At 41.6% G+C, this 288,358-nt stretch overlaps 1 protein-coding gene across 2 annotated transcripts; it reads right to left on the reverse strand.

Moving 5' to 3' along the window:
• Window positions 1-29,901: 29,901 nt before the first annotated feature.
• SYT1 (synaptotagmin 1) lies at window positions 29,902-206,074 on the reverse strand. 2 transcript variants are annotated; one of them, XM_077807721.1, is made up of 8 exons: window positions 205,903-206,074; window positions 164,617-164,801; window positions 148,354-148,467; window positions 144,269-144,436; window positions 138,502-138,669; window positions 113,641-113,758; window positions 33,825-33,958; window positions 29,902-30,108 (listed from the first exon to the last, which is right to left on the reverse strand). In XM_077807721.1, the coding sequence occupies exons 1-8, from the start codon at window positions 206,072-206,074 to the stop codon at window positions 29,902-29,904; spliced, it is 1,266 nt and encodes a 421-aa protein (XP_077663847.1). The 2 variants fall into 2 exon arrangements, with proteins under 2 accessions (XP_077663847.1, XP_077663846.1); XM_077807720.1 differs by having other exon boundaries at window positions 148,354-148,476.
• Window positions 206,075-288,358: the final 82,284 nt, after the last annotated feature.

The raw sequence follows: 288,358 nt of genomic DNA on the forward strand, positions 1-288,358 counted from the left end.
TGTGTCATTTTGTTTAATCTTAAATAGGTTGCAGGGGTACTTGGCATTACTGTTTAGGGATATTAGCTCACAGCCCATCTGCATTTTCACTGTATAAAAGGTACTATATCTTAACACACATTAAATATAACTACTAGAGCTATGGTAAAAGGGTGGGGGAAGGCATGGACAAAAAGAGTGATGAATTTTGGCTTAGTGCGTCTTTATGATAAAGTAAAGGACTTTAAACAAGGGACTTCCCAAGTGTCTGTAATAAGGAAGAGGCTTCGTTTACATCATTTTGCTCAAATATTGACTCACTTGCTCATTGATTAAAGGGGGGGAAATTAATTTCAGTCTCTAGTCTCTTGTACAGCTCCACATAGTACTTTAATTTTATTGAAAATATTTCATGAAGCAGATTTACCCAGTCCTTGTAACTAAAACAACGAAAGATTATTTTGTGCACATAAAGAAAGTGCTTTTCTCTCTCTCTGTCGTCTTTCCTGATACAAAGTTCTGCTCTGTTCTTAGCATTTGAATTCCACAAGAAACATAGTTTTGATAAAGTCAGGTCTCTGGGCCAATCTGTTTACTGTCTGCCATGTTCAACATTCTTTTCCTGACCCGCAATGTTATCCTGTCAACCCTATTATAAATTCCAGTACTGCAGGTCACTAAATTAGAAGGGCTCATGATTTTTAGTAATTCAAAGCCCATTTGGCAGGAACATATAGGGTGTGTGGTTTGGATTAGAATCAAATTGGGCTTTGTTAATCTGAGTTAATTTAGCTCGTTTGATGTGAAACAACAAGAAAAAAAAATTTAGTGTAATGGTAATCCACTTCTGTGAGGCATGGACAATAGTGTCCAAGTGTCTATTTATTAGAAACTAAAAGATTAATGCAGCTGCAGCATTAGAGTTACTAGACCCTAGAATGAACCATTTTTTTTGCAGGGCAATAGAATGATTAGAATAACCAATGAACATATTCAGACAGTGAATGTAGCTTATTTTAAGCCTGTAAGAGTTAAAAACTGCAGTAAAGTATTTATTTATTGTAAACAAAGCTTTAATTGTCTTTTGAATTATAGAAAGAAAACACTCTGAACTTAGTTCATGAAGTCAGTTTAGTTACTGAACCAAAAATACATTTCCTCCCCTCCCCGTAACTCCTTTTGTTTAAATTTGGGACAGCCAAGGCCTTATCTCCAGGGGATTTGAAAAAGGACTCTGGCACTTAAACAAAATCCAGGCTGTTCTTTCTTGAAGTTCTGTGCATCTGTGGGAGTCTGAACAACGTGGAGATTGCCAAATGGAGCTTTATGGAAAGAGTCCCCAAGACAGCCAAATCACATGCCTTGAAGTCTATTGAATTTAGACTTGCCAAAGTAGTGGTGATTGTCAAGTGTCTATAGGATCCTTAGTGATTTAGAATTGGACAGCATAAAGACTTGGTAATCCATTTACTGAAAACTCTTGGGACACGTTTGTACCGAATGTTTTCAAATAGGCTGGAGATTAATTCCTAACCGGCCTATGATGGATGACCCAAGCCACCTGCGAGTGAACTCTCCAGAGTCTTGTTACTGCTTCTTTGCATTACTGCACTTTCCAGTCACTAAGGATTATGGATGGGGGTTTTCATTGGTTTAGACACACTCTGAAAACATAAGAGTGTGTCATCACAAAAACCTGCGAAGCGTCAAGATTTTCCTAGTGAAAGGAAAGACCAAAGAGTGATGAGACGCCATATTCTTAGTTTTCACAAATATTTAGGTCTGCAGTATACTGAATTCAGGTTTCAGAGTAGCAGCCGTGTTCGTCTGTATCCGTAAAAAGAAAAGGAGTACTTGTGGCACCTTAGAGACTAACAAATTTATCTGAGCATAAGCTTTCGTGAGCTACAGCTCACTTCATCGGATGAATGCATCTGATGAAGTAAGCTGTAGCTCACGAAAGCTTATGCTCAAATAAATTGGTTAGTTTCTAAGGTGCAACTCGTACTCCTTTTCTTTATACTGAATTCAGTTTCACTAATGACAATTGACAGCTTCACTTGCATGAAATAAAAGGAATTTTAGTGGACAGGAAAAAATATACACAATACAATATTCAAGTTTATTTTTCCCCAGGCTCCTTAAATAAAATGGTGTAAAAGGGCTTGGTTCAAAGCCTTGCTTCAATGGCTTTACATATTGGAAACATGGTAACTTTGCAGCATACAGACTGAATTTTGGCTCCAATGTGTTCTGCTATCAAAATGATTTATGATACTACATTTCAAACAAAAAAAGGCATTGGTCCCTTGACCTAAGCATGTATAATCTGTATAGAACACTTGGTATTTAAAAATAAGAATACCTGCCTCTGCAATGGCTTGATCACTTTTCTGATGAAGAAGTGAGAGCACTAACACCGTCAGGTGGAAAGGATAATAATTGTTTCACCTTTTTGCTGGGATAACAAATAGTCATAAACATGTTTCCTAGTTTTCTCACCCTCCGCGAGTGGGAAATAATAATGAAAGTTTTAGCACTGGCATCTGTGCCAGCCTGCTGTTTGTGAAGGGAGTGTTTACTATTCGCAGGTTCTGTGAGGCTCCTGTAGCTTGAGACACCTTTTTTCAGTTCTGTCGTGCTAAGCAGCACGAATTCACAGTGTGTTTCTGCCACCTTGTGCTGACTGTCACCCACTGCAAGGTATAGCTTAGCCCTGGGCGAGCCTTTAATTAACCCTGAATGTACTGAAGTGCTTGACTGTAGCATCAGGTTATGCGTAAGAGCCAGGCTTTTGTGAAATAGTTGCATTAAAGTTTCACAACCATTTAAGGTTATTTTCGTACATGAACACACACACAATCTCACCCAAACTTTTGGATAGTCTCTCGTCTTTAAGTTTCTCCTAGCTCTTAGATCACCAGCTCATAGTTTTCTATTTTTAAAATTGTGGCTCAGAAATAAGGGGAAGAACTTTTTTTTTTAAGAGCACAAGATATAAAATCGATATGTTTAACTCTCCTGTGATGGCTCTGGATTGCTTTCAAATTAACTCAGCAATTCACTTGGCAGCTTCAGGGTCTCTCCCTAGTGACAGATAAGCCTCACCATGACACAGGCTTTAGAGTCTCATAAAGTTCATTTCCTTAAGTAAAGGTTAAAGCAGCTTTTCCCTGCATACCGCACCACTGGATCTTGTTCTTCCTGGGAACAACCTGAACCAGTCATGCATGTGTATGAAGCAGTGTGTAGAGAGGTATGTTTTTAATTTTAAGAAAGCTGCCTGTTTTATTTGTCTTTCCCTCATCTTCATTCCACTCAACATTCCATTCATTCAGAGACTCAAACTGTTTACATGGTCTGCAGCCCTAGGGCCAGCCAAGAAAGGAGACATTTTGATTTTCTAAAGAGGTCTGTCTCCGGGAATTCCCACCACAGGATTAATGGGTCTGTGGGGGGAGCAGGCAGGAATTTAAAGCTCTTTAAGCCCTTGGCACTAGCTGGGCGTGTCTCGTAGGCTGCTGCCACTACTCCAACAGTCAGTTCGTTTGGCTGTAGGCTGTAGCTGCCCTGGGCCGCTGAGAGACCCCAGGAATTGAAGTTAGGGAGGGGTTTGAATTTATGCTGGGGGGTGGGGGGAGGGGTGAGAACACGAGGGCAAAGGTGGGCAGTATGGCACCATAGTAAAAATTGAAAAAATGTGTCACAACCATTTTATTAGATTGAACTCATGTTTTAAAACCATCACACAAATTAAAGTTGGCTACTCAAGCCTTTGCTGAAGCATGACCTCTCCATCCTTCTTGTTTTCTTCTTCTTTCAGACCACAACATTATAGTCAGCTGTTGTAAGTAGGAGCAGCAAGAGATGAATTCCTACTTTTTTCATCCCTGGAAACATAGCACAAAGATTGGGTTGAGCCACCAGTAATGATAAAAAAAAGAAGGTGAAGTCAAATCTTCATTCATTCGTTATATGACATTCCACTCTGTGTTCTAATTCTCTCTTCTGTCCTGATCACATGGGAGGCCCATTGCTGGTAGTGCCTCGCTCTACTCAACTGTCAGTGTTTGATAGGACAGTTCTATTCGACATTGGTGAGGCCTCGTCGGGAGTACTGTGTCCAGTTTTGGGCCCCACACTACAAGAAGGATGTGGATAAATTAGAGAAAGTCCAGCGAAGGGCAACAAAAATTATTAGGGGTCTGGAACACATGACTTATGAGGAGAGGCTGAGGGAACTGGGATTGTTTAGTCTGCAGAAGAGAAGAATGAGGGGGGATTTGATAGCTGCTTTCAACTACCTGAGAGGTGGTTCCAAAGAGGATGGTTCTAGACTATTCTCAGTGGTAGAAGAGGACAGGACAAGGAGTAATGGTCTCAAGTTGCAGTGGGGGAGGTTTAGGTTGGATATTAGGAAAAACTTTTTTACTAGGACGGTGGTGAAACACTGGAATGCGTTACCTAGGGAGGTGGTAGAATCTCCTTCCTTAGAAGTTTTTAAGGTCAGGCTTGACAAAGCCCTGGCTGGGATGATTTAATTGGGGATTGGTCCTGCTTTGAGCAGGGGGTTGGACTAGATGACCTCCTGAGGTCCCTTCCAACCCTGATATTCTATGATTCTATGACAGGGATCTGTAAAAGCTACATAGAGGTTGAGTAGAATCCAGAAGTTGCTGTTGTAGATTTGTAAGAATAAAGTCTGTGTACTTTTTCAGATGGCTTAACAAATACTTCTTGTCCTCTTTACTTAAGTGTAAGTGCCTTCATTAACCAACCTCTGGACTGAAGTCTTTGCTTCTCCCAGTATATTTTCAATGGATATATCTCTGATAGATCCAAGAGCAGCTTCTATTGCTGGACAAAGATCTACTACAGTTGTAGTAGATCCCTGGCTGGCATTGTTTAATGACCCAAGAGGTTTCAACAGTAGACTTACAAGAGAAAGAACGGTGATTGTCTTTTCTGAAGGTAGTAGCAAAAGTAGTCCACTCACCTCATTACTTAGATCTGTTCCATCTTTGTAGATACTTTCCAAAGCCGGTAACAATGGGTGCACTAATTTTAAGACAACAGCCAAGGATCGCTCATGAGAAAGCCAGTGGGTTCATAGAATCATAGACTATCAGGGTCGGAAGGGATCTCAGGAGATCTAGTCCAACCCCCTGCTCAAAGCAGGACCAATCCCCAACTAAATCATCCCAGTCAGAGCTTTGTCAAGCCTGACCTTAAAAAACCTTAAAGGAAGGAGATTCCACCACCTCCCTAGGTAATCCATTCCAGTACTGCACCACCCTCCTAGTGAAAAAGTTTTTCCTAATATCCAACCTAACCTCCCCTACTGCAACTTGAGACCATTACTCCTTGTTCTGTCATCTGCTACTACTGAGAACAGTCTAGATCCATCCTCTTTGGAACCCCCTTTCAGGTAGTTGAAAGCAGCTATTAAATACCCCTCATTCTTCTCTTCTGCAGACTAAACAATCCCAGTTCCCTCAGCCTCTCCTCATAAGTCATGTATTCCAGTCCCCTAATCATTTTTGTTGCCCTCCGCTGGATGCTTTCCAATTTTTCCACATCCTTCTTGTAGTGTGGTGTCCAAAACTGGACACAGTACTCCAGATGAGGCCTCACCAATGTTGAATAGAGGGGAAAGATCATGTCCTTCGATCTGCTGGCAATGCCCCTACTTATACATCCCAAAATGCCATTAGCCTTCTTGGCTACAAGGGAACACTGTTGACTCATATCTAGCTTCTTGTCCACTGTAACCCCTAGGTCTTTTTCTGCAGAACTGCTGCCGAGCCATTCGGTCCCTGGTCTGTAGCGGTGCATGGGATTCTTCCGTCCTAAGTGCAGGACTCTGCACTTGTCCTTGTTGAACCTCATCAGATTTCTTTTGTCCGAATCCTCTAATTTGTCTAGGTCCCCCTGTATCCTATCCCTACCCTCCAGCTTATCTACCTCTCCTCCCAGTTTAGTGTCATCTTCAAACTTGCTGAGGGTGCAGTCCACGCCATGCTCCAGATCATTAATGAAGATATTGAACAAAACCGGCCCCACGACTGAGTCCGCTTGACACTGGCTGCCAACTAGACATGGAGCCATTGATCATTACCCGTTGAGCCCGACGATCTAGCCAGCTTTCTAACCACCTTAGAGTCCATTCACCCAGCCCATACTTCTTCAACTTGCTGGCAAGAATACTGTGGGAGCCCATATCAAAAGGTTTGCTAAAGTCAAGGAATAACACGTCCACTGCTTTCCCCTCATCCACAGAGACAGTTATCTCATCACAGAAGGCAATTAGATTAGTCAGGCATGACTTGCCCTTAGTGAATCCATGCTGACTGTCCCTGATCGCTTTCCTCTCCTCTAAGTGCTTCAGAATTGATTCCTTGAGGACCTGCTCCATGATTTTTCCAGGGACTGAGGTGAGGCTGACTGGCCTGTAGTTCCCCGGATCCTCCTCCTTCCCTTTTTTAAAGATGGACACTACATTAGCCTTTTTCCAGTCGTTCGGGACCTCCCCCGATCACAATGAGTTTTCAAAGATAATGGCCATGGCTCTGCAATCACATCTGCCAACTCCTTTAGCACTCTCGGATGCAGCGCGTCTGGCCCCAGGGACTTGTGCTTGTCCAGCTTTTCTAAATAGTCCCGAACCACTTCTTTCTCCACAGAGGGCTGGTCACCTCCTTCCTAAGCTGTGCTATCCAATACAGTAGTCTGGGAGCTGACCTCATGCGTGAAGACAGAGGCAAAAGCAGCATTGAGTACATTAGCTTTTTCCACTTCCTCTGTCACTAGGTTGCCTCCCTTGTTCAGTAAGGGGTCCACACTTTCCTTGACTTTCTTCTTGTTGCTAACATACCTGAAGAAACCCTTCTTGTTACTCTTAACGTCTCTTGCTAGCTGCAGCTCAAGTGTGATTTGGCCTTCCTGATTTCACTCCTGCATGCCTGAGCAATATTTTTATACGCCTCCCTGGTCATTTGTCCAATCTTCCATTTCTTGTAAGCTTCTTTTTTGTGTTTAAGATCAGCAAGGATTTCACTGTTAAGCCAAGCTGGTCGCTTGCTATATTTACTATTCTTTCTACACATTGGGATGGTTTGTTCCTGTTACCTTAATAAGGATTCTTTAAAATACAGCCAGCTCTCCTGGATTCCTTTCCCCTTCATGTATTCTCCCAGGGGATCCTGCCCATCAGTTCCCTGAGGGAGTCAAAGTCTGCTTTTCTGAAGTCCAGGGTCCATATTCTGCTGCTCTCCTTTCTTCCTTGTGTCAGGATCCTGAACTTGACCATCTCATGGTCACTGCCTCCCAGGTTCCCATCCACTTTTGCTTCCCCTACTAATTCTTCCCAATTTGTGAGCAGCAGGTCAAGAAGAGCTTTGCCCCTAGTTGGTTCGTCCAGCACTTGCACCAGGAAATTGTCCCCTACACTCCCCAAAAACTTCTTGAATTGTCTGTGCACCGCTGTATTGCTCTCCCAGCAGATATCAGGGTGATTGAAGTCTCCCATGAGAACCAGGGCCTGCGATCTAGTAACTTCCATTAGTTGCCGGAAGAAAGCCTTGTCCATCTCATCCCCCTGGTCTGGTGGTCTATAGCAGACTCCCACCATGACATCACCCTTGTTGCTTACACTTCTATATTTAATCCAGAGACTCTCAGGTTTTCCTGCAGTTTCATACCAGAGCTCTGAGCAGTCATATTGCTCTCTTACATACAATGCAACTCCCCCACCTTTTCTGCCCTGCCTGTTCTTCCGGAACAGTTTATATCCATCCATAACAGTACTCCAGTCATGTGAATTATCCCACCAAGTCTCTGTTATTCCAATCACATCATAATTCCTTGACTGTGCCAGGGCTCCCAGTTCTCCCTACCTTCTTGCATTTGTGTATAGGCACTTAAGATAACTCGCTGATCATCCTGCTTTCTCAGTATGAGGCAGGAGCTCTCCCCTCTTGTGCTCTCCTGCTCGTGCTTCCTCCTGGTATCCCACTTCCCCATTTACCTCAGGGCTTTGGTCTTCTTCCACCAGTGAAACTAGTTTAAAGCCCTCCTCACCAGGTTAGCCAGCCTGCTCTTCTCTCTCTTCGTTAGGTGGAGCCCGTCTCTGCCTAGCACTCCTCCTTCTTGGAACACCATCCCATGGTCAAAGAATTCAAAGCCTTTTCTCCAACACCACCTGCGTAGCCATTCATTGACTTCCACGATTCGACGGTCTCTACCCGGGCCTTTTCCTTCCACAGGGAGGATGGACGAGAACACCACTTGTACCTCAAACTCCTTTATCCTTCTTCCCAGAGCCACGTAGTCTGCAGTGATCCACTCAAGGTCATTCTTGGCAGTATCATTGGTGCCCATGTGGAGAAGCAGGAAGGGGTAGCGATACGAGAAATGATGAGTCTCGGCAGTTTCTCCATCACATCATGAATCCTAGCTTCTGGCAAGCAGCAGACGTCTTAGTTTTCCCGGTTGGGGTGGCAGATAGATGACTCAGTCCCCCTGACGAGGGAGTCCCCAACCACCACCACTTGCCTTCTTCTCTTGGGAGCGGTGGTCATGGAACCCCCATCACTAGGACAGTGCATTTCATGCCTTCCAGTTGGCGGAGTCTCCTTCTGCTCCCTTTCCTCAGATGAATCATCTAGTCCACTCTCCGCATTAGTACCTGTGGAGAGATCATGAAAACGGTTGCTTACCTGTATCTGCATTGCTGGTACATGGATGCTCCCCTTTCTTCTTCTGGAGGTCACATGCTGCCAAATTTCTTCACCGTCCTGTCCCCGCTGTGCAGCCTATTCTGAATCTTCAGAATGTTGTGTCTGTAGAAGCATATCCTGACGTCTGTCCAGGAAATCTTCAGTTTCTCTTATGCAACTCAGGGTCGATACTTGTTTCTCCAGACCCTGAACCTTCTCTTCCAATATGGAGACCAGCTTGCACCTTTTACAGAGAAAGTCGCTTCTGTCCTGTGGAAGAAAGACAAACATGGCACATCCTGTGCAGGTAACAACAGCTGAACGCTCACCATCCATATTACCTTCCTTCTAAGAGCTTCCTCAGGTGTTGTAGTAACTACTCAGAAAAGCCTGGGTTTTCCCAGGTTGGACTAATGTGACCTTCAGACTCAAAGGATCTTCTATTTTTTCCAAGGTGTTTAATCTTTTTGGACTCTTGTTGAAAAAAGAGTATTATGAAGACATTACATTTATAGCTTTTTAAAATGTCTTTTGAAGAGTCTGCAGCTTGTACTAGTGCTAGTTGAGTAGATCATAGAATTGTAGGACTGGAAGGGACCTTAAGAGGTCTTCTAGTCCAGTCCCCTGCACTCAAAGCAGGACTAAGTGTTATCTAGACCACCCCTAACAGATGATTGCCTAACCTGCTCTTAAACCCCCCCCCCCCCCCCCCCCCCCCCCCGTGGCAGAGATTCCACAACGCAGTAGGCAATTTATTCCAGTGCTTAACTACCCTGACAGTTAGGAAGTTTTTCTTAATGTCCAACCTAAACCTTCCTTGCTGAAATGTAAGCCCACTGCTTCTTGTCCTAACTGTAGCAAAGCAAAGACTCACTGGTGTGGTGCTTTCTGATGGTCATCTTGGGAATTAGCTCTTGTCCAGCCCAGAGTGCCCTCTGCAGGCTGGTGTCTCATCTGTATTAAGGCCCCCATGTCTCTCCTGGACCCTCGTGCCCCTTACCCTGGGATTCTGCCCAGCATAGTACCCTTCCATTCTGGTCTCCCCTCCCAGGGAAACCCCAACCCTCTATGCCCACCTTGCCACAGTGGCTACTGCCAGTCATCATCTAGCTCCCACCCCCACTCACTGGGGCAAACTGCAGTCTGTCATGGCCACTCATTATTGGCAAGGCGGTTGGACCAGCTGCCTCTGCCTATCTCTGGGCTGCACCTCTGCAACCCCTGTACCTGCTTTGGCCTTAACCAAGGCCTCAGCCTGGGGAGTTGCCAGGCTGGAGCTCCCCAGCTCCTTTGCCCTTCCCCAGTACTGCTCAGCCTCAGGTACACCTGCTCCTTCAGGCAGCTAGGTCCTTCTCTCTCCAGAAAGAGAGAGAGAGACTCTGACCCAGTTCCACCCTGAGCCCTTATAACAGTGCCAGGTGTGGCCTGATTGGGGCATGGCCCCAGCTGTGGCTGCCTCCCCAATCAGCCCAGCCTTCCTCCACCAGAGTGGGGTAACTGCCCTGCTACACTAGCCTCGGAGGTTAACGAGAACATTTTTCTCCCTCCTCCTTGTAACAACTTTATGTGTACTTGAAAATTGTTGTTATGTTCCCCCACAGTCTTTTCTTCAGACTAAACAAACCCAATTATTTCAATCTTTCCTCATCGGTCATGTTTTCTAGCTCTTTGATCATTTTTGTTGTTCTCCTCTGAAATGTCTCCAATTTGTCCACATCCTTCCTGAAAAGTGGCTCCTAGAACTGGACACCATTGTCATAAATATAAAGGGAAGGGTAAACCCCTTTGAAATCCCTCCTGGCCAGGGGAAAGCTCCTCTCACCTGTAAAGGGTTAAGAAGCTAAAGGTAACCTCGCTGGCACCTGACCAAAATGACCAATGAGGAGACAAGATACTTTCAAAAGCTGGGAGGAGGGAGAGAAACAAAGGGTCTGTGTGTCTGTCTATAGTCTGTCTATATGCTGGTTTCTGTCGGGGATAGACCAGGAATGGAGTCTTAGAACTTTTAGTAAGTAATCTAGCTAGGTATGTGTTAGATTATGATTTCTTTAAATGGCTGAGAAAAGAATTGTGCTGAATAGAATAACTATTTCTGTCTGTGTATCTTTTTGTAACTTAAGGTTTTGCCTAGAGGGGTTCTCTATGTTTTTGAATCTAATTACCCTGTAAGATATCTACCATCCTGATTTTACAGGGGGGATTTCTTCATTCTATTTACTTCTATTTTTATTAAAAGTCTTCTTGTAAGAAACTGAATGCTTTTTCATTGTTCTCAGATCCAAGGGTTCGGGTCTGTGGTCACCTATGCAAATTGGTGAGGCTTTTTATCCAACATTTCCCAGGAAAGGGGGGTGCAAGTGTTGGGAGGATTGTTCATTGTTCTTAAGATCCAAGGGTCTGGGTCTGTAGTCACCTAGGCAAATTGATGAGGCTTTTTACCAAACCTTGTCCAGGAAGTGGGGTGCAAGGTTTTGGGAAGTATTTTGGGGGGAAGGGCGCGTCCAAACAGCTCTTCCCCAGTAACCAGTATTAGTTTGGTGGTGGTAGCGGCCAGTCCAAGGACAACGGGGGGAATATTTTGTACCTTGGGGAAGTTTTGACCTAAGCTGGTAAAGATAAGCTTAGGAGGTTTTTCATGCAGGTCCTCACATCTGTACCCTAGTATTAGTTTGGTGGTGGTAGCGGCCAGTCCAAGGACAACGGGGGGAATATTTTGTACCTTGGGGAAGTTTTGACCTAAGCTGGTAAAGATAAGCTTAGGAGGTTTTTCATGCAGGTCCTCACATCTGTACCCTAGAGTTCAGAGTGGGGGAGGAACCTTGACAACCATATTTCAGTTGAGGCCATATCAGCAGAAGAATTACTTCTCGTGTCTTGCTTACAACACTCCTGCTAATACATTCCAGAATGATGGTCTCTTTTGTTGTGACAGTGTGACACTGTTGACTCATATTTAGCTTGTGATCCACTATGTCCCCCCCAGATCCCTTTACACAATACTCTATGGTGATTCCTTTCAGACTTAGATTTACTGGCATTGTCCATTTCAGTAGAGCTTCGTGCCTTCTCCTCCTGTTCCTATTGGAGCTACTATTGTACAGCTGCAGAGTCAATGAACACGAGGGCTCCAGGCCTATTTGCAGAGCTCTTTAGGGAGGTCTTCCTTGCTCATATGGCCATCAGCGAGGTACCCACAGCATCAAGCTTTCTCCTCTGCTCCCTTTGAACCACTGTTGAGCTTTCAGTGCTCTCCTCACGTGCTATGAGCTTCATGCTTTATTGCTTCAAGGCATCCCTTGATGCTGAGCGTAGGCTTCAGAGCACCAGTTCAGCAGTAGTTGAGACATCCAACTCAACTCTCAGAATGTTACATCAAATTATTTTGTTACTTTTTCCCCCTTTCTCCTTTTCCTTTTTTCTTTCGGATAGAGCAACACTCAAATGAAATGTTGGAAGTGTTCAGAGAATGCCTGCATCAGACTCCTCACAGAGAGCCATGGATTTCTCCTCAACAAAGATAATGACTGAGCTGAGAGTGATGGCCCAGTGAGGAAACATTCCAAAGCTCTCCTGGCTGCCCCCCAGTTCTTTTACTCAGCATGGCTTGAAGGTGGCATATGTTTCTGAGCAAATGGCCAGACGATTCCTTCAAGAAATCCAGGCCCTCTTGGCAAAAAATGCCATGAAACCCAGCCCAGTGTGTGAAAGAGGAAAGCAGTCTTTTGAAAATCACTATTATTATTAATTATTACACACATTCTGAATGCATCCACCGCTATAGTATCTGGGTACCCAAATATATATTATTGCAGCTCCATCGTTGTCGCTAAAAATGGAAGATTTTTCTAAGGGGGAAAGAATTTTAGTTCCCATCACAATACTCAACAGGAGACTGCATATGCTGAAAAAACATCCTTTCCTTTTACAGAGCCGGAAACTGTGGCCTGGTAGTTTCCATGGCTGCATACCTAGATATGCAGGAAATTGTTTTCCTTCAGTCTCTTGATTTCAGTATCTTGCAGATGCATTTTGTTTCAGTGATATCTATATGTAGTGAGCTGAAAAGTAGCAAAGATTTATGGGAGAATGTGCAAGCCATTGAAAATGAACTGGGAGAGGGGTTGGTTTAGTCCCTATAAATTTTCCTTCAAGTCTCAGCTATATTTCTTCAGATAGAATTGTGAATATATAACCAGATACAGAAAAGGCTTAGTGACTAATTCTTGATGGATGAGAACTTTCATACCCTAGATTCTAAATACACATCTTCTGTACATCCTCAAGGCTTGGAAATCCTCTACATAACCATGCAAGTATCACACCTGGAGCTCTTTCTGTCTTCCCTCATTTGCCACACAGTGGAGCTACAACTGCACTAAGAGAAGTGGAATGTGTATCAGGGATCAACACTTAAGGAAATCATAGGCTGAACTGACCCAAAGGTGCTGCTTGTCAGTTGAAAGAAAAGGAGGGGATAATTCATCAGTCTAATTTTGTGGATCTCTAGGTGCAGAAATTGGGCGTCTGATCTTAATCCAGCATGAGTGAGCAATGAAATGCATGGAGGCTTCCTTGTGCCATGCCATTTCTTTACTTTAGGATACAAATCTTATTTTACAGCAGTCTAGTATATTTCTCTCAAGGAAGTGAGTTATTGGTTTTTCAGACCAGGTCCCATAGTGCTTTCATTTAGGCATAGTGACTCGTGCCCAGCAGATAAGATTTTTCATCTCTAAACTGGAAGTACGTAGCAGCTCAGTCTTGCAACTATGGCCTTGTCTACACTGCCAAGGTAAATTGATCTAAATTACGCTACTCAAGCTGGAGTCGATGTAGCTTAGGTCGACTTACTGCGGTGTCTTCACTGAACTGCGTTGATGGGAGATGCTCTCCGGTTGAATTACCTTACTCTTCTTGGGGAGCTAGAATACCAGAATCGACCAGCGAGTGCTCTGCTGTTGATTTAGTGGGTTTTCACTAGACCAGCTAAATGAATCCCTGCTGCATCAATTGCAGCAGTGTCAATCTCCTGGTAGTAAAGACAAGCCTTATGTCAGAAATCTAGCTATATCTGTATGCAGAGGCTGTTGCTTTCTTAGGCTCATATTTTCCTTCCTTTGTAAAATGTAAATGTACAGTGATATATAATACAATAATAATAACATAGCTTTGTTAAAATCCTTTGATAAATTCCTCTGATTATCATTACCTCCCAGTGTCAGAGAACCCATAGAGTCTTGAAATTTGAGCTGGGACCAATGTTCTAACTGCAACTATGCTCCTGAGTTACCATGTTGCCTGGGGTAAAACACAGAACCTTTGTTCTTCAGTTTCTACATGTGAAAAATGGGTAACAGTGCTACCATTCTCACAGGTATTTTCAGCAAGACATAGTTAAAATGTGTACAGCACCTCTCTATAAACATTCTTGTTGCTAAGTAGAACCATACAAAATGCTGATGTGCTGAACATATCAAATGCAAAAGGAGTTATGCCGAGGTCACAGGTGCTGCAAATGGTGAAAGACACTCGCAAAGTTTCATAACTGTGCTTCATCCGTTTCTTTATGTACAGAAATACAAAGGCTTTTCAGGAAAAATATGACTGAAGAGATTTGTATGCAGTATAGAAGATTGAACCATATTGTTGATATAAAATTACAAGAATGTATTTGGAGGTCAAGGACTTCATTAACCTCAGACTTTGGCACGGCTCGGGGGAGAAAATGGCTCTAAGCCACCTTTTTCCTTTCCCAGTTCTGTGGCTGCTGGAGGTCTAACTGATATCTGGCTTATGGCTGCTCTGACTTAGGCCGGCCACCAGAAGAGCTCAGAGTTTCTGGTTCTGCCCCCGTCCTGCCCTTAACCAGCACCTGTTTGACAGGCCCTGACCTGGTCCTGACAAAGCTGGTTGCTTTGTGCTACTCTTGTGGGGCAGAGGATTTGGCACTAAGCATACTGCAATTACGAGATAAAGGAAAATTGGCTGACTGATTTCATAATGTAAGCAAGTAGCCAGTGTCTCTAAACTTGGCCCTAGGTGTCTGTTAACCTCCTCCTACCTTGACAGCTAAAGTTAGCCCAGTTACTTCAGACAGTCTTTGAAGAACTGATGTGTTAGGAATCAGTTATTTTAGAGCAGCCTCTTGATAATGAATAGAAACAAATGTTTAGTTGTGTTCTGGTAGGTAACAAAGTTGTGGAGGGTTTGCTATTGGCATGGATTTAAAAACTGGCTAAGCACAATGAAACCAAGTTATGGTGAATGGCTGATCTACAACATGGAAAGCAGTTAATAAGGGGATGGATTGAGAGAGAGTATTAGGACTACTGCTCTTTATATCTGGAGGAGGAAGTGTGCAGCAAGTTCTATGGAGTTTTAAGAGAAAGTCCACATGGTTTTCAGTTAAGATGATTTGACTGAGGATGTACTTGGCTGTTGATTGACTGATGGCGTACATGACTGTTGCTGTGTCTGTCTGTAAATTATATCTTCAGGTATTTAAAAATCTGCAAAGTTAGTTGCTAGGGTTCTGAAATTTTTTTTAATGCTGTGGCTCTGGAAGTTATGTCATCCAGCATAGTCAACAGGGAACGGGTTATTGCTATTTATATGGTAATGAGGCATGCACTTTCCGGAGATACAGGGGACCCAACATTTTAAGAAGTTTTTATATTCAACAACTGATGGTCAAGAACCACATTGTGTTATTGCAGGAACTTTACTGTGTGAAGGAGCCTCTTTGTCCTTGGAGAGTTGAACTGTGGGAAATATCAAGAATATAAGCTGGATGAAGGAGTTGATACTTAATCAATAACTGATGTAATACAAATTACTAAAGCGACTTTGACTCAGACACTTTAAAGAAGATATCCTGGCGGCAGAGATGGGGTGAGGCCAGGAATTCTAATATTAAAGGTTTTCAACTTGTTTACCTTTAATATACAGTTAAAAATTTAGATCCCAGTTAGCTGTGCTTTGCATAATGATTAGCTATACTTGCATTCTGCCTCATGTTTAATTTCTACCCTATAACTTTGTTCTTCATTAAGATAACTGGATTTGGATGTGCTGTAGTAGCTTAGGTTGGCGTTACTCACTCTGAGATGCTTTGGAGAGAAGGAACCTGAGCTGAGACTTTAGAGCAGGGGTGGGCAGGGGTGGGCAAACGGATCCGGCTCCTCAGGGCTTTGGATCTGGCCAGTGGGATTGCCACCCCTGTGGCACCGCAGGCCCCACACCGCTCTCAGAAGTGGCCAGCACCAAGTCCCTGGGGCCCCGGCGTTGGGGGGGAGAGAGGGGGGCAGAGGGCTCCATGTGTTGCCCTTGCCTCCAGGCACCCCCCCCGCCCTGCAGCTCCCATTGGCTGGGAACGGGGAACCGTGGCCAATGGGAGTTTCAGGGGAGGTACCTGGAGGCGTGGCAAGGGCAGCACGCGAAACCCTGTGCCCCACCCCCACCCCCAGGGGCCATGCAGGGACGTGGTGCCAGCCGCTTCCTGGAGTGGCGCAGCATGGGGTCAGGACAGGCAGGCAGGGAGCCTGCCCTGGCCACGGTGCACACTGCTGCCACCCTGGAGCCGCTTTAGGTAAGCAGCGCCGGGCTGGAGCCCGAACCCCTCCTGCACCTCCCCCCACAACTCCCTGCCCTAAGCCTCCTGCCTGCACCTCGCACCCGTCTGGCACTCAACCCCCTGCTCTGAGCTCCCTCATACACCCCGCACTCCTCCTCTGCCCCAAGCCCTTGCCCTGAGCCCGTTCCTACACACTGCACCCCCCCATACAACCTGCACTCCCTCCCGTACCCCAACCCCCTGCCCTGGCCCTGCGTACAATTTCTCCACCCAGATGTGGCCCTCGGCCCAAAACGTTTGCCCATCCCTGCCTTAGAGGCTGCGCCAGGAGTTGAGGCAATTGTCTAGTGCTTAGTCAAGGGAAAAGTGTTTGCAATTCACTCTCCAACCAGGGCTGGTAGAAAACTGGCAGCGGCCAGAATATATGGGGATGATCCATATATCAATCTTGGCTACAATTAAATTTACTTATAATGACAAATTGAAGAAGACTAAGGTTATTCAACCTGGAAAATCTAAAGGGATTACAGGGGATTTGGTTGAGGAATTCAAGATAGTGTTAACCTAGCAGTATATGATATGCTGATTGGTCATAAAGTGATCATCAGGAAGGAATTGCATATACTGATCAAATCACATCACACGTGCACAGCACATATGGTACTGTGGAACTGATTAGAGGCATTGTGTCCTTTGACATATCAGGTATTGGCTAACTGTAAAGGCTAGTACAGCAAATCCTGTGTATATTAAGTGACTGTTACTTGTTCCCTGCATGAGGGAACCAATCATGAGGTAAAGTCTGGGAAAGCATCAGGAAGGGAAGAGGTACAGAAAGGAGAAGGATGGGAAGAATTAATAGCTGAGCTGTTTGTTGGCGAGATGAATGATGGAGCACTGCAGAGGTGATTCATACTGTCATAGATTAGCAAACATGTGGGATCAAAATCTGAGGTGGGAGGCATTGTATGTGCACATTATTATGATAGGAATATGGGGGAAGATGGAGCCTAATGAAAAAAATGGGACCTCGGTACAGCAATGGTCCTTAATAGGAGGAGGGGAAGAAAGCTGGGAGATCAAAATATGGTCTGGGAACAGAAAGGGAAAGTACACACACTTGCAGAGTAGAGAGAAGTACAAACCACAGGAAATTATCCATTAATGCAAATGAAGGTAACCCAATCATAAAAAGTTAATCACTCTGATGGTGGTGGGAGTTAGTTTCTTCCACAAAGTATTTTGTTTTGTAAATCTTCTAACATTCCTTTCATCTTGATGAAGGTTTTATACTCTAAATAAGATAATACATCAGATGGGCAATGTATTATCTACAGTGGTTTGGGTAGATATAGGACAGATTTTATGAGCACATCATGATGATTAATATCCTGGTCTGCAGGCCAGTGGAGATGCATTCATCTGAGAAACTTTATGACACGCTTAAACTTTTAAAAAAGAGAGGGGGCTGGTCACAGGGTATTCTCAGGCAGGGCCCCCAACCTCTGGAATTTGCTCCCTATTTTGGTCCAAAATAACCAACATTTAATTACCTATTTGGAGGATATATGAGGGTGCCATCCTAGGTATGATGTGTGGTTTTTTTCTGGACATTTTTATTATCAGCTGGTTGAGGTAAATTATTATATCCATTTGATTATTAAGGTTGCTGGGTGGAGGAGTTAATTTATTTGTATATTAGTATGTATGCTGCTGGATTGGTGGCCACTGCAAGTCTGATTATGGTCACGGTCCTTAGAGCTTTTGTATGGATATTCTTTTTAATGTTAAATCCTAAGAAATAACAAAGTTTAAGAATATCTTCATAATTTTAACATGCGATTTCAGTTGGTATGGTGACTGGAATCTCAAATTAAAATAATGGTCTTGTATCTAAAGCACAGAGGGTTTCATGGCAGAACCCAGACTACAACCCACATCGCTGCGCTTCTTCCTTGCCTTTGTCTGGACCTCAAATTCTTCATCTATAATATGTTCCATAAGTATGGGGCATTCTCACCTGTGTCTAAAGCCTGTTCTACACTTAAAAATTAGATCAACCTAGCTGCATCTCTCAGGGGTGAGCGCCATAGTTAAACCAACCCTACCCCGGTGTATTCTTAGAGAGGTCAACAGATTAAGTCTTCCATCGACCTAGCTACTGCCTCCTGGACAGGTGAATTACCTACAGAGATTGGGGAAAACCCCTTGTGTCAATGTAGGATGCATCAACACTTTGGTGCTACAGTTGCAGCGCTGAAGCATCCATAGTGTAGACATGGTCTAACACAATGCACAGACTGTAGACAAGCTCCGTACAAAGCCACTTTCTGGAGTTTCTTTGCTATTCATTTAAATGGCAACCAAAATAAATTTGCAAGTGCTTTTGCCTGAGCTTGTCTGTGTTTTGGGTTGCTCCCTGAGTGCCCCTCTGCTGCAGAAACACTCAAATCCTTTTATATCCTCTGGTAGAGCTATTGATCTGGCTGCCATGGAGATTCAACAGAAGAGCTCTGCCAAATCGGTGGCAGATCCTACAGCACACTTTTACATCAATTTACTTCTCTATAAAGCATTTTGAGGCTTAGTTCACTATTTGTAAAGCACTTTGGGTGGAAGACATTATGGAACCGCAAAGTATTTATATAACAAAAGATATGCTGAATATAATGCTTATGTGAAACTGGGAATTTGAATTCCATTTGGATATAATCAGGAAAATATAGGCCTGGCAGGGACCTCGATAGGTCATCTGTGTACTGGAGATAAGCCATCATGGATTCTATAGAGTTCCTTTCCTTCCCACTTTACCACACTCCTCCCCGCCCCCCCGTCCAGGGACCCATCCCAACAAATGATTATTCAGTGGGAAGCAGACTCTCTGCTCCTCAAGGTTGTGATGGAGGGTGTCCAGCCTAACACCAGGGAAGAGTGTTCTACTCACCATATTTCCTTGTTCCAAAAAAATCAACAACAAAAAAACAAGGCAGAGGCCCATCCTCATCTTTCAGCCTCTCAATATTTTCATCAGGAAGCTGAAATTCAGCATGGTCACACTGGCATTGATAATCTCCTCCTTCGGGGAGGGAGTGTGGTTCTAGACATGAAAAATGCATATTTCCACATCGACATTCCCCTATCTCACAGGAGGTTTCTCCAATTCAAGGTGGGGCAGCAGCACTACCGGGTTCATTTCCTCACCTACGGTCTTGAGACAGCACCAAAATTGTTCGCAGTAGTAGCGAACCCGTATGTGACATCAAGGACATATGGTGTTCCCATACCTTGACAACTGGCTTCTGTTGGGACAATCCCAACAAGAAGTTGTCTTCTTGATATAGTCTTAGGTACTGTGTGAATGAAGGCATGTCTGTTTTGTCACACACACACAATAAACTTTATAGGGGCAAAGCTGGATTTGGTCTCCATGTGAGCCTTCTTTCCGGCAGCCAGGTTCTCTGCAATGGGCACCCTACTCGTCCGCATTCTCTGCAAGTATCGCGCTATGGTGCGTCAGTGCCTCTCCCTCTTAGGACACATGGCTGCCTGCATCTGTGGGACACTCTGGCCAGATGCCACCTGCGGTACCTACAAGCCTGGCTCCATTCGACGAACAGGCAGACCAGGGAGCTCATCGACTCCAGACTCACTGTTCAAGCAGAAGTTCTGGAGTCTCTCACTTAGTAGTCTGATCCCTCCCAGGTCATGATTGGGACCCCCTTCAGCCCTCCCCTACCAAAGGCCCCCATTGTGATGGACAGCTCCCTTATGGGATGGGGTGCCCACCTGGACTACCGCATGGCAGAGGGTGGTGAATGGACACCATGGGAAACCAGGCTGCATATAAATATACTAGAGGTGTCTACCTAGCCTGTAAAACCTTTCTTCCCCTCATATCCGCTCTCCACCTGCAGATCCTATGAAACAATATCACCCTGGTTAGGCCCGCCGACGTGTGCAAAGGGAGGAATTGCCCAGGGCCCCTGGTGATTTAAAAGGACCCAGGAGCCCCTGGCTGTTGCTGCTGCCGTGGGAGCCCTGGGCCCTTTTAAATTGCTCAGGCGGGCTGCAGGGCTCCTAGGCATGCGTGGGGTGGCATCAGCGGTGGCGAAGGCAGGCATAGAAGCCCTGGCTGTCATCGGCACCGAGTTTCTAATCTGCTGGGGAGTGCTCCCCACTGGCTCTGCCCAGGCCCTGCCCCCCCGCCCCACTCCACCCCTTCCCCCAAGGCCCCAATCCCACCCGGCTTCTTCCCACCCCTTCTCCGCCCTGCGCTGTCTCTTCCCGTCCCCCCTTTCCCCACCCAGTTCCACCCCTTCCCCTGAGCATGCTGCACCCTCACTTCTCCCCCTTCTCCCCCAGCACCTCCAGATGCTGTGATACAGCTGATCTGCGGCAGGCGGTAGGTGCTTGGAGGGAGGGGAAGAGGCTGATCAGCCGCCCCCTCCCCCCCCGCCCAGTGGGCAGGAGGTGCTGGGGGGAGGAGGAGGTTCTGAAAGCGGGGGCTGCCAGTGGGTGCTCATTTCTTTCCCATGAGTGCTCCAGCCCCGGAGTACCTATGGAGTAGGAGGCTATGCTGGCCTTGCTGGAAGAGTGCACCTAGCAACAGCTTGCTGGGCACCAGCCAGCACAGGGGCAGCACCACCCAAATGCCAGGTGGACTCCAGCTACATGGGTGTGGCTTGTGTGAGCATGTACCAGCTGCTGCACATGGTCCAGCTCTGCGCCCATGCGGTGATGCCATGCCAGGCCAGCAACAGCATAGGGCCCGGCTGCAGCCTGCCCTGCATGAATCAAACCTCAGCCATCCCTTTCTAGGGGGCCCATTGACTGTTCTTCCCTGGGGCTGGGAATTGCTGTCGGTGGGCCTGATCGTGGTTATCTATATCAACCAGCATGGAGGGGGAGGAGATCTCTTTCCTTCTGCTCTGAAGCAGTCAGAACATGATAATTCAGATCTGTTCCAACACAAATAATTTTGTGCAGTGGCAAATGCAGCACCTCACTGTTCATCTCTGCTTTCAAGATAATTAATAAATATCAGTTCCATTAGTGAGCCTGTTGGAACGTCACAACATATTGAAAACTGACCACTTATTTTTAATCTTTGATTTATCTTGCAGACATTTTTTAATCCATGATGAGGGCTCTACCTCTCAACCTATGCTCACTTAAATTCCTTAATTAACTTCCATCCGGGACCTTGTCAGTCAAGATCAGCTATGAGGAAGGAATAAGTGAAAACTCTGAGGACCTTGACAGATGTTACCAAAGTTAAGTGTAGATTGTCAAAGCCAACTAGGCAAGTTAACCACACACTATTAATTTCAGTGAATCATCTTTGAAAATCTTAACCCTCGTGGTGTACGAGTAGGACAACAACCTTTTATAAGAAAAAGAAACTCAGAAACAGCATATGAAAGACCAGTTGGTTTGCTGAATGTCACAGAAAATATCTCCAAGAAATTGGTTGAATAAAATTGCCATTCTCCTGAAGAAGAAAATGTGACAAGTGGGATATGAGTGAGTACACTCCATTTTGTCTTTTGCCAGAACAAGTGGTTGATAACATTTTTGACTAGGTGTGAAACAATTGACTGCAGTGTTACATGCTGCGTTCCAAACTGACAGCCTTTCAATCAGGATTTACAGTCACAGACCACTTCCTTGTGATAAGTTTGTCTTGTCCCACAGATCATTTATCCGAAGCCCATACTTGGAATTTTTTGATGACAAATCCATTTTCAGGGCCCTGGAAACAACTTCTTAGGGGTGATGTGAGTTATATTTTGGGAACAAGAGACAAGATGAGAAAATACGCATTCCTGGCCAAGTGCACTTGTACACATGTGATAAGCATAGAAGGGCAGAGATGGCCCTGGAATCACAGATCAGAGGGCTGGAAGGATGAAGTGGTAAAATGTTGCAGGATTTGTGAAGGAATGTGGGATAGGTTTGGCGATTAGCTTTACGTCTAATGGCCACTGGGAATTATGCATTCCTTTTCTTTGGCAAAAGGCTGCTTTTATTAGCAGTGCTGTTTAGTGGTATTAGTTTAGTAGCCTGTGCAGCGTTTTCAAAACTTAATGTTTTTAAATAATGATGATACATACAGTACATGTCACTACTGAGAGTTAATAAATCTTCACTTCATCAGTTTAAGAGCTCAGCTTGAGGAGTCATATGGTGGGCCCAATCCTGTGAGAGGCTGAGCCCCCATTATTTATTTATATTGTGGACGGTGCCTAGAGACCACTGATCCAGGCCTCATTGTGCTAGGCACTGTACATACAGACAATAAAAAGCCCAGGGAGCTTAAAACCTAAGTAAAACGCTTGCCTCCCACTGGCAGGTTTGGTGCCTCAGAAGAGCCACTAAGTATCATTTTATATTGAATACAAGAAAATCTTAATAAACTACTTGTTTCAGAGATCATTACTGTAGTTAGCACCAGGTACCATATAGTGTTTAATACCACTTTGCAGAATGTAACTTTTCACCCCTAAACTTTTGAGTGAAATTAGGTAACCTCAGTATTTGCAATATTCAGTGTCTACCCTGTATTAAGTACAAAGGAATACTGCAGATGACAAGGTAACCATAACTATTTATCTTTGGCAAAATTGCCAAAGGCCACTACTGTATCACTCAAAGACAGAAATGATGTGTTTGTTCTTCCTGTGACCTAAGAAAGTCCTGATAACACTGGTATCTGTAGGAGGAAACAAAATAACTTTTAGCGCACTGAACATCTTAAAAATTAAAAAAAATCTACTCATGCAAAGTGTGGATAATAAAATTGTGCCTCAACTGACACCAGAAATAGGAATCTGGCAGTAATTTTTTTTAATGCATATCTTGAGAAATCAGTTTTAAGGGGAAGGCATTGATCTGGCAATATATAAAATGAAACTGCTAATGCAAAAATAAATAAGGAAACTAGCTCATACAGTAATCAGAATATATAATGTCCTCGTTCTCCTTTTGCATAAGTAAGAAGCAATTAGCTTTCTTTCAGTAACTCATGATGTGAAAAGTGATTGAGCGATGCAGGTCCTTGCTAACTGAGGCTGTCAGTTGGAAAGAATATTTTACTTGACAGTTGATTAGGGGTTAAATGAGCTGAATAAAATGAGTAATTTTTTCTGCTTTTCCCACTTAGTATAACAGCTATTATTTGAAGCATTTTCCCCCCCTATGTTAGTTGTAAAGACAAGATTTAACTGATTATTCATGGTAGAAAAACTGATTTTGGCTGCCATAAGGCTAGCATTTTGAAAATCAGCTAAAATGGCTGATAAGAATGGAAACTGAGCAGATAACGAAGCATGGGGGTTTGTGGTGTTTGTTTGTTTTTTCCTATGCGCTAGGACAAAGTGGAAAAACTGTGTTCAAGCAAACTGCTGCTCATATGGGAATCAGAAACTATTGAGCCGAGGCACCAGCTGCTTCTTATGAACATACAGAAGCCTAGATTGGAAGGAGAAAAAGAAGCCAATTTCTCCTGAAGGTGGTACCACTTGCAGCTCTGGGGAAGATATGTACCCTGCAATGTAGAAATGTTAACATCTCGGTGCTGCAGAACCTGTAGGGAGAGGTCCTTACAGCATCTCTGACAATACATAGATGCAGATTCCATGAATCATTTACCTGAAAGCCTGACTGCTCTCAAGATCACTTTGAGGCTGGAACCTTGAGAAGACGTATGACTGCTTTGTCTTGCTTGGAGCTGGCAGCTATACAAGGTTTTAGTTGGTTGGTGGGGGAAAGTGTGACTAGTGGAGGAGAGGACATTCTGAATAGTCTGAGGACACTGGAGTCTTAAGGCATTCTCAGAAAGGTCAGGTTTATTTGGGAGAACTTCTCAGGGTTCCAGAAGGCTGTAAAGACACCAACCCGCTAACTCTGATCATCTGTCAGAAGCTGTTGATGAGACACTCTGTAGGGGTAGATAAGAACAAAAGCAGTTCTTCTTTAGTTACATGGATGTAAGCAAAGTCTTGCTTTGTAATTGTTGTTTGTTGATGCATACATTTCTTCTTAAGTGTATCATAAAATACAATGAGTTGTATCATTTTGGGTTTGCTCCTGTGAACTGCTCAGCACTCCTGTGAGGTGCTAAACGCCTCCATGGTGTTCAGTAGGCTTTGAGGGCTCTCAAATCTGAGCAGCAATCAAGCCTATAATGATCTTGGCACGAAGGGTAGGAGCGTACTAATGAAATTTTGCTGATGACACAAAGTTAGCAGGCGTCAGCAATACAGAGGAGGATTGGACTATTATACAGGAAGATCTGGATGGTCTTGAAGACTGGAGTGATAGACATGGGATGAAATTCAATAGTACAACGTGCAAGGTCATGCACTTAGGATCTAATAATAAGAATTTCTGCTACAATCTGGGGCCTTATTGATTGGAAATGGCAGACAAGGTGAGAGCCCTGGGTACGTGGGTTGATCACAGGATGACTGTGAACCACCAAGGTGATCCCAGGATGTATCAGGCAATGCATTTACACAGATAGAGCAGTATTAATGGCTTTGTTCAAGGCACTGGAAAGATCTCATTGGGACTACTGTGTACGTTTCTGGTTACCCATGTTCAAGAAAGGTGAAGTTAAACTGAAACAAGTATAGAGAAAAGCTATAAGATGACCAGGGAAATGGAGGGCCTATCGTACGAGAAGCGCCTAAAAGAGCCTGGCTTGTTCAGTCTAGCAAAAAGAGAAGGCTGAGAGGGGATATGAGTACTCGTTATAAATAAAGACCAGGGAGGGTGAAGAGTTATTTAAGATGAAGAACAATATTGGCACAAGAACAAATGGGTATAAAGTGGCCATGAACAAATTGAGGCTGGACATTAGAAGGTTTCAAACTAGCTCAGGGTGAGGTTCTGGACCAGCCTTGCAAAGGGAGTTGTGGGGGCAAACAACTTGCGAGAGAGCTGGACAAATTTATGAATGCAACTATATAACAGGGTTGTTTGTTGTGGGCGGGAGCAGGAATTAGCAGCCTTGGGGCTCACTTCTGGTTTATCTTGTGTGCCTAAAAGCTCAAGCTTCAGGGTTTCAACTGGCTTCCCCGAAGGGGTCAGGAAGGGATTCTCTCTCTCGCACCGAATGTATTCAGTTTAAAAAAATCTTTCTCTGCAGCATCAGGGATGTCCACGGCTGGTGATGGAACACTGGGACAGATGGACCAGGGCTTTTAGGTGACAGCGAGCATTCTCTGTCTGTCAGGTATATGGATGGTTGGTTCTTGGTGATGTGTTCAGGGTCTAACTGCTCACCATATGTGGGGGATCCAGAAGGAATTTTCCTGTGGTCAGCTTCTTCACCTTTCACTGCAGCATGTGGGTTGGGACCACTTGCCAGAATTACCTGTCATTTAATGTTTTTGTTCCTTTTGTTCCTTGCCTGTGGCACATAACAGTCGAGTCTCCTGTGGGCTGGAAGACTTGGTCTAATTTTCAGTTGCTGGGTTCGGTGTGTTGGTGCTGGGCGGTATTGGTGGCCTGTGCTTTATGGAGGTCAGATTAGCTGATCTGGCCTTAAATGCTGACTGTAAGGCTGTCATTTATTCTTAGAAAGGGCAGCACTAGAGCCCCATATTTAGCAAAGCTTTTAAGCATCTTCTTAAGTCTGTCCCTGTTGAACAAAACACTTAAGCATGTGCTTAATTTCTCTTTGACATAAGTGCTCTACTGAATAGGGATGAATCAAGGCCTAGAGGAGAGAGGGAACCAGCCTAGCACATTGTACTGTGCAAATGCTATTCGGACAGTAAAGAGGAGCACGGAAAACTACCCTTATCCCTGAATGTAAATGAAATAAGGATTACGTGATGACAGTATAACTCATAAAACAAAATAATCTGGGATGTGTAAAAACTGAAAAAAAGTTACAAAAACAAATTTGAAAACAAGCTATACTTCTTGAACAAAAGCTTATGCCCAAATAAATCTGTTAGTCTTTAAGGTGCCACTGGACTCCTCATTGTTTTTGTGGGTACAGACTAACACGGCTACCCCTCTGATACTATACTTCTTGGTAAACAGTGGTGCAATAGTCACAGGTTGCTGCTAAAAGATATTTATCAACAGTTACCGCTGTGGGAGATCCAACAAAACAGTTATCTCCTTGTCTGAGAACAGGAAAGAAATGACAGTAGGTGGGATCCTACAGGGTGATAAATATTTGTAAATGTTAAATTAAATGCCTTTAAAAACGTACTTCATTTTTTACCATTCTTCTTGGAAGGAGTTACTTAAATCCTGAGCTCTTTCTCTGTGCTTTGTGTTGCCACTAGTCATGTTTCTCCAGATATTTCAGTCAAGTACCTCACTATTTGGAGTGGAAAGTAAATAAAAAGATGAGTATTTTTTCTGATGTTTGTCATTTTAACACAAAGTAAATGGATAGAAGCCGGCTGGGTGGGTTTACTTCTGGCTCGGTATAGAAGATAATGCATCTCGTGATGGGACAGTATGAGTTTTAAATCATAATATAGACACCAATAAACACTCAGAACTTCAAACTACTTGGGAAAACAGTACTTGAGCTGTGAAAACAATTTATTGCCCTTGACTGGTGGAAAGTAATGGGAGCACATTTAGAGTGCCTAGGTTTCCTTCGTAGTTAGCCCTTATATTTACAGAGACCAGGCAGCTGTGAAGTTTCAGATTGGTGACTTGTCTACTTGTATCAGAGCAAAGCCAGACTGTGACTGTGCTCAAAAACGTTAGGGAGCAACATCTTTTTCATTTTAAATCAAAAGAGTTGAAACACTGAGACATCAACAGGAAATAAAACATTTTTATTGAATATGTATGTATGCTATTTTAATGACAGCTCTACTGGGGGATTTACTACACAAAGTGAAACAAAATATAAACCACCTCATCAAAAATGAAGGTAAAATACAGCTAAAGTTGTCAGCTCGTGGGTCACGAGCAATATGGCAGGATAAAACACCCCAAACATTTCTACAAGATACAGAGAAAACCCACATGTAGAAACACTCAAGCAGGCAGTAAATATACACAAAGGCAACTAGGATCTTTCTACAGCATCAGATTCTAATACTTTACACAGCTTTGTCAGAAAGGTACATGTGGCTTCTTTGAGGATGAAAATGTCATCTTGGTCATATAGCAGGTTCGGTCTCTGAGAGTCATAGTACATTACAAACCAATTCTCTGGTGACATTCAGTCTGGCAGTATAGGAAGAGAATGCATTAAGAATACCTTAACACACTGAATCGGTTCTGGCAGTTTGAACCTGCAAATTTGAACACGCAAATTTCTTGAATGAACAACTTAAAGCTGGATATCATGAAGCTGAATACCTGTTCTTTGCTGCAACTCTGTCAACCTAGTTCCTTTCTCTGGTGGGGTTTGGTCCTTTAAAAAATATTCCAGCTTCACACTTCCTGCGTTCACATATGTTATCTCAAAATATGCCTCAGTTGTACCTTTTCCATGTTTCATGTCAAAAGAAACAACTCTAAAAATGATTGGTGTTGCTATTCCTATATTTTGGAGTGGGGAAAGACTATAGCGGTTTCATATCCATTTTGTGCTTCCCAATTTAATGAGGGTTGGGTTGGTTTTCTACACATGGGCTGAATTCTGTAGGGCTGCACCTTATCCCTCATAAATAACATCTGGAGGGGGTTGGGGAATTTATTTTTCAGCATGGACTCCATTGCTCACACCCCTGTTTAGTTTAATATAATTTCAGGCTGTAGCTTTATTTATTTATTTTTTAAATCACACCTCCAAAAGGTGTATTTGTGCCCCATTTTTTGGTGTTTAGTGGTACTGAAAAGAACTAAGTCTTCAAAGCATTATAAATATATTCACAGTCCTTAAAATAAAGAGTCTCAAAGGATGAGATGTGAGATAAAATGTAATGCCCAAAATGACAGGATGAAATGCTATAATCTGAGATCATATGCTGTCTAGCCATGAGATGAAACTGTCTACAAATGGGGCCGGGGGGAGGGGGGGAATGTGGAATATTGCACAGTGCTGGACAAAATGCTGTGTGGTCGTCCAAATCTATATAACATCCTTGTCCTACGCATAGCGTGTCAGTTCTAAATTGGTCCATAGTAACTAGAACTGCTTGTGCTATGCACTCCTTCAGCAGTGCAGTAGAAGGGAATGGCAGTATTATTACAAGATCACTACGGAATAAATTGATTGCTATCCACTGAGAAAACTACATTTCTAAGCACACACGGCAGTCACAGTGGTACACAGAGCAGTCTTTCAAGACTCTTATGGAATGACTAATAGCTTTATAATAGTGCCATTTACTACATAATAACATTGAAAACATTTAAAAACTCCTCCTGAAACGAGCATCTGGTATACATAAGAGGTTGCTTCAGTTTTCTTGAACTTGTTTGTTTTGTTTCACTTGTTTTTAAAGGACAAATTAAAACTTAAGTATAAACAGTATATAAAAAAGGTCACTAGCTGTTCTCTTTTGGCTTACTTTGAAGTGCATTCAGAACTATGGCTAATTTTTGTCTTCTTTTGATGGGATTACAATACTGTCTGTTCACCATGAAACTTGTATAATAAACATACACGGCTGTGCTTAAAAATATTCTGCATTCCCTTCTAATCTGTTAGTATAATAAAATATTTTGTTACAAAGTCTAATGTGCAAACTCATTAGAATCCTAGAGTGTGAAATCACAACTGGAATTCACAGTATGTTAATTTTGTATAAAGGTGATAATGGAGAGCTACCTTTTCTTTTCATGGTTTGATGCAGCATTTCATTACTGCTGAAATTCCCCTCACCCCACCCTCCCCAGCCCCCAGTCTCCCCCATGTTGTTGTTATGTGAAATTATCTCCCATGGAACTGCTTCCTCAATTGTCAGTGTAAAGCCATGATTTCAGTTTTTTTAAATATATACAGAAAAAATGATCTATTGGCTACGCTTCCTTGAGGTCAGCCATGGAACTGCTCAGATCATGCTAAGTTGCCTGTGAAAAAGAAGTCTACAAAATTGGATTCACCCCTCCAAGGTGTACTGCGTAGGCATATCTTGTTATTTTAAATGGTTCACTTGAAAGCTCAGATTTAAGTTGTCCTTTAATATGTCAGTGTAACACTACTAGTGCCTTACAAGTTGGAATTTTTGCTGGAATGCAGACGATACAATAGTTACCCTATAATATATTATCAGCTCTCCTATATCTCAGTCAATTTACATAATTTAAAATAGAACATCTTATTAAAAACATCTAGATATACACAGATTAGGAAACGTTTACAACATACAAATACACAAACTAGAAATAAATTCTCAGCATACTGGTATATACACCTGTGTGATACAATAAATAATTTCTGTCATGCTCTATCTACACATCATATTGCTTAAAAGAAGAGTAGATCTGGGGGGCAGTGGTGAAATGAAAGGCCTTTAGAGGGCTCTCTACATTAAAAGTTGTGCAAATCAAAACAGGATTTTAAGTACCACTCATCTGTGTTAGGACACATGGCTGGAAATGAAAGGACCCATATTACTGAGGTATTTACAGATACTGGCTAAAGAGCACTATGTGGGCAAATGCAGAAAGGCTTCTTTTTCATCTTTTGTTTTTTGTTTACTTCTTGACTGCAAGCATGGCGTCTACCTCTTCCTCAACCTGTAAGGTGTGCCACTGTGCAATGGGTCGCCTTGGGTTGGCCAGCATGTCTGACCAGTGTCGTAGCTCTGCACCAGTGCTGTTGTAGCCCACAAAGACTTTCCCGATAGCATCATTCTTGCCAATCTTGTCATAGTCCAAAACAGTCACAACAACTTGCACTTTCTAAAAGGAGATAACAAAGAGCAATGAGCAAGACCTGCAGGTAAATAGAGTACAGAACTGGAATTCAGAGTTTGTGGGTGAGAAGGGGGAGGGTGGATAGCACAACAAGTAGTAGCAGATTTCGAATGATATGAGAATTCAAAGTCTGAAATAACAGGTTACAAACTCCTATGAATGAAATCAAGATCAAAACAGCCATGTCAATTGATTGGTATGCTCATTATATGGAAGAGATCCTTTGTTATGGCGAAGGAATGCACAGTGCAGCTCAAGAGGCGTCATGCACTAGATGTTCCTTGTGCTCCCCATATCTCGGACACACAGCCAGTGTGTAGGGTGGGTCTTCCACCCTGCCACACCAAGAGGGCTGCACCCTCCCATCTGGGTCTACACTAATTTAAAGCAACATAAGATGATGTAGCTCCTGTTTCTACATGTTTGAAGATATAGACTTTGGAAAGATTCTAAAAGAAAGCAGTGGTTGGCTGAAAGGACCCATGTGAGTAGGGATCAGGTGTGTGTGAAGTAAAATACGATAGCCAGGTATGGGCATACCTTTTGTTATTTATTTATTTATTTTGGCCCACTATGAGATAGATCTTCAAAACCACATGCAAATTTTTTATTATCTTAATTAGCTCTGACAGGAAACAGGACTGCAAAAGTACAACCCTCCAGAGAAGGAACCCACGCACAGAGACAAAAACAGCTGTTTATTCTCTCCTTTTTATTTGGGCTTCTGATGTGAAATCCCAACAAACAGAATTACATAGGAGTCAGAGTGCTACTGTTTTTTGCCGGCAGCAACAGAGTATGTGAAGTGACTACTATGCACTTTATCTACCTATGGAATGGGCTTTCGCACCCGCCTTGGAAGTCAATAATAATTCTACTTAGCTCTTATATAGTACACTTCATCAGTAAACTTTAAAGTGCATTACAAAGGAAGTGAGCATCATTATCCTCATTTTACAGATGGGCAAGTCATTTACTCCTCTCTGTGCCCCAGTTTCTCCAAGGTTGGTCAGTGGCTGAGCCGGGAACAGAAGCCAGGTCACCAAAGCAGGACAACAAACAGCATGTTCCAAGAAAGCTACTGTAGCTGGGTCCTGAGCCAAAGCCCCTCCCACAGCTTTCCTCTAATCAAATTTCTTATTCAAATGGGCTCTGAAGCAATATTTTTTTTTTAAAAAAAGCGGAACTTGTGGTTTTTGTGGAAAGATGATTAGACTGGCATAGGCTTGTAGGGCTAACTTGAGCTGTGAGTCTAAAGAGGTATTGACTTCTGAGTTTGTGGGTGTAACTTATATCCTCCCCACTGTGTAAGTTACACCCACAAACTCAGAAGATCAGATTCAGAAGTGTAATTTACAACTTCTTAGACTCGCCTATTTGTTCGTTGCATTTCGTGTTCCAGGCCTCTTTCCTAGCCCTCCAGCATGTTAGTTACAGCAATGTAGACTCGGGAGACCAAATTCAGAGTTGTTACATAAGGGTGTAAATTACATTTAGGCGCATGAGAGTCTAAGGCAAGTCAGGCTAATGTAATCTACATGCTGAGGAGGTTGGAAGGAGATTGGATATTATACCGTCTTATGTATTGCCTGCCATATGGCCCAGTCTAAGTGAATCTCAGGTGTCTGTGTTGTGCATTAGTAAGTGCGTGTGTGCTCATTTGGTCCTTACTATATGTCTGAATAGCACAAACATAACTTATTCCCCTAGTGAAACTGGGTTTTCCTCAATAGCATCTGAGATGAAACAGCCTCAGGCTGATTTGACTTAACTGTACACACTTTCCCTTCGAGACTTTCATTTTAAAGGATGAATCTATGACAGTTTTCCTGACTCTGCTTCATGCTATTATAAATGTACACAGCTCCTGGATTCATGACAGACTGGGATTTGTTTCTCCAGGTAGGTTTTATGAATTGCCGGAAAACGTAATTTACACAGAAAAATATTTTTGGTGCCAAGGGGTCAGTCACCCTTTTATTCTAAAAAGGCCAGATCCTGCAGTCCTTACTTGCAGTAGGAGTTCCACTACTATTAATGGGATTACTCCTGTGAGTAAAGGCTACAAGGGCTGAGTCATAATCACTCTTTGTAGCCCCTTCCCATGACAGCGTGCACAAATCAATGAGCCAAAGGAGGATATGACAGCTCCAGGCATGTAAGTATTTACATAATCATTTATGACAGAAGTGCACATCAAACTCAGACTCTTCCTTAAGACCATTCATGATAAAATGCAATATCTTTCATGCTTCTATTTCTAGAAGCCAGAATGATGTCTTACAACATAATGTTGCTTGCAGTGTATTTGCTTTTATTGTCAATGATAGCCCCAAATGGACATTTATGTATTAGATGCAGGGTACGATCATTGCCCTAGAGTGTTTTGGCTTTATCTTAGTGTAAGACTGTTTAAAGTTCTTATTATGGTAAAAAATAAAATGCCTGATGTTACCGGGAACCATTAGCCTAATGACTAGCAGAATGGTTTTTTTTTATTGTCAGACCCGCCAAGGATGGATACAGTACAAACAGTGATGTGGCCTTGAGGGGGTGGGAATGGAGGGCTCAGAGGACTGATCATGAAATGAGTTTCATCTTCTGGTCACTGGTTCAAATCTGCACGGCTTAATTAGTGACTGAAAATCATTGCCATCTGGTCGCTGATTGGTGGCCTATTTGAAATGTAGGTTTCAGTGCAAATGTCTGTGGATATTGCTATAAAAGACCACTAACAGCAATAAGCACCTGTATAAGCAACCTCAGCAGAGTGACCAGAGGTTGAAAGGGCATGGAGACTGAACTATTCTTTCACACTCAGAGGTTAATAGGCAGCTACCCCATTCTGCTCTGCCAGTGTTCAGCTATTTTGTGCTTGTCCTGTGTAGGATTTCACACTCCAGTGGGGTCCACTCAGCACCTTTTAAGATAGCAGTTCACTGAAGTCTTGTTTTTAAAACTCAGTGCTCCAGGATCACCTCTCTCTTTTGCACAGTTCTGTGCGCATGCATACTGGCAGACTGTTCACAAATACACAAATCTGAACTTATGATAGCTTGTTGAAAGATGTTATTCTTATCCTGTTTTACGTTCCACATTGCTGCTGCTAATGAGCTGTTTCTACTAGTTTTGACAACTCTGCTTTGCTTCTGTGATCCCTCTCTTCTCTTTGCTCTTAATGATCATGGACCTGGTATAACCATTATTCCATTACCTGACATGTTAGTGGAAGTTTATCAAAATGAATGTTATACGTGAAGTACACAAAGGTCACAGAAACATTTACAGTATTCATTTAAATAACGTTTAAATACGTTTTTCTATAAATGAGCCTAATTAAATAATGAATATGATATGGGGAAAATGGCCGAAACTCATTTAACTCCTATCTCTAGAATTTTTGTCAGTGTATTTCTTCTCTTATCACTATCTTCCTGTTTGGTTTTTCTTTTGGGTATCCATTGCTTCTGACCATAAAATGCCAGTTATCCATTTTTCACTGATGAATCAACCCTTCATAAGTTCCGTGCATGTTATCATTTCCCTCTTGAAGCAGTCACACTCATCTAACGTAGAGCGGGGTTGGCACATAGGTGCTAATGAAGGCATGCACACTTCAGAATTAACAAGGTCCCTGTTAAATATTTATGAAGGCTGAGAAATGGAATTCAGAGGAAGGGGAAAGCAGGGTTTGACATTACCTGGATTTGCTCGAAGGGTACCTCAAAGCTGAACGATTCATTGTAGTAGGGGTTCAGAGTGTTCTTTTTAATTGTTGTCTTTTTCTTCTTCAGTCTCTTACCATTCTGCATCAGATGGATTTTCACATAGGGATCTGAATAATTACAATGAAAAAGCGTAGTTAAGAAATGATAATCAAGTTAATGTGTATTGTAGGGGTAGTCAACAGGTGGACTGCGGGCCAAATCCAGACTGCCAGATGCTTTTGAATGGACCCTGAAATCTTTTTATTTACTTATCATTATTTATTTATTTATTTATTTTCTCTGGAGTCTGGACCTTGATTATTCCGTGACCAAGAAATTTGGACCTTGACAAAAAATAATTGACTACCCCGTATAGAGAGTAATCCCTGAAATGACTATTAGGTGAAAAATTAAACATGTTCATAGCAAATAATGGTCATTTTAACAGTCTGTATTTACATCAGATGAAATCTGATCAAGTGCTATATCTGGCATTTGAATACAAACTGTACTAAATAAGGTACATACCAGTTCTTGTTATATTCACTTACGCAAAAGTCCAAGGAGGAGGTAAATCCCAACCTCACTCTGCTCTGTGGTATATTACTCCTCTCTCTCACAGCAGCATAATCTCTTTAGTCCAAGGCTCTTTGGACTAAAGAGATTATGTTTGTACATGGGTCTAGCACAATAGGACCCCTTTCACTGAAATTGGCATCTAGCACTACTAGAACACAGAGAATAATGATCTGGGAAGACAGTCCCAGCCACTCTAACTCTGCATAGTAGTTCTATCCCAATCTCCCTGCATGTGCTGGTCTTCTTGCTCCCCTGAACTCCCATGTGCACTGGTTTTGATTGTCTGTGGAAGCAGCTAGATTACATAGTGGTGGGGGACTACTGCCCTCTTTACAGACACAGACATATATAACTAAGCATTGTTACTCTCTGCTGAATTCTCATTGTTCATGAGTTTGTATGAGTACTGTACGAACAGATTTATCACCTAATCACAGACTCCTTGCACAAGCTCAACTCCCAGGGAAGTGACTGCTTTGAAAGGATATCTTGGTGCCTAGAACGTCAAAGGGAATTGTGCCTGCTTAGGACATGTGCAACTGAGCGCTTAGTAGATCCTTTTCCTCATTCAGAGAATGGATTTACTGGACCCAGTTCTCCTCTCGTGCCAGTGTAAATCAGGAGTAACTTCACTAAGTCACATGTTTTACACCCATGCACAATTAAAGCACTGAGTGGTAGAGAGAATCAGGCTCACTGTAATGTCCTGTACGTTACTGCAGCCATGACTTGACTAACAACCTTTGTGGCTTTAGATAGCAATTCTGCAATGTAAGCCACAAGGAAGCCTCTCCTAGGGCAAAGTAACAGGATCTGTGCCAAATGCCTGCTAGTTGGAAGTCGCTCTTGGCATATCTTGCATGAAGGTTCTTATTAAATTATTTCTATCAAAGAGAGCATCGCTCCCTTCTATGGAAGCAGGGAGAGGGAGGGAAACCAGTGAACACTTTGTTGTTAAATTTCCTTATCTTTACTATGAGTACACAATCTTTCAGACTGTCCAATGGAATTGGTGCCTGAAGAATCTGGGAATAATTGCATCCTCCTACAATAAGGAAGTATTGTGTGAAAAGCTTTAAAACTCTCCTGGCTGTTTCTCAGTAGAAGAGTTATTGCCCCTGCAGCCTCAACACTGGGTTTAGCACCTGTGCTTTTAGGGATTTGATGGTGTAAAGCAGATGGTTCTCTGCTCTCTGAAAGAAGTGGTCTAGATTGTCGGTTTTGCTAAGTGTAAAGTGTAAAGCTGGTTTGAAATAAAAGACCATTTCAGCATCCGTACTGGTTGGAAAACAGTGGTAAAGAAGTTTAGGGTGTGTGAAGAAAATCACAGAAGCAAAGGACTAGTTTCATAGAGACTTAGGAGCCTAAATGCCACTAACTGCTGGCCTATAGAGTCACTTTTTCTCACTCTCTCTCTCTGGCCCAATACATACTTAATTATTTGCATGTAGTGGCTTGGTTTGAAAAAGAAAGATTGAGAGAGATCTCACCCCAGAATATCCCAGTGCTTGGGGAACTCTCATGAGAGGTGGGAGAGCCAAGTTCAAATTTCTTTTTCACATCAGGAAGAGGAGTGATTTGAACACGGGTCTCCCTCCGCCTGGTGAGTGCTCTAACCACTAGGATAAAGATTATAAGGGGGCAGGAGGGAGGTCCAAAGCAGCAGCTGCCACCACCACAGCAGCAGCAGTACCAATGTTGTGTCTTTCAAAAACCTTCTTAAGTGCCTAACTCCAGGAGAGGGTTAATGGCTGTGAATCTGGGCAGAGGCAGGATCTTCCCTCCAGCCTAGATTTAGGCACCTAAATCACTCAGAGGGTTGGGCTTAGGCCACACACCTCTCTTCAGCATTCCCTAGCATTAGCAGCTTTCTGCTCAGCTTGCTGGCCTCTGTGAATCTCATTCTTATGCTCCTAACTCTCCCCAGACAGGGTACAGGGAACCTAGGTGACTAACTTGGGGCTATGGATTCCACTAGGCAGCAAGCCACCTAAAAGGTGAAGTGGCCCATTAATACCTCTGTAGTCATAGGACAAAGGGAGGTTTAGTGAGTTACACATTGTTATGGTTTATTACAACAAACTGTAACCCACTAACGCCTTATTTTGTCCTTGGGCTACAGGGATGTTAACCATTTCACCTTCACTGGTCTCTTAGAATACGTGCTAACTATTTGTGCTAAACAATCTGTTCCACCTTGTATTTAGTTGTGACACTCTGAGGTCTGGTCTACATGACAGACCTATATCGGTATAAGTACATTGCTCCAGGGTGTGAAAAATCCACACTCTTGAGCAATGTAGTTATACTAACCTAACCCCCTGTGTAGATCAGGCCTATGCTGACAGGAGAGCTTCTCCTGCCAACATAGCTACCACCTCTCAGGGAGGTGGATTAACAATGTCGATGGGAAAGCTCTCTCCAGTCGGCATAGCGCATCTTCATTAAAGAGCTACAGTGGTGCAGCTGTGCTGATGCAGTGTTTTAAGTAAGTGTAGACATGCCCCGAGTACCTTTCCTAGACCTGAAGTAGAGCTCTGTGTAGCTTGAAAGCTTGTCTCTCTTACCACCAGAAGTTGGCCCAATGAAAGATATAACGTCACCCAACTTGTCTCTCTAATACCTTGGGACCAACACGATTACAACAACACTGCATGTAACCTGAAGTAGCCATTCACCTTAGAAGGCTACAAACTACTACAGAGAAGCATGGTGTTAGAACTTAAATTAATAATAAAATTTCAACCAGTAAGGCATACATAAGAACATAAGAAAGGCTATACTGGGTCAGACCAAAGGTCCATCTAGCCCAGTATCCTGTCTTCCGACTGTGGTTGGTGCCAGGTTCCCCAGAGGGAATGAACAGAACAGGTAATCATCAAGTGATCCATGCCCTGTCACCCAATCCCAGCTTCTGGAAAACAGAGGCTAGGGACACCATCCCTGCCCATCCTGGCTAATAATAACACTGAAGGTTATTACTTTGTTGTTTCCCCTGCTTATTCTAGGGAAAAAAAGAAAAAAAAAAGCCTTACATCATTACATAATTCAACAAATTTTACAACTACTAGCAAAGAAAGATTGTATCGCACATTTATAATTAAAAATATTTCCTTTAGATTGTGGGATCATCCCTCTTGAGCATGACAAAGAATATGTAAGGATTTAAAGGAAAGGATTTTTCAATTAAAAAAATAAAATAAAGATATCCATTTTAAAAAAGAATCTCTCTTCCACAAACTAACAGAAGGTGAACTGCCTGAAGCAAACCATTGCAAGAACACAGGATAACAGAGTAAAAATAATGATGATAGACTGTTCTTTATCTGAAAAGTCACAGAAAAATATTGCAAGTGATTTTCAATGATAAAGTTTAGTGAAGACATGTATACTTTCTAGTTTTACCAAAGACTCAATTCTGCCAGCATTCCTCATGTTGAGTATACCTTATATGTGAATAGTCTAACTGAGTAAGGTGATCTCAACATGAGTATGGGTGACAGACCTGAGCACAATGGACAAGAACCAAAATTGTACAGCATGAATGTACACACAACTCACAAGGCAGAGTGAACTACTTTGAATCAAACTGAGACGGGCCCAGATTACCTCCACAATGAGGCAGTCTTCTGTTGTGGCTCTCCCCTGGTCCATGTGAAAGAGGAAGGACTGTATGTGTGGAACTCCACAGGTACGCCTCTGATAGGGCTCCATGGATAGGACTGGCCATGCTCCCCTGCTAACTTCCTATTAAGAGGACTGTGGGATTAAATACTAGTTGCTTCTACTTCAGTTGCTCTCTCATTAACATTCTATTCACACGTGCAAAAAAGCTGTAAAAATCTTCACTCAAATTCTGCATCGTGGGTTTTACAAAAATATCTCAAGGGAGGCTAACAAGGCAGCTTTTAAAGCATTGGGGTGCCAACCTGACATCCTCTGCTTTGTTGCAGTTTACCTTAAAAATATCAGGATGTTATTGAAAGGAAACTAAAAGATCTGTGCTTCCTCTGAAATAGAAGTTGAAGTAGTCTCAACTACGAGGTAAACACACTGTTATTGACTTTAGAGTCAGTGCTGCTAAAATACCAGAATCATTCCAACTAATACCCAGATCACCACCACTTTGTGGCCTGGGTGTATTTAATTTGTTAGATAAGAAAAAACAATGATGTATGTGACATTCAAGTGAAAATAATGTGTATCACAGAAAATGGCATGTATCAGTCAATCATCTCTGTTGGCAACATCTAAAATTCAAGGTCAAGATAGAGTCTGTAGAGCGCAACAAAATGGAAATAAAAATATTCTGACAAACAAAATATGGAGCTGGAGAGCCTTTGTTGCGGATTTTAAGATGAAAATCAAGTTGTAGGTGATTAGTCTTAAATGAAAAATCAGTATTATTTTCCTTCAGAAAGAACAGAATTTATAGAACTCATGAATTTCCAAATCTCCCCACTGTATTTTCCACTGAATGCATCCGATGAAGTGAGCAGTAGCTCACGAAAGCTTATGCCCAAATAAATTTGTTAGTCTCTAAGGTGCCACAAACCCTTTTCTTTTTATAAAAATAGTGCTGATCTTTGATCAACATTTGTCAGGCCTCTGTTCTGTGGTAATCTAATCAAAGTATGAAAAGCTAGCAGATAGAAAGTTGACAAATTTGGAAAATGCTGTAGGTGAAAACACTGGAAACTGATTACAAGAGTGACTACTTTCCTAGGAGTGTGTATGATTGTTTAAAAAATAAATAAATCTGCACCGGCCTGAGTGGAGATCAGAAAAAAAAAACACCCCCCAACCTCCCAAATTCCGTAAGTCTTGAGTGAGCCAGCATGCTTATTAAAAAAGGAAAAACCAAGTCAGACTAATCTAGTAATAAATGCAGTTGCATAATCATAAAATTTCACATGTCAAAATAATATGTCAGATAATACTTGGCAATTAAAACTGGTAATTTGGCAGAAACATAGGGTTAGAATTGCAGCATAACTCCTGAGAGAGAAGCACAGCAGGGCAAGCCCTCCATGTGGCTGCCTCACCGTGGCTGGATTTTCCCATGGATCTTGGGACATCCTCTCTCCTTGGAGATTAACCAGCATCTGATGAAGTGAGCTGTAGCTCACGAAAGCTTATGCTCTGATAAATTGGTTAGTCTCTAAGGTGCCACAAGTACTCCTTTTCTTTTTACGAATACAGACTAACACGGCTGCTACTCTGAAACCTCTCTCCTTGGGCACACAATTCCCTCCCTTGTGAGAGGGGATGAGTCAATATGATGCGTGTGGCTTTCAAGCCATGGATAATTTGCCTTAACTTTTCTCCTTCTGTGTATTTGTGTGTGGGAGGGGATAATTAAGGCCTCAGAACTAACCTCTAATGAGTGTTGAGTGATCACATGCATGGGTTGTCTAAAACAATATGCTTTAGACGAAAGGAAAGCTTTGGACCTGGAAGGAAAGCCAGAGGGCGAAAGATTGAACTCTCCAGGGAAGCAGCAATATATGGCACAACGGCTAAGAATCAGTACAAATTCTGTGCTGCATTCTAGATTTCATAAAAGTTATGATTTATATTCATTAACTCATGCTGCTGTGCCTTCTACATTTCTCCACAAATGAGCAAGATGTAGTGTTATCTTTTAAGAGCAGCTGACTTCTCAAGGAAAACACTGAAAAACCTTCTAATTAGAAACAATTCTTTTGGCATAAAATATAGTTTGTTTGTTTTTGCTTGCCAACAATATTTGCATGAAAATGGGATTGTTGAGTCCTTGGAGTTTATTTGGTGCTTAATGTTTATTCCTCAGCCACTGTTAGGAGTTCTTTGATTGGGACATCATCACAATTTCCATAACAGCATAATTCACTTGAGGGTTATCACTTGAGCCAGATCTTGAGAGATGCCCAGTATCTTCTAGGTTCAGCTGGGGGTGGGAAAGGATAGGCTGCAAACGTGCCCATTTTAGCACCCTGATTCTGTGGTGATTTCCCATGGCCCCAGCAATACAGTGCGGCCTTTAAAGCCAGCCTAACCAGCATGCTGGAGATTCTGCTACAGAGGGGAGTTCCTGAAAGCTGGCCTTATGTCACCCCGTGGGATAGTGGCCGGGGCCGGGGTAAAGAGTCATTGATCAGGTTAGTCTAAGGCTGCCAGAATGGCCCTTGAGCATCATATGCAACTGGGTTGCTCAACGCTGCTCTACCTTCTGTCAGAGACCAGGTCGGTGCTTGCTTACAGCCCCTCCTTTGAGGCCTGAACCAGATGCAGCATGGCCAGGCCTTGGAATTTGTTGCCCATGAGGTCTATATTTTTACGTATCTTGACAGACTCCTACTTCTTTACAAACCTTTAAAAAAGACCCTTAAAGGAGGAGCCCACAGAGTGTTGAATTTTGAGATGAAGCATTTTATAAATGTGTTTCCAGGAAAATTAAACATCTTTCTCACAGAGTTGTGAAACTTTTTCAACAGCAAGGCCTTGTTTATACTACAGGGAATTCACATTTATAGGCTACATTCACAAAGAGACTTAGATGCCTAAATGCCTCTTCAGGTGTCTACATTCCAGAATCAGGTCCATGGGGATTCACAAACCACCTGCTCAGCTGCTACTAATCCCTCTAAACTTGCTTAAATTTGCTTGGTACCTAATTTTTGAAGTAGAAGTTTGCCAGGCATCTATGTTTCTGCCTCTGTGCATGCATACTGCAGCCCCTTACTCTGTATCTAGACGCATAAGCCTCAGTGCAATGCACAAACAAGGGACAGATAGGTGTCCCTCCGTCTAATTCATCTATGGGGGCTGATCTGGTAAGCATGCTCAGACCTCGCCTACTGAAGCAAGCCCCTATAGGTGACCTCGCACAAAATGGCTAATGGGGTGGAAGAGGAGGAGAGGAAAGCTGTTGAAGTTGTTCCACTGTGAATAAATAACGAAAGAGTCCTTGGGCGAGAGGCAGAGAGCGAAAGCATGGGAAGGTGTGCCATGCTCACTTCTGCGCTGCCTTCAGAGCTGGGCTCCCAGCCAGCGGCTGCAGAGTTTCCTGCAGCTGGGGAAGGTTCCCAGAGGTGGGCTTGACCTGGCCCTGTGAGTGGCCCCTGCAAGAGAAGAGGAAGTTCTGTCCCTCCCCAGCGTGGCCAGGATTAGCAGCTGGAGCCCGGCAGAGGGTAGGAGCCCTCGGCTGGGGCACCCCAGCACTGCCCTTCCCCTACAATACACAGATATCACAGGGGAGATCAGATTTCATGGTTCATGATGTGTTTTTCATGTCCATGAATTTGGTAGGGCCCTATTCATATCAGAGCACTCACCTGAGGGGTGGTAGATCCCTGTCCAAAAACCTTCTCCCTTTAGGCAGAGGGGGGACTTGAACCAGGAATTTCCCACATCTCAGGTGAGTACCACAACCACTGGGCTAAAAGTGATGAGAGAGCTGCCCCTCCTTCTCCTTTGCAAGAACAGCATAGGCACCTAACTTCAAGAGAGGGTTTGCAGCTGAGAATCCCAAGCAGAGGAAGGCGCCTCTGTGCAGCCTGGACTTGGGCCTGGATCTGAAGCGGGGGGAGGGAGGGGGAGAGAAAGAGCTGAGCACACATCCCTCAGCTTGGCGTCTCCTGTGGGCTAGCTTAGTGACTTTTTGTGAATCCCAGTCTAAGGTGTATATCTTCCCATTCATTGAATAGAGAGCCTAGAAGCCTAACTCAAGCTTTGTCAGTTTCAGCAATTTTCTAGGCACCTACAATTTATTCAGCAGCACCATCTTTAAGTTTCTTTGTGAATCCAGCCCTGTAAGTACTAACAATAGCCTCTATGCAGCAAAGGAAGTTAAAATGGGGAAAGAAGTCAAACATGATTCAAAAATAATAACCTTTCACTGTTGTACAATTAAATGAATATGAAGTTGGTCTTAAAACGCTGAATCCAGAGAATCAGAGAACATTGAGGCGAAGGAGGAAAACTGACAAAGAGCCAATGATTTATTCATCTGAGAATTCCAGGCTGGGATTGCTAACCATGTAAAGCAGACAGTAGAAACAGAATTGTTCAGAGTGGCCTGAGGGCTATTTAGACAGAAGCTGAGGCTGTAATTCCATCCACAGTGGTCTCCAACCAGAATTGTACAAAAAATGTTAGAACTCCAGATGGGGAAAGATGCATTAAATGAAAAAAAAAAAAAATAAATACCATCCCAAAACAACCCCCGCCCCCAAACTTAGTTAAAAACTGCACAGCTTAGTGCTTATGAGCCGGAGGTAAAAGTTTACTGCCAAAGAATGGGCAATTGATCTGTCTCACTTGAATACTGGCAGCCATTTCAACCTAGCTTCAGCTATGCAAAACAAATTGTTTTAGAAAGCACAGTAAATTTGGGCTGAACCCAGCAGCAAAAACATGCCTTATGTTTTAATCCTGAGCCAAAACTAAACGCCCTGCTGCAATAGTAAAGCAACTGAATTAAGCACTTTGATTACAAATGAAATTCCGAACTACAAAGCAGTAAACCTGTTTCCATTGCATCAGATGGGGTACCAGCTTACTCAGTTCAAAGGGGGCAGTGCTGCTTGTTGATCAGGCTTTAAAAATATCCAGCATGTGCTTCTAGTTTGGGTAAGAAGAGGTAGCAATCCTTCAATTTTAGGCAACAACAAACAGCAACAACAAAAATAGAAAGGAATGGTATTATACTTTGAGACTATGCAAAACCACAAGCAGTGCAGGTAATAATAATCTAGCTGCAGTAGATGTGACACTAAATGATGGCGAGCATGAACTAGTCGGTACAACTCAAACCTACACATTATCTTTAATGGAATCTTTCTCAATACATGAATTCAAATTGTGTGGCTATAAACAGTATCACAGGGACTGATTTCTAGCTGAAAGACTCAATACAGAGGGAAGTGGCAATCTATCAAGCTGGAACAAGAGGTTCAATAGGGTGCTGCCGGGATCGGTGCTGGGCATGGTTTTAGTTAACATTTTAATGATAATGATTAATGCTATGGAAGAAGAAGGGCTAAACAGGACATTAGTTATGTTCACAGATATTATTAAATTAGGTGGTAGACCAAATATGAGCAGAACAGAGAGAGAATACAAAGGGGCTTGGAAAGGTTAGAAATATCAGGAAGCCAATGGGAAAAAAGTTTCTAACATATTTGCGGAATATTAATCCATTGCACAGTGTGTGTGTGGTGTGTGCATGGTGCGTGCATGTGTGTGGGTGTGTGTGTGTGTTTGCGTGAGATGTGCAACACAGAAAAGTCCTAAAATGAAATTAGTTAGTTTTGGGATGCATAAGCGGAGGTGGCAGGAACCACAGAAACGGTTTCTTGCTGAAGCATCCGGAATACTGGTACAGTTCTGAGCTCTCCAGAACCACGACAGCTATTTAACAAAGTAATTCAGAGAAAAATAACAAAAATGATTAAGTGACTGTGACTGGAATGACTGACATGATGAAAGAATAGAAGAACTAAATGCGTGCAGCCTGGCCAAACACTGACTAAGTGGGGTTATGATGCTGTGTGAAAGTCAATGAAGGTTGAGGAGAGGAATTGTTCAAAGTGTCAAAAGGGGGCATATAACTAGGAGGAATGGGGGTGAAATTAGCTAAAGCAGGGGTGGCCAACCTGAGCCTGAAAAGAGCCAGAATTTACCAATGTACATTGCCAAAGAGCCACAGTAATAAGTCAGCAGCCCTCCATCAGCTCCCCCCTTCCCCCACTCCCAGCACCTCCTGCCCACTGGCAGCCCCACAGATCAGAGCCTCCCCTTCCCTCCCTGCACCTCCTGATCAGCTGTTTCGTGGCATGCAGGAGGCTTGGAGAGGGAGAGGGAGGCGCGAGGGCATGGCAGGCTCCGGGAAGGAGGCGGGAAGGGGTGGAGTGGGGGGCAGAGCCTGTGGTGGAGCCAGGGGTTGAGCAGTGAGTACCTCCGGCACATTGGAAAGTTGGCACCTGTAGCTCCAGCCCCGGAGTCGGTGCCTATGCAAGGAGCCGCATATTGACTTCTGAAGAGTCTCAAGTGGCTCTGGAGCCACAGGCTGGCCACCCCTAAACTAAAGGAAGTTTTAGATTGAACACATATCAGGAAATAAAGTATTCTACTAGAACAGTCTCTCCTGGAAAGTGGTTGAGGTCCCACCACTTGAATCAATTAGAAATGGATGGGATAAAGCATTGTAAAGTATTGCTATAGGGAATAATCCTGTATTGGGAGGGGCATTGCCTCCCCAAATGACTTGATAGATTTTTTTCTTTATCTCTAGTTAACTCCCCTCTACATTCTCAGAAACTAGTAATTGAGACCAAAACAATGTCAGCCAGGTCGCTGTGAAGTAACAAGACCTGATCCAATCCCAAACTGACCTGAGGGCAGGCAACACTTTCATTATCACAGGATAAGAAAAGAGAATCTGAGTGACAACGTTTATCAAAAGGAAGTATATTAACAACAGCAACAAGTCCAATTAGTTTATTAGCAATTTACTGTTGCAAAAATGTACATTTCATGTGATAGTCTTCTAATGCTGGCATCGTCATACTACAGCTTTGTGGCTTGACAGCATATCAACATGGTTCTGCTTTTCAGTGCAGGAAAAAAGGATGATACAATGTTTAAGAATAATCTCTCTCCTCCTCCCCTATTGAGAGAACTGGAAGCAATGTATTTGGAAAGAAGACTGAAGCAGAGAAAAAGGCTTCCCGTTCTGCAGACTACTGTGCTATGACTCTACCTACAAGCTACTCTTTCCCCAAATTCAGCAAACATGGTTATGACTGGATATGAGGTACTCCTCATCAAAAATAAGTGTGTTGGAGAAAAAGCAGAGAGGACAGGGAGATGATAAAATAGGAAAGTAATGTACGAGTGATTAAAATGTAATTCATTTAATTTAAATTCACATCTATATAGTTACATACATTATTTTTCAGGCCTGAATAATTGGTTTCCTTACCTTTATACTTTTAATGTGTACGTTTTATAGAGAGAAATGTGCAAAATTACAGATTGCACAACAGCTATAGAATTTTGTTTAAAAGCCCACTGCTGTGGTTTTATGGACCATGTTTTTCTTAGCTGAGCTTAGGAAAACATGCCGTCTTTTGACATCCGACAGCATGAAAGAGGCATGTTTTATGACTTAAATCATTAAGTCAAAAATATCAAATCAATGACATCTAATACTGTAGGAATGCTGCAGTACAGAAAGAATAAAAAAATACAGTCCTGGAGTTTTCTTCTTATAGATTCTGCAACTACAAGTACCATCAAAGAATCCTGATCTCTACACTTCACAGCTGAGCGAGAAACCAGTCCTAGTTACGCTTGATCAAAGCTGGTATTTATTTTCAAGAGCGTATCATGACTTTCATACCACAGTTTACTCATCAATGGTTTTATATAAAAAGGATCCTACTAGCTCACATTTTTTTCTTCTTCTCAATCTGAAACAACTTCCCTTTTCTACCTGAGAAATTCATATATACACGTAGCTCAGTGATGTGGGTTTTTTTAAGTGTCTGCATTTTCCTAGCAATTACAGCTTTAAGGAAAAAAATTCCACATCTTCAGTATATTTGAATGATTGTTGTGTTGCTTTTGCCTACCAAAACAACTAGGTCACCAACACCAGGAGAAAATATTTGTTTAACCGATCCCTCCCTCCCAACACACACATATACACCCCTTCCCTAAGCAGCCTTTTCTGAATACACGGTGAACAGTTTTGTACTGGTTTCCATAAGGCTAACAAAAGGCAGGAGCAATCTTTAGAGTCTCAAAGCTTATATCAAGAATCCTACATTTGAAACCTAAAGCAATAAGATATGGACATCTACTTCTGCATTCTCAGGGATAGAGGACACGTTCCCCACTCTTTGCTTCCCTGTGTGGGGGCTAGTGACAAATGCAGCCGGTGTGCTTCTTGTTGCCTCCTTAAAGGGGGAGGCACTGGAAACTGGCAGAGGGGCTGGCACAGGGAGGAGCACATACTGCACCCTTTCTAGGTGTGAAAAGGGCTGTTTTGGCCCATACTCCCTTGACACTCCTGGAGATATTGGCTCTGTGCAGATTAGGAAAAGTGGGCAAGTTTAGACAGGGCTTAGTTACCACAAGCTAGAGAAACCCAACTAAACTTGACCACATTTTCTAGTGCAGGGCAACACCCTTACCTCAGTTTTAGTAGATTGTGATGTAGTTTAGGCTCAGTTCGCACCAGCAACTTGATCTTGCCCAGTATCTCCCTGTGGGACGCAGTGCCTTGTCATGTTACCCTTTGTTGTGCTAAGTTGTTTATAGCCACAATCTGTCCCTTACTATACTAATGGAAAAAGAAAAGGAGTACTTGTGGCACCTTAGAGACTAACCAATTTCTTTGAGCATAAGCTTTCGTGAGCTACATGCTTATGCTCAAATAAATTGGTTAGTCTCTAAGGTGCCCCAAGTATTCCTTTTCTTTTTGCAAATACAGACTAACACGGCTGCTACTCTGAAACCTATACTAATGGAAGCGTGAAAGACAAGTCACAGATGTTATTCAGAGATTAAGCTTCCAGGATTTACTGTTTTGCCCCACTTCATGATTTCTGCTTCTAAATAATATTAATGATCAGGGCTCCAATTCCTAAAAATGTCTCAGTGGAACTTTAGATTGCAACTGTGCTAACTGGTAGCAAGAAATTAGTTGAACAAGAAACAAGTTGACGTCTTCAAATCTGGTGAAAAGCAATTTTGCTGTTTCACAATAAAACGAACTTCTTTCCGCTCTCCACTCAAATCTGAAATGTACTGAAGGCAGACTTTGAACACAAGTGCTTGCAAAGATATATCTGGGGCTTAGGTGCATCTCTTCAAGAGCTGTTTGTTATTCTTCTTGAAAACTAGCAGCCGCTAACTTATGATGTTCAGTTCTCTGAACAACTGCAATGTGACTGATCTTCAGACCTCAAAAGATATATACAACTGTTGAAACTATTTGGAAGAATGAACATGTTATTTATTGTATAACACCATATGTGTGAATGCCAATTTACAGACAGGTACAAGATGAAAACGTTTCTGTCTCATACACAATAGTTCTGAAAAGTATTTCAGTGCTAATATTCAAGGCAGAAAAAGCATTCAAGGCTATCAACAACAGAGGTGAGAATACTCCAACACCAAGAACATTATTCCTGTTATCAGAAAAGAAGGCCTGGCAAACTGCATCATTAGAAAAAGGGAGAAAGTGTTTCTGATAATGTGGTCAGTACCTTGTGGCCCAATGTATCTCAGGATGCTTCAAATTCTTCCCGCCATTCACCAATACAAGTAGATATTTGATTGACATGTTGCAGTTTTGCCACTTACTGCATCTCACTTTGGCTTAAAAGGCAGTGAAACATGACACAAACCATCAGAAACCTGAAGATACATGATAGTTTTCAGCTACAAATTCGGACTGCAGATATTCAATTCGGTATGAAAGTGGGCAGACAGATCTTGTGGTGCACTGACTACTTCGATTAAATTTGAGCAGTTCAGCATATTTCTGTTTGCCATTCTATTGAGACAAGATCTGGACACAGTCTGGTCAAAGGACCATCTGCTATGTCAAAAAACCAACAACCCATAAATCATGTATGAATTTCAGAAGACCTCTGAAATTTCAGAGTTAAAAAACTGAGTCTAGTTGTTTGAGATTATTACACTTATTTGCAGGGTATGACAACTGATAAATGTTTGTACTGAAGCTCTATAAAATGATATGATAGCTGGGACAGGATGGATGGTCTTATCTATTCAAGTCAAGGCACTGCTTATTGTAAGTGATACAGGATAGAAACAATGGCAGAAAACATTATGATGGTGGAGAAATATTTAATTTGGGTCAAATTTTCTATTTAGGTGCCTGTGTTGAAATCAATGGGAGTAAAGTGCCTAGGCACTTTTCAAAATCCCACTAGGCATTTATCTGTATCTTTAGGTACCTAAATAGCTTTGAAAATCAGGCCTTTTATCTCTGAATGCTGAGAACTGGGATTGTCACCTGTCAATACAGTAATAGTTTAAATTCTTATTATTTACTGTCCATCCAGAGCTAGGGCAAATGGCAGCAAGAATCTTAAATATGTGGATGCCGGTAAGAAAGACCAAATGGTCTATTACCAAAAATTAAAACCCCCAAACACAAAAAAGTGATCAGTGTAAGATTCAGAAAAAGACTACATTTGCCTTTATGACACCTCTTCTACAGAAGCTAGGTTGCTAATAGCAACAGGAAAACAACAGAGAGGCTTAAAGAGGATATAGTTTTAAGAAATATTTATCCGAAACCAGACTACTACAAACTGTTCATTATTTTGGGTGAAATAAACTCCCCACTCCCAAGTCCCAAAGGATTAAATTTCTTCAGTGAACAGGGCCCCCACAAGGTTATTGCTCAAACAGCAAAAATTTTTGGATTTGGTGAAGTGGCCAGAAAATTATCTGGATAGCACTTAATAAACATTACAAAAGCTGATTATAAACAACTGATCTTAGCCCGATCCAGTGAATGGACAGCAGATATTTCACAGCACTGAAAAGTTTAAAATGTTTTAAAATACTTTTTAAAATGAAATCTCTAATTTTCCTCAATTCCCCTAACATTTCATTCCTTGTGCTGTAACTAATCTACTGGTACTGTGACAGCAGCATGCTTTCAGGCTATACGCTAGTATAATACAAACTTCATCTAGATAGAGTAGACTTGGTAAAGAAAACCTCAAATTATTGGAAATATGATTTCTGAAGTGGTCAAGAAAGTCTGCTCAGGAAAATAACAGAAAACAATGTGTAGCATTGGTGTAAAGCGGTGATTTCAAGAGTAATGAAAGCACAAACTTTTAGAGTATGCAGAGTCAATTTTCTGTTCTTTAGTAGTGCAAGTACACAGATCTTTGTCTCTGCAGGATTCTTTTCTTGCTGCATTCCACAAGCTGAGAGGAGCTCTTTGGAACTCATACAAAATCTCTTGCTACCATATTAGGAATCAAAATGTGTAGCAAAAGCTTATGGCTGAGTGGGGATAATCAACAGGGAATGTGTTTGCCTTCCAGCTAAATGAGTAAAGCAAAATGGTTGAGGAAACAAAATAAATAACAGTAGTAATAAAAAATGACTAGTAGGCTTTAGAACAGTGCCCCATCACTTCTATCACACTTTCTACTAAATCTTGGCTAGAAACCAGCAGATCTTATGGACACACAAGAAAACCTTGTTACTTCCATTTTGTTTTGCCTCTGAGTTAAATACCCGTGAGTCACACACCAATCCTTCGTTTCAAACCGTTGCTAATATTTTTAATAAATCCTTTTGGGTCAGATACACAGCCCATATTACAGTGAAAAAACTGAGCTGGTGTTAATTGGCATAGCTCTATTGAAGTAAATGTCAGTTCACACCACTTGATAATCTGGCCATTCAATTTCTACTGAGATTTCCTGTATTCACAGGTGTAGTAATTTTTTCACTGGAGATCTGTCTTGTACTTCATAGAAAACCTCATCTAAAGAACATGCTTTTTAAATGATCCAGCCCTTTGTGTCTGAAAGCAGAGCTGTAATACTTGATATCATACTTCAAGACATATCTATGGATGCTTTTTGCACCATCTCCAGTAACAGATAGCCTACAGGCTATTTACCTCATTGTGTCATCAGTGTAAGGGAGAAGTCCCAAGTGGAAATGCTTAAAATCTATAGATTTTACTTCAGTTGTACTTAAACATTAGGTACCAAGTACTGAGAAGTGCTGGGACTGAAATTCTTAATCACTACATGCAGCCAGATGAAGCCTGATGCTGGAATTTGAAGCAACAGAAGTCCTTTGGAGAATCTTCCTTCTGCTTCTCTCCAACTCTCTGTGGGGGGGTTTCACTGGGCTCTGTCCTTGGTCCCCTTCTCTTCTACCTCTGCACCTTGTCTCTGGGTAATCTCATACACAAACGCAAATTCAGCTACCATCTCTATACTCAGATTTACCTCTGTACTCCAGACCTGTCTCATTCTGTCCAAACTAAAATCTTGGCCTGTCGCTCTTGTATTACCCTGTGGATGTCCAACTGTCAGCTCAAGCTCAACATGTTAAAACAGAGCTCCTAATATTTTCCGCTGAAGATCACCCCCTACTCACACTCCTTTCTCAATCACTGAGGATAACATCACCATCCTGTCTGTCGCTCAGACCTGAAACCTGGGTGTCATCTTCTACTCAGACCTCTGTATAGGTCGACACATCCAGGCTATGTCTACATCTTGCTGATTCTTTGTGTGTAACATCACTCAGATACATCCTTCCTTATCCATCTACACAGCTAGAACTCCTGTCTGGTCTCTTATTTCATGTTTCGAATACTGCCACATCTTTTTCTCTGGTCTTGCCTCGCTCATATCCATTCAGAATGCTGCTGCGTAGATCATTCTCCTACTGAGCTATCACTTTGACCAGATCACCCCTCTTTTTGCATCCGTTCATTGGCTCCCTCTTTTCTATTGCATCAGATGCTTGTCTGTTAAGCTACTTTCAAGACCTTTCACAGTCCACCTGCATCCTATCTCTCATTCATTATTGAAATGTTGTCTCCCACCTCCAATTCACTAATGATGCCAGCCTCCATTGCTCCCTTGTTAAATTTTCAAACAAGCATCTTTGGTTTTTTCCCCATACTGTCCTATGCTTGGGAGGAGCGCCCCATGAATATTCACAAAGTCATGTCATTATCCTCCTTCATATCCCTCCTTAAAACTCAGTAGCTGTAAAGCCCACCAAAAACTTGACAAAACAGCCTTCAGGTGTGCTGATAGCACAGCCTATCATGTTGACTAATACTGTAGCGTTGTTTCCTCATAGTCCAGATGTGGGCAAACTATGGCCCGCAGGCCACATCCAGCCCATGGGACCGTCCTGCCTGGCCCTTGAGCTCCGGGCCAGGAAGGCTAGCCCCCAGCCCTTCTCCTGCAGCTATGCCGCCGTGCGGGGGCTGGGAGGCTCATGCAGGGCAGTGTGGCAGCTTGTCTGGCTCCAGCTGAATGGTGCGGCTGCCAGACATGCTGATCTGAGCGGCATGGTAAGGGGGCGGGGGCTGTGAGGTTGGATAAGGAGCAGGAGGTTCCGGGGGGCAGTCAGGGGACAGGGAGCAGTTGGATGGGGCAGAGATTCGGGGGGGGGGGGGCGGTCAGGGGACCGGGGAGGATTGGACAGGGGGTGGGGTCCCGGGGGGACCTGTCAGGGGGCGGGGGTGTGGATAGCGGTCAGGGCAGTCAGGGGACAGGGAGCAGGGGGTGGGATCCCGGGTGAGCAGTTAGGGTTGGGGGGTCTCAGGAGGAGCCGGTCGGGGACAAGGAGCGGGGGTAGGGGGTGGATGGGTCGAGAGTTCTGAGGGGGGCAGTCAGGAGGCGGGAAGTGGGATGGGTCAGATAGGGGGCAGGGGCCAGGCTGTTTGCGGAGGTACAGCCTTCCCTACCAAGCCCTCCATACAGTTTTGCAATCCCGATGTGGCCCTTGGGCCAAAAAGTTTGCCTATCCTTGTCATAGTCCCATGCCTGTCTAGTCTGTGTCCATCTGTTATCGCTCTTAAACTTGTTATCTCTCTTCTTAAACTTAGATTGTAAGCTCTTTGGGGCATGAATCATCTTTTTGTTCTCTGTTTGTACAGCACCTAACACAATGGGGTCTTGATCCATGATGTGGGCTCCTAAGTGCTACCATAATACAAATACAAAATAAAATAAATAATAAATAAAATAAAATAATAATAATAATCAAAATACCCAAACTGGTAAAGAAACATAAATAAAGGATAGAAGGGAGAGATGCTCAGATGCATATAAGTTTGAGATAATTAAACTTAAAGGAGAAAATCCTGCAGTCTTTATTCAGGGCAAAATCCTACTGAAGTCCCATTGGGAGTTTGGGCTGTGTGAGGATTGCAGTATTGATAGCCTTAAGTAGTCAAAATTTATGAGTCAGTCCCACACCCCCCAAATCCTGATATTGGCTTAATCATGAGGTTTTGTTGTTGTTGTTGTTTTTTTTTCAATTTACCCTATGGTTTCTGAGCCTTTTGGTTCATGTTTTCAGGTGTTTCTCACTAGCCATGAGGGCTAGAATTTACTTTTTTCTTTTTTTTTAAATAAAAGAAAGCTGAGATTCTTTCATAATTGGTTGCCTCCAGAAGCTGGAACATTAAGAAAAACAAGATAAAATCATGAGAATTGGAAACATAGGGTTGCAAGTTTCAATTCATTGTCATATGGAATGTTGTTTAAAACTTCACAGATTAATAAAGGCAATTAATAATATGGCTCCCATGGAAGTTGTGGGTACAGGATAGAAACTAGGTAGTCCATTTAAGTCGTCTGTTGTTATTTATAGTACATATTGCCAAAAACATGATAGACAGACATGCATGAAGACAATTTAAATAGGATCATGTCCTGTGTAATGCCTTCTAATTCCCTCAAGACTGCCTAGGCCAAGCCCATGGTTTATAAGCAATGAGCTAACCATGTAAAATCCAGTGACACGGTACAAATATGGCAAGATCAACTTGAATCAGGGCCTCTATAACTGTTTTTGCATATATCCTCTTGCTGTAGTGAATAACAGATGGCACAGGGTAAAATAGCATTATACAGAAAGAAGGTTACAAGTTAAGGTTCCAATCTTTCAAAGACTTACACCGTTTCTTAAATATACACATGTGCGTAGTTCTGTGGACTCCAGTGGGACTACACACATGCTTAAAGTTAAGCATATGTAAGCAGAGTCTGAATGCGCTCTCCCAGACATCTAGTAGTGATCTGTGGAAGAGGACTTCAGGAGCTGATCTTGTTTGCATGGACACACCCACCCTGCCTAGGTGCTCAGCATGATGGGATTGCTTGCCCAAATGATCACTTGTGGCTGGTGTTGGATCCCCGGTCTCCTTGTTATTGGGGCAGGAGTAATGAAGGGTATTATCCTTGTTGAGTGAACTGAGGTTTAGCAGAACTATATCCGGCCTACTCTGATGGACGGACTCACTCTCAACTCAAAGGCACTCGCTAGGCAGGGGACATGAGTTCCAAAGCCCAATGAGTTGAGAGAGGGCAGGGATAGGTATTTGTACTGGGTGTTGTGGGCCCCAGGCAATATTTGACCCTTCCTTTCTCCACAGTATAATAAAAGAGCTAATTTAGACTCAGTTGAGAGTCTTGTTACATGCTAGAAAGCTGAAATCACTGATACCTAGGTCTAAGTATTAGACCTACTTTGGGACAGTGCATCTATGGCAAGAGACTGCCCAGTGTGCACCAGCAGTGAGGCTCCCCCACTGAAATCACTGAGAGCTGTGTTAAGTGGGGGGCCCTGAAGACATCTTGGCAAGTGGCGAGCAGGATGGCTGGTGGAGAGGGCCAGAGAAGAGCCCTGCAGAGAGACGGGGCAATCAGCTGTTGGGGCAATGAGTGACTGCCCAAACAGCGGAGCATGTAAGGTACCACAGGGTGGGAGGTGAACTCTGCAGATGAACCTCTAAACTCTGGGGCTGCACTGGCCAAGGACAGCAACTGTGAGTGGGGTACAGAGAAGGGACGGGCACATTAAAGGGACTTTTGGGTTGCTGGACTTAAGAACTTGAGAGGAAAAGGACACTGCCCAATTTACTTGGGGTCTTTTGCTCATGTTTTATGTTTATGAACCCTAGTTGCAGTGTTTTCCCAAATTAATGCTGAGTTGCTTCCCTCCTTTTATTAAAAGTTTTTGCTACACTCACACTCTGTGCTTGCAAGAGGGGAAGTATTGACTCTTAGAGGCGCCCAGGGGGTGGTGTGTAATTGTCCCAGGTCACGGGGTGGAGGCTCGAGCTGGTTTTGCGTTGTATTGTTGAAAAGGAACCCCTAGATACTCAACCCGGCCCTAGTTTCTGCTGGCTCCACCTGGCAGAAGGGTTACACACATGCATAAGTCTTTGGAGGATTGGGGTTTTTACGTAGGAGAAATGGCTTGTGTAGATAAAGCATGAATACTTAACTTAACAGTAAATATGAGTGAAAGTAATGGCACAACATACAATAACAACATAAGCCAAAAGCCATTAAAACACAAGAAAATGCTCACTCCTTGGCAGGTCAGGAGTTCACACTGAGACTGATAGACTGTACTCCAAAAATTCCAGTCCTACCTCAAGCTTTGCAAATTCCTAAGATTATAATGAGTGTGTTCAGAATGCACAAACTTTCCTGATTTCATTTGAGCAGGGAGAAAGCTAGCATTTAGACTGGAAAGACTCCAGCTTCCTAACAGATATGGTGGTTGGAACTCCCTTTATTTAAAACTAGATCATTTAGCTTGTCATCTCAGGCACGTTACTCACTACCTCATAATATAATCATGCTAACCGTGAAGCAGACCTTTTCTCACCTCATGCAAATTAATATTTCTGCTGCATGTCAGTTTTCTTTATAACAGTCTACTGGTAGATATTTCCTTCTGAAATCCACGTGGACTCAGTTTTAGACAACTGCAATTTCCACAGACATAAAACCATCAGCCTGGTAAGAGCAGGGAGAGGAGTAGGCGTGATACATTGCTAAGCAACAGCAGGACAGTACCTCTACCTCCCCTGAATTTCCCCAAGAGCCTCCCCCCCCCCCGCAGTTTTGTGAACTCGTTACATGCAGTGTTGCCAAGTGAGTGATTGTTTGGAAATTTGAATTGAAATTGAAACATTAACACACACTTTAAAAGCATATACAGTGTATATAAAATACGTGTATCTGAAAAAGGATAATAGATTTGAAAAGTATGAACATACACTAGCTTCCTTATACAGCTGTTGTTTTTTATGACAATGTCAGTGCATTCATTTCGGTGATGTTGGCCAACCTAATAATTTCAAATTATGATTTGTAAGCAAAGTCTAAATGAGTTCTCCCTGACAGCTAGTCAGGGGGCTGAGGGGGAATGGCTTCAGGACCAGTTTGTATTTACATTCACACCTAATCTACCTAGGTATCCAGCAAACAGAGCTGCATTGCCCAGGTGATAGATTTTGGCTAGGGTTGGGTTACAAATCACTTGAATGCCGGGGGCAGGGGGTAATGAAATGTAGTTATTCTTATTGTATGAATAAAGGGCAGTAGAACTGTACCTAGCCTGTGCTGATTGAGGGCATCAAGAGAGAGGGTGGGGACACGTGTTTTGCTTGATGGTCTGCCTGAGTCACAAGTACTATTTGACTTGCCCCTCTCCACTGTTTAAAGACAGAGATGATTAGGCTCCATAGATAGTCTTTGTTTTGTTAAGTGAGCATTACAGCTGAAATCACTGATAATCAGGTCTAAGCGCTTAGGCCTGCTGTGGGACAGTGCTTCTGTGGAAGAGACAGCCCAGTCTGCACTAGCAGCAAGGTTCCCCCACTGAGAGCTCAGCTGAAATCACTGAGAGCTGGGTGGAAACTCAAGAGACCAACTCGCAGAGTTCACAGTGGCAGGTGACAGCACAGGGTCATTGGCAACAGAGCAATGGAGGGAACGGTAGCACAATGAACAATCGTGGCCAGAGTGAACAGTGAACAGCTGGAGAAACAAGGAAGGTGCCTTCTTACCCCCCATATGGGAGGTGAACTCATGTGAAAGCACCTCTGAACTCCGAGTCTCCACTGACCAAGGACAACACTGGTGAGTATTAATGAGGCTGTTAAGAATGCTGGAGACACAACACAGTTCATGCGAACCAACATGGCTGTGGCATCATACTTTCTATTTAAGCAAGAGATACCACACACTGCAAACTGGAGGCCAATGTTAAGTGCATTGTCACTTGTTCATCTCGAAGTTGAACACTGGTTCCGAACAGGACCAGCAAATGCTCACTATCTTTCTGCAAGAAACTCAGCTGATTGGCTAGAAGCATGTGGTGCAACGGTGAAAGACTCAACAGTTGAAAAAGTGAAGAACTCTTTCACCACATTCAGAAAATGTGCGTACATGGCTGATGAATGCACCGATGCAAATAGGCATCAAGTATTAAGTCATTGTGTATGTTATCTTGATGTCAGTGATAGGCCAGTAGATGCATTTCTAGATGTTCAAGTTATAGAAGACACATCGGTTGCATCTGTGACAATCCACATCTTAGAGGAGTTAAATGCTTGTCAATTGGACCCCAAACAGATGGCTGCTTGTGCATTTGATGGAGCTGCAAACTTCTCTGGAAGACATGGTGGAGATCAAGCTTTGCTCAGAGAAAAGTGTAACCCTAGTCTTTCCTATACACACTGCAGAGGCCATCTACTCCAACTAGTGCTAGTATGAGCTGCAGACTCTTCAAAAAGACATTAAAAAAGCCATACATTTAATGTCTTCATTATATTTTTTTTTCAGCAAAAAAAAAAAAGTCCAAAAAGTCCAAAAAGACTGAATATCTTGGAAAATATAGATGATATACTGGGACTGAAGTTCAAATTAGTCCAACTTGGGAAAACCCTCTGGTTTTCTCATGAGCAATCCCTGGCTGTTGTCTTAAAATTACTCCAGCCGTTATTACTGGCTTTGGAAAGTATCTACCAAGATGGGATGGATCTATGCAGTGAGGCTGGTGGATTACTTTTGCTACTATGTTCAGAGAAGACTATTGCTGTTCTCTCTCTTGTAAGTCTACTGTTGAAACCACTTGGGTCATTAAACAATGCCATCCAGGCATCTGCTACAACAGTAGTAGATCTTTGTCCGGCAATAGAAGCTACATTTGGATCAATCAGAGAGCTATCCATTGAAAAAGTACCAGAAGAAGCAAAGACTTCAGTCCAGAAATTGACTAATGAAAGCATTTATATTGAATCCTTAAGTGAACAGAACAAGAAGTGTTATGACAACTGAAAAAGTACACAGACTTGATTCTTAAAAATCTACAACAGCGACTTCTAGATTCTACTCAACCTCTACGTAGCTTTTACAGATCCCTGTCCTATAAAACACTGACAGTTGAGTGGAGTGAGGCACTACCAGCAATGGGGCTGCCATGTGCTCAGGACAGAATAGAGAATTTGAACACAGAGTGGAATATCATACGATGAATTAAAGAAGATTTGACTTCAACTTCTTTATCATCATCACTAATGGCTCGACCCGATCTTTGTGTTATGTTTCCTGAGAAGAAAGAAGTAGGAATTCATCTCTTGCTACTCCCAGTCACAACAGCTACAGCTGAGTGTTCTTTTGCCTCATTGAATAGAATTTTGTGTTCTGAAAGAAGTTGCCTTCTGCCTGATCATGTGAATGAACTAATGAGCATATCAATTCAAAGAATGGAAATACCGGACACACAAGAAGCCACCGAAGATGAATGCACTGCATTCAATAAGTTCATTAAGAGAGTTGTGTAAAATTATAACAAGAAACCAAGAAGGATGTAGATGTAGTGCTTCATAGAAGGCTTCAGTAGTCGACTTTAATTTGTGTGATGGTTTTAAAACATGAGTTAAATCTAATAAAATGGTCATGAAACATTTTTCAGTTTTTACTATGGTGCCATACAGCCCACCTTCATGCTCATGGTCTCACCCCTCATCAACCCTGGACCCCCTTTCCCCGCTCCCCCATAAATTCTAACACCTCGCCCTAATTTCAATTCCTAGGGAAAACACTGGTAGCCTTTGCTTGGGAGCACTGGGGAGGAAGCAAGGGAATTGCTGCATACATGCCTAGACTAAGCCCTGTTCCCTTGGGATTCTTTGACTTCCGTCTAGGTCTTGTCCCACTAACCTTTACCCTGACAGGGCGGGAACTTAAAGCAGCCCAGAGTGGGATTTGATTACAGAGGGACACAAAGGGATTCTCTGTGGTATGGAAATAAGCAGTGGCTGAGCGGATGGAAGAAGTGGCCCTGGCAGTTGTAACTTGCGCTTTTCTCTGGTTTTTGATATGGGAAAGGAGCTGCTGTTTGTAGTAATATGACACTTCCTTTCCCCTCAGGCATACTGGCTCTATCCTAAAAGGTGTCTCTTCTTCGATCAATGGCTTAATGGCTGCGTGCTGTCTTTTCACCTATTTGGATATACTGATGCTTTGAGCTTTCAACCGGATGGAAGTCAGTCTTATCTGGCCAGCCAAACAGCCTCAAAACTTATGAACACAACTATGCTTAGCCCTGGTCTACACTAAGTCTTTAAGTCGAATTTAGCAGTGTTAAATCGATGTAAACCTGCACCCGTCCACACAATGAAGCCCTTTATTTCGACTTAAAGGGCTCTTAAAATCGATTTCCTTACTCCACCCCAACAAGTGGATTAGCGCTTAAATCGGCCTTGCCGGGTCGAATTTGGGGTACTGTGGACACAATTCGACGGTATTGGCCTCCGGGAGCTATCCCAGAGTGCTCCATTGTGACCACTCTGGACAGCACTCTCAACTCAGATGCACTGGCCAGGTAGACAGGAAAAGAACTGTGAACTTTTGAATCTCATTTCCAGTTTGGCCAGTGTGGCAAGCTGCAGGTGACCATGCAGAGCTCATCAGCAGAGGTGACCATGATGGAGTCCCAGAGTCGCAAAAGAGCTCCAGCATGGACTGAACGGGAGGTACGGGATCTGATCACTGTATGGGGAGAGGAATCTGTGCTATCAGAACTCCGTTCCAGTTTTCGAAATGCCAAAACCTTTGTCAAAATCTCCCAGGGCATGAAGGACAGAGGCCATAACAGGGACCTGAAGCAGTGCCGCGTGAAACTTAAGGAGCTGAGGCAAGCCTACCAGAAAACCAGAGAGGCGAACGGCCGTTCCAGGTCAGAGCCCCAAACATGCCGCTTCTATGATGAGCTGCATGTCATTTTAGGGGGTTCAGCCACCACTACCCCAGCCGTGTTGTTTGACTCCTTCAACGGAGATGGAGGCAACATGGAAGCAGGTTTTGGGGATGAAGAAGATGATGATGATGATGAGGTTGTAGATAGCTCACAGCAAGCAAGCGGAGAAACCGGTTTTCCCGACAGCCAGGAACTGTTTCTCACCCTGGACCTGGAGCCAGTACCCCCCGAACCCACCCAAGGCTGCCTCCTGGACCCGGCAGGTGGAGAAGGGACCTCCGGTGAGTGTACCTTTTAAAATACTATACATGGTTTAAAAGCAAGCATGTGAAAGGATTAATTTGCCCTGGCATTCGCGGCTCTCCTGGATGTACTCCCAAAGCCTTTGCAAAAGGTTTCTGGGGAGGGCAGCCTTATTGCGTCCTCCATGGTAGGACACTTTACCACTCCAGGCCAGTAACACATACTCGGGAATCACTGTACAACAAAGCATTGTAGTGTATGTTTCCTGGAGTTCAAACAACATCCGTTCTTTATCTGTGTTATCCTCAGGAGAGTGAGATATCATTCATGGTCACCTGTTTGAAATAGGGTGCTTTTCTTCAGGGGACACTCAGAGGTGCCCATTCCTGCTGGGCTGTTTGCCTGTGGCTGAACAGAAATGTTCCCCACTGTTAGCCACGGGGAGGGGGAGGGTTGAGGGGGTAGCCACGCGGTGGGGGGAGGCAAAATGCGAACTTGTAACGAAAGCACATGTGCTATGTATGTAATGTTAACAGCAAGGTTTACCCTGGAAGAGCGTAGCCACTGTTTTATAAAATGTGTCCTTTTAAATACCGCTGTCCCTTTTTTTTTCTCCACCAGCTGCACGTGTTTCAATGATCACAGGATCTTCTCCTTCCCAGAGGCTAGTGAAGATTAGAAAGAAAAAAAAACGCACTCATGATGAAATGTTCTCTGAGCTCATGCTGTCCTCCCACACTGACAGAGCACAGACGAATGCGTGGAGGCAAATAATGTCAGAGTGCAGGAAAGCACAAAATGACCGGGAGGAGAGGTGGCGGGCTGAAGAGAGTAAGTGGCATGGTGAAGACAGGGCTGAAGCTCAAATGTGGCGGCAGCGTGATGAGAGGAAGCAGGATTCAATGCTGAGGCTGCTGGAGGATCAAACCAGTATGCTCCAGTGTATGGTTGAGCTGCAGCAAAGAAAGCTGGAGCACAGACTGCCACTACATCCCCTGTGTAACCAACCACCCTCCTCCCCAAGTTCCATAGCCTCCACACCCAGACGTCCAAGAACACGGCGGGGGGGCCTCCGGTCAACCAGCCACTCCACCACAGAGGATTGCCCAAAAAACAGAAGGCTGGCATTCAATGAATTTTAAAGTTGTAAACTTTTAAAGTGCTGTGTGGCATTTTCCTTCCCTCCTCCACCACCCCTCCTGGGCTACCTTGGTAGTCATCCCCCTATTTGTGTGACGAATGAATAAAGAATGCATGAATGTGAAGCAACAATGACTTTATTGCCTCTACAAGCAGTGATCGAAGGGAGGAGGGGAGGGTGGTTAGCTTACAGGGAAGTAGAGTGAACCAAGGGGCGGCGGGTTTCATCAAGGAGAAACAAACAGAACTTTCACACCGTAGCCTGGCCAGTCATGAAACTGGTTTTCAAAGCTTCTCTGATGCGTACCGCGCCCTTCTGTGCTCTTCTAACCACCCTGGTGTCTGGCTGCACGTAACCAGCAGCCAGGCGATTTGCCTCAACCTCCCACCCCGCCATAAACATTTCCCCCTTACTCTCACAGATATTGTGGAGCGCACAGCAAGCAGTAATAACAGTGGGAATATTGGTTTCGCTGAGGTCTAAGCGAGTCAGTAAACTGCGCCAGCGCGCCTTTAAACGTCCAAATGCACATTCTACCACCATTCTGCACTTGCTCAGTCTGTAGTTGAACAGCTCCTGACTACTCGTCCCCAACAGTTATTTTCTTGTCTGGGAATAAAGTCCCTTCCTGAAGCTTTTGAAACAGACCAGAGTTCCTGAAGATGTGAGCGTCATGTACCTTTCCTGGCCATCCCACGTTGATGTTGGTGAAACGTCCCTTGTGATCCACCAGAGCTTGCAGCACTATTGAAAAGTACCCCTTGCGGTTTATGTACTCACCGGCTTGGTGCGCCGGTGCCAAGATAGGGACATGATTCCGTCTATGGCCCCACCACAGTTAGGGAATCCCATTGCAGCAAAGCCATCCACTATGACCTGCACATTTCCCAGGGTCATTACCCTTGATATCAGCAGATCTTTGATTGCGTGGGCTACTTGCATCACAGCAGCCCCCACAGTAGATTTGCCCTCTCCAAATTGATTCCCAACTGACCGGTAGCTGTCTGGCGTTGTAAGCTTCCACAGGGCTATCGCCACTCGCGTCTCAACTGTGAGGGCTGCTCTCATCTTGGTATTCATGCGCTTTAGGGCAGGGGAAAGCAAGTCACAAAGTTCCATGAAAGTGCCCTTACGCATGCAAAAGTTTCGTAGCCACTGGGAATCGTCCCAGACCTGCAACACTATGCGGTCCCACCAGTCTGTGCTTGTTTCCCGAGCCCAGAATCGGCGTTCCACAGCATGAACCTGCCCCATTAGCACCATGATGAATGCATTGGCAGGGCCCATGCTTTCAGGGAAATCTGTGTCCATGTCCTGATCACTCACGTGACCGCGCTGACGTCGCCTCCTCGCCCAGTATCGCTCTGCCAGGTTCTGGTGCTGCATATACTTCTGGATAATGCGTGTGGTGTTTAATGTGCTCCTAATTGCCAAAGTGAGCTCAGCGGCCTCCATGCTTGCCTTGGTATGGCGTCTGCACAGAAAAAAGGCGCGGAACGATTGTCTGCTGTTGCTCTGACGGAGGGAGGGGCGACTGACAACATGGCTTATAGGGTTGGCTTACAGGGAATTAAAATCAACAAAGGGGGTGGCTTTACATCAATGAGTATTTCAGGCAGGACTTCATGGAGGGTTCCAATAAGAAATGGTGCACCTAAGTAATTGTTCTTATTGGAACAAGCAGGTTGGTCTGGCTTCTGATTGATACATGGCTAGATTTACCTCGCTGCACCTTCTCTGTGAGTGAAAGCAGTGTGACCTAGAGCAATGAGTCCCCTAGACAGGGGAGGGAGGGAAGCAAATGAGTACAAAACAAATCTGGTCTATTTCTTGTTTTGATCCACTCCATCTATCTTTTACATCTTTGGCTGGCAGCAGACAGTGCAGAAGGACTGCAAGCCATCCACACCTCATGGCTGCTCGGCAGAAGACTGTGCAGTTGGACTGCTAGCCATCCTCATCTCTTGCCTGCCTGGCAGAAGATGGTACAGTAGGACTGCTAGCAATCCGTATCGCCTGCCTGCTCACCATAAGATGGCTCAATAGGACCGACTGCAGGACTAAAGAGAATGACCTGGTCAAGTCACTCCAAATTTAGTCCCTGCGCCCATGTCTGCCCAGGCGCTCCTGGCTGACGTGGCCAGGAGCACCTCGGACATGACGATGATGACTACCAGTCGTACTGTACCGTCTGCTGCCACAAGGCAATGGGTTGATGCTGCTGTGTAGCAATGCAGTACCACATCTGCCAGCACGCAGGAGACATACAGTGACTGTTACCTGAGCGGGCTCCATGCTTGCTGTGGTATGGCATCTGCACAGGTAACTCAGGAAAAAAGGCGCGAAACGATTGTCTGCCCTTGCTTTCACGGAGGGAGGGAGGGAACGGGGGCCTGATGATATGTACCTAGAACCACTCGTGACAATGTTTTAGCCCCATCAGGCATTGGGATCTCAACCCAGAATTCCAACGGGCAGCGGAGACTGCGGGAACTGTGGGATAGCTACCCAGAGCGCAACACTCCGGAAGTCGACTCTAGCCTCGGTACTGTGGAAGTACTCCGCCGAGTTAATGCACTTAATGCACTTAGAGCATTTTCTGTGGGGACACACACGCTCGAATATATTAAACCGATTTCTAAAAAAACGACTTCTATAAATGCGACCTAATTTCGTAGTGTAGACATACCCTTAGTGGCCATCAAGACTGTGACAGGACAATCCCTATTCACATAAAACCTTAAAAGAAAGGAAGGAAATAAAAAAGTAACGGGAAAGATTTGTGCATTCCTTTCCACCTTTATATTGTCTGCAATACGTCAGCACACTCCAGCACTCCATAAAGCTTTCATTTCTGTCTGTGCCCAAAAAGCATTATGTGCCCCTCTGCAAACTCATACTCCAACTCAGAATGGTAACAAGGACCTCATATGCAATTATATCAACAGGTCAGCACATCTATCACAAATTCCATGCATTTGGGACTTTTAACACGATTGAGGTTCCTTTCTATTTAGAGGTGACAACAAAACCTGCCACTGATAAGAGTAGTTTACAGAGCTACTGAGAGTTTTAAGGAGGGATAAGAATAAATAAAAATGAAATAACTTATTTTAAAAAGGGGGGAAATGTTCAAAGTAGCTCTTTTGTAAATGTTTTCTAGGTTGTGTTCATAGCTGAAGTCAATAATAAGATTAGTGTACTACATGGGACTTTAAACAGCCTTCTCTATCTTACCTCAGAGATTGTGCCCTAGCCTTCTGAGGTATTTAGTGAAGGGGTGACTGATAGACCTTTTTTTAAATTTAACATGTTTATTACAGTAGTGCCTGAAGACTGACCAAAAGTGGTGCCCTGTTGTGCTAGGCACTGTACAAAGAGTAGTAGATTGACCCTGCTCTAAAGAGTTTACAAACTAAATAGACATGACAGACACAAGGGTGGGGGAAGGAGTGTAACACAAAAGCAGTGAACACTGTGATGATAGCAAACCACATATTAGTTCCACAGTTGTTTTTTGTGGGGGAAGGAAGGGAGTGGGCGGGTTAGGAGAAATAGAAAGTAGTGTTGCCAACTCTCATGACACTTTTCATAAATGATGAGATTTTGAGGGATTCTGGAGCTTGCCTCATGATGCTGCAAGAGGCTCTGGTCCCCTGGAGATGTTCAGCCCTGTTGGTAGCCAGCAGAGTGTCTTCCCTCCGTCACCATTCTCACAGGATGGTGGCTCTGCTCCTCCCGCCATAGCCATTGGCCTAGCAAGGAGGAAAAGGGTATGAAGAGCCCCTTGAGCTGCCCCCGCAGGCAGGAAGAGGAAGAGGGGACCCTACTGCAGCCCACCCCCCCAGGCCTGGAAGAGTGGTGTGAAAAATTCCAGGAGGAGCAGAGGTACGGCTTGGGGGCAGTGCTGAACTGAGAGAAGTGGGGCCTGAACTGATGAGGGGCCTGGGTTGGCACATAACTAATGTGGGGACTGGGGGACAGGATTAATTGCTAGGTAGGGGATGGGCAGATTGTGGATGTGGAGCCAAAATCATCTTACCCCATACATATGGGAGAGCAGGCAACACTAACTGTCTCTCTCTCTCTCTCATACTCCCACCCACAGACTCACAGGATGGGCAGGGGGCGTTAAAAAAATTAAAAGATAGACCAAAACCCACCTACAATATATTTTAAAAATCTAATGATGTTTTGGGCCAATCTCATGATTTTTCATCCCTTGAGGTTGGCAATATGGTGGGGGGGGAAAGGAAAGGGTTGAAAAAAGACAGGGCAGGGGAGGAGAGGATAAGAGGGACAGGCATTGGGTGACTAGATGTCCTGATTATATAGGGACAGTCCTGATATTTGGGGTTTTGTCTTATATAGGCACCTATTACCCCCCACCCTCGTTCAGATTTTTCACACTTGCTGTCTGGTCACCCTAACAGGTGTGGAGTGAAGTTAAGGCGAAGAGGCTGTGTCATAAATATAAAGGGAAGGGTAAACCCCTTTGAAATTCCTCCTGGCCAGGGGAAAGCTCCTCTCACCTGTAAAGGGTTAAGAAGCTAAAGGTAACCTCGCTGGCACCTGACCAAAATGACCAATGAGGAGACAAGATACTTTCAAAAGCTGGGAGGAGGGAGAGAAACAAAGGGTCTGTGTCTGTCTGTGTGCTGCTTTTGCCAGGGACAGAACAGGAATGGAGTCTTAGAACTTTTAGTAAGTAATCTAGCTAGGTATGTGTTAGGTTATGATTTCTTTAAATGGCTGAGAAAAGAATTGTGCTGAATAGAATAACTATTTCTGTCTGTGTATCTTTTTGTAACTTAAGGTTTTGCCTAGAGGGGTTCTCTATGTTTTTGAATCTAATTACCCTGTAAGATATCTACCATCCTGATTTTACAGGGGGGATTTCTTTATTTCTATTTACTTCTATTTTCTATTAAAAGTCTTCTTGTAAAAAACTGAATGCTTTTTCATTGTTCTCAGATCCAAGGGTTTGGGTCTGTGGTCACCTATGCAAATTGGTGAGGCTTTTTACCAAACCTTGTCCAGGAAGTGGGGTGCAGGGTTTTGGGAAGTATTTTGGGGGGAAGGACGCGTCCAAACAGCTCTTCCCCAGTAACCAGTATTAGTTTGGTGGTGGTAGCGGCCATTCCAAGGACAACGGGTGGAATACTTTGTACCTTGGGGAAGTTTTGACCTAAGCTGGTAAAGATAAGCTTAGGAGGTTTTTCATGCAGGTCCCCACATCTGTACCCTAGAGTTCAGAGTGGGGGAGGAACCTTGACATGGTGGCATAGTGGTGGGATTAACCTGAAATCATTTTGAGATCCAGTTGAGATTTTTTGAACTAGAAATACAGATTTTAAAAAGGAATTTTTTTTTCCTGTGGCTTTGAAGCAGCTTTGAAACTGAAAGCATCTTGGGTTTTCCCTGCTTTGTGGCCAAGCAGAGACAAAAGGGGATTATCTTGTGAATTGCAGGTTTTCTTTGCCTGGAGGCAGGGTACTTAACTCCTGCAGGGAAATTCACAGTCTTCCAACCCAGAGGTTTTTTTTTTCTTTTCTTCCTAAGAGTAAATAAGGGGTGTGTGTTCTACCCATTTGCTTTTTCTTTGGGCTGGGTAAGCAGGTTTCCAAGTAGTTGGAGGTTTTTTGCTTTAAGTTGGGCCCAGAGCAGAGACAAGGGAATTGTCTTTTTCTGTAGGCTGACAATCACTATCAGAGAATAGGTATTCTATTCCAGCACAGCAAAATTTTACAGCCAAGTTTTGTTTGTTTATTTCTAAACCTCGGGTGTAAAGTTAGTTAAAAACAGAGAGGTTAGAATGACCAAATCCTCAGCTCGACTACAGCTGGAATTAGCCAAATTTCAGGCTGAGGAAAGACAAAGGGAACATGAAAGACAGATAGAACTCATGCGGCTGAAGAAGGAACAAGAAAGGGAGGCAGAACAACACCAAGCGGCTGCTCACAGGAGAGCTATGGAAGCGAGGGACAAAGAACTGGAGGAGAAGGAAAAAGAGAGGAAGTATGTGGAGGAGATGGAGAAGATAAAGGCTCAGCAGAATATCCCAACAAACCCTAGTAATCCTTCTCCAAGTACCACTTCCCATCCCAGAAAGTTCCCCACCTACAAGGCAGGCGATGATACTGAGGCCTTCCTAGAAAACTTCGAAAGGGCCTGCCTTGGGTACAACATCTCTACTGACCAATACATGGTAGAGCTGAGGCCGCAGCTCAGTGGACCCTTAGCTGAGGTGGCAGCTGAAATGCCTAAAGAACACATGAACAAGTATGAACTGTTTAAATCCAAGGTGAGAGTCAGAATGGGGATAACACCCGAGCAGTCTCGTCGGAGGTTCAGAGCCCTAAGGTGGAAACCAGACATGTCATTTACCCGACATGCCTACCACATTGTGAAACATTGGGATGCCTGGATATCAGGAGCAAGTGTTGAATCTCCAGTAAATTTGCCCTTCCTAATGCAAATGGAACAATTCTTAGAGGGTGTTCCTGAGGAAATAGAAAGATACATCCTAGATGGGAAACCCAAAACTGTAATCGAGGCAGGAGAGATTGGAGCCAGATGGGTGGAGGTGGCAGAGAAGAAGAAAACTGGTCGCAGTTGGAGCGGAGACCAGAAGGGACCACCCCAGACCACACCCTATTACCGGGGGCCGCCCAAGGCCCCACCTACCTCCCAAAGAACCCTCCAGACCCCTTATCGTCCTGCCACCCCGTTCTCCAGCAACCCTCCTCGCCCCAGTGACCCGTCAGCTGGACGATGTTTTAAATGTAACGAGCTGGGGCATGTAAAGGCCAACTGCCCCAAGAACCCCAACAGATTACAGTTCATTGCACCGGAATCACACCAGAGGTCCACAGGCCCAGATACCTCCCAGATACCCTTGGAGCGGAGGGAAACTGTGAGTGTGGGCGGGAAGAAGGTCACCGCGTGGAGGGACACCGGAGCACAAGTGTCAGCTATCCATGCTTCCTTAGTGGACCCCAATTTAATCAACCCAGAGATCCAAGTGACGATTCAACCCTTCAAGTCCAACTCTTTCAATTTGCCTACAGCCAAGTTGCCTGTCCAGTACAAGGGCTGGTCAGGAATGTGGACTTTTGCAGTCTATGATGATTATCCCATCCCCATGCTGTTGGGGGAAGACTTGGCCAATCATGTGAAGCAGGCCAAGAGGGTGGGAATGGTCACCCGCAGCCAGGCTAAACAAGCCGTGAGGCCTAGCTCTGTTCCGGAAACTTCTATCAGGACCCAGTCAGAGGTGATGGACCCGGACCCCAGGCCAATGTCTGCAACAGCAGTAGTGGATCCAGTCCCAGAGACCCAGACGGAACCAGTCCCAGAACCGGAACCAGCCGAACAACCAACACCAGACCCTGTGCCAGCACTGAATCCAGTACTTGCAACCTCAACACCAGAGGGCCCCACCGAACCTGAACTGGCAGCAGCCGATAACCCTACACAAGAGGCTCAGCCGGAGCCTGAATCCCAACCTAGTGCACCAGCGGAGAGCGGTTCACAGTCAACAGAAACAGCTCCATCCCCTATATTGCTTCCAGAGGGACCAAGCCTAGGTCCACAATCCAATGAGGGACTGATGTCTCCAGCATCAAGGGAACAGTTCCAGACCGAACAGGAAGCAGATGAAAGCCTCCAGAGAGCTTGGACGGCGGCACGGAGCAACCCACCGCCTCTCAGCTCTTCTAATCGATCCAGGGTTGTTGTAGAAAGAGGACTTTTATACAAGGAAACTCTTTCTGGTGGACACCAGGAAGACTGGCATCCTCAGAGACAGTTGGTAGTTCCAACTAAATACCGGGCCAAGCTCTTGAGCTTAGCCCATGATCACCCTAGTGGCCATACTGGGGTGAACAGGACCAAAGACCGTTTGGGGGGATCATTCCACTGGGAGGGAATGGGCAAGGATGTTTCTACCTATGTCCAGTCTTGTGAGGTGTGCCAAAGAGTGGGAAAAGCCCAAGACCAGGTCAAAGCCCCTCTCCAGCCACTCCCCATCATTGAAGTTCCATTTCAGCGAGTAGCTGTGGATATTCTGGGTCCTTTTCCGAAAAAGACAGCCAGAGGAAAGCAGTACATACTGACTTTCATGGATTTTGCCACCCGATGGCCGGAAGCAGTAGCTCTAAGCAACACCAGGGCTAAAAGTGTATGCCAGGCACTAGCAGACATTTTTGCCAGGGTAGGTTGGCCCTCCGACATCCTCACAGATGCAGGGACTAATTTCCTGGCAGGAACTATGAAAAACCTTTGGGAAGCTCATGGGGTAAATCACTTGGTTGCCACTCCTTACCACCATCAAACAAATGGCATGGTGGAGAAGTTTAATGGAACTTTGGGGGCCATGATACGTAAATTCGTAAATGAGCACTCCAATGATTGGGACCTAGTGTTGCAGCAGTTGCTCTTTGCCTACAGAGCTGTACCACATCCCAGTTTAGGGTTTTCCCCATTTGAACTTGTATATGGCCGTGAGGTTAAGGGGCCATTGCAGTTGGTGAAGCAGCAATGGGAGGGATTTACACCTTCTCCAGGAACTAACATTCTGGACTTTGTAACCAACCTACAAAACACCCTCCGAACCTCTTTAGCCCTTGCTAAAGAAAACTTACAGGATGCTCAAAAAGAGCAAAAAGCCTGGTATGATAAACATGCCAGAGAGCGTTCCTTCAAAGTAGGAGACCAGGTCATGGTCTTAAGGGCGCTCCAGGCCCATAAAATGGAAGCATCGTGGGAAGGGCCATTCACGGTCCAGGAGCGCCTGGGAGCTGTTAATTATCTCATAGCATTCCCCACCTCCAACCGAAAGCCTAAGGTGTACCATATTAATTCTCTAAAGCCCTTTTATTCCAGAGAATTAAAGGTTTGTCAGTTTACAGCCCAGGGAGAAGATGATGCTGAGTGGCCTGAAGGTGTCTACTACGAAGGGAAATGTGCTGGTGGTGTGGAAGAGGTGAACCTCTCCATGACCCTTGGGCGTATGCAGCGACAGCAGATCCAGGAGCTGTGCACTAGCTACGCGCCAACGTTCTCAGCCACCCCAGGACTGACTGAACGGGCATACCACTCCATTGACACAGGTAATGCTCACCCAATTAGGGTCCAACCTTACCGGGTGTCTCCTCAAGCTAAAACTGCTATAGAACGGGAGATCCAGGATATGTTACAGATGGGTGTAATCCGCCCCTCTGAAAGTGCATGGGCATCTCCAGTGGTTCTAGTTCCCAAACCAGATGGGGAAATACGTTTTTGCGTGGACTACCGTAAGCTAAATGCTGTAACTCGCCCAGACAACTATCCAATGCCCCGCACAGATGAACTGTTAGAGAAACTGGGACGGGCCCAGTTCATCTCTACCTTGGACTTAACAAAGGGGTACTGGCAGGTACCGCTAGATGAATCTGCCAAGGAAAGGTCAGCCTTCATCACACATCTCGGGCTGTATGAATTTAATGTACTCCCTTTCGGGCTGCGAAATGCACCCGCCACTTTCCAAAGACTTGTAGATGGTCTCCTAGCGGGATTAGGAGAATATGCAGTCGCCTACCTTGATGATGTGGCCATATTTTCGGATTCCTGGGCAGACCACCTGGAACATCTACAAAAAGTCCTTGAGCGCATAAGGGAGGCAGGACTAACTGTTAAGGCTAAGAAGTGTCAAATAGGCCTAAACAGAGTGACTTACCTTGGACACCAGGTGGGTCAAGGAACTATCAGCCCCCTACAGGCCAAAGTGGATGCTATCCAAAAGTGGCCTGTCCCAAAGTCAAAGAAACAGGTTCAATCCTTCTTAGGCTTGGCCGGTTATTACAGACGATTTGTACCGCACTACAGCCAAATCGCTGCCCCACTGACAGACCTAACCAAAAAGAAACAGCCAAATGCTGTTCAGTGGACCGGAAAGTGTCAGAAGGCCTTTAACAAGCTTAAAGCGACACTCATGTCTGACCCTGTACTAAGGGCCCCAGACTTTGACAAACCGTTCCTAGTAACCACAGATGCATCCGAGCGTGGTGTGGGAGCAGTTTTAATGCAAAAAGGACCTGATCAAGAATTCCACCCTGTAGTGTTTCTCAGCAAAAAACTCTCTGAGAGGGAAAGCAACTGGTCAGTCACTGAAAAAGAATGTTATGCCATTGTCTACGCTCTGGAAAAGCTACGCCCATATGTTTGGGGACGGCGTTTCCACCTGCAAACCGACCATGCTGCACTGAAGTGGCTTCACACCGTCAAGGAAACTAACAAAAAACTTCTTCGGTGGAGTTTAGCTCTCCAAGATTTTGATTTCGACATCCAACACATCTCAGGAGCTTCTAACAAAGTGGCTGATGCACTCTCCCGTGAAAGTTTCCCAGAATCAACTGGTTAAAATCGTCCTTGAGATGTGGAAAATATTGTTAGTCTTTATGTACTTGGTAGTATATTTAGAGATGCATGTGTCTTATTAACTCTGTTTTTCCTAGAGCTCCAGGAAGAAATCCCAGCCAGTGTTTCACCCTAGCTGAGATTTGGGGGGCGTGTCATAAATATAAAGGGAAGGGTAAACCCCTTTGAAATTCCTCCTGGCCAGGGGAAAGCTCCTCTCACCTGTAAAGGGTTAAGAAGCTAAAGGTAACCTCGCTGGCACCTGACCAAAATGACCAATGAGGAGACAAGATACTTTCAAAAGCTGGGAGGAGGGAGAGAAACAAAGGGTCTGTGTCTGTCTGTGTGCTGCTTTTGCCAGGGACAGAACAGGAATGGAGTCTTAGAACTTTTAGTAAGTAATCTAGCTAGGTATGTGTTAGGTTATGATTTCTTTAAATGGCTGAGAAAAGAATTGTGCTGAATAGAATAACTATTTCTGTCTGTGTATCTTTTTGTAACTTAAGGTTTTGCCTAGAGGGGTTCTCTATGTTTTTGAATCTAATTACCCTGTAAGATATCTACCATCCTGATTTTACAGGGGGGATTTCTTTATTTCTATTTACTTCTATTTTCTATTAAAAGTCTTCTTGTAAAAAACTGAATGCTTTTTCATTGTTCTCAGATCCAAGGGTTTGGGTCTGTGGTCACCTATGCAAATTGGTGAGGCTTTTTACCAAACCTTGTCCAGGAAGTGGGGTGCAGGGTTTTGGGAAGTATTTTGGGGGGAAGGACGCGTCCAAACAGCTCTTCCCCAGTAACCAGTATTAGTTTGGTGGTGGTAGCGGCCATTCCAAGGACAACGGGTGGAATACTTTGTACCTTGGGGAAGTTTTGACCTAAGCTGGTAAAGATAAGCTTAGGAGGTTTTTCATGCAGGTCCCCACATCTGTACCCTAGAGTTCAGAGTGGGGGAGGAACCTTGACAGGCTGCGAGAGGAGAAGCAGCAAGGTTGGAACCAGGAGCCAGCAGCCAATCAGTATAGGACAGTGGTTCTCAACCTGCAGCCCATAGGCCGCTTGTGGCCCAATCAGCACACAGCTGCGGTCCATGTGACATCCATCCTCAGGGCCAAACAGGTAGTGTGTATATATTGTGTGGATGCGGCCTATATAACATATAGAGAACTGCATATGCATCCCACAATGGTAAACAGGTTGAGAACCACTAGGGCAGACAAATTCTAAACAAATCCGTAAAAAGTTCTCTGGATGTCCAAAGACCCTCGCTTTGGCTGTTTCTGCCCCCACTGGCTACAGTCTGTTACTGGCTCCTCTCTACAGTTTTCTCACAAGCCTCAAAACAGGAGGCCCCAACCTGCACAGTTCTGTATATAGGTGGGTGCTGGTGGGAGGGATGACCTGAACTGGGTCTCATTTTACTCCAGCTCTCTTCTGCAAGAGAATGATGGCATTTGCACCACAACCAATCTGTCATCAGTTTGATGGGCACATTTTCTGTTATGGCTAAAGTTATAAAATAGTCTATAACAAAAACTACCAACGTGTGACTGATATTCTAGGAATAAGCACATGAGGAGATTGTGGTCCCAACAGAGGTCCCAAACTGTTTTAGATTTGTTGCAAAAGGGGTATTAAAAACATGAGATAATCCAGTGAAATACTATGTTTTGGTTTTTCGTGATTCAATGAGATTTTTACAAATAAAGGTTTAAGGCTCCTATTAAAACTGAACTCTGTAAACCTAACTTAACCTGTGGTGCAACATCCACTACACCACAATAATCCTTTTATGGATTTCCCCTTCATCCTACATTTACCCTCACATGCTGCCCTTGGGGAACCCCAAAAGGGAGCCTTAACCTAAGTCCCAGGAACTGGTAGCAAGGCACGGTGTTCTTCCTTCAACGGTATCTTTGCCTCTTAAGCTTTTGAACATGTCATAAACATGTCTTCACAGTGACAATATTATTCTTTATCCAATCCCAGACTGAGAAGCAGTAGTGGACAGCGAAAAAGACGGAGAGTGATTTAAAAAAAACGCCTTTATATGAGTAAATAGGCCACTTTGCCTAACTTTTATCATGGGTAAGAAACCTGTGTCATATCCCATTTTTCACTCAGTCACTAATGCAACCACAGAGCACAAATGCTGGGAGAAAACCTCTTATAGTTTCCAGTTACTGACTAGGTCAGAATATAGTATTAGGCATCTAAGAAAATTTTAACCTAAATCTTCATTGTCTTGAAAAATGCCTGCTCTGGAAGGAAAGGAAGCATTCCAACATTTCAATGGTTATTACTGTTGTTCTGCAATCAGATACATTTTAGGGGAAAATTGTTGGGGGCATTTAAAAGAACCACCAATTTCGTACCACAGTAATAAGTATACTTATCGTACACCAAAACTTGTAAGATGCACTAAATCACTTTATAACAATGGAAGAAAGATGCTTTTGGGAAATTTGTAGCCACTTTCAGTGCATCACTCTCATAATAAAGGAAACAACAATACCAAAACCAACAAGAAAGTTGTGTCAATTTTAAATATTGCTGGTTCAATGAGAGCAAAAGCTAGTGTTTTATTTTCCAGCATTTTGTCTGAGTCACAGATGACCATGCAGTGTTAAAGGTCTCTAGCAAAATGTCAGCTGAGTCTCTTGACCTTCCTCATGACTGAGACAGCCCTCCCTGTTGTCTGAGACAGCCACTGCATCACAACAATCAGAAGACAAAAAGTCACAGATGAAGACTAATGCTTAAACTTGAATTGGCCAAGCAGCGTGACGCTGACAAGCTTGTTTTACAAGTAAAGCAGTTACTGCACCGCTACAGACTAGGGACCGAATGGCTCTGCAGCAGTTCTGCGGAAAAGGACCTAGGGGTGACAGTGGACGAGAAGCTGGATATGAGTCACCAGTGTGCCCTTGTTGCCAAGAAGGCCAATGGCATTTTGGGATGTATAAGTAGGGGCATAGCGAGCAGATCGAGGGACGTGATCGTACCCCTCTATTCGACATTGGTGAGGCCTCATCTGGAGTACTGTGTCCAGTTTTGGGCCCCACACTACAAGAAGGATGTGGATAAATTGGAGAGAGTCCAGCGAAGGGCAACAAAAATGATTAGGGGTCTGGAACACATGACTTATGAGGAGAGGCTGAGGGAACTGGGATTGTTTAGTCTGCAGAAGAGAAGAATGAGGGGGGATTTGATAGCTGCTTTCAACTACCTGAGAGGTGGTTCCAGAGAGGATGGTTCTAGATTATTCTCGGTGGTAGAAGAGGACAGGACAAGGAGTAATGGTCTCAAGTTGCAGTGGGGGAGGTTTAGGTTGGATATTAGGAAAAGCTTTTTCACTAGGAGGGTGGTGAAACACTGGAATGCGTTACCTAGGGAGGTGGTAGAATCTCCTTCCTTAGAAGTTTTTAAGGTCAGGCTTGACAAAGCCTTGGCTGGGATGATTTAATTGGGGATTGGTCCTGCTTTGAGCAGGGGGTTGGACTAGATGACCTCCTGAGGTCCCTTCCAACCCTGATATTCTATGATTCTATGATTCTATTTTTAAACATTCTCATTTGCCACTGGTTCCTGGGTGTCAGATTGGCTTTCAGGCTGCCTTCGCACTCTTGTTTGAATTCTGAAAGGGTGCTGTACTCATTCTTTCAATGTGGATCAAAATACGCACTTCATTTTAATGCATCAAGCCCTTTAATGGCTATAGATTTAACAACTCCAGCTTTACTAACAACTGGCTGCCGCAAGATCTGTAACACTACAGAAGTGAGACTATAAATCAACCGTGTACACATTCTCCTTTGGGAATACTGCAGGGCTGCCAACTTCTGTGCAATTTTATCGCAAGTATTGAAATATGCTATGTATTTCTGAAAACCCCAACTCTTGGAGGCATGTTATCATCTGAAAATCTCACCTTTCACTTAGAACAAAAAGTATTTTTGTAGCCATCCTAATTGTAAGGAAAAGCTTGGAAATGTGAACCCTAAAGGCTCAGAACCAGGAAAGCCCCCAACATTTATTATCTGTAAAAAATCTCATGGGTTTTAACCCAATCTCGAGGGTTTTGAACATGTGGCATTGGCAATACTGACACTCTCCTTATTATCCACAGAAGAACATAAATCACCATACTACCTCTCACCTTGTGGTTCTCTGTCTAAAAATAATAATATAGCCATGATATGAATCTTAAAAAAATAGCAATGAAATCCTTTCATTAACAGCCCTACCTGCCAACTCTCCCACCTTCTTTTGTTGGGGTGAGAGTGAGTAGTAGTACGATAGGCCGCCCCCCTCACCCTCCCGAGTTTTCTACATGTGTCCCTGCCTGCTACTCTCAACCTGTTGTGGTGGGATTTGTTTCATAGTGAACTGAACTGGGAGAGGCATCAGCTTTGTCTTTTATAGGTGCTACAAAAGTCTTGGAGGCAGGGGCTCTTCTTAGAGGTTTCAAACTGTGTTGGTTGATTCACTATCAGACTGCTGTGAGCTAAAACACGCACCAGTTCTCAAAGCTCTGACCTCAGTTTATGCTTCTTCACTGCTGTTCGATTTTTCAGCACAGTTCCTATAGCTCATGTTCAAAATGTGGTAGGAGGAAATAATCACCACTGTCAGTTATTGTTATGTAGGTTGCCACTCATGAGCAAAAAAGTAAACGAATTTAGGAATCTAATCAGACAAAAGTAGATTGTTGCAGTCCTTGCCACAAAATCTTCCTGTTGCTTCCACAGCAAAGCAGTTGTGCTGCATAATTCTGATTCAGGTGCCAGGATGTCCTGCTCCGTTTCTATGGAGGTCAGACTTAAAGCTTTGGCAACACTCTCAAGACTAGCATGAAACAAGAATTCATGTGTGTCCTCGTGCCCAGGATCATGATATTTAGGAAGAGGACTTTAATAGGTAGAGTTAGAATGCTTCTGTAGGCTAATATGCTCAACGAATAACACCAGGTTTCTTGCCCATGGTCTGTTAGCATGCATTTACATGCTCTGGATTATTTAAACCGTAGTTGTCTTACTTCTTGTTTACATGATGTTTGCATTGTTGTTCCAGGATATTAGCGAGATACGGTGGGTGGGGTAGTATTATTTATTGGACCAATTTCTGTGTGTGAAAGAGACAAGCTTTTGAGTTTACACTGAAGTAGTGTTCTGTGTAATCTCAAAAACTGGTCTTTCACCCTTAGATGTTGGTCCAATAAAAGATATTACCTCACCCACCTTGTTTCTTCCTATTTACATGTCAACTGTAGCTAGAAGAAAATGTCTGCTGACCTTAAATAGGGTTGTCAACCCTCCAGGATTGTCCTGGAGTCTCCAGGAATTAAAGATTAACCCTTAATCAAAGATCATGTCATGTGATGAAATCTCCAGGAATTCAGCCAACCAAAGTTGGCAACCCTAACCTTAAACTATACTATATAAAATTGGGGCTGTTACTCAGCTATAACATCACTTTCTTGCCTTTATTTACATGAAAGGGCATCTTACTTCCATTGTTGTTAAGTCATAATTATGTCCTGAATCTGATCACTCATTTCCAGAAGCCAGTGCACACCCTCCCTTGCAGTTTATTTTTCCTCAAATCTCAGTTTCATGTGTAGATTTTAAGGCCAGGAGGAATCACAAACTAGTTTGATTTCCTGCCACAGAATCTCATGAAGTGATTCCTGCATCAATCCCATAACTTCTGGTTGAACTAGAGCGTACCTTTCGGAAAGGTGTCAAATCTTGATTTAAAGACTTCAGATTAATGCAGTTGGCTCACACAATCTGCATTTAGACAATGTGAGCTAACTGCATTAATATACATTCCTGTTACATACATTATAAGCCCTCTGCAGTCCCCTGATTGGCTTTGGTGGGATTTAAAGAAATCCAGTGAACCCAGACATCGCTAAGGAACCACAAGTACCTTTGAATTTGATGTATTTTTTTGCCTTGTTTCTGTATTGATTCTTAGGGTAGAAGCTTACATAGTAGGTGCGACTCAAACTCAGTACTTACTATTCATATTCAGAACTGGACTGCAACAGCAACACAATCACAGAGGAATAGAAAATCTTGATTTTTTTATGGCAACCATTTTATAGAGGATTATGTTTAAAGATGCATTGTACAACAAAAGGCATTGTAGAAGAGTCTGTAAAGAATGCTCATCTCAATGTCTATTTACCCAGCACATATGACACTGCTGAATTTACTCAGCCTTGGTTAATGGGCTATACCATTGCTAATTCGTGACTTGGATTATTTTTTTCAGAATAAGCTTAAGGGGGAGAGTTGTCAGAGTGGGAGAAAAACATTATAATTCTGCACCCCTTCAGGGTCTTCTATCTGTGAACTTATAGATCAAAACAAGATTTTGTGTCTTGGTAGAGTTTGTCAAAAGTAATTGGCAGGGTGCAGCAATCTATTCCTATGAAGTCCTTAATGTCAATAAAACCAGTTGATTAGTTTCAAATATCATGTCTCACAAGAACAGCAGGAGATCTCTAGATATGCTTTGTTCCATAATTCCCCTGTAGAATTATTTTTACCATCTAAAGAAAAGGTGCCCTTGACACAACTCTTGCATTTATTAGATTCAGACTGGAAATTCTTGTCATTTTTCCTGGCAATATTTGTCAATGGGGTATAATAGTAAGAATGTAAATTGTCTGTTAAAGAGACTTCCAGTGGACAGCTACATGCAATATAACCAGTGTAAATATATATATATATATATATATATACACACACTCACACACGTATATATATATTTATATATATTTATTTATTTAAATAGTTACACTATCAGTGACCTAAATTTTAGTTTGACTTTCATCTTCACGCTATTTTCTCTGCAGCTGTAGAAGCTGGAAATAATGACTACTGCACAATGTAGGGACAAAGAAAAAAGTCATATTAAAATTAATCCAAAATTGTATAAATTGATATCTCAAATTTACCCAATAACCATTCTAGTAACAAGAAAGTTGTACACCCAGCTCAAAAGAACAGGGGGAAACATTCTTTTTACAAGAAGTATATGGGCTGATTATTTTATACTAATTTGATATCTACTGACACACAAATGATGTTCTATTATTGACTTTGTGAATCCCAGCTCCACTCATGTATTGGAGGTACAATATCAGTACAACATGTTTTAGGAGATTTCACTCTCCCTTTCAATCCACTCTGTTACACGACAGACCAATCACTCTCTGTGTTCAGTTACAAAATGATAAATTGGGTATATTTCTGAGTCACTAGGGCCTTGCTTTCAGTGGAAATTGTAGCCACCAGCATGGCTGGATAAAGTGCAAATCCCTTATGTAGACATGGTGCATTTGTGTGATTTGCATCCACTACACTTCCTTAATAAGGTCAAGCAGTGACACAAAATTAACAAATGCCTATGGCTACTGATAAGTAAAATATATTCCATATAATGTAGCTGGATCCTGTTTGTCAGTGATGTCAAACACCCAGCCCATACGGGCTGGAGCTAACCAGACTAAATTTATTTTTGTGGCCCTCATGCCATGTTCAGATCCTGTCTGTGTACATTTTTAATTCACATGGTTGCAAAGATAACCTTCCAGATGTGAAATAAATGTGAACTACTGCACTGTTATCCTTCTGAGTCTGCAAACAGGCAACCTGTAACCCCAGAGGCTACCTGTACCGGAGAGGAGTGAACTCTCCCACCTAGCATTCATCTCACTGGGGTATTCCCTTTAAAGCTTTCTGATGAGGGAACACAGGATAGGAGATATAAGAAACAGGAATGGAGAGAGATACAGAGAAAGGATGATGGGGAAGGAAGAGAAAGAGTAGTAACAGCAATGACCATATTTTCCTGCTAATTGAAGCTGAGTACAGGAATAAGGCACTGAAAAAGTCAGATATAATATCATAACAAAGAGCTTAATTACTATATAAAGGCTGTATTCTACTCTGGATCTTTGTGAAGCCCTCCCACTGACATCAGTAGGAATTGTGCTATGGAGTGAGGGTAGGGTACAGTGCTAAATTTATACTGTGCCTCACAGGTTATAATTAAAAATGGAATTTGCCCATCTCCGCAGAAAGTTCTGACACTCCTGCTGTAGGATATTTCAGACTGAAGTAAATATGTCTTTTGCCTGAACAAGGACTTCAGGGTTGGACTCATTGCTAGTAAAAACCATAGTCACAAAAACACAGGTAACCTCAGAAATAAGGATGACCCAGGCTGTCAAAAATCAATGACATTGTCTATTGCAGTGTTTCTCAACCTTCTTTCATACCAGGGAATGGCTTGCTGCCTTCCTAAATTGTGTTGGGGAGATCTCCGGGACACAGACTGATTGTTGAGAAACACTGGTCTCCTGAATATTAATTGAAGTACGCTGGGGCAGGTGAGCTATATGGAAGCAGAGAGAAATGACCAATGGCAACAGAAGTCACTGGAAGTTTTGTCTGACTTACGGCTTTTGGCCAGACCATGCTTTCCCCAACCCCCTAAGAGACTCACATAAGAGCCTGGAACAGGCTTATACTCAGAGGAGCAGAGGGAGTGCTCTCTCTCTATCTTCCAAGTGGCGCAGAGCAGGTTGGAGACTATTCTGCTCCCCATCAAGGATTGTAACAATGGGTGAGCTCTCCCTGCTCCCCCCTGGAGCAGAACAGACGGTAAGCTCTTTGGGGCAGGGACCATCACCCCACACTACAAGAAGGATGTGGAAAAATTGGAAGAGTCCAGCGGAGGGCAACAAAAATGATTAGGGGACTGGAACACGTGACTTATGAGGAGAGGCTGAGGGAACTGGGGATGTTTAGTCTACGGAAGAGAAGAATGAGGGGGGATTTGATAGCTGCTTTCAACTACCTGAAAGGGGTTCCAAAGAGGATGGCTCTAGACTGTTCTCAGTGGTAGCAGATGACAGAACAAGGAGTAATGGTTTCAAGTTGCAGTGGGGGAGATTTAGGTTGGATATTAGGAAAAACTTTTTCACTAGGAGAGTGGTGAATGCGTTACCTAGGGAGGTGGTGGAATCTCCTTCCTTAGAAGTTTTTAAGGTCAGGCTTGACAAAGCCCTGGCTGGGATGATTTAATTGCGGATCGGTCCTGCTTTGAGCAGGGGGTTGGACTAGATGACCGCCTGAGGTCCCTTCCAACCCTGATATTCTATGATTCTATAGTGCAAAGAACAAAGGGGGCCCTGTTCCATTTCTGGGACACCTAGCTGCCATTACATAATTCAAATAAATAATAATAATAATGCCTCTCAGTGCTTTCCATGAACCAACCCACAGTGCACTGGTTTAATATAGTTTGAAAAGGGTTCTAACAAAACAAAGCCAGAAAGACATTTCAAACTACAGCAAACATATGGGGCCAAGTTCTCTGCTAGTGTAAGTGGGTACATCACCCTTCACTTAAATGAAATGTTGGCAATTTACACCAGCAGAGAATTTCACAAGACAACCAATTAAATCAGGTTTAACAGACAATTAGCTCAGGCATGTTTCCTTCAACAAAATCTGTTAACAGAGATCCGATAGACTCCCCTCCCACCATTATGTATATGAACAAAGTATTGGGTAGGATCCTGTACTATCAACATCTGCTTGGGTTTGACTGTTATGGAGTCAAATGGCATTATACTGTAATAATGAATTACAACAGGTGCACTGCTTTTGATACTACAGCACATCATCTTCACTAGATCAGATCAATTGCAAGCTGCATTAGGATAATGCTGGCCCATTGTTTGTCTTTTTCCTGTAAGTTTTTCCTTCTTTATTTGCTCTGCTCTCAATTGCTTATTCCAAGCAAAACCAGCGATAACGTTTCCCCCTTTGACAAGTGCCCGAGGGACATCCCAACTTATATTAATATCAGTCTGCCCATTTCTATTCAAATCAATATATTACTACTTGTATTTAGTCATGTCCACTAGAAATATCAGGATAAGCAGCAGGGAATGGTAAATTTGTCAGAATTTAATAAGTGCAGTCTAAACTCACCATTTGGACACCTGGGACACCTTCCAGCATGATGCAATCCCCTTAACAGTTCAAAATTGTGGGGATATTTTCCTTAGACCTCATTGTCCACCGCATTACACCTTACATTGTTATTTTCATGTGTGCAAAGTGAATGTAAACTCCTGCAATTCCAATCTGGTGGCATGTTATACCTACTTTGCATAGAGGTAAATGAGTAAAACCTTTTGTCCACCTTGGAAATCTGGGTTCATCTAGTCTCCAGAACAATTCCTTAATAATGATTTTTCTAGCTTGCAATCTGAAGTCCAGCTGAAGGGCTGATGGGAGAGAGAGAGAGAGAGAGTCTATCTTCTCCCCCAAATGATTTCCCTAATTCCAGTTCTAAATAACAATATATAAATGTTATGAATGTATTGTCAACATTTTGATATGAACAACATTTTGTGTGTTCCTCATATCCTACTTGAGTTGTTCAGTCCCTGCTGCCTTTTGGCAACTGCAGTCACTGCACATGCAGCTACGGAGTCATTTGCCATTGAGACTATACCCTCTTCTTGGTACTCTACTGCTCGAGTGTGTTAAACCTCACAGATGCTTTGTACTCGCCCGCAGAGACTGAGAGCATCGTCTTTATTCACCGTAGCATGAGGTCTTAGGCCTAGACAGCAACCGGTACTGACTTAAAAAGATACATTCCATGGAAATGGCATAACCTTCTCTGAATCGTTAGTTGCATGTTCTGTGTGTACAGTATGCACACAGTAAGTGAGTCTTTGATTTTCTTCATTACAATAGGTTTTCTTGTTTAGTTAACAATACAAACACACACATACACAAAATACGCTGTGTAATAGTATTTGCTATAAATGTCTATGTGTATTGAATAAGAAAAATATAGTCAACTCCTCCCCATCCTGCTCTCATTCTACCTTTTCCAGATGAGCTCACCTGCGACCTTCTGGAATCTTATTCTCAGATCCCTGTGACATGACCTCTTATCTAAGGGATTCTTCTTGTATAAAGTGCTCATGTTACTTACTATATTGTCAGAGTCCTGACTTTTTTACCATACAATAGGTTAATCAGAACTAATGCTTTCATGCCTATGAGTGGCTCCTTTCAGAACATGGCTGATGCTGCATATTGCCCAACAGTGGCATTACCTGGTCTGTGAAGAGAGGGCATCCGTCTCAGGGCGGTCAATCTGATACCTAGCATTAAATTCACTGGAAATGTTAAATTAGCAAAAAATGTTCTTGTGAACTTCAGTTTTTGTTTCTCTTTAATTTAGATATGTAAGGGCCTTGAAACTCAGCTTTACTGTTACTATTCAAACAGATTTAACCTTTGCCTTTGGATGAAACAAAACAGAACCATCAGTGGTTGTTGCCTATCTTTCCACAGTGTGTTTGGTTACAGCAACATGAATATTCTCACAGCCATATAAAATGCTCAAGCGGGGCAGAATATTGTAATTTTCGGGAACTGTTAAAATATTCATTAGTGCACAAGAGTTATCAACACTAGAGCATATTAGCTTGCAGACTTATGTCAGAAACTTGTGTGCCCAATTATTCTGTTCATTGCTTCTGCTAGGTGCCATATGTAGACTCATGGTTGTTGTCTTGTATTTTCTCACATATTTTGCATTCTCAGGTGTTTTAGAATTTCTTTGGCTTCTCATCACAACAAGCAAAGCAGCTTGAACAAAAATTTTATCTATTTTCTATTCTCACTTCGCTTAGTGGTGTAATCATGTGTAATTCTTGCTAGCTACACTCAACACTGTTGGAGGATCAACTAAAGATTCTACTTTAATGATCTGAAAAGAGAATGTCTTTCTTTGCTCTTGGCAATCTTATCCATGTCTAGAAAATAATCAAAGGAGCCCACTTTAGCTCTTGGCCATCCTCCCGATATATGCTTTGGAGTTAATGACCTATGGACTGTGTCTTTCTTTATTAAATTAGTTTCTTCCCTTCCCAAGGAGCTTTTCAAAATTCTAAGCACCAGACTTCCAAATTCCCCTTAATCCTGGTATTCTGGCATTGGAAAAAAATGTTTCTCTGTTTTCTAAATCATTGTTCTTTTGTGACATGTTTATGTCTGAGTCACCAAAACAAGTCTACATGACTCATGTTATTCAGAAATTTGCTCAGGTGACCATTTCCTGGGTAATATGTTTTTCCGAATCATAAAATTCTGGTAAAAAGTTCTGTACTTTAACATTTCTTATTTCTGGTATTAAAATACAGAAATGTGATATATTGTTATCTGTTATGTTTATGATAGTGTCAAAGGGGCACCATTATAAACAGAGCATAAGAGATAATCCCTGCCCCCAAATGCTTATAATCTAAATACAATGTAAAAACCATGAATGCTATATGTAAACACTCTCTTTTTTACAGTTCCAGAGACTACAGCTGAGACAGTCCTTTAACTCTGATTTGTTAGATGAGTCCTAGGCAGTATGTAGATTTTTTTCCCTCCAACAGTAGAGAAGTACCAATTAAAATTGAACTTTTAACAACACTTACCACATAATAGTTGTATGTAAAACAAGTGTCTGAGACTGCACTCTATGGCTAAATATTGACAAATGCCGACTTATTAACGTCAACCACTGTATTAAGTAAAGCTCCTAAATTCTCCACATTAAGTCATTGTGTGACCACTTGGATGGCTATGTACTAATATGAGAGAGGAATCTGAGGCAAGAGGTCACCTTCGTTCCAACCACCAATATAAAAAGTAACATTTTCCCTTATTGTCTAATTGGTGCAGCACCTTGCATGGTAGCATATATATGAGTGTTGAAGCAGGGTCAACTGTCAGAACTCATTAGCAGAGGAAGGAAGGGAATCAGTGTGGTTGCAGCCAAAATGACTGAACAATTCTAGGTTGGACTGTCAGGCCACTCTCTCTCTCAACAGATGGCACATTTGGCATGATCCTGGCTGGGTTTATTTTGATTAACCTAGTCATTTTCTACATGGTTTTCAAAAAGTGGTGGTGTTGGTGTTGTTTTTTTCCTCAAAATGAACTCACAACACAATAGGTATTGAGTCTCAAATGACTAAGCAAATCTGGAACCTCTTAACAGCTTCTATATAAAAAATCCATCCAGTACAGCAAGGATTCATGATGCCATGATTAGGTAACAATCACCTGAACATCCTGTTTACTAATTTTCTGTGGAAACATAGCTTCAGTTAGTATTTCACTGAATATTTTGTCAACTGTATAAAAAGGAGGAAGTAAGAATAATCATAAATGCTAATCAGGTGGCCAGATAAGCAATGGATACGCATAAAACTATAATTATTCACAAGGAATATAGCAAACAAAAGTGACATTCAAATACCACAAGAATTCATTGACAAATATGATTACATTTTACATGCTTAAACCTAGATATTTAAAGAACAGTTTTCAGTGTAATAGTTAGCTTATTCCAAATTGGATACCAATATCCACAAACCAGATGTTTACAATAAATTACCCTCTGTAAATAATCATTATTGGAAAAGGGTAAACCATCAAACAATAATTCAGAGTTTTTTATATTAAACACCCTATATACAAACAAATTAAGAAACATATTGTCTGTGTAATTCTGGAGAAAGCCAATTAAGCCTCACATATAAAGAGCAATAAAGTTCTTTCATATATGCCAAGAAAACAGAATCAACATACTCTTTCATAGGTAGATGTGACTCTTCAAAACGTGTTATGATATAGCATGGAGCCATTCATTAAAACTGGCAATATAGTATGGGGGCTACAATGCTCCAGTATTTTTGTGTGAAAACTGAATCGCCACTCAAATCCACTGGACTCACAGTGTAATTTAAAATGTAATGATAAAACTCCAATTCCTCCAAAATAATTGGGTTGCACGTAAATTGACTTCATTATTTGAAAGGTAATAAACATGCGCAGAAGGGGGAAAATGCTATTCAAATTCATTACAAAACTGGGCTGCACAAATTGATGTATAGAATACCACCCAGTCATAATCGAAAAGGAAGTGTTTTTAGTAGCTGGCAGGAAGAATGATGAGACATGACCAATAAAGAAAGGCAAAAAAAGTCAAATCCCTTGCTGGGGAACCAAACGCAGCACTGCACTGCTACACTTATGGATACATCTGCAATGAGCTTTTTCACCCCTTTGGGATACATGCCACAGCATTTGCAGATTACCCAGGATACTCTGGAATCTACTGGATCATTTAAATACTCTTCCACTCTGAGGAGAAAATTTCTGCCAATAGCAAGTTATTGCCACCCAAACAGGCATTATGTTTCCACTATAAGTCTATAATATAGTTATGTTGTTTCCCCAAGCTATCATCCACAGTAGTTTGGTTTGCCCTGACTCCAATCCAATATGTGATACACAAAAGGCATCAAAATGGGGCCATTTTTTATGCTGAATAGTAGTATGGTATCATACCTACTACATGGTAATAGCTTAGGCTTTTGAAACCATTTTCTTCATTCTATGGTCCCTGAACCCCACTAGAATTTGTGGGCTTTGGTTTTCTAGACATTTAGCAGCAAGGTTGATATACACCTTATTGAAATCTTAAATAATTCTGTCATGTTTAGTTCCATTCTCCATTCTTCTTTTATGTATTGCCGGTGTATAGGTTAAATGTAAATCCAGATGGAAAAATAAATACTTGGAAAATAAGAGACTTTCACTTATCATCAAAAACTCTGCAATGCATTTGTTGACAGTAGCGAAGCACACAAATATGTGTATCCTAAATGCCTGCCAGTGATGAACATAGATGTGGAACATCCGCTTAATGTTGTGTGCTGGATGTTTATTCATTCATTAGTTCCATATTGCCCTGGTTCTGAAAACTACAAGTTGCTCTCCTTGTGGTCTGATGTGGGGGCAACTGGAGGGCATCTGTATTCCCACTCAGGGGATTTATTTGTTCATTAATGCTAACATTTACAAGATCTTGTTGAGTAGATAAATAGCGTTATGTTCTAGATTATAGGGTTTTATTGCTAATCGTAACCCATCCCAAATTGCAGCTATTTGTTCTAGTTGCCCTTTTTATGGTACATTTTTTCTGCCATATTTTGGACCTCTATCCTTTCAGTTTTCCTTTTCATTTACTTCATTGTTATTATTACTTCTGTGACACAGAAAATTGTTCTGTTGCAAAACTTTAAGAGTGTTAAATGATTAGTTTCCTGTTTCATCCACTTCAGTGTGCAAGTTCTCTCACATGTAAAAGGGGCCAGGTCCATATATCAGATTGCTCCATTGGTGCAAACAGGACTTAAAAGGACAACTGGGTATTCCTAATGTAGGGGAGGCCACCGTGGCATGTCTCTATACCACCCACTGCGCCCGCTTCCACACAGCAGGAGTTCCAAAGGAGAAGCTGCAGTATGGCCAGAGTGTGGTTTGCTTCTGTGAATGTGTCCAGTCAGTGGAATGGCCCCTGAGAAACTGTTTCCAGCCATTGGATGTTAAAGCAGCCCTGTGGCATCTCTAAGGTATGCTGGGGGTCAGTTCATTCCCATGCCAGGCTCAGGGTAGCTGGAAAGGCGACTGAGACCTTGACACATCTGAAAATCAAACCTAGGATCTTTTATGGTTGTTTTTAAATAAAAAGGCTAGGATTGGAATTAATATCTCGTCAACTATATTGAAAATACCAATACAAGTTTAATTTTAAAAAAGCAAACCATATGATCAAAAGTACCCTAAAATCTCACTGCGGCTTTAAATTATGGCCCTTTAGGATTTCAGAGGAGTTTTGAACATGTGAAAATACTGCAGTGTGGTTATTTCTCAACACTGGGGTCTCTGAGATAAATCTGTCATGTGCTAACAAGATCAACAACTAGCAGTTATGTTTTCTCTTATATTTCTGTATCTATAAGTAAATATTTTGTAACATATTTTTAAAAATGACTGCCATTCTACATTTCTTTATCATGTAACCATCTTAATCTCAACAGTTCAGAATCTTCTCTGTCTATACTTTTGCAGATTTTAATATCTTTGGCTCCTCCACAATGACTTTTTTTCACATTTTTTCAGGGGGGCACAATAAATCATTTAATATAGCTTTGTGAATAATTTCAGTTGTCTCTACAATCCTTACCTAATCTTTTAATTTCACCCAGGGTAAATAATTAGACTAGTTTCAAGGATTAATGACTGAGGGTTTTCAAAGCTGAGCAGGGTTTGGAGTTTGTTTGGGTTTCAAGCCCTTCTGTGCAACAGCCATTAGCTTTAATGGGAACTGAGGAGCTAAAAGGCCACATGCTACTACAAAAATATAATCCAATGAATCTCCAGTCCATAATCTATTTATTTTTAAATAATTGTTTAAATGGATTACATTTGTACATCACCATGGCACTTGGGTGCTTCATATAGCTTACAATACAGCATTAAATTAACAATATTTGCAAAGTGCTGTCAGACCCCCTTTATCTTGTGTGCTGCTGCTATCACTAAAATGACATAAATAGGTTGCCTGGGCTCCAGTATAGACCGCAGAGCCAAAGCTTTGTAATGGGGATTCAGTCCTCAACTCAAGCACAGCGGCTCAGTTAGGCAGCCTTTGCACCATGCTAACACATAAGAAACAGTGCACTCCCATGTAGCACATAACTCATAACTGCATTTAAAACCTACAATTATAACCCTCCCCCCCACCCACTAAAATCTCTCTAGACCTGTTGAGCCACAAACAAGGAAGTGGTCAGTGTCAAGCAAAAATTCAATTAAAAGCCTCTGATGAAAGCCTTAATTAAAGGCTCGTCAGAACAAATGTGCCTCATACTATGTCCTGACGCCCATCAAACTCTGGTCTGAGAGAGCGCCACAGGAAATGAAGATGAGATGCTCCAAAACAGCCTTGCTGTCCACCTAGAGAGCTCTATCTCAGGAGTGACTAGTGACAATCTATCCTGTCACTGCAGCAAGGAAGAGAAGGGGCTTTTTGAATAATGGACTTCCAGATTATTCATAACTGCAATCAGCACCTGGAATTTCACCCCAAAGTCAATAGGGAGAAAGGGCAAAACACCGAGCACCAACATGATGGGCTTCCAGCATCCTCTCCCATTTCAGAGTGAACTGCAATATTTTGCACCAGTTGCAGGCTTCTGAGTGGGTGGAGTGGTAGGGGACACTGCCATATAGTACTGGCCCATATTCTCTTTGTTACTGAAGCCTAGTCAGGAAAGGAAAGGGACGAGAAACAGGTAGGGTACAGTCAGGCAGCTACTTACTACTCCTCAGTTGTGGCCCTGGTGTAAATTAGAGCAACCTAGGAGCTACTCCAGCTTACACCAGTGCGCTGTAGTCCCCAACGGACCAAACTCCAGTTGAGAATTGGCAGGACACAGACTTGCTCCACTCCACCTTGCCTCCACAGCTTTTCCCCATCCCCCGCCACCTCCAACATGCCCCATACACCATACATGGGCTGTTTACGCAGGATTTATGCCATTTGAGAGATTTCCTTTGCCAGACAAATTTTCAGTTACTAGGGCCAGATTCCAGCCATTTTGCACCACCTGAGAAGTGCAAAGCACCTGGAACAAGAGGAGAGGATCTGTATCCCAGGCTACAAAGACGTAGATAACAATGACAAGAGGTGTGGTCCTGGATTCATTGAAGTCAATAGCAAAACTCCCACTAACCCTAACGGAGTCAGAATTTCACTCATGGTATGCATTACAAAAGAGAAGCTGCTTTATTTTTTAGCTAGCCATACATAGAAAGGAGCACTATAGACTACTACTGCTTCTATGGAGATCTTGGAAAAGGATAGACAACACCAGGAATCCAAAAAAGGGAGGAGAATAAATCCCAATCAATTCCTCTAAACACTTTCCAAAAAGCTACCAAACGCTACCAAACGCTACCAAAAAGCGTTTGTCATATCCAGGTTAAACCTCAGCCAGATCACACTCTCCAGCCCTCTACCTTGGCTACACACTGGGAAAGTAGAAAAGACACACAATCTGGATTTGAGAAGATGTGCACCTGAACATCAGCAGTGCATAGAGGCCACTGCAGCCCAAAAGTTGAAGAAACAAAAGGAAAATCACAATAAACCAAAAGAAAATATTCTCCATTTCAAGTAAAGAGCAGTCTATTCACAGCCAGCCATGCCTCTAGTTTAATAGACTAACATAACTGATATCCACTGTCATTTCCATAAAGCAGCATTTTTATAGTCCCGGGGCATATTTTGATAATTGATTGATTAAAATATTGAATAGTACAGGTCCTATTAGAAAAATCTATCAGAAAAGTAATCTTCAACCCAGTTACAAAGCCCTCAGAGAAGGTATCCAGAAATCATTATAACACTATATAATTAGTTTATGATTTTATCAGCGTGTGTGTCGGCAGGAGCAAAAAGAGGCTGCTCTTAAGGGAGACAATTCTATCACAACAAGCCTTACAATGCTATTCATGTAAAAACCTCTCATTGTCTGAAAATCCTTTGCCATGGCAACTTAAAATCACCTGCTTCCAAATAATTTTAGCTTAACCATCCTTCCTAACCCTTGAGCTGCAGACCTGGTATTTCAACCAAGAATATTAAATCTTCCTAATAGGTATATGCATTATCTCTACAAAGACCTTCATGATGAGCTGTTCCATTTACTCTACAGGGACAAGTAATCATTTCAGGTCTCATTCATGGCAGAAATTATTGTATCAGAAATCTCCCATTCAAATCATTCAAAACTCTTGCCACACAGTACCAGGATGGCAGCAAACAGCTCTAAACGGAATCATAATTTTGTGCTGCTTTGCACTTGGTGACAGCACTGATCCTCTTATCATCTTCAAGGATATCTGATAAGAATTATCTGATTCAGTGGAAACTTGAGACAGTTTCAGCTACAGAGGTACCAAATAGTTTAGCAAAATTCAGGTACACACTACTACTGAATGGAGTGGAGATTTTCTCTAATTCAATCAAGACGATTGAGTACATAGGAAAGTTAAACGAGAGAACAGCAAAACCGACTTTTTTGTGGGTATAAAAATGCATTCAAGTGCATTTTCAGTCACGATTTTTTCAACCTGCATTTTATTGTAAGTACAGGGTTGGATTAATATCATATGATTCTTAAATTTACATGCCACCAACAATGAATTATAAATAAGCCAACAAAAACAAAAGCTCTACCCCAAACATTTTATCATACGTGCACAAAATTGTCTGCCTATCAGTATGATTCCTGACTCTCATGTTAAGGTGGTAGGGAGGAGCAAGTACATTTAGCACAAATTGGTTCTTGTTTAACTTGACTATTCTGGACTGTTACTTAGAGTGCAAGCTTTTTGCGGTAGGGACTGTCTTTTTGTTCTGTGTTTGTACAGTCCACAAATAATAAACAATAGTAATATGGCCATGTATACGGAGAAAAGGTAATCCTGGATTGCAAGGCCAAAAGGAGGCAGAAAACCCCCACAGCTTAGTGCTCCTGAGTGCAGAAGGGCTCAAAGAACTTGTGTCTATTCTATTATTAATGTTACAGTGGCACCTACAGGTCACATTGTGCATACATACAGTAAGAGGTAGCCTGTACCTCAGGACCTTAATAGACAATAAAAAAGGCAGAAGGGAAAACAGAGGCACAGAGAAATGAAGTGACTTGCCCAAAGTCACACAACAAGTCAGTGGCAGAGCTGCAAATAGAGCTCAGGTCTCCTGAGTCCTCACCACTGCCCTATTTACTACAATACAATGCACTATACCTTACATTCTCTGAATCAAATTCTATTTCCGATTACATAAACACAAGGTGTCAATACAGGCAAACAGACTTATACATCAGAGCAGAAATTGACCATTTATCTTGATTTTCTTCCTCCCCAACAACTGGATCATGCACAGCAGTGGTGCCCGGGCCATGGGAGATACTGTAATTTATAAAGACCGATTGAGTGGGAAGTTAGTGGCATATTCCAGATATATAGCATTCATTTCTCTTTTTCTTTTAGTCATCTCTCTTTGTTTTACCTCTTGGAAAATTTCAGAGCAGTGGTCTGAAGAAATGGCCACAACTATCATTTAAATAACATTTTATCGTTTGTCACTGTGCTTAACTCTCATTGAAATCCAGTCTTGGGTTTGTGGAGTTAACGACTTAACAGAGTGTAATACAAATCCACATGATTCTTCCAAATGCTCCTTTTTGAATTTGGATAACTCAGTTAGCTGATAGATGACTAAAATTGGATGTAGTCAAGTATTTCCCTATTGATTGCACATCTGAAAAAGCTCAGATAGGCATTAACTTAAGCCCAAAAGATTCTTTATAGAGCCACTTGTATTAGAAGGTATTATATGAATTAAAGTGTCTTTAATTAATAAACAAGGGGTATTATGTGGGGAGATTTCTGCCCAGTTGAAGGTTCCTTTACTTGTCAGAGCAGTGTAAAAGGGCCTTAGTATAACTGAGAACCAGCCCTCTAATTTATACACATTGTATAAAGGCTTGATCTTGTACCACGAGGCCAATGAGAGTTTTGTCATTATCTTCAACTGGATCAGAAGCAGACCCTGCAGGCCAGATTTTTAAAAGTATTTAGGTGCCTAAAGAAACAGTTAGGTGCCTAGCAGATTTTAAAAAGCACCTAGGTGCTTAACTCCCATTAATTTCAGTGGGACTTAAGTGCCTAAGCATGTTTGAAAATCTCACTAGGAGGATCCTATCAGTACCATTAAACACCTAAATACCTTTAAAAATCTGGTCTTAATGCCAACAATTCTATTTTGCAACTCACTGTATTATTTGACTCAATATCCTTTGCCAGTGAGTTCCAGAGGTTAATTATATGTGGTCTTTCCTCTTGCCTGTTAAAATTTGCTGCTGCTTAACTTAACTGAATGCCACTTTTTTGTTTGTACTGTGCAAAGGAATAAACAAGAACATGCAACTTGCCAAAATCCCAACTCAGTGAAAATTTAAGGATTGTCCTGTATGAAATAAAATTGTCGCAAAAGATCCTTGTTATTTTAATAAAGTTCTTTATTACATTAAACTGCCTTTATTTTAATATGTTGCATGTTAAGCTTTATTCCAGTAATACCCAAAAGATACAGCAGAGCAGCATGTTTGATGTCATCCTGTAACTGAGTTGACATAAAGCTTGACAAATATGCTTTTGAACCACTCCTAATGCTTGGGCTTATTTAGACCTTTCCAGAGAAAGAGTGCATTCAAAAAAAAATGAATAAATAAATAAATAAATACATACATACATGCGCATGCTTTGTGTGGATTAGTGTGGCTACTGCACAGCTTGTACTATTCTACGTTACTTTGTGTTTTATGATCTTTATCAAACCCATTGTGTGAGCATGCTTTCAGCCTTAACGATCTGTGGTGATGCATAGCTTGCACCTCTTGGTGTCCTTTAGAAAGCCAAGCTTATTGCCTTCCTGACAATTTGCATGTCATTACTTTCAAATACTTTTCTTTGTGGTCTGGTTTTAAGAAACTACAGTATATCACTGTGTGGAAGTCATGCTAACCTAATTAAATAATCAAGTGATTTATTGTTTCTAGTATATCCTGTTGTCTTTCCGACATTCTGATTAGCTTGCTAGACAATATCTGATCAGCTTGCTAGGCAATATCTGATCATATGTTGTTGTTTTTCTATGCCTTAAAATTCCATTTTGGAATATGTGCTATTCAGCCCAATTTCATTCTCTGCAAGTAAAAATTGACAGGAAAATTGCAGGAAAGAATCAAAGCATGTTATACTTAAATGTAAAAAATGTTACTGCCTGACAAGTAAAATGCAGAATATTTTAAAAGCAATGAATTGCCTAAGATACAGCATAGAGATTAATAAGTATTTCTCTCTTATTAATGAGAGTGAAAATCAAAGGTGAAACATGTAAAACCAGGCGTGACAGGATCCATGTAACTAGAAGAATATATTTTATTAAAACAATATTGAAATCAATGCAGCGCAAGTTTGTACCATATGGATATTTGGGGCACTGCCAAAAAAGTTGCACCCGTATGTCCCTTTGCCAGAAAGTGAACTAAAAGTTGTGTGATGCATTAAAAAGTTCAGAGAAACCTCATCGTGCTTGTCTATGCACCAGATGTGATGCTCATGGGGAAATATTGTTATTATTCTAGCAACAAAAATATAAGGTACTGGCAGAGTGGTTGCTACCAAGTCGGTCCTGAAGATTCTGGGTAGTACAATACACAAGGATCATTTTAAAGACTGTTGACCCAAACCTATGATATAAACAGCTTGCTATGTTGTTGAGGAATTCCTTTTGTCATCTTTGCAGAGATAGAATCTTAAATCACTCCTATTTTCCTTTTCGTTTTAATATAACCACATTATTATATAATTTAATGTAAAAAAGTTACAGCTCCTCTTTTCTCATTACTGATGCATGTACAGCAGCTGGATTTTGTCTTTAGATGGCAGCCCTATCAACATATTCAAGCTATCGCAGTTCACCTTTGCCTTGTTACCCAACACGTGAAATAAACAACCACAAACAGCATACAAAACACACACATATACAATATATGTCATTCTTCTATTTGTGATGCCTGATTGCTGTAATAGAAGACAAACAAAAAAAAATTCCCCCGGGGCTCTTCACATTTTGAAGCAGATTTCATAGAAATTTAACTCAATTTCAGGAGTATAATTGAACTAACAATCTGTTCTCTCAGACAGGACGTCCCCTGCTTGATATTATGCAGGGCTGGACAGATGCTAAGGCAGATTTGAATGTACCTCAAAGCACTGCTGGATTTTTCTAAAAGCAAGATGTGTGTTGGGTAGGTCAGGCAGCAACACTTTGGGTGATTCTATTCTTCCTTCCCACCTTCTATCAGCATTCAACTATGCTAAAACTGTAAACAAGGGGAAAATATAGCAAATAGAATGTAAACAAGGAGAGCCAATGTGTCTATACTAGGAATGACTCCAAGTAAGCAAACCCTTATGCAAATAGCAATGGCTCTGGTATGCTTAGGGACTGTGTGTGTTCTGTGCTGAAATCAAGAGTGAACAGAAGCTGCAGAAACTGCTTTATAAAATCTGTGCGATTTAGGTCACTCAGTCTGGCTGTTGAAACTGAATCCCCAGATTCAGGGTCCTCTCTGGATACAGTACAATCAGAAATAAAGAGGAATGTAATGGCTTCTAGGACTGGTTATGAACAGTAAAGAAACAAAAAAGAAAAATTGTATTAATTTCTTTTAGCCAGGGCTTGAAACCAGACACACAATGAGTAAATTGGAACAGAGTGAAATACAAATCAGCAAAGAATTTTTGTCTCTGCAGTTTGCAGTTGAACAGAACAATGTACAATCTTTTACATATATATATATATATATATATCTTCAGCCTTGTCTTTGATCAGCTTATTTTAGGGCATTGGGGTACTCCATCAGTGTAAAGCCCATCCTCTGTAGGATTTGGAGTTGACTGTGACAATGCCTAGATATTATGGCATAAATATATTGGACAGAGAGGGGTGTGACCAGGGTACCTAGGAGATGTGCTGATTAATTAACCAATTTAGATTAAAAAAAAACATAAAAGAGCATCTATCCCAGGTTCTGGGGGGGAGGGGAACATACATAATTTTAATTTTCACTATGAATATCTTTGCAATAAATGAACAAATGTGCCCAGATGACTTAATAACAAAATAAAACCTCCTCCACAGCGAGCATAGAAATAAAATCTACCAACCTGCATTCCACTGCTTCCCACATGCGTGGGAAAAAAGATGGGCCTTGCAGTGCGCCCAGAAGGTAAGCAAAGTTGGACTCACAGAGGAATTCGAACCAAGTCAAATATGGTCAGGGCAGGCCCACAACATTTTGGCACCTGAGGCGGGGAGCTCAAATGATGCCCCCATGCCCCCTCGCTTGGGCCAAAACACTGAAAGGTCTTAGTTCTGCCTTCTTCCTGTTCTACTCCTCTCATGGTACTGCTCTGCTACCTACCCCAATAAAGGAGAACAAACAACTTAAAATGCCTTGTTCAAAAATTTTAAGTAACATTTAACTTTCAAACGCCTGAACAGCAAATGTAACTTTTCTTGTCTGCATAGTAAACACTGGCATTTTTATCTGTTCGAATAATCAATGTGGTGCTTTCCGGGCCTTCTTGGCTGTAAAGATTTGAACTGCTTCCTGCTGAAGGTCCATAGTCTGGGCCAGCTCATGCTCTGTTGAGATGGTTGCAAGGCCGACCAGCCTCTCCTGTGTCATTGTGGAGCGTAGATGTGTTTTTATTAACTTCAGCTTGGAGAAGCTGTGTTCTCCACTGGCAGCTGTTACAGGAAGTGTTAGAAGTATGCGCAGAGCAACAAAAGCATTTGGAAAGAGGGTGGTCATCTTATTTGTGCACATATATTCCAGAACAGCCTTTGGAGTTGATCCTGCTGAATGTATCTTGAAAGGGCTTTCAATTCATCCCCTAAAACACTCGCATCAATATCGTGCATGTCATCATGTGTCAACACTGTTTCTAGTGCCCTGCATTGCTGGTGTAGGTCTTCTTCAGGTATAGTGAGGTGTTTTGGAATATCATACAACATCCCAAATATACTGCTGTGTTCCTTGAGCTGCATGAAACGTTCTTCAACTAACTGTATTGCACAATCTAGCACCTGGTTAAAGAATTCAACTTTGAATTGTTGTTTGGGGTCTCTTATGGGATTATCCCGGGCCTCATAATCAAAATATCTTCTTCTTTGGTGACTCTTGTATTCTTGAATGGGTGGGAAAATAGCTTCAATGTGAAGTTCCTCTGCCAACTTCTGTGCAGTCTTCAGAACATTTTGAAATCCCTCATCTGACCAGTAAGGCTGTAGGTATGACTTTGCTTTGTCCAGTTGTTCCATTGCTCCAGATATATCAAGGTCAACACCTTGGAGTCTCTTGCTTACAAAATTTATTTCAAACAGTATGTCATGCCACAACTCTAAGCCACACAGAAATTTGAAGTTATGTATGTTTCTGGTGATTCTATTTCCCCCTGCCACTGTTTTCCCACGAACAGTTCCTGTCATAGCATTATCCTCCATAATGGCAACTATGGTATCATCTATCTTCAATTTGGTGTTTGATAGGCTTTATCGCCTCCACTCGACTTTCCCATGGTGTGGCACTCAGTGGTTTCAGTGTCAGACAGGTTGTTTCCAGATGTTGCTTCAAAATTTGCCATCCATGAGTTGATACAGAGAGAAATACATAGATGCTTTGAATTACATTAAAAAATTCAGCAGCCCCACTAGAAGCTGATGCTGCATCATTGACCACCAAGTTCAATGAATGAGAAATGCATGGGACAAAAAAAGCTTGAGGGTTTAACTCTCAGATCCGTGTCTGCACTCCTCTGTTCTTTCCTCTCATGTTGGCACCATTATCGTAGCCCTGACCTCTCATGTCAGCTATTGCAATACCCGTATCTTCCAGCTTTTTAAGAAGCACATTTGTCATACCAGCTCCTGTAGTATCATCAATGTCAATAAATTCTAGAAAACGCTTTCTGACCGTCACCATTGCAGGGACATTTTCACTAGGTTCTGTTGTTGTTACAAAACTCACCATTAAAGTAATTTGTTCCATATGGCTGATGTCAGGTGTGCAGTCCAGAATAACAGAGTAATATCTTGCTGACTTCAGATCTGCCACAATCTTCTGTTTGACTTTCGTTGCCAGTAACTGTATGATCTCATTTTGAAAGGTTTTTCCAAGGTAGTGGTGTGTGTGAATTTCTTTGGTGGTGACTCTTTCATAGATTCATAGATATTTAGGTCAGAAGGGACCATTATGATCATCTAGTCTGACCTCCTGCACAACGCAGGCCACAGAATTTCACCCACCACTCCTACCAAAAAAACCTCACACCTATATCTGTGCTATTGAAGTCCTCAAATTGTAGTTTAAAGACTTCAAGGAGCAGAGAATCCTCCAGCAAGTGACCCGTGCCCCATGCTACAGAGGAAGGTGAAAAATCTCCAGGGCCTCTTCCAATCTGCCCTGGAGGAAAATTCCTTCCCGACCCCAAATATGGCGATCAGCTAAACCCTGAGCATATGGGCAAGATTCATCAGCCAGATACTACAGAAAATTCTTTCCTGGGTAACTCGGATCTCACCCCATCTAATAGCCCATTACAGGTTACCATGAATATTTAATTAACAAAACCATGTTATACCATCATACCATCTCCTCCATAAACTTATCGAGTTTAATCTTAAAGCCAGATAGATCTTTTGCCCCCACTGCTTCCCTCGGAAGGCTATTCCAAAACTTCACTCCTCTGATGGTTAAAAACCTTCGTCTAATTTCTAGTCTAAATTTCCTAGTGGCCAGTTTATATCCATTTGTTCTTGTGTCCACATTGGTACTGAGCTTAAATAATTCCTCTCCCTCTCCGGTATTTATCCCTCTGATATATTTATAGAGAGCAATCATATCTCCCCTCAACCTTCTTTCAGTTAGGCTAAACAAGCCAAGCTCCCTGAGTCTCCTTTCATAAGACAAGTTTTCCATTCCTCGCATCATCCTAGTAGCCCTTCTTTGTACCTGTTTCAGTTTGAATTCATCCTTCTTAAACATGGGAGACCAGAACTGCACACAGTATTCCAGGTGAGGTCTCACCACTGCCTTGTATAACGGTACTAAAACCTCCTTATCCCTACTGGAAATACCTCTCCTGATGCATCCCAAGACCGCATTAGCTTTTTTCACAGCCAAATCACATTGGCGGCTCACAGTCATCCTATGATCAACCAATACTTCAAGGTCCTTTTCCTCCTCCGTTACTTCTAATTGATGCGTCCTTAGCTTATAACTAAAATTCTTGTTATTAATCCCTAAATGCATGACCTTACACTTCTCACTATTAAATTTCATCCTATTACTATTACTCCAGTTTACAAGGTCATCCAGATCCTCCTGTAGGGTATCCCTATCCTTCTCTAAATTGACAATACCTCCCAGCTTTGTATCATCCGCAAACTTTATTAGCACACTCCCACTTTTTGTGCCAAGGTCAGTAATAAAAAGATTAAATAAGATTAGTCCCAAAACCGATCCTTGAGGAACTCCACTGGTAACTCCCTCCAGCCTGACAGTTCACCTTTCAGTAGGACCTGTTGTAGCCTCCCCTTTAAACAATTCCTTATCCACCTTTCAATTTTCCTATTGATCCCCATCTTATCCAATTTAACTAATAATTCCCCATGTGGCACGGTATCAAATGCCTTACTAAAATCTAGATAAATTAGATCCACTGCGTTTCTTTTGTCTAAAAAATCTGTTACTTTCTCAAAAAAGGAGATCAGGTTGGTTTGGCACGATCTACCTTTTGTAAAACCATGTTGTATTTTGTCCCATTTACCATTGACTTCAATGTCCTTAACTACCTTCTCCTTCAAAATTTTTTCCAAGACCTTGCATACTACAGATGTCAAACTAACAGGCCTATAATTACCCGGATCACTTTTTTTCCCTTTCTTAAAAATAGGAACTATGTTAGCAATTCTCCAATCATACGGTACAACCCCTGAGTTTACAGATTCATTAAAGATTCTTGCTAATGGACTTGCAATTTCCTGTGCCAATTCCTTTAATATTCTTGGATGAAGATTATCTGGGCCCCCCGATTTAGTCCCATTAAGCTGTTTGAGTTTCGCTTCTACCTCAAATATGGTAATATCTACCTCCATATCCTCATTCCCATTTGTCATGCTACCATTATCCCTAAGATCCTCTTTAGTCTTATTAAAGACTGAGGCAAAGTATTTGTTTAGATATTGGGCCATGCCTAGATTATCCTTGACCTCCACTCCATCCCCAGTGTTTAGCGGTCCCACTTCTTCTTTCTTTGTTTTCTTCTTATTTATATGACTATAGAACCTTTTACTATTGGTTTTAATTCCCTTTGTAAGGTCCAACTCTACTTGACTTTTAGCCTGTCTCACTTTATTCCTACACGTTCTGACCTCAGTAAGGTAGCTTTCCTTGCTGATCCCTCCCTTCTTCCACTCCCTATATGCTTTCTGCTTTTCTTAATCACCTCTCTGAGATGCTTGCTCATCCAGCTTGGTCTACAACTCCTGCCTATGAATTTTTTCCCCTTACTTGGGATGCAGGCTTCTGATAGCTTCTGCAGCTTTGATTTAAAATAATCCCAGGCCTCCTCTACCTTTAGATCCATAAATTCTTCAGTCCAATCCACTTCCCTAACTAATTTCCTTAATTTTTGAAAGTCAGCCCTTTTGAAGTCAAAAACCCTAGCTGCAGATTTTATTTTTATTAATCCTTCCGTTCAGTTTGAACTGAATTAGCTCATGATCACTTGAGCCAAGATTATCCCCTCTCACCTTTTCTCCTGCCTGCCTGATGTGTCCCTTATACCCTCCTTCCTCCAGTACAGCACTCCACAATCTCTGTGCATCTAGAGCAGAGAGAATACATATGCACCAGCAGCAGACCCAATTTTCTGCATTCTGGGTCCTAGTGGCGCCCCCCCCCCCCACAGCCTGGCACCTGAGGCAGCCCCCTGAGTTCTCCTCATGGTAAGGCCAGCCCTGGGTATGGTAGAGGCAGAGACATGAACATATTGAGTACACTGCAGTCTCTGTCTCCTCACTAACCCTCTGAGCAACCTCTTATATACATTGAACAACAGGAAAGACAGAATAGACCCCCACGTTATCTTACATGCAGAGAAGCAATTGCCCACCCATTACCCTCTGGCTCCTCTCAGGCAAATAAGAATGGAGGCACCTAGGAGTGATACTGTCCCACCTAAGCTGGGGTACAAAGATAAGTCTATAGAAACATGTGGTCAGTGGGGGTAAAGGCTGCTATCAGAGCTAAAAGGGAGAGCATGGACACTTGGGACCTGATTCTTCTCTCACTTGTGCCAGTTTACACCAGTGCAACACACCTCACCCCAAGAGTTACTCCTGATTAACAGAGGTGTAAGTCTGAGGAGAATCAAGTCCTTTAACATAATAAATGGCCAAGAGGAAATCAATAACTAGTGCCACAAGAGCAGTTTCTACCCCACACCCAGGACTGACACCTTTTTGACAGAAGTCAAAGAAATCTGCAGATTCAAGAAATTTCCAGAACGGCTCTATTACAACCTTTTCAGTGGCCAGTCCCAACAAAGAAAAAGGTTGGAACCAGGCCAATTGCTTATCCTCATTGAATTTTGGTTTCTTGAGTAGAGGCCAGTGTGACACTCCATACCTCAAAGTAGCACCCTGGAAACCTCATATTCACTACTGTCTTATAATTATGATATGTTTTGTACAAAGTATACCTTGTGAGGTACCATTTTAAAAGTCTTGATCTGTTGAACATTAATATCCTGTTGGATTGTATGTGCTATCCTTATATGTAAAGTTATGAACTATTGTTATATGTGTTACTGAAATATGTTGTGAGGTTGGGAACACCAACAACCAGCCTTTCGGTTACAACAAAGGAGTAGCCATCAATAGCCAGACGGCATTAACGGCTCACCAACACAAGGGAGTAGCCATCAACACACAATCCACTATTCCAGAAAGTCCTTAGAGAAGGCACATATGCAATGGAGACTGCTTGACCAATGGGGACTGACTGACCCCCCTCGTCACAGCAAGGATCTTTCTAGCAGCTGGAAGAAGGTACAAAAAGAGAGACAGTGACATCATCACTTGGCCTGTCTCTCCCCCTACCCCAGTTCAATACCTGTAAGGATGTCTGGAGGACAAAGACTTTGAAATGGGGAAGTTTGGTCCCAGGTGGGAAGGTAGTTCTAGCCTGTGTTTTGAGGAACTGTAACCTGCTTGTACCATCTGTCAGGGTGAGAAAAGTGGTTTGATTCAACTCTTGTTTACACTAAAAGTTTAGGATTTAGAATGCATGTTTACTTTTTATTTTCTTAAGGTAACTATCTCTGACCTTTGTGCCTACCACTTATAATCACTTAAAATCTATATTTCTGTAGCTAATAAACGTATTTTAGTGTCTTATCCTTATCAGTGACTTTGCCTAAAGCCCTTGTGAAATCTGCTCAGATTACAAAGGCTGGTGCATGTCCACTTTTCTTTGACGAAGTGGCAAACCAGGTTTACATTGGCCAGGCTTCTGACCATTGCAAGATGGTACAGTTCTGGGGTGCAAGACAGGGGAGCTGGGGGGAATTGGCTGGAGCCTCCCTATTGATGGTTCACGGTTAGCTGGGAGATCATTCATGAAACTAGATAGGCATGTCCCTGCCTGTGGATGTCTGTGTGAGTGCAGTGCCTGTCAGAGGCTTGTAGCTTGACATCAGCATCAAAATGTGAGAGGCAGCCCAGGTTGGTGGGTTTGGAGGGCTCAGCAGTCCCATAATCCAGGTTGCACCCCGGGGCTACCATCACAGCCAGATAACAACATTCTTAAGAATAGCCATCACTATATCCCCCACCTCCACACGCACACACACAAGGTAACATGGACAATCTCCACCAACAGCTGAGACAGTACTTCCCTATTTGCCTGCACCAGCCAGGAAGGACATTGGTTCAATTGCCATTGGACCCCTTTAACTTGGAGCAGTCCTAGCACAAAGGACCATGAGTGAAAGTAGCAAGAAGAGAAGACGCCCCTCAAAATAGTGCTGTGTTTCCACTGCAGTAGACAATTCTGTAAACATCCAAGTGATGTTATCTACAAAGTAACATGAAACTTTTTTCTCACCATTCACCCCGTCCCCGCAATACCCTATAACCAAGAAGATGCAACTCAGATTAACCCAGATTTAATCTAGCAATTGACCAACTGGAACAGCTTTGCTGTACAACACTTTGCAAATGCTATCGTGAAGTCAAACAAACCTTTATTCATCTGCACAGCCACAGCTTCTGATCTTAAAAAATGTACATGTTGCAAGCTCATGCTTATCACTAAAAATTGGAAAGGATGCAGAGAAAAGGCACAAAAGTGATTTGAGGGTTAGAAAAAAATACCTTACAGTGAGAGACCTAAGAAGCCCAATCTGTTTAGTTTATCAACAAGGAGATCAAGAGATGACTTGATTATAATATATAAGTACCTTGAAGGTGAAAAAATATTTAGTACTAAAGGATTTTTTAAAGGTATAAGAAGAACCAATGGCTGGAAGTTAAAGCCTGATAAATTTAGATTACAAACAAGTCAAACAATTTTAACAGTGAAGGAAATTAACCACTGGAACAAACTACCAAGGCAAGTGAAATATTCTTGATCTCTTGAAGTCTTTAAGACTGTATGTCTTTCTAGAAGATAAGCTTTAGCCAAACACAAGTTTTTGGGCTCAGCACAGGAATAACTAGAGGACATTCTATGGCCTCTGTTTTACAGGAGTCAGACTACATGATCGAATGATCCTTTCTGGCTTTAAAATATATGAATCTATGAATTTGCAAGGGAACCTGACAATTAAATGCTCAAATCCCACTTGCAAATCTCATCCCAGGGACTAACTTTAGGTGCCCTAATTTAAAAATTTCAGCCTTAGGTTTTTTTTTCTCATATCAACTCATTATTCAAATGGTTATAAAATATTTCAGCATCCTTGCTTTGCTTGATGTGTCTTAACATGGAAAGTGGATAATTCTCCTAAGTTTTTTTCCCTTTAAAATTATTTGAAAATTTGTATTTTTCCAATAAAGAGCATTGTGAATGAGTATAATTTATTTTAATTTAACCTCATTTGCTGGTTAAACCCCATTGCACCTGCTTATGCAAACATTACCCAATTGCTAAAGACATACCTGATACACTCAGAAGCGGTTCAGCGGTTATGAAGTATTATATACACTGAATTTTGTATGGTTTATACTATAGGACACAGCCTATTAACTATTCTCATTACAAGGCATACAATATTTATTCTTTTAAGAGAATCATAGAAATATAGGACTTTGAGAAGTCATCTAGTTCAGCCCTCTATTCTGAGGCAAGATCAAGTATGCCTAGACCATCCCTGACTGGTGTTTGTCCAACGTGTTCCTAAAAACCTCCAATAAGGGGGATTCCACAGCCTACCTTGTTAACCTATTCCAGTTCTTAACTATCCTTATTAGGGAAAAAAATTCTAACTATATCTAACCTAAATCTCCCTTGCTGCAGATTAAACCCATTACCTCTTGTCCTACTTTCAGCGGCGATGGAGAACAATTGATCACCATCCCCTTTGCAACAGCCCTTAACATATTTGAAGACTTTTTATCAGGTCTCCCTAGTCTTCTTTTCTCAAGAGTAAACACACCCAGTTTTTTTAACCTGTCCTCGTAGGTCAGGTTTTCTAAACATTTTATCATTTTTGTTGCTCTCCTCTCGACTCTCACCAGTTTACCCACATCTTTCCTAAACTGTGGTACCCAAAACTTGTGCAGAAATGTTGTCAGATGTACTAACAGGAAACTACCCAACGCAACGAAAAATAGTCTCAAAAGAACAGTCATTCATTAGCATTTTACCCAGTCAGTTTTGTAATTCACTCATGTGCTGGAAGCAGCAAGTGCTCTCAGTGGACACCAGATCTTTGAACTCAAAACACTGACATTTTTATTTCCATTGGCCACTGAACTCTAATGATGCCCCTAGTCTTCCTCATTTAGTATGAGCCCAAGTAAATGGACACTGTGACTTTCTCACATAATGAGGTACACTCAGCTCCTTTTAATTCCCTCCCCCCTTCCCTCCCCCACTCCCCCCCAAATCTGTGATTTAGGTTGATAACATCTAGAATAAAAGGACTGGAGATTTCAGGGCCGCAGCTGTCACAGAAGGGAAATCAACAAACATGCAGCTATTCATACACACTGCTCTCTCAGCTCCATCATCATCCTACTTTTGCAAGAGGCAAAAGTGATAATTCTACACTTTCTGTAGCTATTTGATTATCCTCTTAAGTGGTTAAATTCCCATGTAACTAAGATACTGTCATGGATATTCTACCCCTTTGTACCTGTAGCCCAAAGACAGCTTGGCTTGTGTTGCCCAGGTAGGACGAAGACCCATAATCCTGATTTCTCTGTCACTTCTGCAGGGTTATGGAAATAAACCAGGACAGGTAAAGTTGCTGGGGAGAGAATGCCATGGAGGCCCATTATGTTACAGAATCAAGCTGATGTTCACAGAAAGCAGAAGAGAAAATGGATAACTGAAAGCGGAGGAGCCTGGACTCAATGAGAGAAGAAATCGTGTTGTTCTCCTAATTTTATTTACCTTGAAAAGGAAGAGCTTTGATTTGGCAGTTTTGTACCTTGGAACTTTGCTTTTATTTTTGTTTGGCAATCTAATCTCCCGCTATCAAGGGAGAGCCTCCCCCGTGACAAGTCACATTTTCTAACATATTTGATGAACCTTGAGTCTTCAGACCAGTAAACAAATTTCCAAAAACAAACCACCTGAAAAAGTATACATAAACTGGCAATATTGCTAGAGAATAAGAAATATGTAACCCGTTTTCCTATACATTTTATTACAAGAAAAGTATACATTAGCAATAGAAGTGCCAGAACCACCATTTCCTATACATTCACAGGTATATTTTCAGCACAGGATTGGGCATTAGGCATCTCAATTCTCATCACTGTAAACAACTACCACTGACTTCAGTGGGAATATAGGATCAAGGCTCTAATTTGCGATTTTCCCCCCTTTCCTTTGAGATGCACACACATGCCAGTTTCCCACCTGGAAACAGAACAGGGAAACCTATAAAACAGTCACACACAAAATAGTACACATCAATCACCTGTCCTGCCCACACAGGGCTTAGACCAGGGGAAAAAAAAGCATGTAAAATGTAAGTAATGTGTAATCAGATTTTCAGATCAGTCTTATAATTTCATTAGAAAGTAATACAAGCTCCCTAGAACTTGAAGTGCACAGCAATGTCAATAAAATGCTTATGGTGCTTTACAAATCATGTGGCTTTACAGAGTCCCTCCCCCAACCCCAAAATCCTAACTATATTTTTCAAGCTTCTACCAAAATTTAAGCATTGATCTAAAAATGTATTTAGTCTGGTTCACCCCCCGCCCCCGATTTGAGTATAATATTTTTTAAAAAATTGTTTCTTTTCAACTATAGCAAAACCAAGAAATAGGCAGCAGCTTTACAGCCAGTATCTCAATTGCGGCAGCTTTCAGCATTATTAAAAGCAAATTAAGCCTGCTGGTAAGCCTATGTGCAACTCTGTTTGACTAATTGCCCCAAGGACTCCAGCACTGCAACACTAGCTACAGTATTTCTGAATCTATTTCACAGCTGCACATATTGTTATGATGTTCTTGTAGAGTTAAGCCAAATCTTGGATGTTAATCACTACATTTTAAATAAAATAATTATTAATACGTGAATAATAATTATGTGTAGGTAGGCCTTCCTCTTCCTTGGGGTTGCTGTACAACAGAATAAAAACAAATACAACATAAATTAAACAAAAACCCTCTTAAAATTAGACCAAATGAGAAAATCCAGTTTTAAAAAGGCAAGATTATTACTTTTTAAAAGTGGAAAGGAAAGGAATGGAAAATTAGCACTGGAAGGATAAATTCTCCTCCTCCACACTTTTTTGTTGTTGTTGTGGATCTGAAGTTGAGATAATGAGCAGTTTGTTTACAAGGTTCATCTATCAATCTGACCAGCTGATTGTTGATCACTCCATCCTTGGTCAACGTCTATTACTATAGGGGTTTATACATGTAATTAGAAATCTCTCCCTTCTCAAATAATCCAGCTGCTAAAATAGCAACTGTATGTTAATTCTGACTGAATCTATATGCCGTTTGCTTGTAGTAAAGCGCCTGTATTAAAGCTTCTGACAGCAATGTTTACAAGCTCGGTACAATTCTAATTTAATTGTTAATCGGCATGTACAATCTAGTTCTCACCCTAGGCATTGCAAGAAAACATAGCAGAACAATTTGACTCTGCTGAAATAATGTCCCTTCTTAGTAGGAATTGCCATATTTTAGATGGTCCATCTAATTCAATATGTTGTTGCAGTCAAGTAGCCTGTAGCAGATGATTCAGTGGAAAGTGCAACCCCCTCTTCCCTTCCTCAACTCACCCCGCAAATGAACAAACATAGGAAAACCTATTCATAAGGAAAGTTTCTTCCTAACCCAGGTTGACGTATGCCCTGAAGTATAAGGGTTTATAGCTCTTAATTTTGATATAATATGGAGATTTTTAGCCCATATAAATGTCAAATCCCTCCAAGCTTTCAGCCTCAGAACTGGCTTCCCCAGTTGAGGAAAATGATCAACTGATGGATGGAAAGGACAGAGTTGGATTGGAGGGACCAACTCCCTTAGGCCTTTTCTATAATCCGAAATAGCAACCTGTCAGGTAAAAGACAGCACAGAAATTACCAGCTGTGCCAGAGCAGAGAAAAGCTGGGATCAGAGAGGTAAATTCCTGTCTACACTGTGATACGGAGGACATCATCAGGTGGTATTTTGATCAACATAGAAGAGTCAGTTTCAACACAAGGGTGCTATGAAGGTGATACACCTGGTTATTTTGATTTGATCCCATCCCCCATGGGCAATCTAACACAAACAAAATTTACCTTGAGGTCACACATGAGGCTGTTCAGGAGGGATTAGATAACTATGCAGGCTACACTCATCTTTTGCCTCTGTCTCTGCCAGTCAGTGACACCTTAGACGTTATGGTGATAGGCATCACAGACAACCCTAAGATGGCTAGATAGCTTCTGTACAGAGTGTAAAGGCTCTGATGGAGTCTTTAGGATTAATATAGGTGGGTATGTAGTTGTTGTGGTGTTTGTTTTTTATTGTTAATTTTGCCCATTAATAAATCTCTTTTCTTTTCCAGTAAGGTTTTTCGTGTTATTCTTTCAATACGGCTGGTAGCAAAGTCACAGCACTCAATGTATTTCTCTTCTACAATATTATATTCATGTTGGCTGGCTTTTAAGGTTTTTTATATTTTAATGAAGTTATTAAAATGAAAGTTCTGACTTGCATAATTCATGAGCATTCACTATCTCTTCAAAATTTCTGACTCTAAACTATTCTTTCTTGTCAACGACGTTTTTTTTTTATAAGACACCCAAGAAAGGCTTTTTAAATGTGAAGGTGGTGTTGAAAACAGATTTTTAATTACAGGAAACTGTAGCTTTATTTCTGTTGTAATATAATTTGGTCCCTTGGGATAGTTTTATGTTTATGATATTGGCTTTGCAGACAAAAAATGCTGAAAATCTGATTTATTTTCTATTTATAATCCATTAATACTGAGATTAGTGGAGACACATAATGCACTGGATTATGGGCCAGCTTCTCTTTTATGCCAAGATATGCTTGATTTTGCAGAAAGTGGCACTGGACCACCAAGGAGCCAATTACAATTCTCTTCTCTTCCCAATTCTTCTTAAATCCTGACTCTGGCATAGATTAGAGCAGCCTAGGGGCTGCCATAATTTATGCAACCTGGCAATGGTTCCAAAGTTACTGTCCAATGCAGCGCACTCCAGCCATGCCACTCCTCATCCTTTATGCACAGGTGTCATAGGAGCTTGCCACACAGGCTTTATGCCTGCTGGGAAAATGCAGACAGTTTCTGCAGAGAGGTGGCTGTAAATCTGGCCTTACTTTGTGGGCTGTATGGAAGGCTGAGTTGCAACCCATTTTTGAAATCTTTTTAACTTGTCCAAATAATATAGATGCAATTTTGAACAGCTCCTAAAGGACTTAGGAGCCTATCTCCCATTGACATGCAAAGGGACTTAGGTGCCTAAATTACTTAGATGCTTTTGAAAATTTTACCTATAAAACCATGTAGCAAGGTCTTACCGAATGTTGGCAAACAGAGACAATCTTGTCATACCCAACATTTCTAGAAAACACTTTCCAGATATCAAAGTGCAGGAAAATATTTAAAATGTCATTTTAAAACATACGTAGTTTTTTGCTAGAAGCCTTCATTCAGCAACAGCAATAATTTTCACTTGTTCTGTTGAGCTGATGAGCTAGGGCCAAGCAGTTCCAGTTTTCAAGCTAAGGCTTGCTTTAGTTGCTGCCTGATGTTGCAATTAAGTTGAAGGCCTAGAAGTTTATTGGTCAGATGGGTGATCTGAGCTTGTCACAAGGAGTCTAATGAATTTGATGATTAGTCTGTTGTCTTTTATTGTTTATTTCCTAAGTAATTTGAGCTTGTCTTTAAATGGCCTGTAATTTATGGAGAAGTACAAAATGCTGGAGTCAAGTTTTTTGGGGTTTTTTTGCAACTACAGTAGGAATTAAATCAGATACATATATTGACTCACAAGTTTAAAATTTCAGTGAAGTCATCACAGAAATACCATGCAATGTGGTTAGAAGAAGTTATTTCAACAAAATGTACCTCTTGCTGTTTTAGGCCCCATTCAGGAAAGCACTTAAGCCCGTCCCTATTTAGGGAAGCATTTAAATGCATGATTAACTTTAAGTGTGTCCTTAAATCCCACTGACGACAATGGTAAATTTAAATGCTGTCCTGAATAGGGGTGCCTTAGAACAACTAAAATAATTTTACAAATTGCTAAATTAAGGTTTTTGAAGCTATTGGGCTACATTGTGGCCAGTTCTACATGGGGGAAGACTGAGGGTATGTCTACACTGAACCTCCCAGCCCAGCTAGATAGACTCATGCTAGGGCAACTCGAGCTAGTGTGCTAAAAATAGCAATATGGTTGTTATGACTTGGGCTGGAGTTGGGGCTCTCAAGCCTAGGGGGTCAAGCCCAAGCCGTAATGTCCTCACTGCTATTTTTAGCACACTAGCTCAAGACCTGCTAGAGTGAGTCTGTGTATCCGGGCTGGGTGGCTCACTCCCAGCTACAGAGTAGACATACCCTGAGGGTACTAGTTCCTACTCCCTTAAAATGCTGCACAGTGATCTTCCTCCATGTGAAAAAGGCACTGCACACATTTACCAACACCAGCAACAAAACCCAAAAAGTGTGGAATAAAGCATGAAGGAAACCTACTGCCCTCCCTCTGATGCAACTGCAATGTGTGTGCTGCCCAGAAGCATGTCCATGTCAGAATTCCACAGGAACTGGGGTGCTCCTCCTACTTTGAACATGCAATACAGGTAACAAACTCTTCTGTGGGGCACAGAGTTCAGGTGTAACATAATGCTGTATCCCTTCCTACTCCCCCTTTTGCATGCCCTTCTCACAACAGGAAAGGATAACAAAAAATAAAATGGTTTTTAACTTGAAAAACAGCAGATTTTTCTCTATTTTTCACAAACTTTTAAGATTCTTTTCCCATGTGACACCTACATAATTTCCATCTCCTGCTAATGGCCTCCTCCGGGTGACAGTAAGTGCTGTGGAATGTGTGGGCAATATTCAGCTTGAGATCATGTTTGATTGTTCACATTTTCCCACCTCCACTGTGATGCACTACTTTCAGTTTTACAAAATGAAAAGCAATTTTTGCTTCTGGGGGAAAGAAATCACAAAACTATACTGGGAAAGGAGTTCATTTGTTGGGATCACATCCTGCTGCCCCGACTTACACTGAATAACATCTTATTCCAAGAGTAGCTCTACTTGCAGAGTAAGGTGCTATTTAGTGTGAGGTGGGGGCAGAATCTGGGTCTTGGTTTTGAAAGTTGCTTCTGCATGATTTATGTGTGAGAGAGATTCCCTAGAAAAAACTACTCTCCCACTTTAAACCAACATTATCTCACCGTCAGGCTATGTCTACACTACAAAGATAAATCGACCTATGTTAGGCTGACTTACAGCCACCGCAATAATTACTGATATCCACACTACCCTCCCTCTTCTGCCGGAGGTGCACATTCAGTGCGTCCACTGACTGAAGAAGGGCATTGTGGGAGACTCAGAGCGAGGGCTCTCAGCTCCACGCAGCTCCCCACTGGGAGCCCAGCTGCCCCCCAGGGCTTCTCGCCTCCACGCTCTAGCCAGGAGCAGGGGGGAAGCTGCCTGGGGCGTCTCGCCTCTGGCAGGGAGATCTACGCCTGGAGTACAGCTGGCTGCCATGCTTCCAGTGGGGGGAGCAGGGAGCCAGAGGGCAGCAGGGCTCCCAGTAGGGAGTGGGGAGCCTGGGTGGCAGCCCAAGCTGGGACCCTGGGAGGCAGCCCAGCTTGGAGAGGAGACCAGGCAGCAGACAAGAATGACAGCTAACAGCTGTTGTAAGGAACGCAGCATCTACACTGTCACGGCGTTGCCCTTACTACACCAACATGAGTCCTACGCCTCTCGTTGAGGTGGTTTTATTAGGTCAGCATAACAGAGGAGTTACATGGGTGGGAGGAGCATTTTCAGGTGTACATCTCCGCTGCTTTGTCGACAAAAGCTGACTTTTGTGACAAAACCATGTAGTATAGACAAGGCCTTGGTTTTTATATTCGAGATATTGTATTAGCGGCTATTTGTGATGGTCAGGCAAACCAAACTCTTTTGGAGGGGCTCTCAATTCATGTGTTGCAAAATGAGGATGGTCAACTGTGTGGAGGACTGTAATTTGCTGCCATCTGTGATCAATCATCTTGATTATTTTTTATTTAAATTCTATTCTATTATTTTTAAACACCTACCCTAGAATAAGTTTTGTATTATGTTCTGAAAGGCTCCAAATAAACAGGCTCTAGCAGAAATTCATATTTCTATAGCTGACCTCAGATCAGTGACTTTTAGACCCCCCAACTTACAACTGCTGGGTCCTGTTGGGTTTGCTTGTTGCTGAGGAGTGGTGGTATCTTTAGGATGGCTTGGTCCTAGCAAAGGAACGCAGAATCTAATTCCCTTCTAGAAATAACCTCTTGCACTATTTGAGGCATTTCAGCACTTAGAGCAATACTAAACATGCTTATTTGAAAATAATTTTTAAGATAACATTTTCCATCTGAAGTTCACAGAATGCTTTTAATTCATTAAGGTTTGTAAATCTCACAGAACAATTTTGTGGAATTATCATCCCTTTTCTACAGACAAGAGCGCCAAGGTACATAGAGGTTAGGGCCACATTGTGATCCCCTTACTCACATGAGAAGTCCTATTACTACTTACACAGTTGAATTACTGTTTTCCAATATCAGTAAGTTTGTAGCATAGCCTGGAGTAGAATACAGATGTCCCGATTCTCTGCCCTGTAACTGAGACACAAGACTTACCCCATGATGTGAACCTGATCATAGGTTAGAATACAAAGTAGAATGCTAAAAAATGCTATTGAAAGGATCACAGTATAAGGCTCAAAGAAGATGCTCGTTAGCATCTATTTGCAATTAGTTCCATACGCAGCATTGATTCCTGCAGTACTGCGTCTCCATTGTCCACGTTTCAAAACGGATTGTGAAAAATTAGAAACGATTCAGAAAGGAGATACAAGAATGATTTGAGGTTCTGGAAAACTATCTTAAAGTGAAAGATTTTAGAAGCTCAAACTATTGAGTTTACCAAACAGAAGGTCAAGAGGTGACTTGATCACAGTACATAAGTACCTACCAAGGGGAAGAGATTTCTGATAGTAGTTGGCAGTTTAATCTAGCAGACAAATACATAAAAAAATCTAATGGCTGGAAGAGGAAGCTAGACAAATTCAGAATGGCAAAAGTTTCAATAAAAGAATTAATAGGGGAATTAACCATTAGAACCACACACCAGAAAATGGGGTGAATTCTCCACCACTTGAAGCTATAAATCAAGCCTGGATATCTTTCTAAAGGATATGCTCTAGCTCAACCAGAAGTTACTGCATTTCATCTAGGAATTGCTGGGGAAAATTCTATAAAATGTGTAATGCTGGAGGTCAGACTAGATGGTCATGTGATCCTTCCTGGCCTTAAAACCTATGAATCTTCATTATGAATGTTCCCTTGTCTGCTATCTTAAAAATACAAGTTTATCTGTCTTATCGTTATGGTCTGTTAATACATTACTGATAGAACATGATAGATAGTGATTTCCTAGGGAATCTTTAATTACTATGCTAAACCTTAAGGGTACTTGCTGCCTTTTGGCTTGTTACAGAGCTCGATGTGATGAGAACCGTAGTGTTTCCATCTTCTATTTTCCTGTAAGTAGAAGTTAGGGCCTGTGACCCAGACTGGCAGTCCCTCTGTAAAGATAGGAGTAGTGGGTACCTGTGCCCCCAAAGGCACAGGAAGTAGCAGAAGGGAAGGGAGATCACCTTGTTTCCCTGAAGACAAAAAAAATGACACATAGTGGGGGAGGGTGGTGACCAAAAATTTGGTGGTGGGGAAAAAAAGGGACCTAGACAGATTTCCTCACTTTGTGACTTTCCCTCCTTATGTTTATCAAATGCAGTACGTACTTTGAGCAAGTTCCTGGGTTCTGTATGAATATTTGACACAACTCTATCTAGTCCTAACATAGATTTGTAGAAATAAGCAAACACACACCTATGAGATCATTTCATCCATCATCTCCGTGCCAACTGGAGATCATTCCCTGTGGTATGTTCTCCAGTCCTCTCTCCACCGTAATGACATCACTAAAGGTTTCTATTTCTAGACCATGACCTAGTTGCTATTAGAAACAATCCCATTCCCATTGCGTGTGTATAAACTGATGAGAAATTACAAATAGTCACTTCTAAACATGAGGTGAATAAAAAATATTTTTGTAAGATCTCTCCTTGTGCAAAATATCTTATTTAACAGTACATAATTTGATTTCTGCTAATGTGTAATTCATGCATTAGCTAGATTCTGTATTTTAGACACAGCCATGAATGGAGATCAGTGTGGAGCTCCACCACTCCCAAAGGATTTTGGGGATGGACTGTGATTCGCAATCTTGCTCCAAACTTCCCATGTGCAGGCTTCACCATTTCTTATACTGGTATATGATCCTACCTACAGTGTGCCAGCCTTACTATGAGCTGGTGCCAAAAGGGAGATGGGGCCATGCTTTCCTAACCCCTTTGGGGCATTGTGCATCCGATGGGGCATGGAGGAAGCAACCCCTGTCCTTCCACAAGTACAGGGACTGCAATTGTGACCACCCCTGCACATAGGGACAAGAGAGAGGGTGTCCCTCCTACCCTTGTGCATGAGCCAGTCACAGTCAAGCCCTTGCAATGTAGAAGCAATCACCCCCAGCACCTCAATCACTAGCCAGTATAGTGACCTGTTGTAAGTACCTCTATTATAGTGTCTGAAACATTGCAGAGAAATGCAGCTCATTCTCAAGGTTTGGTGGAAGATTAGAAATACAATAGGAAGTATAATCAAATTTTTTCCTCTTGAATAATCCATATTTATCTCCAGGCAACAGGAAAGGAGGAAATTACAGCGAGGTTGCAGTGTCATCTGACTGTTTAATTGTTTAGATCTTGTCTAAGTCCTGAATGCAATGCATAATGCACTGTGTTGTTTTTAAGCTATGTATGGGCTCTCATGCACACAGCTATCCAATGAGTACCAGTGACTGCAAAATTCACTTCGGAATATAAGCAAGAGTCTTCACCTTCTCAAGGGAAGGGGAAAAGCAGTTCCTTTGCTTTACAGGTTAGCAGAGTATCTGCTACATGCAGACTTTCTTACACTTACCTGATAAGCCACCCACGTCCATCTTCTTCAGATTCTTTGCCTCTAGAATGACGACAGTCAACTTGCCAGCAGTAGGCACATAGCGGAGGGAAAAGCAGATATCACCCAACTTCTCTTGCTATGAAAACAAACAAGGAAATGTGCTATTTTTAATCAGTTTAAGTACATTTAAGAAACCAAGCCAAACCATGGACTTCTGAAAGCCCACAAAGTAGGTTAATTGGATTGTATTTCAAACACTTGTTTTAAAATAAAATGTGTAATATTACAGCCTGAGAAATCAGCTTCAAGCTGTTCAGTTTAAAAAGTGGGAAACCTGAACCCAGCTTCAGCAACTCTGTTTTAAGCTCATTGGGCTCTATCCTGTGAGGTGCTGAATGCCCACGGGTTCAATGGGTTTCAATGCAAGTTGCACGAAGCCAGCACCCCACGAGGTCAGGCCTTTAGAGGTTCCACTTGTGCTATAACCCAAAGCAGCAGCATGATAATTTTTGCTCCTCACATGTTTCAGCCTCGGTTGGTTGGTTAGCACTCGTCCAAATAACCATTACATTATTGTCAGTGAAATCATTATTCTTATCGTCATTCTTATCATGCTTTGCCATGCAAACAGAAGCCATTATATGACAAGAAGTTTAGAAAACATGACCTATGAGGAAAAGGTGAGAATTTTGGCATGTTAAGTTTAGAGGACAGAAGGCTGACCGAGGTGCACGATAGCAGTCTTCAAATATGTCAGAAGCTGTTATAAAGAGACAGTCATCAATATTCTCCAGTCCCATCAACACAGGCTTTGGGGGGTTAGGATAGAGTGGGTCTGGCCCTCCAAAATCTATAAACTCAGCACACATCTGCCCCCTGCCTCCACACCACATGCCCAGCTTGAGGAGAAGCCCTGATGTGCACCACATGACGCAATCACAGGCTCCTTCTAGTGCCAAAAGCCAATGGAAGGCAGTGTGGAACTGGGCCCTGGCGAGCACTCTGGGACAGGATGGAACTGCTGCTGCCCAGACTGAACACAGAGCTAGTTGAGCTGGCTCTGCAAGCCCTGGCTCCAGCCCTGCAGGACAGGAGGGAGCCACGGCTGTTGGGGTGAGTGTGGGGCTAGGTGGGCTTGTTCTCCAAGTCCCCGGGGTGAGTGCAGGCCCACTCTCCAACCTCACTTCCTCGTTTTCCCCATGCCGGGCCAGCACAGAGCTGGGCCCAGCCCTGGGGGACAGGAGCCACTACTACCAACATGACTTCTCCCTGATCTCTGTGTAACAGAATATATCAATCTCCATGACCCATACAGTCTTTGGCCTCTTTCTGCTAAGAATGTCAGTTATTGGCTTGAAATGTCCCTTCATTTTTCATGGTGAGCTGCAGTGCTTTGGAAAAATACTTGTAAATATTTGCATCAAGCATGGATATTTGTTCAGCAGGAAAGGAACTGAGACCATCGAATTGCTTCCCATAGGCCTCCATACCACAGTAATGGATGCTCTAAACATGCCATAGAAGGATTTGGCAGGCCACTGAATAGCCACCTGACTAGGCCCACTATGTCCTGGGTCACTCATGGCTCCACCCATGGAACTCTGCCCCTGCACTCTGATCCCCCATCTTTTAGGAGTGTTGGTGGTAGGGGTCCTCTCCCAGTGAGGCATGAACTGTTGCACTGGGGCTCCTTGTCCTCCCAGGGATGGTAGCAGGGCCTTCACTCCCCTAGGGAGCAGAAAGGGTCCCCTCTCTCCTGCAGGAAGTGGCAGTAGTAGGAGACCTCAGTACGTACACTGCAGGCCGGTGAATGCGGGGCAGGCTCACTTTCCAATGCCCCTGTCCTCTCTGGGTAGCTATTAAGTTTTCCTCAGCCCCTCACCCCCAAACAATATTTTCACCCTCTGCCTATGCTCATCAAGGGTAGGACAAGAAGTAATCACCTTGGTTTGCAGCCAGGGAGATTTAGTTTGGTTATTAGGAAAAACTTGCTAGCTATAAGGGTAGCTAAGCACTGGAACACGTTACCTAGGGACGCTGTGGAATCCCCATCCATGGAGATTTTTAAGAACAGGTTAGACAAACGTGTCAGGGATGGTCTAGGTTTTCTTGGTCCTGCCTCAGTGCAGGGGACTGGACTAAATGACCTCTCAAGGTCCCTCCCCGCTCTACATTTCTCTGATTGCAAAAGGGTCTTGTCTCCTTCATATTGTACCAGATTGGATAAGATGGCAGCTTGGGGAAGGGTCACAGTGCTAACCTCCACACATCTTGAGCGCCTGGAGGCACTTCATTTTGCCTTGAGCATCACAACAGACCAGTGGGGAGCCTGCGACCACATCTGTTGCGTTTTGCTGTTAAATATATTCTTTACAGTGATGGCGCTTCAAGGAAGGCTGAATTACTCTCACAATTATGGAAACTTTGTATTAAAAATAAGGACAAATACTTCTGAACTTTAAGATACAAGAAAGATATAAATGAACAAAAACACTGGCCAGAAATGATCATGTGTGTGATTAGATCTGCTATCTCCTCTCATTCACAATGGTGCCTCTGGGGAGTTATCTGTGTTGCTTTAGCAAACAGAAGAATCAGGGTACACTAAACATTTCAATTAGGCATTTCAGACATCACTGCTTCTGTTTCAAACAATGGCACTCCTTTTGGCACATAATCTAATCCCACAGTTAATTTTGGAAGCAAAGAAAAGAACTATCTTTAAAGAAATCTTTCCATCCCACCAATGCATCTTTGCAGTACAATACAAGTCTATTTATTTGACAGATTTTTTGTTTTCTCCAAATTGGCCCATTTTGAAAGTGCAGCTGGTTCCCAAGTTGGAACATGGTGAGGATATTGCAGCTGCCAGTTTTGAAGGAACTAATGGGACAAATCAGAGCCTCAGCTAAGAAAGAGGAGGAACATCACTGAATATTTTTTAAACAGATCCAAAGTGTGCCTGAAATATTACGGACATGTAAAAGAGAGTGTTCGTGTCCTAAGGAGCCTACAATGTAAACCTGCATGCACAGACTCTTACTCTGGCACAAAATCCCACCATAGTCAAGGACAGGGCCTAAATTGGACATAACATAGGAAGACATGACAGCAGATGGAAAGGATGATAATTCGGAAAGATAAGGGAGGCATAAAAAGTAACGATATTATTTGTGTCTATTACCTATGTTTCACATCAGATCTATTTTTAATGATACACGGTTGTATTTTAATTGCATTATTTGGGCAGGTTTAATTTTTGCTTTCCTAAGTAGTGAGTACTTCAGTACATGGAGAGGGAATGAATTCACAATGGCATTGTCATTATCTGACTTGGACAAATGTATTATTTTACCCTCTGTGTAACCCCACTATGACATCCAGAAAAGCCTACCTTATGCTGTAATCATATTTTCCCACACTGGATGGGATTCTGTTAATTTTTGTTCAGTGACAAAGTTGCTGTCTAGCTCTGCAAGTTTGAGTACCACTTTTTAATAACCACAGACTGCCACAAGTCTGCAGGCAGAACTCCTCATAGGAAACAATGGAAAGTCCTGCATAAAAATCAGGTTATACCCCTTAGATAAATATTACATACAAATAACTGTATTAAAAGAACATTTTTAAAGGTTGCAAAGTCAGGAAATGATTTCAGAGCAACTTTATTTCTGGCAACAGCAGTGAAACATCTTACCCGCTTAGCTGCTTTTGAAAAGGCAGCTAGGTACCTATCTTCATCTTTAGGCACTCAGGGTAAAAGTTCTGACAGAGCTTAAATGGCTTAGGAGCATAAGTTCCATTTTTCAAAAGTGACTTTGGCAGTATAATTTCTATTGACTTTCACTGGGATTTAGGCTCCTAAATAACGTAAGTGCTTTTGAAAATATCATCCATAGTGATTAATATATATTTTATATATTTACTTTGCAGTTCTTGTTAAACTTCTCTATCAATACTTCGAATAGGACAGTACCTCCTCTACACCATCATTTCAGAGTCAGCACTCGATATAAACCAGATCCTGCTGTGCGATTTGAACCCATAGCCTTTCAGCGCGGAGACATACATGCTATCCACTCAGCACATACTAAAATGTTACCCCCCAATGCTACATTAAGAACTAGATGGCTTGACTTCAGCAGGGCTCCATTCGGGAGCAGGGGCCTGCCCACATGGTTCTCAATGCAAAATGGCATCCCTCTGGGCTCTGACCTGGCTCCCATACTCTTTAATCTATACACCACAGATATACCAGTGATGGAGTCCAAGAAATTCACATATGCAGATGACATTGCCCTAGCTCTTCAGCATACAAGCCTTCATACTATCAGCTGTACCCTAATCCGAGATATTTGCACAATGGCTGATTATTTCCAACCCTGGAAACTTAGGCCTAACCTGAAAAAAAACATGGTAACTGCTTTCCATCTGAACAATAAATTGGCTAATACCAAACTTGATGTGCAGTTCTGCGGTGAGAGCGTCAACCATGAGGCTAATCCAAAATATCTTTGTGTTATACTGGACTGGAGTTTGATCTTGCGACAACACCTTGAGGACACCTGACCGCGATAAGGAGCCTGCCTTAGCCCCGCTGCACCGCTGACTGGACTTTTAACAGCCCGGTAAGCGGTGCTGAGCAGAGCCGTCAGGGTCCCTTTTCAACTGGGCATTCTGGTCAAAAACTGGATGCCTGGCAACCTAAGTCAGCAGGCACAAACAATGGAGCACGTCATATCTGAGTGTCCCCTTCGTTCTTTTGTCGAGGGGTCTGAAGGACGTTCACCAGCTCAGTGCTGCGGCAATGTGCTGGCTATCAAATTTAGATATAAATTTGTAGTTGGCACTACCTACCCAAGCCATACGAAAAAAGAAAGAATAAGAATGCAGAATCAGGGCTTTAAATAGTGAGAATATCTCTGCATTATGCACCCAGTATTCCTTTAAATCAATTTTTAATTTTCAATTATTCTAAAATTAAGTACAGAACTCAAGAGAGAGCTCCCCTTATAACAAGGAATACCATTTTACCCCAGGTTAGGGGATTTTAATCCTTGATATTCATATAATTCAATAATGCTTTTAGTTTTTAAAAGTTACAGGCACTCATATGCCAACACATTAAATTAGCCTTTTCCAGATTTTTTCGTGGGGTGAACCACATCTTAAAAGACAGATTGTCATGTCTCAAAGACAGACTGTCATGAATTGCCTCTCTTCCCATTCACAATCACGTAAGATCTCTGTGGCAGCTACTACAATTGTTTACATGCAGGAGTAACTTTAGGAAAGCATTTATTTTTAACCTCTTTTCATGCAATTTAGCATCTAGGAAACAAGGAGAAGAAGGCAATACCAAGTGAACAGCTAGTTCACAAATCACCAACAACCATTACATGGACCCTAGTTGGGAAAACTGCACTAACACATGGGCCCATCTAAATGAAAAACTTGAGAAAACAGCTTAGGCACCTCTTTAAAAGCTTGTACACTACCATGCAGTGCACAATTTTTTGTTCAAATCTGTGCTAGTGCATTTCATAAATGCTTCCTACACATCAAAGAAATTGCCTCTGGGGTAAATTATTGCATCTAATTTTTATTCCTAATATGCAGGGCCGGCTCCAGGCACCAGCTTTCCAAGCAGGTGCTTGGGGTGGCAATTGGAATGGGGCCGCAGTCCGAGTCCCGCGGCGGCAATTCGGCGGCGACTGCTTGGGGCGGCAAAATTGGTAGAGCCACCCCGGCTAATATGAACCGTATTGCATCCAATTTTGTATATCTAATGTGTACTGTAATTTATCTGGTAACTTTTTGAAATATTCATCAGCCAAAATACTCTGAGTGGTGGCACTGCTGTGAAGCAATAAAAAGCCATCAGTAGAGGTGTGGTTTTTGTGAGATAATTGCCAACCCCTACAGGGCTACAGGGTACAGATGAGTGCCTCTGGTGGGGTGATTATCTCATGCAAGTGCTTTATTGTCATTTTGAATTTCTTTCAGCTTTATGTATAAATAATTTATTTCAATAAATTACTTTGATCACTGAATGGAAACTTCCAGTTATAGTGTCAGAAACATCCAACTGTGAGGTTCACAGACGTTAACCTATTCTCTTAGAATGTCCAACTGCCAGTCAGGAGGCTCCTTCCATCTAAGCAGCTTGATAATTTCATTACTTTTAAAGAGGCTGCAACTGAGCAGAACAGAAACGAATTCAAGACTTTACCAGATAGCACAGGCACCATTTTTGCTGCTTTACAAAAGGCCAGTTTAAGAGCTATTAAAATAGAAACTGTCTTGCAGAGAAGGCTCTGAGTGGCTCATGCTTTTCTGGTGATTCTCCTCTTGATTCTGCACTTTTGTCTTGGTAAAATAGTTTCCTAATGAGGTATTGAAAAAAAATGCTGTATACACAGATTACTCTCATTCCTGGTGCTTAATCTCTAGGAACAGTGCCCCTCTTTAGCATATAATATTCTTCATACTTTTTATAGAATGATACAAAAAAGTTGATGTTTCTGACATACTTTAAGAAACAAAAAACCCAAAGCAATATTGGGCCTTATCATCTTGTAGCGTGCAGGGCTAAGAGGAGGAGAAAACTACCAGAAAAAGGAGCATTTAAAGGGGCTGCAATGTGGCTTTTGAAAGTTGCAGTTGCAATTCATTGGGTTTGGTGATAGGGTTACATGTTAGATTGGAAGGAGTGGGGAGAAAAGGACTCCTTCGTGTATCATTGTCCCCTGGCCACCCAGCAACATTTCCAGACCGACTTTATGCTGCTCTCGGTAGCATTCATGCCAATCAACACCTTCTAAAACTCTCTGGGAAAAGTGGGGATGGCACAGGGACGGATTAGGTGCTATAAACATATCTCAAGTGAGGATGGAGACCCATGGAGGGGCAGTCTCTCAACTGCACCAAGTTCTGCCAGGTTGGGCCTCATGCTTCACATTGCTGGAAGGCCACCCTCACTCCCTCTGCCCTCAGATCCTTGCAAATCTCTCTTCTTGAGCAGGTAGTAGCTAGGAAACTCCACATGCTGAACCACACAGACCTTCCTTAGTATCTTGTCCTCTCTCATGGTATTTTTTGCAAAAGGGGGATGATGGGCCCATGATGCCAAAGATGTCTCTGTTTCTCTCATGGACACCGAAATCGGAAAGAGGTGCACTGTCTAGAGATGCACTGGGAAGAGTTCAGAATAGAGTTAGTCATAGCATTGAATCTTTTTGGATTTGTCAATCTGTGGAACAACGTGAGCATTACTCAAGCAATGCTGTGTGTGTAATAAATTTTCTTTTCAAAATAAACTCAATCACATCAATAGCAACTGTGCTGGCAAAGCTGCACTGAAAGACAGAAAGTCACTTGGAGGTAATTATTATTCATATGACAAACCAGGAAATCTTCAGAATTGGCTTAACAACAACATAACTATATATTTGCATGGGGCATATTCTGCCACCCTCATTTACACTGAGTAGTATCTTGCCCATGGGCTCATGAACTGCTCTTGGGGAAAGGTGCTTTTCAGTGAGACTAGTAGCACAATTTCCCTCAGCCTTTTTCAAAAAGCTGATTATGGAAATACATATTTATAGACTTTTGAAATGTAGATTATAGACCCTCTAAATATACATTTAGGGACTTTAATGACACAAACACCTGTCAGGTATGGTTTAGATCAGGGGTGGGCAAACGTTTTGGCCCGAAGGCCACATTGGGGTGTGAAACTGTATGGTGGGCCGGGTAGGGAAGGCTGTGCCTCCCCAAACAGCCTGGTCCCCACCCCATCTGCCCCCTCCCACTTCCCGCCCCCTAACTGCCCCCCTCAGAATCCCGACCCCATCCATCCCCTCCTGCTCCTTGTCCCCTGACCACCCCCTCCCAGGACCCCCTGCCCCAAACCACCCTCCCGGGACCCTACCCCCTATTCAACCCCCCCGCTCCCTGTCCCCGGACTACCCCAACCCCTATCCACATCCACGCCCCCTGGGACTCCCACATCCTATCCAACCCCCCCTGTTTCCCGTCCCTTGACAGCCCCCCCGAGAACCTCTGCCCCGCCCAACTGCCCCCTGCTCCGTCCCCTGACTGTCCACTGGGATCCCCTACCCCTTATCCAACCCACCCCCCTCCCACCACCGCTGCACCTCCCCCCTTACCATGCCACTCAGAGCAGCAGGAGCTTGCAGCCCCGCCGCCCGGGCAGACCAAGCCATGCTGCCCACGCTGCGGCGTGGCTGTGTGGGAGAGGGGACCACAGCGGAAGGGACAGAAAGGAGGCAGATGCTAAATGAATAGAGAGAGGGGAGATGGAATCAAAGAGACAAGGTCCAGGAGGTAGGTTTTCAAAACTAGGAGGGCAATTTTGAACTGGAACCTGAAATGGTTGTGTGAATCAGCAGAATTTATTGAAAGTACTAGAAGATCTATCCTAGCTCTGGCTCCTCAGTGAAAAAATGGTAGTCAGGGTTAAACGTGGAAGTAAAGGACTAAATTGGAAGATGCTGTTCATAGTGGTGTAAATTACAAATCTGTGTAATGGAAAGAGCAAAATCTGGTGTAAATTACATGCTGAGCAAGTAGGTGGACATCTGGGTGTAGAAACAGGACTGGGTAAGAAAGGAGGAGGAGCTGCTTTATCTTGTACATTCCAGTTAGTTGCTTTTCCTACTACAATCCTACTCTTCTTACTCCTTTGGCATGTAACTTTCTCACACCTACTGATCTGTTACATACATTCCCTATAGGTTAGAAAGAGCAGAGGGTTCCACCAGTGGTAGGATCTTTTCACAGAGAGGGAAGACAGAGTGTGGGGAGCAGAACTATAGAAATTGGGCTGTTTGTTTATTTTTAAATCCGACTGTACTAATTTATATCACCGGTTACTAGCACATGGCTTCATGGCCTCTCTCTCTTGTCACAAATAACAAAAGCAGTGAAAAGTATGTAGAAAAATAATGGATTCATATTTTGTTAAATGGCCTAATAATTTAATACTCTCCAGTGTATTGGCAAATCAGAGCTGAAGGCAAGTTAGGCAACAACTTGGGCCAATCATTTTGATCACAATATTTATTAGTCATCCTCTGTTAGCCTCCTCCTTTTGGTACTCTTCATTACTTTTAACTGTTTATAGAAAGCACTTTTACTGATGCTTTTTTGAAAAAAAGCAGAAGAAATACGAACAAACACCGTCATTATGAGCTGAAAATACCACTTCATGGTCATCAGTTTAAAAGCTATTACAATCAGCTGCCTCTTGTGGAATGAGAATAAGCTGTGGCTCAAGGCACTTGAAATCAGAGATTAGCAGGATTGTGCACTTCCATTTCGAAACAGGGGCCACGCTACCAAACAGCTTGAGTTCCTAATTAAAAAGGGGAAAAATGTAATTTCTGAATAAATTAGAAGGGTGAAAATGAACTAAAACAAATACCCCAAAAGCATGATGGAATGGCATTTTGTAACTCTCTGCCTACCCCACAAATGCTTGCAGCTGGCTGTTATGCTCTAATGATTGCATCTCATTCTGTTTTGCCACTTGGCTTCTCCTCAGCTCCTGCCTGATCATATTTCTAAATGTCACTCACGTTTATGCAGGCCAATGCACAAAACAAAATTAATTTAACTAAGAATGGCACATTAATATTATTACTTTTGACAGCATGGAAAACTTATTAACTATAGCATGTCACAAGGCTCTTCTCCGAGTGAATAGTCTAAGTACAACATTGAGAGGAAATGTAATACGTTTGAAGGAATTTTTTTTTTGATTACCAGACATTGTAAGAAGTCAAATAGGAATGCTTTCCCATAATTATGGTAAAATTATGTGTCTATTGTAGCCACTCTAAAGATAATCTTTGTCCTATTCTGAGAGGACAAGGGAAGCCATAGTACAGTGCCATTGCTTGATTTAAAGATATCTCTTATAATAAGTATGTGCACATTACTGCTTAGTTAGTACAGTTCTACTATCGAAAGATTGCCTGGGATTCTGAAAGCGACTGTACCAGAGATTTTAGACTGGAGATTGACATTATACCACACATCAGAAAATGTACAAGGCCAGTAGCCAGCCGAGCACTGTAATTAAAATGTTTGGATTCTAAAAGCTTAAGGATACATGTGAACAAAGCTTTATTTTGTACACACAAACCAGCTCCTAGTACATTATTATTTTTTGTATTACAGTAGCACCTAGAGGTCTCAGTCAGGAATCGGTGCTCCACTGTGCTAGGTGCTGTACAAACATGTAGCATCACTAGATTTCCGGACTCAATGACATTACAATCTTGATTAAAGACAAAAGCAAACAGATAGATTAAACAAACCAGTGTTGTGGGGATAAAGGGAAGGGTGGATAGGGTTATAGTAATACAATTATTTATAATTGCTGGTAAATTCTGCAAAATATCCCAACAGCTCTGGCTACATCCATTCCTCCAGCTGTGAAGATTCCAGAAAAAGACTATCAAGAGGTTTTAAAATCCACAAATCCTCCAGCCTCAGTATGTCGTTTAGAATGAAACACCATGCGTGTGTCTGCTTCCAGCACAGCAGGTCCTCCCTAGCTGCACACAAGAAAGCTCTGGTTCAATGTTAAATGTTTAAAAGAACAGCAACTGCAATAAAGAAGGTTTGGGAGCCTGGTAACTAAGGGGTAACTTCCAGCAGAGGGAGAACACTGATACCCTGAGTCCGTTCAAAACTCAAGAAACAGCAGCTGGAGAGCCAGAAGATGGCCAAGAAAATTAAAGAGGATGAAAAGCAAGAAAACAGCATCAAGGAGGCCAAGAAACCTAAAATGGTGTCAATAGGAAAAAAAGAGTATGAAAAAGAGAACAAAGCAAACCATGGAACTTTCAGTACTCTTGGAGCTAAGATGGTGGCGCGCAGCCTGAAAAGGACCAACGCTGCTGGGACTGAGAAACCTGGGAAGGGGGCTTGGCACTGCAAATGAAGAAACCATTATGGATTTAGACACAGCTCTCACAGACATTAGAACATTTTTTAAACTTTATAAATATTGCAGAAGTTGTACACATACTTCATTTAAGGTCTTATTTGTACTGTATGAAGTCCAATAAAGATATTTGAGCAACTCTCTCTTCCACATGACTCTCCAAGCATACTGAGATCATATCAATTTTCTCTCTCCACAAGTTCCATCTGAGCTGTCTGTGGGAGATGGGGTCTCCAGTCACGGATCCAATCTATGGAACTCCCTTTATGGCTGTTTTGGATGCGTGGTGCAATGCAGATTGCTATTAAGATGGGTAACATCTTGATCATTCTGCCCATTCTTTTTCACAACTTCTTCTTTTGTTGGTCAGTTGATTTAAAGGAATGGCTGTTTTTTTTGTAGGAATTAGCTCTAGCTTTCTTTAATTTTATCTGAAGTTTGGACCCTGTCCCATATACTATTTCTGGAGACGAACACTTTAGTAAACTGATGCATAAAATTAGTTCCACTTAATTAACAATTGCATTATTACTTGCTTCTTTTCCAAAAGTATTTTCCCATATATACTTCCTCTGTTTCGTTGCAGCTGTGTCCAATCTAGGAAGGGGGACAATACTTCTGTTTGTGAATAATACCAAGCTACCGTCACTCCTTTTTGATGATATAGTATCAGGGAGAAACTTCCTGACAAAAATGCATTAGGGCAGTGGAATAGGATTGCAAGGAAAGACATGGAACCCCCTTCACATGCAACATATACAACAAGACAGGACCAGAATACTAGCAAACGTACAACAGAGAACAATCCTGCAGCGGCAAGAAATTTGACTGGATAGTCCAATAGGTTATTTCTATCTCTGCCTTCTATGATTCATTTGCTACTTGAAAATTCAAACCTTAACCAGGATCTGGTGACATAAAAGCACATTTATTGTATACCTGTGTGTTCCTGTAGCAATCAGTATCAAATATTAACTGACACTGTTCAGTCAATAATAGATTTAAAAAAAAAATTGGGGTAGCTTTGTCAAATGTCAATGAGATGAAACATCTCCCATTGTAGAAATGGGGCAAAAGCATTAGCTTTGTTACGTATTTGGATAACTCATGCGAATGCTGAGGCTTCTTTAGGAGGGTTTTGATGCACATTGTAATATACAGGTTAATATTCAAAAAAGTAATATGAAAAGTAAGAAAATGAAGGAAATTACATCTACAATTACAAAAAAGAAAACCATAGTTACTAAAGGAAACTTCCTTGTGTGGGGAAATGTACAGCATTTATTTTGTGTGGTATAGCACTTTTAACAATTGGGTCTACAAAAGTGCAAACGAAAATTAGATTAATCAAAATTGATTCAAATGTCCTGCCTTTCATAGAAAACATCATCAGAAGAAATTAATGTTCAGCCTGACTGATTAATATAAAAGCCTAAATGAACCAAAAACGTGCAGTATAATGTGAAACTAATTTCTGGCTTGGGCACTAATACACATAGACAGTCAGGAGAAGTAAGTTCAAGATATTAGGGTACTCAGATGATAATGCATTCAATTTTCTGAACTGGCAGCAAGGCCAGGCATCAACAACAGAGATTCCTCAATGGATTTTAAAAGTTGTTATGGAAGACAAGGAGAGGCAGAACATAAAGAACTGGGTATCAGACTATGTAGAACTTTAGAAGACTACTCGAAGCACTTTAAATTGTACCCACAACTGATTTGGGAGGTAATGGAACACATGTAGCCAGCCATCCAACCCACTTAGAAGGTGGGCTGTCATGTTCTGCACCAACTTTAGCTTCTATAGGTTGGAAGCCCTATAAATTGCACATTACACTAACTCTGCTGGGAAGTGCCATAGGTATAGATTTCTGTGACAAGGTCTGTGTTGAAGAAGAAAGAATGCAGTATCATGGTCAGCCACAAATGAAAAAAAGGCACTCAAGACCACAGCTGCTCTCTGGCATTATTTCTATGTTTGTAAGTGCAGGTGCGATCCTTAAAATGAATCTTCAGGCCCACCAGCATCATCAGGTTAAATCACAGTCAGCTCTCTCCCATCCAGATCCAAATCCTCACTCAGAACTGAGAAGCACAGAGACAGTACAATGTGGATTCAGAAGGAGATCAGAGCTGCATGTCACCTGCATATGGAAGACTGCAGCCCACAATGCCTTGCACTCTGTCCCAGCAGCCAGCAAGGGTAATGGGATGGAACCCCATGGCAATATATATTCTAAAGCCTCTTTAAAGCAGATTTCACTCTACACCATGTCATCTCTGAAGGAAGAAGGAGAGGACCTCTTCATCCATCCTTCTATCCAATCAGAGCACTACAAATGAGTCAACAAAACGTCATGGTCAGTGGCACTAAAGATTGCTAACAGAACTAAATCAATGATCTTGGAGGCTTTATTGGTTTCTTCCACTGTGGCTAGATCAAAAATGACAGATATGTTTCTGTGCCATACCCAGGCCTGCATTTTTAACATACGCACAATGAGAATGCTCTCAGCAGAGAACGATTCACAAAAGTTGGATATCCTGACCAAAGAGCCATCATGAAAGAGCAACAGCACCTCAAAGTACACAGGCTAAAAAGTGCAACTAAGCTATCACTATCCAAATCACATATGCAGAATGATAGTACAATTCAAAAATAGCCAACCAGGATGAGAAGTTAGGAGATCAGTCTAACTTTTACTCCGTTCTCCAATGAGGAGGGGAGGTGGAGGTGTCAATGATTTTAGTGAGCGAGAGAGAAAGTCGAGAAGGGTGTTGGTTTGACCTTCACAGATTAGTTTAGTTCTGAGAGTGATTCCAGTGTGAGAAACCCAGATGATACAGATGGTACTATACAATTCAAATTGTTCTTTACCACCTTTATAAATGTATGTTCTAAATTAATGTACAGAACAGCATTTATATCCATCTTTTGTTTTCTTAAATATTTTCTCTATGAACCCCGTATGTGCTACCTGTGAATATCTGAGAATAATAATTAGTATTATGAATTTATTATTCACCTTGATCTTTTTGACTGAAGTTAAAGACTCGCTATAATCAGTCCTACAAAAATAGATTGCGTGTATGTAACACACACTGCAAAGTCTTAAAACCTAGAGATGTCAGTCTCTTACTAGCATGGCAGGAAGGAATGCATAAAATCCTGAAACAGAAATTAACTGGAAGGGGTTTTTCTACACATTATTATTTATATTTTGTATAACTGATTAGTGCCCAGTCAGGACTAGGGTCTCACTGTGCTAGGTGCTATATAAACACTTAATAAAAGGCTCCCCTCAAAGAATTTATATTCGAATTTAAGACATGATGCAGTCAATGGTCTTTCTAGGGGTACAACAACAACAAATAAGTGTAACAAAGATGAAGGAAAGGGGAAAGAAAGTATGAGAGTTATAGCAATAAGGACACATGATTACAGAGACCAGTTATGTGCATAACTAGATGGATCCAAAACAGTTTTTAAGATACAAAATAGGTATTAGTAATCCCTACAGGCTTTCCATCTCTCACAGAAAGTAAATAGGAAGGGGCCAACGGAAACATGACAATATCATACACTAACTTCTTGTAATCTAACCTTTTAAAATGGTACAGTAATTGACAGTAAAAGCCCAACACACAACGGTTTACAATACTGTGCTGTGTTTTAGACTATAGCTGCAATTTTTTTAAAAAAGGCAATTCGTGCTACCAGTACCTACCATAGCTACAGTATGAAGTCCTTCAGCTGCCAGTTAAGCAAGATGTTAAACTAAACTGAAACACAAAAGGCTCTGAAAAGAGGCTAAATGGTTACTATGGTAATCAATGACATGGTCTAAATTGGTGTTTAAGAACTGCCAGAAAAAAGAAAATGAAGAAAATGACTAATTTCCCTTTTTCATGGACTACTACTCCCAAACCTTTGTCTTAACCTTTTCAAAAATGCATTTTTATGAAGCTTCTGGAAAGCTCTAGTTCTCCACAGAGAGGACACAGCATGGATAGCAGGAACACTGCAACACCAATGTGCCTCAATTTTTTATTTTTTTTTTTGAGTGGGCCAATTTCTCCAGTATGAAAGCTGGTGTTTCCTCATGTCTATTACAATGCAGATCTCCATGCTGAGAGACTGCCAAACAAGGTCGCCAATTATTGACACCTATGATGGGGTATGATACTATTTAGATACAAATATCTGGCTCATGAACTCAGTTCATCTAACAGCAATCAGATAATGACTTTGGTCACTTACTGACGTGGGGCCAGAATCTAACCACACCCTGCATGGGTTTGTGGGGAAAGGCATGGAGCTCCCATTTCTTCTTGGACTCTTGTTAAGGGAGATGACCAGAATCCTTTTGAGGAATGCAGTTTCTGCTTCTGGACAGTACATCGCAGACATTGGTTGTCTAAATAAGGCTGGGAAAGAGGGACGCAGGCAAACCCGTAGACACAAAACAAGGGACACATATCCACTGCCCCTCTGCATCAGCCACCAGATGTAACAGAGCACAGTGTGTGCTGAAATCTCCTCCAGGGTGCCAGAGCTGCTGTCACAATGTGTGCACACCAGGAGACCCCAAAAGAAATTGCAGCTGAGTAGACCAGAATTCCCCCTGCAGCTCCACAGCAAGACACCTGTCTAAAGCCCTCTCCCATGCATCTCCACCATAGAGGGAAGAATCTTTCTCTTGAACTGGATTTCAACCAATGTAAATGATTGGCCTACCAATCATCTGAACTAAAGACCTCAAGGTAATTGGCTGGCAGACCACTGCCTGCCGCTTAGCAATCCACGCACTCTGTAAACCTTTTAGAAAGAATTAGCTGAGATCATTTTGACCTCTCCCACCTTGTTTCTAAGAAGCTTATAGAAAAAACTGTATAACATTCCTTTCCAAATGCCATAGCATGTTAAACATTCAAGTTTAGTGAACCTGAATTATCTATTTCGTCTATTCTCTGTCCTGTACTTCAACATGAAAAAAAATGAATTTGTTTAATAAAAAAAAAAAAAGCAAAGTTTCTCTCTGCTATTCGTACCTTTCTTGTTGTAACTCCATTTTGCTCCACTGACCTTCTGCACACTTGTCAGGAATGTACTCTGTCTGGTATTATTCGTTGTCAGGAATGTACTCTACCTGGTATACTTTTTTTTTGTATATTGATTGGTAAAAGAGGTTTTAACACTAGCTGCAAATATATCGATGCAGGGAAGAACTTTTTCAGCAGATTAGGTCGAGATGCATTTCTACGTGTGGAAGTCAAATGGGTAATTAACTTGTTTCTGACAAATAAGAAACACATGGGTTTCTGACCTCAGAACACACTCTGTTTAGCCTGCTACCCAGAAACAGAAAGGCCCCAAAGAGGCAGATTTTAATACCACCGCGGAATATTTGGTTTCTTTTCTACTGTCTTTGCTGGTATGCTTAATGGCTGTATCTCCATATAATCTGAGGTGAATCTAGACTCACAAATTGGCTTTTGTTCCCTTTTGATTTCAATGAGCCAATTAAATCCCTCATTTATGTCATAAAAATGCCCATGACCACCATATGCACATTTCTTTCCAGAGCGGGCGTACAGAAAGAGGATGCTATTTCAAGGAAGGTGTGTGGTAGGATTACCAACAGCATGAATGTGAAGGCCCTGAAGGAAATATATAGTTCTGCAAATCCTGAAACAAAAGTTCCAAGCAGCAGCGTTTACCCCCCTATTCATCTCAGTGGGGTGTTATCTCTGAAGTTAAAACATTTCATGGTGCAAATTTCCTGGTAAACAGCAACTAATTTAAGTGATGGTGATTTTAACATCCAGCTAAGATGCTTTTTCCACAAACCTAATCTGCCTCGCAGGTTCCAAAAGCCCCAATTGTCCCCTATCTCTCCGGGTGAGAAATGCTATAACACAGCATGGTGCATTGATAATACAAAATTCTGCACCACCATGACAATTTTAAAAATGTAAAATAATTTTAATATGTAATTAAACACCACAGTGGAAAACACAGAAGTTCATTTTCATATTCAGTTAAATAAAAACTTCAATTTTAAAAAATGTGCCTGGCACGGTGGACAGCATCTCCATAGGGATAATGATACTTTCCTTTGTAAAGCACTATATACAGAGCTATGTAAGAGCCAAATATTATTCTTAGAGATGGAAAAGGCCTATTAGATCATTTGCCCATCTTTTATATAACAGAAAATGACTGGTGAAGTGAACTGCTCTTTGTATAAATGACCTTAACTCTCGCTTACAGAGTTTCTGCACCGGGCATTCAACAGACTAGATGGCTTAATTGGCATCTTCCATCTTTAATTTCTATGAAGCTTGCTTGAGTGTTAAAATAAGAAGTCCCCCCTTGAAGCCCAACTTCTATCTCCTCATCTTCAGGTACTGATGGTCCTCAACACAGCAGAACCACTGTGTATGGAAGGGGAAGGATACCAGTAGTCCACACAAAAAAATCTCTGCAGTGGGTGCTGGCAGCTCTTCTCCCCAGGGAAGGGAGTTATTAGGGTTGTGGAATTTACTCCAGGCCTTAATGGCTCTGCTCCTGCTCTGCTGTCCAGGAGGAAGATTCTCTCCTTCCCCCCACAGAGATCCCAATCAGCCAGTTGAGTTCCTTGGACTGGTCATTGGGGCTGCATCTGGGCCTAAGTGCAAATATTGTTAAAATGTCCAAAGGAAAACAAATTAATCATGTGCAGTAAATGAAGGTGACATTCAAAAAGATTCACAAAGCAATAAGCATTAAGGAGGTCTCTCTGGTCCACTGTACTGGAGTGTTAACATCCACATGACGCATATAAAGTTAGTGGAAACAACAACATCTGGTCTATGCCACAGAGGAGCAAACTCCTTTCAACACCTTTTTTTCTACATTCTCTGCCCAAAATTTTACATGCCAGAGTTGGTGCAGGAAAACAGTCCTTCCATCAATTCCACTTTCCAGTCACGTGAGCCTGAAGAATACGTTATATCAGCAGCAATTATGCACAAAGATAGCAGGAGTAAGGTAAAATGGATTCTGGGCATGTAGTTCATGCGTAATGGACTGCTCAATATCAGGCAATCATTGAGCAGAGTGACCCTGTTCTTTAAAACTCGCATAGTGCATAACAAATCCTTATATAGAGACTTTTGTCTTTCAAGGGCTTTACAGCATTAACTTATTAATCATCCTTTCCCAAGAGAGATGGAAAAAGATGGCATTCAAATTTGACTGGGTCATAAGAGTAGAAGGAAGCTTCTAATATCTCATTAAATCCTCACCCTCTGACTTCTTCTGAGATACTTTTAGGAAGAGGCTGAGAAGCACAGAAGAAGTTTGTGGACAAAAAAGGAGGCTAACTGCTCATCAGATGCTTTTCTCCTCTGTGATTGTACTGTTCATTAAAATGTAGTGCAACAACTGAATTCTATGTAAAGGGCGATAAAACAGGATCTTCATGCTAAAGTCGATTGAGGTCACTTAGGTGACTCTTTCAAAGTGATTGCTCAGGACTGCTATTAACACACTTTGGAATACATCTTACTTCAGGGTCATAATTTAAAACATTATGAGCATTTCAGCATCTGACTTCACGTCTACTTAATTGCCAATTTATCTATAATTCCACTTAGTAACAAGTTGTTAGGACCCAAAAAACCTAATTGATGTAGTAAGCAAATAAATTACATGATATTCCTCATATAATGGATATTATAAATGAACGGACTATATACGGATTTTGCTTTTCAATGATGAACATTCTGCAGTTATTATATGTGGAATATGCTATAAAATGTCGCTGCAGTAATCTAACATAATTACATTTGTCCATACAATTTTGGCCAGTTCCTTAGGATTTTATCCTATTTTTATCATGTTTGGTTGTAATTAGTAGACGAGGTTGCTGTACCATGCTCATGAGCACTAACAAGACATAGGCCTGGGTCCACTGCTGTACATCTAGCCTAGGTAAACTCTACTCTTGTCTTTGTAGTGGCAGTCTTGTAGGTAGTAACGCTGAAGCAAAGGATGGTGTTTGATGTGCACATTTGAAGCTAAAACCCAGATTGATTCAGAATCAGTGCTAGAACCTGAGCTGTAGAAGCTGTAAGGATTCAGAACGCTAGAACCCAGGTCTTCAGGTGGCTGACTTTTCCACTCCACCACCCGGCAGCCATCACAGAGCTGTGATTAAAGCACTATAAACTGTGGGCAACTAAGCACCTCAGGAAGTGCTGCACACAGAAGACCCAACTGACAGCATGCCCCATGACCTCTGATGGGTCCAGGTGCACTATTCAAACATAGAATAAGTTTCAGGAAACTGTCTGTGCAACTTGGCAGTATCTGGCCTGTTGCTACCACAGACCCACCTATTGTTCTGTACTTTGGACCCTGGCTCTGTTCTCCAGCTCTGACTCTTGGCTTGATCCCTGGCTCCAGCTACAATTTCTGACTAGACCCCGACTCTAGTGCCAACTGTTCGTTTGACTGTCAGCTCCTGACTCCTGGTTCTACCCACTAGGCCAGACTCCCCATGATCTGGTCATGACAGGAGCAAGTTGAAAGGTATTATTATTTGCATGGATGCATGCAGTAGAAGTTTGCTATTAGCCTACCAAACCAGTCTCTCTCGCTCTCTTTTTCCTCAATTACAAAATATCCAGACTCCTTGTATCTTCATATAAAGTAGACTACCATTATTTTAAAATGTTTCCTCATTTGTAAGTAGAAAACAGTATTTTGGGAATATCCTAAGATCCTAAATCAATGCAGGCTGTTCAAATCCTGAGGGCGCAGCCCCTTAATCTTTGGAGAGAAGAACAGGGCACCAAACATAAGTTATTCTGTCCTCAGAGCAAGCTCTGCCAGAGATTCTCCTGAGTCAGGTCTTGCCATTAGGCTGTTTGGTATCATCACTGCAGAGTTAGGGAGCAGATTGTAGCATTGCTGATAGCTAAATGCCAAGAAATAGAAAATATAAAACAAGGAAATGTCCTGCAAAATAAATCTCTCCAAACCATTTACAGATTTCTCTCTGTTGTTCTTGGAGAGATTTAGGTTCCAGAATTAGCATAAGCAATGAAGTTTTTCTGAATCAGGCTCAACATAAGACTCTTTGGATGAAATCCATTGCATAGAACCCAAATAACTGGGTTAGGTGGGCTTATCTTCCTTGCAGTTATAACCCAAGTGTTGCCCGCAACTTGAGTCCTATCCACACACACACAAACCTGTAACTTGAGCCTGGTGGAACTTTTAATTCAAGTTGGCTAGCCCACTGTGAGCACAGGCTACAGCCTGAATTAGCACAACTCACCAGCTGCTAGTACAACCACTCTTTGCCATAATCCAAGCACTCTGTGTAGCTCAAGGATTAATTTTCACTCAGATTAGGTTAACTCAAGAGGAGTCAACTTGAATTAACTCTGCAGTGAAGAGGTAGCCATAAATGTGAGTGGTTTAAGAAGTGAAATCCAACCCCTATAACATGGGGCAAGAGGTGGGGGGTAAATACTGGTTATCAACATAAGGAAAGAAGTTCAGAATTGCCTTTCCCCTTGTCATTGATCTCACCCAAGGGGACGGGTGGGGAAGGACTGTTCCCGCACCACAATTCCACGTGCAGAGGAGACCCTCTGCATGCTAATTTCCCCCTACTAGGTGAAAGGGAACCTTGGCTAAGCCTCTCACTGACACTTTTAACAACACAGTTCAGAAAACACCTTTACTATATTAACTACATCCAGATATCTCCTGGCTTGTTCCTTGAATTCCTGCTTACCTCTCTTCTTACTACATTTTGAAAACATTATATGGTGCTATAAGGGAGGTACATTATGACACTTTTGTTTGCAAAACACAATACAGTATCACGCTAAACTGCATTGTATTGCACTGCACTTTGCATAAATTGGTTAGTAAAGAACCCGTAAGTGATTTTAGACTAGTGAATGTTTTCAAAAAACTCTTATGCAATCACTATAGCATTATTATCCTCATCTGAATAAGTCCTTTAGAATCTAAATGGAGAATAACAAAATCCATTCTGAGGAGACTGTGTGCAAGGCTCATCTTTCAGAGATCTACTAAGAACAGTGCAAAATCCAATATTCTTAAACAAAGAGCTCTTCTCTTCTAGTCTTTGGAGGTTTGTATAAGTCTGTCATGGGTGTGGGAAAGGAGAGGGGGGAGCAAGGTGGAAGTAAGGTCTGAGTCTATTGCGTGAAAATGCTTACCTATCAAATGCATCACAGTTTGCACAACAACCCTCCCCTCATTCAAATCACTCCTAAAATCCCACTTTTTCCATGATGTCCACAAGAAATGAGTTTAGAATAATTAACGACAACAACAAAAATGCCACAACTGGCACGGGTGCCGTGATAGCTTTGTATACTGCAGTGCTGTCTATTGTCAAAAGAACAACTCTCTAACATTAAGAAATCTAAACTTAATCTAAGCCTTCAGCTAACCTAAACAATGATAATTTTCCACATTTATTGGAAACTCACATGAATAGATGTGGCATATAATCAGAGATATAAAAAGAAATTGGAAATTTACTATTGGAATGTATTTAGTGGTTGGATTCAATCATCCACAAGACAAAATACTTTTATGCAGTAGGAAATTTTTCCATGTCAAATTGCCTAATGGTTATAAAAGGAAATCGCCACATAATAATAGTTGGAAACCAAACCAAACTAGATTATACACAAATGGAAATTCTCCTCTGTACATATGATACCTGGAATATAGCCAGGAGCGATTAGGCAGCAATAGAGAAGAGAATTAAGCTTAAAATGAATGAGAAATGGGAATTATTTGGTCTTTTGATGTATGTGTTTGAGATTTAGGGACCTGATTTTCAAAGGGACAGAAGCCCTGAGCTATGCACAATTGTACATCTGACCTGCATGCATAGCAGCTATTATCTTTATTTGTTATTCATATTGTGATCACATCTAGAAACACCAATCAGGATCAGTTCCACATCATGCTTGGTGCCATACAAACTTAGGGTAGCACCAAAGACCTTGCAATCAAATTTGAAACTGCTTCAGTGAGTGAATATAATTAACAAAGAGAGAAGAATAGAGGGAGGATGAGGGAAATGATTCATTCTTGGGGTTATTTACCCTAGCTCCAGGCATCTGGGGAAAACATTCTTGGGGGGCGGTGTTGAACCAGCTCTGCCTGGATCCTGCAGCAGTGGTTCCTGTCCTGTGTGGCTGGGTCTGGCTCCCTGCTCCAGCCCACTGCCTCTTGCCATTCCTGGGTTTAGAGGAACCTGTCACAGCATCACCAATATGCATGTCTGTGTACAGGCGGGGCCCTCCCACGGCTATGCTGTCCTGTTCCCTTCCTGGCCCTGGTGCTGCTGGACATGGAGCTTCACCTATTGAGCTGGGCCTGCACCTGGGTGGGGTGGTTTAGGAAATGACATGTTGACAAATATCTTTCCACCATGCCATTAAGGGTTTGATTCTGGAAAAAGCTGAGCACTCTCAGCCCACTGATGGGAGTGGAGGACACTTAGTATCTTGCAGGAGTCTTCACCTTGCAGGATCAAACCACAATGGAAGAAGGTAGGGCAATGAGATAAGAGACCAAGTGAATAAATAGGGAGGGGCAATGTTGTAAGAGGCTTTACATGTGAGGGCAAAAACTTAAATGTGAACTGGTGGGAACCAATGAAGGGACCATTAGTTAGCACAATGCTCATGCAAATATGGTATCTGTATGTGCACATGGCCAGTTAGATGTCTAACTTCTATGCGTACATACAAATACCACATTTGTCAGTGCAATTGTGGCCACTGCATTTACAAATAAAGTGCATTATTACATGCAGCCCTAGGCTTTTGCCCTTTTCAAAATTAAGTCCACAATGTACTTTACATGAATTATAATATTTATTAACTTCCAAATTCAGGAACAATCTATGTTTTTAATTAATTAGCTTCACCTTTAATAAAAAGCCAGGCTCCAGTCAAGTCAGAAGTCTGCTGTGCAAGTATTTGACTGACAAGGGTAGCATGCCCTGTAGAACATCTGTCTGTAGCAACTTTAACATCATTGTGTATTAGCAGTGTGTGAACTTTACCAAAGAACAGAGGGACTAAGTCAAATATTACTGCAGACATAACAGTCTGTTGAACAGGTACTTTCCATCTGTCACATTACAAGCTAAACCCAGCACTAACCTGTATTATTTTACTGGCTGTCTGCACATGAGAATAATAGTTTGTTTAAAAGGTTAAGTTTTTGTTAAAGAGGTAAAGGTTCAAATACTTTTCATGCATCATTTGGCTTATTTTATGCTTTTTGAGGTGCAGTGGTGTGAGACACCAGTACTGTCTGATTGTAGCTTTTATTGTGACAAAATAGAAGTCATGAGATAGTGAAGTAAAAATCTGATTCCTTGGCATTCATGACACTTACTACAGATTGGAGTGATCAAATACACACTGGTTTAACGTTTTCTGACTCTCCTGTGTGCACAGATTTTAAAGAAGAGTTACCCAGGATCAGGCCCTCTTCGGGTAATATGATTCACATATTTCTTTTGATCTTTGCTTTAAGAGCGGGATAGAAATATGCCACAATACACGGCTACTAATGTTACATACTTTTTTAGTAAGAGAAACCTACGAAAGATGTGACGACCAGGAAAATGCCACAGAAAAAAATCTAAATGCAGCAGTGACTTTCAAATGAGTATACACCAGAAAAACAGAAACCTGTTGGCAGATACAGTCATCAAAAGCTAACACAGAAAAGGCAGAGTGTGAAATACATAACTGAAGATCTGAGAAGACACTGGTGATGAAGATACAAAGAGGGAAGGAAGAAAATTTAAACCAATATATTGTTGAGAACAGGGGTCTTGAATCCAGTATTCAGCTTTTCTTCACATGGATTGGGGAAGGATTTTATCCAGAGGTTGCCCCTCTAATCATAGAAAACAAGGTTGGAATCTAAAGCAATTTTTGGCTAAACTAGACAATAAGGAAATCAGACTCAGATTCATTCTAGCCTCGCCAGAAAACTGTAACATGCTGTACATTCTGTCTATTATGAGTGGGAAGCTATTTATTATCTGATAATCAAAATGAAAACTAATGTAAAATTTAAGAAAAAATGTTCTCATGATAAGCAAAATGTGGATATGCTGGTCTGAACAACACTGCAGAATGAACATTTAGTCATTAAATATTTCTAAAGAGTGCTATATGTGTACATAGCACTTTAGATAGCAAATTATTATAAATGTCCTTCTCCGAAGCTGACTGTGACAAAACAGATCTTTAGAGACAGCAAAAGGCAAGGGAGAGAATAATATTATGGTACAGTACAGTTCATTCCAATGCATGCTTTTTTAATACATCGTTTTTATCACTGAATACTGTTTGAATTGTTACATGATAACAACAATCTAGCATGTTAAAACCAACATCTTCCCTCACAATTTGATGCATAGAGATACAAATTCTCAAATGTATGTTTCACTATTAACCGCAGGGGCAAATCACTCTCACTATTCAACTGCAAATGAGGGTGCAAATGTTGTGGGTGCAACTTGCACCCACTCAAGAGAAAGGTCACCTTTTTAAGTCTGTCCCACAACATAGTGCCTAAACTGTCACAAATGATTGGAAGCAGGGGGTAACAAGGTATAATGCACCATGAAAATCTTCTGATAGCAATACATGTTTACAAGATGGTTTAGTTCCATCAAGCTATGGAAAGGTTTATCAGGCTAACTTGAGAAATATTGATAGGTTTCTTGCTATAAGTCAATTCCCACTTACTAGTTTGACTGTTTCCCCAGCCGATGATAAAAGTATGCAGCCAAAAAGATGACAATTGTTTTTCCTACCTCTTCCTTCTCAGCACTTTGCAAATCCCGCCACTCCTCAGTCACATGACCAAAGTCCACTGTGTTCATGGCCACCTTATATTCCCCAATGATATCATGTTTGGAGAAACGATCAAAGTCGTATACTGCCATCACTAAGGTTTTTCCACCCAGTTCGGAGTACGGCACCTATAAAGAAGAAAAAATGACAAGCTCTCTAGCTCAGACAATAAAGATGGGTTCACCGCAATGCAAATAAATTTCTTTGGTTTACCAGCTGTCATCCTGGGTAGAATGAACTGGAGGAAAATTATGAGGTATATATTTTTGTAGTCACCTGATGCAGTTTCCTGAGACCAGGATATGGTACTCAATAGAACAATGTGGCAGCTCACTTATCACTCTCCAGTTTTTGCCTTCTGTCCTCAAACATTATTTTGTGTGTGTGGTGAAACTGAAACTGGAGGCCTGTTATTTGCCCCAAAGATACATGAGCTTTTAATACTGCAGTATGGTTTCTGCCAATAAATCATACTGTCAACACTCAGAAAAGAGTAGCCCAGAGACTGATGAGAAACTACAGAACTGACTTACTGCATCTGACACAAGGTAATTAGAGACTAGATAGTCTTCTTACATGGTAACTATTTATTACCTATCCAGGTATATTTTTTCAACATTATACCTTTCACACCATAGATACTAAGGTTCATTCTAAGACACAGTATATGGTTAGAAATTGCAGAGGCAACAGGCCAAGTCCTTACTAATTCTCCAGCTGTTCTGATGGGTATGGGACAGATGCTCTGGGTTAGGATCTTTATTAGACACATTTTTAATATTCGGGGTAAGTGATGCTGTTCAGGTAAGCTACACTTGAGTAGCTGGCTAGAAAAGCCTAATTAAAATTGTTGGAACTTGCACTGAAGGCTTGGTCAATTTTAATAAATTCTCTATATTTTGTTAGAGTTTAGATGGTTACCATATGCTTCAGTAAACTTTTCTCTAGTAATTTTCTCTATAAAAAGGGAAACCATAGCATGGCACAATATTTGGCCACATGAATAAGTAAATGTTCTAGTCTATTGAGCTCTGGGTCTTCAAATATTATGTGACTATTTGGCTTTCACTTGCTTTTTAATATATTGACTGCCCCGATGGCATTTAACCTTTAGTCAAAAAGTGTTATAGAAAAATTACACAGAATATTTCAAGTTAAGGACCTGATCCTGCTTCTGCTAAAGTCTATGACAATTTCAATGGCAACAGGCCCGTGCATTAACATGATACAAACACAACAGCAAAATGTATTTTGAATACTGTAAATTAGTTCTGTAATGAGTGCTTTTTAAATGGCGCAGGAGGTTTAAAACTTTTCTTACTGTATGTTTAAGTACATTTACGCTTGTCTTTACAGCAATATTAAAATTAAGTTCCTGAACACACACGTGTCTTAAAGTGTCCCTTTTCATAAATTTATATTCACTGTGCATTAGACTTAATGTACCCTATCAATTTGGAAAGGTATATTAGCCATTATTTAATTTTTATCTTCAGTAACTTTAGGCACTGTATTTTGTTAAAGTGTAGTTTATTCAAATACATTTTAAAAGAAGATTTGGCAACAATGCCACCTCCTCTTCCCCTCCTGCTTCAGAGGCTGGGAGGGTTTGTCTGGACCAGCAGGGCAAAGAAAACCCTTGGGCTCTTTATGGATTGCTTCCTCTCATTTCCTTCTTTCTCTGAGGGTTTTAGGAGGCAGGTTCTGCTGCTGATTGGTTAGGAGAGATGGGAAACAAAGTAAGTCTATTGGCTCCTTCACTCATAAGAGGAAGGTTTATAAGCCCTTCCCCCTGCTCAGGATGCCATTCTGCACCACGAGGAAATGCTCCCCCTTCCTCCAATTGGGATCAGAGTAGGACTGGACATTTGGGCCTCGATCTGGGCATTGCACTAGTCACCCGCTGTAATCTGGGAAGAAATTTCCCACTCATTCCCATACTGGTCTGTGCAGAGCAGGGTTTTATCCTTTCTTTTAGCAGCCCAGGGACTTGGTGGGTAGTTAGGTTGTAAAATTCAAGATGTTGCAACTTGGCAGGTGCCCAGTGCAGGTACTCATTCATTAGGGGTCTAGTTCTCCACGGTATGCATCCGATGAAGTGAGCTGTAGCTCACGAAAGCTCATGCTCAAATAAATTGGTTAGTCTCTAAGGTGCCACAAGTACTCCTTTTCTTTTTGCGAATACAGACTAACACGGCTGTTACTCTGAAACATGAATTGTAAGTGGATTAGAAGAAGGCATCCACAAAAGAAGGTGGGGAATGGGGTTGGGGCTTCCAATGTCTGATGCAGTATGGAGACTCTCCCGCTCGTACCTTAACCCTTGTGCAAGCTCTTCTGCAGTGGTCCTGGGGCCAGGCAAATGGTGTGTGTGGAGAAGGAGGCTGAGCCCTCCACCAAGTGGGTACAGACTAAGAAGGTACTTGTCCCTGCACTGGACAAGTTATTGCCAGCTAGTTTCCAGATGTGTCACTAATTAATAAAACTGAAACCCAGTTAAACCACATTCCTGGTGTCTTGACTTTCTTTCTCTTGTGTCCAAGAAAATGATGGCATCTGGCAAGCCCAGCACACTGTCACCAATTTTATTTTCAGATGGTCTATGCTGTACTGCCTGCCTTCATGTTCACTGACAGCTGGAAGTCCATGCAGCCCTGCTCCACGTACTACTCCTGGGGGAATTCTGCACCAAAATTTTAAAATTCTGCAACAAAAAATTAAAAATTCTTCGCCCAATATTTTAAAATTCTGCATATTTTATTTGTCAAAATAACACAATATAATCACACCAGTTTCAATTATTTTGGTCATTTATTTCAAAATACCTGTCAGCAAGTATGTCTGTAACAATACAGACAACAACAAAAAATTCAGGAAATGTTTTTTGACAAATAGATTCCTTACTTGGCATATTAATATAGAGCTCTGAGTAATAATTCATTTAAACTACAATACAGAAATGTATTTGCTTCACCCCTCAGAAGCAGTGCAAAGGCTTACTCCCCCAATCAGGGGTAATGGAGGAGCTGAGGGAGAGAGAATTAAATTGCTGGGAAGGACCCTGGGTGTGAACTTGAAGAGTTGTCGGGTGAGGGTGGGAAAAGTATGGAACAGGTTTTTTGGGGGAGCAGGGAGGGATTGTTAGGGAGCTTGCCCCATGCAGAACCTGGCTGATCCCTAGCCTCTCCCATTCAGTCAGGCACATATGCCCCTGTCCCCAAGTGTTTCTGCACCCCCATGTGTCCTTTCACCCCCTGTTCACATGTATCCCTCCACCCCCACTCAGACACACACTCCCCCCCTCCCCATGTGGCCCTTCATCCCCTTCCCTGTCCCTATGTGGTTCTTTACCCCCTCCCCCATATGTCTCTGTGCACCCACCTAGTCACTCCCCTTGTCCCTATAAGTCCCTGTTCCCCCTCTCCCTGTCTCCATGTGCCTCTGTGCCCCCATCCCTATGTAGCTCTGCACCTCCTCCCCCATCACTAGGTGGCCCTGCACCTCCCTCCCCCATGTGGCCATGTGCCTCCACTCCCATTCAGCCCCTGCCCTCGTCTGTCCTCCCCCACTAGCTCTTATGAGCTTCTGCTTGACCCCCCCTACCAGCATCTCACTCTGTCCATCTCCCTATAGCCCCTGTCTCCTGACCTAGCCTGACAGGTGCTGTGAAGAAGGCAGGCTCTCTCTCTTCCCTAGCTGACTGAGAGCTGCCGCTGTGTTCTAGTGTTCTATGTTCACGTGCTCTGGAGGGGAAAAGGAGGAATTGCAGAAGTCATTTTCTGCTGGGAGCTGCTGCTGTCCTTGCACCACAGTGCCCTTGGGTAGGCAAAAGGTGGAATTGCAGCAACCTTTTAGCAGAAGCTTTTTCTTGCACAAAAAAATTAAAACTATGCACAGCTCATTAATTATGCACGCATGCAGCAGTGCAGAATCCCCCCAGGTGTAATGTACAATACAAAGGATGAAATTTGGACACCAGTGAAGGCAGTGGCAAAACTTACACTAATTGAGATATTGAGGTGAACTTTTCTCTTTGCAAGACACTGGATAGCAGCCCAGAAAAAACACAGAGATTTCTCTCTTTTTGAGAAGTTATTCCACCGAACACCGCCAAGAAATTGTTTCTGGGTTTCCCTCCAGAGAGAACCCTTTAAATTACAACAGCACATTACCTCCAGATGCTAATGGAAAAAATCCCATTCAGTTGGATTCCCATTTCCATGCATTCTGGGCAAGTTGTAGCTGTATAGGTTACATTTTTTGCCTTTTAATATTTATGATAATAAATGTGTTAATTTAAGATTTTAGAATGTTTTAAGTCGTGGGTATTTCAAAGAACAACTGCTTTTATCCTTCAAAGCAGTGAAACCAAGATAAAATCATGTTGTGTTGAAGTACCCGAAAGCAATGCATGTATGCAGCCATGCAGACAAACTACTGAGGTTGCAGAAAGTAAAGCAGCTATACCACTGAGCCGGTGCCTACGGTCCTTATTTAGGCAAAACCACCATCAGTTTTGCTTGAGTAAAGACTGCAGGATCTAGACCACTATCAGTACTGTGTTGTGGTGCACCTAAACACCTCAATCACAGCTTGTTAGGCAAAAGATTTCAGCATACACTTCCTTCTGGGTTCCAAAATGTGACTATTAAAGTCGTGACTTAAAATAAGTGGACATTATCTGCCTGTGAGTGAGTATTCTGATTTATTGACTGTGTCTTCCTGTTAGATGACAAATTTGTTTGTTGTTTCTTGCGTATGCTAACCTGGGATCTGTAATTTATAGCTCTGGTTTCTTTTAAATACACTCATAGGAAAGCTCAGTAAAGAAATGTCCCAAAAAAGGATTATTTTTATGAACATCTTCAAGGGGAAAAACAGACTTATGTATGCAGTAGTGGCTGTGACCTCTGGGGATATCTTTCTTGTTGAGTGATTGCATAGCCTGAGTCTCTTATTGTTCCTGTTCTCAAACTGGAGCTGTCATTATAAGACGGAGCATATACACGGAAGAGCCTAAAGTAACAGAAGTAAGACTTGCATTAGGAAATCCCTTTGAAATATGTTCCCTGATTCTTCTTTATTACATTTAACTGGACTTTCAGCATGGCTAGAATTTTCTTAAGTCACTATTAATAGTGCTGCTGAAATTTTACAATCAAACCCTAAACTACATTTATTTAATACGTGCCCTGTAAACTGGGGTCATGATTTCGCCTCTTATGTAAAGTAGCATGGTAAAGCATTACTATATCAGATATAAGAAAACCGAGCTAGAGTGATCTCTTACTTGTTCCCTTCATCCATATGCCTTGTTCATGCTTTAATTTACTTTGGAGGGGAACAAGGAGTAGTATACCAGAATTCATAAATCAGACTGTTGCAAAATGCTGGCTGAGTGAAATTCACATATACCTTTGTCAAAGCGTCACTCTATTTTGTAGTAGTCTCCAACTACAAGGTATGGGCCAGACCTCCAGTTAGAATAATGGGCATAGCTTAATTGTAGTGAGTGAAGCTAAGTCTAATTATACCCTCAAAGGATCTGGCTCAATGTGACTACATTTTTCATCACAAAACTGAATCTCAAAGGTTTCTGCAAGAGAAAAATCCACTGTGCCTCAGGTCACCAACTAACAAAGACATGAGCAACGCTGAGCATGAGATGAAACTTTACTCTATGTAATGAACAAAGAAATAAGTTCCAAATAATTATCAAAGGAATACCTTGAATGTAAATTGCTCATTGAAGACAGGGTTAAGGGTCTTTCTGTGGACTTTTGTTTCATATTTCTTCTTCTTATCAGGCAGCAGGAAAACTTTCACATAGGGATCAGATGTTCCACCCATATCTAAAGCAGGGAGCTCAGCTGCCTGAATAATCCCTACCAAAAGCTGAAAGGAGAGAGAGAGAGAGAGAGAACACAGAATACTGAAGAGACAAGATTTCTGTAGTCAAAAATGGAGATTTTTCAGTCATTACTACTTTTTCTTTTTTGCTTGTTGCTCAGCTTTAAAAGAAAAAAGCAAACAAAAACATCTACCATCCTTTCAAGAGCCTCTCCACAAAAGGCAAACGGAGCAAAGCTATAGACTGCATAAAACCAGTTATGGAAGAAGGAGACTGTAGGCAGTGTGTTTTTAAGCAGAAAAGAGGCTCTTTAAAGAGCAGCTGATTACAGTTAAATATGAAATTCATTTTTTTAAAAAAGACTGCAATCAAATAGGTTTCCAATTGCTATAGTTGCTTGTGCACTCGTTTTCTGTGCAGGGCACTGTGATTAGAAAATACTTTGTTAAACAATCATGAATGTGCAATTTTGACTATGAAATCTGTATTCCAAAACCATCCCCAAACTACCTAATAAAAGAAACAAGAAAGTTAAATGCAAATCTTTGGTATGGGGTAGAAAAAGTGGGTCTTGCAATCTTCACATTTATTTTTCTGTGCAAACATGGGTCTTAGGCACTAAACAGTAATATTTTTAAAGGCATATAAGTGACTGCAAGTCAATGAGGTATAGACTCTAAGTGTCTAAATCACTTCTGAAAATAGACTCAGGTGGTAAAGGCACTTTGGCTCAGATTTTTGAAGGTATTTAGGCACTTCTGTGTGCAACACTGCAACACCTAACTGATTTAGGAGCTTAAGTCTCATTTTAAAAGGGATTTAAGCACTTATGTGCCTAAATCTCTTTTCAAAATGTGACAGGCTCCTAAATCAATTAGGAGTTGCTACACTGAGCACAGCAATGCCTATATACCTTTAAAAACCCAGGCTAGGCACTTTTGATAATGTTACCCACAATATCTTTTTTTTTCAGTCACAGAAAGATGGATGTCCTGCTCTAGAGCTGACGATGACTATTATTTGTATTACAGTAGCCCCTAGAGAACCAGCTGAGATCAGGGCCCTACTCTGTTAAACGCTGTACATGCGGGTAGTAAAAGACACTCCCCGCACTGAAGCTCTTACAAGCTGAACAGACAACATATACAAAGGGTTAGAGAAAGGCAGTATTTGCAAACTCATTTCACAGGCAGAGAACAAAGAGTTTTTATGGCCCAGATTTTTAAAGGCATTTTTAAAGGCATCTTTGTAGACTTCATTGTAATGCCTAACTGATTTAGGAGCATAAAGGGGTTTAGGCACACAGGAGCCTAAATCTCATCGACTCAGAGTGCCTAAATCGTTTTTTGAAAAAGAGATTTAGGCTCCTAAATTAGTTAGACGTTGCAACACTGTGTGCAGCAATACCTAAATACCTTAAAACTCTGGGCCTAGGTGACTTGTTCAAGGTCACAAAGGAAATGTGAGGCAAAGCTGGGACACGCAGGCAGATCCTTCTAAGTCACAATCCAGTGCCTTTACCACAAGACATTCTTTGTTCTCATAGATCAGTTATGTAAAAATTAGAAATAGGAGCTCAAGCAATTGGAACAACTACATTCTCACCTGGGAAAGTAACTGTATTCTCCCAGATTCTTCAAAGTGGGATTTATTTTTGCCTATTTTAAATTCACAATGTGTCATATGTGCTTTCCTACCTTCTTAAGCTCCATGAAGCATTTTTCCTCTACCTCTACTCGGCACTTTCCCTTCTCTTTCTCATTGCTATTCTAGATGCATAATAGTTCATAAATACATGGACAGGCTCAGAATCTACCTCAAATCTTTCACATAAAAGAGTGAAAAATGAGCTTATGACAGTTAACAGAGCGGAAAAGGAATTCACTTCCATTTTAAAAGCTTGCGCTCTAAAACACAAACATCATGCCTGAAAGAGTATTTTGGTCAGCTTGTTCCCATTTTTAACCCAGCTGAATACACCAAATGGTAATTGGGTTTCCAGTTTCCAGCTCCATGCAACTTTGCTGCACCATCACACCACTAACATCCAAGGAAGTACCAGAGCTCAGAAGGGAAATTTAATCTTAGAGTTAGGGCAGCAGAATAAAATAGGAACACACAACAAATACAATTTCGCACCTTAATTAAACATGGCACACTATCAAAGATGTGGTGTGAGGAAAAGAAATAAATGGTTTTTAATCACATTGTTTTGTTTTTGGAAAATTTAGTTCTCAAACTCAATGTGGCATTTCCTTAATAAAATTCACAAAGAAAGTTTATTTTCATCTTCTATGGGATCTCAGATCTATTTATCACAAAAGATTCGCAGCTATTCTTTCTTTTTTCTCCCTTAGATCTTCTGCCCTTTGAAGATTCTAAAGTTTCCTATGGATTTCAAGTGATGAAGACAGGTCAGGTAAAGGACTATAGGGCAGAGAATTCTTACTACAGGGTTTGCTTGGGGAGTTGAGAAAAAAGTTCCTTCATCCATAGGCTGTAGAAAGACTTCAGAATTCTTGTTGTTTCTTGCTTTGAAAAGCAGAAGCAGTGGCAGTTAGAAGTTAGTTAAAATGATTTGGGGAATATAGTTGATAGTGCTGGGACATAGCCTTATGCAATGTCCTCCTGCAGATACAGGGAATTTCTTAATTTCTGCCTATACTCCCCCCTCCACTACTGAAACAAATATATTTTATGCCAAGAAGAGCATTAGATAAAGAATCTGAATGTATGTTAGTGGAAATAGATTGCAAACTACATATGGAAGTTAGTTTAGATGAAGAAATTTACAGGAATTTCAGTCAATATTCATTTCTTTCCCTAAATAGAGACTAATTTTTTGTTCTGACTAAAAGCCTTAAAAGACAACAAACCTTTGATCTGATTTCTCAAATGAAAAGTTCACCCAAAGACAATAACTTGGAGAAGAAACATTCTTTGGAGTTTTCTGTCCCAAATAAATGAAATAGTCTTTTCAAAGTGAGTGTGTGCTTGTCCGTATGAGCATGAAAATTGTGGAGACTGAAGAGTGCAGATACCAAACAAGGAAGCTTTGCACTCCATGCCTGGCAGAGCAGAGGAATGTGGGCAAGCTCAGGGAGTAGTGAAAGACATGAGAAGCAGGTCCATAGAAAACAGATGCACGCCCCTGAAATTCCACGTTTATAGTGGTCTGCACTGGGTCACGGCTGCTGTTCCCGTTCATAGTCTGGAGAAGGAGCCAAATCTCGATTGTATCAATTTCCAGCCTCCAGGTGGTATTAGTGGAGATAGGAGATTTTTTTTCTATCCAACTCCCTGCAGAATTCTTAAGGGCAGAACCCTTTTATTTGGACTTCACTGACAGACTAAGGATTGATTAGCAGGCTGTATGTTTCTGCTAAACCCGACAGAACTAGATAAGAGAGCCTGGAATTCTAATTAATTAGAGAGACAGCATGGGCCAATGTATAGACCATTTCACTGGAGGTCAGGAGATTATCCTCCACTGTACCATTGACCTGTGGTGAGACTCTGGATGAGTCACTGAGCCTCTCTGTGCCTCCATTTTCCCTCCCACACTTTGTCTGTCTTGTCTGTTTAGATTATAAACTCCTTAGGGCAATGACTGTCTTACAGTGCATTCATAGACTGCCTAGCACAATGGGGCCCAATCTTGATTGGAGTTTGTAGGCGATACTGTAATACAAATAGTTAACAAATAATAAATAATAATAATAAAATAATAATAATAATAATAATTAGAAAAAACTTTGGCATAAAGTTTGATTAGAAATGCAGTGTACCCTTAACATGTATTAAACATAAATGGAGAAGGAATTGTTTCATACAGCTTCACACTTGCTTTCTAATTTTCTTCAGTGCAAGCTAGAATGCTGAGTATCTACTCTGCATGTCTGTATTTTTGCAGTCTCCTTTCACCTGCACAGCAATGTATCACTGGTTGTTTGTTCCACACCTGATTGTTCTGGAAGTCATAATCCAAAGAATATTGGATTTTCCCTAGTTTTTCCTCTTCTTTGGGTTCTTCTTTATCTTCCCCATCAGTCAGCCCAGTCTCAGCATCATCATCCTTAAGGGCCTGCAAAGAAAAAACAAAACAATAATAAATATGACTAGCTTCTTCACACTAACCTAAAATAGATACTCTGTCCTCAAATCTATTGTAAAGCCATTAAAAGCAAGCATGATGTCACAAATCCATATATGCTGTTTACATATATTTACAGTATTCAAGTTGCACAAGAAAACTTTTTTTTAAATCAGCAAGCAGCAGGGAAGCAATGGAAGTAGGAAGAAAGCTTCTTGGGACATGGCCAGCAAGAACCGTTACAAAGTCTGAAAACAGAAAGTCAATGTCAACTTGATATTTTTAAAAGTCTGCTCTGATCCAATTGCCTCTTAAAGAGGCCAAATGTGGACAAACATGCTATTCAGTAGGCAAAGTCACATTCATTCCCCTTAAAGAGATCTCAGCAATGTCAAATCTAGCTGTGCATGCTGTGAATTATTTGCAACAGAGCCACATGTTTCTGTAGGATTACGGCTGGTAAAAAGAGTATTGTGGGTGAGGTTCTTCCTACATTTGACAGGTTGTTATTTAGGATGAATATGGAAGCAAAAGGTATCACCATGCTACTAGCAAATGCATGTTCATAGAAAAGGCCGCCACACTAGTCCCATTGTCCTTTTATTCATTCTTTATACAAAGCTAGGCTGAACCAAACTGATTTACAGGTGCACTGATTTTAATAAAGTTAGAGAGAAATATAATTTTGTCTATTACATAAAACAGCAATCTTCTTTTTAAGACTTAGCAACTATCTTAGATGCCACACAAGAGAAAAATACAATTTGAAAACATCCTTTTGTGCTGTACCAGAAAGCAGAAGTATTCTTGTTGCAAAGGAATACGTACAATTATTAAAACATATTAAAAGTGCCCCATCTTGCAAACTTTTGCCTGAGGGAGAACTAAATGATGGGGCTCAGGGTAATGAGCCAAATATTAAAATGAAATTATTAAAATTTCCTCATAAGCATGAAAATAATATCAAGAGCACAAGGGCAAAGAATTAAACACTGAATACTTACCTGGAATTGATATGAGAAAATTGCATTCATCATAGATTTACACTCTTGCATGTACCTTTTAGGGAGTGCTTGAAAAGCTTCTGAAATTTCTATAATGCGCCAAAAGCCAGTGATTACGGAGAAGACAACATACACTGATCTTACTTCCATTGAAGCGAATGGGAGTTTAGTTTTTTTTTACTTCGATGTGAAGAAGATTTAGCTCAGAAAGTCAAATAATAAGGACCTGTTCCAACTATCCTTGTTTTTGTTAGTTCTAACCTCTTTACTGCATATATAGGATATATGTCAGCACTTGAACTTTAGAAAGAGGGACTGGTGGGAAGAAAAAATAGGGTTGTACCTTTCAACTCCTTTAAAATATTGGACTAAGATTTCTGGAGGGTAAAATGCTAAATGTTTTGCTAAAAATCAGAGACTGTTCTTTTTACCTAGGGATAGTTGGCATGTTTGCTCCAGTAGATTGTATGAATATATAGTTTCAGAGTAGCAGCCATGTTAGTCTGTATTTGCAAAAAGAAAAGGAGTACTCGTGGCACCTTAGAGACTAACAAATTTATGTGAGCATAAGCTTTCATGAGCTACAGCTCACTTCATCGGATGCATTCAACTGAATGAAGTGAGCTGTAGCTCACGAAAGCTTATGCTCAAATAAATTGGTTAGTCTCTAAGGTGCCACAAGTACTCCTTTTCTTTTTATGAATATATAGTGTTATATTTGCAAATTTTATCAGCATGAAAGTGGCATTCCAGCAGCGAGATCGTTCTTTCTGACCTTGGGCCAGAAATTCAGGAGACTTATAAAACTTTGAGAATAGGATCAAGTGCGTTGATTTTACCAAGGTCAGGAGAAGAGGAGGGACAGGATGTTACCATAGCAAGCTGCATACAATCATTTTTATCTTTAAGGAAGGAATTTGCTTTTAAATCAAAGGTTGGTACTTTAATAGAATCTGGGTCAAAAGAAGTTGGCACAGAAGTTTCTCATGTGATGCATCTACTCTGTTCCAAAGAGGAAGCAGCACTGGATTGCGTCAAAGTAGTTGAAGCACCACGTAGGGATTTTCATTTTATGTTGAGGTTCTTTGGAAAGGGAATATTTAAAGGAAATGTACAGTGACCCTCCTGGTGTTTTTCATCTTTTTTTTTTCAACTGATCGTAGTGTTTTAGTTTTTAGGTCCAATATATTGTGATCGAGCATGCCTGCAAACTATTTTAGATTGTTTTTAGAACTATTAAAAAGTTTATAATTATAATTTCTCTTCCTCTTCAAGCTTGTACAATTGATTTCATGGTGCTCAGGCAGCACGGGTTTACAGGGAGAGGGATGTAAAAAGTTTCTCTAATAATTTTTTAAAGGCCATTAAATATTTTAAAATTTGTTTTTCTTTAAAATATCCAGCATAAATAGAATACGTTGTGGTGTGGTTGTGGGGATGGGTTTTATTTGCACTAATTTGGGATGACTTCGTAATTCACTCATGAGATTTCACCATTTCTGAGTAATGTTCACAAAAAACAATAAAATCATGATATCATATCATCATATGTATGTTTTTTACGTATTTGTGTGTGCACATATACGTAAACATGCAGAGCAGTGCAAAAAAATTCCTGTGTTAGTGCAACATAAAAGTGAAAGGTTTCACACTCATGTCACAAAAAGTTAGGAAATGCAAAAGTTAAGGTTGCAGCCACAACATAAGTCACCCCACTATATATCTTGTATGTTTTACAGTAAACTCTGATGATTACTGGATTACAAGGATTGTTGACAAATGTGTTATTTGATCCATATTTGAATGGCCATTGTAACTAGTTCTAGCCAGTGGTGCAGACATCAATTAACATATGCCACTCTGATTTCCGTTTCTGTGCCATGTTTTAGTTAACACTTTTTAAAGCTCTTCTGCTGTTTAAGTGCCTTCCAGAAAACTACAATAGAGCAATTCAAGTCAGAAAGTGAGTGACAGTCACAGTGTGCTTGTTCTTTCCTCATTTCCATAGCACAGTGGATTTGTACACGTCTATTTCCTTGTGCATCGCTGTAAACAAAGATCCTTCCTCATTTTCAGTAGTCTCATCTCTTCTCGATTCCCTCAGTGCTAGAAAAACTTGGGAAGAGTCAGAATTCTATAGGGTTCAACGAAGAGTGTTTCTTGAATTTTTCCTCATGGAGGCCTTGCTCCCCAACAGGCCTTTTTCATGTGCAGACAGGAGTCAACCTGCAGGGACAGCTGTTCTTCTGCTGGTTCTCCTGTCCTTCCTTCCCTCACAGCATAGCCCCCATCAGGGCCAAGCTCCCATTATGATTGGGTTACCCTGTAACTTCTCAGCATTAGTCACAAAGGGGACCCTAAAGGACTAATACAGTCCCTGGCTCTATTTACTACTCCCAGAATTTCACATGGAAGCTCTGAAGGTCTACAAGGGACTGAGCACAGTGGGTCCTCTGATCCGCCTCAACTTCCTGAATCTCTATCAACACGGAGCTGAGCCACGAGAGCCACAAAAATGGGAAAATACTGCAGCAGGGGTGGTCATCCTCCCCCTTCTATATAGAAAGGTAGAGGAATCATGTATGAGGGATCTCCATGCAAAGATCCATGAAGACGTCTCCAGCCCCTTATGCATCTGGTCTCCGTTATCTTACAGCATTGCATTTGCTACCTCCTCAGTAATTTCACTATGACCTAGCTAGGGCTCCAAATAGGCGAAACTGTTTCATTGCCATTCGTAGAGGGATATTTTCATCAATAGTGTCCTCAGGATTGTTTCCTCCCACTAAGTGGACCATGAATTCATGCTTCAAGAAACGGATAACAATAGCAACCATGAAAACAACCTGGTAGTGAAAACAAAATAAAATCATGTAGAGTACAGTCTGTAAGTCTACCTGCCAAGCAACATTCATTGCAGTCTGAATTCCACCCAAGGCTATCCCATCAGCCAACCTTTTCGTTCATAGGGTGAAAAATGGGGTTATTTTTAATGCCTGCATGCTGCTCTGGCCTCAGGATTGTGCAAAGCTTGTTGAGTGTGCAGGCAGGAAAACAATATTCATATTATAAAGAGAAAATTCTGTGCTTTGTCCAACAATGGCAATTGTTTGGCCTTTGTCACAAGGGCAATCCCCTCCTTTTCCCAAATTTGATGGCCAAGCTCCATCCCTCTCTTTTATTTTAAGCCAAACTCAAGTGCAATCATTCAGGCTTGTTTTTTCTAACCTCCACAGGTGTATTGAATTTCCAAAGAAAACAATAAGAAACTGCTGAAATCCCCACAATGTGAGTACATATCTTATTAGTTCCACACACATTCAAGAACAGCATAGCTGTGACCCCCCGATCTTTTATTCCATAGGGACAGGAGGACCTTTAAAAGTTACTGGCTGATTTCCCATCATCCACCAAAAAAACAGCCTGGTCTCCTCGCTATTGTAACTACATCCGCTTATCAGAGTCCCTCAGAAGGAGAGGCAAGTCTCATTCTTCCAGCATCTGCTTTCTCTCCATGAATTCATTAAAAACCCATTTTGTGTCACAGTTTCCAGTGGCTGAGCCAGGCTTTGGTTACTGTGAAATCTACTTTATCCATTACTGCTGCAAGACTGTTGTCCTGCATCAGCACTGGGCCATAGCGACGCATGTAATGAGCTGTGTCCAGCACGGGGTGTTTTGACATCACTTTCTCCCTTGTTATCCAGGTTTTAAATGGACAGCCAGTTACTCAAAATGTTTTGGTTTTGAGGAGTGTTGTGAGTTTAGACAAGGCTTTTGAAGTGTTTCATTAGCTCTCACTGGCTCGTTTGGGTATTGTTTGTGGCCATATTGCCACCTTTGGTGCAATCTGATCATGGACTCTACTAAGCGTGGGAGATATGGCACTGTTAGCTCCCCACAAGCAGCCCCTTTATCTGCAGCCAGTATCAGTGTGCTGAAATTGAACATGATAATCTAAATTAATCGTTATAACCACAATAGGTCACTATATCCAATTTGGACTGTATGCATTTTACAGTGCAATTAACCTAAGCATAGCCAGCCTTATGAAATGTGAAGCCCCAGGTTGCTATAAAGGCTAAAATCAGGCAATGAGTTGTCTTCCCCTTTGGCATAATTGCTTGAGATAGCGATTGGACTATATTTGGAGCTGCAGAGTGGAACTACCAGAGAGAGCATTTGCTATGCTTGTGTTTAAAGCGGATCTCGATATTAATTTTTGGATTTCCTGATTTTTGAGATTTTAACTGTGTTGTCTTAATAATGCATCAATGAAGGCCTTTGCATTTATATTCCTCGGTTTTGTGCTTATTTTTAAAGAGAAAATGCCTTTGCTTAACAATATTAACCTTTGAATAGTCACACAATGCACAGTCAACCTGTGGAACTCTTTGCCAGAGGATGTTGTGAAGACCAAAACTATAACAGGGTTCAAAAAAGAACTAGATAAATTCATGGAGGATAGGTCCATCAATGGCTATTAGCCAGGATGGGCAGGGATGGTGTCCCTAGCCTCTGTTTGCCAGAAGCTGGGAATGAACGATAGGGGATGGATCACTTGATGTTTACCTGTTCTGTTCATTCTCTCTGGGGCACCTGGCATTGGTCACTGTTGGAAAACAGGATGCAGGCTAGATGAACCTTTGGTCTGACCCAGTATGGCCATTCTTATGTTCTTAATAATAAGAACAGCAGCATCTGTTATATTGTTCATAATTTTGTAGGTTCAATAACATTATTATGGACTGCAAATATCTTGCTGGGGGCAGCTCTCCCTAAACATGCTCAGAAGTCCTATCTCAACAGCTATTTTTTAAAATTCCCCGTGTCCAAACATACCAATAGGATGTTGGCAAATGTCAAACTTCAACCTTTTTTGGTGTGGCTTTGGTTAAAAAAAGTGTGCACAGAAATGTTTAGAATGGGAAAAGTATGCCTTTTCCACTGTACCATAACTCAAATATGGTCCAGAAAAAATCATTTTTGGGCAGAGACCAAACATGGAAAATTTCAGCCTAAAAAGGGAACATTTTGGAGAGTTACTGGTCAGATACATTTGCTTGAGTTTTCTCTCTATGGATTTGCTATAACACTCAGCACTGTAGTATCGGAGTGCTTTTCCTGTATAACAACTGAAAGCTTGACTGTGCCATTTAGGCACAGACCATACAACTAAGAGGTGACGGGGAGCTGCATCTTTCAGGACCACTAGGAAGCATTCTGCTTCAGGGAACAGCTACCTGAACCTGTGTGCTCAGGAAGAACCTGGGGACTGCTACTATACCCCTCTAGGTGTGAAGCTTACTCCTCTCCCTCCTCTGCCTGGCCAACCCTACTGGCTAGTTTGTCGTGAGGGGGGAAGGATAGAGACATGGTCTGATTTTCTCCCTTCCCCTTTGGGGCACAGAGCACCCCGAGGGAGTAACGAGGCAGTAGGCCCTTTGTATCAAAGAGTGAAGAGGCTGCAATTCTGCCTGTCCTTTGCAAGGACTATGCAATGGGAAAGGCTCCTCGCACGCTCCCCAACCGCTATGGTGCACTCGTTAAGGGCCGAGTAGAATTTGGTCTTGAATAAGGAGCTCAGAGGTTGGTCTACTGAGTAAGTGAAAACAAGGTATTATAATTGAAACTAGTATGCAACTGCTTTACCTCAGAAAGTAACAGATCTAAGATAATTTTATATTAGAGTATAAATTATAACTTAAAATCATTCTAACTGTAAAAGAACTTCCTAAAAAATTAATAAATGAATTTTACTAGTAAAAATGTAGAGGACGTTGAATAAGGGCATTCTAGAAGTCTGCATTAGTTTGAATTAGCGTGGACCAGTAAGTTATAGAGAGGTCATGTGCTGGTCAGAAGACACTAAAGAGGGAAACAGTCTACACCACAGAATGGGAAATGGCCTACCTCATAGCAGTGAAGCAGATCATTACCAGATAAAGAAACTTTACTCAGAGGAGTCCAGTTTGGAAAAGGGATCACAGAAGAGAAGGCTAGTGTCAGCTGGAGAACCTTTGTTCCAGAAATCCGGTTGCCTGACAGTTGACTTTTTTGCTGGGCACTATCGGCCCTCAGGTGAAATCCTGACTCTACTGAAGTCAATGGGAGTTTTGTGACTCCTCATTGGGATTGGGATTTGATGCTTGCTTTTTTTGTGGGTTAATGTACATTATTTTGCACTGTTTCGTAGATAGCTGAAGGCATCTAGCATTAAAAAGCTCATTCCTTCAGCATATTTTGTTTCCATGCGGACAAAGAGTTTTATAGCCCGTAAGAATATGGAGTTAGTTTAACTAATCAGTTACACACTGAAGGGTGGTGAAGTGACGTTACCATTGTATAATTTAATGAGTTTAATGGAGTAAATATCTCCTAGCTGTTAAACATTAATTAAACATGGTAGCGTTCTTTGACATGCTTCCAATTCCTTGTACAGTGCCAGTTAGACGGTCAAAACAGCAGGGTCTCAATGCATGAATGAGATGATGGTGGTCACAGTGGGGAGGGATTTATTAGAGGTTTATTAGGAATTGGGGAACATTTGGGAAAGGAGGAGCCTATACAGGAAGGATGGACTCCTCCTAAACCAATATGGAACCGGATTGCTGGCATATAAAATTAAAAAGGTCATAGAGGAATTTTTAAACTAAGGGCTGGGGGAAAGCCAACAATTGCAGTGTAGCACATGGTTCAGACAGATACATCCCATCGGAGCGGGGATACTTTATATTATAGTAAAGAGGAGAGGATAGAAGTAGATAAAATACAGGTAAGAACCAAAGAGAAGCAGTCAAATGAAAGAGAACTCCTTTCAATTACATCACAGGAAGGCAGACAAGTAAATATTGACAAATTTTGTAAGTGCTTGTATATAAACACAAGAAGGCTAAATACTAAATTGTGTGGACTTGAGTGCCTGGTATTAAAAAAGGACACTGATATAAATAACAGGCATCAAAGAAACTTGCTGGAATGATGATAATTAATGGGACATTGTAATAACATGGTACAAAATATATAGGAATGACAGAGTAGGTGTGATTGTGGGGGTCAGCACATTATATGTGAAAGAAAACAGAGTCAAATATAGGAAAAATCTTAAGTGAATGAAACAGTACCATAGAATCTTTAGTAACTCCATGTTTGAATAATAAGAATACAGCAGTAGGAGTATATTACCAACCATCTGACCAGAATGGGGACAGTGATTGTGAAATGCGTAGGGAGATTAGAGAGGCTACAAAGACAGAAAATTTAATAATAATGGAGGATTTCAACTATCTTGATATTGACTGGGCACATGTCACCTCAGGATGGGATACAGAGATCAAATTTCTAAATACCATTAATGACTACTCCTTGGAGCTGCTTGTCCTGGAACTCACAAAGGGAAAGGCAATTCTTGATTTAGTCTTAAGTGGAGCACACCATCTGTTCCAAGGAGTGAATATAGCTGAACATCTTGGTAATACGGACCATTAAGTAATTACATTTAACATCCTTGTAAAGGGGAAAATGCAAAAGAAACCCACCACGGCAGCATTTAACTTCAAAAAGGGGAACTACACAAAAACAAGGAAGCTCAAACTAAATGTACACCCCAAATAAAAACAAAGCAAAACAGTAAGAAGACCAAAAATGTGCCACAGCATAGTAAAAGAGGTGGTTAGAGGCAAAAGGCAGCCTTTAAAAATTGGAAGTCAAATCCTACTGAGGAAAATAGAAAGGAACATAAACTCAGGCAATTAAACTGTAAAAATATAATTAGGCAGGCCAAGAAAGTATTTGAAGGGCAACTAGCAAAAGAAACAAAAACGAAAAAGCAGTTATATTTTAAGTACATCAGAAGCCTGCCAAGCAATCACTGGTGCCAATGGACAATCAAGCTGCTAAAGGAGCACTCGAGGAAGACAAGGCTATCACAGAGAATCTGTTAAATGAATTATTTGCATCAGTCTTTACTGCAGAGGATGTGAAGAATATTCCTACACCTCAGCCATTCATTTTAGGTGATAAAGCTGAGAAACTGTCCCAGACTGAGGTGTCAGTAGAAGAGGTTTTGGAACAAATTAATAAATTAAACAGTAATAAATCTCCAGGATTAGATGTATTCACCCAAGAGTTCTGAAGGAACTCAAATATAAAATTGCAGCACTACTAATTGTGGTATGTAACTTATTGCTTACATCAGTCTCTGTATCAAATGACTGGACTGTAGTTAATATAATGCCAACTTTTGAAAAAGGCTCCAGAGGTGATCCTGGTGATTACAGGCCAGTAATGCTAAACTCAGTACCAGGAAAATTGGCTGAAATTATAGCAAAGTATAGTATAGAATTATCAGGTGTATAGATGAACAAGATATATTGGGAAAGAGTCAATACAGCTTTTGTAAAGGGAAATCATCTCTCACCAATCTATCAGAATTCTTTGAGTGTGTCAACAGGCATGTGGACAAGGGTGATCCAGTTGATATAGTATTCTTGGACTTTCAGAAAGCCTTTGACAATGTCCCACACTAAAGATTCTTAAGTATAGTAAGCAGTCATAGGATAAGAGGGAAGGTCCTCTCATAAATTACTGATTAAAAAATAGGAAACAAAGGGCAGGAATAAATGATCAGTTTTCACAATGGAAAGAGGTAAATAGTGGGGTCCCTCAAGGATCTGTACTGGGACTTGTTCTGTTCAACCTATTCATAAATGATTTGGAAAAGGGGTTAAACAGTGACATGGCAAAGTTAGCAGATGATACTAAATTACTCAAGATAATTAAATTCCAAAGCTGACTGCAAAGAATTACAAAGGGATCTCACAAACTGGGTGACAAAATGGAAGATGAAATTCAAGGTTGATAAGTGCAAAGTAATGCACGTTGGAAAATATAATCCTAACTATACATACTAAATGGTGGGTTCTAAATTAGCTGTTACCATTCAAGAAAGATCTTGGAGTCACTGTGGATAGTTCTCTGAAAATATCTGCTCAATGTGCAGCAACAGTTAAAAAAGCCAACAGGAACCATTCAGAAAGTGATAGATAAGATAGAAAATATCATAATTGTGGCAAATTGCTGGCACTACTTTGATGGGTCTCGCACTTTCTCTTCTTGGGGAGGATTCAGGACACCATTTCTCGCCCCTGAACTGGGGTATTAACTGCCCCACTAGTGTCCTAGAGGAGGGGGGTGGAGTGGGAGGGACCCGGGCCCGCCCCTCTACTCCAGGTCCCAGCCCAGGGGCCTGACGGATAGCGGTAAACTGCTTGAACTAGCGGTTCCTTCCCCTGGACTACTTCCCTCTCCTGCCCTTCAAATTGTGGGACTTCCTGCCCTCCCTCTGCACAAACCAGGTGTCCCTTTACCTAGGGTCTTGGTCTTCTTAGCCCACTGCAGCACTTCTCCAAAGTCTCTTCTGCTTCCCTCCAAATTGCTCTCTGCTCTAACACCAATCCACTCTGCTTCAACTCCTTTCCTTGTCTGAGTGAAGCGGGGGGCGGGGAGGATTATTAGGTGACTGGCTTCAGGTGCTTTAATTGGCTTCAGGTGCTTTAATTAATCTATAGAAAACTTTCTTCCCTCTACAGGGAACAAGGCTACCTTCTAACACTCTCCTGCTGCCCTCTGGCCATGCTGTATCACACACTATATACATTTGTGATACACCCACACCTTGAATACTGCATGCAGTTTGGTTGCCCCATCTCTAAAGAAATATACTAGAATTGGAAAAGGTACAGAAAAGGGAAAGAAAAATGATCCAGGTTATGGAATGGCTTCCATACAAAGAGCCATGAAAGATGGGAATTGTTCAGTTTTGAAAGAGGTGACGAAGCGGAGAGACAACAGAGGTCAATAAAATCATGGATGGTTTGTGGAGAAAGTGAATAGGGAAGGGTAATTTACCCCTTCAAGTAACACGAGAACTAATGATCACCTAATGAAATTAATTGGCAGCAGGTTTAAAACCTACATAAGGAAGTACCTCATACAATGCACTATCAACCTGTGGAATTCATTGCCAATAGATGTTGTGAAGGCTAAAAATATAACTGGGTTAAAAAATTATACAAGTTCATTTAGGATAGGTCCATCATTCCCTCTGAAGCATCTGGCACTGTCCACTGTTGAAAGACAGGACACTGGGCAAGATGAACCATTGGCCTGGCAAAGTATGGCCGTTCTTATGTTCTTAAGTGATTTACCCATGGTCACACAGGGAGTCAATGGCAGGACTGGGTATGGAATCCATACAGCCTGATTTCCAATCTCCTGCTTTAGCTAATACACAAACTCCCCCCAAGATAAAAATCTCTCACAAATAGCAGTATTTTAGCCTGATGCAATTAGAAATGTCTGAGATATTAAATCTCCTTCTCCAAAAATGCTCTGTGACCCAATAAAAGGTGCAGACCATCACAGCAATTATTCTCCAAGAAACAGGGCTGAATTTTTGATAATTTTTCAGTGCCACTGTTCATCACAGAAGTGATTAAGTCTATTCCTTTCCCAAAGGCTGAGCGTAAGCAAGAAATTTGCTGTACCAATGAATTAAATTCAGACCCATTAAATCAGCAGCTATTATAGTGTCTCTAGGGCTGGATGTTTTTCTACAGATAAAAAAAAACTGCAGGAGAAAATTATGGGAGATTGGTAGAGACTGGAATATAGGTAGAGACTGATAAACTGCAGCACAGAAAACTGTGATAGGGCTATCTTTAAAAATCGCTGGACTCAGTCTGCATCCAGGTTCACCAGTGTAACTCTGGAAATACACCACTGAAATCAATCTGGTGTGGAGTAGACTTTGGCTGACAGCTTGAAGTGTACTCACTCACTGTATTAAGACTACAAAATAATGAGAATAAAGTAATAGCATGAGATGCTGATTATTTTAGCACCAGTAGAAAGAGACCATTGTGTTTTTGGTGTTTTTGAATATTTTTCTGTTTTGGTCTAGATTTGATACAGTGAAAATGCATATTAAAAAGAAATAAAAACAGTCCATTTCTTTTTTGCGTATATCAGTTTTAAACTTGAGCTTTCTAGTACATTTTGATTCAATATATTTTAAGTATGGAGAAAATGACAACCTTTTATCCCATAAAAAAAATCAATTTAGTTCAGCCTTTTGATGTGTCAAAGCTATGTATAAATCTTCACTGAGGAGCCACAGCTGTCAAGAGACTAAATATATCAGAGCTTTAGATTAGGCGTGTCCAAATAGCAAAATAAACCTACCGCAAGTGACAATCCAGAACAGTCATGAGACACAACATAGATAAGGATGACATAGAAGGAAGAAATAAAAATTAAAATATCCACACACAAACATTAGTAGAAACCAAGGAGAAATGACCTTTTTCCACAGATAATATATTCTTTATTCACCTCCTTTACACAAGAAAGGCCTGATCCTGCAACCTTTACTCATGCGATTGGTCTTCCTGGAGCGGATAGCTCTACTTGCATGAATAAGAATTACTCTCATGAGTAAGGGTTTCAAGATCAGTACCCTAATGTGTACTTCAACTATTCTTCCTCGTCACAGCAACATTCATTCAAAATATCATATTAAAATTATGTTAAGGAAAAAGAACATGCTGAAAAATGATGCATCTATCTGAATACTGGATATTACACAATTCAGTGTCTAACAGTTACCAGTGCTAAGGCTAAAATTCTGACTCTGCAATCAGATCTACTAGCATGGACCCCAATGACCATGCAGAGCCTCATTGGCTTCAGAGGGGCTCTAGGTGTTCACAGGGCTGCTACCAGCAGGATCAGAGCTTAGAGTCAGTGGAATGTTATTGGTTTTAATGACTATTTATTGGAAGAAGAAAAAAAGAAGCTACTTTGAGGGCCCAATCCTTTAGCTCTATCAAGTGGAATAATTCCCAGTGAAGTTAATGGTACTTCTGCATGCACTATGGACTGGAACTTGCAGGCTGCTTATTGCCTACCAAGAGATATTGAGCACTCAACTTCCACTGAAATCAAAGGGAGCTGAAGGCACTGTGTTGAATCCAGGAGGTGAGCAGAACTTTGCAAGTTAGGGCCTAATGACTACAGGATCAAGCCTTTGTGCTTTGGCAACATTTCAGATTTCTGGCACCATACACAGCCAATTCAATAATTCTTTCCAGGTGGATTAGAGTAGACCTTTTTTATATCTATTTGTCTGTTTGCTTTAAAATGTATCTCCTTGATATCTTGGAGGCACTCTCTTGCCATTTTATTTGTAACCGAGGCGCTAAAATGATTACCTTCTGAAATATATTACATTAAATTTAGCAGTACACTGTCTTCATGTGCTAAAACCTGCGGTGTTGATTCAAGAATAAATCATTAACTTACACTGCTTACACTGAAAAACAAATGCTGCAAATATGGTCAAGGTTTTCCAGATTAGGAATTAACGTTGATAGGAGCTGCTAGGTACTCAGGGTTTATGAAAATAAGGCCACGGATTTAGATGCCTAAATATGAACCTAAGAGCTTAACTTTAGCAATCCATTTCTGAAAATGTCGGCAAGCAAGGCAGATCCTCGATTGGTGGAAATTGTGATAGCTCTACTAGCCTCAATGGATATGACAATTTCCACCATCTGAGGATCCAACCCTATATGTTCACTGGTGCATACATTTATTAACAGACCACTGGTTAAATTCTAAATGTATGGACACATTTGTTTTACAATAAATATAAAAACCATTTGAAGATGTTAAGTTCTATATGACTTGAAACTCTATGCTTTTTTGCAAAGTTCTGATTATCTCTGTGACAATGAATTAGTAACTGGAATTTGACCTTTCTTTTCCTCCAAAAAGGGACTGTGTGTCAAACTCATCATTAACTATTAAGCACAATTTTATATTTTAAATACATGTCAATGCTAGAGTCATTGGTCATTTATCCAGGTCATAACAAGTATAATAAACAACACTTAATAATATACTATAAGTAAAAGAACAGTCTTATATGGTATAGAACAAATCTCACACAGATATCTACTGACAAATCTCACATAGATATCTACTACTTGTCCTACAAAGAAATGTTAGGTTTGTTATCATTAGTATCATTTGATAGCACACAAACACACTGCATTTTATCCCAAATATGCTCAAACAGTATTTTCAAATTATTTTTGCTTCCATGGGTAAAAGTTTGCTAAAGTTGGCCAGGACGAACTCAGCATTTAATTAACTGCTTTTTCAGACAATTTCTCAGAGGGAAATACCTGACAATTACTTAATATTAATAAACGAGAACAAATTCTATAGCTCAAACACAGGGAGTCCAAGAATGCCTCCTCAAAGTGCCTGAATCAAGACAGTATAAGAAATTTCTTTCACATTTATCATATTAAGTAAACCAAACTTCTCATTAGACTTTTGCAAGAGAGGATCCAAGTTTTCTGTTCAATAATATTCTGAGCTTCACCTCATTGATCCCTTTAACAGTGGAATTTAACATATTTTGTGGGACTTCTGATGACAGGAAACTATATACAGTGGTCACCATTAAAATGTTGATCCATACAGTCTTAAGGTAATGAGCTTTCCCCACAATATTACTTACTGAGTATAGGGAATGCCTGTAATATCTTGGTAAAGCTAATTGCTTTCAAATGGTGTGTCCACATTTCAGCGCTAGCCACTGTAAATGAAGAGTCCATTTTCAGTTATGTGCAAACTGTGCCTCTAAATTTAGTCAATGGGCCTGCAAATGTAAGGAGTAAGGGAATATTAAAGAGCTCTCTGGCTTGATACTGCATGCTGTAAAGGGCCTGATCCTGCTGCTGCTGAAGTCAACTGTGGAACTTCCACTGACTCCAGTGGTGCAGGATTAGATCCCAAGTGCACAAAGAGTGCCTCTGGATTCTAATCTTCCCCATGCAAAATCTTAATTATTTGCAGAAGTGAAGCTGAAGCACATACTCCAGCTGAAAAGGTTTTGTCCTGCAGTTCCTTAAAATTCTCCTGAATCTACATTTGAAAAACATACTTCCGTGTGTGTCCTTAGCTGCTGAAATACTTCCAAATGATCTACACAACAGTGTGATTTTATCCCCACTTATCAACCCTAGCACTAATCAGATAACTAGTGAAGATGTTTCGTTTGTATTTTGCCACCCTGTGTATTTACCTTACATCTGAACTCTTTACCATCCCATCCCACAAGAGAGCCAACACTGTGGAATTTTCCTCTGGTCAAAGTCAGTCTTCTTCCAGATCAATGCTAATCTATTCTGTGGTTCCAAGGGAACATTGGATTAGATGCAGGGTCCTGCAACCTTCCAGTTAGTGCCCAAGTATAGCACCTCTCTCACACAAAACAGGTCGGAAGCAAGTGTTTCTCTGCTGTTCTCAAATTAATGTTGTGCAAACAGCAGCATGAGGATCTGTCCCTAAGCCATTCACTGGCTCTCAGCTAAAACTGTATTCTGTCACCTTTAATCTTCTCCCTCCCACATATATAACTCTGCCTTCATCCCCCTGTCCAATTTTCTTTTATTCTTTCCTTTTCTCATCCCTTTCCCCTGTTCCTTTGCATCTCTTCCACCATTCTTCTGCTGCACTTTGCTTTCGGTCTTTCTCTAGGTAAGCTTCTGTTTTTGTGCAGCAAGAGCTTTAGTAGCCCAGGTCCACACCTGCATGTCATTTAGTCTCACAAGACCTTGATTAGTACCCCACTCATCCAAACATGGGTTCTCTCTACCTCACTATTGCACCTGGTCCTGGTCAAAGTCCTATATAGATATGGCTGTAAGACTCTCCCACAGCTATATTTTTGAGACCACCATTTTCTCAAAAAACCTCTCTTCTATATGGACCAGTTGCAGTATTCCTCCTCTCATTAGGAGAGAAGTTAACTGGCTGCCTTGAAAGCATTGACTAGTGCTGCCATCAGTAGCATGCACCAGTGCATGTAGAGTCGGCATCCTTCAATGGGCACCAGGGTTACTAACTGAAACTCCAAGACAAAGCACATACAGCTGGTCTCCACTACACAGCACCACTATCCAACCATTGAGCAATACCAAAAATAGATAATTGCTAGAAGACTTAACACTTTAAACATAAACAGTGTCCAAGAACAGGATGGCTACTTTACCTGGTCTTTCATGGTCTTCCCTAAATCTTTAACATCTTTCATGTTAATAGCGTTCTTCCCTCCCTTTTCCTTTCCCTTCTTCTTGTTCTTCTTTTTGAACAAGCATTTCTTACAGAGACAAAAGCAGCAGGTAAGGATTAATAGGACTGCAACTATGGCTATGGCTATTAAGGCCCAAGGTGGCACTGGAAGAGAAAAAGAAACACACACAAAGTGGCACACTGTTAGTAAATTTAAATGTAAAAACCAACAGATTTCATTTGTAGCCAAACCTTTTATCAACCTTTGAGCAAGTATCTAAAAATATTGTGTTGAATTTGTATATTTCCCTCAATTGAATATTTACACAAAGAACATTAATATAACAAAGCAAGCATTATCTATCTACATACTTGGAAATAAACAACAAAGAATGTAACTTGCAGTTTAGATTAATCAGCAGGAATTATTTGATTTGTCTAATGTACTCACAAGGTACGCATGTAGCAAAAATTTAAAAACCATCTTTAAAATGTTAATCATGTTTAGAGGAAATTGTTTACTTCTCTCTGTAACCCACCTGGCATTATGGCCTGATAAACCAACCTAGCTTGAAGTCATGTGGCTCTGACTGGGGACTTGCCTCCAACAGAGCCTAGGTAAAGAAGTGCCTCTGATCCACACAGTCAATTTTAATGAGCAGCATTTCTCCACTGTTTTATTTGACAGACTAGTGGACTATTCATAGATGCAGGTCAAGGTTACCAGTAAACAATGACCAAGGTCAGAGGACTGCTCAATCAGGCATCTATGCTGATAACCATCAAGTCCTTCTGATATTGGCAATGTTTCAGTGTACATCTATGTTTTCATTGAAGTCTTATAAAGAAAAACATGTCTGTTTATTTTATTGATTCAGTCCAAGCTTCTAGACACTGTTGTAATACAAACAAATAATACATAATAATAATAATGATGATGAATTGGTCTTGCAAAAAATCAAGAGAATGATGAGAATTATCTTCACATAAGTAAACTTTAATATGACCTCTTCTGATTACCACACTTTTCATTGACATACGTGACAAAAATACATAATGTGATAACCAATGGGGTTTTAAAGAGGAGAATCATTTGTGTGTCTTGAAATGTATTCGGCCTATCAGATCTGCAAGGTATTCTCTCAACTCAACACATAAAAATCTCTAAAATTACACAGGGCACAACAAAAGCGGTAACCGAATTTGACAAATTTACATCACTGAATCACAAAAGGAAAGCTGACAGTGAAAATACAGAAAAATTAATTGCTTAAAGCAGCCAAGTAGAGTGGAAAGCATGATTACTGGAAGTTGAACTAGAGACTGCCACTTCAAAAGGAAATTAAAGTTTTAGTGAGCAGCTTCCTTATTTGTACTTTTTATTTTTCACACTGCTTTACTGATAGATATAAAAAGACTGTAGGAGACATGTTTGGAATAGTTAAATAATAAATTCCATAACACTTTATGTGCCTCCAAATGTTCATTTAATGTAGTTGCCATAAAAGAGATGTTGTACGGGATGTAGAATAAATGTGAACTGATTATCAAAGAAATGAATGTTAACAGATACAGTGAGCAGATTAGCAGCTGTTTAACAGAAATATTTTATGGACGTGGCAGTAGCAATTCCATAGTTAAGACTGCATTGAGATCTGCACTTATTGCAAGACTAAAATCTCCATTTCATGCTTTACATTTTGAATTTTGTTTTCAAATTTCAGCACAATATTTTAGAGGGAAATTGACTTTTCTATGTCATTTATTTTTTTGTAAAGCATTTACTAACTCTTCCAGAAGAAACCATTTAAAAATGCGTCCTTTGGGAAATTTTACCTTATTTTCCTCATGTTTCATTGGGTTCCTCTGTTATTAGCCCCCCCACCGCACCAACCACAGTCCTCATACATTCCAAACATCACATGTAAACACAGTCTACAACAGAGGTGCAGGCCACTTTTAACATCTGAAATTAAACACAAAGTGCTAGTCTCCTTACTCAGTCTCATCTAAATTGAGTTACGCCAAGATTAACCAAAGGAATTGCTCAGATCCAGCAGCTATTTCTGTTTTCCAGTGCTGCCAACCCGCTCCACCAGCTGTGCATTGCCCATACTTCCAGAGATGTGGGGAGGCAGGCTGGCAACAGGAGGTATGAAGATGGACTCCAGAAGAAAGAGGGGACTCTGTGGCGGGGGAGCCATGGGAGGAAAGGGAGGATATGGAGAGGCAAACAGAATATACCCAGGGTGGGGGACACAAGGGATTGAGACTTGAGGTGGGCAGGATGGGGGTTAGCCTGGATGTGCATGTTGCATGGGAAGAAAGACAATATGAGAGGAAGGTGTCTGGGGCAGTCAGGTGCCTCCATGCTGAAACCACGTTGAATGAAGGGGCCCTCTGGCACTGCAGCCCAGAGTAATGAGGCAGCAGCACCATGGGGAGTTCTTCAAGCACTGCTGCCTTGACACACAGACCCTCAGCTCCTTTGTTAAACTGTTTACTGTTTATTTTAATCCAGTTGTAATTAATTGCAGACAATAACTCTTGTTATAATTAAATCACGAACAAATAGAAAAGGAGTCCTTGTGGCACCTTAGAGACTAACCAATTTATTTGAGCATGAGCTTTCGTGAGCTACAGCTCACTTCATCAGATGCATACCATGGAAACTGCAGCAGACTTTATATGTACACAGAGAATATGAAACAATACCTCCTCCCACCCCACTGTCCTGCTGGTAATAGCTTATCTAAAGTGAGCATCAGGTTAGGCCATTTCCAGCACAAATCCAGGTTTTCTCACCCTCCACCCCCCCCCACAAATTCACTCTCCTGCTGGTGATAGCCCATCCAAAGTGACAACTCTTTACACAATGTGCATGATAATGAAGTTAGGCCATTTCCTGCACAAATCCAGGTTCTCTCACTCCCTCACCCCCCTCCAAAACCCCACCCCCATACACACACAGACTCACTCTCCTGCTGGTAATAGCTCATCCAAACTGACCACTCTCCAAGTTTAAAACCAAGTTAAACCAGAACATCGGGGGGGGGGGGGTAGGAAAAAACAAGAGTTAGCCTATTTCCTTCTATCTGAGTGCACAATCTCTGTTAAGAAGATTGCTCATCACAATACTGCTACTGGCAGAGAGCACTCAGCCTTGTATTACTGGCGCTGAATGTACAAATGAAGTTTAACGTAAGTAAAATTTCAACTGTATAGGTTTTGAAACAGAACCAGGTTTTCAAAATGTTTCATAGAAATTTTATTTAAAACTTTCTGAATAGAATGAATCATGCTCTATGATAAAGCCAAGATTTTCAAAGGAGACTAGTGATTTTGAGTGCTTCCATTTTTTGTGTGCCCCAACTTCTGATACCTTAAAGGGGTAAAGGGGCTTGATTTTCAGAAAGAGCTGAGCCTCTGAAAATCAGGCTCCTTTAAGATGTCTCAAGTTGGGCATCCCAGAACAGAGGCACTCTAAATCACTCGTCACTTTTGCAAATGTATGCCTATGGCCGTTAATTTTCTGACATACCGAATATGAAGAATGAAGGAGATATCTGTATTAATTTTATGAAGTTTATAATCTGTAGATTTGGTAGTTATTGTGTGGTGGCTGGCTTTATGGAACCCTAAAGGTTAATTCCAGCTGGAGTCTGGCAAAGACTCTAATTCAATGGACAATACATTGCTGGAAGGCGATCTCAGACTCCCTCTGAAGAAATGTGTGACCAGATCCAGGCGTGCTGCTCAAAGCCCCAGGAGATCTAGGGGCAGGGACTCTTGAAAAAAATAATCATTGAATGGTTGAAAAGGATAAAAAGGCAGTCTGTGACTTGAGGGAGACACATTGACTGGTGGGTCAGACATCAGAAAAGCAGGAGCAGTAGGAAGTACAGCCTGTCTCGCCCAGCCCCAATGGTGTGTGTGCGTGCCTGAAACAAGCAGGAATAATATAATATATTGTTGCAAGGAAAGGCTAAAGTTTAAGTAAGATAACATGCATGTAGGATTTTCATTGTTATCTTCCCTACCTGATATGTTCTTGTGGACAAATACCTAATACTTGTTTTGAAAAAGCTGTCCTGAATCACTGCAATTTCATACTTGTCACATGCTTTTGGAAAGAAGTCTATAACAGGGGCCAAACCCAGATGGACCCATTGAAGGTAGCATGGTTTGTCAATAGGATGCTGCAGCCTGGTGATCCAGTCTGAAGTGGGGTGAATCACGGGATTTGATGCAGAGAAGTTCAGGCGTAGGGCTATCACTTGGAAAGGGTACCCATGGAGAGACAGAGGTCAAAGGTATAGCTCCCCCCCGAAGAATAACACTGAACTAAAGAGATAAGCATCAGGACTGTATCATTAGCCAAGATATTTTAGGGACCATTTCTGTAGACCTCACTCAGGTTGAGCAGCAATGACTCATGCGAGTAGTCCCACTGAATCCACCAAGTTCAAAAGGACAACTTATGTGAGTGAGCTGCAAAATGGGAAGAGTTGCAAAATTGCATCCTTTGTATAAAACTTCTTTTTTTTTTATTAGCTTTACAAAAAAATGCTTGGCAAGTAGCGATGGATCCAGCAGGGATGGATTTATCGTGTCTAGTCTAGACGCGATAAATCGACCCCCCCAAGCGCTGTCCCGTCGACTACTGTACTCCACCGCCGCGAGAGGCGCAGGCGGAGTCGACGTGGGAGTGGCAGCAGTCGACTCACCGCGGTAAAGACATCACAGTAAGTCAATCTAAGTACATCGACTTCAGCTATGTTATTCACGTAGCTGAAGTTGCATAACATAGATCGATCCCCCTGTCCCCCCTCCCCCAGTGTAGACCAGGGCTGACATTCCAGCGAGACAATCTAAAACTATTAAATGCCAGGGAGGACAATTGATCCCAGAGAAAGAGGCAACATGAGGGAAGAAGAAAGCTGCATATCAGCATCAAAGTACTAATGTTGGTGTACACTGCATAGATAGAGTTCCTCCTACTAAACAACTCAAAAATGCTTTAATAAATGTGAATATCTATAATAGCTTGTTTGGAAAGCTTCAACACTGATTTTGACAGGTTCTAATTCAGGGCATGCACCGCTGGCTTTCAACGCTCCCCAGTTGAATGAATCTGTATTTTTATAAGAACATTTGCAATAACTGCGGCATCAGACTTGTCATAATTCTCAGACATGTATTACCCTCCTGGTGTTGGGTAACTTACAGACAACTACAAGGTGACCAGAAGTCCAATTAGTTTTATGTTTTGAACTGTATCACCCTAACACAGACGTATGAATCTGCATATAGGAACAGAGCTTGATGACTAGTTTGCTCCAACTATAATGAATTATTTTGGAATAATCAAAAGAAAAGTAGTATTTAATTTAGCACATTAGTTGCTGCTACCTCAGTAGAGCAGAAGTTTTATGCTTGGGTTCGGTTTGTGAAATAGTCATATTTTCCAGTTTGCTTTTATAAGTCCTACTGACTTGTGCCCGTCTTATATTACACAGCCTAGCAACACACACATAGGGTAGCATAGGGCAGAAAGAGATAATTGCCAATAGACACAAATTACCATATTTGCCAACATTTACAACTGATCAGAAGGGACAACTTTGTTAAGGCTTTTAGTTTGATTTAAATTGAAATCTTGGAATCCGCCTTTGGAAACCGATTTGAAAATACCAGTGGAAATTTCCTGGGTTTTAGACAATCAAAAAAATATTTTAACAACTAAATGATAAAAAAAATGTAATCCTACTTTTGTATGCAGATGGAATTCTGTAGCAGAACAGCTTGGCACTGGTAAAATATATTCTAATTAAATTAAATACACACCAAATCCTGGGCCCGCAAATTCCCTTACTTATATGCATTAAACAGAGATCGCTCCCTCCAAACCCTAAGTTTCCTAGCCAAATCAGACAGGTTGGTATGTTCATTCAATACCAGGAGAAAAAATTCTCCTCCCTTGGAGGGAGCTTGGATGTTTGGAAGGCGAAAGGCAGGGGAAAAAAAGATGGAGAGACTGGAGTAAGGAAGTATCAAGGATTGCAGAAAACAGCAGAAAAAAAGGAAAAATTGTATAAAGGACTAGTGCTTGGAAATCACCCAAGGACATAACAAGGAAGACCCAGTTAAGTCTGGGATAAAAGTCAAGCCACAAAAAAGAGAGAAGTGGGAGAGGGAAAGAAAAAGAAAGGAACAAAGAGGAAAAGCAAAAAACAGCATATGTAATATTAACATTCCTAAATTTAGTTTATTTATCTGAGCTCAAGGGCTCTATGTGCTGTTCAGTTATTATAAGAAGTGGGGGTGAGGGAGGAAGGCACAAAACCCACCAAAACAAAAACCACCACTACCCACCAAACACCCACACCAGTAAGCATCTCCCCTTCCTCCATCCAGTCTTTAACGTCAGGGAAAAGCCTGGTGCCCTGAAGCTTAAAAACAAGGAAGGAGGGAAAGAAAGAACAGTGCTCTTTGGACCAAGAGGGTGAACTGAATTCCAAAATTAAGGGCCCCTTATCAAGAAGGCCCTGTCAGTATCCCACTCCTATTTAAGCTAGGGGAATAGTAGCTAAATCCCCATAGCTGATGGCAACTGCCATGGCATACTACAGGGAAACAGGTGGTCTTAGGGTTGCCAATTTTGGTTGGATGTATTCTTGGAGGTTTCATCACATGACATAATTTTAAATTAAAGATTAATTCCTGGAGACTCCAGGACAATCCTGGAGGGTTGGCACTTGGAAAGGGTAGGTGGTCTCTAAGGCAGTCAGAAACCAAACCATTTAGGAATTTATTGATCAAAATCAGCATCTCAGCCAGAAATCATGCTCTCTGAGAGACATACTACTTGGTAAGCAGGCAGCTGCAATTTCCAAATGTTTTGAAGGTGTAATCCCATGTGAAGCACAATGAAGCATTCCAACTGTGGTGGAAAAGCATGGATAACTCTGACAACTTTCACATATGAAAAAAAGGTTGCAAACTTCTTGCCAGGCGCTGATGTTGGAAAGCTGTTTTGAAAACAGCTGCTCTCTGTGCATCCATCCACAAGAAGTTGGGCATTGAAAACCTCCAGATTGCACATCTGAGTAACAAACCCCGGTTTTATTATTAGGCAGTACTATGTAGATGCACTGGTACTTTTTTGTCAAGTCTTTTCTATAATATGCTCTAGTCTTACTCCTGCTATTTAATTCTGATGGTGCCAAAACAGAAAAGAAAGGGCAGATTCACAGCTGCCCAACAGTACCTTTACAGTTCAGGAGGTATTAAAACAATTTCCCTATCTCCCAAAATCCACATCCACCAAAGTAGCCTGTAACACAGGTGAAAGAGGATGAGGCTGAGGCTGGCTGAAGAACATATGCTCTGAGAACCCACCCTGGAATGTAAACGGTGGGAGAGGATACCACAGCTCACTAAGGAGGCTGTATGCAGGTTATCAGAAAACATAAATATAAGTACTGGTGTGCACTAGTTAGAATGCCAGAATGCACTGGGAAGGCGTGAAGCACCTGTCTATCAGATCAATACAGTTTAAATATTAACACTCACTACTTGCACATGTGTGTGTTTTTTCCCAGACACAGTTACATATGCCACGTGGCTCTGTGAGCACACTTTGCATATGGCATTCACACTTCACTCCCATTTTCACTTCCTTACTTCTGTCTTAGATTCTCTATATGGCTCTGCTTAGTGCTTACTATAATGTGTGTTTATCTCCTGCCTACCACTAGAGGGAACCAGGACAAAGCATCTTAATGAAATGGAATGATGCTGACATTCCCAACCCCTCTGTCTACTGTTTGAGCATTCAGAGTCCTGTTGCAGAAGGCAGTCTCCATGAATCGCTTCTGGAAATTACTGAAGCTGTAACTGAGCTAAGAGATGTGTGTTATGACAGCAAAACTTCCCTCCATGCAAAATAGTGTGACATGAAAGTGTGCTGATCGGATGGGTTTCACTTGTTGAATATGCTGCTGCCTAAACTGTTTGTTAGCTCTTATCATGCACAATCACTCACACGTCGTATTGCCGAACATTCCAAACTTGGCAAATGAACTGACCTGCAGTCTAGCAGGCACAGAGGAGCTGCAGCCTGGTATCTGGCAGCATTAGACAGGACTATACACCTAGCCAAGACACTTGGAATGCTGGCTGAGCAGACCTGCCTACCTTGCCCTTCAAATGCCTGAGGCCAAATCTGCATAAAGTAGATGCTTATTTACATAAATATGCTTTACAGACTATTGGAAATGCAGCTACACAATTGGAAAATGCAATTCTTAAAATTAGTTCATCTTCAGGGCAGATGGTAGGCTTCTCTTCCCTAGAGAAACATCAGGCCAACACCCCATCTTCCTCTGCATGGCTGAGTCTTTTTTTCCCTTTCTCCTTGTCACCAGTTCCCCCCCGCCCCCGCCATTTGTTTATTCCCCCCCCCCCCAAGATCTCTCTGCCTACCCCCTCTCACCTGCTCCTTTTGACCCATCCCTTCTAAGAGACTCTACAGAATCAAGAAAGTAGGGCAGAGGGGTTTCCAAATCTCTTCCAAATCCCTAGTGCACTCCCTGCATGTATAGCAACTGGGCCAGGGAAAGAGATGAATCTCTGAGCCTGATGCTTCCTGCCTGTCTAGCAGTTAGTGGGGAATGCACCGTAGCTGTGGCCATAAAGCCTTTAGAATAAAACAAAATGAAAAGCTCTGGATGACTTCCAGGAAAGCCAAAGGCAGCAGGGGCATGCTGCACAGCTGGAGAAGAGTGCAGAAAGCAGGAGCCTCCAGCCAAAAGTTGGACAGGAGGCAGCTCTGCCGCAGGCTTTCAGGAAAGGTGCATTTGCAAACATACGGTGATGCCAGGTAACTTGCCAATGGAGGACAACAAGGCAATTCAAGGAGCTAATATTCAGCACTAAAAAACTGTAGAAGCTTGAGACAGCATTTTCAATCATGTTGTGACAATGGTATTTTGTGGTTAAAGAGCATTTCACTTTTCCTGTGACATTTACTGTATGTTACACTTCAAGCTTTGACCGATAGTCTTGAGGAAGAAAAAACAAATGAAGAACTCAGACATCTGCCTATGATTTTAGGCTGGCATTTTCAAGGCAGCTAAGAAAGTTCAGTAATATTAACCCCCAGCATCCAAAAATCCAGAGTCCGGCCTCAATAATTCATTACATTGGCTTAAAAATTATGAGATATTTCAAAATAATACATTTTGGGTTATTTTTATTTGTCTGAGTTTTTGATCTTTTGCGTCACATTTGGGTCACATTTTCAATGTTTGTCCTGCAGCCACGAGGGATGGAAATATACTTCATTTTTTCAAATAAAGCTGATACTCTAACTTACCACAAGAATCCAGGAGTTGGGACTTTAAGAAAACACATAACATTGTGTGAATCAGCAGTCTTAGGAGTTAGGTGCCCAACTCCCAGGGAAAGTCATTGCTTCGATTTATTGACGCTCCACATTAATTTAGAAGACCTCAAAATAAGAATGATGACTTAGTGTTAACTTCATCAAGCATAGTACAGAGGAATATTAAGTTTTGTTGCTTAAGGTCATCCTGGGTCATACTGTTTTAGATTCAAGCACTTTTCATCAATAGACGTCAAAGCACTTTACAAAGGAGGTCAGTATCATTAGCCCCATTTCACATGTAGTGAAACTGAGGCATAGAGAGATGAAAGTGAATTGCCCAAGGTCATCCAGTAGGCCAGAGCTGGGAATACAATCCAGGTTTCCTGAGTCCCATGCCAGTGCTCTATCTCCTCAGAGCACAATATCAGCAGCATGTGTATTAGCTTATAAAAACTGTAAGTAAATTTAGTGGTCCAAAAGGTGTCAGGGTTGCAGCTCTGCGAATGATGTCCTCTGTTTATCCACCACATACATACAACGCAGGCAAACAGCAGTGCACGTTTATTCACCATAATGAGTCAATTCTACTGTAGATGAGCTACTTCTAGGAGGGAGTTCATTCGGTCTCTATTGACAATACCATATAGGTGCCAGCTGTGATGGGAGTTTGTGAGAACAGCAAACGGCGATGACTTTAGGTCCCTTGTGTGATCTGATTCCCTGCTCCCTTTCCTACTGGTTCTCTTATGGTAAATTATCCAAAAAAATCATGGACTAGATGTTGGAGAAAAGGCACAAGGCATGAATTTATAATAAAAATAATGCTAAAATCCCCATGGTTTGTATTATTTTAATCAAAATAGTATTGAATCTCTGCAGGGAGCTGCCTGGAATCACTTACACAGATCCCTGTGGGAAACCACTAATCCTAATATCAGACAGTTCCTGCTCTCACTCAGCCTTACATCCAGCTCAGATTTTAAACTGGCAGCCATTGAGGTTCTCAGTGTAATTGCAACGGTTTACTGCCTACCCGTATGATATAAGACCAACATGTTAAAGAGCCAAGGATTTTTATTTTTTAAATGATGAACTTCATGGAATCCAAGAGAGCTATGACAGAAATGCCCCATAGGCCTTGATCTTGCACTGGGATCCACCAGAGTGACTATGTGGTGCTATATTGACTGTGGATCGTCTCTGTGAAGGCACTGATGCAGAACTGGGTCTTTCTCCATAACTTACTTGCAGCATAATGACCCAGGATTCAAGTACCTTTTGCTGTTAAAAATCAGGGAAACTACTGACTGTGAAAAAGAGTTACCATTTTCAGTCCTAAAAACCTTTGTAATTTTTCAAAAGGAAACCCCTCTTCTTATTACTTCACTAGGAAAGCATTGCTTAAATGTAGTTATCAGCTGGAGTGGCTTCATTCCCAAGTAGGGACAGGAGCTCTTTTAAAGTCTTCCCTATTTGTCAGCGATTTTTTTTCTCATTAAATTCTTAAATCACACGCCTGGAGTATTGAAAATTCAACTAGCAAATCAATCAAAAAACACACCAAAAAACCCAATTACTCTGAGAGTTTTATTCAGATTTTTTTATATACTGAACGTTAGGTCAATTGTATTAGGTATGTAGTAATTGTTAAGAAGTTAGGTTGTGTCTTTCCTGTGCCAGGAAGGTATCTAATGATTCTGAATATGCATATTTATTTTGCTGAACAGCAACCCCAACAAATCAATTCAACTTCCACATTTCCTCATATTTTAACTGTACACATTTAGCTTTGAATTAACAGAGATTCTTTTATATGTAATACTATCGTTATTAATATTACATTATTTGAATTATGGTAGTGCCTAAAGGCCGCAATCAAAGCTCATGGCCCCAGAGTACTTGGCAATGTGCACACACAAAACAAAAAGACAGTTCCTGCCCAAAGGGCTTAATTACAATCTAAAGGTATGTCTACACAGCAAAAGAAAAACCCAGTGGGGAAGGCTCGGGCTGTGGCACTAAAAATAGCCATGTAGATATTCTGGATTGGGCTGGAGGTTCGGCTCTGAAAGCCAGGAACTGGGGTGGATTTCAGAGGCTGAACTCCAACCTGAGCCTACCTATCTACACAGCTATTTTTAGTGTCAGAGCATGAGCCCAGGGCTGTAAACCTGGGCTCCAACACCCTCTGCCGTGTTGGGTTTTTTTTGGCCATGTTGTCATACCGTAAGGCAGGGGTGGGCAAACTACGGCCTGTGAGCCATTTTAAGCCAGCCCACAAGCTGCTGCTGGGGAGCGGGGTCTGTAGCTTGGCCCCGCACTGGCACTCCAGCTGGGGTGCTGGGTCGCAGGCCGCACCACGCGGCTCCTGGAAGCTGCAGCATGGCCCTGCTCTGGCTCCTACATGCTCCAATGGCCCCCTCTGGCGCTCCAATGGGAGCTGCAGAGGTGGTGCCTGCAGATGGGGCAGCGTGCAGAGCTGCCTGGCTGTGTCTCAGCGTAAGAGCCAGAGAAGGGACATGCCACTGCTTCTGGGAGCCACTTGAGGTAAGCGCTATTTGGAGCCTGCATCCCTGAGCCTCTCCCCATGCCCCAACCCCCTGCCCCAGCCCTGATCCCCCTCCCACTCTCCAAACCCTTCGATCCCAGGCTGGAGCACCCTCCTGTACCTCAAACCTCTCATCCCCAACCCCACCCCAGAGCCTGCACCCCTTTCAGCACCCCTGCCCCAGCCTCGATCCTCCTCCCACCCTCCGAACCGCTCATCCAGTTCAGAGCATCCTCCTACACCCCAAATTCCTCATCCTCAGCCCCACCCCAGAGCCCTCACCCCAAACCAGCGCTCTCACCCCCTCCTGTACCCTAACCCCAATTTTGTGAGCATTCATGGCCCACCGTACAATTTTTATTCCCCGATGTGGCCCTCAGGGCAAAAAGTTTGCCCACCCCTGCCCTAAGGCCTCAAGTCTGTGATGTGTTGTGTGTACCAGTTCACCCTTGCCGATTACAGTGCAGGACTGGGGGAAGGGGACTTTAGCATGTGACATGAGACAACAGGTGGATAAAACAAACAAATGAGGGTGAGAAAAAGAAACAAGTGAAACAATTATGTTTGTCATTTTATGTAGTAGTGTCAGCTACCCAACTGCCTAGCTATTGTTGAGTACTTTGTAAGCATTACTACAAAGGTGAGTTGTTGGTGGGGGAGGGGGTAATTTTAATAAATCTGTGCATGGAAAATGGAAGCTATTAACCATTTACAATGCTGAGACAAGAAAGAAATCCCATTTGATTATCCATGGTTTGCATGAAACTTGTGTCTCTTGCATAAGAAATTAGGCTTTTACCTATTATTTTAACTAGTCTTCAGGGAAATAAAAGGTTTTTTTTCCAATTTTTTTTAAACATATATTTTTATTTTTAAAAAGATATAATAAAATATCGAATGCGGGTTCTCCTATCGCCTAGTGATTCCACCTTTTTTATGTTGCAAGGAACTCTCACCTCCAATGTAACCCAGATTTCTGAGACGGGCTATGTACAAAGAAACCAATTTCGAAGATGCATTTGAGCTTAATAGCCAAGTTGCTTTTCTTTCCTTTTTAGAGGCCCATTTAACATGCTATTATGATGGGGATGATGATGATTGATTGCGGTTTCTGCTTTTCTGCACAAAAAGCATGATTTCTGATTGGCTAAGTAGCACAGCAGTAATGGTCATTAACTTCCTTGCAGAAGCCACTGCCAAGGTGATAAATAGATTTGGTTTACATTAGCTACTAGACTAAAGCATTATTTGACCTCATTAATGGCTTCTAATCAAATCCAAAGTTACATTTACCTAAAGAGAGGGACAATTATTTTAGGAGAGTAGACTGAGACTCTTTTTGCCAGTCCCAATAAATTCAAATGGTCAAATCTTGCCCCACTGAACATCAGGTGGGCCCAGGATTTCACCCAGAATGTTTTAAAGCAAATGTCATTGCCTCATTCTTTCCTCTCTATTTTCTTTTTGTTTGGCTTTGGAGAACATTGGTTTTTACAAAGTCAGTTAAACATATTTAGGATTCAATTCAAAAACAACAAAATAACTACAATCTTTTATTCTGTACAGGGCCAACGAAGATTGTGTACCTTGGCAAATTGCTCATCTTTCAAAAGCCATTTATGTTAGTACTGAAGCTCTGTAAACTCAAGTAACAATAACTTGGGGATGGAGAATAAGCATTTGCTGCTGGGTCCCTAACATTCTTCATAACTATCCCAACAGTCCATATACAGAAGGCCAGATACCGATCTTGAACTGTATCTGCAACTTCTATTGGTCTCTGTGGCAGCTGGATGTTTGGACTGAAGAAGTGCTATACATGGTATAAAATGTTTAGCCTTGAATGAATGGATATTGTGAATGCTTTTTAAAATACCTACTGGTCAGATTTAGAAGAGGGGACCGTGCGCAGTGGCAGTGTTGAATGCTTAAACTGCATAACTATAAAAAATCAGGGAAATTTTTACCAAATATCAGGAAAAACCTATGTGACTATAGAATGCCAAACAAGAACGTGTGGGAATATTCTTTGATGAATTAGTCCCTTGTATTTAATTCGAGGGAGAAAATATCTGCAGGGTTGATTTTCTAGCATTTGCTAGGACTTAGGAACCCCTAATCTATTAAATCCTATACAGCATGAATTCCATACAAACACTGAAAAATCTACATGGAAAGGCTGGATTGTGTTATGGATAATCTGGCTTCTCCATAACTGTGAAATGACAAGACTGCAATCTGCCTTTTGGCCTTTTAATCTAGATTTTCTACATTCTAACTGAAAATTGTTTCTCTTATCCTTCATCTATTGTTCTGGAGGGCACCCGTGTGAGACAATCATAATCTCTGCTGTAGCTTTTCACTTCCCATACCTAGCAGGTGAGGATGGTGTATTTTGCATTCCAGGAATAGGTTTTGCCTCATGTTGTGCTTTAGACTTGGGCTAATTATAGTATGCATAATTAATTCACATATGCTCTAGGCTGGCCCTCAACCCTGTTAGACCATTTACTCTGTGTTACAGCCACAGCACAAGGTTCACATCTGCCCAAAAGACTTTTAGGGCTAAACTGCAGCATTTAGCCGAAACTTTGAGTAGGAGTATTATGGAATTGTCCCTCCCTGGGGGGAGCTTTGGGAGGGACTGTGTCTCGCTGAGTGCACATAGGCATCATCCTAAAAACAAGTGACCCTGCTCTTGCCCTGAATAGCTGGCCTGCTCTCCAGACTAGTGCACACGGGAGTGGAGCCACTGGGCTAACGTGAGCACCCAGAATAAAGGGAGATTATATTTCATAAAATAATATCTTTCTAGCTCTCATGGCTGCTAAAAAAACCCTTCCAAATGGGAACTGAAGGCAAACCACTGCTGTGTTACCTCCCTGAGTTTGTAGAGAGCTTGAAATAATGACTCAGAGCTGCAAACGCTCCTGTGGCCTGTTAAACTCCTTGGAATGTCAGCTAAAACGATGACACTTTAATGTCCACATTAACTATTGCATTGTTGACTATATGAGTGGCTCGACCGAGGACGGGAAAAGTAAGAGAAGTCTAATGGGGGTGAGAACTGGGTATTGCTGCAGGAAAGGAAACGCAGAGGATGCACACAGGAGACGTAAAGATCAAGAAGATGATGAGAAAAAAAGAAAAGAGTGTGAGAAAGGAAAAGATATGAAGGAAAGAAATAAAAAGTGGCCCAAGTTGTGGGGGAGAGGAAATAGCCTACTGATTGTGACAAAGTACTTCATATATAATAGTAACTAAATGACAGGTTTCAGAGTAGCAGTCGTGTTAGTCTACATCCGTAAAAAGAAAAGGAGGACTTGTGGCACCTTAGAGACTAACAAATGTATTTGAGCATAAGCTTTCGTGAGAAGTGAGCTGTAGCTCACGAAAGCTTATGCTCAAATACATTTTTTAGTCTAAGGTGCCACAAGTCCTCCTTTTCTTTTTTAGTAACTAAACGGTTAGTGATTAGATAAAGGCTGGATTTTATCCTTACTCCATGTGCAGCCTTCCATTGATATTAGTGGGTATCTTGCCATGAATGGAAGTGCCAATTGGCCATGGAGTCTTAAAGTTATGTCCTGGTCAAGCCGCCTTCACCAAATGGATTTGACATATCTGCTACTGGGATAGTAAAACCCCAACCTCTGCAATGTCCCCAACTTCCACAGTTCCAGAGAAAAGCGATATTTAGAACTGTATATTCTGAACTCCCCTCCACACACACTCTATTAAACAATAAATGCCATGTAAAATCTTACTCCATTAAATGGCCATTAGGGTCTGTTCCATACCTCCCATAAAGAACTCAGACCTACAATCTGGGGTTTGCCAACATGCTTACTTTTCCAAGTGTCCATGTAGTAATATTAATGCTTGGCTTCTAAATATTCCTTTTCATCTTCAAAGCATTTTATGAACATGAAGTCATTAATCTTCATAATACTCCTGAGAGATGAAGTATTATTCCTCTTTTACAGAGGAGAAACTGAGGCAGGGAGAATAAGTTACTTGTCTAAAGCCATAGAGGACGTATGTGTCAAAAGAGAGATTTCAACTTGACAGCTCTTAACTCCCCACTCCTATACTCAGACCACATCTTTCTTATTAGGATGGCGTCTTATCAGCATTTCCACTATAGCACAGTTTTGTTTTTCAGAATTTGTGAATTACCCCCAGAAGCTGCTGCATATGGACTAGTCTTCTTTTTGACTGTTTAATCAAAATAAAAATGCCAAGTAGGATCCGCTGCCTTGTGCTTTAATTTATTTTTGTGTGTGTGGCAAAAGCCAGAAAAACCAATTTGCCTGTGGATCCACTTCAATGCTATAGATCAAGTTTTCTGTTAAGCTGAAAATCACATCTTAAGCAAAAACCACATAAGTGGGTTCTTGCTGCAGTCTTTACATAAATGCAAATATGCTGCAAGTAATTAAGCCTTATGTTCAGGCAAAATCCTGTAGAAATAAAAACATTAAAAGGAGATGTTAAAAAAACACCCAATTAAGACACAGGGAAAATAATCACCACTGGAATTGGAACCCAAGAGTGAAATCCCTATTCCAGTGAAGTCAATGGCAAAACTCCCATTGACTTCTATGGAACAAGCATTTCACCCTGGGTCTTCATTTACGTAGGCAAGTATTTTGCCATTAACTGAAGGAGCAGCTGTGCTTTCTCATGCTAACAGAAACTTTGTTATAGTTAATTGACAATTCTTTCAAACCTGTAGAATCACCAGCACTGAACAATTAATTCTTTGTCCCTGAGTAAGTTAGCTGTAGGAGAGAGATACACTGAGCAAAAGAAAATGGTGTCTATGAAGCATGAAGAAATAAAAACAAAGAAAACATAACTTTCAGAAGAAAGTGGTTATTAAGGATAAAACAGCAATCAAAGTCCAAGGCTAGCAAAAATTGCCTTTGAAAATAACTGTTCTTAAAGGTATTTGGATAAGTATTAATGAGTTTTCAGAAACATTTAACAGTGCATTTATTCTTCAGTGCAATTTCCCTCCCTCTTCCCTTGAACATTCTACCTTTTTGGCCTATTGTTTTTGCTCTAAAAGTGCTGCTCGATAATAACGACACATCAATGCCTGTGTTATATATATTCTTTGCACAGCACTTAATCCAGCAAATAAAAGGTTAATTATTGTAAAACAAATGAAAATGAGCTGCTGGTTTGTTATTGGCTGAACGTGATACACAGATGCAACTTTGCCTTTGTAATCTAATTAAGACTAGTCTAATTAAATATGGGTGAATCTGCAAAGCAGCTTGAGAGCTGCACAGAACACAGTTGCACTGAGAATGCCTTCTGAGCTTGTAAAGAGCTTCCTGGAAGCTGCTAAGGCTGCTATTTAGCTCCCTCACTGTTTGGAATTGCCTTTTAACACAATAACTTGTATCCAGTGTTAAAATTCTTCATTGCACAACACTGCATATAGGGGAGAAAAGCAGCACTGGGCACTAATAAACTGAGGTCCTGTCTTGCAAACATTTAAGCACATGTTTCAGAGTAACAGCCGTGTTAGTCTGTATTCGCAAAAAGAAAAGGAGTACTTGTGGCACCTTAGAGACTAACCAATTTATTTGAGCATGAGCTTTCGTGAGCTACAGCTCACTTCATCGGATGCATACCGTGGAAACTGCAGCAGACTTTATATATACACAGAGAATATGAAACAATACCTCCTCCCACCCCACTGTCCTGCTGGTAATAGCTTATCTAAAGTGATCATCAAGTTGGGCCATTTCCAGCACAAATCCAGGTTTTCTCACCCTCCACCTCCCCACACACAAACTCACTCTCCTGCTGGTAATAGCCCATCCAAAGTGACAACTCTCTTCACAATGTGTATGATAATCAAGATGGGCCATTTCCTGCACAAATCCAGGTTCTCTCACCCCCTCACCCCCCTCCAAAAACCACACACAGGAACTCACTCTCCTGCTGATAATAGCTTATCCAAAGTGACCACTCTCCCTACAATGTGCATGATAATCAAGGTGGGCCATTTCTAGCACAAATCCAGGTTTTCTCACCCCCCCACCCCCATACACACACAAACTCACTCTCCTGCTGGTAATAGCTCATCCAAAGCACATGTGTAACTTTACTTGTGTGAATAGTTGAGTTCAACACAACTACTCAAGCACGTAAAGCTAAGCATGGGCATAAGTGCTTGCAGGATCAGGATGTTCTCTTGTGAAGTAGCTGGAATATTTTTTTTAAATATACTTTCCCCAAGTAAATAATCATTTCACAGACACTCTTTTTGGCAAGGAACTCACTGGTCATGATCAAAATCGTGACCTAACAGCTACCAATGCAGAGAATCAAAATGTGCCATGAGGGAACAAAATAACACCTAGAAATTAGTTCCCAGGCCCATCTCCTCAGCGTATACTCCCTTAGGGTGTGAAACCACATTAACAGGGAATTTTAAAAGAACAAACCCCAGGGTCTTCACCATTCTATCTAGACAAAGTAAGATGGGAACCAAATAAGAGAAGTTTCAATTTGGGAAAGTCTAGATTAAAAGGAAAGTAATAATAAATTTAGACAAGAACGTGTAGCATTAGGAGAACTAACGATGCAGGCCTTTGTTCTCGTCCACGCTCTGTTCACTTCATTTTGCTCATGTAGTGGGAAAGGAGTATGAAGGGGGACAGACCCTGGGAAAAACAGCAGCATAAAGAAGCTTCCCTGCTCGTTTAGGGCTGGCAGAACTGCTCTATGCCACCCCATCTTGGGGAAGGACAAGGTGGGGCCAGATTGTGCTCTGCTATAGCTATTCTGGGCTGTTGGAGGAGCCCAGAGATGGCTGTGGAAAGGCACTGTAGGGGCTGCTAAAATGGACAAGCTCCTGGCCGGGGCCAGAAACTGTGAATCACAAAGAAGGCTAAAGTCACTTTCCTCCTTGCCCATTGCCTCTGGACAGGAGCACCTCCCATCTGGATCCACGGTAAGGATAAAACAAGGCTTCATCATTGAAATGAGAGCCATGTTGTAACAGATTTAGGAATGTTAGTGTGTTTAAGGATAGCATGATTGATTGCTGTACTCTATATTTTATTCTATTGTTTATCTTTATTCTAATATTTTGTTCCATACACAATGAAACCCATTTATGCTTAACTGTGTTTCAGTAAAACAGTGATTAGAGTGAAAACCCATTACTTTTTATTTATTTATTTTATTTTAAACCATTGAAGGGCCCCTCCTGCAAACACAGGGTGCAGTACTTTCTGCTACAAGTAGTTCCATTAACAGCAACAAGCACTGTGCTCACAAATGTGGACAGGAACTAGGTTTTGAGGTGGAATTATTAACACACGCAAGGAAATGTTTGTGCTTGTTTTGTTTTTTTTATATTTGACAGTGTCACTGTAACCTGCCAGGGACCATCAGCTGCCATCTCCCAAAAAAGGTGTCTTTTATTAAGTCATAATTAATTTTCAAATCAAATGTCAGACTCAATTCATTGATCAAATATTAATCTTCATGGTATTTTTAAAAATTCATATGTTAAATTCACTGCAGTGTAGAAAGCCTGCTAAGGAGCACTGCATAATTTAAGACCCACCTTAAGGTGAGGTTTAAGTGCTGCATGGACTCTTGTACAGACCTCTGCACTGGGGTGAATGTTGCCCTATGTGAATAAGTACACTCGGGATTAATGGTGTTGGGAACTACAGTATAAGGGCATAGACGAATTGGACCCTCTTAGAAGGTATTGCATTTTTTTTTCCTGTTTATAAACTGAAGAGAGGTGTGAGTGAAAACACTTTAGGGCACTTAAATAATTAGACAGATTTTTAAAAATCAAAATCCAAAGTAGAGTTTCCTTGGTGTGAAGTTCTCCGGATATCATGATTTTGTGGCAGAGTGCGTAGGAGAATTTAAAACAAATAGTTATTGTTAAAATTCTTATTTTGATCTCACTGTATTTTGTACCATGGATTTTAAAAGGCTATAAGCAACTGGCTGAATGTTCAGCACTTCCGACATAGTGCAGTTACTTGTATTGCTCTGGCCTTCATCACTTTGTTTTTCTAGGTTAGTTTGAAATATACAGAGCAAACTGTATACAGAGCAAACTCCTTTTATACCATATGTATGCCTTGTAGGATCAGTAACCAGTGAAGTACCTGTACCTCAGTCAAGATTGCAAGCCCAGGAGCCTTCTATAGCATATGTAAAAATGGTAGTAAATAAAAATATATTGTAAATAAGACAGTATTTTAAAAAAAATGTTAGCCATATATGAACTATTTTAAAATATTCCACATTGGGACTCAAAGATCAAGGGAAATCAGATTCTAAGACTCTGACCACACAGACATCTTTTACTGTGCCATACTATTAACAGCTGAATCTTAACCATGTGGACTGCTACAGTACTGGGGAAAAATAAAGCTCATGCAAGTCCAATACTTAAGAACTCAAATAAGGTCTCCAGCAACTGGCAGACAACCTGCTTCATTTTTGAGGAGATGGACTGGGTGGTCATAACCCGACCTGCCACAGAACCCATGAATCTTGGGATCAGGCTCACCACTGTCTCCCAGTTGCAAGTGGAGCACGAGAAGGAAGAAGACGCTGATAAACTGTTTTATCTGTCATGCTAGAAGTACAGAATGGTTGTAGAACCACAGCAACTGCTACATATAGAATGCAGTCTGGGGCGTGGTCACAGTGGATGGTGAGGGTTGGAACAGAGCCATGCCAGTTTTTATTGCTATGGTGAAACTGTCCTACAGTGAAGGTAGAAGCTTTCTCTCTATTTCCTCCAGTCTGCAATGAGCCCAGAAGATGGTCACAGCAGGAAAACAATTCTAATATTCAACCAATCCGCAATCAATAATCGCTCACATTAGTAATGTTGCCTCGGCCCCTTCCATCAAAGCTCCCTGGATTGCACAACAGAATATGGAACTGCCCCATTTCCTAGAACATCATAGTGGATGCAGCTTTTGTTAACAGCATAAGCAGTACTGTGCAGAAGTTAAATGACATGCCCTTCAGTGCTGACAGCTCAGAGATCCAGCATCCTTGTAATGGATTCCATAAGCAGAACATCCAAAACATGTTAAAAGAAATTATTAAACTGTTGTGTAGGCAGTCAATTTATTTTACTTATCAGATCCGGGGGCCATCAGTGAGGAGCTTTTTGCTAGACATCTCCATGGGGGCAGGGTGCACAGATTGTAGCCAATTCTGCTAGATAAACCCTTTGAAGGTGGCTAGTAACTATCTTATGGTCTTGGGATGCCTTCAAGTAAGCCATTTCGTGCCAGACAAACCCTACCGCTTTTTGGGAGCCAGCATTGTAACCAGTTCTTGATGGATAGCTCTGTGATCTAGCCAATGAGGAAGTTTATCCTAGCTTGTATCTTTCCCTGACCTTTATCTAAGACGACATAGAACTTTCCTGACAGCCATTGATGCACCAGGGTCACAGGGGGTACATATTTGCCTTCTGACCCTACTTCCAAAAACCCTTCTTGTCCAACTGTATAGGAGCATATCAGTTCTGAGAAATCTGAGCAGAGATTTAGCTTCTAGTTCATGGGTCACGGAGGAATGTTCAATAGAGTCACTGTGGGTAATGGGCAATCAATGGCAGAACGAGTGAGTCCTCTGTTCACTATTCCTGCTATTGTGTTACTGAATTCTATATGTTTTGCAATATATTAGACTTGAAGTTATTTTTTAAAAATCACTATCCCGTGTTCTGGTTTGCTGTAAGGCTAGCTGGATTTTTTCAGCCCTCCTTTGTCCTTTCTAAGGAAAAAAATTAGCACAGTTGACTTGAAGTGCAGTGAAGAGCTTTAAAAAAATGACATCAAGGTCACAATTCTAACCTGGGATACAATGGTCAGCAGAGAAAGGGTAGCTCGCATTCAGAGGTTGATGAGATTACTTTCACAGAGCGAAATGCTTCACATTTGTTACTAACAGAATCCCAGGACTGCCAGACAACATGAGGATGCAGCCATGTCTAACAGAAAGTCCCCCTTCCCCAATGCGTGGTGTCCCTGCACCACCTATGTGTCAAAAGTAGCCTATGAGGGTGTCAGAGGATCTTAATAATTTAAGGCAGATAGAAAGAAAAATTAAGAGAAGACTATAGATTCCGTGAGGGTCTTTATGGATAATGAGGGTGACAGAATGTTGGGTTTTTTAGAGAAGCAGAAGGGAGAGAGACCAAGAAAGAGATTAAAGACAAGACAGAGGAAATGGAGACTCACAAGAAGAGTTGCAGTTAACAGATAGAGATATGGGCTTATAGTGTGAAAATGATGATGGCTGCATTAGTATCATTTGCTCCCAGACCACAGATATGACTTCTGATACTTTCCAGCCCCATCTCTAATGAACATGCTTCATAGCAATGATTCTTATTTCCTCTACGCCTAGAACGAAGGGCCTATTCATTCCAAAACAGCAGATCTACTTCCTGTAGGTACTGTGAAGACATGAACTTTCACTGTGATCCATCAGTTGCCTTTACGCACATTAGCTGCACTTCAGTGTATCTTTTTGATCAGCTTGCAGGCTCTGCATAGTTTGAAATGTTTTTAAAAGTATTCATTATTGTTTAATAAACATATTTGTGCCACTGGAATCCCTGGAAATATTTTTACATGCAGGAATGATTGACTAACATCAAAATGATCTATTTACAATGCAATTTAATGAAAGGTCATGTAACATCAGAATATGAACATGGAGATCTCATTGCTTCTCATTACCCACTCTTTGAATAACACTCTGAATGAAACAATGGCACAGAGCCACCCTTACCATGCTTGTCTGGGATAATGGACAGAGTCAGCAATCACCACCTCTTTGGCAGTGCTGAGACAGTGACTTACCTGCTGTTACTCAACACCCTCAGAACCTGAGTATAGCTTCATCATACAGGCCCATTCCAGGGCAATAAAGGACAAGCAAGCTCCCCATCTTTTACAGTAATTACAGACTGTCACTGGAGTTACTTCCCTGGGCACCCACTAGACCAGGGGTCGGCAACCTTCAGCACACAGCCCATCAGGATAATCCGCTGGCAGGCTGCGAGACATTTTGTTTATGTTGACCATCCGCAGGCGCAGCCCCCTGCAGCTCCCAGCGGCCAGGGTTTGCCATTCCTGGTCAATGGGAGCTGTGGGAAGCAACGGCCAGCTTGTCCCTGCGGCCTACAGCTTCCCACAGCTCCCATTGGCTGGGAACAGAGAACCGTGGCCACTGGTAGCTGCGGGGGGCCGTGCTGATGCTGGTCAATGAAAACAAAATGTCTTGCGTCCTGCCAGCAGATTACCATGATGGGCCGCATGCCAAAAGTTGCCGACCCCTGCACTAGGCTCTGGGCAGAGCCCCAGCACTAACCTGGGCCACAGCTCTGCAGCATCTAGGTGGTTTTCCCACTCTAGACCCAGTCCTAAAAGGCTTAGCCCTCCAGCTGGGCCCCGGATAGCCTGCCCCTTCTCGGGTTGTCAATGAACAGAACAAAAGGGGAATTAAACCAAGAGGAATAATTCCAAAACTGGATTAAGGCTCTCTGAGTTCACTGGTAAACAGTAAGGAATAGCCTCTCTTAAAGTGAGCCAGGATCAGGTCCTCCTGTCTTTCAGTGAAGGGCCTTCCAAGGAGCTCCTGCCTTCACATAGCCCTCTCTCCGGAAGCTGAGGTATGAAGGTCTGCTCCTTCCTGGCCTACCATTAACTCACCTGGGTTTCTCCCACTTAAACTCCTCTTTCCAATTCTGACATCACTCACTGGTGTAAAGGCGTGGGGCCACCTGAGCCCACATTAGCTCATTAACCCCATGTTGCCCCGTGTGGGGTTTGTGTACCCCAGTACCAGGCACATCATTTACTTCCCTGCTGTATTGGGGTAACAGTATCACAGCCTGTCCTTTCCTGTACATCTTTTACAAAATATTCTGGCATTGAGAAATTTACCAGCCAATCCAAAAGTGGCCCTCTGTGATACTCCACAGCCTGTATGACCACACAGTACAAATTACAGTAATAACAAAATGTGCCCCACTATCCCCTTTTATAATAGTTTTGGCAAAGAACTGGGCAGTGAATTCCACCAATAATACTAGCACAGTCTGGAAGTCCTAAGTATTATTCAAGGCCATCCATTACTTCAGCAACCTGGTGATCTTGAGCTCACAAATCAGTGGCGGTTGCTTTTGCAGCATATACCGCCAATACAATTTTTTCACCTGTATTCTTCTCCATGCCTGAGCTCAGCCAGAGAGCAGTATACGGTCTGGGGGCCAGCCTCCAGAGTATCCTGAAAACTCATTTCTCCACACGGATAAGAGCATCACCCTGCACTGACACTGAAAACTCTTGGACCCTGCCAGATTCCAAAGCTCACTTACAGAAAATTCTACCAACCAAGAACCCAAAAAATAGAAGAATTATCGAGAAGTTATAACCACTTCCCGATCACTGCTATAGACGTTCCAGCACTATCCCACCAGCCACACAGATCACCATGCTCTGTGTGACCACATAAACATAATAGACAGGAAGAAAGTTAACAATGCCATTTGCTGATATTCTGGACCCCACTGAGGCAGGTTGAAGATGGCAGACTTCTCTCTGAGTTAACAACACTGCGCAGGGATGGTGTTGAAAACACTCTACTACAGGAAGAAGAAAAGGAGTACTTGTGGCACCTTAGAGACTAACCAATTTATTTGAGCATAAACTTTCGTGAGCTACAGCTCACTTCATCGGATGCATACTGTGGAAACTGCAGAAGACATTATATACACAGAGACCATGAAACAATACCTCCTCCCACCCCACTCTCCTACTGGTAATAGCTTATCTAAAGTGATCACTCTCCTTACAATGTGTATGATAATCAAGTTGGGCCATTTCCAGCACAAATCTGTGTATATATTTTCTTCTGCAGTTTCCACAGTATGCATCCGATGAAGTGAGCTGTAGCTCAGGAAAGCTTATGCTCAAATAAATCGGTTAGTCTCTAAGGTGCCATAAGTACTCCTTTTCTTTTTGCGAATACAGACTAACACGGCTGTTACTCTGAAACCTGTCATTATGCAAGGCACTGCATTTAGCCGTATGGAGTGGAAATCTATCAACTGCATGAAAAAACTTGTACAGATACAGACAGACATCATCTTCCTTTCCAAATGCAAACAGATGGACATCGTACCAAAAGGACTGAAGGTAAAAAATCCATTACAATCTACATACCACACAGACTATGCTGACAGCTTGTGCCACACGCTCTCAAAGAAACTGCGGAATCACCTGATCAACATCCTCTACAGCAAACAGGGAAAGATTAAGAATGAGCTCTCAGAACTGGATACTCTCATAAAAAAACAACCTTCCACACAAACTTCCTCGTGGCTGGAATTTACTAAAACTAGACAAGCCATTTACAACGCACACTTTGCTTCTCTACAAAAGAAAAAGGACACTAAACTTTCTATACTACTACATGCTACAAGGGGCCACAGCAATGGTTCCCTCAACCCACCCAGCAATATTGTTAACCTATCCAACTATACTCTCAGCCCAGCAGAAGAAGCTGCCCTATCTCGGGGCCTCTCCTTCTGCCCCTCCACCCCCACGAACATGATACAGTTCTGTGGTGACCTAGAATCCTATTTTCGACGCCTCCGACTCAAGGAATATTTCCAAAATACCTCTGAACAACATACTAATCCACAGAGGCCTCCCTACCAACATTACAAAAAGAAGGATTCTAGGTGGACTCCTCCTGAAGGTCGAAACAGCAGACTGGACTTCTACATAGAGTGCGTCCGCCGACGTGCACGGGCTGAAATTGTGGAAAAGCAGCATCACTTGCCCCATAACCTCAGCCGTGCAGAACACAATGCCATCCACAGCCTCAGAAACAACTCTGACATCATAATCAAAAAGGCTGACAAAGGAGGTGCTGTTGTCATCATGAATAGGTCGGAATATGAACAAGAGGCTGCTCGGCAGCTCTCCAACACCACTGTCTACAATCCATTACCCTATGATCCCACTGAGAGTTACCAAAAGCAACTACAGCATTTGCTCAAGAAACTTCCTAAAAAAGCACAAGATCAAATCTGCACAGACACACCCCTGGAACCCCGACCTGGGATATTCTATCTACTACCTAAGATCCATAAACCTGGAAATCCTGGGTGCCCCATCATCTTAGGCATTGGCACCCTGACAGCAGGATTGTCTGGCTATGTAGACTCCCTCCTCAGGCCCTACGCTACCAGCACTCCCAGCTACCTTCGAGACACCACTGACTTCCTGAGGAAACTACAATCCATCGGTGATCTTCCTGATAACACCATCCTGGCCACTATGGATGTAGAAGCCCTCTACACCAACATTCCACACAAAGATGGACTACAAGCCGTCAAGAACACTATCCCTGATAATGTCACGGCTAACCTGGTGGCTGAACTTTGTGACTTTGTCCTTACCCATAACTATTTTACATTTGGGGACAATATATACCTTCAGATCAGTGGCACTGCTATGGGTACCCGCATGGCCCCACAGTATGCCAACATTTTTATGGCTGAATTAGAACAACGCTTCCTCAGCTCTCGTCCCCTAACGCCCCTACTCTACTTGCGCTATATTGATGACATCTTCATCAGCTGGACCCATGGAAAAGAAGCCCTTGAGGAATTCCACCATGATTTCAACAATTTCCATCCCACATCAACCTCAGCCTGGTCCAGTCCACACAAGAGATCCACTTCCTGGACACTACAGTGCTAATAAACAATGGTCACATAAACACCACCCTATACCGGAAACCTACTGACCGCTATTCCTACCTACATGCCTCCAGCTTTCACCCTGACCACACCACACAATCCATCATCTACAGCCAAGCTCTGCGGTACAACCGAATTTGCTCCAACCCGTCAGACAGAGACAAACACCTACAAGATCTCTATCAAGCATTCTTACAACTACAGTACCCACCTGCGGAAGTGAAGAAACAGATTGATAGATCCAGAAGAGTTCCCAGAAGTCACCTACTACAGGACAGGCCTAACAAAGAAAATAACAGAACGCCACTAGCCGTCACCTTTAGCCCCCAACTAACACCCCTCCAACGCATTATTAAGGATCTACAACCAATCCTGAAGGATGACCCAACACTCTCACAAATCTTGGGAGACAGGCCAGTCCTTGCCTACAGACAGTCCCCCAACCTGAAGCAAATACTCACCAACAACCACATACCACACAACAGAACCACTAACCCAGGAACCTATCCTTGCAACAAAGCCCGTTGCAAACTGTGCCCACATATCTATTCAGGGGACACCATCACAGGGCCTAATAACATCAGCCACACTATCAGAGGCTCGTTCACCTGCACATCCACCAATGTGATATATGCCATCATGTGCCAGCAATGCCCCTCTGCCATGTACATTGGTCAAACTGGACAGTCTCTACGTAAAAGAATAAATGGACACAAATGAGATGTCAAGAATTATAACATTCATAAACCAGTCGGAGAACACTTCAATCTCTCTGGTCACGCAATTACAGACATGAAGGTCGCTATCTTAAAACAAAAAAACTTCAAATCCAGACTCCAGCGAGAAACTGCTGAATTGGAATTCATTTGCAAATTGGATACTATTAATTTAGGCTTAAATAGAGACTGGGAGTGGCTAAGTCATTATGCAAGGTAGCCTATTTCCCCTTGTTTTTTCCTACCCCCCCCCACCCCGAGATGTTCTGGTTAAACTTGGATTTATGCTGGAAATGGCCCACCTTGATTATCATACACATTGTAAGGAGAGTGGTCAGTTTGAATGAGCTATTACCAGCAGGAGAGTGAGTCTGTGTGTGTGTGGGGGTGTGTGTGTGTGAGAGAAAACCTGGATTTGTGCTGGAAATGGCCCACCTTGATTATCATACACATTGTAAAGAGAGTGGTCACTTTGGATGGGCTATTACCAGCAGGAGAGTGGGGTGGGAGGAGGTATTGTTTCATGGTCTCTGTGTATATAATGTCTTCTGCAGTTTCCACAGTATGCATCCGATGAAGCGAGCTGTAGCTCACGAAAGCTCATGCTCAAATAAATTGGTTAGTCTCTAAGGTGCCACAAGTACTCCTTTTCTTTTTGCGACTATACAGACTAACACGGCTGTTACTCTACTACAGAAGGTACTGTACTTTGGATAAGGCATAAAACTTATGTCCCAGCGCCTGTGGTTGTTAAACATCCCCAAGGAACTTCTGACAAGGATAGCAATTCCTGAGGGCCCCATCCAACTCTTATTAAAGTAAATGGAAAGATGCTCAACTGTTTCAGAAGGAATTGGATTAAAATGTGTAGCAATCTGGCCAAAATTTCAACAGAAGTAATTATATTCTTCCTACCTAAATCCTCCGAGCAGTTTCATTGGAAGCTTTCAATAGTTCTCCCAAATAATTATGTCAAAGTGGAAAAATAGTGCACATTTAGAAGTTAACACTAGCTAAATACTGTCTCTTTGATAAGCACATTTGAAGAAGCGTGTTGTGCTAATGAATCACTGGGTCAATGTAATGGAAAGGACACACACTCAACAAGCAGCTGTCGAAAACAATAACGTTATAATGAATTGGGAGGAAAAATGGGCTTGTATTTATGAATATTTTGATAGGAAATGTTTCTGGTACTGAACATTCTGACATATAGTACGTAGTGGCAATACACTTTTTTGCTACTGCATCTTATTTTGTTTTAAATATCTTCTCTATTACGATAAAGTTATTGATACAGTGAAGCGATTTTACATGTGGAAAAACAATCTAAAAACAGGTGAACGAACACAATATTCCATTAAATAAATTGCTGCATGTGTCTTTTTTTTTTTCAGGTTTCCTACCCACTTCCCCCTCCCCCCCCGCCCCTGTTTTAAATGAAACTAAATGAAGTTGAGGTATTAAGATTTTATGGCCCTGAACCAGCAAAGCACTTTAGTGTGTGCTGTACTGAAGTCAATGGATCACTGAAGTGCTTAAAAGTCAACAAATGCTTAAGTGCTTTTCTGGACTGAGGCCTATATGATTCTAAAACCTGTAGTAGATTGTGGCACACCAGTTTGTTAATTGGACTCATTATGTTGACATTGTTTGAAGTGGGGCAACTTATGTTGATTTTTTTTTAAAAGAATCTTTAATCTATTCCTGCCTCCATGGGGTTATTCATTATTCAGCTTTGAATAGAAAAATGAATCACTTTAGTTATTCTTATTGTTAAAGAATTATTTTTTTTGTTTTCTTCTTTGGAAATCCACTTTGGTCACACAACCATGGCAGCAAGGCCCCAATCCTGCAATTACCTCTGTGCCTGGGGCTTGGTTTACACTTAAAAGTTAGGTTGACATAGGTATGTTGTTCAGGGGTGTGAAAAAACCACACCCCGACTGACATAGGTCAGCACAGTCACCTAACCCCCAGCATAGATGCAGCTATGTCGATGGAAGAATCCTTCTGACAACTTAACTAACTTTGCTTGAGGAGATGTTCCTACACCACGGAACTACTCTGTCCATCAGTGTAGGCTATGTCTACACTATGGGATTATGGCAGCATAGCCACATAGTGTAAAGCTACCCTCAGTAAAAGCAGGCTTTGAGATGTTGCAGGCCTCTCAGTATGTCTACACAGCATCTGGGAGCATGCTTCCTAGTGCAGATAGACAGACATGCATTAGTTCTGCTCAAGGTAGCATGCTAAAAATAGCACAGTAGCCATGGGTAACATGGAGGGCAGCTCAGGTTAGATGCCTGAATACCAACCTGTCCAGACCCCCTGGGTGTGTACTCAGGTGGCTAGCCTGAGCCATGGCCCAAGCTAACCCTTGGCTACACTGCTACTTTCTTGTGCTAGCTCCCAGCAGTAGTGTAGACATACCCTAAAGCAGGTGTGGCCAATTTGTGGCTCCGGATCCGCATGCGGCTCTTCAGAGGTTAATATGCGGCTCCTTGCATAGGCGCTGACTCCGGGGCTAGAGTTACAGATGCTAACTTTCCAATGTGCCAAGCCCTGCCTCCACTCCACCCCTTCCCCCAAAGCCCCTGCCCCAGAGCCTGCCATGCCCTCACTCTTCCCCCTCCCCCACAGAGCCTCCTGTGCATGCGAAACAGCTGACTGCAACAGGCACGAGGCGCTGGAGGGCTGCTGACGTATTAGTGTGGCTCTTTGGCAATGTACATTGGTAAATTCTGGCTCCTTCTCAGGTTGGCCACCCCTGCCCTAAAGCTTCTATTTATGCACTAATTTAATAGAAAAAGACTTTTAAGTAAAGAATTTTTCTCTCCTATTTTGTCTGTTCCTTCTTACAGTATGTGTATTTAGATAAAGAGGGTGATGTGACTAAATAGTTCCATATCACACAATCATTATTAAATATACGCATGGCTGCTTCAGAATTGCTATCAGTCAAATCACTTTTGACTTGTATTTTTTCATGACATTTTATAAGGCTAAATGCTATGCCCGAGTTAAGATTACATTAGGTATTTCTATTTATCCACTAATACTTTTTTTAAAAAAACCTTATTTTTCTGTGCATTGGGACATCTCGCCAGTCCTAGGACTTAAAACCCTTCAACAAATGTTTCACAAGGCAAGACAGTTTAGAAATTGGTATTCTGGACCAGTTTCATGTGAAGTGATTACCATCACAGAGATATAATCTAAAAGGATATGCTAGACTTCAAATTATGAATAGTAAACCTGCCTTATCTTTCACTGTCTTTCTTCCATTGCCCCTGCTGCACGTAAATCTGCACCAGTGGAATTTTACAAACAAATAGCTGGCTCCTGGATGGAGACCTAGAATACTATATTTCAGCACAGAGCAAGTGGGTTGCTGTGAGTTGAGAAACCTGGTTATAAAAGGTCTGGACTTGAGGGAAGAGCAAGGAGATTTCTAAGCAAAAACAACAAACAAGTCTCAACGTTGGCATAGTGATGGCCCTGCTCAGGCCAAATCTTCTATGTGACTTTGGCTAATAAGGGAGTGTTAATAAATGCATAAATGAAATAACATGGCAAGGAAATGGAGAAGTCTTCTATGCTGAGGAGTGATCGAAAACTGCAATAATAACTCATAAAAAATAAATATCACCACCACCTAGGAGAGGAAAGCGTTGTCTTCACACATCCCCACTTGTTACTATTAAACACCAACAACATGTTGCCTTCCTGGACTACAAATTCATGACAGGAAAAGTAAACTTCACACCTTTAGTAAATGAAGTGTTTCACTCAGTGGGAATTGAGATAACATACTGAATGGCAAAGTCTTGCTTACAGAACACTATTCTGACAACAAGTCATGAAGTCCAAGAGATGGAGGATGTGTTTTCGTCAAAGGTCACAGTACATTTCTGTGTCATTTGAAAAGACCCACGCTCCCCTTTTCTTCCTTTTTTTCAATCCTTTCCCAAGTTTGGAAAATGATGCCTGCTAGAATACTGAAACGTACCCCCAGATAATACAGGGGCAGTGAGCAAATTAGGCTGCTCTTGCTGAAGCTAATAATTAAGATTAGATTCAGACTGAGAAGCCTGCATGGGATTTAGCAGATGGATTGCTCAATTGGAACTGAGTCTTCACAAGCCCATCATTCAAACAGGGTGATATTGTCTCTTTTGTATAATAAAAGAGTCTCACCTACCCACACAACGATTCTTATGAAGGTTTGAGGTCAGGTCCTCTGCTGGTACAAACTGGCATAACTCAAATTAAGTCAATAAAGCTATTACACCAGTCGAGGATCTGGTTTGAAGTGCAATTATAAGCCTAAACAGAACAATAGAATTCAGGAAGGGATGCACTTCTACAGAAGAACAGTGAAACTGTCAATGATAGCAGTGATCCAAAATGTGTACCAAAGTCTTTTTGTCTACAGAATCAATGAACGTTAACCTATTCCTAGTGCTATAAATGTTTTCCATGATTCCATCTGTAAATGTTTGGAAATTATAAAATTGTTTAACTTCATATTTAGGAACCACGCAATAGAGTAAATACTTAGTTCCTTTCATTCTGACAAATCCGAGTATTAGAATGCCACCTGGTGAATTAACAGGTGGGAAACTTTATTGGATCTGCAAGCTGCCAGACAGCTATAGGATAAAAGGTAAGAGAGTACAAGGATAGGCCCCTCCTCCCCTTGCCATTGGCCAGCCTAAGAGGTGCGAGCTGACTGTGGGAAGAAGGAGCCAATCATTTATTTAAACCCTGGCCTGTTGCTTCTTAGGCCTCTTGCCTTACTTTTAACTGAACCCACCTTCCTTCCTTATAGTTATATGGTATAGGGACTGTGTTTTTCAGGTTGCTGTAGGCCTGACTGATCACCTGCTCATGGGGCCAGGAAGGTTTTTCCCCATTGGAACCAAATTGGCTGGGGCCTAGTAGTACCCACCCCGCCCCACTCATACCATCATGGAGACACAGTTAGGTTTAATAGATATAGGATTTCGGAGTTTAACGTTAGGAATTGTCTGAATGTTAGTTTGTCATAAATTGCAGCCGGTGTCCAGTACAAATAAAAGTCCAAAGAGCAAACAAATGGAAAATCAGAGACATGGGATTGTGCTGGTGGACCCCAAGTCTATGGGCAAAAAGGAGACCTGAAGTCCGCAGATCGGGTACTTTGGTACCATTTGGTACTTTCTATACCCTTTGTAGGGGGAAGGTGAGAGGATTCTGCAAAACAGGCAGTGGACGGTTTACCCCGAGTTATAGGCTACTTGATAGATGGCCTGTTTGTAAACACTGCACTGGACCCGCTTGAATGCCTGGTATGGGGAGAGGGGCAAAAAACTCCCACCACTCTAATGTTCAGTTTTAATGAAGTTGTGGCCACTCACTTGCTTGCCCTGATTACTGCACATATTTTCTTACAGATGATGTATATTAGACATAGGATTCGTTTTAGCCATGGAAGCCTTTTTTTGAATAAAGAATAGGGGAAGGTGAAGAAAGCTACATACAGTGTACTTTGGACTACAATTAATGGGCTCAAATATTTGAAAGGATCCATCAGTTTTGTGCCTCAGTTTTTGGGTGCCCAACATGAGTGACTTTGGCCTGATTGTCAGAAGTGTTGAGCAAGCCTTCCAAGATATATCAATGGTTTTTTAAAAGTTAACAAAACAAAATAGTTAACATACACAAACCTAAATTAATGTTGTAGTATGCATCAGGGAAGTCTTATTTGTTTTCGGATCTTTTGCATAACCAAGCACATCCAGTGAAACATTAGTGTTTAACAAACAATAATAGCAAAGACGGATGGTCTATTCTTAATTTGTACCTCTGTGCCAACCTACTGCAGGTTTTTCATAACTTTGTGTGACAATGTCTTAGAGATGCTATGCTATCTAGGCACAAATAGATGAGTTAAAGATGCAATGCCAGGCTTAAATTTGAATTTTCTTGATTTTGTGGTACCTTGATTAGATTTTTAACTTAGTACTGAATGTCATGTTTCCTTCACATAATATATTGCTGCAAAAATAACTTAGTTTAAATATATTGGTAATTGTGAGTTCATAACTGTCCTATACACCCTTTCTCCACAAGAATTTTCAGTACAATAGTGCATAATGAACTATACACATAGCGTAATTTTTGTAGATAATCCTTCTACATGTAATTTTTAGAACATGCAAATTATTATAAAATATATGAAAATAATATTTAACACATTTGTACTGTCTTTTTCTAATATAAAGAATTAAAAAAGAAATTCCCAGTGCTGAAAATAAACTTGTGAACAACATGTTCACAGTTTTCTGGTTGCAAATTGAATTCTCTACTCAGTTTAATAAGAACTGCCACAACTTGACATATCCATAATGCAATAAAATAGCTACACAGTCATTGTAATGACTATAAAGAAATAACTACAATGATGTGCTGGAGGCGACTGTGATGGAGTCTACTCACCGCAGCGGCCATCACGGGGATTAGCTCCACCAGCTGGAGTGCCCTCTCCAGGTGGTGCATCTCCCATCAATGTCTCCGCCTGCAGGCCTGCCTCAGTCCAAGTACCACAGCATTCTCTTCATGACTTGGCTTTCCAGCCGTTTCACCATCTGTTCCCCCCCACCACTTCCTGGGTGGGGAGTGTCTTAGTTCAACAGTCCAGCTACTTCCCCAGTTGTGGGGGGGGGAGGGGATAGACCTGGCTCCGCCCACTACTCTTCTCAGAGCTTTCAGCCAGCAAATCCCAGTAGTCAGCCAGGAGCTCTCTCTTGTTCCCCCAGTACCTACCAGCAACTGCTCTGCCAAACGTGATACCCTTTCTGCAGCTTGCTAGTCCTCATCCTCGGGCTCCCCAAAGCATCTGACAGTCTCTGGTTCTGCAGCTCCTTTTATGTAAGCCCACCAGGCCCTGATTGGCTGCTCCCTGCCCAGCCACCCTAAGTGCTTTTAATCCCTTCCTTTCTGGTGTGGGGTGAACACCCCATCAGGGGGACCCTTGGGGCTTGTTAGGAGTCCCTTCTTAAAATCCTGTTACCAAATGTATGGTATGTGCTCAACCCCCTCTTTACCATAGATTACTTTTCTCCCTGTGGTAGAGAAAATCTGATGGCACCAAGTGTTTTCCAAAACATTCATGAGAGGTCTCCTATGAGGTCTTAATTGTCTTCCCCACACTTCAAACCACACAATTAAAAAACTATATTATATGAGCGGTTTAATTAGTATCCTTTTCAGGAACAAAATATACGGTTTCCAGAAAATGTAATTAATACTGTGTCACTCTTTTTGGCAGGGAGATTTTGCTTTTTCTGGGATTCTGGCTAAGAGAAAGCATTTTTTATACTTAGGATGACAAATTGATAGGCTGCCAGATCCTTCCCTCCACTGTTGAGTGTGTGTGCCCTCCTCTGTGCCCAAGCACCAGTGGGTATATTCTGTTACAGCTGGCTCTTCAGCTGAGGTTGTAGCAACTCACACTTTTGATTGAGGTCTCTGGTTCAGTCCTCGGTACGTCAGCCAAGATGGTAGTCATCACGTAACTTGGGGCTTGCCCTGGATTAGAACTGCTGTAAACCTCAGCTGTTTGTGACAAGCTTTCTTTTATTAGAGGAAGGATGTAACCTGATCGTGAGTGTGTGCTACGGCTCCCCCTCTGTGCCTGATCTGCAGAGAATATGTGTCTGTTATAGCCCCTTTTAAGCTCTGTAGGTCCCCAGTTCAGTCCCTTGCCTGAGAGCCAAGATGACTCCTGTTAGACATGCATCCTAACACATGATGTACAGAACATTTTAAAGAGTTGATATCAATCAACATTTTACTAGGATAACATGGGTTAATCATTATTTCCTTAAGCGAAAATTTTTTGTTTGAGTACAAATGCTTCTTTTTAGTCATGCTTTGCGTAACGAGCTTTTAGTTTATATTTTCCACTCACTCAGAGCTACATAAGGAGTAATGCATTCTGGAACCAGATTTTCAATAGTACCAACCCTGAGCATTCAAAAATTAAGGGTCAGGCTCCCCAAAATTGAGGTGGCTTATAAAGTGAGATTTCTAAAAAAAAAACAATAAACATGGGTTATTTTTATTTATCTTGTGGTTTCTGAGTCTTCAGGGTGCACTTGTGCCATGTTTTCTAGCCTGTCTCCACAACTATGTGGGCTAGAAACTTTTTAAAAAAAGAATGAAAGCTGAGATTTTATGTAAATCACAGGACTCTAGGGGATGGGCTTTTAATGAAAAGAACAAATATTGTGAGATTTAAAAATAAATTTGCACTAGTTGAGAACATTGGATCTTTGCCTTGTCCCACTATTGCCCTGTCACATCTTCTTCCCATTTCTATTGTATGTCACCAATAAGGCATTACTTCTAATTACTCATATTTGCAACCCATGTAGAACAATGAATGTCTTTGAATGACATGAGCCAATGGAACATGTGTTGCAAGATGTGGGTGATACAGGAGGAAGTGAGCCTAGGACCTTTGTGCTTTCTCCAGTGCTGACACTCACACTCGGGAGGGGTTCCCCATAAATATCCACAAAACGAACTTATTTACTCTCCTTCTAATTCCTCCTGAAAAACTCTCCTCTGCCATGAAGCCTATAAAATACTTGGCAAGGATTAGAATGCTGGAGTACTAAAACAGTTGATCAATATTGTCTCATTGTTTCCTTGCACTCCCTTGTCTGCCTGTCTCCATCTGTTGCCTCTTGTCTTATACTTAGATTATAAGCTCTTTAAGGCATCGATGACTTTTTGTTTGGTGTTTGTACAGCACCTAGCACAACGTTAGCCAGGGCTACGAGGTGTTATGGTAATACAAATAATTAATAATAAGTTCACTTTGATTTCCCTATATTTGTTGTCTCTGTGTATTAGAACAGTTTTGGAACTCAATAGGTCTTCTTCAGCACTGTTTGCATGATGGGGTCAGATCTATCCACCCTTAGTCACTCTGACCAGAACCTCATGAGTGTCTCATTGACCTCAGTGGAATGGCAACTATGCAGAAAGTTGAAAGCTGAACAAAGTCCTAAGTTATTTTCTAAATACAGTCAAAATGGCAGGCCCATAAAAGTTAGATTTCAGAAATACCATGTAAGAGTGTGTGTAAAGTCCCAAAATGTGATTAGAAAGTATCATTCAAAATAATAGCGCAGAATTCTTGTGTCAAGGAAGAGAAAAAAAAAAAATCAAGAAATGAGTTTAATGTCACTTACAGAAGGGGTAATAAGAACACTTAATACAACCTAAACTGGCCAATCAAGGGGGCCAGAATGGATCGAAAAAGAAAGACAGGGAGGGAGAAACCTACATCAAGCTGTGGGAGTTATGACAGCTGAATTCAATACAGTTATTACTAAAGGTACAGGAAGCACTCTCATATTCATTATTATTAGGGGAACTCTGGTAGGCTTTGTTGCGCAGCTTATTCATGTATTGTTTGACTTATGTTGCTCCTAGGAAAGTGTTATCTGTAGGCAATTACAGGAATCTGTTCATGAATATATTTTTAAGAGTTTTTCAAGGTCATTTAGCATTTGAGATGGGTGCTCATTTATGTAGTGTAAAATAATAAACATTTGTTTATATTTACATGTAATTATTGTTATTATCGTCATCAAATTTTTAAACTAAACATTTAATCGTCAAATTAAGGGGAAAAACACCTTAATAAAAATCCCACAGGGACTGTCCAGCAGCTGAAAGGGATTTTTTTTTAAAAGGGCAACCCCCCCCCCTTTGCCCTTTCTACTTTCCCCTCCCCAGTTCTAGGACTTATCTTTTTCCCTTTTACCTTCTCCCTCCCTAATCTCTCCTTCCTTTAGTTCTATAAGGCCCTTGTCGCCAGAACCACTCACAACACATTTTTGTTTACATAGTGTTCAATACAGAATTTAGGAGGAGGGGCTGGGATTCTCTAATGTAAAGAAAATGAACGCTAATATACATCAGTTACTGTAAGGACAAGAGCTTTGCTGGCCTGTAGAGAGGGACCAAGAGGGAAAACGATGAGAGAAAGGAAAGCAATGAATAAAAAGCTGTCTGGAAAACTTTTCAAAAGCAATTTCCCTTTCATCAGTTTGACAGTGCCATTTTCTTTCCTTTTGGTTTCTTCTTCCTTCTCTTTCGTTTAAATGTTGGGATTTTTCTATTTAAAATGAAGGAAGTAAAAAGCTAGGATGGAGTCTTTGTTGCTTGTAAATAGTTTGAAATTTCTGCGTACAGGAGACAATTCAAAGCAGAAGTATTACAGTGGCCAATCAGTATAGAGAGATTTACATACAGTACAGTTATTCAGAAACTGTTCTGTGATTATGCAAATCAGACACTCACAACCAGAGTGCAGGGATTTGCATTACTGAGAAAAAAATCTCTACAGTCGCGCCTCAGTAACCTTATAGCATCTCTGCACTTTAATTGTATGAGTCACTGTAATAAAATGACTCCAATCATTTTATCCACAGTAGAATGAATGATGAGACATCTTCCTGAACATTCTGCATGTCCTCAGATGTTCAGACTCTTTGTACACAACATGGGGGACAGCCCACTGTTCTTTTTTAGGGGAATAGATATCAGTGATAGGCCGGGGTTTGAGCCTCTATTGGTAGGAATTGTAACAAGGTTTTTAAATTTTGTATTAACTAAGCTTATAGCAGCAATAGTGTAATTGGCCCCCTCTCTTTTTCTTGGCAATAATGTTATTCCCTCACTGTGGGAAGCTCCTTGGCCTTTGGTAGGAATGGAATTTTTGTGTTCTAAAATGTCACTTAAATCCAACGCACCCCACGCTGGAATTTTGTAAAGAGTAAGGTGAAATTTAACATTTTGGACTGGAATCTTGGCTGGTTCGTTAAGAGCCAGCTGATATTAACATTTCTGCTTTAAAACATTGTCTTTGTTCTTATTTAGGTCTGCACATGACATTAAGCATGTTAATGTTCTACAGCTTAAATGTTCTACAAAATGCACCATTTTAAAAGATTTTTGATTCCCTTTTAATCCACATTAAAATAAATCATGCATTTTTTACTGAAAAATACTGTAAGGAAAAGTATTTTTCAGGCGTGTTTCACCGATCATTAAAGGGAGGCTACATTTTTGTGGCTGCCATCATGCAAGCCACAAATTAATGGCCTTTTACAAAATATCCATGACTTGACATTTTAGGACTTGTGTGTGTAGGTAGGGAGATGTGACTGTAAACAGTTTAGTCCACACACACAGTTTTTGTACCAGTATAACTGTATTGGGTACGGGTGCAATGTTTACCTATATAGTTATGCTGGTACAGCCCCATGCCCTAGCAGCCAAAACCATGTCTCTCACTCCGTGTTTCCTGCTCACATTCAATAGCTCTCTTGCAGTCACCCTACAGTGCTCTGTGCCCCTGGCTGTCTTTTGTTTGGGTGCTGTGCTGCCCTCCACCATTGGTGGCCTGCATCTAGCCCTCCTTCTGCAGGATCTGACCGGTCTTAGATGTGCTCGGAGAAGGCCTACAGGTTTAGGCCCTGCTAGCAAGATAGGTGTTCCCCTGCCTAATTTAAAAATCCTGCTCCAGGGCCTCTAGAGCTGCAGTTTGAGTTATCACTCTGAGTAAGCATTTTGGCTGGTTTGAAAAATGTCACCTGATGGAAGCACAGGAGTTAGCCAGCACCTGAGCTGAGATCTGGAAAATACCAGTGGTGCTTACATGATGGACGTAGACATAGATCTGTTTGTTTGAGTGCCTAAATCCCTTTAAAAAGTTAGCTGTTAGCCTCTCTGTGCCTTAACTGCCCATCTACAACATGGGGATAATAGTGCTTTTCTCCCTCACAGGAGTGTTGGGAGGACAAATACATTAAAGATTGAGGCACTCAGACTATCGTGATGGGGGCCCATATCAATGCGTAATATAGCTTGGTTGCATTAAGTTTCTCGTGAAGCCCCTCTGCACTATGCAACCCTCTTTTGGGGAGTGGCAGCGGGGATATACTGGGAGCGCTACAGAGCTCGCTTGATGCTGTGTTGGTGGAGAACGAGAGAGCGATAAAGTGCCAGGAGGCAGTGTGGAGATGCAATGAAGGTCCTGACTTTTTAAGGACCAGGGGTTTCTGTTCCAAAAAGAATGATCTGGTGAAACTTTGTGAAGGAACATTGTGATGTTTTCTGTCTCCATGCACAAATGTTTCCAGGTAGGGGAATTATCTAAAGGATAGGTAATACACATGGAAATGACCAAGCTGGTCATCTGATCCACTTCCAGCACAGCAGCATGCAGGAATATAGATAGTTGGCTTAACCAAATTCTTTTGAGGCTTGGCAGGAATACTGGTACTGTGCATCCAATACAGGCCTTTTTTCCTCCATTTTTAAATTATAAATACATAACAGTATTTCTCTAAGAGTTAACGCAGGTAGCAAGAACAAGTCATGTTGAAACTGTCAAGGTACAGACTCATGTCACTTTCAGTATACTATGAAATAGTGCATGAAACATGTAGGATTTAAAAAAAAAATTCCAGAAAGTAATTTCAGAGACTAATCGTAGGTTATCCTCCTTCATCCATAATGCTGTGCACCATGGGAGCTTTTTATTCAAACAAAAGGCAAATTCTTGATATTAGGCTTTCCGGTTGTTTTCATTGTTATTTTAGAAAGGAAAGATGCGCTGCATTTCAAGTTAATCTCTGTCTACGGACTCCATTCCCAGACCTGCAAACTACAGAATTTTGCATAGTACAAATAATTCATGACCTTAGTCATATTAACATCAAAGCTGAAAAATAAAGGTATAGCCCATATAAAATTCTAGTCTGCCTCATTTAGAGAACACCCTGAACTATAAATTAAACAATAAAGATGCTCCCATGTTACCATTTTCCTAAATGCTTTTTTCTTTTTCTTGTTGCTCCTAGTAGTTTTGTTTTCCCGACGATATTATCAGACAATTCTGCCTGAATGTGGTCCATGCTGGACTGTGCAGATTACCAAACTAATGACATGCAGCTTTCTTGCCATTGTAACACCTCTATTCTTACAAGTGGGAATTTGGAGTGATGGACCAAAGATGTTTGCTATCAATTTAGCAAAAATTGCATCTGCCAGATTGCCAAGATCCATTTCAGAGACAAAAATCGATTAATATTCTGATTTGTTACCTGTCATTATTGGTCACACCATATTATACCTTTCCACAAATTATAAACTCTAGGGAAAAAACCTATTCTGTTAAACGTAATGTTTTTCCAAATATATTTTTAATTTGCTTGTACTGTCTACTTGCTAATTTTTTAAGAGCATGGACATTGCTATGATAGCTGCTATTTAAAAAAAACCTTAACTCATTTTGGAGTTTAGTAAAGTATCAAAATAACCTATTTGCGTTGCTGTGTGAAATTTTTTAAATGAAAAGGAATTTTATAATTATTTGCAATATCACCTCAGTTCTAATAATATTTTATTAATTGTACTTTATTTTCAGTTTTCAGAAACTAAGTATGATTATTTATCATTATTAATAATATATAATTATATGTAGTAGAGAGGCTTGGTCATATAATAAAGTTTCAGAAAATATATAACTATACAGTTAACATTTTGGAAACTGAAAATAAAATTAACCAAGTGTCAGCATTCCTGGTACATTAACCTGATTTGCTGAAAGGCCCACAAATGTCGTTTTAATATTTTTTAGTTAAACTGTCGAAATATTTTCTAAAAAAGATCTAGAATATTAGCAGTAGTTTTTTACCATTAGAGTGTCTATCCAACCATATTTTACTTACATGGAATTTTATTCAGTTCATTCATAAACTTCTCCTTTAACTTTGAAAATGCATCTTCTTTTCCACCTCCTGCTCCAGGACTGGCTGGTTCTGTGACATTAATTGGCAGTGAAGCTGCAATGGTGGTGGCTGGTGGTGCAGCCAGGGCCTCGTGACGACTTTCACTCACCATTTTCGTTCCCAGGGAAACAGCTACTGGAAAAATAGAAACAAAAGAAAATATTTAAATGGTTAAAATGTTTCTCATATCAACAGGTCTCAAAGAGACAGGACATCAATTGATACTCCAGCATACTGGGTAAATATCACATCATTAACATATTGCTTCTTGTTGGTTCATACAATATTTATTAGACTACAGGGAAGGGTCTTTTCCAGAGGTAATATCAGCTGTAGTTATTACCTTATGATCCTTCTCCAACACTGCTGAGTTTTGAACTGTTTAATCTGTTAGATACTCACAGTTGCTATAACCCTGTTGCTTAGATTTAGCTTTTTGCCCTTTAATTTTGAAAGTGTAAGTAAATTCGCTGACAGCAGTTCAAGATAAACAAACACTATATTGTATTTACAGAATTGTGTGTGTTGTTAGGAGGTGAGAAGAGTCAGAGCCAAGATGTTTATGTAAAATAAATCAAGAAATTATAATCATATAAGCAAAACATCTCCAAGCTTTCTTGCAAAACCAGTAATCTACTGTTGTACCTAGTTAAGCAGAATTGTACATTATGCAGAAATTGGTTAGCATCCATTCCTGATCCTCACTTTTTGAAAGTAACTTCCTTTCTAGTAATTTCCTCTGACATTTGCTACAGACAATAATCCCCTAAATTATGCACTTATTTCACCAGTGTATTGATGGACTATGTCTATGAAGTAGTTAACTGAAGCCAGATTGAAGCAACCACAGTGTTGACACACATATGCTCCCACATTAACATACTTTTAATGTAATGTTTATTTGATGTGCATTTTGCAAAACCTTTACTTGTGCTATAGGATAAAGCAGACTTGTTATGGGGCCCGCATGGCACAATTTTAGTGTTACCAGAAGTTGAAGTGTTTGCCTTGGTTTTGAACAGTGTTCTGATGTACCACTGTGTCCTAAATATCATTGACTTGACTAATCATCCTTCATTTTTTATTTCAGAAAACCAGAGAGAGAAGGGATTTGAGAGATAACAATCATTCATTATTGCTCTGAGTATACAATTGCTCTCACAGTCCCAAAAGGAACTTAGCCTACAGCCATCCGTAGAGAAATTTAAATAACTACCAAATGAACAAAATGAGACACATGAAAATGAAATGAGCAAAAAACTTCTACATAGCAAATTCATGAATCAAGACCCACATCTTTCTCACCTTCTCACCTTTCTCACCTTACATCACGGGCCTCTTCAAGTTATTCAGGTAATAAAGATTGGCTCTTTGTTTCTTTAACTTTACTTCTATAAGCCCTGATTCAGGAAGTCACTTCAATACAAGTCTAATTTTAAGCATGAGTAATCCCATTGAAATTGCTGGGACTACTTGCACATTTAAAACATGGACATGCATTTAAGTGCCTTCCTAAGCCACAATCTAGCATTTCCAGTCTATGAAAAGGATGGGACCAAAACATGGAATTTGTCTTGATGTGCAGAAGTAACTTGGGCCTGGATGCAAAAAAGGAGTTAGGCATTGTGATGCTGAGCATCACAGTGCCTAACTTCTAGGTGCCTAGAAAAACCATTGGGATTCACAAAGCCAGAGTTAGGCACGTAGGTTCCTGTACAATAAATGGACAGAGATAGGAGCCTTAGATGGTGATCTACAAAAGTCAGTGCACTACGCAGGATGCTGTCTAAGCTAGCCAATGAGCAATGCTGATCAGAGAGATGTGTGTAAGCCCCATCCTTCTCATGGAGATGGGGGCCTAATTCCAAACTGCAGAGGAGCACCTTTCTCTGCTAGCAATTCTCAAGTGTAAACCTTCTCCTGGTGTTAGGCCCCTATGCCATGTTTGCACGAGGCTGAGGAGGACGAGGACTTCCTCCCTCATAACATTTAGCCCAGTTCTTAGGGTACTCAGCTGGGATGTTGGAGACCCCCACTTCAATTCCCGCCCTCCCCACCCCGCTTGAGGGGAGAAGGGAGTTATCTGCAGATCTCCCACCTTTTGGATGAGTGCTCTAACCATTGGGCTATGGGATATTCTGATGTGGGACTCCCTTAACCTCTTCTGCTGAAGCTGCTGCACTCTGGGTAAATAATTAAGAGTCATTGGAGTAGGAAGACTAGATCCTGGGTCTCCCATATCCTGGGTCAGAGCTCCAACCACCAGTCTATAAAGTCACTTGTGTTTATGTTTGTGCGTTTGTTCTTATTCTCTCTCTCTCACACACACACACCCACTCCCCTGAGACTGAAGATGTGTTTGTTACATGCTGTGTGCAGTAGCTGGTTTCTGTTAGTCTGTTTTTTGTTTTGTTACTGGCGGTTTCTTTGTTTTAGGGCATTGTTGGGTCTCCCCCTTTGCCATAGGTGAAGGTTCTCCATGGGGCCCACTTCAGATGGGTTTAGCGATTTGACCCGCAAGCAAGGGATTTTGGGTGTCTCTGCTCTCTCTTGCACTGGGGAGGATATGTTGCTGAGTGTAGGTAAGGTTATTGGCTGTGCTAATATAAAGTCTGCCTCTCAAATGAGCAAATCTATAGTGATTTTCCTGAGCCAGAACAGTTTGTGAACTGTTTGGTACCGGAGGTACTTTGGGTGAAGGAGTCTTTTGTTCATGTTTTCCCCTTGTTTACTCCTGCTGCTAAAGTAGTTTTTTCCAAAGTCCTACACGTCCTTCACAATGAGATGCTAATGTCTGCTCTCTCCCATAATGGGAAGGCAGTTTCTGCGGTTAGGGTGTTTCTATGTGGATGCAAGAACCCAAATGTGAGGCATCTTATGTCATTCTGGCACCAGGTTTATGGGGCTCTCAATAACCCCGAATAGTCCTTGAACCCGTTTTTAAAGTACCGCATAGAAAGGGTGGATTATACAATATTTGCTACCTCTGAAAACATGAAATGTTTCTTGTTTGGTGGCCCTGGTCATTTGAAGGGTTCCTGCCCACTGCTGGCTAGAAGGTCTCTGGTAAGAATGTGAGACCCAGGAATAGTGGGAAAGGAGCTGGGACATCAAGGGAGCAGCAGGAAACAGCCTGCAACTGTATTGCCAGATTCTATCTATCTATCTCCCCCCTTGCCATATATGGTCTGCTGTTGAACAGGGAGCAGTTCCTCCCTTTCTCCAAGGAAACCTCTACTGTGACTCAATCACTTGTATCTGGACAGAAGCAAGTTTGGAGGCTGAGGAGCCTCTCCCTGTGGAGGAAGCAGAGACAGGTTCTAGAGATGGAGGTGAAGAACAAACCAATGAGACATTTATCCGAGATTATTTCTAAAAGAGCTAAGATGTTGGAAACCTCTGAGCTGCTGGCAGTGGCTGAGAATGGAGCTGCATGCCCTGAAAAGGAGCACAGTGTTGTGATAGGTTGTAACTCCATGTGTGGATCTCCCAGTGGGGTACCGCCTTCCTCAAGCCCCCAATTCTGCATGCTGCAGTGATGATGCTGGGTCCCAGCCTGGGGCTGCGCTGCCCCCCACTCTTGGGAAAATAGATATGTCAGCATGCTCCTTTATGAATAATGAGAATGTTACAATAGTAGCTTAATGTTCTTCTGAGCTGGTGAAGTTTGAGGGAGAGGAAGAAGATGATGAGGATCTCTCTGACTCTTCACTGGCTCCTAATGTTCCAGCCAGTCAGCTTTATAGAAAGGGTGAGTATAGCATGAAGGAGATTAGTAACTTTTTGGACAGTGCTAAAGAGATGTGAGGAATTGACATTGAGGCCTATTTCCCTGATTTATAGTGCTGTGTTCATTCAGCTCTGTTGTGGGGTTTGCATCTGAGTCTGGTGGTATTGCCCAGCAAAGAGTCCTTGGCTGAGAGCCTGTGGCCATCTTGCCAAGCAGCAAGAGTCTACAACTGGCAGTAGGGGAAACTGGGTCCTCCTGCTCCACCAGGTTGCAAAGCAGGGCCCTGTGACTAGTAGTTTGGATATGTAGCCTGCGGGGCAGATGCCACAAAGCCTACTCTCTGGGTCACTTCCTATCATGGCCTCTGCCCCTCCAAAGTCACAGTGGAGTCAGCTTATGGACTCTACAAGGGGGGCTTCTCCATGACCATGGTCTGGAGGCTCCTCTCTGTCAGTCGTGGCACACTGTTCCCGGTCTCCATGAGGGCCTCTGGCAGCTCGGCAGCAGGGTCTGGGGTCCAGGCGGTGAGGAATTCCTGCAGTGCCTCTGAGGAGCTACAAGCCTAGGGCTGCTCCCTTGCGTGGTCTGCCCTGACTGAGCTGGGATGCTCCTTTTTGAGCTCTGCCTCAGTTGTGAGCATGCCCAGCAGATGTGGCTTAGCAGGCTATCTGGGCCCAGAGCTGCTCATTAACCCCTTTTTTCTCTGGTATGGGGCTTATGAACCCCAGCACAAGCACAAAGAGGGATACCTTGGCTGACTGTAGGAAACAGTTCCATCTCAGAAAGTTGTTGAGCAAAGTGAGGAAGTGTGTGGGGATTGTTCAAAATATATAGGCCTCTCCATGGCTCATTTTGTTCAAAGTATTTCCACTTTCCATTGTTTCTCTCTGCTGCTTGGCTCTCTCCTTCTAGTCTATGGTGCTGCTCAACGTTGGCACTCTAAATATTAATGGATGCTGGGATGGCCATAAAAGGACACAACTCTTTGAATTTCTTGGACAAAAACAAGCTGATGTCCTTTTGCAAGATATGCATTTGGACCCTGATAATCAGGGAAAGTGGTTGAAGGAACAGGAAGCTTTCTTGAGCCAATGTCACTGTTGGGGTGGCTGTTCTCTTTTCCCAGGGTGCAGTGGCACAGATCATCTCTGTGAAGGAGACTGTGCAGGGTTGGCTCCTTCAGGTGAGAACACGTACTGGCACTTTCGTTTTTAATCTTTTTACTGTGCATGTCTGGACTGACATCTTTTCTCCTTTCCCATACCATACTTGACTGTGACCCTGATATTATTGTCCTGGGAGGAAATTTCAGTTGCACTGTAGATTATGTTTTAGACAGGAACCATGAGCAGAGAACTGTAGTGTCTACTGCAGACCTTTGGGCTTGTAGATGTTTGGAGGTTCTCTCACCCCACTCTTAGGCAGTACTCTTGGCTGAAGGCTACTCCCAATGTGGTCGTAGGGGGCTAGACGGGATCACTTTTATAACATGAAGACCAGCATGAATATGTATGTTCAGTCTTTCATGTATCCCACTCATTTGTCTGATCATCGTTTTGTCTCTGTCAGTGTGTTTCTCCTTGTTCCTGCCTGTGCTGCCCACTGGTGCTTTATTACTAAATCACTACAGGACTTGAATTTCACCCAGATGTTTGCTGTGTTTTTGGAGTGTTGGAGGTAGCACAAGGCCTTGTACGAGTCCCTGAGGCAGTGGTGGGATGTCAGAAAGGTCCAGATTCAACTGTTCTGCCAGCAGTATACCCATGCTGCCATGCGGTCTTTGCATCAGGCCATCAGTGCCCTGGAATGAGACATCTTGTGCTCTCATGGCAACCTTGACGTGGGAAACCAGGTGCAGATTCACCAACGCTTAATTGAGGACTACCAGCTCCTGAGGTGCTTGTTGGAAGAGAAGGTGCAAAGGAGCCCTAGTTCAGGCCCATTTTACTCAGCTGCATAAAATTGATGCTCCTACAATGTTCTTTTTCGGGTTGGAGAAAGAATCTATGGGCTGTCAGCAGATTTTTGCCTACAACTGGTGGGTGGTCATCTGACGGCTGACCCTGGTGAGAGCTGGAAAGCAGCTGTTTCTTTTTACAGCACTGTGTACTCACCTGATGCCTGTGATGTGCTGGCAATAGAGGAGCTGGATCAGGGGTTACCCCGTCTGACTGGTGAGGAACAGCAGTTCCTGGACACCCTTCTGTCACTGCAGGAGCTCTCTGTTGCAGTCCAGCAGCTCTCTACAGGCAAGGCCACAAATATAGATGGGCTGCAATCTGAATTTTACAAGCTGTCATAAATATAAAGGGAAGGATAACAACCTTCCTGTATACAGTACTATAAAATCCCTCCTGGCCAGGGGCACAAAATCCTTTTACCTGTAAAGGGCTAAGAAGCTCAGGTAACCTGGCTGGCACCTGACCCAAACGACCAATAAGGGGACAAGATACTTTTAAATCTGGGGTGGGGTTGGGGGTGGGGGAGAAAGGTTTTGGTTTGTCTGTTCTGTGTGATTGCCGGACACAGATCAAGGAAGCAAGCAATCCAACTCCATTAGAATTAGTAAGTACTAGCAAGGGAATGCATTAGCTTGTTTTTGTTTTGGCTTGTGATTTTCTCTGTGCTGAGAGGAAGGTGTATTCCTGGTTTTCTTTTTGTAACTTTAAAGTTTGGCCCAGAGGGAAATCCGCTGTGTTTTTGAATCTGATTGCCCTGTAAGATTATCTTCCATTCTAATTTTATAGAGGTGCTTCTTTTACCTTTTTTCTTCCTAATAAAGTTCTGTTTCTTTTAGAATCTGATTGAGGTTTTTTTTAGTGTCCTAAAAAAACCCAAGGTTGGTCTGTGCTCATCTTGTTTATTCTCAAGCCTCCCCAGGAAAGGGGATGTGGGGGCTTGGGGGAATATTAGTGGGGAGTAGGAACTCCAAGTGGTCCTTTCCCTGAGTTTGCCTAAATCACTTGATGGTGGCAGCGTTACCTAATCCAAGGTAAAAGGGAGAATTTGTGCCTTGGGGAGTTTTTAACCTAAGCTGGTAGAAATAAGCTTAGGGTGTCTCTCATGCGGGTCCCCACATCTGTACTCTAGAGTTCAGAATGGGGAGGGAACCCTGACACAAGCATTTCTAGCATCTCATCAGTCCTGACTTTTTTTCTAGTGGTGCTGGAGTGTATCCAGGAGAAAGAATTGCTCCTCAGTGGCTGCAGGGCAGTGATCTCAGAAAAGGGGACCTCTGTGATTCATGGAACTGGAGACCTATTTCTCTTCTCTCATTATAAGATTTTATCCAGGGTCTTAGCTAACTGACTGAAGGACTATCTGGACTCTTTGATGCACCCCTATCAAATATATTGTATTCCTAAACACTGTATTTTTGATAATTTGTTTTTAATGGGTGATGTATTACTATTACCAACCTTTGTAATCTGGATCTGGGGCTTATTTCAATGGACCAGGAGAAGGCCTTTGACAGAATTAACCATAGCTTTCTTTTATAAATGATAGAAGCTTTTGGGATTGGACCAGAGTTCTCTTCAAACATTTCTTTATTTGTACCATAATGTTATTTTCCTAAAAAACTAAAGGGGGTCTTAGGCTCAACTTCCCAGTTCACAGAGGCATTTGTCAGTGGTGTCTCTGGGATGCTGTATGCTTTTAGTTTGGAGCAACTCCTGCACCTCCTCATAAACTGTTTGACTGGCCTTTCGCTGCAAGTTTTCCTCATGTCTGAGTGACATGCAGGCACTGTGTGCTTGTTTACAAGCATAAGAACAGGCACCATCTGCCTGCATTACTGGGCTCAGAGCAATTCAGTCTTACTGGGCTCTTGGCAGTGTAGTGGTCCCCCTTTGTTGCCCCAACAATTGCCATAGGGCACCTCTAGGACTAACATGTTAAGAGTCTTTTTTTGGATCTGAGCAATGTATGCTAAGGAACTAGGAGGCGGCCAAGGAGAAGGTGCAAGAAATGGTGCTGGTTCCTTCCAGGGCTCTTTTTGGGGACAGGTTTTTGATTGCCAACAACACTGTGGCCTTAATGTTGTGGCTCCCGCTAATGTGTCTGGGACCGTCCCTCCTCCCCCCCAGGCTTTTGGGACAGGATTCAGAGGCATATTAACCATTTTTTTAAAGAGTTCCCATTGGTTGTGCCCTGCTTTGCTGTTCCTGTCATTAGATGAAGGAGGCCAGAGGCTCACTGATTTAGTCAGCACGGTGGGAGCTTTTTGCCTCTAGTCTGTTTGCCATTTGCTGTACTCTGACTCCCTGCTGGCCTGGAAGTCCCTTGCTTTTTCTCTCCTCCATTGTGCTGGGGGGATGGACTTTGACTCTAACCTATTTTTACTGGCACCTGGTCAGTTACAGAGTCTAGATTTACTTCAATTCTATAATGGTCTTTAATGCCTGGTGACTTCTGCGAAGTGTGCAGCCTGAGCAGGTGTTTTCCAGTTTATGGCTCTTGGAAGAGCTGCTGTTTTTTAACCCACGTTTTCCTGATGAAGTGCTCTCCTCCAGGAGCCTGTTGTCTGCCTTTATGTAGGGGTTGGCCAAGCTCTCCTACCTGATTATTCCTAGTTGGTCAAGCTGGAAGTTGGCAACAACTCTTGCTGTTCAGACCAGAATCCGGTCTGTGCATTTTTTTGGACAAGATCCTCACTGAATTCCAGGGGTTGCTTCGGCAACACAGTGCTCAGTAGGGCAGTAAGTTTTTTCAAAGATTGCAGAGAATGAATCCTGTATTCCCGCCCTAGCTGTCTCCCCTTCTGTGGATGAGATCCTTGTGCAACCAGGCAGATTGTTGGTACTGGACGGATTTGGTGAATGTTCCTTTTGCAACCATAACCAAGAAGCAACTCTGTAATATATGAGGAAAAGTGCAGTATTATGCCACCCTCTCTGATCTTCCTGATTCAGCCTGTAGGATGCCTCTGTCTCTGGGTTGGATTACGTTGTACAAACGTCTTCCTAAGTGCTTTAGTGACTTGTAGCAACCAATCATACTGTGCACCATATTACCCCTGAGGTGTTTGCACAGTATCCCTTTTGCTTGGTTCCAGACACCCCTGTTTGATTCCTCTTTTTGGTTTTTTTGCAGCAGTTTTCAGTGGTTTGGGATGAGTTTTCTCCAAGCCCCTGTTTGTTCTGGGAGTGAGACAGTGCTCTCATTTGGCTGGTTTCCGGGTCAGGCAAAACTAGCCCTTTTGAAATCTCACCAGAACATAGTAGCTGGGGTTATGGGGTGTGATGTGCTAGAGCTGTTCCATGTGCACCAATTGTGGCCCAGCTATGGATTGATTATACTTTGCATAAACTGACATGTAACCTGGACACTTTTCGGGTGACTTGGTATTAACAATATTTTGAGTGAACTTGGTGATGATGCTTTAGTGTTGCATGATAAATGTTCACTTAAGTAAACTGTTTTACTTTTTTTATGAATATCTTTTGTGCGTATATATTGTAATTTTATAACATTTTAAAATAGTTTTTAACGTGATTTTATGTGAATAAAGGTGTTTTTTATATCATCTCTCTCTCCCACTCCCTCCCCCAGTGAGCACTCACCTACTATGTGGGAGACCCAGAATCCAATCCCCCTGCTCCAATGACTGTATTTATCCACAGTGCAACAGCTTCAGCAGCAGAGACTGAGGGTGCCCCACATCAGACTATCCCAGAGCCCACTGGTTAGAGCGCTCATCTGAGAGCTGGCAGCTAAATTTCCATGCAGCAGCCTATTTAGCGCGATGCTGGCGCTCAAGGAACACGCCTGGGTACCTGCCATGGCTGGGGGAGGGGCGCCCTCCCCCAACCCCAAACTAGCCCGGCCTCCAACCTGCCGCGGCTGGGGCGCCCCTCCCCCGGCCCCAACTCTGCTGCGGTGTGGCCAACACGGTCAGAGAGGCCCGGACCTAGCCACGACTGGGCTGGGGCCAGGGGAGGGGCGCCTATCCTCCAGCCCCAGAGCTGCTGTGGCACAGAGAAGCCCCTCTTCCCCCCAGCCCAGGTGCTGCTGTGGGGAGAGAGCTGGGGGGAGTCCTCTCTCTCCACCGTAGACCCTGAGCACCCTCCTGTACCCCAACCTGTCATCCCTGGCCCCACCCTAGAGCCCGCACCCCCAGCCGGAGCCCTCACACCCCCTGGACCCCAATCCTCTGTCCCAGCCCTGAGCCCCTCATCCCCGGCCCCACCCCAGAGCCCACATGCCCAGCTGGAACCCTCATACCCCTGCATCCCAACCTTCTGCCCCAGCCCTGAGCCCCTCATCTCCGGCCCCACCCCAGAGCCCACACTCCCAGACAGAGCCCTCACACCCCTGCACCCCACCCTCTGCCCCAACCCTCACACACTCTGAACCCCTCGGCCTCACCCCCACCACACAAATTTTGTTATGTGCACCAATATGGAGGTGACGTGTCACACATCACAAAATTCATTCCGCACATGGGTGGGAAAAATTAGAGGGAACACTGGTTGGCAGATACCTGTTCAGATCCTTTCTTCCCCCTGAGGCAGAGCAGGGACTTGAACAGGTGGGGGTATCTTCCACATCTCAGGTGATTACACTGAGCACTCGGCGAAAAGTTATGAGGGAGGTCCTCCTCTTCCCTCCCTCAGCTGTACTGTGTAAATTTTCCTGAGGGGTCCAATCCAGTAGGCATGCCCCAGCAAGTCCCTACCAGATCAGGTCCCGCATGGTAGTTTGGTGACCAAATGCTTGTTTCTCCTTGGTTTCTCCATGGTTCTGGGGCTTAGGCAGGAGATACGCATCTGAATGCCTAGACGGAGTCAGCAGTATACATGAACCCAATGCACAGCTACAGACTAGGGACCAAATGGCTAGGCAGCAGTTCTGCGGAAAAGAACCTAGGGGGTGACAGTGGACGAGAAGCTGGATATGAGTCAGCAGTGTGCCCTTGTTGCCAAGAAGGCCAATGGCATTTTGGGATGTATAAGTAGGGGCATAGCGAGCAGATCGAGGGACGTGATCGTCCCCCTCTATTCGACATTGGTGAGGCCTCATCTGGAGTACTGTGTGCAGTTTTGGGCCCCACACTACAAGAAGGATATGGATAAATTGGAGAGAGTCCAGCGAAGGGCAACAAAAATGATTAAGGGTCTGGAACACATGACTTATGAGGAGAGGCTGAGGGAACTGGGATTGTTTAGTCTGCAGAAGAGAAGAATGAGGGGGGATTTGATAGCTGCTTTCAACTACCTGAGAGGTGGTTCCAGAGATGATGGTTCTAGACTATTCTCAGTGGTGGAAGAGGACAGGACAAGGAGTAATGGTCTCAAGTTGCAGTGGGGGAGGTTTAGGTTGGACATTAGGAAAAACTTTTTCACTAGGAGGGTGGTGAAACACTGGAATGCGTTGCCTAGGGAGGTGGTGGAATCTCCTTCCTTAGAACTTTTTAAGGTCAGGCTTGACAAAGCCTTGGCTGGGATGATTTAATTGGGGATGGGTCCTGCTTTTGAGCAGGGGGTTGGACTAGATGACCTCCTGAGGTCCCTTCCAACCCTGATATTCTGTGATTCTATGACCGGGGCAGAAACATGGGCTTCTAGGGAAATTTTACTGAAAAAACAACAACCACCAGTGAATTTAGGTGAGTGAATTTAGGCACCTACAGGTTTCAGTGGGAGTTGTGTGCATCGCAGTGGAGCCTACAACAGAGGGTGAGGCGCCTAATTCCTTTTGTGCAAATAGGCCTCAGTGGCTATGCAGCCGTGTCACTGATGCAGGACTGAGTGCCCCTGTGTTCCTTGTCCTGCTCTTTGCTTTTTACCTTATTCTCTGCATTCTGCATCTGCCCTGTGAAGTTTCCAGCCTAACAGAAAAGGATGATGACATTGATGCACCAGGGGTTATATGATATAGCTTTGTCTAATAGTTCATTGCTTATGTTATTTGCAAACATGAATCTATTTACCTACTGCCTATAATGGTGTGGGGGGAGTTCAACAGTGGCTTGATCCAAAGCACACTAAAGTCAATGGAAATATTTGTATTGGTTTCAGTGGACTTTGGATCAGGTTTTATGACTGTAACTCTCCGCAATCACTGCCCACAATTACATTAGGGCAAAATGAAAATTGCAGCATTTGTGCCCAGCGCTAAAAAACATGCCAGCTATTTCAGACTAGAAGGATCTCTCTCCATATGCTCTGATGAATGCCAAACACTATGAAACAAAACATGCAGAGCTGTTAGCTCTATATTTTAGTGTTATTTTACGTTATAGCATTTTGTCAATGAATGTCAGTTAAATCAGAAGCAGAGTCTATGATATATCATAATTAAATTAAAATTACATTGCTTAATTGTAATATATTGCTTAATTATTTCAGGCCTGGCAGTTGAATATTCTGGCTTGTAATGGAAGACACAATTTCCAGTGATGACTTTCAGCTAATTAAAAATTAAGGCAAATGTTGTAATTTATTTACTTATAATTTTGGAGTCACATTTTAAAAAAAATGTACTGGAAGAGCAAATTTGAAATGTTTCTTAAAAAAAAAGTAAGAAAAAATAATGAAACAAGTAGATTCCTCTGATCTCTAGGAACAGTCCTCGCTAGATTCCTAGTGCAGTTAGAGGTCACTATATCTAATGAGGCATGCACAAATGCTCTGAGACTTGCCATAAAGCCTTCCACCTTTACACGCCAAAGACAGTCGTATTTCTAAAACATGTGTACGGGTCTAAAAGGAAAAAAAATCGTGATCCAGAAAAGTTCCCTACAATACATTTCAAGCTTCTGAACAGCACATATGTGCACAGAGATGGCACCCAATGGCTGCCATTATCATATTACTATTCTATTCCACGGTGATGGTATAAACACTGTGGTGGCATTCTTATAGAACATAGAGTCTGAATGATTAGTGTACTGTTCTTTTGTAAAATAAAAGTTACTTTAATACTACAGTGTGTTTGTGAAGCTAAAGCTTTATACAATAAGAGCATATTTGCCATTTATGAAGTGACAGCCATAGACACAAGCACAAAAAATAATCAAAACTAAATGTAGGTTAAGAAATAAGTAGCCATGGAATGCGGTTATGATTCCCATTGCAGCGTTATTACAGTTTTATTCTATGATTATACTGACCTATATACTACATATGGATTTACAGTTATCAGAAAAAGTGCAGTCTCCTTGTGTTATATTCTAATGCATTTGCCAAACAGTGTAATACTGTCAACATTGCGTGTTTTGAAATACCCAACAGACAATTGTTTCCTTATGTATCCTGATCCCTTTGTGTATCACTATTACTATCCACACATGTTAGTGCTGAGTTTATTAGAAGTCATATTTAAAGCCTAAATATAAAACAAAGAACCAAACAAGCCGACAGAGAATGTAAAAGTGATATCGGGAGCTCTTATTAAGGAAAATTGTTCTCTTCTATATAGAAATTTGCAGGAATTGGAAACTAATTCTAGGGAGATGATTATCTGAACCACGGAGAATGCTGGAATTTACGGCCCCAATCTCCACTATGCATGAATAATCACTAGAGAATGGACATTCCATTAGTGTCAACTCGGTTTCTTCCTAACTCTTCCTCTGAAGAAGGTACATACCTTTTTAGGGCAGGTATGACACTGTTAATTCTTTAGTATCTGAACAGTCTACAACCACGCAAATCTGAAAATCTTGGGGATTCATCAGAGGAAAGGGTTTTTTTTAATGGAGGCATCTGCCTCTGCCCAGCTGTCCCTGTGCAGGATTCCTTCAGAAGTCCAGCTGCAAGTAGATCCCTTCGAACCCATCTCAAAGGGTCATAATGAGAAGCGGGAGGCAATGGAAATTTTTATAGACAGAGTTGATGTAACCTATGGGGGGCGAGGGGGTTTAAACCCATGACTTAACTTTGCGTCCTCCCCATCCATAGGACTGGAGAGTTGGAGAAGAGGGAATATGCTGCAGAGGCAGCACTGCCCCCTTTCAAACACATGCACACTGAAGCTGAAATCGGGACATCACACAGGGAAATGGAAGGAGCATGGGGCCATTTGGAAAGAGGCTGACCTCATTAGAATTCTGCTTGACCAGCTCTAAAGTGTTCTTGAAAAGAAACCTGAACTACTTCTAACAGTTAGGTGACATCTTTGTTGTTCTTTCAAGACGTGCCAATTAGAGATGTGTGAAATGCTCACAGTGAAACCCCCCCAAGCAGGTGAAACTTGTCAGTTTCAGGTTTCATTGAGAGTGAAACTCACCAAAGTACATCACCTTTTGGCATTCCTTCAGGATGTGCAGGCTAGAGTCTAAATCAGTCAAGTTTCTATGGTTTTCTGCTCTATACATTATGGGCATATCAGGTCCCAGAATGGCGTACAGTATGGGTCCAGCACAGCAGCAGCAAAAGGATCTGGTGGAGCACCTCTAGCCCTGTTGACAAAGAATTGGCGCCATCCCTTCAAGGCAGAGGATCTATTCAGCACCCCAAACATGTTCACCATAATAATTACATTCAGCTTTGAACATAATTACAAAACACATTCTAGGAAAAAAACCCACTAAGATAAAACTAAATACTTGGCAAGTAAAAATTACTTTAGTTGCTCTATCATTTTCTGTTTACAGCTATACCCTGTAGCACAATGAAGGTGAGAGACAACATTATTAACCTTCAGTGACAGTAGGGCCAGGATAAGTATGTACTGGGAATGGAGAAAGGTTTCACATTATACTGAAAATGTACCAAATTCCATTAGTTTTTTCTTTAAATGAAGTGAATTCATCATGAACAAAATGGAAGCATTAGCAGTGTGTCTAAAGATATCTGAAATAAATGATCTCTTCCCAGGTTTAAATATTCTGGTGTTAATAATACATTTCTTGCTCATTCATCTCCCCATTAATGAAATAGCCTCTTTTACTAGCTTCAGTAACTCACATTTATTTTAAAAAGACAAGCTCCAAAAAGAGCTTTTCTAAGCATTTTGTAAAGATAGGCTTGTAACTATGTTTTCAGAAGAATGGACAGGTCATGATAAAGATGTTATATCAAAACAGCCATTTCAACACCACCACAGAGCCTTCAAATACAAACTGTATTTACTACGGTTTTAAAGAATGTACAGGAAATGGCCAGTGTTTCTTGTGAAAAAGGCAACATGATGGAGGTGGAATTTAAATCTCCCTGGGACCTATGCTGCCCTTTATGTGGAAGGAATGTGTATGCGAACAATTATGGGCATTATCTGCATATATAATAGATCCTGTCAAATTAACTTGATATCTTTTTTGATGAGAATACAAGTTTGGTTGACAAAGGTAATACTGCGGATGTAATAGACAGACTTCTGTAGGGTGTTTGACTTGGTACCACATGACATTTTGAGTAAAAAACTAGAATATAAAATTAACATGGCATACATTAAAAGGACAAAAAATTGGCTAACAGCTAGATCTCAAAATGTAACTGTAAACAGGGAATTATCATCGAATGGGTCTGTTTCCACTGGGGTCCTGCAGGAATCAGTTCTTGGTCCTGCGCCATTTAACATCTTTATTAATGAGGTGGAAGAAAACATAAAATCATCACTGATAAAGTTTGAAGATAACACAAAAATTGAGGGAGTGGAAATAATGAAGAGGACAGGTCACTGATTCAGAGCGATGTAGATCACTTGGTAAACTGGGCATAAACAAACAATGTATGTTTTAATATGGCTAAATGGATACATCTGTCAACAAAGAACATAGGCCATACTTAAAGGATGGAGAATTCTATCCTGGGAAGCAGCGACTCTGAAAAGGACTTGGGGACGGTAACATTCCAGGGTGAAATCCAGACCAGTGAGGTGCTAGGCAGTGTTCCCTCTAATTTTTTACATCCATGTGCGGAATGAATTTTGTTATGGGCACCAATATGGAGGTGATGTGTGACACATCACCTTCATATTGGTGCACATAACAAAATTCATGTGGTGTGGGTTTGGGTGGGGGGGGAGGGGAAGAGGGCTCTGGCTGGAGGTGCAGGCTCTAGGGTGGGACTGGGGATGAGAGGTTCGGGGTGTGGGAGGGGGCTCAGGGCTGGGGCAGAGGGTTGGGGTGCAGTGGATGCAGGCTCTGGGGTGGGGCTGGGGATGAGGGGTTTGGGGTGCAGGCTGCCTCAGGGCTGCGGTGGGGAGAGAGGACTCCCCCCAGCCCTCTCTCGCCAAGTGGCCGCAGAAGCTTGCGGCTGGGAGAGAGGCACCTTTCCCTGGCCATGGCAGCTCCGGTGGGGATAGACTGGGCCAAGGGAGGTGTTCTTCTCCCCGGCAGTTCCAGTGGTCCTGGCGAGTGACTCCTCTCTCCAGCAACTCCGGTGGGCCTGGGCCGAAGGAGGGGCTCCTCTCCCCCAGCCGCAGCAAGTCCGGGGCAGGTCCGTCCTGGGGCCGTTGGGGAGGGGTGCCTCTCCCTGCCGCAGCAGGTCCGTGCTGGAGGAAAGGCATCTCTCCCCGCCACAGCCCTGAGCCCCTGCCCGGGGCTTAATAACAGTTGCACGGCTGCGCAGCTTAGAGGGAACTTAGGTGCTGAGTTACTCATGCCCTGCAACTTTGGGTACCCCACAATGTTTTGCTGTTGTAGCTTCCAGCTTGGGTCGCTCACAATCAGCCTGTCAGCATGCAAGTCATGCTGAGAGTGTCTGTTTATAGCCTTAGCCCATGTCCAGCAACTGGACCACAGCAGCTTGTCAGCACACTCCAGCTATGCACTGGCTTCCAGCAGCCTTGTTTACTACTTGCAGGGTGGCTCCCAACACACTCCTGAATTTCCCCCCAAAAACGTGTGTTTTTCACTGTCCAGCCTCGCCTGGACAGTTCAGATATTTTAGGTTTGTTGTCGCTGGCAGGGAACAACATACAACACTTTGCTACCCCAAATGGAGTTACTCAAACAATTCACAACACTGGATTAATTTTGATTAAAGAATAAAACAAGTTTATTTAACTACAAAGAGAGAGATTTTAAGTGAGTACAAGACATTAAATTCGGAAATAGTTAGAAGAGAAATAAAGATAAAATGCTTCTTAGTACGAAAACTTAGTGAATTAGACTTGGTTCAACGTGAAATCCCTTGCCACATGTTTCCAGTAACATTGCTGACCAAATTCTGAGGCCAGGATCTGCACCCAAAGTCCAACGGGTGTTTCTTTTGTCTTCTTAGATGGAAGAGAGAGAGAGATGGATAGGGAGAGATAATTTGGGGTGTTTTTGCCCCTCTTTTACAGTTCAGTCACCCTTTGGACATGCATTTTCCTGAGGGTTACCTTTAGAGGAAGCTCATTCCTGCTAAGGATGGAGACAAGGAATCTGGTGGTAAAAAAGGTGCCACGATGTTGTTCCATGATCTATTTGTTCCTGCCTCCCTTCCTTGCCAAAAAAGGCCACTTATAGCACATTGACCATCAACTTTGATGACAGTTGGCTAGAGGCGTCAGCTTGTCCTCTCTCTTTGAGAAACTGGTTTACCCAGATTTGTCTGGTAAACACATTTCAGACCTAATTTCAGCTTATGTTTATAACTTTATATATAATGTTGTTACACACATTTCATCATGATATTATTGATGAGTGAGTTATTTTCAAATGATACCTCACAAGGCATATTTTTACAGAGATTATTATAAATGTGCCTGGGTGTGAATATAGAGGTGCATTCAGTCACAGAGGCCATGGTGAGTAATCACGGGGTCCCATGTGATGCTGTGGCCAAAAGAGCTAATGAGATTCTGGGATGCATAAACGGGAATCATAAGTAGAAGTAGAGAGGTTAATTTACCTCTATATTTGGCATCGGCATGAGTGCTGCAGGAATATTGCATCCAGTTCTGGTATCCACAATTCAAGTAGGATGTTGATAACTTGGAAAGGGTCAAAGAGGAGCCACAAGAATGATTAAAGGAGTAGGAAACATGCCTTATAGTGATAGACTCAAGGTATTCAATCTATTTAGCTTAACAAAGAGAAGGTTAAGGGGTGACTTACAGTCTGTAAGTACTATAAGGGGAAGAAATATTTGATAAAGGGATCTTCAATCTAGCAGAGAAAGGTATAGAATGATTCAATGGCTGGAAGTTGAAGCTAGACAAATTCAGACAGGAAATAAGGTGTAAATTTTTAACGGTGAGCGTAATTAACCATTGGAACAACTAAGAACATAAGAACAGCCATACTGGGTCAGACCAAAGGTCCATGTAGCCCAGTATCCTGTCTTCCGACAGTGGCCAGTAACTAAGGGTCATGATGGAGTCTCCATTACTGACAAATTTTAAATCAAGATTGGCTCTTTTTATAAAATATATGCCCTAGGAATTATTTTGGGGAAGTTCTATGGCCTATGTTATACAGGGGGTTAGAGTAGATGATCAGAATGGTCCTATCTGGGCTTGGAATCTATGAATCTGTTTGTTAAGAATAGACTCCTCCAGCAGCTCTAGGAACTATCAGGCCAACTGACCGCTGTACATAATCAATATTAAAACTTCTTTCTGATGCTTACCAGGTATATCATATTGAGAATCTTATTGTGTCTGTCGTGGGAATAATGTGGCTGAGAGTTGAATCCAGACTTTCAGCTTCAATTTAACATGCTCTATAGCCTCAAAGTGATCACCAGCCATAGGCACATGTCTATTAAGGCTCAGATACACAAAAGTAGTTAGGTGCTTAAATCCCTGCTTTAAGCACCTAAATCCCTGCTTTAAGCACCTAAATCCCAGTTTTGGCATCTCTGTGGTACACAAAATTCATGCTGAACCCTGTAGGCACCTAGATTTTTGCAGTAAACATTCCCAGAGGTGCCTATGTTTCCACCTCTGGGCATGCACACTGCTGCGTCTCTCTAGTCGTCCAGGTCTCTATCTCCTGCCAAAGCTGCAGTGGAAGATTGACAATGGCTAACTAAGTCATGTGCTGAGCCCGATCCAGTAGGTGCCCTCTGAGCACACCTACTAGCTTGTGCCCCTCAGGCAAGTTCACACAAAACAGCTGTGGGGTGAGAGGAGGACATCAATTCTTACTTTTAGCCTAGGAATGAGGATACTCATCTTGGATGTGGGAGACCCCCCCAGCTGAAGTCTCCTCTCTGCCTCAGGGGGAAGAAGGGATGTGAAAAGGGGTCCGACATCTGTCCGAGCTAACCACTAACCTGTGGGATATTCAGATGTGGGGTTCCTTCAATCTATCCTGTTGAAGCTGTTGCTTAACTTCAAAAATCATCACCTCACTGCAGGCTGACTTAGGGACCTATCTCTGAGAGAGGGTCACACATCCCTCTGATCAGCATCTCCCATTGGTTAGCTTAAGTGGCTCCTTAGAATTCTGGCTTTTGTGAAGGTGCCTCTCTCCCCGCATTCATTGTATAAAGTGTCTAGGGGCCTAACTCAGGCTTTGCAAATCTCAGTGATTTTCTAGGTGCCTAAAAGTTAGGTGCCGTGACGCTCAGCAACACAACACCTAATTCCTTTTGTGTATCCAGGCCAAAGTTACTACTTTGCGACTCAAAATATTTCTCCAGGGCTATAGCGCTACATTAAAACTCTTGTCCAACAGTCATACACAAAACTGAAAAACAGCCACTCAAAAAGCATGCAGTACTACCGATCCCTGTTACCAGTACCAACCATTTAAAAGCTCTAGGACTGCCACCTTTCATTGGTTAGGCAGATAACACAAGATCAACTCCTGGTTCAAAACAATTCTGAACTTTCTTCCAAAGAACACCGTGTTTCTGGGCCAAAAGTGGGATTTACAGTAATTGTATCGAGAAGCATAAATGGCATATAGAATTTCTATCTTAGCCTTTACATCGCATGTGCTTCCATTAATTTTCATTTTGCGACATGCTTAGATAATACATCAGCCCAATGTAATGATAAGTAATATCAGTCAACATTCAGTTTCTGGGTGGGATTTTCAAAAGTGCTCAGGACTAGTGTATCTTTGTTTCCACAGAAGTCATCAGTAAACCTCCCATTGATTTCAATGAGAGCAAAGTTAGGCCAACAAATACTTTTGAAGTGAGTGATTTTGAAAATTCCAGCCTACCAACTTGATTGCAATAGCCATTCCACTATGCAAAGAGGGCACCATAATAGTCACAGAGGGTATAGCAGCTATAAGGCAGACATAACCGTTTAAAAATGGCAGTTTGGGGTTGAGTAAAGACACCATCATCCTGATACACAAATTCCCTGCAAACATTCCCAATACATACATGTGGCTGGAGTTGATCTCCAGCCAGCACCTGTTAAATGGGCTATGCACTGAAGCCAGGATTTGACCCTAAATACAGAAATTCTTAGTAATCTGTTTTTTCTTAATATTAAAGGAAACTGTGCTGGAGACAAAGTTGTATCTCTAGATGTTAACATTGTTGCTGTGTATCAAGATCGGTAAGATTATCAAGCCTGCCAAAATATCTGAATGCCTATAATTTAACCATACTATCTTCCGCTATTATCTGCAAATGCTGCAGTAAAATGACTGAGGTCCTTGCTCTTAACCATAATTATGAATAGGAATGAAGGAGAGAAAAAAGCTACAGCTATTTCCTCCCACATGATCATTCTGTCATCTTTCACACTTACATCTTGTTTCCCAAAGCTTTAATCTGCATTTGTACTCCCCTGATATTTACTTCCAACAGACTTCTTTTATACTGCAGCACAAAACAAAGAACTCACATAAAAATTAATGTTCAACTGCATTTAGGCATGAAATTTTAATATAGTCCAGAGAGAGTTCTTGCTGTTCCAAAATAATTTTAGAGTAATTCTACAAATAATGAAGCCCTTTATATCAATAAAATTCTTGTTGTGTGTATTGCATATAATCAATATCTATTCACATATTTGACTACTGTCAAATCACCATCTTTAAAAAAAGACTAGAACTAATAACAAGCCATAGAGATTAAATATGAAGTGATAAAATTCATAAGTAGTAATACAACAGATATGGTAAAATTAATGAAAGACAGATGCTATTACTGTAACATGGTTTCTTTAGTATTTGTAGGGCACAATTCTGAATTCACTTTTTTTCCCATTTGAATTTTCCTTCCTGATATTTCTTACTTGTCCAAATTTCTGCAGTCATTAACCATGGGATTAGTTAAATTAATTAGGAACATGCAGGATGATGCATGCATTGAAGTATTAAATACAGGGAGCTGAGAAGCACAATTTAGTGTTACCTCACGGTGTGGGTTAATCCTTAGAATTAGGTTGTAAAATAACTGGTACTTTAAAGTGTGGTTCTACTCTGACAAGTGACTATATATAATGGAACCTTCTTTCTGAAAAGATCTGCTCCTTGTGTATATTCAGTCGTATCTCCTGACTTTAATGATTAAAGAATCTGGACTTAAGTATTGACTATTTTTTCTTCCTGTTAAATCTGCAGTGCCAAACAACTAAGAGAATGTGGGCTGGATTCTATTCCTCCTGTGCATCATCATCAACAGAATTATTTACTAAATTCCAAGGGCCAGTCAGGTACATTTGTGAAAGCCTATTGTAGGCAGTATGGTCATTGAAGGCATAATTTGGATACTGGGGTTACACCTGGTTGTGTACCAAAGGGCATAGAATTTGGCCTGCATTACTGGTGGTATGTGGGAGAAGGAAATAACTCAGTTAGTCTTTCAGCTCTTATGATGAGTTTATACCGTTGGCATTTAGAAAAAACATTTTACTCGAAAATGGTTGGTATTTGGTATTAAAACTTTAACATTTGTCACCCAAGCATTCTAATGGGAAGAATACTTGCATTTGATTGAATCATGAAGATCAGCTTCAAAGCTTTTCAGAAGTGTCTGTAATAAAGGACTCAAATGTTGCACTCAAAAGGTGCAGGATAAATGTAATTTATAAAATGACCATGAGTTTAGCACACGAATATTAACTTCATATATGTACTGTACATACACATACATAAGTTACATGAATAAATCTCAGACACATCCTGTATATTGATTAGTGATACATTATATTCAGTAAGGGCGGGAATGAAGCTAGATGACCTAATGAATATTATGTCTTGATCCTAAACATCCTTTGTGATGTTTTCTGTTCCACGAATGTTCTCATAAAGGAACTTATGTTTGGGGGTTATTTCGGGGTGCTGTGGTGAAGTAAGGGGTTTGTCTATGATGCACAGTCTAAATTAAATAACAATGTTCATGTGGAGGTTTTCAAGAACATTTCATGTCATGTCAAAGCCGCAATCATGAACTGCCTTGAAAAACCACAAATGCAAGTTGACTTGGTCATGACAGCCTCTACTAATTGCTGTCAAACAGTAATTATTATTTCATTAATTTCACCTCTCCAGGAAACAATGGCTTCTGGAAGCATCTGCCTCTAGGTTTGATTTTTAAGTTTAAAAGTAAGTTACATGTTGTCTATGGTTAATCACTGTTTTTATACTTTTAAGGCAATCTTGTCAGCACATGCAAAAAAGTAGTAGAAATTGGAACTAATTATCTCATACTTGACTGATACTTTCCCCTGCTGTTGGAAGCGGAATGCTTGCCATCTAGTAGCTTTCCACACACAATGGGAGGGAAAATTATCAATCGATCATGGGACAATTAGTTCCTAATTTGTAAGTTTTTCTGCTGAAAATAAAAGCAAGCTAATTTACGATTATAAGGATTGGAGTCCCTATGGTGAATTGGAGAATGATCTTTATAAATAGTCCATCTAAGTGATATTTACATTTTCAATTATTTTAGCAATGAATGATGATCCCAAGGTGAATTAGGATATTAAAATTTTATCACAATCTTTTTTTTTTTTTGGTTATTATTTCTATGGATTTAGAGAAGAGCAAGGCACTCAGGACAAAGGCATTGTTTGAAGGATTTTACAACTGTATATATACATAGACCACATGTGAAGACAACATCTGCATGAGGATGAGGAGGTAAAACAAAGGGAGAGGACGAAAGCACTCTGAGAATTTTGAATTTAATGACATTTAGCTCTTATTCAGGGATTTCCAGGAGTAAATCTCAAACTATAGACATTTTGCCCTGTGAAACTCAGGATTGAAACCATCTGAGATAGATGTGAACTAGGGCAGAAGTACTGTACCTATGGTAGATGTGTAATCTATAAATTAGATGTGTAATCCTAAATTGTGTTTGTGAGACACTGGAGGCCATGGGGCAGCTCTCTGGTGGTCCAGAGAGCTAGCCTGTTGCACAGTTCTAACTCTCCTCCTGGTTTCCAGTTGCTAAACCATATTTAAAGGAGCTAAAAATCTTATTTTCCTACTATTACTCTTTTATGTAACATGTAGTTGCCACAGGGATGTTATATGATTACGAATGGGAGGGGAGGTGTACACAAAGCAATCTTTCTATTAATATCTGGTATGTATTATGGAAAAATTTGGGAACCCCAGAAAGCAAATCTACAGTGCTTGAAAATTGGAAGTGCATGTGTTTCCTCTGTTTTAAAGTGCCTGTCATCCTGGTATCTACATACTCTACAACAATTAAAGATAGCAATGCATGCACCCTTAATGGGAATATTTTCACAGCCTTTCTTGTTTCTGGGTGTGTGTTTCCCCTCCTTTTTCATCTTCCTCTCATCTTCCATGTCGCCCTTCCAATCTCCACTACACGTTGTGAAGATACTATCTATTGGCGAAAGGCCTTATCGAAGAGGTGAGTGTGGCTTATAGATCTGAACATGTTCACTGATGTATCCCCTAAGGAGTTTACCTAGGTTCCTGAGTATGTGTCTGCTCGTAACTCAGGGAGTGGGTCTGACCCTGGGAGGAAGGGAGTCAAAGGCAGAATCAGACCTGACAGGGGCCCTGTTGGCATGGGAGAGGATAGCAGGGTGCCTGCTCAGAGGAAAAGTTATGTCTGAGGGAAAGGAGGAGGGCAGAGTCAAATGATTGACAAGTGAAAGTCTGGGAAGAAGAGCTAGCCTGACCAATAGGAAGTGGGATGCTCACTTTTGAGACCACTGTGAGAGGGCAAAAGCCACTTTGGAGTAGTCTGGAGCCAGCCACAGAAAGGGCAAGACTGGCTGTGGATAAGCTGGTGAGTCCCAGGTCTGCATGCAAGGTCTCCTGAGAACTGGCTTCTGGGGACCTGGAAGCAACATCCCTCAGCTTGGTATTTTTTCTCTTCAAGGTGACTTTCAGTTTCTAGAGTTTTGTAGGGAAAACCGTCCACGCAGCCAGGCAGAGGAAGCCCTCCAGCTCTCTAGGTAAAATCAGTCAGCTCTCCATTGGCTGCTAGACCAGGGCCCCCTGCTTGCTGTGAGTATATCTGAGCACTAGAGTAGAGACTAAAGTTAGGGTCTTTCATAGAGTTTTTGTAATCTGCCTCTTGAACTCTGCTTCCCTTTGTGGTGAGGGGAAATCTGGGGACCAGAAGCAGCCTGACTCTTGCATGAAGAGGATCCCTTCCAGCAGTGATCATCAGCCACTGTGCAGTGACTGAGGAGTCCACATTCATCTCCGAACCTGAGGCGCATTCATGGAGTTGTGAGTGTACCATCTGTTAGTTAGATAGTCAGGGAAATTGCATGGGAGATCCCAATGTCCTCAAGCCAGGGGGTAAGGATTTGGGGATGTTATTAGCTGCTGCTATTAAATCTGTGGAGGGATTTACCATCTTATCCCATCAAATCCCAGTCATTTGGACTGCACTGAAGCCAGTCGGCCAAGTTGCTAGCTGCTGCACAGAGAACATCAAAGTCACAGGCCATCAAGGACCCCTACAAAGTAAACGTACCAACGGGACACTAAATTTTAGTCTTGCTATATCCAGACACATAACTGTGGAAATTCACAGGTATTATCAGTGCAGGCAACAGTGACCCCAAGAGTATTGTCTTACCCTGTTTTGTTATATTCACTTCCTGTTTAATATAATTACTCAATTGAATATATTGTGTTTTTGTGTTATTTCCTGGGAGTCTCCAACTATCTGGCAAATAACTGGGCGTTTTCTTGTGGTTAGAGTTTTCCTTTCAAGCTGCCCTGGTGACACTGCCAGGAAGGAGCAAGGAGGGTGGAGACACCACTAAATAAATTCATATGGGAAGAAAATAAACTACGTTACACCCTGCTAAGCTGGAGGTGGGATCCAGAAGAACCCAGGCCTATCCATCAAAACCTGAAAGGCAATCGGTGTTAAAGGAGGTAACTGCGTGGATAAGGGGTGCTACATTCATCTTTGCTAACAGGTCTTCACTTTAAGAAGGAATGAACACAGCAGAAGATCCAGAAAGATTACATGGACCTTACTCAAGCAGAGAATACACAGTAAAGATACACTTGGGTTTTGCTGAATACCAACAGGGATGTGCAAATGAGCAAATCTTTGTGCAACAAAATGTCAGAATAGCTTGAAGTCAAGAGAGAAATATGAAAGAACTCAACAATTCTCTTTGATACCCTGCCTCTACACTTTATTTCTAAAAACCCACCTGTGAAACATGCTAATAATTTGGTCACCTCTTCACACTTAGTTTGTCCTAGCATGACCATATGCATGTCCTCTGATTGAAGTTTTTTCAGATCAGAGATTCTGTCCTGACTTTGTTGTCTTTACTATATTTAACTTCTTGGAAAGCTCAGTGTTCAGCTATGACATAATAAATTGGCAATCATGGTCACTGATCTAATCAACACAACATTAACCATAAAAAAATGGTTACTGACCATCTCACAATATGAGAAGCAGACACCCTGAAGTCAGAGAGCATTTAAGAGTATAGAACTCAAAGACATTAAGGAACAGATCCTTCAATGGGGTATGAGTACTTTTACAGTGACAGCACAATCTGGTTGAGAAGTGGGTTTAACCAACTCAAGAAGGAGTCACCCCGACAAAACATAGATTCTCTAGTGGAGAAGAGACAGTATGAGGAGTATGAGGAGTTTTGATGTCGTTCATCTTCACTGCTGCTGGTATAGCTGAGAAAAGAAGGTGCGTTCAGAGGAAAGAGGGAGTGGCTGGGATGCAACATAGATCCTTGTCTTCAGTTTCAACCTTTTGTAGCAGTCCTATACCATTTGTAGCTGGCATAAATTAGAGAAGCCTTCTCAGCACAGGGTGGGGTTAGTATGCACAGAATCGCAACCTGAGTTTTGAGCCACCTTTGCACACATATTCCTAATTTGTACTCTGTGCAGTTCAGCTATATCAGAGGTTCTGAATCTTGGACTGGAAATAAATGATACTTGTTGGAACTTGGTTGCTGCACAATGACTACAGAATTGGTTGCTTAAGAAATCACAGAGCTCCTCAGAAGCTATTATACCTACTGTATAAAAAGGGAGCACAGAAGGATTTAACATGAATAATGAATTGTTTGCTTTATGTTTAGATGAACCTAATAAATAAGTTGGCATTCTTTCAAAGCTGTGGGAGAAGAAAAGGTGGCTATCAGGGACAGAGCACATGGACACATTGTTTCGTAGTGAGGTTGTCTGAGGAGCTTCAGAAATCTCTTTGGAAAAGCAAAGATGTATTGTGGTGTGTGAAAGGAAGAAATCTTCTCTAGCAGGCTGTTATCCTAGTTGCCAAGGGCAGGTCCTTGATGAAAACAGAGCACCAAAGGATGGATAGTTTAGGGATTGTACAGTAGAAGTAGAAAGTTGGTTATTATAATGGAGCCTAGAGTTACATTGGAATCAAAATGGATTCAACATACAGGGAATGTTACAAAGAGACTATAGTCCAAGTTCTAGCTTGAAGTCTTGTGGGGCAACCCAAACAAAGCCAATGATTTAAGTCAGGCCAGAATTTAGCACTTTGTTGGGAGACATATCAACAAAGGACATTATATCCAGAAGAGAAGGTGGTACCAGAGAAAAAGTCACCTAACGGGTCAGAGTCATTCTAAATAAATACTGTAAATATCAAACACTGGTTTAGTTTTCAAACTACGGTAACTGCATTATGTTCTGGGTTTTTTAAGTCATGGTGCTTTATGTAAGGCAACCCAGACTTCATTTTATTTACATTATTATTGCTAAAGGAAGTCGAACAGACTAGCTTAAGACCATTTCAAAAAATAGAAGGAAATTTGTGCTCAAATAGGGCCATATTTGACTTTGTTAGTTCTCTAACTTGCATTAAGCAGAATATTTTCTTAGCATGCTTACAATATAAAAATAATGAATAATTTTACAAAGTGGCTCAATACCAATAAACAACTCCAACTTGTGCCCCCCCCACTCCAACCCCACAAATGAAAAAGAACCTCAGATCTCTCCCCTCATACAAAAGCCCATGTAATGGGATAATCCTTGAAGAGATCAACAAATCTGTGATCAGTATGAGCAGCACTGGAGTTTGAAGTTTTAGAGTCAATAGACCCTCTCTGAAAGCCCTTTCCTATTTAACTCATGGAGTTAGCTGCATGTGTGTTTCAGTTATCTCAGCTGCCCCTGTGTCACACAGGGTAAAAGGCAACATTTATGGTAGCCAGTGATATTTGTGTTTAATCTGCAAGCTCAGCCCAGGGAATGGAATTCTCATCATTTCCCCAGCCATTTAAAACAATAATTCTGTGCTCTGCTAAATACCTCCTTTTCTAAACCAATACTCTCCTCACTGAAATTGTAGTCATAACTGTAAAAGAAATCTACTGCCAAAGTACTCCACTGGGAGAGAAAGAATATAGTGGCAGCTGGCGTCTCCAAGGAAGGAGGGGCTCCATCTCTGTAAAACACTCTCAGCTCTTGCGGAAGATATGCTGAAGATGTAGAAACTGTGCTACTACCAACCAAACTAAAGGTTGTCACTTTAGTAGAACAAGAATTCTAGATACAGTGCAATCAGCAAATTAATTAGAAAATCTCATGCCTGTGTGCAAAATAAAATTGAACAGAAGCAGCATAGTGTAATGATGCTTCTTTAATGAGTTTTACATTCAACAAATTCATCCTTTTGCCCTCCCACTCAAACATTCCTTTCCTAACATTTGTGGATGGAGAACCATGATTAAAGCTTGGTGGTTGCTTGACTAATTATTTGTTTATCCTACATACCAATCCCAGGAGTCCAAAATCAGTAGGGGACTCTTTAAGGAACACAACTCAGGGTTTGCATTCCTTTTGTACAATTTACCAACCTTCTGTAACAATCCATGGTGGTATAACATTCCATGCATGTGACATTGGGACTAGTTGAAGATTGCCTCCTTTTAATCCTTACAGTCTGGGCTGGATTCAACTGATGGCCTACCTGGTGAAGCACAGTAGCTGATTAGAAGTGTCCCAAGGCATGCAGTCCTCCAATAAATGCTGACTTATGAGGAGTTCCTGTCTGTATATCTGTCTATATACCTACCATACAGAAAGGCTGTTTGAAAAGAACTTTAAGGTTGCAAAGTTTAGAACTAAAATGTTAGGGAGTATGACATAGAGTCTACCTGTGCAACTTGAATTTTATCCTTTTCTGCCTATATATTATGATCACATAGTATTTTTTCTCACCTAGACCATCAACACTGTTTGAATCCAGGATCTTTAGATCAACAATAGAGAATTTCCACTTGAGTTAAAGGAGTAACTAGTAACAGAAGTAGTCTATTGTCCTCTAAGAGGAGAATACAACACACACTTTGCCAGAGGGTTACACAACTGTGGAGTGTTGGGTATGAGAATTCCAGCTTTCTATTTCTTGCTTTAGGAGGAGAGTGTTGCCTGGAGCTATGTTAATATTTCTGTGCAGTTCACAACCTGTATTTCTGACCACATCCTCGTACCCCTGGCCTATGAGCAGGCAAGTGTCACTCACCCGTTTTACAAATAAGGTAACAACTAAGTGGTTGGTCACTTTAGGTACAGCTGAGAATAGAATCTCATCTGACATACAGAGACAAGCCTCCTCTTCTTTGCCATATTTCCTTTCATAAAGGGTATGTCATGGACCTAAACCATCACCTCCAGCCCAATGCCCTCCTCCCCCCTATGTGGGTATCATGCAGGTCTGTTTCTTTCTACATAAATTCACACTCCTTGACTTCCCTTCAAAGATCCTGTTTCTGCTTCAATCTCAGTTATTATCTCCAGCTGTTCTCACCTCACCCCTGCACTTGCTTCAGGTTTCTTGCCTTTTTTTACTTCATTTCTCTCCTCCAAGTCTCACCTTTGTGCCTTTTCCATATTACTCTCCTATCCCTGGAACAACACCCCTCTTCCTGTGCATCAGCGCCTTCACACCATTTCTTCAGCTTCCTCCTCAAAGCCCACTCCTCTCCTGCTCTTTCCTGCTTTGCTCTTTCACTTCTTTGCTCTCTGCTCCTCCCACTTGCCTTACCTCATTCTCTATGGGGAGATTTTCAAAGGCATGAAGGGAACTTAGGTGTCTGTATTTGTGCCTTTAAAAATCTCCCCCTACATCTCTAACTCTCCTATACTAGAATAAGACTAATTTTTATTTCTTGTACTCTTTGTCTCCCTCTCCCTGCCTTCCTGTCCCCTTCCTTTGTCTACTATCTTTTCTTTTCTTTGTCTAATTTAGATTTTGCAAGCTCTTTGGGGCAGGGACTGTCCTTTTACATTCCCCAGAAAGTACCATGTAAAATTGATAATGGGGCTGTTTAATGTTTAATAAGTTACTTATAGAATTCCTGACAGTTGCCTACAAAAACTAATACAGGCATCCATGCAGTGGGTTAAAGCCGCAGTGTCATTAGTTCAACGACTAGAGAGATCACAGTTTTGATATTTGTGCTCATTTGATATTCTCCTTCTAGGAGAGGGTACAGGTGTGGAGAATCCATCCAATCTGTATAGCTGGAAATACCCTATGAATAATAAGCAGGCCTTTTTTAACCTTGCTCATACTTGTGATGTTAGTAAATCACAACTGCGTGGGGGTGAAAGAAATTAGAATCTAAAATGAAGGGACTGTCCCATTATGTATAAGACTGCTGAAAGGTTTCTTTGTTCTAGAAAAGTCATTATAATAATATAGGAAACAAAAGCCAAAGCTCTTCACCAACCCTGGGTGTCCTGCTGAGTCCTGCACCCTGATGATACTGTGTAGAATTTAAACAGCTATATTTCTAAGATCATCTCTTCCACTAGTAATGGAAAGTAGCACTACATAAACTCAGGGCAACTCATAACTTGGGGCTCTTTCATCTGAAATAATTTGTGTCAAGAAAAGCCTGTAATCAACACACATATACATATATAGATATAGATGTGATTCTTCTTTGATGCTCTCCTAGGACAAAAACACCAAAACCAGATATCTAACAGCTTGAGAAAGTGCACCCGTTCCCCTCCACCGCGCACACTAATAAAAAGTAAGCAGAAATCATTCTACTGACCATGCTCACATCAGATGTGTTCATGTGGAGGGGAAATAGAATGTGACAGTCCCACCCCCCCCGACCTATCAAATCTCATTTCTCCAATACCCTCTCCCTTCCCCCATATATACATCTATACCTTCAGTGTATTGAAAGTATACAAGCTCATTCTTTTGGGCATAAGGTAACCTCCAGCTGACAGAGGTTTAGATAACCTGCCCATAAGGGAAGCGTCTGTTACATAACAACCCCCTTTGGGGAGCCTTGCACCTTCCTCTGAAGCATTTGCCACTGTCTGAGACAGGATTCTGGACTAGATGGACCATAGGTTTGATCAGGTATAGTTAATTCCTATATTCCTCCACACGTATACATGTGGAGCAGCTGCATTTGGCCAGATTCCAACTGTGATTTTGCTGCATAATTCACACAAGATATGAATCATGAGTAAGCTCTCTAAATATGGTAATTTAGGTGATAATTATCCAACACTACTACATTTAATTATCATAAAATAGTTACAAACATTTAAGAAGTCTAAACATTTAAACACGGTTTCAGTTAAGCTGTTGAATGTACCAGCAATAACCACTTTCACTGTTGCCCTTTCACAGTCCAACACGATATCTTGAAAAATTCTGAAGTCATTTTAGTGGGTGCCTCGCAGTGCCTTCTATGATCAAAGTTAACGTCAGGACTTTCAATTAAAATTCCGTTTTCATGTGTTCTTGCCTAGCAAAAATTTTCTTCTCTGAAATTTTCCATGAGGCACATTAGTGACAGGGGTGGGGGAGGGAGAGGAAGGGCTAATTGTTGAACAAAATCTCTTCAGAGGTCTGAATTAATCAAGAATGAAAAATGCACACTTCCTGTTTTGAGTCCATGCAGACAGATTTTGCTCACAAAACAACATAAAAAGCAGAACTTTGCACATCTGAAATGTTCAGGTTGTCTAGTCCCCACTGAGAACTAAGCTCTTTTGTTGGTTGAAGAAAATAAGCTGCAACTATTTAAAACCTCAATTCTGAATATGTGCAAAAGTAACTTTGGGACGAATTATCACTGCCTTAGGGACGAATTATTATGCTAAGTGCAATGCTAAGTAAATACTATACTTAATGGGCCAGATCCTCAGCTGGTGTGAATGAGCACAGCTATGCCCAAATGGGCATTCTTACTGAAGATCTAGTGCAATACATATAAAGTTTTAAACATGGAAGATTTTCTCTGTAGACAGATTTCACTGTGGAAACGGATTCTGTTTTGAAGTCTTTATTCTGCTACACAGCTTGTAAACTACACAGCAAGGATTCTTTCTTGGGCTTAGCTTGAGAACTCCATAGAAGAGACACTTTCTTTGGCACAAGATATAATCACTGGAAGAGCAAACTGATGAAACAATTTCAAATGGTGAAGCTTGTGTATTCCAAAAGCTCGAGGCTGTGAACATAGTTCAAAGATCTTAGAAGCTTCACGAACATAAGATGGTTTGATTTTTCCTATTTTTTCTTGCAGAGAAACAGGGAAATTAAAATATAATGTTACCAAAGCTTTGTTACAAATTTAAATGTTCAATAGACAGGCAATGCTAATGTTGAATGTGAAACTAACTTTCCTGATTACTCATGTGAATGATGAATAGTCTTTAATTCTATAATCGCATAATTTTCCTCAAATGATATTGCAGAAAATTATGTTCTACATCAGATTCACATATGATTCCAGTCTTATATGTTTACAATAATTTCTTCATTACAATGAACTTCACTACTGCATCTGTTAAATCTTTTTGAAAGGTGGCATGAGATACCAAAGTTTTTTGTGCAGAATAGAGAGCATGGTTTAGCAAGGTTCTGATTTACTGTATTTAAAATATTGTACATCCTTTTGTTGTAAAGAATTTATATCTGTGCACTGCTGGTTTGAATGTTAACAAGGTATTTCTAACTTTACAAGTAAAATAAAACTGTTTGTTGCCCATCATCTGATTTTAAAAATGTATAGTTCCAGCAAAATATTTAATTGCACTAAATAATAATAGTATAATTATAATAAGTGTATTAATGAAGCAGTATGGATGGTAATGTAGTTATGGGGAGTCAATTCTGTAATTTAATTGGAAAGCTCTATATATGCCAAGAGAATGCCTTTCACTAATTATTCTGGAATTATAGATCATTATACTATAATGTCTAAGTTGGTTACTATATACTTTTACTTTAATTAATATAATAAGCATACATTCCTCAGAGTAATACACAGTATTACAAGCTGCCAGACATCTATCCCCATATTTTAGAAATAGCATGTGATTACGTGAAAAAGCCTTACACAACATAAACCACAGGAATTAGGGAGTCAAGTTCTCCTTTCAACCTCAACTTTCACATATCAGGTAGGATTCACAAGGAGGATTGAAATGCCCAACTGCCACCTTAGGCACCTCTGGCATTCACAAAATCCCTGCTCAGATGCCTCCTAACTCCATAAGTGCTTAATGTCTCTAGGCGCCTTAAGTTTCAGTGGCTGGGCATGTGCTTAGTCACCTTAGTCCTGGCATCACCCCACAGCTCAGCTCCTAATACCTTAGCCCCAGAGGGATTCACAAACTAGTCATTCCCCTGCCTGCCAACCCAATCCAGTAGATATGCTCTGAGTATGTCTAAACCCACAGAAAGTGGTGGTTCTCACTTATAAAGCTTTCAGCCCGGTGGCTAGGGAACTCATTCAGGATGTGGGAGACTGGGTTTAAATCCCCACTCTGCCTGATGTGAAAAAGGATTTGAAGTTGGGTCTCCCACCTCCCAGGTGAGTAACCTATTCACTCGGCTATGGGGTATTCTGGGACACAACTCTCTCAATCTCTCCTGTTGGTGCTGTTCCACTATGTATAACCAATTAAATATGACTGGAGCAGGGTGAGTAGAAACTGGGTCTCCTGTCTTCCAGGTGAGCACACGTTAATCACAGGCTAGAGAGTCATTCTCATGCTCTCCCTGGCCTACCCTTCTTGCCTTTTGAACTTTTGGATGTTCACTCAGGAGTCATAAAACGTTTCTTTTTTCCCTCCAGAGATAAACCACCACATTTTTTAAATTGTCTACACTCCCGTAGTCTCACATCATTTAAACCCTAAAATATCTGATCAGAAAGCTTGATTTCTAATTCATCTTTGAAGTTTGGATGCATTTTTCATAAGTTCTAAAAATAAAGAGTACTGTCTTCTCCAGTGGTGTGTCATGTATATGTATGAAAGGCACCATGACAAAGTTTCAAGGTATTTTGAGAAGTGTAAATGCAAGGGAAAACACATTCAAAAACTATGATGCAGCATTCTGGTCTTTTGAAAATCTATAGTCTCTGAATATATCAGCACAATCAAATAAAATTAGGTGGTGCAAATAAAAATATAGTACAATGACAGGCCAAATAGTGCGTGAAGTGACATGCAGCTTGTGGTAGAGTTGCATGTGATTAATGATACAATGTTTTATACAATAAAAGCGCGATTTAAAAGTAAATATGCATGTTTTGAACCTGACATCTCATTGAAATGTGTGGACAAAACCAGACATCACAAGTGATCCCAATGATACAAATGCCCAGGAAAGAGAGATGATACAGCTGGTCTGATCGTTTCACAGTATCAGAGCTTGGTGACAGAGATGATGCGTGGGGAGAGGTGGGGGCACGTTGGGTCACATGCTCCTCCAGATTTCTGCCTTCCATTTAGCAACAACTAAATGTTCTGAAGGGACCCATCCACAGTGCTGCTGCACACTGTGCCCCACAGGGCCACCTCTCGCCAGGATGTTCAGCAGCAGGGAGGCAGCGGCTCCCCTTGGTGGTGGCACTCACTGTGTGTCTGTGCAGCGTTGGGAGGGAGGAAGCAGTAAGGCGGCTGGCTGCGGGCTGAGCCTTGCCCCCTGCCCTCGCTGCATGGGACTGCTTCTCCTTCCCTGCTGCTGGAGTCTCAGCACTTCCTGCTGCCTGCTTTGCAGACTGCCCTGGGTGAATGTCCTGTGCCTGTTCCCAGGGCAGAGGCCGCTTTCTCACTCCTATAAGGAGGGGCTCTGCCCAGGGGAAACTGCTCCCCTCGCACTGCTCCCCTTGCCCTGCCTTCCATTTAGCAATAGCTTCTAAGGTGAGTTATGGGGTGGAGGTGGCACTCCCTCCCTGAACCCCACTGTGTGGGGCCAGCCCAAGCTGTCTGGTGTCACTGGCCCAAATCACCTGGCATCACTGGCCCAAGCCACCTGGCATCATCGCTCACCCCCACCCCAAATGTTCCTCTTCACCCCCGTAGGATGGCGTGCTCCACAGTTTGAAAACCTCTGTTCTAGATCCAGTGCCGACGTGTGGGACAGTCAAATGCCCCTCCAGAACCTTTAAATTGTGCGTCCCCCACTATCCATAGTTATGCATCGTCTCTGCCTGCTGATATATGTGAAAGCTGGGTTTAAGAGCTTTACTTTTCTTGTTGCCCAGGTCAATGGAGTTCTGATTCCTTTATATCGCAGGAGTCATGTGCTAAGGATCAGAAAATGTGCTTTGCTTCCTGCAGGCCGTCAAGTCTCATCATCTGTAAACTGACCCTAACTGATTGGAGGGAGTGTCCTTCTAACTACCCAATAGACAAACTGCAAAGGATGTGAAAGTGGTTTGTGAGGAAGAGGAGGAACAGGGCTCAACTTATTCTTTCATAAAGGCTTTTTTAATGCTCCCTGACAGATGTGGAGCAGGAATACATGAATGTGTAATATAATTCTGCAACAAATGTTTGGGAATGTGTTCACTGCTAAAACTCACAAAAATGACAAACTCTCCTTAAATACACCATGAGCTTAATCCCAGGTGTGTGCCAGCTGCTGCCTCTCTTTGGAAGCAGCATTTCCAATACACTCTCTTTTGATCATGCAGGGGAACAGCCACTGTCCTTGCCAGGATATTGATGGACAAGCATAGCATCTCGAAAGAGAGGAGAGGCACCGAGAACATCTTGACTGGCACTGAACTTACAATGACACCAATAGGACAGTAATTACTGCAGAATATAGGTGCTCCATGTGCACCTTTTATGATCAGCACTGTCTTCTCTCTGCTGTGAACATTGCATTTTCTTTTAGGCCTTGCTTCCTGGACACATTCCCAATATGTGTTATTGACACTAAAGGAGCCTGGCTTTGTGATATAAGTCAGATGACAATCATCAAGGCACTGAAGAGTCCTCATACTGGATAGAGTGTGGATTAAAAAAAAAGCATAATAAAAAGAAGACTGACTAGGTCACTTTTTAAAAATCAATTGCAGCGGGGAACTCCATAGCGGATTGCTTAGGAAATGTAAATACTACATAATCTTTTCATATATTATTTACGTATTTTGTCAGATGTCGACTTTTTAAACAGGGATCACTGTATATTCTCTAATCCTCTGGTTCTTTAACCCAGCATAACCTATGGAGGAATTGTTTGGCAATTTTTTGTGGTGGCAGAGGCTGCTACTGCTGCATGGAAAGCCAAGTGCTGCATGGAAAGCCAAGTGCTAGCCAAGTGGGGAGCTCCAGTGTGACTGGCTTAGATGTAGGAGGCATGCCATGGTGGGGTGGCACCAGCAGCAGAAGCGGTGAGTGTAGGACGATTGTGTGGGAGTGTGTTGTTCTTTTCTTCCTCTCCACAAGCTCCAGCCGGGTCATAAAGAGTGGGGAATTTTGTTGATCCCACCCTCCATCCTTTGCTGGTATAGTGTGTGGTCTTTGTGACCCACTTCTGGCTTGTGTTTCATATTGACTGAGCAGCGCTATTCTAAATCCAGCCCTCTCTAAGAAAACAAATGGGATCAATTCATATAGTACAAAGGTTATTTCAAAGCCCTCATACTTTATGAAGGAATTTATAACATGTTTTTATATAATACAATTTATTTTAGTAAGGCTACTTGCATAATCCTCCCCTTTCACAGCTAGCCATAGTCATTAAATGTCGTTTTTTCTGAAGCTAGTATATCAGTGCATAAAATATCAGTTAATAAAATTCCCATGCTGTACACTCTGGATATGTTCTAATATACTTGTTTAAAAATCACTAGATGCAACCAAGGGTAGAGTCATGAGTTCCCCATATGCTGCATAAATTGCTGCCATGGGATCCTCAATGATCACTGCTACATGATTTCTCTGTCAATACAAGAAAGTGCTCAATAGAAATAGCCTGAATAGAGAAATAAAATGATAAGAACCTTCTCATAACACTACCCTTACCTACGATATATGATTTGGGACAAACAAAAACCCAATAATATTAACCAGATAAAGCACTGGATGGCATTGCAGCTTCACACAAATGCAATAGAAAGACCATCTCTCTGTCTCCAAAAACTACAGTGTTCTGGTAAAACTCTGTTTCTCTGACAGGCTCTGACATAATTACAATATCAGTCTCTAGTGGAAAAGTCCTATTAAATTGAACAGGAAAGAATCCAACAGTAATTACTACAGAAATTACACTGAAAATGTATGGAATTATTACGTCTCTACAGGATTTTCAACCACCCAAAACAATTTAATATAGAATTATACCCATATATCTAAGTTTTACAGATTGGTTTAAAAATTCTATACAAAGTTCATCATTCCCTATTCATTTCCATAGGGCTTTTCCTACTGTTAAAACGATAGTCCTACTCAGTTTTAGAAAAGTCTTACTTTTTCTGTGGGCCATGAACTCCAAAAAGACGTTCTCAAACCAAATCCTTGTCTTAGTTCAAAAGTAACAAATGCTGACTTGTTGAAGCTGAGTGAAAACCAGTAAGAGCCTGGTGTGAGCTGCTGTCACACTAACCACCTCTGAAATGGCATAATCCAGTTACATTTTGCAAAACAAAACTGATACATCCGCACACAGCAACAGGAGGTAGGATTGAAAGCTATAAAAAGCAAAATAGAAATGATTACTTTGACTGTATTATTCAGTATGTCTACTATCAACCGATATTGTCCATACCAGAACATTTCAAAAGGCCTTGGAAGTCTAAATCCTTGAAGCTAATGAATCATACGGATAGAAAAATTTTAAGCACAACTTATGCATCCTTTTAATTTGTCCTCATCGTTAGTGATTATCTAGAAAATGTATTGAATAAAAATTACCAAAAAGATTTTAAAATCATTGTGTAATGAAGAAATTGGTCTAATTCTAAAAAAGGCTATTAGTGATGCCAGGATACTTTAAATATCTCAACGTGCTTCATTCTCATTCTCAATGTGCTTGAGAGCTAATGATATATAAGCGAAGGAGGAATTGTTTAAAGTGGTAAACAAGGGGTAATAGCTTGAAACTAAGAGAACATTTAAGTTGGATATGAGGAAAGAAACCACATATAAGGTCAATTAGACAAGGAATATTTTTCATGGAACATAGAATAATTCTGATTATGTAACACTACCATTTAGCATTATTAGATACAATGAATGTTGTACATCTTTAATTTACTAAATTAGATGTGATGATGGTCCAACAAACTAAAACAGTACGAAGCAGCAGTCTACACAGATGACAGTGTTAATTATATTCATCATATTTATTGTAGTAGTGGCTAGGTAATGACCAAGACCAGGCCCCACTGCGATAGGCACTGTACAAACACAGAGTGGTAGACAATCCCTGACATGAACAACTTAGATTCTAAACTTTCCTGTATGTTGGTCTCAGCACCTTAGGACTGTACCTCTGTATTAAATAGAATAGTGGGTACAACATGCTCCTTTTAATGCAATTAGCTATAGCTCTGGGTTTCCTGGTAAATCACCAACACTGGTGTTAACGAAGCAAAGTTTGGGCACCATTGAAATTACATCTGTAAAAACGTCAACTTTCTATGGGCTAAATCCTCTGGACCAAATGAGGAGCCCTTAATGCAGTATAAATAGTGCAGTTCCACTATGGAAGAAAGGACAAGGTGTTCGGGGGCTGTAAAACGCCCCAGTAGTTAGTTTGGAAGGATATGGATATATGCAGGGAGAGGTGAAGGGTAGGGTAGGGTTCTGGGGATCCTCGACTAGGTGAATTAACTGGCTTAAGGTCTCAGCATTGAGTAGTACGTTGATGAGGGCCAGCATGAATGCTCCACCCCATGCCTGAGCTGCAGTAGCATGGCAGCCCATGAAGTTCTCGTGCACCCATACTTCACAGAAGAAGCAGGATTTTGCCATGTGCAAAAACACAGAGAAGTGGCACCAATTATATCACTTCAAAACAGATTGAAGCACCTCATCTCCTTTAATGAGAATTTGATTTATAATTTAATTGTCTAAGAAAGAGCTGAGCACACTGGTTTGCTTTCACTGTAGAGGTGATTACTCATTATTAGAGCGTGTTCTCCATTATTAACCTGGAGGCTGTTTGTATTGTATCTGTAATCTAAGGTGCTGAGTGAATGATTTTTATCAGAAAATATGGTTATTACAAAGATGCACTCACTGTGTATATTACAGTAAGCTATCAAAATAAAATGTGGAATCTGTTCACTTAAATAAAGCAAAATTAGTTTAAAGTTGTCACGATTTTATTTGCCTCTAAAGAAAACAGAAGAGACATATTTCATATTGATTAATGGAAGTCTTCAGTGCACAGTGAGTTATGAGAAGCCAAGTACCCCAACTCACCTGAGAAGAGAAATGATCAGATTAAGCACAGCAGGGAGTAATTTATTACACTGATAAAATGGAAAGGGAAAATTGTGATTGTTTTACCTGTTAGTAAAACGTATAAAATACTTTCACATTAAGAAAATAAAAAAACTTCAAGGGCTGATTCTCAAAGGTATGGCACAGTCACAAATCTTATTAAATTCAATGGGAGAGGAAGGTACTCAGCACCTTTGAAAGTCCAGTCATGAGTCATTAAAAGCAGTATACCACACAAAGGCTTTTCTCAGGGCAGCTCTACACTAAAAACACTGCATTGGTGCAGCTGCACTGATGTGTAGCTGTTAAGTGATGACGCTCCTACGCTGACAGGAGACAGCTCTCCTGTCAGTGTAGTTAATCCACCTCCCTGAGAGATGGTAGCTACATTGGTGGGAGAAACTCTCTCGTTGACATGGCATTGTCTACATGAGGCGTTAAGGTTGGTATAACTCCGTCGCTCAGGTTCTGTGGATTTTTCAACCCCTGAGCGATGTAGTTATACCCACATAGACTAGGTCTACACTCCAGACCTAAGTGGCGTCTTAGCCACCACCCTCTTGCTGCTGCAGACCCAATTCAAAGCAGCTCTTTTAATAAGTAATAATTTGAGAAGCTAAGCCAGGTGCTGGTCAAGCTGATTTTATATGTAAACCAAAAAACGACAGAGGTCCTTTACGGGCTGGTTTTGGCAGTGCTGCCCTGTGGACTCCCTTCAAAGCTGTGTCCCATCCTAGCAATAGCATTAGTCAGTAGATGTCATACTCCACCTCCAGGTCATTTCTGTTACATGCTTTACAAGGAAGTGGGCCAACAACAGCCCACCTGACATGTTTTAATTGTTCATTTGGACAACATTATTTGACAGCAAGGAAAGGATCCAACAGTGAGAGGAAACCACAAAACTAAGGGCCTGTTCCTGCAAGCAGGTATGCTAATATAGACAATTGTGCTCATGCAGGGCTCTAGACTTTCACAAGTTTCCAAAGAGTTGCAGGGTATGGCAGGGTTCACCTCCATGGTGGCCTCCGTTATGGCCCAACGTGGCACAGCTCACCTTGCCATAGCGTCTCTGCTAGTTGGTTGCTGCCTCTCTAGGGTGACCAGACAGCAAATGTGAGAAATCAGGACAGGGTTGGGGGGTAATAGGTGCCTATATAATAAAAAAAACCCAAGTATCAGGACTGTCCCTATAAAATCAGGACATCTGGTCACCCTACGCCTCTCTCTGGGTGAACAAGGAACTCAAGAGGGGGTTATATATCATGTCTTCAGCAGGACCCTGCTCTTCACTTCTGAGCCTGTCTCCCTGTCCCTGGGGAGGCCCACCTAGCTGCCAAGCACACTCAGGTTTGGCTGCAATGAGACTTCCTCAGAGAGGGTGAGGTAGATGTCTGCTCTCCTCTCTGGACAGCCCCCAACTGACCTAAGCCCTCTTTTTAACTCCCCCTCCACTCCTGACACTGACTGAAGCTGTAGTGAGGCAGGGTTGATTGGGTCCACAGGCCCGCATTGACTCCCTGCTGCCCAGTGTGGGGTTTGTAGATCCCATCACATAGGGGTCTGCACTAATTCAGTTATTTACAGGATCAGAGCAGAAAATGGCAACACTGCGAGATACTAAGGGAACCAATAGAAGTTGTTTACATCCATAACTGGGTAGGCAGACCTAATGCATACACCCCACCTGCTCCCGTCCAGCTCTGGCAATGAACAGGGGTGCTCTGCCAGAGTATATTTTTAATGTTACATGAAAATTGGTACAATGTGATTTAATTTAGTGTGTTTCACATTTAAGTGCCTTTTGAAAGGATACCACCAGGTTAAATTTGCCCTAAAATTTAGGTTTGTAAAAATTAAAACTTTAGGTTTCACAACCATAGACAAACTAAAATTACTCCATGGATTTAATTTTTAAAAATCCCAATGGAAACCATTTTTATTTGAATGTAAACATGCTTCTGAAGTGCCTGCAACCCAAATGTGGCAGCACTGTGCAAAAGAATGAGAACCTTTTTGTGAAACTGACTATAAACCTGTCCATATTATTGACCAAGCTGAGAGAAATGCTGTAAGTTAGCAAACAGCATGGAGAGAAGAACATCAGATGATAAAAACCCTCTCAGTTTTAATGACTGTAGGCTTTGGGGGTTGTGTTTTGTTTTTTTATTATATAAAGAAGAAAATTTGTTTTTAAGAAAATGATTTTTGCTTTGACAGCATCCCTATAGAAGACAATGTGAAAACAAACCTGGTCATGGTCCTTTTCTTGGCTCCTCCATGTTGCTGACTGATTAAGGTACAAATCATCCTTGATTTTGCTCGCTATTTTAATGTCTTACATTTCAAGGCAATATCTTGCAATAGGTATTTCTCTTATATGGTCACCGTCAACCTTTCTACTTAGCACTTCCCAAATCTATTTTCATTATAAATCTATCTGAGATATGGCAAACTTGCCAGGCTAGGTAGATTGAATTCTTGGAATAATGTGCACTTAAACCCACTTTCAAAAACCATGTTTTATATTTACTGGATTGATATTTTTTGTTGCAAAATATTGCCAAGTACTCTAACTCTCACAGAGCCATGTAAAGCTATATAGTGTTTAACGCCAAACAGATTCAAACCAATGCTTTTAAAAATGGTATTGTGTATAAATACAACCTCCCCAGAGAGAAACAAATTAGCCCATGCTACCCTTTGTGAAGTTCTGAAAGTTATGGACTCTATTCTAACACAGCTCCCATCCACGTGCATGCAACACTGCATGCTCAAATACTGGCACCTGAGCTTTCCACACTGCCACTTCCACACCTAGGTGGTTATGGAACGCCCGTGCATATTGCTGTTTGAAAGTGCACAGAGGGAGGCTGGTTAAAGGCCATGTAGAAAATTTGCCACTACATACCCACTTACATTCCCATAAACTGCATTCACACGTTGGCACAGTAACTTGAATATTAAACAGAACTTTTCCTTTGATCAGTGACTTGTGTAAAATACATGAACTCTAAGAAGCAGATGTAAATAATGGCTAAAATCCTGGCTCCTTTAAAAATCAATGAGAGTTTTTCCATTGATTTCAGTGGCTCCAGGATTTTATCCCATGACAATGAAATATATAATTTTGGTTTACTACACCTTAGTAACCTATTTTGTGCAGGGTCTTTGTTCCCATATAATACATACAACACACTAATTAGTAAAGGAAAGTGCTGCATGAAACAAGTAGAGGAAGATTTTTGGTCTGATACGGCCCTTCACATTACACCAGCACTGCAAAGAGGACTGTAATAATGGGACAGCTGAGGACTCCCTCAGCACGGGGCTATCCCTGGGGAGTGTAAAAGTATTATATCTGTACTTTACAAGTGGGGAACTGAGGCACATAAAAATTAAGAGACTTGCCCAAGGTCACACAGGAGGTTTGTGACAGAACTCAAAACGGAACCCAGATCTCCCAGATCCCATTTCAGTGCATCATGCATGCTGTGACATCGATGGCCCTCAATATATAAACATAAACATTCAACAATAGAATGGAAGTGAGACACAACCAAAACCTTAAAATGCTGTGTGGTTAATTTCTTTAACAAGCACATATCCAGCAGCCTCTGCTTTAAGACAGAGCATCTCTGATGTCTTAATTTACGACAAATAGACAGAGAGACAATGGGGTGAGGTAGTATCTTTTATCTGTTGGTGAGAGAGCCAAGCTTTCGAGCTTACACAGAACTCTTCTTCAGGTCTGGGAAACTGTGGCCATGCCTACATTAGCATTTATGTCAGCAAAACTTTTGACACTAAATTTTGCTGGCATAAGAGCTCGTGTGCACAGTGCTGTGTCGGTGGGAGACGCTCTCCTGCTGACATAGCTACTACCGCTCGTTGAGATGGTTTTATTATGTGGACAGGAGAGCTCTCTCCTGTTGGCATAACACAGCTACGTGAGCTGTGCCACTGTAGCTTGTAAGTGTAGACATGGCCTAATTCAAAGTGTCACTGCCGAAGTCGACTTAATTTTGTAGCATAGGCATGCCCCAGATTTTGACCTTACCCAAAGTTCTTCAGGTCTGGGAAACCTGGCCCTTTAGCATTCTTCCAGTCATAGTGAGAAAAGGGAGGAGGGGGAAGTAATTGTGGTGGGTTTGTTAGTAGGTTATAGATCGTTATAATAAACCATAAATCCAGTGTCTCTACTCAGTCTGTGATTTTTAGTATCTAGCAAAGTTATGAATTTAAGCTCCCAGGCTCGTCCTTTGAAAGTCTTGTGCAGGTTTCCTTTGAGGATGAGGCCTGATAGGGCAGATATAGAGTGACTGGTTTGTGAAAAGTGTTCAAACATGGGCGACATGGTGTTTTTGTCTTTTATCATTTTCCTGTGTGAGTTCATTCGAGAGCTTAAGTGCTTCTCTGGTTTCACCCACAAAGTTGCTATTGGGGCATTTATTGCACTGGGTGAGGTACGCCACTTGTTGATCGGCATGTGTAGGACCAATGTTTCTTGAAAGGTGTGTTGTAGGGGGTGTTGATCATTGTAGCAACGGAGATATGTCTGCAGGTTTTGCATCTGTTTTTCTGGCAGGGTCTGGTGCAGCTTTGAATTGGAAGGATGTTAACGGGCCATTTCACCTTGAATGGTGCCTTGAAATATGTGTTAACTACTTATGCTAAACAGTCTGTTCAAATCTTGTATGTAGCCATGACACTCTGAGTCAGTTTCCCAGACCTGAAGAAGAGCTGTATGTAAGCTCAAAATCTTGGCTATGTCTACACTACAAAAGTTGACTTAAGTTGATTTACAGCCACCACAGTAATTATACCAGTATTTCACATCCACACTATGCTCCTTCTCTTAGTAGTGCGCGCCCTCACCAGGAGCGCTTCCATCAACTGAAACGGGGCACTGACAGCTGGAGTCCTGCTGCCCTGGGGATGACAGCCCAAGCAGTCAGACCAGCACATGGCTCACATCCAGAGCTTGGGCTGTCAGCCAGGCATGCGGCTCATAGCTGGAGCCCTCCCCACCGGAGATGAGGGGAAGCTCCACCTGTGAGCCCCATGCTGGGCTGACAGCTCAGGCTGTCAGCCACCTGTGGCAGGGCTCTAGCTGACCCCCACATGGGGCTGACAGCCAACAGGCAATGTAAGTAAAGCAGTGTCGACACCAACACGGAGTCACCCTAATGACATCGACCTAAGCGCTATGCCTCTCACAGAGGTGGTGTTATTAAGTTGATGTAGTGGGCTACTTACAATGGTTGGAGCTATATTTCAGTGTAGATGCTTACAGAATTAGGTCGATGTAAGCTGCCTTACCTGGACCTAACTTTGTAGCGGAGACCAGGCCCTTGTCTCTCTCACCAACAAAAGCTGGTCTAATAAAAGATATTACCTCAACCAGCTTGTCTCTCTCATGTCCTGGGACCCAGATGGCTACACCAGCATTTCATGCAAAAAATAAACACTGGAAGTAACACCACATCTTCACAGCACAGAGGTAAATTTGAGTTTAAAGTTAGTGAGATATCATGTAATGAGCTACAATCATGCTGCCTTTTGTACGTCATATAGGCAGCCCTCTAGAATGTGGGGCAAAGAGCAAAATGAGGCAGAAAACTCCACAAATTTACAGGAGCAGGAGAAACCACCATGGCATGATCCCTTCTTGCCTCTGGACACTGTGGAAGTCCTTCCATCAAAGACCCATGAGGTTGTTTCTGCAGGTTTAAAAAGGAAAGGGGAGCTCCCCGTGCGCACAGCATGCTCCCCTTCCCCGAGCACAGAATTATGAGTGGAAAATCATGCAGGAGTTACTGCTGAAGTAAACCAGAGGGGGGAAAAAGAGCAGGATTCTTAAACATTTCAATGCCCCATCTTCTCACAAAAATGATACAACAATCAGAGTATAAGAAGGGTAAAATATGCCAGGAGGATTTTTTTCTTAATGGATTTTGGCCTGTCAACTTTGACAGTGTCTCCTTCATTAACAACTACAACAATAAAATAATTTTATTTACATAGAATGGCCTAGGCAAAGCATTTGAGCTGTTATACAACAGAATAAAAACAAATGCAATATAATAAAAGCCTAATAAAATAACACAATCTGAAAATCAAAAGACAAAACAAGAGAGGGTATCCAATCTTAAAGAAAAGAAAGACATTAAGAGATCCATTCTAAAAACACTTTTGGAGATTTAAAGAAGTATTTGAGATTTGGTGGTGGTTGTTTTTTAAGTAAAGAGGGATGAAATTTCAGGCAGAGGGGATTCAACAAAGTCTCACCACAATAAGAGAGATCTGATCACTTGGTGACTTCAGATAGAATGGTGGAAACCCCAAACAGTTGATGATCTGTGTCATCTTCCAGCTTTACCAAACACCATAATACATTTGAAAAGTATGAGTTTTCCTTCCCATCTATATGTATATGATTTATACAGCGGTTACCTTTAAAAAGCCAACATTTAGCCACAGATAACTGCTATTCTAAGTCCAGAAAAATACTGAGGTTACAGATACCAATATGTATTCAGATAAACAGAGATAGGGATACTCTTACTTCCCCCAAAACCCCAGACTAAATCATGGAAGAGAAATGTTAATAAAATGTCCATAAACGCAGGCCGATAAAAGATTTAAGATTAATAAAACAAATATTGACCGATTATAAAGTCTTTTTAGAACAGAAAACAAAACAACCTTTCCAATAGCAAATGCCTGCCAATAAAAACCTCTTCAGCCATTGTAATGATAAATAATTGGCCACAAATTGCAATAGCCAATTACAGATCACTTAAGCATCTGTTTGAATACATGTAGATTGTAACATATTGTAGTCATACACTGTACATTTTTTACACTGTGTATAGAAGCAGTAGCCTGTGGTTATAGTTAATATCAGCTATTATTAATAATAATTGCAGTGGTAACCAAAATGAGCTAGGTGCTTTCCAAACACAGAGAAAGACATAATCACTGCTCTGCAGAGCTTATGTTTTTTTTCCTCCTGCAGCAAGAAAGGAAACAAAGTCGCTACCAGCTTCTCTCCCCACAACCCCTTTTAAATTCTCCAATTCTGTAGCCCTTATGCAGACAAAATTCTTGATGAACTAAAGTTAGCAGGGGTCCAGAGGTAAAATTCAAACCCTCTGTTTGGGGCCAGGACATGGAGCTTGAATATAATTCTGCAGCAAGCAACTCCGAAAACATGGGATCAGTGTGTGAGGGCCACTTATCTGCCCTCCCACATCATCTTCCCAACAGAAACCTGTTTGGGACCAACGTGGAGGGTAAACGAAGAGAGTCTGGCACAGTCCTTCCATGCCTCGATAAATTTCAACCTATGTCAGCAAAGTTTGCCCTGATGGCAGAAGACTTGGCTTGTGCTGTACAGATTAACGCAATAAATATTGACTCATGTTTGGCATTTCGGAACTGCACAATGTGATTTACGTGGAATTTTTAGTTTTGGAACAACCTTTCACTACTATAACTGTCATCTGCAAGTAACACTGGGAAAAACCAGTTCAATGTAAATGTCTCGAGATGTAATCATTGTAATAGCTCTTGCTGCAAGCCCTCGCCCCAAACATTACAGAGCCTAAAATTACCCTAAAACCTAGCTACTTAAAGAAGAGAAGATTTTTTCAGCAGGTAATAATAATAGTTCACTTTGATTATTTATTTAGCTGAATGCTGTGCTGACTGGCATAAAGTACTTCTAGGCAGACAGCACTTGGACTCAGCAGGCCATCCAGATCTGAAGCAGAAGCCCGAAGCCCGAGCACCACCAGCCGGTTCTGAAGCCAAAGCTTGAGCCTGGCCACCTGGGGCTGAAGATGAAGCCCAAGCCCAAGCCCAAGTCCAAGCCCTGTTGCCTAGGTCTAAAGATGAAGCCCAACCCCCACCAGCTGGTTCTGAAGCCGAAGCTCAAGCCTGGCTTCCTGGGGCTGAAGCCCGAGTCCCACCATCTAGGTCTGAAGCCTGAGCCTGCTGGTGTCACCACTTGCCCTCCCAAATGTTCCTCTATGCCTCCCTAGGAGGATGTGCCCCATAGTTTGAAAACCTCTGCTTTAGTGTGATTTATTTCCACTTTTGGAAATTAAATTACTATAATACTCATACTCCATTTACCCACAGTGACTCTGTAGATATGATGTTACATAACTTCACTGGGCCCCTGTGGTATGGGGCCCCAGACAATTGCCTTGCTTGCTACCCTCTAAGGCCGACCCTGCCTGCTACCCTCTAAGGCCGGCCTTGCCTACTCAAATTTGACTTCAGTGAGACCACTCATTTGCTGATTGACCATGGTGCATTAGGTCCTAAGACTGTAAGTATATTATTGCCGCCTGCCAAAAGGCTAGATCACTAAAATAGCACTTAAAAAAAAAAAAGTAAAGGAATTATTGAGAGGCAACATAAATGTCATAATCCCCAAACTGATGCATAGTTAAGAATTTCCAATAGATTGTCAGAGGGGTGACTGCATCTCATTCACTAGAGTAAATATTAAGGAACACAGGAAACTTAGCGTGTGTATGCAAACACAAGATGAAATTCTTATTTTCCACTAGAGAGCAAATAAAAATATAGGAAACATATATTCCACATAAGAAAGGCCATTTTAACCCATAACAATGTGTCTTTCTCAGGCATACTTTAATCCACAAATTTTAAAAACATTTTCTGAATCTAGGACAACTCTAAATTATTAACAGCTTTTTACAAACTACAGGCATTAAGTCAGCCTTATAAGTTCGACAAAAAAATAAATTATGGTTAATTAAAAAAAAAAGTTATCAGCTCCAATTGACAGCTTGTATGTCAATGCCCATTGGGCAAATACTATATCTTAAATTAAAATGTATTTTAATACTTTTTACTTTGCTTAAAATAAGTGAATTCTAAAACAATCATGCAATTATATCAGAAAATGGAGAATAGCTAATATTTCAAACTTAGTGCTTTAGGGTTCTTAATAGCTCTTTATTTATAATATAATCTGAATCTGGCAGGCACAAATTTAGAATGTGGAATTCCTAGATGACAGTGGTTCATATCTCAACAATGTTCATTTAGCTCTTCATCCTTCATAGACTAATTACCATGATGTTTACTGCAGAGGTCGAATGGGGGCTGGGTCTTTCAGATGAAACCTTAAGGAACACTGGACTCAGTTTTTAACTTGACCGCCAAAAAGATAGGTACTTAAAATCATAGGCATATAAATGAGTGACTAGCTATTCACAGCTGCTGTGTACATGTAATGCTTTTTAAAGCCTATGGGAGCTATGGGTTCCCAGCACATTTGAAAAGCAGGCCTCTTATTTAGGTACCTAAATATAGATTTATATGCCTAACTTTAAGCACCTACATTTGAAAAGTTTGGCCAGAGGTTCTCTCTGATCTGTGGACTTTGTAGATTTTATGGCTCTTTTAGGAAAAGCAGGCATTAGAACTGGCTTTCTTAACCAAACTTCCTCTTCCACTATTGCTGTGCAATATGTTGCACTCTCCTCCCCAGAGGTGGACGCATTTAAGTAGTGCACTCTTTTATGTGTGTGTGTGGGCGGGGAGGGTTGGGTGGTTGTAGGTGTGGGTGTGTACAAACACACACAAGCCTGCATTCCCTATACAGGCAAAACTTCTCAGTGGGAGCCCTTCACCACTCATATGCTTTGGAATCTTTTGGAGTGAAAAGCTGTTTACAATATAAATAATAATTATAGGACATATTAATTTTAATCTAACAATTGTATAAGGTTTCACAAACAAGAGAGCAATACCTGTTCTTTGGTGTCTTATCAAGGTAGTTTGCACTTAAACAGGTTTTATTACCATTGTTATTTATTGTGTGTGGTTTCAAAGAAGGGAATTAAGAGTTTATGTGAAATGATGTCAACATAATGCAAAAAGTTTGCTGTGGCTTAATTTTCAGTACATTTGAACCTTAGATGTTAATATAAATGTAGAGGTGTAGAGACATTTCTCTAGTCTAAGTGAGTAAACTATGTAGTTCAGGTAATAGTTTATGGCTAAACTTGTTCCGCCGCTTGCGCAGGGAAAGCCCCTGGTGGGCCGGGCCAGTTTGTTTACCTGCTGCGTCTGCAGGTTCGGCCGATCGCGGCTCCCAGTGGCCGCGGTTCGCTGCTTCCTGGGGGCTGCAGGAAGTGGCAGCCAGTACGTCCCTCAGCCCGCGCCGCTTCCAGCAGCTCCCATTGGCCTGGAGCAGCGAACCGTGGCCACTGGGACCAGTAAGCTGGAAAATGTACATGCTTACTTTTTAATTTGTTATTAAGCTAAGTATCTTATAACCATTTAGCTGGCAAATATTTTATTTAAAAGATGTTTAAACCAGAGAGAAAAAATATTTGTCAAGTCTTTCCCCCTTCTGTTCAGCTATGTATTGTTCACGTAGACCAGTGGTTCCCAAACTTGTTCCGCCGCTTGTGCAGGGAAAGCCCCTGGAGGGCTGGGCCAGTTTGTTTACCTGCCGCATCCACAGGTTCAGCCGATTGCAGGTCCCAGTGGCTGTGGTTCGCTGCTCCAGACCAATGGGAGCTGCTGGAAGTGGCGCGGGCGGAGGGATGTACTGGTTGCCGCTTCCAGCAGCTCCCATTGGCCTGGAGCAGCGAACCGCGGCCACTGGGAGCCATGATCGACCGAACCTGCAGACGCGGCAGGTAAACAAACCGGCCCGGCCCACCAGGGGCTTTCCCTGCACTAGCGGCGGAACAAGTTTGGGAACCACTGGTTTATGGGTAATTTGATTGTAAAGTTTAATAGATATACATATTGTCAAACTACAAAATGGATGAACAATACTGATCATTTGCTCCTCTGCCATTAGCACTGATCCATGCTCAGGTTTGTTGTCTAATACAAGAAACCTGCATGGACTTAAATACCAGACTCTATTTAGAGGCCATGTTGAAGAAGTGGGAAAATGGAGTTTCTTGAATTAAAATGATGCAATTAGAGTAGCTGATCAAGAAAAGGGTTGGCTTGAGGTAGGGAGAAGACAGAAAAGTAAGGAAGTTTTCTGTATGTTAAATGTCTACCTCTGAGGGCAGCTTTTATCAACTTCCTTTTTAAAAATTGTTTTGTAAATCACTATTAGCACTAGTACATCCCAATCATCAACCTCTCTTTCATAATACTATAATTTATATGCAACAAATAATGTGCCTGATTTAATATGCTTATCAGTCCTTGCACTAATTAATGCATACTATTTTGCATCAGCAGTTGAGCTTAATCACAATCATTTAAAAAAAGATATGAACTGCGTGTCAAAGTAATCACTAAGACATCATAAATTTAAGCTAACTTTTTTTATGCATTCCAACATCCAAATCTCAGCAACAGTCCTTAAGACACAATTGAGTAGTTTCAACCTAGTGATTTAAATCTTGCTAAATTGGGCAGGGAAACTGAAGTTTAATTACTAGAGCTATTGGACATCTTAGGAATCAACTGTAATAGAATATAGCAAATACAAGCTTCTTTGGAATCATTTTCCACAGAGGTAAATACAACAGAACAGACGTTAATGGGGGAAGTCTGCTTAAGCTGTGATAAAAAGGTTCTGAAATGCCAGGGATATGAATAGACACCTTTGTCTGCCAACAGGTGGTCAGAGAGAAGAGTAGATTTAAGGAGTTGGAAGAGCCCCCCATTTTGTGCGAGACCTTTGTGCTATTTTATCCATGACTGTAATGAGGAACTTCATGGGTCAAACACAGCAGCTGTACCACCGAGCCACAAGCAAGCTTCCGCTTGGCCATGACAGTAGAAGCTTTGTTAAAATGCATCTTGAGGAGTAGATTTTGGAATATTGATTAGACAGGGAATTCCACAAGCAGCAGCATTTCTTTTCACTGTGGGTCCTAGTGACCTATTTAATTAATTCCTCGTTAATTATTAATAAGATAAATCCTCTTCCTCCTCCCCCGAGCTGATATACAGGAACTTGTATTGAAGTACTTCTCCGGGAGCTTTTCGTTGCTTTTCCAACCAATCTGGTCATCTCTGTTCCAGGTGTAAGGGAGGCTGTCACAGCACCTCAACAAGCTAAATTGTCACAGTGCAGCTAAAACACATGACACCAAAGTAATATAAAAGTCACCCAGTAATCAGCAATCTGTAACTTCTACAGAGAGTAATCAGCACTAAGTAAGGGATTCCAGGAGTCCAGGAGAGCTGGCTGTATTTCAGGGAATCCCTGTTGAGGTTACAGGGACAAACCATCCCAATGTGTCGAAAGAATAGTAAATATGGCAGGCGACCAGCTTGGCTTAACGGTGAAATCCTAGTGGATCTTAAACATAAAAAAGAAGCTTACAAGAAGTGGAAGGTTGGACATATGACCGGGGAAGAGTATAAAATTATTGCTCGGGCATGTAGGAATGAAATCAGGAGGGCCAAATCACACCTGGAGCTGCAGCTAGCGAGAGATGTCAAGAGTAACAAGAAGGGTTTCTTCAGGTATATTGGCAACAAGAAGAAAGCCAAGGAAAGTGTGGGCCCCTTAATGAATGAGGGAGGCAACCTAGTGACAGAGGATGTGGAAAAAGCTAATGTACTCAATGCTTTTTTTGCCTCTGTCTTCACGAACAAGGTCAGCTCCCAGACTGCTGCGCTGGGCATCACAACATGGGGAATAGATGGCCAGCCCTCTGTGGAGAAAGAGGTGGTTAGGGACTATTTAGAAAAGCTGGACGTGCACAAGTCCATGGGGCCGGACGAGTTGCATCCGAGAGTGCTAAAGGAATTGGCGGCTGTGATTGCAGAGCCATTGGCCATTATCTTTGAAAACTCGTGGCGAACGGGGGAAGTCCCGGATGACTGGAAAAAGGCTAATGTAGTGCCAATCTTTAAAAAAGGGAAGGAGGAGGATCCTGGGAACTACAGGCCAGTCAGCCTCACCTCAGTCCCCGGAAAAATCATGGAGCAGGTCCTCAAAGAATCAATCCTGAAGCACTTACATGAGAGGAAAGTGATCAGGAACAGTCAGCATGGATTCACCAAGGGAAGGTCATGCCTGACTAAACTAATCGCCTTCTATGATGAGATTACTGGTTCTGTGGATGAAGGGAAAGCAGTGGATGTATTGTTTCTTGACTTTAGCAAAGCTTTTGACACGGTCTCCCACAGTATTCTTGTCAGCAAGTTAAAGAAGTATGGGCTGGATGAATGCACTATAAGGTGGGTAGAAAGTTGGCTAGATTGTTGGTCTCAACGGGTAGTGATCAATGGCTCCATGTCTAGTTGGCAGCCAGTGTCAAGTGGAGTGCCCCAGGGGTCGGTCCTGGGGCCGGTTTTGTTCAATATCTTCATAAATGATCTGGAGGATGGTGTGAATTGCACTCTCAGCAAATTTGCAGATGATACTAAACTGGGAGGAGTGGTAGATACGCTGGAGGGCAGGGATAGGATACAGAGGGACCTAGACAAATTGGAGGATTGGGCCAAAAGAAATCTGATGAGGTTCAATAAGGATAAGTGCAGGGTCCTGCACTTAGGACGGAAGAACCCAATGCACAGCTACAGACTAGGGACCGAATGGCTCTGCAGCAGTTCTGCGGAAAAGGACCTAGGGGTGACAGTGGACGAGAAGCTGGATATGAGTCAGCAGTGTGCCCTTGTTGCCAAGAAGGCCAATGGCATTTTGGGATGTATAAGTAGGGGCATGGCGAGCAGATCGAGGTACGTGATCGTTCTCCTCTATTCGACATTTTGAGGCCTCATCTGGAGTACTGTGTCCAGTTTTGGGCCCCACACTACACGAAGGATGTGGATAAATTGGAGAGAGTCCAGCGAAGGGCAACAAAAATGATTAGGGGTCTGGAACACATGACTTATGAGGAGAGGCTGAGGGAAATGGGATTGTTTAGTCGGCAGAAGAGAAGAATGAGGGGGGATTTGATAGCTGCTTTCAACTACCTGAGAGGTGGTTCCAGAGAGGATGGTTCTAGACTATTCTCAGTGGTAGAAGAGAACAGGACAAGGAGTAATGGTCTCAAGTTGCAGTGGGGGAGGTTTAGGTTGGATATTAAGAAAAACTTTTTCACTAGGAGGGTGGTGAAACACTGGAATGCGTTACCTAGGGAGGTGGTAGAATCTCCTTCCTTAGAAGTTTTTAAGGTCAGGCTTGACAAAGCCCTGGCTGGGATGATTTAATTGGGGATTGGTCCTGCTTTGAGCAGGGGGTTGGACTAGATGACCTCCTGAGGTCCCTTCCAACCCTGATATTCTATGATTCTATGATTCCTTTTCATGAAAGAAATAATAGTTTGAAAGAGATGAGTTTTCCTAAGTAATTTTAACAACTTTGCCTGTATTCTACCTTCTCCTCCTAGGAGCCACCAAATCCCTGGTGGCATAGTGGCAAGTTTCTAAAGGTTGCAGACAGCACTGGTGCCTGCAGAAAGGTGCAATGCACTGCCTTACAGCTCTGTTCTAGGAAAACAGCAGGCTGGAAAAGATGCTGCAACAGAGAGTTGAAACTGACAGGAAAACACAGGAGGGAAAGGGAAGAGGTAGCTAGCACTCAGAGGCATGAACCCTTTCCTTAGAGAACTTTTTTAAAAAGAAAAAACAAAGAGGCCTGTGATTTTCAGGGGGTTTCATTTCTATTTAGTGCAGAAGGTGAGGCAAGGAAAGGGCCAGTATTCCAGTCTGACAGTGACATTTCAGACACAGTTAGAAATGTTTTACGCAAAGAAGAACTAGCAAATTTCACTTTGGATTAAAATTATATTTGCATAGCTCTAGTGGTGACTATGGGAAAAGAGACGCGGAAATACAAGAGAAACAGGAGAAAGCTAGTTCAATGTTGTTTTCTTTGTTATTATGTTGATAACATCCAGCATTTGTTGAAAAAAGTTCTGGATCCATGAATAGTTTGAAAGAGATTGGCAGAGGTAAGATTGTCTCTACATGGTTGGCCTTGAGAGCATTCACTGGAATCAATCCAATGTGGAAAGGAATCAGGTTGCTATTTACAAATTTCATTTATATGAAAATGACCACTGGAAAGAGTAATGAAAAGGTCAGTATGTTAAAACCTGAAAACCATCTTTTTATAAACGATTGTTTCAATATCCTTACAGATACTACTGAACAACAACAACTTTCAATACTATTGGCTTGAAGTTTGTATATAAAATGGGAATCCTTACTATAAAACAATACTTTACAGTTTCAATCTCAGTTTGGATGGAGAAAAGGACTGAAAGACAGAAGAACTTCACATACACACACATTAAAAATCTTATTAAAAAGAAATAAGGGTGATTGTGTGTTTCTGTGGATTCCAGAAAATGCCGAAAACCAATAATTACATTTTCTGTACAAACCTCTAATATTTAAAGTAATCCCAATTTAAAAAAATTACTAGAAACAAACTGTTATGGGACTCAGCCTGTTTTCCATTGCCATAAAATTCTATTCTAAGTGTAGAGAGTTCCCACTTGAAGCAAGATTGCCTTTGTTACCTGCTTGTTATACTTAAATCCTTTTTCACTTCACCTACTGTATGCTGTGATCTGAGATGCAGATGAATATCTATTAAGGCCTAATGTGCTTGAGTTTTAGTTAAGCACTGGAATAAATTGCCTAGGGAGGCTGTGGAATCTCCGGCATTGGAGATTTTTAAGAGCAGGAGAGACAAACACCTGTCAGGGACAGTCTAGATAATACTTAGTCCTGCCGTGGGTGCAGGGAACTGACTAGACTCCTCAAGGTCCCTTCCAGTCCTACGATTCTATGATTCTAAGGGGGGGAAATGTGTTATACCTGACCCCCCTCTCTTATACTGCTGCCAAACTTCTGTACAGTTGTGCTCAAGCAGGAGCTCTCTGGATCTACACGAAAGGGGTATTGGTAAGGTGTTGAGGGGGGTCAACAAGCATGTGGACCAAGGGGATCCAGTGGATGTAGTGTACTTAGATTTTCAGAAAGCCTTTGACAAGGTCCCTCACCAAAGGCTCTTACACAAAGTAAGCTGCCATGGGATAAGAGAGAAGGTCCTCTCATGGATTGGTAACTGTTTAAAAGATAGGAAACAAAGGGTAGGTATAAATGGTCAGTTTTCAGAATGGAGAGAGGTAAAGAGTGGTGTCCCCCAGGGGTCTGTTCTGGGACCAGTCCTAGTCAACATATTCATTAATGATCTGGAAAAAGGGGTAAACAGTGAGGTGGCAAAATTTGCAGATGATACAAAATTACTAAAGATAGTTAAGACCCAGGAAGACTGCAAAGAGCTACAAAAGGATCTCTCAAAACTGGGTGACTGGACAACAGAATGGCAGATGAAATTCAATGTTGCTAAATGTAAAGTAACATACCTTGGAAAACATAATCCCAACTATACATATAAAATGTTGGGGTCTAAATGAGCTGTTACCACTCAAGAAAGAGAACAGAATGCTGGTAATAATTAAGAAAGGGATAGATAATAGGACAGAAAATATCATGTTGCCTCTATATAAATCCATGGAACTCCCACATCTTGAATACTGTGTGCACATGTGGTCGCCCCATCTCAAAAGAGATATATTGGAATTGGAAAAGGTTCAGAAAAGGGCAACAAAAATTATTAGGGGTACGGAACGGCTTCCGTATGAGGAGAGATTAATAAGACTGGGACTTTTCAGTTTGGAAAAGAGACAGAGATATGATTGAGGTCTATAAAATCATGACTGGTGTAGAGAAAGTAGGTAAGGAAGTGTTGTTTACTACTTCTCATAACACAAGAACTAGGGGTCACCAAATGAAATTAATAGGCAGCAGGTTTAAAACAAATAAAAGGAAGTATTTCTTCACACAACGCACAGTCAACCTGTGGAACTCCTTGCCAGAGGATGTTGTGAAGGCCAAGACCATAACAGGGTTAAAAAAAACTAGATAAGTTCATGGAGGACAGTTCCATCAATGGCTATTAGCCAGAATGTGCAGGAATGGTGTCCCTGCCTCTGTTTGCCAGAAGCTGGGAATGCGGGACAGCTGATGGATCACTTGAAGATTACCTGTTCTGTTCATTCCCTCTGGGGCACCTGGCAGTGGCCACTGTCGGAAGACAGGATACTGAGCTATCTGGACCTTTGGTCTGATCCAGTAGGGCCATTCTTATGTTCTTACGTGTTTTCCATGAATACCCCTACACTCTGGAATGCATTTCCCTGCCTTGGTTTGCCAGAGATCTGCTTTACCAACTGTTTGGACACACTATAAAACTTGTCTTTATTTTGGAGCATTTGGGAATGAGACAGTATAAAGTTTTCAGGATTTTTTGCAGAGGATTTCTATAGTTCCTATGTTTATTGGTGCATTTTATAAATCAAAATAAATAAATATGCATTGTAGCATTCTCCAACAACACCACATGGACCAATATGGGAAGTATTACAGAAGACAGCCAAGTCCCAATTACTTATCCTCCCACCAGGAAACAAACAGGCCAGCAATGCTCCTAAACATGGAAAGAGCTCTCAATAATGAAATTTAAATGATTTTGAAGATTAGCATTTGAGGTTGGATGAAGTTACATTTAATTTCTTGGCTAAGTAACATGGGCATGTATACCACACATTATCACACAACTAGATGATGGAATAGTCTTAAAATGAAGAAAAAAGCATGTGGATGCCAAAGATGTAAAGAAAGGCAGGGAAGACTGAATTAAACTACCAGCTCAGGGCTTCATGATATATTGTGCATACAGTATAATTTCTTGCAAAGCAGACCCACTGGCAAACCTTGTGCTAAATTGATAAAGATCATTTAAGTTTCTTTATAGTGCAGTGGCTCGGTATAAGAAATACTATAATTTAAATTTTAAATCAAAGCTTTGCTTTTAGCTTTTCCTGTGAGAACTTGGAAATTTACAATATTATTTTAGCCCAGAGTTCATTCTGCACCACTTCAGTGTGTTTTGAAGAGACGTATTAAAATAGACCCTGTGGATGAGGTAATATTTTTTATTGGACCAAGGTGAGAAAGAGAAGCTTGTGAGTTTACAGAACTCGAAGAAGAGCTTTGTGCAAGCTCCAAAGCTTGTCTCTCTCACTAGCAGAAGTTGGTTCAGTAAAAGATATTTCCTCACCCACCTTGTGTCTCTAATATCCTGGGACCAATACGGCTACATCAACACAGAATACACCTCTGTGGATGGTTATTCCTAACGCTGCCTCTTACAGGGCCCCCAGCTCCAGGTGTCCCAACAGCAGCAGCCACCAGCCACCAACAGCAGCAGGAGGTAGAGGAGGGAAGCTTCAAACCCAAAAGGCCCCGGGCATCAGCTGAACTTTCAGGAGTGAACTCTGTCTTGACTGTGGTATCTCTTGTTTCTAACATCCTGCCACCTTCAGGATTTATAAGCTGAACCAACACTTGTTGAAATAAACAGGAAGATTCCCATTGATTTCAATGGGCATTGGATGAGGCCTTTAGCTACTGCCTCTGCTCACCAGCTTCACACTCACATGCCCACCATGCATCTCATCATTCTGATCTACCTTCTGCCTCCATCTATGCACCCCTCTTGTCTTCCTTCTCTCTCATCCTTACCTCTTACTGTGTCCATCTTCTTCCCTCTCCTTTTACTCCTGCAAAAGATCTCTTCTACCTCCCCTCTCAAATGCTCAATTCTCTCATATCAACCCCTATCACTTCAGGCTAGTCCCATTGCTGATGTTGTTAGCTATTGTTGTATATAAAATGAGAAGAAAATGTAAGCATTCAAATGTGGAATCTTTAAGAAGCACAACAATATGCTCTCATCACATAGTTCTCGTTCTCCTCGTCCTTTGCCCCAGGCACCGCTATGTGTTGTCTCCCTTGTTGTGCTTTGTCTAATTTTAGATTATAAACACTTCAGGGCAGAGACTCCATCTTTAATTTGCTTGTAAAGTGAATAGCAACCTTTGGAAAATATATAGATTATTAATAATAACAACAATATCAGCCACATCAGTGTAAGTTACAAATCTATCTCCGCCATCTATGCAATAAAACAATAACAAAACCCAGACAGACAGACATTCTGTTGTATGTCACTTTCAGTCCAAAAAACATTTTTAATGAATTTATATTGTTTCCCCTTCTAGCTTTGGTTGAAATATCTGGCCTCTATTTCACATTAATAATGCTACAAAAAGCCATAGATCCCAAATTTCACAGATCTAAAGCAAACTGGCACCTTTTTTTATAGCAACATCTTCGTAGAATAGAAAGGTTCTCTAATTCAAAAGGTCAAATAGAAATGTTAATGAAAACAGAACCCAGTCAAGTCAAATAAAATAAGAAAATAAACAGAGTTTTGCTTCAGGCAGCCCGAATCTGATTTAAGCAGCAGTCTCAGAAGAATCCAGCTGTTGTTTACTGAAACGTAAAATAATGTGCTTATTCCTTTTATATGACAGCATCCCTGCTCCTTGAAATCAGGATGTAACATTTTTCCTTTCATGGACAACAATCTGCAATCATTATATGTACAGTAACTAATCTGACCAATTACCTGAAAGCTAATTACTCTGATTTTACAAAATGGGTCAGCTAGCTCAGTGTATGTTGAATCCATTAATTACTGGTACTTAATAAAGAACACCAAAGAGTACATCCATGCATTAACGTGTTACAGCAGAATTACAGATATTTTAATACTGGATTGAACAAGCCTCTGATCATCATTGTTTTATAGCCTCAGAGCTTAATCTAATTGTACCTAATACAGAGCTGGACTGTGCAGGCCTTGGCAATTACAGTATTTTATTCATGTTAGCAATTTACTTTCTTACTCTAAACATGTTCTACATTTAGTTATTTTATTGTACATTTCAAAGGACATCATCATTCATTTGAGATAGCAGGATAAACCAGAAGATTCAAAACTTTACTTGATTAAGAAGAATAAAGACGCAAGATTTGTCTTGGCTAGAGAAAAACAATCAACCCAACTCAGATCAGCCTTCAGACAGTAAACCTGCAAATACTACCTGCAGTTCTAACACCTCAAGAACAGTAATATCCAGTGTTTTTCATTCAGTAGCTCTTGACTATTAACAGAACATTGGTGAGTAGGTCAATGGTGTGAAACAAAAATATGGTCTCCTTTCCATATCAAAATGTGAAAACAATTTAAATATGTAGTGCAATTTTATACTGTTTATAAAAGCTAAAAAAACGGTCAGAGAGATATGCCACCACAATCTGTACTTAAACATTTATTTCTGTCTCATGGTCTCCAGGCTTTCACAAGTGCTTTAAGAGGAGATTGGAAAGAATTTGCTGCCCGCTCATGATGATGCCTCATAAAAGGTTCTTCAAAAACGGATCAAAGGCTGTAATTTCCATGCCATTTCTGTCCAATTTCCTTTTCTCTTAATGTTTTCATTTTTTGAAACGGCTATGATTGCAGTCCAATTTTGCCCACACAGCACTGTATGCCTAAATGAACCATTTATCACAAACTTTGTGTCTTTTTGATGCTTGTGGTTTTATTTGCTTGGCAATTTTTAAAATCCTCCCTCCCCTCTCCCCCGACCCATGCTGCATTGCAATTATCTTCAGTAATTATACCTGCAGAAGTTTACATTAATCTGTTCTCCAGATGCAACATTAAAATTTGTAGAGTCCAATTACACCTTAACATGGGTGATCATTTTTCCTCCTCCTCCATCACCAACACAAAAAGGTTTTCATACACGGTCTCCTAAAGAGAGATCTTTACTCATTTTTGCTTTAGCATAGCAGGCATAAAAACCACAAGAGTCAAATTCTTATTGCTCATATTCCATATTCCTTTCTCCTAAGTAGTTCTGCCTCCTTTACATATTAACCAGTTCTAATTATTTTTCCTTCATCTCTGTGTCATATGTATAAGTGACTTCCAGGTGGGAAAACTTCTCACAGATGTTACTGGCTCCTATTACCACATCAGGTAAAACACTGCCTGCAGACAGAATGTCATGTTGTGAGGCACGGCTGCTGTGTCACTTATGGTGAACACAAAAACAAGCTCAGCCATGAGTAGGGGTTCATCCTTGATTGCCTAAATGCACTTAAATTGTCTGGTCACTGCTTGGCAGACACATTAAATCCAAGCTCTCCAAATGTAATTTAACCCTGCACAAGCCAAGAAATTATTCTTCATCCTTACAAAAGGGATTAAAAAAATCTTCTGGCTTTCAAAATTAATAATTCATTGTAATGAAATTTCAGAATCTAATTCTCCGGCCTGTTATTAAGTGCCCCGTGCACCAACATAGTGGTGCATTTTTCTATTTGCTACTCAGTCTTCTGTCCATTTCTACGCTTCACCATTAACAAGTGGGGTGTTTTGTTTTTTTACAGTAGTTTATGGCATACTTCATGGGTTGAATATTGAAACACAGCTACATTTTATTCTCAACATTTTCATCAATTAAATATGTAAATGAGTTCATAAACCAATACAGATTGGTTTTTATTTAAAGATAAATCTTAGGATGCTGACCAGTTTAATGACAGATAAATTCCTTCAGATGATATACCATAACGGATACTCATTATATGCTGTAGATTGATAATATATGTAATGACACATCAGTAAAACATAGGCAGCTTTTTTGTGCTCATTGCATTGCTTGAGCTATGGCAAACAAGTTCTCTCATTCTCTTCTCTGAAGTCACTAATTCGTCATATGTCTGCTGTGTATGGGATTTTTGTGAAGGCTGCAAGAACTCATGCCTGGAACCTCTTTATTTGAAGGCAAGGGGCCAAAGTCTGTTGTCTTTTACATCAAGGTAAATTAACCAAAATCAATATATCCACTGAAGGTACTGGAATAACTGAGAGCAGAGTTTATCTGAGGAGCACCATCCATTCTATGTAGTTTAGAACCACAGTGGTAAGAAAATTTCAATAAATGAACAAGCTAAGCACAGAGTTCTTGGGAATGAAGTACAAAGAATAATGTTGGAAAACAATAAAATCTAGATGGGTCTGCTTTATTATACACTTTTCCCCATAAAAAGGGAAGATTTGCTTATTATCCTTTGTGATGCATTGTCACTAAATCTGTACCACTTAAGAATTCTGGCTGACATTGTGAAGTTGTATTATGAAAAACTGCTGTGTCATGAATACCAATATGTATGTGGATCTACCACTGCTAGCAAGTCCTATATCATACACCCCCCCTACCCCCACCCCCGAGAAACAATGGGGTGGGACTCAATGACTCTATTCAGGCGCAAACACCTGAACAATGGGTGAACTGCATCCTTAGAAAACCAGTTTTAGCTTAACTCCTCCAAAGGGAGGGACAAAGACAAGCACAGTGGAAAGTCACCCAAAAGACAGAAAGAAGAAAGCTAGGTGGGTTGCACAGTGAAACCCAGGGGAACAAGATGGGGTGGCAAACAGAATGAGGAAGCATGGGGCAGGAGACAGTAAGGTCACAGAAGCTGAGTACCCTCACCAATGTGGGAGAAAGACCAATTAGCATGCAACAGCCTGCATGAACAAGGAACACCTTGTTTACATGCCTTCCTGGACACAGATATTTCCTCAAGGATGCACAAGGGAAGGGATGTGAGAAAATGAGGAATATTGCCATCTGAGATGTTTGTTTTGCAGGATACATACTCCCCTGTGCTTTATATGATTCAGTTTAAAGGTGTTGGATTGTGCAAAGTGTGTGTGTGTCCGTGCGCGCGTGTGTGAGTGTGTTAACTGCTCCACAACTGCTGTGGACTCCTGAGAGAATTTAACTGTAAATCAGACGCTTCAGACCTTTTGGGTGGAGTTCTGGGAGCGGGATCTGTTAAGTGCCAGGGAGCCTGAAAGGTCAGCGCTGTGCGCAAAGGCACAGCTAGGCAGCTGGATAGCAGGTTAGACGCTGATAGAAAATCTGTGCCCTGAGTGTCCAATGACTCTGATATTTGGTACTAGGACAATGGCTGGACTTCAGGCTTTAAACACCATGGGGATCCTGAGCAACCGCAGCTTGGATTCTCCTCACAGCAGTCCTAGTAGGTGACCAGGACATGACACTCACTAGGATCAGTTCTTCTGGCTTTTTGAGCAACCTAGTGATGGAAATTAGTAGAAATGTGTTTGAAACACTTTGATTTTTGGGGGTGGGGGTGGGGGGAGGCAATTATGAATTGGTGGGGAATAGGAAATTCAGCAACAGGCTTTTGCCAGATATTAAGCAAATGAAAAATGTCACACATGATGGGGTCAATAAAAATAAAGACTGCAAATGACTGAAACATTGTTTAATTAACAAAGAACTAAACAATGTCAGTGCTTATGAAACTAGTTTAACTAAGATGGACATAGATATTTAAAAGGAAATGAAACACTGATTGATTGTTTCCTTTACTTAATTTAACCAAATAAGATTATGGTGGAGTCAATACTAAATAATGCATTTTACAGAATGAGGTTTTACATTTTTTCATCTAAAATTATCAGGCCAAATTCTGCTCTCAGCTGGATGAATATAAACCTGGAGTAACTCCACTGACTTCAACAGAGCTGCTGCAAATTTCGACTGACGTAAATGAGAATAGAATTTAGCCCAATTAATTTAATGTTATCCGACAGAGTCTACGGCATATCAATGACATTTTGTAAAATGTATATCCTTTGAATGGAACTTTAAAAATGAGTATGCAAAGTTTTATAACAAGGATTAGTATAGGGTCAGATGCTCCCATTTTCATCAAAGAAAAATTTAGGAGTTAACACCAGTTGATTCAATAGGCCACTCCAGATTTATTTCAGTGTAACGGACCCACAAGGAGGGTCATAATGTCTTTTAGTGAAAATGTGCTTCTTGCTCCAGAGACTTTGTGTTTCATCATCTCTTTGGGGCTTTAGTCTTCAAACAACCCCTTAACTTTTGGCCTCATTGCTTCTAGTTTGCCCCTTTTTATCTAGAATAGCTAAACCGAGAGATGTTTACTTCTCCTGATTTAGGGTTTCCAAAGCAAAATCTAAGTTAAAGATGCCATAACTGTAGCTGCAGCACTACTACAATATGCAGCAATGACAACAGCTTCTCTTTGTTATAAACATTTTTTGCTCTTTGACTGTGTTGATCCCTCCGTGGCTTTTCAGCAGCAATTTTCACCCATGATGGCAGAGAGTTTGTTTTCTTCATGAAGAAAAATAAAGGTGAGAAAGCTAAACATGTTTGTTTTTATAGTAAAGTAAAAAGAGAAACAAAATGAGATGAAGCTTGCAGGCAAAGAATGATGTTTTATTTACAGTTAGACTTGTCTACATTAAGAAATTAATTCAGATGAAATTTGGGTCTTAATTTCAAGCAGGATAGCTATTCCAAATTAACTCCGTATGTGGATGCTCTTATTCCAAATTAGTTTACTATGAATTAGCTTAATTCACTTCCAAAATTGATTAAGTTAATTTGGAATAAAACCATGCTTATTCAGGAATAGGAGTGTCTACACGGGGAGTTAATCAGGAATAGCTGTTCCTGAATAACTCCCCATGTAGACGAGGCCTTACTTAATGCCAAGAGTATGTTCTTTAACAGGAAGAGAACATCTATTAAGCTTTACCTATGACAACATAACACACAAACACACACAGAGAGCACAATACATAAGAATTTATGGTAAAGCGTATGCATACATGTATGTAACACTCACTAATAGCAATGTTCCTATGATTACTGAAAGATCTCCTGCTAAAGATGTAATTTATACTTAGCATCATCATTAGATATTGTACATACCTGCACACACAAATGTATCTCTATGATCCTGCATAGTATATTACTTTTTTAATATTAAAAAACCTATATCATTACAATAAAAATATCCAAGGTCTGCACTTTACTGTATATCCTTACTTCTCACATGTATTGGTAGCATTTGGATTTACCTTGCACACAAAAAGGTACATGTGGACATAGGCCAGCGCTCATCACAATTTGCAGCCTGTTGTCTGATATTGCCTAATTCAAAGAGTAATATTTTTCCAGTTTTCTGTGGCTGACATGATTATCATAAATAAATTCATTAATGTACTGTACACTATAGGCAGGCACAGACATTTTCAGCTTTAAATGATGAGGGAAGTACAGAATAATTCCTTCAAGCAGTAGGTCCACACACATTTAATTCTCACAATACAAATTTTGATTAAAAGTCTGAAAATAAAAAAAAGACTCAAATCTTACATTTCTGTACATAAAATAACTGAGTGTTAATAGGAGACAGTTACACAGTATGTTGCTAGTGTTATTTTTTCTCCTGATTTACTAAGGTTGCTGCATTTGATTGATTGCAATTTTCTCCATATCTTAGCATTATGCCAAATGGAAACATTTTGTTCCATCCATCTTAGCAAGTGACACAATGTTCCTTGGCATGTGACATTAATAAAAAGTCATGCTGGCTGTCTCTCTTGGCTGGTCACATCAAGGTTGATCTCTGGTAGCTTTTTATGATCAGTGAGATTTGTCAATCATGCCGCTATTTAAATCTTAAATACATTTCAGAAAATCCACCCATTATAAAAGTCTTTCTTAAAAATTTACATGAGGGGATTTTTCATGTGGTAGCAATGGAGAGGCCTTAGCTCTGCTTATCATTTTCTTAGCAATATCTTCAGAGCATTAGAAGTGAGGATTGGATTCTTACCTGGTACCCAATATAGTCCCTTTCTGGAGCTCTACACAAGTGTGCTGTAAAGTGACCTAGCACTGATTCCCCAGCTGCAACACTCGTCCAGCACTGGCTGTTCGTTAATCACTGAACAGTGATCCTGACATTTCTGAAGAGCTTTCCTGAGATATAAAAGTAGACACAGCCACACAGGATTAATGTATGGTGCCAGAAATAAAATTTCCACTCTTTCCTTCAGCAATGCAGCTCACGTCTTGCAAAAGACAGCTACTCAAGCACATTCAAGGGCATTCCCCGAGAAACAATGTGCTAATTCCATATCTCAAGCTGCTGGGTCCTGGTGCACATCAGAGTACACTGAAGAAAGATACCCGAGCCAATGACAAACTATTTAACCTAATGAATAATACTTCACAATGTAATGTTTTATTACTGCCTCATAATGTCATATACACACATGATCAATAAATTATTAAAAGTCATGATAGAAAATGCAATGAATTCTACAGTCTAGTTCTAATTTAAACACAATGTTCTTTGTGGAACAGTCTAGACTGATTAAAGAGGTAAAATACATTTGATTACTGATACTCAGACAGTGATCTAAAACTATAAAGTTTTACTGTATACTTTGAATGTTTTCACGGCCTCTCAACAGGGGGAATATCAATATGTCATGTCTCTTAGCTGCTGCACTGAGCTATCTCCCAATCTTTATGTTTCATTTCTAGGCATATGTATGCTTTTTTTATTAACACTTTGAGTTATATAACACTGCTGCAGCTGTATCAATGTGCATAAAGAAAATGAACAAACACCAGCCAAACAATCCAAAATATAAGAATTCCCATAGAAACAAAAGTCATGGATATGGATACTATTTTCCTTGGAGAGTTAGGCACTTATGCAGAGAAAAAGCCTATGCAGCATGAACACTATTTGGAATGGCTAAAAACAATTTCTTTCATGGGGAAGAGGGGTGAGGAAGTGAGGAGAAAGGGGAATGATATAGAAAGGTCTATGAATCTATGCAATCCAGCCTGTCCTTCAGTGAGACCACATACAGGCTGTTAGCAAGTTAGACACTGATTGCATGATCAAGGCAAAAAAGTGTAGTGCGTAAGTGTTGATCTCCCAGCTGACACTGAAGCAATGAATTATCTCAAGTGAATGATCATTCACAATAATTATTTTTGTCAAGTAACAATTACTGCAACATATTCTTAAGGATTTTCTTGGTTTCCAAATATCCTATTATAAATGGGATGTACAACAATAATTAAGTTTGGGAGTAGAATGTATTTAATATTTTTTGAAGTGTTCTGTGATACCCATTGTAACTTCTAGTGCACACAAACATCAGTTAGAAATTAATTAAATGAATTTACATGTGCAATCAGCACACATTTTCACACTGAACGACGAGAGAACATTGTTTTACAAGGTCATCCTACACTGGGGGGTCAACTTTGTGACACTACTGTGATTTTATAGACTTTGAGAGTTTCTAGTGACGAAATACAGCCAGCTCAGGAAAGTTCCCAGAACTCCTTGGAATTTCCATCTTTGACCACTGCAGACAGCTGCCTCCAGCACCTGAGCACCAGACACCTCTGTGTGTTCTTAGAGGGCTGGGTCCAAGAGCAGGTCCAGTACAGCAGAGCTGGCCCCCACTCCATGCTCAGCAGTAGCGCCCTCTCCTCTTCCACCACAGCCCAGTGAGGGGGAGTTAAGGGTCAGAGGAGCCCCCCTGGAAGCCCTTCTTGGGCTGGCTGATGATGGGGCAGCTGTGGGAGATTGCCAGTGGGGATGATTTGGGGAGCCCAGGGCTTGTGCGCACATTTTGTTGGCATTTAAAATTGAATTTTCAACCTGTAATTGTCTCACACACATACCAGCAGAGATTGGGGAGTTCAAAAACCAGACCAAAAATATTGTTGTTGTTGTTGTTAAATTTCATTATTTTTAGCCCATTCTCATGAATTCTAATTATTCTGACTCATGATTTGCTAACTCTTAGGGTTGGCAATACTGTCCTGCATAGTCTATGGAGAGGGAGAGGTGGGTGGTCATCTGAAAAATGGCCCAACACCTTTTTGGCTCACCTTAGCCCAGCTTGGGGCAGGAGACTCAGTGGTGGGGGGTCGGGAATCATGGGAGGAGGGCCCTGCCTGCATGATGTGGAAAGTCAACGGGCCAGAGTGGAGAAGCAGACCAGCTCTGGGACAGGAGCCACTGTGGGGTGAATATGGGATAGGATTGTTGTCCAATCCCCCACACCCCCAAACTAGGACTTTTCACCCACAGGGGCAGGATGCTACCCCCACCTCTGTATCACAACCTCTGGGGGCAGGACTCATCTCTCTGCCTAGCATAGTCCCCCACTTTAAATGGTGCCCTGTAGCCCCATCTCTCCTATGTCTTAAGTCAGAGATACTTTGCTTGTAGCTCATGTGCCTCATCCGTAGCAGCTGTTTGTACATGGTTCTTACTGACTCCACCAGTCTGATTAGTGGTCCCTAATGAAAACAGATCAGAGGTTTGGGCACCACCCCAAACCGCAAATCTGAGATAAGGAGCTGCTGGGATCTCTTTCTCTTCCTCTTTGGCAGCCAGAAGGGAGGATGGAGAAAGAGGGAGAGGATATATTGTGTTGAATGGAGCCATTCATTCCTGGCATTGTGTTGACATACTTGTGTTGTAGTGAGTTAATATGTGATGACACTGCATTGTGACATACTGCATACTGATGAAGTGTTACAAAGCAAACATGGCAACACAGCAATCAGGGCAGCATGTTGCAGTCATATTATGGCTGTTTGTATTTCTGTTCATGGGGGAAGGAAACAGCTTATTCATTCCCACAGCTGTGTTTTATCACCACTCTTTTCACACCATTTTTGCACTTCTAATTAACACAAATAGGTCCCAATCCTACTCTGGCAAGACTCCCACAGACGTAAATCAGAGTTTTCCATGATTAAGGAAGATAGGATTGGGCCCGTTGTGTTTTTAAGCTTTGTTTGCAACTTTGTATTCCCTTCTATGTGTTCATTAAGTTAAATTCTCTACTCTATCTTCTGAAACTTTGAGTTGTGAACATTTCAATATTTATGTAGGTAAGCAATCATCTAGTAAAATAAATAATTTTAAATTAAATTAATACAATACAGTGCAATAATTAATAAGTAGTGCCCAGATGCCCTAACCAAGTGTAGGGTTCCCTCATGTTAGGGGTACACTGTACACTGAACAGCTTACAGACAAAACACACAATGGGTGGGAGAAAGGAAGTGTTATTGTCCTCCTTTTACACGTGGGGAAGAGAGGCACTGAGGGATTAAAGGATTTACCCAAGGTCATCCAGGAAACCTGTGGGAAAGCCAGGAATTGAACCCACATCTCTAGAGTTCTACTTCCTCCATCACCTGGCCTCTCTCTGGAAGAGCTGGTTGAAAAAAATGATTTTTATTCCCATCAAAAATGCTATTTTGTCAAAAGCAAGGTGTTTAATAGAAATATGTTGGTTTCAACACAAATTTCATTCAGAGAGAGTGACAGACTACCCCAACCCAGAATAGTCAGTAGCCCAGCAGGTAGGTCACTCACAGGGGATGTAGGAGACCCATGTTCATGTACTGGTTGTATCTGATTTGAATCAGGGACTTCAACTTGGGCCCTTCACATCCCAGAGGAGTGCCCTGATCACCAGGCTACTGGCTATTTTGAGGTGGGTGTCTTTCTCTGACTTTTTCACAAAATGTTGTGAAAGAGTTTATTTTTGCCCCATGTTGGAATGGCAAAACATTTTGAAACCTCAATATTTTTCAGGAAACAGATTTTTTTCTCGCCAGCTCTGCCATCCATACCAGATGCTGGTGCTGATTCTGCCCCCCAAGTTACAGTAAAATAGGAAACTCTGGAGGAGAGATCTTTCCTTAGTGCAGACTCGTCACCACCTGACTCTTGGATCATGGTATGCTTTCCTTTCTGCTGTGCTTTGGGCTGCACTCCTATTACAACAGCCTAGCATCACTGCATTGTCTACGCATAATGGGCAAAGATTTTATTTTGCTATATCAAAATCGATCAACAGAAGCTTGAAACTAATTTTTCCTCACAATTTCTTTTTCTGTCTTTTATATTTCTAAGATGTTTTATCTCCTTAGTCCTGGGTCACAGGCTACAAGTTTGGAAAAAGCTCACATGAGACTCAGAGATGATGAAAAAAGCCAAATAATAAAAGAACATTTAAGGCCACTACTATGGGTTCTACCTCCATGGGTTCTGTAATATATCAACCCAGGCACCAGTTATAAAACGTTCCTGAACTACCGCTGCGGCTAGCCAGGGTAAAGTCCAGCAAAGGTACAACACACGGAATCAGTGCCAAATCTAGGCTTAAAAAAACAGGGATACCAGTGAACACTTTCAAGATACCACTTTCACTACATCCTTTTCCTTCACAGAAGCTCATTAATACCATGGTGACTTAGACCTTAGTCCATCCCGTGCTTTGCTGCACATTGGGCTACCCACATTTGCCATCATTGCCTGTCAACTGCCCTTCTCTCTAAATCTTCCCATTTCATGTTGAGGTGCTTGATGTTGTTCAGAACTGATAGTTTCCATGTTATTTGCGGCCTTTCTTCTTGTGTTTTCTGGCTTCCATTCAAGGGCGGTATTTGGTAAGCATTCTTTTTCCGTTCTCAGCACATGTCCCAGCCACTGATGTCTTCCTTTGTTGATAATTTGTGAGAGGGTATCTTGTCCAGTAATTTTTCTGACTTCTTCATTCATCTTCCTATCTCTATATGTTATTCCCAATATTCCCATTGTGCAGCATTATGCAATGTGATTAGGGAAAAAAATCTATTTCCCAACTGTTGAGAATCTGGCAGCTACTTAGGGGTGGAACAGGAAAGGGAAGTTTGAGTAATGGAACTGTTTCAGCATGGAGTCTGTTGTGGTGTAGATTCAGGGCCAGTGTTTTTGTTCTTCTCCCTGTCAATCTGTGCAGATATGCACAACTGTGCATATGCCTCTTATGCAGAACCCTATATGGGATACTTTAAATAGGGGGAGTAGACAGAATTGAGAAGGGAGGATTTGGTAATGGTAAAGTCCACAGTGTCACACTTATTTTCTCCTAATTGTTTTCCTTTTGTCTTTGCTTCCTCTCTAGTTTGTTTTTCTTACAATCCTACCTTCCCTTTTTCACTTATCCTTTTACTTTAATTATGCTATCCCTAGGGCCACAAATTTTATTTTAAATTTACAGAGTTTGTAGGAACATAAGTTGCTGCTGCACGATATCATTCATGACCATAAGTGTTTCCATAGTAGGACAAGAAAGCAACCAAGAACATGGTCCTTTGAGACACATGAGCAGCACAGAAGACTGGAAAGCAATTAGATTTGACTAAAATGAGAATTTTCCTCGCATGGGAGGAGTTCTCAGTAGGCATGAAACCAGCATAGCTGTCTGCTGCACCATGCCCCTGTACTTGTTTCCAGCATAGGAACTGGAGCACACTGCACTTCAGCTATATTGAGTTGGTGTATGTTTCCTTAGGCACCATAGCCAGCTGGCATAAATTAGAGCAGCCCCCATGCTGTTCAAACCTACACCAGAGTTCACTGTAGCCTGGATCTGCCCTGACAATCAGGGAGCCGTGACTAAAACAATTACTTCAATGGGGCTTACAACCCACGGCAGAATCTGAGCATTAGTGAAGTGATTTTTTTAAAGAAAAAAATTACTACATAAAATACATAAAAGAGTAAAATAAAATTAACTATAATAATCAAGCTTGCTCACCAGGTGGGTTTTCTCAGGCTGTAATTAGAAAGCCTACAATCTTATGCAAAATGTTCACGTACCTTTTTAATTACCACGGCACATTATTCTAATGTTGTAAGTCATTAAGCTACCCTCTCTTACTTAACAGTCAATGCAGGAAGTGAAAATAAATAAATAAATAAAATATTGCAAACAGATCTGAAGCATTCCAGAATATTTTCTCATTAGCACATTTATCTTCCATGGTGTTTGCAGGTTCATCCTCAGCATTAAAATTGAAGAATTCCTACTAAGCTCTAAAGGAAGAGAGGCCAAATTAAACTTCTTAAAACTCTGATTGATATCTAGGAAAACACTGTGAATGCATTTATAAAATACCTGCTTCAAGTAAAAACTTAGCAGTCAGAAGGCATTAAATAAAAATATATTTTGTTACATGGAAAATTTCACAAAATGAGCTTAATCTCTATGGAAGGTGGTTTCTGTTATAAATGGATGAGCGGCAAGATGACAACATTAAATATTGACATTAAAATATTATTATTATTTTTGCACTTTTTACAAATGAAAAACAAGGAACTTGCACCGTACTAAAAAATTATAGTCTCTATTCATAAACTCCCAAGCCACATGGTGGGCAGCTTTCTCAACCATTCACTTCAGAGATACAGACCTTTCTGTTAAAGTAACACAGAATGATATTTTGTGGCAGCAGCAATTTAACTTTCCTTTGCAAAGGAAAACCTTTATAAATACATGCAAAATAGGCGAATAGAGATTTATTAAGTCACTGTGAAAAATATACTACCTTAAGCAAAAACCCCACATGCTCATTCTGACAATGGTATGATGACATTTTATCTGCCCATCAAAACCATTGGCACCTCCTCCAGGCAGATAACTGAGTAGAATTTTGGAAGGTTGGTCTAGTATGAAATCACCTCTGTAAGAAGCTGATTTAATGTGATAATTACACTTTTAGCTATAGCTTTACAATGCATGAAGCATTAACCAAAGACAACTCATAATTGACGTAGTGAAAGTGAGGTGCCCAACTGTAATTGAAAATGATGTTTTATAATGCAACATTCTGATTATCACATAGTCTTCAATGTGGGCTAACATCAAATGGTCTTGTAACATGACAAGATAATTCTGATAACAGTAAATGAAATGAATTGACATCATGGCTACATTTTAGAGAGGTGTGTACCAAACTCCCCAGGAATGATAGGATTTAGATAGCTGAAAAGTAGTAGTACCTATACCATCAAAGCCCGTTTTAGATGTTCTTTTCCCATTGCTGTTCTACTCATTTCTTTGTTTACAGGCCAAAAGGTTCAGAAAATACAATTCTGTATTATTTGGAATCTGTATTTATTAACAATGGTATTAATTACAGCATTCATGTGTAATGCAGTAATTAGTGCATTAAGACTCTTTACTTTGCATTGGAATCAATTAAGTATATTGAGGGCATATCTAGCAAGGTGCTGAGTGTCCCAAGGCCCCTTTTAGCAAAATATTAACTTCAATTGGCCTTAACCACATGCTTAATTGCTTTGTTGAATGAGGATCACAGTTTCTACAGACGATAATGAATTTTCCAAAATTCCAGCATTTTCCAAAACTGGGACCAAAGGAGATCAAGTTCAACAAAATATGAACCAGTGAACAGAGTATGGCCAAGGAGAAATCAGGTTTAAAGATATTGCTATGAGAAAAGGGGTGCACTGCTCTCAGCTCTCTGAATTTTATTGCATTTGCTACAGGGCTGTTCTGTATTCTGAAATGAGGAACAGGAGAACAATTTGAAAAACATTCCGGTACAGTATCAGGATTTGTTCTTCCAATTAAAGATACAGGATGTGTTAAACTGATACTCTCCCCAGTGTCACTAGTGTATATCTCTTGAAAGCCACCTCAGTAGTTACCTATTTAAAAAAAAAAAAGAAAGGCTTGATATATATTAAGCAGCAACAATAACTGAGCCTTCCACCAATGTTTGGGCTTGCATATTGTGGGCACCCCTGGAAACACAGTTTCAATACCTGCAATAACTGCATTTAGGATAGCAGATTTTGCAGCATGACAATAACTGCAGAACAGCAAATGTTACATTTGTAAATGATGCCCACGGTAAGAAAAAGCCTGGCTGCCACTGTTCCCTCTAAGCTGTGGACGTGTACACAGATCCTAACCTGCACACGTGGCGAAACACCGCACGCACAAAAATTTGCACAGAAGCACAATTTGCACAGAAGAAATTTTTTGCACACACAGCCTGTCAAAAATTCGAGGGAACAATGCGGCAGCACAGGTTCTGTATAGAATACAAATTACCAAAGGCTAGATTTTGTACTCCTTATTCAGAGTAACAGGGTCTTCTCCTCTCAACAAGGCAAAAGAGAACATGGCAGGAGAGAACAGGCCATAGACATGAAGGGAGAGGTCTGCATGTCCATGGCATTCTCCTCCGTAGCTCCCCAACAGGGAAGAAATCCTCTAGGACAGGGGCGGGCAAACTTTTTGGCCCAAGGGCCACATCAGGGTTGCAAAACTATATGGAGGGCCGGGTAGGGAAGGCTGTGACTCCCCAAACAGCCTGGCCCCCTCCCCCTACCTGCCCCCTGACTGCCCCTCTCAGAATCCCTGACTCATCCAACACCCCCGCTCCTTGTCCCCTGACCACCCCCTCCTGGGCCCCTCCACCCCTAACTTCCCCCCGGGATCCCACCCCCTATCCAATCCCCCTTCTCCCTGTCGCCTGACTGAACCAACCCCTATCCACACCCCCGACAGGCCTGCTGGGACTCCCAAGCCTAACAAACCTCCCCTATTCTTCATCCCCTGACTGCCCCTGCAAAACCTCCGTCCCATCCAACCGCCCCTGCTCCCTGTCCCCTGACTGCCCCCCCCCGAACCCTGAACCCCCACTGCTCCCTGACTGCCCCCCAGAACCCCTGACCCATCCAACCACCCCCTGCTCCCTGCCCCTGACTGCCGCCCCGGGACCCCCCACTCCCCGCCCCCTTACCATGCCGGAGCCAGCCAAGCCGCTGGGCTACCTGGCAAGAGCAGCGGGACAGAGCGCTGGCGGCATGACGTGCTCAGCCTGCGGGGGAGGGGGAACAGCAGGGGAGGGGCCGGGGGCTAGCCTCCCTGGCCAGGAGCTCAGGGCCGGGCGGGACGGTCCCACAGGCCAGATGTGGCCTGCGGGCCGTAGTTTGCCCACCTCTGCTCTAGGAGTTCTGTGGATGGGCCTGGGAAAATACAAGGGTTTAGAGGAAGGCATGGATAAGGATAAGGCACAGTGGTAGGAAGGATAGAGACTAAGACAAAACACAAGACTGAGACTCAAGAAATCTGGATTAAATTCCCAGCTTAGCCGCAAACTTCCTGAGCAAGTCATTTACTGTATCCTGTGCCTCGGCTCCACAGATGGGGATAGCACTGCCTACCTCACAGGGGTGTTGTGAAGATAAAAATCAGTTAATTATTGTGAGATCCACATCAGCATCTAGATAGAAAGCTAATAATAGCACTGGTTTTAAAGGACTCATCCTGTCAAAAGAGTGAGAGGGCACTCAATTGGGAGGACCCATGGTGAAAAAACTCTGGATCCAACAAGCTCTCCCCAGTGGTCCTCAAGTTTTACCAGTGGTGCACCCAATGCTTCCATCTCTGGAAAATTATAAACTTATCCCGAAAGGAGGTGTCATCTAACTCCTTTGAGCCCAAGGTTTATCCACTTGTTTGCTTATCCAAGAAAGTCAAAGGAAGTTTCGCATAAAAAAATACTTTTGGAGAATTTAACCCGAACATAACTAATTTTCATCTATTCCCTAAAGTGACTCAGTGTGTCACTGGATTCCATTGCAGGTTAAAAATAGTTTACCACACCAGACCTTCTATAACTGGGAATCAATAGGCAGAAGGGCTTCCAAAAGGCAAGGAAGAGATTGTTTTACAGCAAGCTGTGGTAGTTTAAAGTAATAATATAAGCCACCTGGAGATGCTTTAGGACCAAAGGAACACATGGTGAGTCAATTGAAAATGATTCCTCCTGGACTGTTAAGAGAGTCAGGAATACAAGGATACCTTAAATGGGAATCCTCACCATGTAAGCTCTGTGCTGCCTGGGAGTGAATGGAGACAGCGTATATCAGCTGACCTGAATTCTGCCCAATATAGGGTTATCCTCTTCTTGCTCCTAAGCCTGCCTTACCCCTCTCCTCTCTCCTTTGCAGATCCCAACTCCATGGACAACCTTCTGTAGGATTTTAGGAAGGGGAGATAGTGCCCTGAAGTTAACTGGTTATTACCCATCTATGTAGAAGTGCGAGATATATGGCTGGGGAGACTATTACTTGAGAACATGATCTGGCCCAAGGTCCTGTGATGTGTCAAAAGTTTAACACTCTTGTATTATTTTATAAAGTAAGATCGATACAAAATGCAAAGCAGTTTCCCAACAAATAGTTAAAACAATCAAACAATTCTCACTCAGAAGCAAGCTGGCGGGATCCCAGGAGATGAACATATAGACAAGCCCTCAGAGTGCTTTCTACAAGGTTCTGAACTCCCTCAGCTCCCATTAACACCAGTGGGTGTTGCGAATGCTCAGCAACTTGCTGGATGGGAGCCATATTTGGCAGTCATGAGATGTGATAGGCTATTGTCTCTCACACAGAGGGCCCATTTGAAATAATATGAGGATTATTCACAGCAGTTAATTTCAAGCAGTTTTCCTTCATATTCCATGGTAATCAAGATAGACAGGCCACACGCAGAAACTATAACATAATGTAAATAAAGATTACTGGATCATTTTCTGGTTGTCTGTCCAAGTCCACTCCTTTATCTTCTTAAAGAGAAATTAACTGACATCTTGAATCCTTGGAAATCGCGACAATACTAAAGCATTATTTTATATGCCATTTATTCTTGATGTGACAATCTATATTAGCAATACATTATTTCACATTGCAAAGTTATTAATGTAACCAATGACAATGGAAATGTGCAGATTTAGGAATTCCTTATGTTGATTGTTGGTCTTCCAAAATCTCAGCTTTTCTTTTATAGTGACGAGGCTGCTAGCCCTTCTGCTTGTGAAGATAACCTTTGCAAAGTAAAACAATTGTCTGTCATCTTGCCTAGCCTGCAACCTAGCAGGTTGACACAATAGCACCAAGGGAAAAAAGTATGAACTTCCTCATTCATCTGATTGTGGTGTTAATGCTGAAGTTTCAGTTGTTAAATTTTTAATCTCAAAATGTAAATGTCAATGATGTCAACCACTTCACAGTTAATGATGGAGCAGACACACCGACTGAATGCACTTTTCTAAGGGCACATGAAAAGTACCTGGCACAAACTGACATTCCATTTATTTGAAGGGATGTTCTACAGAAAAACTGTTGCCTGCACACAGGCACTTTCAAAGCAGCCACAGCTAGGACACTTAAACAACAAAGTGGGACAGCTAGGTTGACTTTTCATTTAAATTCAGAGACAATGTGAAAAAAATATCACCAAAAATCCCCTCTAAAAGTGATCACATCTTGCCATTTTTAATCTTTTATAGAAGTTTAATGGATGCAGTATGCTACTAACATGGAAAAATGCGCAAACTAGATGAACTCTCTGACAACTTTCAGAGTAGCAGCCTTGTTAGTCTGTATCCGCAAAAAGAAAAGGAGGACTTGTGGCACCTTAGAGACTAACCAATTTATTTGAGCATAAGCTTTCGTGAGCTGAAGTGAGCTCTAGCTCACGAAAGATTATGCTCAAATAAATTTGTTAGTCTCTAAGGTGCCACAAGTACTCCTTTTCTTTTTCTGACAACTGAAATTTGCTTGTTTTTATACAGAAAAAGGAGAGGTCTAGAAAGACTGTTCATCTCCTCTATAAAATTTTGAAAGTTATCTCCATAAAATTATGTCCTTTTTCAATCATCATTTGAAGCTAGTTTAACCAAAGAGATCAACTCTCACTAATGAAACAATCATGCAAAAGAGCAACTTTAAAGTTTACACCTTCTACCAAAGTTTCTTAAAACACTTCAAAGTGCAGTTAGATTTAACCAGTGAATTTTATACACACATTATCAAACTTGAAAATATGTATGCAGTGTTGTTGTAGCCGTCTTGGTCCCAGGATATTAGAGAGACAAGGTGGGTGAGATAATATCTTTTATTGGAACAAATTCTGTCGCTGAGAGAAACAAACTTTTAAGCTACACAGAGCTCCGAAGAAGCTCAAAAACGTGTCTCTCACCAACAGAAGTTGGTGCATTAAAAAAATATAACCTCACCCACCTTTAAAATATGTCTCTTTCCCCCCTATTTTTATGAAGCTGAAATTGTTGACAGAATGGAAAGAGGAGGGTTATTCAAGGAGAGACAAGAACAGGAGTAGGGCAGAGCTGTGTAGTGTCACAATGGCTTTCACAAGACTCTTGAACTTGATGTGGTGGAGAAGAGATTCACAGAAAAGATGCGGTCAGAATGAGGAAGAGAAGATACGATCTTTTCTGGTGGTTTTGTATGGACTGTTGGGAGGAGGGCACAGCAATGCATGTGTTGGGCATATCAGTAAGGAGGAAGCTGCACTGACAAAGATGGGAGAGATAATGAGAATCTGGATGAGAGATTTAGGTCTTCAGAGAGAGAGAGTTGAACGTTAGAAATGTTGTTTAGAATTATTTGAATAACTTCTTTTTTGTGTTCCTATTGAATAAGAAAAATGAACCATTTAATTACTAATCATTGCCCATATGTAGATTTGGTGTAACTGGCCATCGTGGTTTGTTTTAGACTTTGAGAAATGAACATGCAGTACGAAATTCATGAAGATTCAGACTCCCAAGCCTGCACTCAGCATATATTATTTAGCCTGCTGAAACCGTTTTTATCCTGGCCCACAAGTATAGACTGTCAAGTCAGGCATCAGAGTAGCAGCCGTGTTAGTTTGTACCCGCAAACAGAAAAGGAGGACTTGTGGTACCTTAGAGACTAACCAATTTATTAGAGCACAAGCTTTCGTGAGCTACAGCTCACTTCATCGGACGCATTCAGTGGAAAAAGTCAGGTACTTGCTCACCTGAACTAAGTAGCATTCGTTCTTTGATATGTTTATTTTGTGCATAGATTTATTTTTAAAACACCCTCTTTATATTACTTATGTTACGGAGATGCATTAGTGGTCGCTACTGGAAGCGCTGAGCAAGTACATAAATAGAAAAAGGCTACCTGGGAGGCACAAGAAACTGGTGAATAGGCAATGTTATTCATATTGATAACAAAGACAATGCAATCCATATGAGAATTTTATTTATGTGTTAAAACATCTATATATTCCATGAAATCTCTACACATATTCCCTTAACACCCACTATCAGTCAAATCTTGACCCCACGGAAGTCAATCACAAAATTCCCATTGATTTCAATGGGACCACGATTTCACCCACTGAATTTAAATGTTGAGCTGTTTCAAAATAATGTTGTTATAAAAATTAAATAAGTTCCTTTTATGTTTTATATTCTATATAGTATTTCTTGGATTATTCCAACTGAAATAAACCACTGAGTTTGTTCTAAGAGAGGTAATCTTGATCCCCCCTCCCCCCCAACAAATGTTTACATATGGTTCATGCAGAGACAGCTTGTTGCTAGAAGAGCTGCTGTAGATAAGGAAAGCAATAATTAGTGCAAGAATCTTCACATGGGGGTGCATATTGAAAAGAGATTTCAAACCTTATTAATTTTTGGAATAGAGAATAATGGAGGAAAATATAAAACAATAAAAATACTATGGAAAGAAAACATATAAGAATTAGATGATTAAGCTTTTACCTTTTCTTTGTAACTTCTACTCTTACTTGCAGTGTAATGGTTTAAATTGAAGTCAACTAAAATATTTAATTAGCTTTTGCAGAGACAAAAGATTCATTAGTAGATTCTTTTAGATTTCCTTTGTCAACTCTCTTTATAAAGTTTTGGGAAATGTATGCTATAATTTTCCCTACTTCACAGAGTGTGTGTATATTTTTTAAGTAATAACTCACAAGCTGTATACATATAAATACAGATTAACTCAGGTGCAGTGAATGTCTGAGTTCTTTAAACTAGCCTAGAAATGAAAGATACTATAATTACTACCCATATATTGCACCATAAAAATTATGCAGTACTTCTGTTTAAATAGCTGGTATATTTACACCTCTTGCATTCTTTTCTCCCTGGGGTGCAGAGGTCTCTGGACCAATGCTACTCAAAGTGGTGGTCCGCGGACCGGTGCTGTGTCCACGAGCCATCGGCTGCCGGTCTGCGCGCACATTGGAAAAAAAAATTGCCAGTCCCCCACATCCGATAGCTTGAGAAGCACTGCTCTGGACTACCTTCCAAAATGGAAACAATAGTAGCCACAGTGCTTAATTTGTAATGAAAGAGGTGCCAGGGCTTAGCCCCAGCAAGCTCTGGCACAAATTAAGCACAGGCTGGTCGGCCAGAGAATAGCGGCTGATGGCCAGGAGCCCAGAGAGCCGGGGCTAAGAACTGCCAAGCCTAGATGCACCGAGGCTCATGCCAGCAAGGCCTGGCAAAAATTAAGCATTGACTACCCAGCAATATAAAAATAAAATATTAAGAATGCCATTGTCTCTGGCCCCATTATAAGTCATAAGCAGTGTTCCCTCTAATTTTTTCCATGTGTGTGGAATGAATTTTGTTATGTGCACCATATCAAGGTAATGTGTGGACGTGGGTCACCAGCAGAAACCAAAAACCTAGATATAATATATATTTTTAAAAAGTTACCATAGGGATAATTACTCTAGCCAGGACAGGTTAGGCATTTTAGATCTCACTACCCAGTGATTAAATTTAAGCATAATAGAGAAATAAAAATTATGAAATGCACAGATCAGTCAAAAAAACCAAAATAATACCCTTTGAAAGTAGTATCAAGAAATAACACCACCACCACAAGTATGTGTTGGGAGGTGAGTGTGAAAGACAGAGTGTGTGTGTATGTGTGAGCCAGAGACACACAGACATGGTCTACACTGGGAGGGGAGGGGAATCGATCTAAGTTATGCAACTTTAGCTACGTGAGATCCCTGGTTGAAAGGTGCTATGCAAGTATCATCATGATACCATTGTTAGGAATAGGACTGCTTGCTGTACTTACTTTCAGTACACACACACGGGGGTTAAAACTTTGTCTGAATATCACTGGGTTCACATTCTGTTTAGGGGATGGAAATCATAGAATATCAGGGTTGGAAGGGACCTCAGGAGGTCATCCAGTCCACCCCCCTGCTCAAAGCAGGACTGATCCCCAATTTTTACCCCAGATCCCTAAATGGCCCCCTCAAGGATTGAACTCACAACCCTGGGTTTAGCAGGCCAATGCTCAAACCACTGAGCTATCCCTCCCCCCAAAATGAAGGAACAGAGAAAAATCCAGTATGTGTATGTGTCGGGGGGGGGGGGGGGAGGGGGCAGGTGAGGAGAAGAGTAGAAAATGGAACAAAGCTTGAAGAGGGACAAATAAATATAAAGAGTCCGTAAAACAAGTAGCTGAGAAGGCAAGAGAAAAATTCAATTAAAAATGTTGTTCATTTACTTTATTAGGGCACTGGATTAATGTCAGCCTAGCTTTTGAGGCATTTTCTTCTTCCTACTACTGTACCTAACACAGAACACAGACTGAGCAAAGATATCTGAAGCGTTTTTGTAAAACCAAACCTCTCTTGGCAAAAATCCACAGCTATAAATTAAAAGGAAGAAATGCTTCACAAACCAACCAGATTTGTGAACACTGTGAGCCCCCAAAATAATTTGAAAGGTAAATTAAAAATCTGTCAAACTCCACAAAGTTCTTTTCCTCAAAATGTGATGTTGATCTTTAATAGAGAGTACTATGCACGCATACAGAAATATAAACCCACCCCATTATACTCACAGCCTTGCAGTAAGAAGCAGGATTAGTCACAGTTAATTACAAGATTAAAGTAGTGCCACCTACACCATTTGGATCCAGTTCCTCAGCTAGTGTAAATATGTAAAGTCAAGGTTTTCAAAAGCAGGTAGTTATTTCAGGTGATTCAATTTTGGGGTGCCCAACTCAAGACATCTCCAGGGGTCTGATTTTTAGGAAGTGCTGAGCACTCCTTGCATGGAGCAGAAGATGAGAACCCCAAAATTGAAGTGCCCCAAATCACTAGTTGCTTTTTAAAAAATCTTGGCTTATCCCTCTATGGTTTCTTAAAGTATCACCACCACTGAGTTTAACAAGTAAGAACCAGCAAGTTAAACTTTGCTAGAAAAGGGAGTCCGATGTGTGTTGGTGACACGTCATGCCATTTTTCCACTGCTCAGGTGTATTCTCATCTACTTTTTCAGAAACACCATACCATTCATATTACAAACGTGTCTAACCTTTTCACTGAACTTAACTCTATGTTAGACATGGCACTAAACTGTTTCCAAGTCACTGGATATGTTTACGCTGCAATTAAACACCCGCAGCTGGTCTGTGTCAGCTGACTCAGGCTAAGGGGCTCTTTACATTGTGATGTAGGTGTTCAGGCTTGGGCTGGAGCCTGGGATCTGGGCCCCGGGAGGTGGGAGAGTCCCAGAGCCCGAGCTCCAGCCTGAGCCTGAACGTCTACATCACAATTAAACAGACCCACAGCCCGAGCCTCACGAGCCCAAGTTAGCGGACAAGGGCCAGCCATGGGTGTTTAATTGCAGTGCAGACATACTTAGTGATGAATTGGGAGAAAATGATCTTGAATACTTATGAATCAAGGTCATAACAGATAAAACACAAGATGAGGTATTAGTTGGTGTCTGGTATAGACTACCAGATCACACCGGGGAACAAGATAACCAGCTCCACATACCTGTCTAGATTGGGTAGGGGGAAAAAAAGCTGTGTGACTATGGGGGACTTCAATTTAAGTGACATATGCTGGAGGTCTCATGCTGTCAGTACTAAAACATCATTGAAATTTCTAAATATTATAGATGACAATTTCCTACCTCAAGTGTTGCATCCAACAAAGGAGAATTTTATATTAGACCTCATCTTGATAGATAGAAGAACTGACCACAACTAATGGTAATTTAGGTACAACTGATCATAACCTGATCACATATATGATGTGCAAACAGAATGAAGTCCAGACCAGTGATATATAAGTGGTGCTTTAAAAGGGCCAATTTCACAAAGCTGAAGACACATTATGAGCCAAATCAATCGAGATGAAGAATTTAAATCAGAAAAAATGTGAATGATCATTGGGAATAATTTAAGAACACTTTACTAGATGCCCCGAAATACACAATCCCACAACTGAGGAAGAAAGTTGTATTGGCTAAAAATCAAGCTGATTTAGAGGGGAAGTGAAGACAGCTATAAAAATAATATATAACAAATGAAAGAAAGGGGAAGTTGATTGTAATATGTATAAACCAGAACGCTAGAAAACTGATAAAGGAAGCCAAGGAACACAATATGAAATCTATGGCCAGCAGTGTTAAGGACAACAAAGAGTTTTTAAAGTATATTAGGAACAAAAAGAATCCTGACAATGATATTGGTCCATTAGTAGATGGAAATGATAGCATTATCAATAATAATGCAGAAGAAGCAATAGAGTTCAATAAATATTTCTGTTCTGCATCTGAAAAAGAAATATGATGTAATCATATCATACAATAATACTCTTCCCATTGCACTAATATCTCAGGAGGATGTAAAACAGCAGCTACACAATTAGACAATTTTAAACTAGACAATCTGGATAACTTGCATCCAAGAGTTGTAAAAGAACTGGCTGAGGAACTCGATGGACATTAATGTTGATTTTAAACATGGAGCACTGGGGAAGTTCCAGAAGACTGGAAGAAAGTTAATGTCATTTCAATATTTAAAAAGCATTAACAGTATGATCTGGGTAATTACAGGCCTGTCAGTCTGACATTGATCCTGGGAAGGGTCAGGCAGATATGGGACTTGATTAATAGAGAATTAAAGGAAGGTAATGTAATTAGCACAAAACAACCTGGATATATGGAAAATAGATCCTGTCAATCTAACTTGATGAGGTTACAAAATTGGTTAATAAAGGTAACAGTATTGAGATAAGTTACTTAGACTTCTGTAAGGCATTTGACTTGGCACAGCATGAC

The sequence above is a fragment of the Eretmochelys imbricata genome, chromosome 1 (genome assembly GCF_965152235.1).
Source record: "Eretmochelys imbricata isolate rEreImb1 chromosome 1, rEreImb1.hap1, whole genome shotgun sequence".
NCBI lineage: Eukaryota > Metazoa > Chordata > Testudines > Cheloniidae > Eretmochelys > Eretmochelys imbricata.

Coding starts and splice junctions, on each gene's coding strand:
- SYT1 (XM_077807720.1), bottom strand. CDS start 206,074: ATGGTGAGTGAAAGTCGTCACGAGGCCCTGGCTGCACCACCAGCCACC. Junction 113,759..138,501: donor AAAGTGCTGAGAAGGAAGAG/GTAGGAAAAACA, acceptor TTGTTTTCATAG/CAAGAGAAGTTGGGTGATAT. Junction 33,959..113,640: donor GGACGTGGGTGGCTTATCAG/GTAAGTGTAAGA, acceptor GTAATTATTCAG/ATCCCTATGTGAAAATCCAT.